At 42.4% G+C, this 243,793-nt stretch overlaps 4 protein-coding genes across 15 annotated transcripts; 3 read left to right on the top strand and 1 right to left on the bottom strand.

The window, feature by feature from the left end:
- Positions 1-11,643: 11,643 nt before the first annotated feature.
- On the top strand, positions 11,644-97,456 carry fgd1.L (FYVE, RhoGEF and PH domain containing 1 L homeolog). Of its 5 annotated transcripts, none has more exons than XM_041573182.1 (18): positions 11,644-12,592; positions 74,900-75,091; positions 78,033-78,213; positions 79,555-80,008; positions 80,438-80,527; positions 81,605-81,753; positions 82,412-82,568; positions 86,080-86,218; positions 87,440-87,498; positions 87,604-87,750; positions 88,347-88,439; positions 88,771-88,850; positions 90,845-90,875; positions 92,457-92,558; positions 93,047-93,172; positions 93,427-93,585; positions 94,513-94,656; positions 96,754-97,456. In XM_041573182.1, the coding sequence occupies exons 1-18, from the start codon at positions 12,433-12,435 to the stop codon at positions 97,018-97,020; spliced, it is 2,730 nt and encodes a 909-aa protein (XP_041429116.1). In that variant the 5' UTR covers positions 11,644-12,432; the 3' UTR covers positions 97,021-97,456. The 5 variants fall into 5 exon arrangements, with proteins under 5 accessions (XP_041429116.1, XP_041429117.1, XP_041429119.1 ...); XM_041573183.1 differs by lacking the exon at positions 11,644-12,592 and adding an exon at positions 53,572-54,659; XM_041573185.1 differs by lacking the exon at positions 11,644-12,592 and adding an exon at positions 66,926-66,964.
- A 5,262-nt stretch (positions 97,457-102,718) lies between these two features.
- On the bottom strand, positions 102,719-105,617 carry tsr2.L (TSR2, 20S rRNA accumulation, homolog L homeolog). Its single transcript, XM_041573229.1, has 5 exons — positions 105,357-105,617; positions 105,199-105,289; positions 104,190-104,281; positions 103,767-103,934; positions 102,719-103,284 (listed from the first exon to the last, which is right to left on the bottom strand). The coding sequence occupies exons 1-5, from the start codon at positions 105,600-105,602 to the stop codon at positions 103,147-103,149; spliced, it is 735 nt and encodes a 244-aa protein (XP_041429163.1). The 5' UTR covers positions 105,603-105,617; the 3' UTR covers positions 102,719-103,146.
- An 8,847-nt stretch (positions 105,618-114,464) lies between these two features.
- LOC108704796 (serine/threonine-protein kinase WNK3) lies at positions 114,465-184,233 on the top strand. Of its 6 annotated transcripts, none has more exons than XM_041573137.1 (23): positions 114,465-114,616; positions 132,857-133,447; positions 152,492-152,664; positions 154,753-154,973; positions 157,060-157,217; positions 157,425-157,513; positions 157,968-158,187; positions 158,289-158,583; positions 158,745-158,947; positions 159,594-163,031; positions 163,901-163,971; positions 164,312-164,456; positions 164,545-164,661; positions 165,500-165,643; positions 165,723-165,777; positions 165,947-166,078; positions 167,372-168,174; positions 169,141-169,234; positions 169,778-169,905; positions 171,285-171,781; positions 174,866-175,071; positions 179,652-179,845; positions 182,560-184,233. In XM_041573137.1, the coding sequence occupies exons 2-23, from the start codon at positions 132,920-132,922 to the stop codon at positions 182,872-182,874; spliced, it is 8,226 nt and encodes a 2,741-aa protein (XP_041429071.1). In that variant the 5' UTR covers positions 114,465-114,616; positions 132,857-132,919; the 3' UTR covers positions 182,875-184,233. The 6 variants fall into 6 exon arrangements, with proteins under 6 accessions (XP_041429071.1, XP_041429066.1, XP_041429068.1 ...); XM_041573132.1 differs by having other exon boundaries at positions 167,369-168,174; XM_041573134.1 differs by lacking the exon at positions 114,465-114,616 and adding an exon at positions 114,633-114,778 and having other exon boundaries at positions 167,369-168,174.
- A 10,267-nt stretch (positions 184,234-194,500) lies between these two features.
- LOC108704795 (constitutive coactivator of PPAR-gamma-like protein 2) lies at positions 194,501-225,585 on the top strand. Of its 3 annotated transcripts, none has more exons than XM_018241470.2 (16): positions 194,501-195,694; positions 202,682-202,928; positions 210,182-210,264; positions 212,020-212,148; positions 212,475-212,577; positions 212,765-212,847; positions 213,652-213,926; positions 218,855-219,134; positions 219,248-219,419; positions 221,159-221,408; positions 221,505-221,619; positions 221,875-222,084; positions 222,342-222,540; positions 222,653-222,794; positions 223,067-223,112; positions 223,885-225,585. In XM_018241470.2, exons 1-16 carry the CDS (start codon positions 195,161-195,163, stop codon positions 224,101-224,103), a joined length of 3,087 nt encoding a protein of 1,028 aa, XP_018096959.1. In that variant the 5' UTR covers positions 194,501-195,160; the 3' UTR covers positions 224,104-225,585. The 3 variants fall into 3 exon arrangements, with proteins under 3 accessions (XP_018096959.1, XP_018096958.1, XP_018096957.1); XM_018241469.2 differs by having other exon boundaries at positions 194,503-195,694; positions 222,656-222,794; positions 223,067-223,124; XM_018241468.2 differs by having other exon boundaries at positions 194,504-195,694; positions 223,067-223,124.
- The last annotated feature ends 18,208 nt before the right edge of the window (positions 225,586-243,793 follow it).

Below are 243,793 nucleotides of genomic sequence, written 5' to 3'. Positions count from 1 at the left end.
TCCACTCACTCCCCCACACCCAAGGTACAGGCCTTCCTATAGTTCTGAGCCTAACTGTGGGATGCCCCATTAGGGGTATTGTAGCAGAGATTGGGATGCCCCAACCCCTGACATCAAGGCCCCCTGAATATACTCCACCTCCTGATGTCATTATCTAGCCCCTTGCTTTGTCCAGGTTTTCCCACTGGCAAAGGGGTATCTATGAGTAATGAGTATTATTTCCATATATCTGTGCCTTTGCTATGAGATAAATTAATGTGCAACTTCAAAGGGTTCTTGAGCAGAAAACACTTGTTGTAGAACCAGCATGGCAGAAGCTTCAGCACCCAGGTGCGGTGGAACTCCCATCATCCTCCACAAGACAGTAAGTGGGAGTATGGCTGCAAGGGGTTAAGAATCTCGTTGCAAGGGGTTAAGAGCAACCAAGATGTTGGAAACCATTTGTCAAGAATATAACTAATTGTTTTAAAGAGGAAACAGCTATATCAAATATATGAATGACATTCCTGGAATTCTGGCTATTTCCTGGTGGAATTGTGTATATATTTTGTTTCTTCTCAGAATTACGGGGCGGGTACAATGCTAACCATCCCGTGTCTGAAATAAACCTGAGAGGAGGAGAGAGAGAGACCTGTAATTTGTGCAAACCCTGGCTTTTTTTTGGAACCAGACAGCTCCTTCCTCAAAGGAGCAGCTGAGAGTAAATGGAGTCTCTGAAACCAGGGCAGAAATGTTAAATCAAATAAATCAGAAATACAACTGTGAAAAAACTGTATCATTATCCAGCTTTGGTACAACTCATCAATGTCACTATAAATAGGCAGTGACAAAACTACTGAAAAGCAGTGTCAGACTGGCCCACCGGGATACCAGGAAAACTCCCGGTGGGCCCAGGTGTCAGTGGACCCTTGTGCTGCTAGACATTTGGCCTATTTCATGGCCATTCCCTATTTCTATGAGAACAAAGAGGCTAAATAGATGGAAAGATCTATGTAAAGAAAATAGTCTAGGAGAATAGAGGTTGAATGAGGAGAGGAAGAAAAATAGTACTAAGAGTGGGCCCCTGGTCTAAGATTAATTGGTGGGCCCCTGGTCAAAGTTTTTTTGGGTGGGCTCCTGGTGTCCCAATCCGACACTGCTGAAAAGAAGTGTAATGGCTCAGTCAACATACACAAATGGATTGTTGTAATTGGGAATTTAGATTGTAACTCCACTTGGGCAGGAACAGATGTGGATTATGCATAATCTATGGAAAGCGCTGCAGTATATGCTGGTGCTACATAAAGTATAATAGGATCATAAACTTTGGCCTGTGCATGTAAAGGTTTGGGAACATCATCAGGAACATCATCAGAAAGTTTGCTTGTGCCAATCCAATCTAATTATTCAAACCCAAACTATCAATCAATATCCGTGGTATCAGGATAATGATCGTTTCTTTGACACATGAGTCCTAAAATTCACTATTGCTTCAGGATCATCATCAGGACCTTACACCAGTGGTATTGGCTGTGTCCTTGGCCAGATTAAGCACTGTCTAGACAGCAGGCAAGGCAAGTGATGCATACAAAAGTAGCTCCCATTCTGTACAGTGGAGAGGGGCAGACTGCTGCTTTGCAGAGAGCATAATGGGACATTACTCTTAGGGAAATATATATCAAAGTCCGGGTTTATCTCAACATTTTCTGCTGCAAACTCTGATCAAATCCGCTTGGGTTTTTTACGCTTATTTATTATTACATTTTCCTGAAAATTAGCTTTGCGGGGAAAAAAATCAGATTTTCATGATTTTTTCACTCGAAAACTCAGATTTCTTATGTTTATTGCTCGAAAACTCTGAAAACTTCAGGGTATTGCACGAAACCCAGCACAAAAAATCACTCCCATTGACTTATATGCAACCTCGACAGATCTGAGATGGCGGATTTTCTAATTCGGACTTTTCCATCCTCAGGGTTTACTAAATTCTGAAAAATGTGTGATTTTTTAAAAGTCCGATCTTGTAAGAAAAAATCTAAAAATGTTTGTGATTTTTGCATTCGGAGTTTAGTAAATAAACCCCTTAGTGATAGATTCTACTAATTGCAAAGTGCTACTTTGCAATTAGTACTAATCTACTAATTGCGGTGTTGGTCACATTTAGGGGGTTATTTATTTAAGGAATTGTTCAGAATAAAAATAAAAATAGGTTGTGCAAAATAAAAAATGTTTCTAATATAGTTAGTTAGCCAAAAATATTATGTATAAAGGCTGGAGTGACTGGTTGTGTAACATAATAGCTAGAACACTACTTCCTGCATTGCAGCTCTCTTGGTTTCCAATTTTTTTTTTAATTTATTATACCCCGACCTTGGAAATAACTTGAATCTGTAAATACACCTGAAAATAACACCTGTCAAGGTCATGTAGGAGTAAATGGCAGAGGTCCCTTGAACCATTTGAAGATGTTAATAGCCTTCATGATGTTTGAGGTTCTTTTTAGGAGGGTTTTGCCCGAAAATTTGAGCAATTTGCGTTTTTTTTTCTCCAGCAGAAACCTTGATTAATTAGAATTTTGGGGTTGTTAACGTCATGGTTGTGTGGATTTCCTCCATATTCTCTGGTTTCATCCTCCACTCCAGAAACATCCAGGCAGGTTCATTGGCTTCTTATGAAATTGACCCTGGTGTGTGTGTGGATGCGAGAGGACCTTCGATTGTATTCTACATTGTGCCAGGTGCTAATGTGAATGGTGAATAATCAATTTAAATCACTGCAGAATATGTCAAAGCTTCATAAATTAGTGATCGTAATATAAGGACATATTTTTTAGTTGTGTTGCTAAGATCTAATTAACCAGAGGCCTGCGTGAACAATCTCTCATCTGATCTTTAAGCTCCCCATGATTCTTCTTGCCGAACGACCGATTTTAGGGAAGTCCGACCAATCCTTCGAAATTATCGTGCGGTTAGTGGGATTCGAAAGATCGTACATCTTACGATTTTTTTCGGCCGACATCTGTCAGGAAATTGATCGGCCAGGTCAAAAAATCTTTGTCGGCCCCAGTGCAATCTATCTTTGTTTGCAGGGCCAGGCAGGCAGCTCCCCTTTGTTTTCCTGGAAAATTGGTCTTTTTAGTTGATGGTAAATTCGTACGATCGTTCTGAGAAGATCGTGGTCTCACGATCAGGATATGATCTTTGAAAAATCTCAACATCTATGGCCAGCTTTACACTGCTCCCCAGCCCCATGTGACGGCTGGAGGTGTACAGATATGGGATCCGTTATCCAGAAAGCTCCGAATTACGGGAACTCCATCTCTCGTAGACTCTGTTTTATCCAAATAATCCAAATTTTAAAAATGATTCCTCTGTAATAATAAAAAAGTGCCAGGTTCTTGATTCAAACTAAAATATAATTAATCCTTATTGGAAGCAAAACCAGCCTATTGGGTTTATTTCATGTTTACATGATTTTCTAGTAGACTTAAGGTGTGAAGATCCAAATTATGGAAAGATTCCTTAAAACCCCAGGTCCCGAGTATTCTGTATTACAGAACCTATACCTGTATAAGGCAGGGGAAAGCAGGGATTTGACCGTATCACTTAACACACTGGTGCTCTGTTTGGGGGACAACACGTAATGACAGGTGGCCACCCACTAATCTCTCTGTTGCCTGACAGTGAAATGACATGGCTAACAAGATTGCAGGGTGTGCCTTTGTGTATATTTTCCTTTAGGATTTTCCTTTTTCTGTGTTGTGGGCAACGTTAAATAGGGGTTATACTGCATAATGTGCTATAAAATTACAAGTGGCAGAATGGATGTGCTTATTGAGCTAAGCAATTCCCAGACACTGAGGTACCTTCTAGATATGACATTAAAAAAAATCTCTGTATGTGCATAAAGCTACTAAAAATGCCCTTTAAAAAAAGCAGGGACAGTTTGTTCATGTATTGCAATATATTAAAGCTGGCCAACTGTGTCAAAGTCGTTGCCCTTGGAATGATAGTTCCCGGTAAAACTTTGTCCTTGTGAAGAATGTATAATGAAGTACAGTTATGGGATCCGTAATACGGAAACCCATTATGCAGAAAGCGCTGAATTACAGACTCCCATAGACGCCATTATAATCAAATAATCCAATTTTTTTTTAAAATGATTGCCTTTTTCTCTGTAATAATAAAACAGTAGCTTGTACTTGATTCTAACTACGATATAAGTAATCCTTATTAGAAGCAAAATCAGTTTATTGGGTTTATTTGATGTTTACATGATTTTTTTTTTTTAGTAGATTTAAGGTATTAAGATCCAAATTACAGAAAATAATGTATGCCCTTGTGCCACAGGCCTAAAGATTTATTGACACATGAAAGGTTGAAGAGATAAGACAAAAAGCCCATGATTAAAGAATCCATTTAGCTCTCTTTATCTCTTCAGCCTGTTAAACAATCATGGGTAATTTGGATAAGGACCACCATGCTTGTAAAGAAAGCAAAAATGATGAACTGGATGGAAGTAGAATGGAATACCTGTATTTGAAGTGATGCCATAGAACCAGCTAGTCGGTCGACTTCGGAAAACCGAAACAACGCTTATGCCATCCCACTGGCGATTCATATTATAAAGAATAGACTCTGGAGAACCAATTGCTGATTAGTGATTCATTTATTCAAAACCAGTGCACGACATGTTTCGGGCCCAGTGGCCCTTCCTCAGGTGCTTGTGGAGGAAGGGCCACTGGGCCCGAAACATGTCGTGCACTGGTTTTGAATAAATGAATCACTAATCAGCAATTGGTTCTCCAGAGTCTATTCTTTATATTGTGAAAGTCACTAGGTCTGGCGGTGCCTAACTCTGAAGTTGAACCAAACTAAACAACGAAAGGACTACATCATCCAATAATTCATATCGGTGATTCATATTAGTTGCCCGCAGTAGCTAAGATTGATTGAAGGTGACTAAATCCTACAGGTCCCTATAGACGCAAAGATTTTTCTTGCCGAACGACCGATTTTAGCGAAGTTCAACCAATCCGTCAAATTATCGTGAAGTTAGTGGGATTCAAACAATAGAACATCTTACGATTTTTCGTCCGACATCTGTCATAAAATTGATCGGCCAAGTTTAAAAATCTTTATCGGTCCGAGTGCAATCTTTCTATGTTTGCAGGGCCAAGCAGGCAGCTACCCTTCAGTTTTGCTGGCAATATCGCTTGAAATTTAGTTGATAGACACATCGTACATTTAAACGATCATTTCGAGATAATCGTGGTCTCACGATAACCATTGGATCTTTTAAAAATCTTCACATCTATGGCCAGCTTTTAGGGCAGAGACACACGCGAAGATTTGGGAGAGATTTAGACTCCCGGCTACAAATTGCCTCTTCTTCGGGCAACTAATCTCCCCGAAAACGAAGCTCTCCAAGTAGGGTTGGCACCCGGCCGGTATTTTACTGGCCTAGCCGGTAAAATACCTGCCAAGGCCGGGGCCGGTATTACAAATTTACAAATGTAGCTGCCGGTAAATTTGTAATACGATCAAAAGGAGCCATCGGCTTGCCCCCAATCCCCTGCAACTTACCTTTTTTTTGCCTCTTCTAGCGTCCGCGGGTCTCCGTCGCGTGCCCCACCCCTTTTGACATCACGCCATGCCCCCTTTTGACATCACACCCCGCCCATTTGAGGCCCCGCCCCCAGCAGCCGGTAAAATTTTTTAAAAAAGGTGGCAACCCTATCTCCGCCAGTGATTTAGATTCTAGCCGGCGGGATGTCACTCAGAGAGCTTAGTTTTACGAAGTCGTCCTGAAGTTGCCTCACGAGCAAACTTCGGGCGATTTCGGAAAACGAATCACACCGAGTGCCATCCTGCCGGCGATTTACATTCTAAGCAGGGGAAGGCCGTTCAATTAGTCGCCCCGAAGAAGAGGAGATTTGTCACCGGGCGGCTATCTCCCCAAATCTGAGCGTGTGTCTTCCCTTAGGGTAGTGTCACACAGGGAGATTTGACGCCCGCGATTTTAAAACCGAGTTTCGCCGACAAGTCGTTTGTTTTGTCTTGCCATAGAGAAAATTGTTAATTGGCAACTACTACACACACAGTGCTATTTGAAATCGCCTGTAGTCCCAAAACGCACAGAGATCCTTTTTGGAGATATTTATAAGAAATAACATGGCTATTCAGAAGTAGTGAACATCGGCGCTAGCAAAACACACTAGTAGCCACAATAGTATGCAAATTCTTGTGTGTGCAGCATGTCATAAGTACGTAAAAAGGTATGGACGTAATTTTTAGGGCAGCAATTTCTTTGTTCCGGTGACCACACGCTCACTTATCATTGGCATATGTAAATACTTATAATACTCATGCTACAATATGCCACAGAAAATGCCTTTATTAAAGCATTTCTTTGACACAAATAGACTCATTGATCTTGTGGGCGGAGAAAGCACCGCGGTGCACTATGGGATGCAAATCGCTTGTGAAGCCAAAAAATCTTTGCTTGCAAAAAGACAATCACCTATTCGCCCAAACTCGCTTTTTAAAAATCGCGGGTGACAAATCTCCGCATGTATCACTACCCTTAATGTTTATTTAATTTGGATGAAAGGTGTCATTTCACACTTAAGGTGGCCATAGACGCAAAGATCTGCTCGTTTGGCGACATCGCCAAACGAGCCGATCTTTCCCCGATATGCCACTAACGGGCATGGCTATATCGGGGGTAATCCGAACGTTCGGCCCTATGGCCGAAAGATCGGATTCCGATGAGAGTGCAGCGGGACGGTCGGGACAAAATCAAACCTGTCCGATCGACAAAACGACCGATCTCCGCCGGATGAAAAATGTCGGGACTCTCCACACACGGTCCAAAAATCGTACGAATTCATGATTCATACGATAGGATCTTTGCGTCTATGGCCACCTTTAGGCTGTTGCGAAATTACACCCCAGACCATGCTCTGCCTATGGACACACACTGGGAGTTGCAGCTGTGCAACAGCTGGAGTCTCTACCCCCTGTTTTCAGAGTATTTGACGTTGTCTGGTCTGTGGTCTCTAAATTCCTTTTTTTCCGAGTAAAACTCATCAACAATCAGCACGTCCCGTCCCGGTGTAGCAAGAGAAACATTCCCTCCTTTTCATCTCGTATCAAGTTGTGAAACCATCAAGCTCCAAAGAACAGAGCCATTCAGCTTTAGAGAGGGCAAAACAAGCGATGTCACAACTCTGACTCGGGGTCATGGGACTCGGGAACCGTGCCGGTGGAGAACTTGCAAAGATTGTTATTATTGAAAGATTCCTAGCATTCCCCCGGCCTTTCACGAAAGGGGAACACTTATTTGGGAGTTGGGGAAAACAGGAAATAACAATGAGTTTATTTTGGATTCTCTATCTGCAGCTTCAAATATGGATTTAATTAATTACTACTATTTATAACAAAGCATACTGAAACCCAGCCCTTCACTGAATACCATGCTTTGCATTTAAAATGAGATGGTGAGATCCACTTGTCCCTGCCTGATTTGACCATCCACACACACTGGGGCAAATTAGGCTGATCTAGGAGGCAACCATAGGATTGTAGGGGTGTAACTACAGAGGAAGCAGACCCTGCAGTATGTATAAGTGTAAGAGGCCCAGAAAGGCTGAAATTAAGTATCTTGGTACAATAGATAAACTTACCAATGTTTTTAAACCCCAAATTGAATTTGCATCTAGTTACGCCACTGAATAGGATAATATAGATGGGTCTATGGAGAGTTGTCTCGTGATGCAGTCCATGTCCAATGGATATACCCAGCATATATTCAGACAAATATTGTAGGTAAGCGTACGTGCGATAACCTGTGTGGGACGCATTAAGGAGGCTTAATACACTGGCTTATAAAAGCTATCGTTTTGGTCCTTCCAGTTAGCAGCTTATCACCCTTGTCTCAAAATTCCACTTAATGCCAAATGCAGACGTAGTCATCTTCCAGAGCATGTTGTGAGATGTAGTTCAGCAACAGTTTGGTTATCCCTGCCATTGTAGAAGGAAGGGGCATTCATTCTGGGGGTACTCCCTGCCGTTTATTACAGGGAGTACCCCGAGAATGAATGCCCCTTCCTTCTACGATGCCTCTGTCTAGCTGTTCTTTCCTTATTCAACTTTAAGTTAACTTTTAGTATGTTATAGAATGGCCCATTATAAGCAACTTTTCAATCGGTTGTCATTATTTATCTTTTATAGTTTTTGAATTATTTGCCTTCTTCTTCTGTCTCATTCCAGCTTTCAAATGGGGGTCACTGACCCCATCCAAAAAACAAATGCTCTGTAGGGCTGCAAATTTATTGTTATCACTACTTTTTATTACTCAATTCTATTCAGGTCCTTTCATATTCATATTCCAGTCTCTTTCATTCAAATAAATGCGCGGTTGCTAGGAAAATTTGGATCCTAGCAACTAGACTGAAGAAAGTGCAAACTAGGGAACTGCTGAATAAAAAGCGAAATAACTCAAAAACCACAAATGATGAAAACCAACTGCAATTTGTCTCCGACTATCACTCTCTACATCATACTAAAAGTAAACTCAAACATGAACAGCCCTTTTAAGGCTGGAAGGTTTTTTCTTCTTTTTTTTTAAACCCTGGTTTGCTTGGCCTTTAACATTTTTTGCCCGTGATTCGTACTGCGTGCAAAAGCACTCCCTACCTCCCTCTTGGCAGCTGCTGGCAGTGGCACAGGTACATATTTGGGGGCAATATGGTGGATTTTGGCTCCTGTTGGCACAGGTACATATTTGGGGGCAATATTGTGGATTGTTTTGGCTGCTGCTGGCACAGGTACAAATTGAGCAATATGATAGGTGCTGGCAAAGGTACATTGGGCAACGTGATGGCTGCTGGGGGTAATATGAATGGTAAGGTGGGAAATGGTAATGCAGGACCAGGTGGGGGGTGGAGGGCACTGATTGAAGCCCTTGCCTATGGTGCCATAATACCTTGGCCCAGCCCTGGAAGTTGCAGACTTTTCTCTGGAGAATAATTGCTTCTGAAGGTTGTCACTTTTGAAACATGACAGTGTCTTAGTGTTCCTGCAGTGTGGCCTTAGGCACACGGATGAGTTAGGGTTGTCACTTGCAACATCATGTTTATATACAGAGCATTGTGCCTCGTGGGTACAGAAAAGGTCACATTTGACAGTGTTAATATATCTTCATGGGAATCTGCCATTTTTCCAGCATTTTTTCACCTGGGACCATGGTTAACCATACAAGTTTTTCTTTTTAAAGGAGAAGGACAGCTTTATTTACTTGTGGGTGCCAAAAGTTAGGCACCCCAAGTGATTGTATATACTTACCTGAAACTCCAGGCTAGTGCTCCTATCAGCAGAAAACTGCACTGGTCCAGGGGTTCTTCCAGCGAACACCACGGAGCGATCGCCTTCCTTTCCTTTCTTCTCGCGGGAAAGCATGCACAGTAGAGTGAAAAACCGAACTTTAAAGAAAAAGTCGCTACTTCGTTCTACTGTGCATGCGTCTGCCCTGGGAAATTTGAAGAAAGGTGCAGTTTTCTGCTGATAGGAGCACCGGCCCAGGGTGTGAGGTAAGTATATATATATATATATATATATATATATAAAAACGTTGGTTATCCGCACTCCACTGTATTCAGCAAGCAACCCAGGTGCTACTCAGAATCCGCATAATCAATATCTTCCAAAGTAAATGAGTGCACACTGGGAACCTATCGGCAGTTTAGTTTAAAAGCATAATTTTATTTAAATAATTAAAAAACAGGCCTTGAAAAAAAAAAAGGCCTGTTTTTTAATTATTTAAATAAAATTATGCTTTTAAACTAAACTGCCGATAGGTTCCCAGTGTGCACTCATTTACTTTGGAAGATATATATATATATATATATATATATATATATATATATATATATATATATATATATATATATATATAATCACGTGGGGTGCCTAACTTTTAGCACCCCAAGTAAATAGAGATTTCCTTCTCCTTAAAAACAATATTCAGTCCATATCTGCCTGTTTTGCTGGGAAGAGAGTTGTCGTCAGGACCAGGGTTGTCTTTTGGGGGCTCCAAACAGGAAAATTGCCCAATCCCAAATTGCATCATAACATTTGAGTTGTCAGAGATGTTTTCTGAAACACACTGCAAGCAGCAATCCAGTCTTGCTTTGTGGCTGAGATTCTAGCTGTCTTTGCAACTAAGAATTCAGGCCACAGAGATTCTTTCTTTACACTATCACTGCAAGATTTTGGCGCTTACCGAATGCTGGACAACAAATGTTTGATATAAGAAATCTCAGCAAGGTACAGTAAACACCTTCGTGGTTTTAAATGCTGTCATTTTATTTTAAAGGATTATAGTTAGCAACAAAGCACAGCACGCATTAGAAATGTTACTAATGATAAAAATATTTATAAAATGGAAAAATTGGGTTGAGCTATATATAAATGAAAATGTGCAATTTTGCTGGGCTCTCGGTGGTTCTAGGTACAATGAAACTATATATTGTACCTAGAGACACAGTTGCTTTGCCCTTTAGGGAATCTGCCCCTCTAACGCTAGTGAAAATTCGCCAGCGTGACATCATTTCGTAACTACGCCGATTCCCTAGCGGGCGCAGTTGTCACTTCGCTAGTGAAGGAGATAGACGCTAGCCTTGCTTCGCACTCTAACGCCAGGCGAATTTTCATCTGGCGAACGGAGGTAACTCCGCAATTTCACTAAGATGTGGATTTTACTGAACGTTACCTCATTCGCCAGACTTGCCTTCACCAGCTCAGACCAGGTGAAATGCAGTGGTGTGGATAGGACTTCCTCAATTTTTTGTTGAAAAAGTCCCAAAAAACGCTGGTGTCTTTTCCTTTTTTTTGAGTGAAAGCCTGCAAAAGACCGTAAACATTTTTTTGGGTAACCCGGCACCCCCCTACATTTCCTAACATATGGCACATAAACTATATAGTGGGCTCATGTGTAGGGCAATATAACAACTCTATGTTCTTTTATTAAGGTTTCCTGGGCTTGTGTGATGTAATGTATTTGCTGCAACATATACGTCCATTCAACTTTCTCTTCCCGCTGTATGCAAATTAGCCAAGCTACGTGCCGAAGTACCGCTAGCGCAACTTAGCCAGTGTTCAGCGCCCTGGACGCAACTTCGCGTTTAAGGGATTTAGAGTTGTATTGGCGAATTTACACCTGGCAAAGTGTTGTGATGGCTGCGAAGCCATCGTTGGCGTATTTTCGCCACTTAGGGAATTTGCCCCAGAGAGCCCAGCAAAATGATAGAATGTTTTTTGTTTTGCTGCAATACAAGGGAATACATGTTACTAGCAGGATGTTGTCTAAAGGTGACCATAGACGCAAAGATCCGCTCGTTTGGCGGTCGGGACCCTGACCAAACGACCGATCTCCACCGAACGAAATGTCGGGACTCTCCGCACACGGTCCGAAAATCGTACGAATCCTCGATTCGTACGATAGGATCTTTGCGTCTATGGCCACCTAAATACCTGACGAGGAAAAACAGGACATAGCTATACAGGGAGTGTAGGAGGAAACCATGTGCTGCTGAAGGGGGGGGGAATCCAGACCAGATTTTAAATACATCTGACGTGAAATCCAGCGGCAAGGAAAGAGAGTCAGATTTCACATAGACAGGGAAAAAACTGAAGAGAAAGCAAAGCAAAAAAAAAAAAAAAACCCTGAAAGCTGGAGTGTGTGTGAATGCCAAAATCAGCAGCAGTAACAGGAGAGAACAAAGAGAAGGAAGGAGCGAGCTTATGTGAGGTGAAAGCCCTGCTTTTCTGCATTGATCAGCACCCAAGGGTGCTACTGGGACTGCAACAGTTGGAGGGGGTGTCCCTTCCGGGGAGACCGTCATTTCTTCTGGGATAACAGAGAACAGGTAATTGATTGCAGCAATAAAGGGCTGATCACAAGCCAACTGACCTTCAAGTCAAGGGATCTGCTTACTATGGAGAATAGAGCTTGTGATGAGGAAGGCACCGCAAGATATGCTCTGTGCATCCCAATGGCTTGTGAATAAAGTGACCCCCATGATGAGCTCAGCCTCCTTACACAGCGATGTAAAGGATCTGCACATCCCTTCATGATACTCTGGTTCTGCACAGGCTCGCTGGCGTTTTGCTGCAGTGCATGGTGGAAATTCCCTGCGGAACAGGACATGGACATCTAACGATGCCGGAATAAGGGGCTTTTAAAAAACGCATATCCAAGGGCTGGTCTTGGGAAATTTCAAAGGGGAAATCCTCGATCATTAGGCAACATTATCAATGTGCTTCCACCAATGCCTGGACCTTTTCTCTGTTTGTGCAGCCGGACTCCTGACACTTATCTCCCTATGCTGGCAGGGCACAATCTGAATTGGGATTTAAAGAGACACAGGCCTAATTGCTCTACCCTACAAGCATGCAGGTGAACCGTCCAAGGAGCACTGCTTTCACCTATCCACCCTCCAGCCCCCGGGAACAAACAGGAAGCTATGCCAGGCAGTTCCAAACCAGGCGTTTCTCCTACCATATTGGGGGGGCTGCACCTGTCCTTAGCCCCCATTCTATCCAATATGAGGGTAAGTAGAATGCATTACAACTGAATTCATTCAAAAAAATCCCTGCTGTTTCCTTACTGTTAATTGCTCAGCATGCAAAAAATATGTATTCTAAGCTTGTGATTTTAATAGGCTCCTAAGGAATGAGCACTGTGAGCATACATTGTATGATGTCAGACTCAATAAAAAAAGAGCCTCCTACTAGTCAGAGCAGATAATCTGGATTAATAAAAACAGGGACCTCAGTCTTGCAGACCTCCAGCTGTCTGTTGAATGCTGAAAGGTTTAGTTCAACAACATCTATCACCCTGCACGTTGATCACTCTTGGCTATGGACAGTGATTTCCAACTGGAGTCTTAGGCTGGATGTGGCCCTTCAATGGAATATTACAACCCCCTGAGCTTCTTTGTATGATGTCATCATTTAAATATAATCCCACTCCCAAACATATGTATTAGTCAATAGATCAAAGAGAAGATGAAAACCAAAATGGCATCTCATAAAATATTGTGTCTGGAGCATCATGTGTTTTTTTATATGATAAATAGTTGCTGTGTCAGTGAGGCTCATTTATAAACATTGAGCAGATTTGCACCCAGGCAATATCCCATAGCAACCAATCAGTGACTGGCTTTTCTCAGCCAGCTGCAGGTAGAACAATGAAATCATGCATCTGATTGGTTGCCATGGGTTACTGCCCAGGTGCAAATTTGCCCAGTGTTTATAAATGATCCCCAGTGACTTTATTGCTGCTGTGCTACTTTTCTCTGTAGCCCTATGCCCTGAGCCCAGAGGTGGCACAGTGTAAATACATAAGCATTGGAATACCTGGATAAAGACGAGGTGCACCAGTGGACTACAGATTGGAAGTCTGGTGTTTATTGGAGGAGTGACTTGATGCAGCTGGCTTTGAGAAGTACTATGGAGTGGTAGGGCTGTTATGTCATGTTTAGCTTTAGTTGCTCTTTAGTATACAGTGACTGTCTTTACTTTGGAACTACTTGGCAGACTGGAGTACAACCAAGAGATTTGGCTTTTCTTCATCTGCAACATTGGAAGGCAATAAATCAAGGATTCTGTTTGAGAGCCAATCAAATTCCATGGTATTGGTGCAGAATTTACGTTTGAGCAAATTGAATCCTTGATCAGACTTTATTTCACTGGGCAACTGAGGTTATTTAAAAATGGTGGGCAGGGTACAAAGTGCTAGTCACCATGTTTTTTTTTTCAAATTTGCACCCTGTACCTCAATGTTGCTGTGAGCAACATTGTGGGGAGCAACGGAAACATGAAAAATGTTTCAATAAGGTCTGTGATTGGCCATTTGATAGCCCCTATGTTAACTGGCAGCCTACAGGAGGCTACACCTGGTTTTTATGCAACCGAAACTTGCCTCCAAGCCAGGAATTCAAAAATAAGCACCTGCTTTGAGGCCACTGGGAGCAACATCCGAGCCAAGCATTTAGTGAGCGAAATGTTGCTCATGAGCCACTGGTTGGGGATCACTGCTGTATCGCATGAGCACCTATGGACACATTCCAGAATGGAGTGCATGGACCTGTGCTTTCAGCAATACTGTAGTCATCAGGGGCCTGGCTAGATATGATTTTGCATTTAGTGCTCTAGCACTTGGGTCTGGGGCATTGATAATTGACCTATCACATAGACTAGGAAGGTGTAAATATATTTATTTACAACCATAGTTGCACTTGTGTAAAGCACCTGTTGGTTAAGAAGTTCTTAAGTAACATATTTGTTTGCCAAAAAAATAATTTATGGCACACTGGGCCAATTAATGTTGTTCTTTTCCTATTTGATTTCCCTCTTTATAGATATACATGGTAATTGTTATAGTTCATCCACAGGTGAGATAATTAGTGCTCAGAAATGTTCAGAGTAATAATCACCTGACTTGTTCAGGGCCATGGGGCAAATTTACTTACATGCGAATTTTCACTTCGGGAAGGCTCCACCATACTTTCTGCAATGTAACATCAGACGTTACTACATCTCTGCAAATGAACGCTGGTGTACTTTCGCCAGCCAAAATTAGACAGCCCAAAAGTTTCGTAGCGAATTTTCTCAAGCGTTACTTTCTTTCTAGAGAAACTTCGTTAACATACTTACACTTACGTCAATTTAAATATGGCGGCTACATACAGGTCATATGTATGTATTTATCAGGGTCGGGCCAAGGGGTAGGAAGAGTAGGCACGTGCCTAGGGTGCAAAGCTGGGGGGGCGCCAGACACGTACCTCCTCTGTCGCCTACCCCCAGTCCGGTGCCCGACTCTCTGTGATTTTTACGTCTTCTTGCGCTCCTGCGCATGCGCAGAAACGCAATTTCTCGGCAATGTCCAGAAGCCTTTCTTGCGCATGCGCACTTGGGCGCACTGTGCGGCGCAGCCCGGCCCTAGTATTTATTAGTGATGTTGGTGAAACTGCTGGAAGTGGCCACGTATTATTAAAAATGTCCAAGGAAGCAAAATAAAGACAAAAGAGATCCTTTAATGTCCAAGACCTGAGCCCACCCTAAAACAAATGTGGCATGAGCTTCTAATTGCTAAAAAAAACAACATATTCAACAGATACAACTTCAATGTATAAACATAATCACATGAAAAATATGAAAAAAGCACCAGTTTTGGTTTTTTTAATGACTTTTTTGGCATACAGGATATGTTGTCACTGACATAATGTTGAGGATGTAGCTGCATCTTATCAATTCGGTAGTATTGGTAGAACCTGGTGAAAAGCGTAACATATTGGAAAGTTCACACTGTGATAAATTTGCAGATTAATGATTGTTCGACTGAGCGAAAATTCGCCTGGCGAAATGGCATGAAACTGCTCTAGAGCTGAGCTTTTTCGCTAGCGAATTGTCTTCTTTGCTTTTTAGTAAAGTGGTGATGTCCCTGCAAATTGCCATTTTGGTGAATTTTTGCTAAAAATACGCCCTTTGCTCTTTAGTAAATTTGCCCCCATGTATGGGGCCTATGAGGGGGGGTAAAAAGGGTCAGATATCTATTTTGCAGGTTTAAAAATGCCATTGGGCGAAGTCTCCATAGGCCCACTGTATTATGGACAGATGATCGGATATAGTGGGTGGCCATACTGGACAGTGATTTATATGGATCAGTCATTCTGCTGATCTTCCGTTGTTGTACTGAACCAGTCGGCCAGATTGATAGCGTTTAGGAGCCTCACTCACCTCACTCACCTCACTCCCTGTACATCGAATAAGACTTTTATGTGAGATTCCAAATTCACAAATGGTTTTGACCTTTGACATCGCTTGAAAGTCCATTCCACTCATCTAATGGGTCTTCGTGGCTTGGTATCAAGCTTTTGGAGAAAACTCTGCAGAAAGGAAAGTAGTGGTTAGTGGCATTTTAATTCCTAATTTTAGCTCCAACTCTTCTTGCTAATTGGTCCCCATGGAGATAATGTCCAGTAAAGACTAAATCAGTTATTGTATTCTTGTATTCTTGGAACCGAAAAGGGTCTTTAGCCCTGCAAAGAGGAAGTGACGTGTTGTCTTTGGTCTCAAACCAAAACATTTTAGAGACCCATCACATGTCTGAATAATAATTGAGATCTACACAGATTAGAGATGCCTTTGACCTCATTTTGGCATCATTTTATGCACTGCAACAAGCATAGGAAGTCTGAATTACTCTTGCTCCACAGCTGGGGTTGGTGGGGAGGGGTGAATCTGGAATTTGCTAGTGTTTATCCACTGAAGGCTGCATTTCAGCTGTAAACTAAAGGAATACTCAGCCGCTGGATTGTTTTGCTTACCTAATGCATATTTCCCCACTCTATTGTATCCTTCCAGTAGAATGGAATATTTTAAGCCAATGTAGATTCCTTTCTTCCTTTGTGTTCTTGCCAGCAATCCTACTGAATGAAAGCCTAAGACTATGTTTTCTTGGTTCTCTTACATGTGACAAATAGTTTTATCTACCTACTCTTTAAAGGAGTAGTAAATCTTAACTAAAGAAGTAGGGTAGAAATGTTGTACATTATGTTTTAAAGCTTCTGTACCAGCCCAAGGCAACCACAACCTTTTAGCAGTAAAGATCTGTGGCCCCAAAGATGCCCCAGTAGCTCCCCATCTTCTTTTCTGCTGATTCACTGCACATGCTCTGTGCTGCTGCCACCTACTGAGCTTAGGGACTGACTCACAATATACAGTACACATAGAATAGAAATGTCACAATATAAGGCTGATTAGTAATTAATACAGATAATTACTACATGGCAGCACAGAAACCAGTGCAATTAGCATCAGAATTTAATAATCAGCCCTATAGCATCATCTTATATTACATACCAACCTCATTTTTTGCTTGACGACCCCTAAGCTTCGCTCCTCAACAGCTGCTCAGAGCCCACTGAGCATGTGACTGTCGCAGACACTTTTCAAGATGGTGACCCCCTGTGACAAGTTTGAAGTCCTGGATCATTGCTGCTATTGACAAGCTGAAACTTTAGGCTGGTGCAATAAGTTCACTATATAAAAAATGTCATTTTTAACCATATTAATTTTAAGGGTTTAGTTCTCCTTTAAGCCTGGGCCACATAGGCTGCCTGTTTTGGCCATGTCTTCTATAGCTTTCTCTGGTGTGGAGAAAGCTACTTAAGAGCAGTTTTGGAATTTGGGGCGTTGATACTAAATAGGGCAGAAGTGCAGTAAATACAGATTTTTTTTCTAGTGGGGGTAGAGATTAGGTACAGTTTGGGAAGTGTTGGCCTAGTATAGACTCACTGCCATTTCCTGATCTGCTTCTTCTCCCGAGGGAATGTAAGGTATATGACAGCTCTGCTGGAATCGGCAGACTAGCTCTGTTCCTTATTTAGGGCTGCATTGTTGAGGCCTGGCTGTGTTTATAAAGCGTAGGCTGGGGAACATCTGGACAGCAAGTCAGCAAACCCACTGCAGTAACCCGTTTGTGCTTCTAATGGGCTAAGCCAGACCGATACTTTTCCCAAATAGTGGTCCCTCCCTAATAACCAAACCGTATGCGAAATGCTACTTGCACTGATTATTTTTCTTATTATTTATCTTTCACCCCCCAATAAGTGTACAGAAAAGCTTTTATTTTACTTCAGTTGGACTTCAGGGATTTAACTGGTGGGGCTTAAAGGCCTGACTTCTTCACGTTAACTTGGTGTGGGCCAGCCACTATAATAACAGGAACGATAATATTGTACTGATTTTGGTGGGCAGTTTGGCTGATTTGGCTCCTACAGTCCAACCATCCATCTCGGCATGTATTTTAAGTTGGGAGGGCCTACTTGGTCAGGTCTTGGTGAGGAAGTGAAGAGAAGCCACAGCTCCACTTTCTACTGCTCTGCTCAATTAGGGAAATTGGCCCTAAAGAACTGAACATTAGACAATTGGCCTTACACGTTCTTCATATGGTATCTGTCTGAATACTATATGGGTCAGTCCTTGTATATCCACCTTAACAATGTTTTGGTGGCAACCCCATGTGGCCGTAGCAAAGTCTCATAATGCTTTGGAGCACATTTAGACCGAAAGCTCAAATGGGCAGGCTAATTTTATAAACTTCGATTTGCTCCAGTTTATTTCACCCTAGGCAACAATCAGATATTTAGTTTCATTATTCTAGCTGCAACATATTGGCCAAATCTACGGTGAATGCTTACTGGTTGCTATAGGTTACTAAACTGCCAGTTTTGTGCTCTGATAGTAACTGAGTTTGAAACTGTACAGGATATGAATCCAGCTTGAGGGGCCTGCATTTTAATTCCATGGGGTAGGTGGTTCTTGGTAATACTAAAACTTTCTTATGTTTAGAAAGGGACTATAAAAATATAGAGGACAACATACAATGTGTTGTAAGTTTATAAGGATTTTAGAAGTCACCAAGGAGTTCTGTGACCATATACAGGCCATGGAACACCAAGGTTGACTCCCCTGTTATATACTTTACACCAGGATATACATGATTTTTATAATATGAGTCATGTGACAGATTACATCACGAAGCACGGATTATTAATGATGACATCACTAAGCACCGTTTCTGAGGATATATTTTACAGGATATTGTGTCTGCAGATTTAAATTTAAAGGTTTCGAGAACAAAACAGAGCAATGAATATCTGAAATTTCCAGTGCTATTTTTTCAGCTTATGAGGGGAAATCGTTTTCCACTGGTTTATGTTTTTGGTTGCCCCAGGCCCTTTAAATACGCTGTACGCTTAGATGTGTAATTGTTTCAATATGCTCTCAGAAACAAAGTGTGAGATGCATCTTTCAGCAAACAGCTGGTTCAATACAAGGTAACAGGCAATTATTTCATTAAACATATTAACACATTTTTTGCATTCTTTTAACATTACGGAAACCCTGACCTTTACCCAAATTAGCATGTTTTAAAGTGAAAAAAACAAAACAAATTGATTATTGTAAATTTGTACTAAATATTACCGCGTGAGCATTTGTTTTGAATTATTAGCATTCCTTCTGTGATTGTTTCCACCCTGCAACTGAAACTGCTAGCTGGTTTTTGGCGTCACTGACCACGGCAACCAAAAATCATGACAATTTTTTATAATTTTTCTGTTCCATTCTGAATTGTAAGCATTCGAATGGTTAAAAGGGTAGTTAAAGGAGAAGGAAAGTCATATTTGCTGCCCGGGGCAGCTGCAACGATCTCAGGGAGAGAAAGAAGATGGCAGCACTCATTAAGATAGCATTGGTTGTGGAGTTTTTCATGAAGAGGAATTCTGGCACTGGATCTGAGGTTAGCGTTTAAATCACTGGGGGTGCCTACCAAACTCCCACCCCACAACAGACTTTCAGGCCCCAGGGGGGAAAACTGTACTAAGCAGACACCGCAATATTGGCCCCCTGCAACGCCTTAGGGTCAGTTGTTTGGTAGTTATGCCACTGCCACTAAGCATGAAATCAAGAACCCTACAGAGCTGTAGCACTCAAGCTTTCTGACCATAGCCAGTGGGACCCACTGGTGGAGTGGGCTCTGGTGCAGTTGCACATTCTGCTCCTACACCATTGCCATCTGCAACCATAAAATAATGAATTTGTGTCTTCACCAATCAAAACTTATATTGCCACCCTACCGTCATCAATATTTACCTTACCACTATCTCCTCAATACAATTTTTGTAGGTTCAAGAAAGTACCCAGTCCCACTATACCTTTGAGCAACATTCAAATGTAAAAATTGTTGGGGAGCAACCTACAAAGATGGTGAGCAGACTTTACCATAACCTATTAGCCAGTGTCCCCCCCCCCCATTTTATACAGCACAAACTAAATGGCAGGAACAGATCCCAGAGCTCATCCAAGATGACTGGGATGAGGCCACAAAAACTATGTATAATGGCATAATATCAGTGAGAGACAGACTAAAGGTGGCCATACACGGGCCGATAAAAGCTGCCGACAGACCGTGTCGGCAGCTTATTGGCCCGTGTATGGGGGCCCCCGACGGGCTTCCCCGATCGAGATCTGGCCGAAAGTCGGCCAGATCTCGATCGGATGGGATTAAAAATCCCGTCGGATCGCGGCCGCATCTGTTCGTTGATGCGGTCCCGCGATCCGACCGCCCGTTTGGCGAACGCTAGGATCCGATCGTTGGGCCCTAGGGCCCACGATCGGATCAGCCCGATATTGCCCACCTCAAGGTGGGCATATCGGAGGGAGATCCGCTCGTTTGGCGACATCGCCAAACGAGCGGATCTATCCGTGTATGGCCACCTTTATTCAGTATAAAGTTTTCCATCAACTTTACACAACCCCACTAAGACTTAAGGCTATGGGTAAGAGAAACAATGACACCTGTCCTAGGTGTAGAATCCCAACGGCCAATTTTATACACATGATCTGGGCCTGCCCAGTAATAAGAACAAATTGGTCTCAGGTAATGGCCTCCCTTGCAACTACCCTTGACTTTCCACAGGTGCTATCTCCAATTGTCTTTCTACTGGGTGTAGTAGAGCAGCTGGTGCCTACCACCCATGGAAGGCTGAGATTCCAGGCCCTACCATTCTATGCAAAGAAGTGTATAACTATGCATTGGATGGGACCCCCCCCCCACAAGATATTCCTGGATCAACTTAGTGATTCTGTCATACCTTTGTTTAAGCTCACATACGAAGCCAGAGGTTCCGCCCACATATTTGATAAGGTGTGAAGTCCCTGGTGGAAAATCACATAGTAATGCATAAGATAGTCTTTAGGTACGGAAATATCTCTTATGTAATTGTCAAACCCTATGGTGCTAAGATTCTGAAACAATGTTAAATTCATTCCAGTGACACTCGTTTAGATGTCAATTGTTTCTTGTTGTATATTTTTATTCATGAAAACAAATAAAACATTGATTTTTAAAAAAAAATGTTGGGGAGCAACACAAACATGAAAAAAGTTCATGGGGTACCAAATAAGGACGGTGATTGACTATTGGTAGCCCTATATGGACTGGCAGCCTACAGGAGGCTCCGTTTAGCAGTGCACGTGGTTTTTATACAACCAAAACTTGCCTCCAAGCCTGGAATTCAAAAATAAGCAGCTGCTTTGAGGCCACTGGGAGCAACATCCAAGGGGTTGGAGAGCAACATGTTGCTCACGAGCCACTGGTTAAGGATCGCTGTATTAGAGAATAGAGGTTCAATATTGAAAGACTTTATTTATATCAGCGTTACTGAGCCATCTAATTAGGAAGGAGCCTTGGCATTACACAGACTGTAGATACTTTGCCACCCCCAATAGCTAATGCTCATGTTCAGGCTGGTAATATGGCACAACTGACAAACACCCGACAGTCTGACTGCTTGGCCTGATTTCATCACTTGGAAAAGAGCCCATGGCCTGAAATGAGGCATGTCTGATTCATTTTCCAGGTCTTCACATTAATCTGTTACTGGTAACGTGGCTGCAGATCCCGGGGATTCCTGTCTCATTGTGTCTGCTGGTCTTTCTGATAAAATGCTGTATGTAATTGCATTGTGAATAAAGGAAGGGTGGGGGGGGATACGTAACACTTAGCCTTGAACTGCCAGGCAATTCCCGTTTATTTCACATGTGAAATCACCATGATTATATCTGTGCCTTAAAGGGGAAATGTGTTCTTTTTTTTTTTTTTTATCATCGGCCTAAAAATCTGCATTTGAGCATTTCTGATCAGAAATCCATGAGCTGAAGCAGACGGTTTGCAGTTTGGTTTGGTATTAGCCTTAGAATGAAAAGGAGGTAGACTAAATTATCTGATTACATTCCCCTGTGTAGTGAAATGGTTTTGCAAAATGTAGGTAAATACATTTTTTTCCTAGTCCACCCATATATACAGTATAATGAATATTACACATTTTTTTAGGTGCAGATGAGCTCTTAATCTGTTTAATGATCAGGTACCTTTTAAAGGAGAACAAAAGCCTTAAGGTGGCCATACATGGGCCGATAAAATATGCCAACAGACCGAGTCGGCAGCTTATTGGCCATGTATGGGGCCTTCCGACGGGCTTTCCCGATCGATATCTAACCAAAAGCCGAGCAGATGTCAATCGGGCACAGCTAAAAATCCTGTCGGACCACGCGTACGCCTGCATTATGATCTGATTGTTGGGCCCTAGTGCCTCAAGGTGGGCATATCGGGGAGAGATCCGCTCATTTGGCGACATTCCCAAACGAGCAGATCTCTGTGTATTGCCACATTTAGATCAGTGGTATAACTACTATAAGCTGGGCCCCGACCCATGCCATAAAGAACTTTGGAGGGCCCAGCATGCATCCGCTGTCCACTCGCTGTTCATTTGCAGAAACTTTAACTGGCAGAAAGGGCTGATTACCATGCAGCAGCCCCAACGCTGGTGCACCATGTTGCTCAGTTCATGGTGCATAGTATAAAGGGCCTGTAGCTCTTCACTTCTTCTTCACTCTTGCTCTTCCAATCATTCATGCTCTTTTGAAAGCAGCCATACTAGGTTTGGCTCCTTGTGCATGCAAACATTCAAGCATATCTGAGAGTGTACCCAGTTAGACAAGCCAATGTCTTCACAGCAAAACTAAGTTATAACTGAATCAAAGCTGCCATTGTCTTGTGAGCTAGTTGACCACAACTTTCTTTATCATCTCCATATTGTTATGTAAAGGTCAGAGATGATATGGCTTAGAAGCTTAGTCAGTGTGGTCTGATTTTGGGCCATGGCCAGCCAACGGGTCCCGATAGCAAGGACAATTCCAGAGAAGATCACTGGCACTCAAATGCTGGTGCAAGCAGGGACAACCCGTGCGTGTTTATTTGCAGAAACAGCAACGTTTCGGGGGTGAACCCCTTTATCAAAGGGGTTGACAAAGGGGTTCATCCCCGAAACTTTGCTGTTTCTGCAAATAAACATGCAAGGGTTTGTCCCTGCTTGCACCAGCATTTGGGTGCCAGTGATTTTCTGTGGAATTGTCCTACTTGGAGGGTGTCGACCCCTCCATCACCGTGCACCAGACATCCATTATTGAAGGCCAGGGTGTGAGAGCGGTGCCTCTCATCTTGAACCCGATAGCAAGGAGACACCTCCCTTGTGTTTTCATAGTATGTAGAGCAGGGATCCCCAACCTTTTGAACCCGTGAGCAATATTCAGAAGTTAAAGGAGTTGGAGAGCAACGCAAGCATGAAAAATGTTCTTGGGTGCCAAATAAGTGCTGTGATTGACTATTTGGTAGCCCCTATGTGGATTGTGAACCTATATTGAGACTCTGGCAGGACACCAAAACTTGCCTCCAAGCCTGGAATTCAAAAAGAAGCACCATGCTTTGAGGCCACTGGGAGCAACATCCAAGGGGTTGGAGAGCAACGTGTTGCTCACGAGCTACTGGTTGTGGATCACTGATGTAGAGGAAGGTGCTATAAATCTATACCAGCTAAGGTGGACCCTGTGTACCATCCAACAGTTAAATATATGTGTATCGTCCTTAAAATCGTGACCTTAAAAATAAATCTCAACACCATGCTCCGTTCTGACATCTTTTTTTGCCAGCATTCGCTTGCCGTTTCAACGATTCAGAATCCGAAATGAACGTTGTGTGCCAAGTGAAGGCGGCTGCCAAAAAGAAATAGTGGAAAATAACATGAATATTATGCAGCACACGCTCAGACTGCACACTGACTGAGAGCAATGATATAGATGCTGCATGTAAAAATAAACCTTTATTAGAGGGTTGAGCCTGATGGATTTTTCACTTGAAGCAACAAAGCCCCACAAGCCTCAAACTCTGAGAAGAAAATGTTACCAGCCGAGCCAGCTGAGCTCTTGCCAAGGGCATGCTGAACATCAGAACTACAGCTTTGCCTTTCAACCTGGAGCACTGCTAGAACAAAGCTTGGCCAGCTATTGACAAAACACCCTGTGACAAGGACATAAACCTAAAAGAAGGTCTTGGACTATAGGGGTCATTTGCTATGTGCAAGGCTGCCATCAGAAATTTTTGAGCCCAGCACAAGTTATTTATATGAGACCATGCCTTTTGTGCTACACAAATGATCAACTAGCAGATAGGTAGGTTTTGCTGGTCGAATGTATTTTTTTTTTTCAACTACAGCTACTATGATACAAACTCACTAATCCGTGTAGTAGGGATGTAACTAGAGGAAACAGACCCTGCAATTGCTGTGGGCCCAGGAACTATAGGGCGCCCCATTAGGACTGATCAGCAGCTGCAATATATGTTCATGGAAAATGTCTTGTTCCTAAAGTTTAGGGACCCAATAACCAGTCCTTCCACTGCTCAAAATTTCATGTAGGAGATAGCTTATATGATTCAGTTAATAGCTCCCAAAATAAACAGCTACTTTTACGCTATACAGGTATGAGACCTGTTATCCAAAAAATCTTTCTTTTATTTGGATCTTCGTAACTTAAGTCCACTAGAAAATGATGTAAACATTAAATAAACCCAATAGGTTGAGTTTGCTTCCAATAAGGATTAATTGTATGTTAGTTTGGATCAAGTGCAAGCTACTGTTTTATTATTACAAATCATTTTTAGAAACTTTAATTATTTTGATATTTGGAGTCTATGAGAGATGGCTTTCCCGTAATTTGGAGCTTTCTGGATAGTGGGTTTCCGGATAACTGATCCCTGACCTGTAATAAGTAACTAGTTTAACTTAATTAATGTGCTAATAAGTCAATTCATTTGGGGTCAGTGGAATCGCCCTGAGTTTAACCCTACTCACCTCCCTGCCCCAGCTCTGCACTGCCATTGCTTGATATGAAAGTTATGCAACGTCAATTGTGTACGTTTAAGGGGCCAAAAGATCTTGCTGTGGGGTCCAATAACTTGTCAGGAATCACATAAATATTAAAAAAAAAAGAAAGAATTAATCAGCAGAGTTTGCCCGAAGTTTAAACCTACCTGCCCTTGTCACACTGCTGTGCCTTGTTATTGCTTGATACTAGGGATGCACCGAATCCAGGATTCGGCCTTTTTACGAATCCTTCTGCCCGGCCGAACCGATTCTGAATCGTAATTTGCATATGCAAATTAGGGACGGGGAGGGAAATCACGTGACTTTTTGTCACAAAACAAGGAAGTAAAAAAGTTTTCCCCTTCCCACCCCTAAATTAGGATTCGGTTCAGTATTCGGCCAAGTCTTTCGCAAGGGATTCAGGGGTTCGGCCGAATCCAAAATAGTGGATTCGGTGCATCCCTACTTGATACATAAGTTTATTTCAAAGTTTTTACATAAGTTGTGAATATTGCGTGTGTGTAGGGGTCCAGTGATGTTACTGTGGGGCCTTTTCCACTGCCGAAACGTTCATGTAGGAAATGTTTATATAATTCAATATCTGTGATGTTACTATAATAAGTAGTTCATAGAAATAGTTAAACTAATTAATGTGCCAATAAGTGTGTTCATTGGGGCAGTGTAATTTGCCCCTGTCATGCTTCTCTGCACTGTATTTGCTTGATATGTAAATTCTGTAAACTTCTACATTAGTTACGTAAGTTTCTAGGCAAGACTGGACAGTTTTTGTGTAAGTTGGCTAAATTGTGTAAGTTGGCTAAATTGTGTATGTTTTGTCGTATCTTACACAAATTGCGTAACATTTGCAGGGCCGCTCTATGCTGGAAGATTTCTGCAGGCCCAGGACACACCCCCTCCTGATGGTGGCCCTGGCTATGTTCAAGGCAGTGTTCAAAGTGCAAAAAAGAGCGTAATATTCCATGTTTTTGCTCTCTGCTCCATTCCATATAATTGAATTGCCACATGTATTTAGACAGGGTCCTGTACTTACCTCCTATCCAGCACAAACTGTAGCAGTAAACATAATTAGGAATGCTTTTGCACTCTTTAGAGTAAGGGCACACGCCCAATGACAATTCGTTTCTTCTTCGGCGACTAATCTCCCAGAACTGCCTTACCACCAGCGATTTACATTCTAGCAACTGGATGGCACTTGGAGCGCTTCGTTTTCCTAGGTCGACTGAAGTTCTGAACTTCTGGTGAACCGATCCAACTGCCATCCCGTTGGCGATTTACATTCTAGCTGGCGGGAAGGCAGTTCGTGAAAATTAGTCGCCCGGAAAATAATAAATTTGACGCTGGGCGACTAATATCCCGAAATAGCAGCATGTGCCCTTAGAGCAGTGATCCCCAACCAGTGGCTCGTGAGCAACATGTTGCTCTCCAAGCCCTTGGATGTTGCTCCCAGTGGCCTCAAAGTAGAGGCTTATTTTTGAACCAGGTTTACTGCCACACAGATCCTCCTGTAGTCTGCTAGTCCACACAGGGGCTACCATCAGTCAATTTCTGCCCATATTTTGAACTTTTCACATGCTTATGTTGCTCTCCAACTTGTTTTTACATTTGAATGTGGCTCACAGGTTAAAAAGTTTGGGTATCCCTGCTTTAGAGCATATAGGGTCTTCCTAAATGACCCCTTGCATTTAGTGTCTTCCTAAATGCCATAAATGCATTATGGCACAGCCATCTGTTCATTTTGCTTTAAATTATGAATTGTAACATAACTCTAGTGCTGTTTCCTTTGGCTTTAATAAGCCTTTGTATCTGATCAATTGTGCTATAAAATCATGATTAGGATCCAGTGATAGAAACATCAAAAACAATGCCTGACTGTTATGACATGATGTTGTGATACAAAGATACCTAGTTTATTAGTCACAGAGCATGTCATGGATACCAAGAATTCAGTATTCCATGTCAAAACAAAAAAAACAAAACTATGAATTTTGTAAATGGATATAAATCCTGTATTTAGGCATAATAAATGCAGTCAGTGGCCTGAACATAATATGACATTTTGGCTGTCCCCATTAAAGGCATAATTGGCCTGTAATTAAACCTGAGGCTCCATAAACAACATTAATGGCCTACCAAGTGACCAAATCTGGCCTCTTCTGGTAATTCCATAATATATATCATAACTGCATCCATAGTAAAGATGAGAAGGGAGTGAATCCATTGTGTCTAACCAATCCCAGATTATCAGAAAGTCAACACTTGGAAAACTGAAAAACCAGGCCACTCAACATACATGGTAGACTAAGCAGAGGCGTATCAAGAAGTACTGGCAGCCAAGACAAGAATGTCTTAGCCCTGCATCTGCTTGCCATTCCTCTGTCACTTGCCAGCTCCCCAATATACCAATACAACCTTTTCTGATTGCAGACACCACCTACAAGCCTCTATTTACTCTCCCCTATCCGCTTCTGCTTGGTCTTTCAGAAACTTGGACGGGCTCAGACAATGGAGCATATCATGCAGTAATTTTGTTTTTTCCTGAATTGTGCCTGGATTGTAACTACCCCTAGAACTACTCCTAGTCCCAGCCCTGAAACTGAGGGTAATGGATCTTAGCTACTCAATAGCACCAATCAAAATCATTAGATCACTTCCCATTGACATGGCAAATCTTTAATTGACAGCAGAGGTTAAAACATCTTGAAGGCCCATGTCCAAAAAGGGGAAAGATGACTTGAGACACAACAGAAAGCATTATTAGATCTCAGATGGCAGACATCTGTCCATCTTACAGTCTACTATTCTGTGTTGATGTCTCACCCAATGTATTGTTTACCCACATAGGGCAAAGCTTCTGCTGATGCCTCTGTTATGGATCTGAAGTGGGTTCTAGGTGACCCTCAAGGTGAGTGTAGTGGGTTCTGGTAGGCTATATAGTTATTATTTTCCATGGGTTGTGCATTCACCAATTTCTGGTCCAGGTTGCAGGTGGTGAGTATGAATGAAGACCTGTACGTCTGTAGTCTATCATTTTTATAGGCACCACCTATTTTATAGACTTGTGTTCAGGATGCTGTGTGATGTCTAGGAATCAGATCTGCATCAGTAATTAGTAAGGGTAATTATTGTAGTTAGAAACCATCTTATCTTCACTGGCGCAGGCTCATCTATAAACCTTGATGCTGGAGTGAAGCTTCTGGGTTGATTTGTTGCTGCCTGTCACATGAATTCATTAGCATTCTCCTAGCTCTCTTATTCATTCAATCCTATTCTGACTGTAGCTGAGGCCTGAACCGTGCCCAGAATTCTCGCTGATGCTAACAGATCCCTTTGAGCTGCCCTGTAATTTTCACCTTCTATTTTGGGACTGTGTGTTCCCCCTCCAGGGAGACCAAATGGCTTTCATGCATTCTCTTTTGATTTTAAGTTATTATATATTTCTCAATGTTCTGGCAGAGCTGGGAGAGTTGAGATAAATATAGAGAGAATCTGTCAGTCTCCCAGAATTGTCCTGTATCTTGCAGATCATTACTGGAGTGGCAGGATATAGTTCATAGTTGCTAAAGGCATTATAACAAGGAAATTGGAGTTTTCCTGCAGTAAAGGTATACTGTCAGTCCTTACATATTTGTTATTCAGGACCTTAGTTTCGAGTGTAGTAGTAGAACTTGAAGCCTTTTTTGTTTTCAAGTTCCCCTTTGGAGTTCAATCCCATTAGCTGATAACAAGGCTACAGGTGTATATAAACATTGGGGTAACAGTCACCCTGCTATAGTTCATGGTTACCCAGGGCAAAAATAAGTATACACCCCAGATCTCACCCTAACTGGCCTTTAGGCTGGTTTATCAGTTTTTATTTTGAGCTCCAAGTCTAGGAAAATGGGTGACAAAGATGCCCACCAATCTCCTAACAGAGTTTCTAAAGATGCCTTTCTTCTTCTAGCTTGAAACCCTGTGCTCTCCTCTTGACCATACCTGCACTACTACTTATGGGGTGTGAAGCAGTCTGGAACAGGATTATGACATTAGGGTTTTAGAAACTAGGAATGCACAGAATCGGCTGAACCCCTAAATCCTCCGCGAAACATTCCAAATCCTAATTTGCAAATGCATGGGGTGGGTAGGGAAAAATATTTTTTACTTCCTTGTTTTGTGCCAAAAGGCACGCGATTTCCCTCCCCACCCCTAATTTGCATATGCAAATTTGGAATCGGTTCGTACGGGCAGAAGGATTCGCCCGAAACCTGCTGAAAAAGGACTAATCCTGGCCGAATCCCGAACCAAATCCTTTTTTAATCCTTTTTTTTAATCTCAATCTTGAATATGCAAATTAGAATTCTGGATTTGGACACATTTTTTTGTAGAGGATTCAGTGGGAACAAAAAATTATGGAACCAGTGCCTTCCAGAAGAAAATAGTATAAGGAGGCCCAAAAGGTCGATAAATAGTGTCTGCGTTATCTTACATCAATTTCTAAGCTTTCTGCCATGCCACTAGCAAAGCCATGTATTTAGGTGTCTATAAGGTGTCTATAAGGGCAGTGACACTTGGGGAGATTGGTTGCCAACATTAAAAAAATCGCTGCAGCAGCAGATGACAAAACTCCCCAAAAATGCCTTGACATTTACTAACCTTGTAATCAGGGAGATAAATTATGTTACTCATGACTATTCGGCTTTTCGTGGTAAAATGTCTGCTCTTGCATTCTTTACGACCACATTTTTAAGCATTTAGGGTATCGGCATTCTTAGCTGGACAGACCCAATGTGCTACTGCTTTTAGTTACTATGTACATAACCTCAACTCAGCCTTGAGTATAAACTGGAACCCTAACTGGTTGTTGTCAACTGGTGTATGGGTAACTAAGGGAAGATTAACAACAACAATATAAATGATGCTGATGAACCAATATAAGAGCTACAGGCCATATAGGAATTAGTTAACATTAGCATTTTTAGAGGAGACAAGCTTTGTGTTTCCCATGCACTTTGTTCTTTGCGCAATTCCATGAAATCATCTTGGCATTCTTTCACTGACCCGGGGCACTGTCCACCAGACAACATGTTTACTGCATGCATGGCTAGGTGCAATGACCCCTGTGTGAAAAACTCACATTCGGACAAACCTGTGATGGCCAGCAGCAGCATGCCAAAGAGAAGGCATTTGCCTGTTTCAGAAAGAGAACTGAACAACAAGAGGATAAGCTTCACAACTGGAGACACTTTAAGGAGTGACTGAAAGGTTGGTAAGAACTTTGTATGCTTGATATTAGGTGTCTCTTCATTAAGGGTCAGGCACACGCTCAGATTCGGGGAGATTAGTCGCCCGACGACAAATCTCCTCTTTTTCGAGGAGACTAATCTCCCCTAACTGCCTCCCGTGTAAATCGCCGGAGGGATGGTTTTCCCAACTTGCCCCAGAGGAAACTTCGGGCGACTTCAGAAAACTAAGAGCCTTTCCTTCTCCTTTAATCTGTTTAACTGATTGTAAACATTACTCGTGGATCACAGATCTAGTACCAACAAGAAATCAGTACTAGCTGAGTGGTTTAGGCCAGGGTCAGACAATGGCAGATCTTAGCCTGTTTTTATTATGTAGACTGAGAATCCGTTGCTCTTCCGCTCCTGGTTCAGACCTGTCCTACAGCATGGATGTTTCTTTTCTAAGTTTTCTTCTTTTATTGTGTGAGCTGTGGCTTCTTTCAATTTAACTGATTTACAGTAATGAGACTGATTCCCCTATCTTTTAGTGAGTGCCGTCTAGTTTTAATGAATAATGTCCACTGGTGCATAAAATAGCACACGCATCGTTTATTTTGGTTTTTACCATTCTGGAATTTATACACGTATTTTGGTTTTTATAGCATTCTCTTTCATGTTAGCCCAGTGTTTATTTTAGTTATATTCCCTTTCGGCAGTGTTATACAAACTCTTCAATAGCACCCTTCCCTGTCTGGAATTTCCTAGGCCCACCCAGGAACAAAATCACCTGCAATGCAGGTGGGATTCCCCCAGAGCTGAATATTGTTGGTTATGGGGGGCACTGAGCTGGGATTACCTGTTTTACCTATGAGCAGATAAAAATACATTTTCCCACCTGATTTTCTTCTGGGATTATGTTTATTGAAGGCCAGGTTGATTTGTAACTCCAGCCAAAGCCACTTATATTCAATATACATTCACTTTTATATCATAAATATAATTTTCATTGGTTTTAAATTATGTCGTTGAAATTGAAAGTGTCAGAAATAAATTAAAGTGGGAACTTGTAAAGTTGGGGCTGCCACTTGTATATGCCATGGAACCTTGCCAAGGATATATATATATATATATATATATATATATATATATGTATGTATATATGTATATGTATGTATGTATGTATGTATGTATGTATGTATGTATATATATATATATATATATATATATATATATATATAAATATGTTTTCCCTGGGCACTATATATTGGAGTTCTGGGGTTAAGTTGTGTAGTACTGTATGTATTACAAGCCACACCTATGAGCACCCAATAAAAATGAGATAAGCTGCATTCTAGTGTTTTAAAAATTTGGATTACTTGGATAAAATGGAGTCTATGGGAGCCATTACAGCCATTCTGTAATTCGGAGCTTTCTGGAAAACGGGTTACCGGATGACAGATCCCATACTTGTGCTGTGTGTGTGTGTGTATGTATGTATGTATGTATATATGTATGTATGTATATATATATATATATATATATATATATATATATATATATATATATAAAACAAGGGAAAGTTGTCTTCACCACTAATTTTTAAAACCACCAGCTGCTTTCAAAGTAAAACTCCCGACCCTTCCCAGGTATAGTCAGGTGATCCCACTGGTGTCTAATAAAAGGGCAGCCGAGTTTGGGAGTTTTACTTTGAAAGCAGCTAGTAAGTTGCAGGTAAAACTTAGTCCCTTTGTAAAATGAAATAATGAAGCAATAGAATTCTTAATCAGATGAAAATTGAGCATAGGACTGGACAGATATGGGATGAATTTGACGTAGTTGGGCAGCTTAAATATATTGCAATATATGGACAGACAAAAGTCTGAAAAACCCAGGTGCTGCAGCAAAACAGTAATATCAGTATGAAGAACACGGAGCACTCATGTGGCTTAAAGGAGAAGGAAAGGCTTGGTGCACTTGAGGGTGCCAAATGTTAGGCATCCGAATGATTATATTGACTTACCTGAAACCCCAGACCTATCCGCAGAAAACTGCACCGGCCCACGGTTATACCAGTGAGCACCACAGAGCGATCCTCTTCCATCCTCCTCTTTCTTCAAATTTCCCGTGGCAAACGCATGCGCAGTTGAACTAATAGCTGACTTTTTAGTTAAAGTTCGGCTTTTCGTTCTACTTCGAATACACAGCCGCGCGAAGACATAGGATGACAAAAGAAGAGGATCGCTCCGTGGTTCTCACTGGTATAACCCCGGGCCGGTGCAGTTTTCTGCTGATAGGAGCACTGGCCCGGGGTTTCAGGTAAGTCAATACAATCACTTGTGGGTGCCTAACATTTGGCACCCACAAGTGCACCAAGCCTTTCCTTCTCCTTTAATTTATGTGCAAAACTTTAATGGTGTAAGACTTAACTATATATATATATATATATATCAGGAGGTGTTGCTGTTTGTGAACTTGTACTACACATATGGCTGCCTATGGGAGAGTTCTACTTCTTCTGTATAGATACGACCTGGTATATATATATTTTATATATTTATAGCTATATTTAAAGCTCTATTTGGATTTGACTAATGTAGAAGCTTTCCCTGTGAGTGGATGACATAAAGGGCCCCTGTTTCTCCCAACAGGAATTTGAACCCCTTTCAGGACAGGGAGCCAGATGTTAATCTAAATTGGGGGGGTGGGAGAGTAAGAGGTACGTATGTTCAGGTCCTATGAAAGGCAAAACGACTTTACAGGCCAGAGGGACAAGCAGCTGCTAGTAATTTCATACCTTGTCTGTGTGATGGGGTAGCGTGACTGGTTATTCCTCCTGTATGCAGGTGGGTAGCAGAAAGCATGTTGGGCAGCCATTCCAGGAAAACAATCAGGAAGGTGGGTGTTCCTGTCCATATATGTTGGGAAGAATTTGGGGAACTAAAGGGCAGTACTTGTTTTTACTTTGCTGCTTTTAAGATCCTCATTTTTGTAAGATGGAATGTTCCTCCTTTCCATATCAAGAGACTACACTGCTCCCCTTCTTTTGCTATGACATCTGAGATCACCTTTGGTCAGTATTTGGGAAGAAAATGTAATAGATTGATACAAGATTATGGATGGCAAGGTGCCCAAGTATCTGAAATATTATGCCAACACTAATGGCTGTGGTTGACCCACCTCTGTATAGGTGTATGTACTGGCCAGCAATTTCACCCAGAAGACCCTTATTCCCCCATCAATCAGTCTTTTCTTATAAACATGAGCTGCCTCAGTTCATTACACTTAGGTGGGGCTTCTGTAAATAGCACAAGTAAAGAATTACTCCCAGATGTGTGTCTGGAATCTGGATCGTCATCTCATTGACATGCTGGAGTCTTGAGTGCCCAGTGGGAAATGAGCTTGGCCAGAGAATGAGGGTGAATTTTTTGATTGAGGTGGCTACCAAAATATGACTATATGTACATTGGACTGGTCTCCCTAAAGCTTTATACTGTAATTCTTCTCCATTGAGCTTGGCCATATTTTTCATGTTTTCTGCCAGCTTGTGTTGAACCAGGGTAGATGTCACCTCCACCCTGGCTGGAGCAAACCCACCTGGATTCTCCTAGTACCCTAATGGACCACTCTGACCTTGCATCCAATTGGAAAAGGTTAAGGTAAACAAGAATGGGTGTAAATTTCCATATGACTAAAAATTAGAAGATTGTAGGGAATCCCAAGATTTACACTCCTTTCCCTTTCCTTAGCCCTATTCTCATCTTAGACAGATAAGCATTTGTGAGAATTTAGTGGAAATCTGCCCATGTAGGCAGCAGTATCTCTCTGTGGCCAATAATTATCACATGGTTATCTGAATTGATGTGAACATATATAATGGTGTTTGGTAATATTTACCAGTCTTCTGCTGGTAACCAGATAACCAAGGCCCTTAATCCCACAACAGGAATTTCAAGTTCTTTTTGAAAGCAGTGAAACCTGTGTTTGATATTTGATAACATTGTGTATGTTTGACTCAATTAGTCTACTTCCTTGACAGTTCCACTCTCTTCTGTAACCCATTCCCATGTCATGCCTATCTTTTCCAGACACTCTTTTCCCACATCCTTGCTGGCAACTCCCGTACCATTTCACTAACTTTATGGGTGTGGGTTATGTAAGAAGATTTCTGAAGTACTGGGCCCCAGACAAAACAACAGTTAACACAGGGCCCCAAATGGCCTCTATTGCTGGTCCTCTCAGAATGTTTGGTTGCCCAGCAATTAGATTTCCTTACACTTGGACAAAGGGGCCAGTTCTATGAAACATGCTCTAGAGGGGTACTTATATCTATGATCATTAGGGTTGTGGGTTTATCACTGTCTACAGAGAATGCACGAACAGTGGCAAGCAATATGGCAGTAGCCATATACATAATTTATACTGAAAGAGATTCAAATTGTGTTCTCAAACTAGTCCTGGTCACTACTAACCTGGCCTTGAGGTCAGAACCACCTGTTTGGCTGTGAGAGCAGTTGTGGGGTCCACTAGACATTCATAATATAGCAAATAAATCCACTGGAGAGCAAGTTAAACAATCTGTGTTTTGTTTATTTAGCATAGCACAGCACTACATGTTTTGGACCTCTTGGGACCTTTAACTGCACCAGATGAAGGACCCAAGAGGTCAGAATCATGTAGTGCTGTACTATGCATCTCTAAATAAACACTACACAGACTGTTGAGCGATATATCTATGTTCTCCCACTGGTAACTCCTGTTTTCAATTTTATAAAAGCCCTGTGATCTCTCTGTTCAGGATTCTGACTCTTTGTAAGCTCAGAATCCACAGAGCTCCGGTTCCTGAAATTCCACAACAATACCATCCTCTATTATGCTGGTTAATAGAAATTAAACAGAACATAGTTCTTTTACAAGTTATATTTCCCAGTTTTCCTCAATATCCCAATTCGAGTAGAACTGAAGACAAAGGTCCAGCTCTGTAAAACTCCATCTCACCAACAGCTAGTAGGGAGGGACAGAGTGGATAGCCCTTGCACCCAGTTCAAACCCTGGATAGATGCCCAGTCTTCAGACCCAACTTGGGTGACCCAGAGTTAAACTTATGAAATCTGGGCCACCTAGCTAGGGTTGCCACCTTTTAAAAAAAATATATATATCATTCTGCCAAGGATATGGGGGGACAGCGGATCATGTAAGGGGCGGAATATTGATGTAATTAGGGATGCACCGAATCCAGAATTCAGTTAGGGATTCGGCCAGGATTCGGTCTTTTCAGCAGGATTCGGGAGAATCCTTCTGGCAAGCCGAACCGAATCCTAATCTGCATATGCAAATTAGGGACTGGCAGGGAAATCGTGTGACTTTTTGTCACAAAACAAGGAAGTAAAAAAATTTTCCCCTGCCCACCCCCAAATTGCAGATGCAAATTGGCTTCGGTATTCGGCAGAATCTTTTGCAAAGGACTCGGGGGTTCGGCCCAATCCAAAATACTAGATTTGGTGCATCCCTAGATGTAATAACCATGTTGAAATTCAGGCAGATCAGAGCAGGAATAGAAATGGGGGCGGGCCATAGTCTGAAAAAGAGAGTATTACAGCCATTGGCATCGGCAGGTAATTGATTGGCTAGGCCCTGCGTTAATGCTCAGGATCAGTGTCCACTAGCCTAGTGTGGCATTAGCCTAAACTGCAGGCTAAGCCAGAAACAAAATTGTAGTAGCTTGCATGCATAAAGCAAAAGGAAAATAAATATACATTCAGCTCTTTCCATTCAGTTTTTATTAGACAAATCCATTAGAAAAATAAGGGAATCAGTCCCATTAATAAATGGCATCTGCAAAAGTAAACGTATGCACACGAATGCTAATTTCTGTAAAATTATGCCAAACGATTATGGATTCAGGATATAATCTGTTTAGTTTGGCATTTCATCCTGAATAAAATAAGGGAACTCCCATGTCTGAGATATTCTGTATATTCAGTAGTATTTTCTTGGCAGGGGCAGGAATTCATTCCTCAATTTGTTGCCTGAAGGTCTGGCCATTAGAGGGAGCCTGTGGATGAAGTCAGCCCAATCATTGCTTCTCATACTAATTTTCATTTCAATGCAAAAAACCTATTTCAGCAGGAACATTGAAAAGAACCACTAAAATATCATACTGGTTTTCACGTGTCCCTGTTTTTTTTTTTGCGCCTGATGCTGTTATATGGGGGGTCCAAAAAGAATCCCGTCTCCAGGAGCTGTAATTCTCTTTTGTCTTCTGTAACATGTTTACATCCGGCATTGCGCAAATCACACCAGTGTCTCGTATGAGTCATTGAAAAAAATGAAAGGGGAACTTCATCCAGAAACTGAATTTTGCGTAATAAAAGAAGACGTCATCAAAAGATTCGTACAGAATACTGTAGGGGTGGTTTATATTCTCTGCGTTTCTGGTTGTGACTCTTGAAACAAAGTGGCACAAGCCAGCTGTATAGGACAGGGCCTAACTGCTTGCACCGTACAGTTTACATTGGCAGTTTCTTCTTTGATCTATTCAGTGCCAAGTGTTTGGCAATATGAGACACAGAATGATCAAAGAATTAGATGGTTATGGGGTATGGCTATGTGTGCATATATTAGTGGTTTGAAGGTATATCTGATACCTGTATTACACAGTTAAAGGAAAGCTATACCCCCAAAATGAATACTTGAGCAACAAATTAAGCGGCATTTTAAGGGCAGTGACAGACGGGGAGATTTAGTGGCACGGTGACAAATCGCCTCTTCTTCGTGCGACTTAGCTCCCCGAACTGCCGGTGGGATGGCACTCAGAGTGCTTAGCTTTCCAAAGTCACCCGCAGTTGCCTTTACTTCGGAAAACCAAGCGCTCCGAGTGCCATCCCGCCAGCGATTTAGATTCTAGCCAGCGGGGAGGCAATTCGGGGAGATTAGTCGCCTGTAGAAGAGGCGATTTGTTGCTGGGTGACTAAATCTCCTAGAATATTCTCGTCTGTCTCAGCTTTAAAGAATCTTACCAAACTGGTATCTTTATTTAAGTAAATATTGCCCTTTTCCATCTCTTGCCTTGAACTACTATTTTATGATGGTCTCTGTGCTGCCTCAGAGATCAACTGACCAGAAATACTGCAGCTGTAACTGTAACAGGAAGAAGTGTGGAAGCGAAAAACAGAACCCTGCCTGTTAATTGGCTCATGTGACCTAACAAGTAAGGTTTGTTTGGTATGTTTTGTGCACCGTGAATCATACGTTCCCAGAGGGCTGCCCTTATTTTTTAAAATTAAAGTTTTCTATTTGTGATTACCCAATGGCACATACTACTAAAAAAGTATATTATTATGGCATACCTCCCAACTGTCCCGTTTGTAGAGGGACAGTCCCTCTTTTGACAGCTCAACCCGCAGTCCCTTGTTTGTACTAGAAAGTCCAGTTTTTCTCTGCACTGAACAGCCAGAAAAAGAAACAAAGTTTCTAACTTAATTGACTTTTGGCCAGAGAGCCCAGAACAGCCACAGCTGCATATAAGATACTTTTGTAACAATTTCGAGATAAGCAAATAAGTAAATCTTATGCAGTTTTCCCAGCACGTCCCTTCACTTCTTGTTTAGTGGGCTCACCTTCTTAGTTAGGTCACACCGTAAAGGCCAAATATTCGACAATTCACTTGATATGAAGGAGGCCACAAACATCCGCAGTACTGTGCTGCAACTTTTTATTCCAAATTCCACCTTGAAATTTGGAATAAAAAGTTGCAGCACAGTACTGCGGATGTTTGTGGCCTCCTTCATATCAAGTGAATAAGCAAATAAGTAAGTGTAACAATATAAGATAACAGGTCCCTTGGGAAAAGTTAGATTCACAGCTTAAAGGGCAATTCACCTTCATTAGCAAAACTGCAGTACCTGAAAAAAAACACAGAAATATGTTGAAACTTTCATAACGTGCCAAATTTTATAAAATGAACATGGTAATTAGGGGATGTGCCCACAAAAATAGGCTTAGTCAAAAACTAAACTGGTCCAGCTGTTTGCTGAAATCAGTGACCCCTGTGATCACCGGTGGGTTTAGGTTGTCTGCAGATGGGTAAGGATCACTTTCCCCCAGCCTCGTGCCCAAGATCATTGATGTATATATGCACCAAGGCCTGGCCCTAGGCATGCTCTTGCTCTAATTTTGGGGAGCACTTAACAACCAGCACCCCGTGAGGGGACAAGGGCCCAACTAAGAAGAGGTACATGCATTGTGCCGTTGCGCCCTAGTCACCGGCCTCTTCTGCCTACCCCTGGTTCCTGCTCTGATGTAAACATGGAAGGTGGATGTGGAGGGAGCTTATACACATGGAACTCCAGGGTGACTTCTAATAGCCTCATATTTTACAACAGGGGGTACATTATTTATTATAATACCCAAGTTTTAGTGAATCGTGACAAAAATTACATTGCTAAGCAGCACCTATACCTGATGACATCACTAAGCAACACTTATATATTGAATAAAGTACCACTTATTGTAAAATATAAGGATATTATAAGTCACCGAGGAGTTCTATGACCATATGAATTTTATACAGGTCATGGAACTCTGAGGTTACTTCTAATATCCTCATATTTTCCAACAAGGGGTACTTTATTATAATTACACAAGTTTTAGTGAGTCATGTGACAAAAATGACATCACTATTCACCGTTTGTAACTGATGACATCACTAGTCACCATTTATAAGGATATAATTTACTAGATATTCATGGCTTTTGTGTATTATATAGTGAATAAAGTACCCCCTTTTGTAAAATCTAAGGATATAGTAAAGGTGGCCATACACTGCCGGATAAAGCTACAGATATCGGTTGTTTGGACCAATTTGACAGCTTATCTGCCCGTGTATGGCCACCTTTACTGTATCCTTAGATTTTACAAGAGGGGGTACTCTTCCTGATCGATATCTGGCCACGATATTGAACGGGAAGGTTTGATTTTTAACCGACCGACCCGTCTGAGCCCCTTGGCATATCATAATTAGGCCGAAGGGTCGGATTACCCCCGATATAGCCATGCCGTTAGTGTCATATCGGGGAAAGATGTCGCCAAACGAGCGGATCTTTGAGTCTATGGCCAGCTTAAGTTACCGAAGAGTTTCATGACCATATAAAAACACAATGGCAAAGGCTGGGTGTTTCTATACAGGTCATGGAACGCAGAGGTGTCTATTAATATCCTCATATTTTGCAACAGGGGGTACTTTATTTATTATAATACACGTTTCAATGAGTCGTGACAGAAATCATTAAGCTCTGATTATAACGGATAACATCACTAAGCACCATTTATAAGGATATCATTTACAGGATATTCATGGCTCTTGTGTCTTATAAGGTTATAATTTACGGCAAATTCATGGCTCTTGTGTATTATATACTGTATGTATAAATGCCATGTAGGCAGCCAGTGAATGGGATGCTGAAAGTTCTTAATTAGCAGTAGATGGGTCAATTTCTCATTTGGAACCTTCCCCACACAACTGCAAATGCCTTGAATGCTGAGTGCCTCAGGTAGCGTTTCCTCCCCGTAACCCCAGGCCTTCTCCAGAAATGCTAGCCTAAGCTGTTTAGCAACTAAAAAACTGAATCTGCTCACAAGTAGCTTTTCTTTCCTCTAGCAAATAGCTGCTTTAGCTCTCTAATACTTTCCACATGTCACATTGGGGGAAATGAAGAAAAAAAAAGTGCTGTTGGATGGAGCAATGCAGAGCTGGCAGTAACGACTCAGTTCTCGGTCCTGTTACTGGCGCTACATTCCATAAAGATGTATATAATGGAATTTCCAGACTGTCAGGACGTATGGATACACTGCTTTTTATCTTTGGAGAGGTCTATTAAAAGCTTGCTCCATTGTACTCCTGCTGTCCGTTTTATGGCTTTTAGATGTAGGTGGTGGACACGCAGAATCCGGAAACCAAAAAATGGCAGTAACAAACGTGTGCTCTAGGTACAGAAGGCAACCAGACCATGGATGCAAGTGATTTTGCACCTTTGTGTCTCTCTTATTGACCCCATGGGAGGCAGCACGGGGCCAGCTAAAAAATGAAAGCCAATACGCTGGCATGCGCCTTCTTTCTTGTCGACACCCGAACCATTCCGGGTGCCGATACATGACTCCGATTTCAGAACAGTAACAAGCTGTCACTCACACCTCTGTCACCCCAATCCCATGATGATCATCACTGCTGTCATTAGTCGCCCCTCCCATGTCCCCCCAAGATGTCAATCATCACTCACTCCTCCGGTTCCGGTTCCATTGTCTATGGGGCAGTGCTCTGCTGGAAACTGCACCACCCTACTACTGCACCGTAGGCCCTGCTAACTTGCGTTCCTAAATGCGTCCCCTATATGCAGATTAGGGGATGAGAATGGGGGACACCTCAGACCCCCCCCCCTCATAAATACAGTGCTGCCGAACACATACAGCACTTTATTCATGGTGGTGGTGGGTGGGCAGCAAAGGAATTCCAATGGCACACAGGACTGTGAGAAATCTTCAAAAATGTATTATAATGTGGAGTGCGATGCATCGCACTCCGCATTATAATACATTTTTGAAGATTTCTCAGTCCTGTGTGCCGTTGGAATTCCTTTGCTGTACTCTGTTGTGGGGCTTGCCGAACCTCTGCCAGTGAGCACCAGGCATATTGTTGTTACCTGTTGGGTGTGCGGGATCCTACTTTGTTCCTAGGTGGTGGGTGGGAACATGCTATCCACTTAGTCAGCTTCAGGTTGAGTATTGCTAGGTGGTCTTGGTCACTGTGGACAGTGGTGTAACAAGATAGCGCCAGGCCCCCGTCAAATAAATCATTGGACATCCCCTGCCCGAAACCCTCCTCCCTTTGCGACCCAGCTCTTGTGGGCCTCGTCGGCCCAGATCCGCACCCAGATTTGCAGGATACTTCCTGCGGCAACCTCCCTTTTGCCGCGGTCGCAGCAAAACTTAGTGCGCGCATGCGCACACGCTCTGCAGCGGAGCGCTGGCGGGCCCCCCCAGTCCGACCATGGGCTAGGACGAGCAGTATCCTCTTTATCTTTCTCATATGGAACCCTTGTGTCAGCTCCAGTGCAAACACTCTCAGCGGCTTTTTCAGCACAAAATGGAAAGTCGTGCATTTCATCACCGAAATCCGCCAAGTGTGTTACTGCTGGAGTCGACATCAGGATTCCGAACAGAAAAGAAGAAGAGGCTACTGCTCACTGTGAGGGTCTGAAATCGGCCTGCAGCTTTCAGCAGGCTGATTTTGGCCCCGTCTGGCCTAGCCTTAAGAAGGAGAACAGCAGGAATTGGAGATGTTAATGATATGGAGAAGTGATCGCCAACCAGTAGCTCGTAAGCAACATGTTTCTCTCTACTTGGATGTTGCTCTGTGCCTCAAAGCAGGAGCTTATTTTTGAATTCCAGGCCTGGAGGCAAGTTTTAATTGCATAAAAACCAAGTATAGTGCAAAGTAGAGCCTCCTGTAGGCTGCCAGTCCACATAGGAGCTACCAAATAACCAATCACAACCCTTATTTGAAGCCCCAGGAACTTTTTTCATGCTTGTGTTACTCCCCAACTCTTTTTACATTTGAATGTGGCTCACGGGTAAAAACGGCTGGGGACCCCTGCTATAGAGGAAGCCAACCCTGCAGTCCAGGAACCCCTGCCAGCTGGTTCTGCTTCCTCTATAGTTACGCTCAGGGCTGACATCAGAATTCACGGGCCCTGTACGACAATATTTTCTAGGCCCCCCTACAAGTAAAAAAAAACATTGGTGGCTAGGCCCTCCTACAAGTTAAAAAAAACATTGGTGACTAGGCCACTTCCCATAAAAGTTTTTAATAAAACATTGGTGGCCAGGGTAGAGTTAAAAAAAATAATAGTGGTCAGGGCTTAAAAAAGCACCATTGGTGTTCAGTGCAAATTACCTTTCTTCTTCCCGGCTCTTTCTGTCGGCTCAGCTCCTACTTTGGCAGTGGCTTCGGCTCCTACTTCGGCTTGGCTCGGCTCCTACTTCGGCGACTCAAGGAGGGCCCGGCTAATCCAGGAAGCACAGCACGCCTTAACATTTAGAAGCCACTGGGCCCAGAATAGTTGTCCCCACAATGCCCCCCTGATGGCGGCCCTGGTTACGCCACTGGTTGTGGAAAAAGATGCCCAAATAGTCGGATGACAAGTCAAAATAGCTAAACCGCCAGACAAAATTGTAAGACTGCCGTTAGACTTATATAAGAAGCTTGCAGTGTGTATGTGACCTTAGAGATCCTTACTATAAATATGAGTTTACTAGGGGTTATATATAGGCAGATTTAATAGCATGGATCAGTGCATTGGATGTACTATAAATAATGATAACATGGAGTTAATGAGCTGCTGCCTCACATTCTTGGAGCAATAGGAATGACACTAGCTATTAGCTTAATAAGTACCGCTGTTCAAGCAATGATTGCTTTATTGTCCCATTGACACAACTGTGATGCACACTGATTGAACCAGAGGGTAATGAGCATGGTCTGTTGCACACCGACAGTGGGGCATTCGTTAATAAAATAAAAGGAAATCTCAATATGGCAAGAAAGTGGATGGCTGCACTTTTATCTGTATTCGTAGGCCACGAGCTTTGATATCACCATAGGCTCTTGCTATCTCAGGCTGAGTATATTAAGGTTATTTCTACGCCTGCCCATGAGTGCTCATGACTCTCAGATTAGAGCGTCTCTAAGCAACGGCTCAGATAAGGCCGGGACTGGGTGCTGATAACTGAGCTTAGCCCAGCACTGTAATGACCATGTTTTGCTACATTAGCTGTGGAGCTATGGTAGCCACTTACAAAGGCACCTCTAGGCAATCAGCTGGCTATCTGCCCTCCCTATCCCCCATGGTGGCTACTAAGTGATTTTCTTTGTTACTTCTCTCATTGATGTCAGGTTGCCCAGATGTCAGGGCAATCAGAGAAGTCACCTTGGAAATCCATGACCTGTTTATCCTTATTATTTACAATTGGGGGTGGTGGTATTTTATTCCCTTTGAAACACACAAGAGCCACCAATATCCATTAAAGCTTATTCTTATAAATGGAGCTAGGTAACTAGGCACCCGTCTGTCAATGGGGCTGAGTAGCTCAATAGTCAGGCTGAATGACTGCAGTGTTGGCCTGGGGTATCTGGGACCACCAGAAACTGCACAACAAAGGCCCACCATCCCTGTAGCCAGGAGTGTAACTATACAGGGAGGCCCAGGAGGTATAGGGGCAACATGAGGCCCCAATTCATATACAATTTCAATAAATATTGGTAAAACTATTCTTCTAGACGTTTTGGAGGCCTGAAAAATAATTTGCTGCAGGGCCCAGTAATATCTAGTTATGCCACTGCCTGTAGCGAATCCTTCACCCCGCAGATTCTGGGTGGGCAGCTAACCAAGGCAGTTTCTCCCAGGGTCCCAATGCAGCAGTTTGAACCTGTTTGACTCCCCTTTAATTCATACCTGCTCTACCAGAAGCCAGGAAGGCACAGTATAACTAATGTAGGAAACAGGGTCGGACTGGGGGGCCTGGGGCCCACCAGGGCTGCTGTCCAGGGTCCCCTAATGGGACCCGCGTGCGTTTTCCGGGCAGTCGTAGCAGGAAGGAGCCTGGAAATTGCACATCTGGGTGCTGATCTGGGCAGGCGGAGCCCACAAGAGCCAGGGGCCTACCGGGTTTTTTCTTGTTGTCCCGCTGGCCCATTCTGACCCTGGTAGGAAATGATACAGTTCTGAGCCTAAAGGTAAAAGCATCTCTTTTAGGACTTGTTTTGTACCTTGTAGTTTATCAATGGCTGCTGCGGGCTGAAGCAGAGCCGTCTCTTCCATGATGCAAAGGGAGACCGATGCCTCAGACAGCACATTGCCAGCGGTTCCAGCACTTTCTAATGGGGAGAGTGCAGTTGTGCCCCTTATGCAGGTCCAAACTGGGATTCAAAATAGGTCCTGGCATTTCAAGAACACTTAGGTCCAAACAGGGTTTCTACAGGGTGGGACCATTAGCCTATGAGTAAGTTGCCATTTGGCATGAAATGCATTAGGCTATACATGTCCTAATAAATATTTTTTACTTTTCTTATTGTGTATGGTCACCTTAAGACTAAATTGCATTAAAAGCTAAATATACTTTACAAGTTGAAGAGGTTTTGATTTAATTTGTCTTTTTCTACATTAATTAGACAGTACGGTGTGATGGAAGTGTATATTGAGCACCCACAGAACATCTGCATTTTAGCAGCAATACATATGAATGGGTGTTGATTGATGGCGTGCCTCAGCTGAGCCATTCTCCATAGACATTCAGTATAATTGCAGAGCGGTCATTTAATGATTGTGCTATTCTGTTGCAGTCAATGGGGAATACCTCTTCTGGGGAAATCAATATGGCAGCTGTCGTCGGTGTGTATAAATGCAAATGTGCAGCAAAGTAATTATTCTGGGCAACTAGTAGGAAACAAGTAGCCCCCCCTTGTTTATTAGCTTTCAGAGAAGGACGTCACCGTCTGGATTGCTTTGGGTTTGTTTGCCATCTATACAAATGACCTTTTTGCAGTTGAGTCAGACAGAAGTTGCCCTTTATTTTGTTCTTGCATTTGAGTGTGGTAGTTTGAGTGCTGCACCTTTGTACTAGATATGACCATATCACAGTGAGACCATTTGGTACATAAGAAACTTGTACTGTAAGGGTTTTTTTTGCCACTTCTCCAGGACTTCACCTTTAGGAAGTGTCAGACTTGCCTACCAGGGTTCTGGATGGGCCTATGCCCTGTTGGGGGCATGGAGGAGAATGTGCCTGCTGATCATCTTGTGATTATGTCCAAATGCAGATGATAAGCTGTTGCACCATGTCGACGAGTGCACCCTCCATCGGCAGATAACAAAGAGGAGCTGCAGCTACTTTTTACTTACTCCAACTGTCAGCCCCTGCTGTCAATAGGCCTTTGGTGTACCAGAGGATCTTCCAGTGGGTCCAGTCTGAGATAACTCTTCATTAGGCCTTTCTATTTCCAACATAAATCTGTATAAGCTGTATTACATTTACATACTGTACCTCCCAACATTTTGGAAATAGAAAGAGGGACAAAAAGATTTTGACCACACCCATTTGTGTGGACACACCCCTTAATTACCATGTTCATTTTGCAAATTTTGACAGGTTGTGAAGGTTTGGGCATTATTTGTAATTGCACTGTCTGTCTGATCTCTGCACTGCTGATCCTAACTCTTGAAACAATGTAGCTCCTACAATTAAGTGTGCAAGACATTGTGGAAATTGGACTTTTGGCTGGAGAAGAGTTATTCTACACAGTTTCAAAGGCTACGGTCATGGGCCTAAAAGTTGGAACACATATCTGTGGTTTTTATGTGTTTCGCTAATGAAGGTGAACTGCCCTTTAGGATAGAGACACGCTGCTATTTCGGGAGATTAGTCGCCGAGCTTCTTCGGGGGACTAATCTCCACGAAAATCCTTCCTGCCAGCTAGAATGTAAATCGCCAGCGGGATGGCACTCGGAACGCTTCAGCTTTCCAAAGATGCTCAAAGTTTCCTCGTGAGGCTACTTCGGGTGACTTCCGAAAACGAGGTGATTTTCATTCTAGCCGGCGGTAAGGCAGAATAAGAAGCAATTTGTTGCTGGGTGACTAATCTCCCGAAATAGCAGCGTGTGTCTGCCCTTAAGGGCAGGGCACACGGGAATATTCAGGGAGATTTAGTCGCCTGGCGACTAATCGCCTCTTCTTCAGGACGACCATCTCCCCGACCTGCCTCCCCCTGCCTTCCGCCTGCTATAATGAGAAAATGCCAGCGCAATGGCACTCTTGGCGCTTCGATTTCCGAAGTTGCCTCATGAGGAAGCTTCAGGCGACTTCGGAAATCGAAGCACCGCAAGTGCATTGCCGCAGGCGATTTTTAATTTTAGCAGGGGGAAGGCAGTTCGGGGAGATTGTCGCCCCGAAGAAGAGGCAATTAGTCGCCAGCCGACTAAATCTCCCCAAATCTGCCCATGTGCCCCTGCCCTTAGCTGCAAGTCTCAGTTTCCCCAAGAGACCTTGTTGTTACAATTGTTTCTTTGCTTATCTTAAATTGTTACAAATGTATCTAAGTGCAGTGCAGCTGCTGAGTATACTGGGCTCAATTAAATTAGAAACGTTGTATCTTTTTTTGGCTGATCAGTGCATGAGATCAAAGAGAAAGTCGGGTTAAACTGTCAAAATTGGGACTGTCCCGTGGAAAACGGGACATTTAGGAGGTATGCATTTAGTATTGGGCTCTATGATGCCCAGTCTGACACTGATCAGCTGAAATGAACAAATCAGGAACGTATATAAACGTATGACTGCTTGAAAGGTATCCATGAAGTCTGATGCAGGGGATACTGGCCAGTGTTTGGTCACTGATTAGACCAATCATCAGATAACATTGGCTGCCTGTCTGATACTGAACAAGAATTATGTTTTGGTCCTTGACATGAGATGATCAGCTGCTAAGGGCAAGACAGATGGAGTGAGAGGCAGCCGAGCTGTGAGCAGTAACAGACAGCCCTTCTGTTTGCATTTTGCCCATGTGTACTAAATAGCCAGTGATATCCCAGGAGGCAGCAGCAGCCTCTGCAATGGAGTTAAATATAGTAACAGCCCAGAGCACATGGCAAGACAAGGGGGTTCCTATTATAAGGGTCTTAGGAGGGACTGGACAGGAAACAGGGTGGGAGGGGGGCACGTGGGTTCAGTAAAAGGTACAACAAAACATTTTCTCTTTGGGCAGCCCAAGCGTGCATGTCACATTGTGCCCCTTTTTTAAAAAAAAAACTGATTTTATGATCTCCTTACATGGTTTGTGAGCCTGAAAAGATACGAGCAGAATTGCGTGAAACCCTCAGGCACCAGCAAGTTATAAAACCCCTGTGGGGCCAGTTAATCGGCTGGAAAGCACAACTCCATTATTCATGCTCCACTTCCTCCCTCTTTGCTTCACAATTCTTGTGCATTGTAAGGAATTTGTGCCTCCCCAAATTGTGTCCCAGTTGTTGCTGAACTGCATCTCCCACAACCCTTTAGTGGCCACATGCTGTTAGATCATCCTGGGAAGTGTCGATTAACTACAGATCATGGTATTCAAGATGATCACCCCTTGTATAAGAACTAACAAGTTCTAAAACTGCCACTCCCTTTATGTTTTATGTTAACTTTATTTGTAATTGCACTGTCTGTCTTCTGCACTGCGGATCCTAACTCTTGAAACAATGTAGCTCCTACAATGCCTTGCATTAGCTAACAGACCTGTAATTAAGTAAGCAAGACATTGTGGAAATTGGAGTTTTGGCTGGCTGCTACACCGTTTTGAGAGTTTAAGGTGTGGTTCGCCTTTACGTTAACTTTTAGTATGTTATAGAATGGCTACTTCTAAGTAACTTTCCAATTGGTCCTCATTGTTTATTTTTTATAATTTGTCAATGACTTGCCTTCTTCTTCTTCTGCCCACTTGTGTGTCTGCACTAGCAGGTAGCGTATCTGTCTGAAAATCAGGCAGATATCAGTTGGGCAGGTTTGAAAATATTCTAGAAACACTAGAAACACATTGGCACAATGATGCAATACCTTCCGGGTCCCTGTAGGCCCCAATGAATGATCTGAAGGTTGGAGAGATAAGCCAGATATCAGTGATGGGCGAATTTCGCAGAAAAATTCATGAATTTCCCACGTCAATTCGCACCAATTTTGCCGATCGACTAAATTTTGTTGCCCGCATTAAAGTCAATGGACGTCCAAACAATGTTGACGTACGACAGTTTTGATGCAAGCTTGTATTCCCGACGCCCGTCCAAACACTGGCGAATATTTGCTGCAGTTTATTCGCTGGTGGCAAAATTAGAAAATTTTCTACAAATTCACGCCTGCCGAATTTATTCGCCCATCACTACCAGATATCAATCATGCACAGGGCCAGAGTGAGATTCAAAATAGTCCCTGTTTTTCAAATACACAGGAGACCAAACAGCCCACCACTGGGCCAATGACTACCACAAGTCTTTGGCATCTTACAGCAGCATTTGCACATGTTGATGTGGTCCTCATTCTATAGGCCTCCGAAGGTGCCAATGGATAAAGTCAGCAATGGGATCAGCCCGATTTTGCATAGCATGTGGGTAGCCAAATCAGGCCCAGACAGAGTCAGACTCAGCAGAGCGCAACAGGTTTTCTCCTGGTGTCCAGCCTAACCCTAGGCACAGATCTGCTCATGGGGACACCCATTTATCAAAGTCCGAATTCTTCTGAAAACAACTCCGACCAAATCCCTACTGTTTTTTTCGCCTTATTTATCGATACACTTTCCGGGAAAAAAATTTGCGGGAAAAAAAACCCTGAAAATTTTGAATTTTATTATGTTTTTTCCACCCGAAAATTCAGATTTATTATTTTTGCCTGAAAACCACAATATGTTCAGAATATTGTACGAAACTCAGCGCATAAATATAATTGGAACTTTTCCCATTGACCTACAGTATAAACAACCTCAGCAGGTCTGAGATGCCGGATTTTGACTTTTTTCCATCCTTGGAGTATAATAAATGCCAAAAATTTGTGTTTTTTTTCTTTCCACTAAAAATTTGGTTTTATACAAAAAAAAACTGGATTTTTTTTGGTTTTTGGCATTTGAGGTTTAGTAAATAACCCACTAAGCCTAAGTGGCCTTCGAAAAGAGTAAATCTGCCAGTGTAGCCAGCAGTCTAGAGAATAGAAAGGTGTAGGAGGAAAGCTGCCCTATGAGTTACAGCGAATTACTAGGCAGCCTGCGTTCAATTCCTGTAAACTAAAGATTATCTGTCTGATAACAACCAGTGCTACTGATGAGCCGTATTTATGTGCAGAGCTGTCCTAGGGTAATGTGTGCCCTCTGGCTTTGTGTAACAATAAGCACATTTTGTTTTAAGAGGCTAGTGACTAGATTTGCTATTAGATTATCTGTAACTGTAAGTAACTGTATTAGTATGGCCACAAAGGGAGACCATTTGTGAAGCTGGCCATACACAGGCTGATTTTGTCTGAACAATACAATCGTTTGCACCCGATCAATGTATCGCCGACTAGACAACTGTGCAAAAATCAGTCGTTTCAGATGACAAAATCTGCCCATGTATAGCCTTAAGGATCTGCTGGATATAATCAGCTTTTTAACCAAGAAATTAAACATGGTTTGCAAACACCCTTATCTGTAACCAGCTGTTATTATGTTAAATGACTACAATGTGCAGTGTTATATGAGAGTCTGTAGTGGAACACACACAATGATTGCAGAGCATTAAGGCTAGTGTCACACGGGAGCCTGAAATACACAGGCTGAAAATCAGCCCCAAGCAGGTATTAGCCTCATCTTCTGTTCTTGTGTTGACTCTAGCGCAAACACGCTCGGCTGATTTTGGCACAAAAATGGAAAATCTGGCCAACTAGTAGCAGTTGAATAATAGCCTTTAGTAAGGGACTGTGGCATAGCAGGTATAGTAGGGAGAGATGGTGCCTATAGAAGTAGTGAGGATAATAGCCTCTGAGAGTAGGATAACAGGTATAGTAGGGGGAGATGGTGTCTATAGTAACAGTGGGATAATAGTCTCTGGGAAGGGAGTGTGACTGTGGGATAGCAGGTATAGTAGGGAGAGATGGTGCCTATAGTAACAGTGGATAATAGTCTCTGGGAAGGGAGTGTGACTGTGGGATAGCAGGTATAGTAGGGAGAGATGGTGCCTATAGAAACAGTGAGATAATAGTCTCTGGGAAGGGAGTGTGGTTGTGGGATAGCAGGTATAGTAGGGAGAGATGGTGTCTATAGTAACAATGGGATAATAGTCTCTGGGAAGGGAGTGTGACTGTGGGATAGCAGGTATAGTAGGGAGAGATGGTGCCTATAGTAACAGTGGATAATAGTCTCTGGGAAGGGAGTGTGACTGTGGGATAACAGGTATAGTAGGGAGAGATGGTGCCTATAGTAACAGTGGGATAATAGTCTCTGGGAAGGGAGTGTGGCTGTGGGATAGCAGGTATAGTAGGGAGAGATGGTGTCTATAGTAACAGTGGATAATAGTCTCTGGGAAGGGAGTGTGACTGTGGGATAGCAGGTATAGTAGGGAGAGATGGTGCCTATAGTAACAGTGGGATAATAGTCTCTGGGAAGGGAGTATGGCTGTGGGATAGCAGGTATAGTAGGGAGAGATGGTGTCTATAGTAACAGTGGATAATAGTCTCTGGGAAGGGAGTGTGACTGTGGGATAGCAGGTATAGTAGGGAGAGATGGTGCCTATAGTAACAGTGGATAATAGTCTCTGGGAAGGGAGTGTGACTGTGGGATAGCAGGTATAGTAGGGAGAGATAATGTCTATAGTAACAGTGCATACCTCCCAACATTTTGGAAGTAAAAAGAGGGAAAAAAAAAATTTTTCCACATGTAGCGCAGTAATTTTTGACCACACCCCTTTCTGTGGCCACACCCCCTAATTACCATGTTTGTTTTACAAAATTTGGCAGGTTATGAAAGTTTGAACATATTTCTCCTTATCTAAAGTGTGTTTTTATGTCTCAAAATTGTTACAAAGTATCTTATTTGCACCTGTTAGCTGTTCTGGGCTCTCTGCTAAAAGCCAATTAAGTGAGAAACTTTGTTTCTTTTTCTGGCTGTTCAGTGCAGAGAAAAGAGGGACTTTTCAGTACAAATGAGGGACTGTGGGTTGAGCTGTCAAAAGAGGGACTGTCCCTCCGAAAAAGGGACAGTTGGGAGGTATGACAGTGGGATAATAGTCTCTGGGATGTTGTTGGGCCCTGTATGACACTGGCAAATATAAGAGAGAGTGATAGGTTTTTACAGTCCTATTTGAAGTAACTTTGTTTTTCCCCTGGGCCCTGTCACCATTATGACTGCCCAGGGAAATGTTTTTTCTTTCCTTTTTCCAGTAAATGCAGTGGAAGGCATCTGTATGTTGGTTTAGAACACAAATGTGCATATGAATAGGGCAGGATTGTAAATGCCTTACCTTTGAAAGGTGTAGAATTTTGAGGGGGTGGAACAGGTCTGACAAGCCCTTTCCTGGAATTGTTCTCTTGCATTTGAATAGGTCTCAGCTATAGCTGCCTGTACAATTACTGATCAGTCTGGGCAATACACATTATCTTTTTATAGGTTTGCATGTTTTTAATTGCCTCCATTCTATCAGCTTTAGGGGATTTTGTTTTCAATCAATACAACATTACACACCAGATGTAGAGGCTTGGCCTACGAGTAATCATGTCTCAGCAATCAGTTGCTGCAGTTTGGGTTAAGCTCCCCATAGACGCGACGATTCTTCTTGCCGAACGACCGATTTTAGGGAAGCCCGACCAATTATCGTGTGGTTAGTGGGATTCGAATGATCGTACATCTTACGATTTTTCGGCCGACATCTGTCAGGAAATTGATCGGCCAGGTCAAAAAATCTTTGTCGGTCCCAGTGCAATCTCTCTATGTTTGCAGGGCCAAGCAGGCAGCTCCCCTTTGTTTTCCTGGTAAATTGGTCTTTTTAGTTGATGGTAAATTCGTACGATCGTACGATCGTTCTGAGAAGATCGTGGTCTCACGATCAGGATCTGATCTTTTAAAAATCTCAACATCTATGGCCAGTTTAAGGCTACCAGTTGTAATGGCAGATCCAGTAGCTGCTGAGGAATGTAGAAGGCCCATTTGGGGTCTTTACAAAGGTCCACTGTGTATCTGTGATACAGGTCATGCTCCTTAAGGTTCAGAGATACCTTACAAAGATTTTCCTCTAGTTATTATTCTGCATCTGGCGCCCGAGCAACACAATATATTAATTAATGCTTGTCTTTATGAAAGAGTCTTGCTCAGTCCAGTTTCTGGCTTCTGGACCCAACAACCCACATGTTTACATTCCTGCACCCACTACCTGACCCGCAACTGCCTTATTCCTAACCCAACTCACTACCCACAGGCCACCATGAAACCAGAGGTTCTGTTACTGAAAACTCATCATGATATTGAGATCCTCAATCTGACTCATGATGACCCAAGACCCATACCCGCTTAGACAAGTCTCGCATGCAACCTGTAGAATGCTGATTATTTTTCCGTCTGAAGGTATTTAAAACCAGTCGATAATGGTTAGATATCTATCACACTGCTTACCAGGGAGCACCCGAACATGGCATAAACTGCCAACTCAGCCTGAAGGGGCTAAATCGACATCTTAAGTGGCAACAATATCACATGTATTACACTCTGCTGAATTACTGTAGGTTCTACAAGCCCAATGCAACATATGGCAGCAAGTGTTGATTTTGTGACGGTGTGTGTCCCTTTAAGAGATCCATTCACGCAGAATATAATCCGGTCCCCAGGGTTGCAGCCGTCAGATTCGCTCAGAAATCAAATTACATTTGTATCATTAAGGGTCCGGGGCGAAGGCTACGTTGGGGAACGTACTGGCTTGGAAAATGTGATTGAAGGAGATAAAATCATTCCAGCAGCCCTGGCACAGCCCCGCGTGTGTGTGGTCGTGGCAGACCAAAGTTGGGAGATTTTAGTCTCCATGTTGAGCGATGTGGTGAGCAGCGTCTGCTTGTGGAAGACATACAGACAGACACACACAGACAGGCACCCAGACACATGCACACACTCACTACAGTATAGCAGCTGAGCTCTCACATGGCTTGTGTATATACAGTAGCTCTAGTCCCACTTTATCTTTCCATATAATTACCCCTTGCCTGGAAGGCACAGGCATAATCACTGCCCCATGTCGTTACAGAGAAGGGTCAATGCCAGGGCACCTGTGTTCAATTACATGATAGCCCTAGATAATTTCCCTGGGGGGCATAGTTCCATTGGCCAGATTGTGCCCCTAGGTCACGTCTAACAAGGACAACACTGCAGAAGAATCACTCAAACAGTCTATCGATGATTGTTGAATGGATTAATCGTCCTCTCATATTTATATTCAGGGGCGTAACTATAGAGGAAGCAGACCCTACGGCTGCAGGGAGGCCCAGGAGGCATAGGGGGTCCAGGAGGTCCAAATAATGAGCAATTTTAACATTTATTGGTAAAACAGGACAATCTCTGGATATGTTGGGTGTAGGGTTGCCGCCTTGAGCCCAATGTAATTAATAGTAAAAAAGATAAAAATATAGGAAGGCCAATATTTTTTCCTGGAAGAGGTGGCAACCCTAGTTGGGGGCCCTAAAATGAATGTGCTGTGGGGGCCCAGTAACATCTAGTTACACCACTGTTTATATTTGTCTTCTTTACCCCCCTTCCCTTGTTTCCACGCCTCCCCTCCCCACTCTCCTCCTCTTCGCCTTCCCACTATACTTCTTCTCTTCCCCCTTCTCACAAAGCTGTGATTCCGCCTTCCAGGCTTTGCAGTGTTTTCATTCGTTAGCACTGTCCTGTAAGGCCTTTATTAGTTGCCATGGAAATGCTTTTTGAATGGGAGGGGGGGTTTGTTTGGGGAGGGGAGCGTGCAGCTAAAATTACAGTGGGTGCAAAAATGAGCGAAAAGCTGTGAGGGGGCAGTGCTTTGCCAGAAAGGGAGGAGGGGGAAGCTCCAAGACTCAGTTCCTGGATTCCCAGATTTGCAGAGGATTCCTGGGAAGATTTTGGGACAGGAGCCAAAATTCCCCCCCACATCCTGTCCCTGTCAAACTGAAGCCAGCGGAGGTGCTGGCCCTGGGCTTCCAACAAGTGACACACGGAGCCCCAAGACTTGGATTGTCCTGGAACTTGCCATTTGGATGGAGGGACTATCAGCACATCTCCGTGGGCCGTGTAACGTGGACTTTAGCGAGCCAGAAGCGGACTGCAACGACATGTGACTGGGTTAAGATCACTGGGAATAAGTGCTGGGCTCCAGGTTTATTACTGGTCTTTAACCTTAGATGGTCAACCTCATTAATTGATACTCTCAGACCCACTGACTGGTCTGCTCTCCTAGGATTTTCCTTCATTCCGGCAAGGGGCATCGTGCCAGTCAAGCAGTGGAAAAATCTCTTTGGATTCATTGGATTGTGCACACACAGAATCCAGGGAAATTAGGAGGTTGCCTGTTGGAATGGAGTAAAAATAACGGATATATGGAGCTAAAAATATTTGTAATTTTTCTGTAACAATGGTTGCACCACGATGCCTGGATGCTCAGCTGCTGGATACATTTAGCTTTTTTTCTCAGTGGAAAACTATACTATTTTATAAAGCACCAGGAAATGCCAGGATTCCACAGTTTTTTTTGTATTAAGTTAAGCTTTGCTGGCAATAGTTCAGTGTAGTGCTCACTTAAAGGGTCAACAAGGATTTCTTGTGGGTGAGCAATGTTGGAAACAGACCAGAGGCGATCCAAGTCAGTCAGTGCTTTTCTAGCCTGATCTGTTTGTAGAGATGCCCTCAGCAACAATGAGCCCAAAACAAGGTTGAAAACTGGTGGACTTGTGAATTGGACAACGGTGACATTCCTCCTTGGTTGGGAAGAACAAGGGATATCTTTCTATCACTATACAGTGGATCTGCTTGTGTGCAACCTTCTTCATGTATATGGACAAGGGCAACCTGCGAGGTAAGCTGAATTCATGGGGTTCTACGGGTGGGGGCAGCAATTGCAGTTATATGAAGGCAGGAAGAAAATGTAAGTAATGAATCGTACATTCAACCTTTTACTATAGTAGCAATGAGGTTAATCCCTCCCCTTGTTTCTCAACCCCTTCTGCTTGTAGGTTGTAAGCTCTTTTGGGCAGGTCCCTCTTCTTTTCTTTTATCGGTTATTGGTAGCTTTGTATGTAATTCTGTATGTTTAGTGTATAAACCCATTTATTGTACAGCTATGTAGAACATGTTTTATAAATACATGTTAATAATAGCTTCCCAGAAGCTATTAAGGGACTCAGTCTGTAGGAAAGCAGGTATAGAAGGGAGAGATGGTGCCTATAGTAGTGGGGATAATAGTCTCTGGAAGGGGCTGTGGGATAGCAGGTATAGTAGGGAGAGATGGTGCCTATAGTAGTGGGGATAATAGTCTCTGGGAAGGGGCTGTGGGATAGTAGGTATAGTAGGGAGAGATGGTGCCTATAGTAGCATTGGGATAATAGTCTCTGGGAAGGGATTGTGACTGTGGGATAGCAGGTATAGTAGGGAGAGATGGTGCCTATAGTAACAGTGGGATTATAGTCTCTGGGAAGGGACTGTGACTGTGGGATATCAGGTATAGTAGGGAGAGATGGTGTCTATAGTAACAGTGGGATAATAGTCTCTGGGAAGGGACTGTGGCTGTGGGATAGCAGGTATAGTAGGGAGAGATGGTGTCTATAGTAACAGTGGGATAATAGTCTCTGGGAAGGGAGTGTGACTGTGGGATAGCAGGTATAGTAGGGAGAGATGGTGTCTATAGTAACAGTGGATAATAGTCTCTGGGAAGGGAGTGTGACTGTGGGATAGCAGGTATAGTAGGGAGAGATGGTGCTTATAGTACCAGTGGGATAATAGTCTCTGGGAAGGGAGTGTGACTGTGGGATAGCAGGTATAGTAGGGAGATATGGTGTCTATAGTAACACTGGGATAATAGTTTCTGGGAAGGGAGTGTGACTGTGGGATAGCAGGTATAGTAGGGAGAGATGGTGTCTATAGTAACAGTGGATAATAGTCTCTGGGAAGGGAGTGTGACTGTGGGATAGCAGGTATAGTAGGGAGAGATGGTGTCTATAGTAACAGTGGGATAATAGTCTCTGGGAAGGGAGTGTGACTGTGGGATAGCAGGTATAGTAGGGAGAGATGGTGCCTATAGTAACAGTGGATAATAGTCTCTGGGAAGGGAGTGTGACTGTGGGATAGCAGGTATAGTAGGGAGAGATGGTGTCTATAGTAACAGTGGATAATAGTCTCTGGGAAGGGAGTGTGACTGTGGGATAGCAGGTATAGTAGGGAGAGATGGTGTCTATAGTAACAGTGGTATAATAGTCTCTGGGAAGGGAGTGTGACTGTGGGATAGCAGGTATAGTAGGGAGAGATGGTGCCTATAGTAACAGTGGATAATAGTCTCTGGGAAGGGAGTGTGACTGTGGGATAGCAGGTATAGTAGGGAGAGATGGTGTCTATAGTAACAGTGGATAATAGTCTCTGGGAAGGGAGTGTGACTGTGGGATAGCAGGTATAGTAGGGAGAGATGGTGCCTATAGTAACAGTGGATAATAGTCTCTGGGAAGGGAGTGTGACTGTGGGATAGCAGGAATAGTAGGGAGAGATGGTGCCTATAGTAACAGTGGGATAATAGTCTCTGGGAAGGGAGTGTGACTGTGGGATAGCAGGTATAGTAGGGAGAGATGGTGCCTATAGTATCAGTGGATAATAGTCTCTGGGAAGGGAGTGTGACTGTGGGATAGAAGGAATAGTAGGGAGAGATGGTGCCTATAGTAGCAGTGGAGTAAGTTGTCTATGGGAAAGCAAATTGCTGGTGGAATAACAAGAGTGAAATAGAGACATGACAACAGTAAGACTTTTTGTGTGTTAATGGGAATTTCAGTTCAGCAGTAGCTGAAGGGCACCAGGTTGGACAAACAATTCCTTTTTTGTCCAGGGAGAATTAGGAGACCAGTCATGGCTCAGGCTGTAAATATGCTCTAGAGAGCAGCGAAGGTTATAGGGTCACCATCCTTCCATATAACACAAGGCCTGTGTCCTGTTGGATCTACCTCTGTCTGTTCAGTCAGCATGGAGTGTCTGTTCTTTTAACTGCAATGGGGGAGCGTGCCCAGAGATGTTTAATGTGCTATTATAATTATTTCCCCTCTTTATGGAGTCTGACAGATGTCCGCCCCCAAAGATTATTTGGAATCTGCTTTTCCATTCTAGCAGCCGGCATTTTTAGAAAATAGTGGCAGTTGGGTAACGTCTCTCTTGGCACTGATCCACCGTGCCCTGGCATTGCTGAGAGATTTTATCATATTTAATCACTGCCGTTACACAATCACGTCTAGCGGTTAGGTGGAGGGGGGTTCAGTTTACAAATCCCTTGGTAAAAATAGTTTAATGAAAAATGACTCATCACTTGTTTAATAATTAAGACAAGAGTTAATTATTAATGCGCAGAACAGCTGCCGACTTGGTGCCTTTCTCTTTGCCAAAGAAAACTCCTAATTGCTGACATGGGTGTTTGATGTTATCAGGAAGAACCACTGACTGCTTTCCTCCCAGCAGCCTTTTCCAACTGAGGCATGCTGGGAGTTGTAGTGCATCATTGGCAGCTTGATCCTTTCCACAGCCAGTTGCAATTGGCAGAATGGAGAGTGTGTGGTGTAGTTTGATCCATTCTAGTTTGCCCCTTATTGGAGGCACAGCACTGAAGAGTGGAACACAACTGTGTACAGAGGGTACAGCCAATGCTATCCCACGGGATTGTGGGTAGATAAATGGAGTTGGATTAAGGATTCGGGAGACACAAGTAAGGGTGGCCAAACACAGGCCGATAAAAGCTACCGACAGACCGAGTCCAACCACCCGTACTGTTGCATTATGATCAGATCATTGGGCCCTAGGACCCACGATCAGATCAGTCTGATATCGCCCGCCTCAAAGTGGGCATATTGGGGAGAGATCTGCTCGTTTGAGAACATCGCCAAACGTGTCGATGTCTATGTGTATTGCCATCTTAAGGGTGGCCATACACAGGCAGTTTAAAGTTGCCTATATTGGTCCTACCAATTCGCAGCTTATCTGTCCGTGTGTGGGGGCTTCCGTGAGTCTCCCCGATCGGTATCAGGCCAAAAATCGAGCAGGTTTGATTTTTACTGCGATCGAGGACCACATTGATGCGATCCTACGACTTGTCAGTGCCCATTTCCTTCATATAATCCGATCTTTCGGCCCTAGGACTGAACGTTTTGATTTACCCGATATTACCCTGCTGTTTGGATATCACCCTGCCTTTGGCTCGCCAAACAAGTGGATTTTATTGTGTATGTCCACCTTAAGGTAGCCCCAGTCTCAAGTTAAGATGACCATGCAGGAGCAGATTTAAGATGCTGATTTTGCTCCTTCAGACCAAAGTTGCAGCTTATCTTCCCATGCGTGGGCCTTTCCCAGCAGATATCTGGCAGATCAACTCATTGATTTGGTCCTCATTGACCTCCATTGTGATCTGATCGTGAGACGCAGCTTATAGATGGGCCTGTCGGGCACAGATTCAATCATTTGGCAACCACACTAAATGAACAGATCTTTGGGTGTTTATATTTTTGACCAGAGGTCGTCAGACATCAAGAAGACTATAAATTTCTATTATTTGAGACCCACATTGGGAAAAAGATATGGTCTTTTTCTGCATGGGGCCCACACATGATTTTATTGTTGGCCCTGGGAATGGATCTGCCCGGTTTGGACCAGACTGGGTTCATTTGGCAACAAGCATATCAGCCCATGTTTGCTCAGCCTCTCCATAGGCTTTTACTGAGGATTTTGGGAGTTTCTGTAGTTACAGCCGAGCACACACAAGATGGCTATTGGGGATTAAAGCCTGTAGTCACTGAGCCTGAAATAATACAAGCTGACTGTATAACAGTGTGTATTCCTTTGCTTCCCTTTTTTGGGCTGTTAATCACTTCAATACTAAACAGATAATTGGATACAAAAGATATCTGGGTAACTTAATTTGCAGACATTAGCATCTCCTTAATGAATTGCTCTGCTTTATACTGGGCTATGGGGAAGACACCTCCAGATAATTGAATCTCTATTTGCGTTAAAAGAGTGTGAACTATTGGGGGAAGAGTGTTTATGCTGCACTTTGGACTTCCTGCTTTGGGGAGCCTTTTGTGTGCAATACTAGTATCCCATTGGACACTGATACTCAAAGGTGGTAGGTAATATCACCAGTTGTGGATTATAATATAAACTGGATTTCCAGGCCCATGTCAGTGGTTTTGCATACTACTGAGCAGGAAGCGAAGACTGCAATAGAAATAATGTTCCCCCAGGCTGCTACTTCTAGCACACAACAGCCATACATAGTGGCTGCTTGGGGCCCAAGGTTCGATACCAGCCAGGGAACTCTCTGCAATGCTAATTCTTTCTTATATTATGACTAATGTGTTGAGCTGTCACGCAGCTGCACTGTTTTCCTCCGTGGAAGTAGACCTCAGGGGGAGATAAGGGATGTTGCGTGTCACTAGACACATACACAAGTGCACCAGGCTTCCTTAAATAAAGGGATGTCGTGTGCTGACTGGTTTTATGGCCAGAGAGCAAAGGTTAGCATTTGAAAATCCACAACACAAAGCATGCTATGTATATGTGCAGCCAGGTAAACATAATGGCCCGTTTTCCATCCTCCGTCATTTTCTGTTTAAGGGATACTGCACCCTAAACTTTTACTATGATGCAGACAGTGATATTTTAAGACAATCAGCAACCCTCAGGTTTGGAATTCAAACTGCTGTCAAGTTGCCAGGGCTTTATTGGCCAGCCACCAGCAAGTATTGGTAATACCTTGTAATCCAGAAGAATGGGGATTCCCACATTTAAAAACTCTACGTGCAGTGATCCTGGTAAAAGTGGAAGAAGGCATTTTCTGATGCCTTGGATGGACATTTCGGACGCATCTCCTGCACTGAACAGCCAAAAAAAGATACAAAGTTTCTAAAACTTAATTGGCTTTAGGTAGAGAGCCCAGAATATGTGGCAGGTGCACTTAGATACTTTTGTAACAATTTAAGATAAGCAAAGTTACAATTTAAGATAAGCAGATCTCTTGAGGAAACTGTGACTTGCAGCTTAAAGGGACATTCACCTTCATTAGCAAAACTGTAATAACGCATAAAACCAGGGGCGATCCGTGGGCTGCTGCCGTCTGAAGCAGCAACCCCGATGCCGCCCCCCTCTCCCGCTCCGCGGTTAAAAGTTTACTGTCGGAGCGGGTCAAAAGGGGCGGTACCATTAGTGCTATGAGCGCGTACTGCGCTTTCTGCACTAGCAGAGCCGAATTTCCGGTTTAAAAACCGGAAATTCGGCTCTTAAAGTTACAGGAGGCGGCTTTTTGCCGCCCCTTGTAACTGGCCGTTCACTGCCGCCTGAGGCAAGGTGCTCACCTTAAAACCCACAGAAATGTGTTCAAACTTTCATAATTTGCCAAATTTTATAAAATGGACATGGTAATTACGGGGTGTGACCACAATATCGGGCGTGTTCAAAAAATTGCCGCACTGAGCGCGGCAAATCTTTTTGTCCCTCTTTCTATTTTTCAAAATGTTGGGAGGTATTCTTAATGTTGATTTTTTTTTTTTATTGCTGGGGTCATTGACCCTGAGCCTAATAGCATTTTCAGGCTGGAAACAGGCAGAAAAGTAACCTTGGTGGGTCTAAACACCCACGATCCCCTTACAGGTACTGCATGCCACCTTCAGGCCCTATAAAGTTATGGATCTGAGGCCCCATCCCTTACGCTACAAAATGAGGCTTGATAAAGGGTCCAGTAGGGCCTTAAACGTTGCCCTTTGTGTGTTTGTATATGGGCTAATAAATCACTGAAGATTTTTGCAACACTACCAGAGTGCTACTGGATTTTTTCACTGGATGTAAAAATTGACCCAGCTCGCAGGCATGTGTCTTCCGGTTTAGCACCTGGACCTGCACAGGTGAATACAAGAGGGTAGAGCACTCCTAACTATTGCTATTTACGCTATAAAATAGTCATTCTAATAAGTAGAAAAAAAACCTACAAAATAAATAATGGAGATTCACTGAAAAAGTTGCTGAGACTAAAGGTGGCCATACACGGAGAGATCCGCTCGTTTGGCGATGTCGCCAAACTAGCGGATCTCTCCCCGATATGCCCACCTTGAGGTGGGCAATATCGGGCTGATCTGATTGTGGGCCCTAGGGCCCAACGATCGGATCCTATAATGGTGGCTTTACGGGCGGTCGGATCGCATCAACAAACATATGCCGCGATCCGCGATCCGACGGGATTTTTAGTCCTATCCGATCGAGATCTGCCCGACTTTCGGCCAGATCTCGATCGGGGAAGCCCGTCAGGGGGCCCCATACACGGGCCAATAAGCTGCCGACTCGGTCTGTCGGCAGCTTTTATCGGCCCGTGTATGGCCACCTTAACTCAATCTATAACACAACAAAGGCTCATTAAAAGGTGAATTTCCCCTTTAAATAGGCTTAGAAAACTGTCAGCACCTCCTCATTAGGTGCATTTTATCATCAGGTATCTCAATTTAAACAGCAATATTCCTGGGCTCTTAGGGTATAGAAGGCCCACCCTCTGCTGTAAACTACAATTCCCACAATCCATGGGTAGCCAGTTACTAGGGCCCTGCAAGGAGCAGTTCTTTCCAGCAGAAGGTGCCAAGTGCAGTATCAACCAGACTGTAAGTACAGGAGAGGGGACCCCATGTGCCAAGCAGCTGCTCCCTCTGGCTGCTGAATGGTTAAATAGTCTTCAGACTCATGTATAATTAATCAACACCTTTTAGGCACAGTGTCAGACTTTATTTCTCCCAGGCCAAAATGAATAGATTTGTTAACTCATTTAATGTAAGTATAAACTTTCCCCTGGGCTATAGAAACAAGCATAAAAGGGACATCTCAGTGTGTACTGCGCATATTCAACGTCTTCCTGATTTCTAGGCTTTGGGATGCACAGTGCTAGGCCTTTCCTATTGATACTGGGTGGCTGAGCATCATGGGAACTCTCTCTGTTTTTGACCCCTGGCACCTACTGTGCAATATTCTTAAGGCTTAATACTGAGAGCAAGAGGGGCCCTTTAATTCCTGCCAGTTTCAGGCGGTAGGTACAAGGCAGTTGTAAACTGGACTTATGGTCCCATACATAATACACGTAGCAGCTGTGGCCATTGTGCCCACCACATTTTAACATTCTCACAAAGCTGAAATGATAATAATATATACTATGCACCCACCGATCCCGGGCACGGGGCACATTAATAGAGCATGAAAGGGGGTGGTCTAGAAATTGTATTTTGCAGGGAGGCCTGTGAAGTTAGATGAGTAGTTCACTTTAAACATACGTTTTTTAGTATGCTATTGAATGGCATATTCTTAGCTTTTCAGTTGGTCTTCATTGTTTTTATTTATTTGCCTGCTTCAGACACTTTGCCACATTCTAACTTGGTGTAATCTGGACCGTAGCAACCAGCTAGCTGCTGAAATGCCAAACTGGGGTTACGCTGCTGTTTGATGTTGCTATCAACTCCCAAAATTAACAGTATGGGGGCCTGAGTGTAGCGAGTATGTATAAAATTAACAAAGGGGGGCAAACCACTTGGAATGCATCCCAGTCTCCTTCCATTGCTGTCCCATTGGGAACCAATGCGGTAGATTAAAGGCACAGAGTATAAATAAAATATAGTATGATTTAAAGGAGAATTAAAGCCTAACTAAAGAAGTAGCTAGAAATGTTGTACATTGTGTTTTGTGCTTCTGTACCAGCCCAAGGCAACCACAGCAGTAAAGATCTGTGTCTCCAAAGATGCCCCAGTAGCTCCCCATCTTCTTTTCTGCTGATTCACTGCACATGCTCTGTGCTGCTGTCACTTACTGAGCTTAGGGACCCACTCACAATATACAGTACACATAGAATAGAAATGTCACAATATAAGGCTGATTAGTAATTAATACAGATAATTACTACATGGCAGCACAGAAACCAGTGCAATTAGCATCAGAATTTAATAATCAGCAAACCTGTAGCATCAGCTTATATTACAGGGGAAGCTCATTTTCTGCTGGATAATTAGTGATGAGCCCTAAGCTTAGCTTCTCAACAGCTGCTCAGAGCCCACTGAGCATGTGAGTGTCACAGACACTTTCCAAGATGGTGACCCCCTGTGACAAGTTTGAAGTCCTGGATCATTGCTGCTATTGACAAGCTGAAACTTTAGGCTGGTGCAATAAGTTCACTATATAAAATGTGGCATTTGTAGCCACATTCATATTTAGGATTTAGTTCTCCTTTAAATGCCTGAAATGTACCACAGACATTAGGGCCACAGCCTGAGCCTCACAGTCAAGCTAAAGACCAAAGGGATTTCAAAAGGCTTTCAAGATTGTGAATGCAAATCTCAGCCTTTATTTGCCTGTGCTTGCCGCTGTGTGGCCTGCAGTGCTGCAAGTTAGTAATACTAGTTGTGCTGGTGTTAGTAGTGCTTGTGCTTGTTGCCACCTCTGCACCCTGCCTAACCCCAAAACCTCTTCAAAGCAACTTTCCAATATAAATCAATTAAACATTTTAGTGCTTTGTAATCACCATTGAAATCATTGTTCGTTTATCCCTTTTGCTCCAGGTTGTGACTCCTGAAAAATTATAGCAGAAACCAACCTAGAGGAGAACTAACTACACTGATGCAATCATTGCAATATAGATTGCAAGCTCTGTAGGTTCCTAGGTGCTGCCATATGCATTAAACTGTATATCATACTGTACACACATAAATCTGGGCTCGCTAGACAGTGGAGCTAGTTTGGGTGACTTTGTCTGTTTGTTTTGTCTTTGTTCCACAGCAACAGGAAAGTATTTTAGAAAAACAACAATATCAATCTAGATGGAAAATGTACATTATTTATAGCTAGGGTTTATTTTGTACACTGAACCCCAACTTTGTTCATTACTTACTTTTTATTTAATCATTTGCTAAAACATGTGTATGTTAGTACAGTAAAGCTACAAAGCACCCAGATCCTGATTATAGGGGTATATGTAACTATATATATATATATAATATATATATATATATATATATATATATATATATATAATATATATATATATATATATATATATATATATATATATATATATATATATATATATATATATATATATTAGAAGTCACCTCTGAGTTCCATGACCTGTATAAAAACGCTCAGCCTTGGCCTCATGTTTTTATCGAACTCCTCTGTAACCTATATTACACAATGGGATCCGTTACGTGGAAACCTGTTATCCAGAAAGCTCCAAATTATGGAAAGGCTATGTCCCATAGGCTTAATTTTATCCAAATAATCCAAATGGTTTAAAAAATGATTTCCATGTTCTCTATAATAATAAAACAGTCGCTTGTACTTGATCCCAACTAAGATATAACTAATCCATATTGGAAGCAAAACCAGCCTATTGGGTTTATTTAATGTTTACGTGATTTTCTAGTAGATTTAAGATAATCCAAATTATGGAACCATATGTTATCCGGAAAACCCCAGGTCATTCTGCAAAACAGGTCCCATACCTGTACTGGATTTCTCCTCTAAAGGTGGCCATACACGGATAGATCCGCTCGTTTGGCGATGTCGCCAAACGAGCGGATCTCCCTCCGATATGCCCACCTTGAGGTGGGCAATATCGGGCTGATCCGATCGTGGGCCCTAGGGCCCAACGATCGGATCCTAGCGTTCGCCAAACGGGCGGTCGGATCGCGGGACCGCATCAACGAACAGATGCGGCCGCGATCCGACGGGATTTTAACCCCATCCGATCGAGATCTGGCCGACTTTCGGCCAGATCTCGATCGGGGAAGCCCGTCGGGGGCCCCCATACACGGGCCAATAAGCTGCCGACTTGGTCTGTCGGCAGCTTTTATCGGCCCGTGTATGGCCACCTTAACTCCATTGTGTGTATGAGTTGACATAAGGGCCCTAGAAAAGCTCTGACACTGTACTGCCTGTGTACACAATAGAGTAGACAGTAGAGAGACAATATGGGTTGTGAATACTACAGAGGGCCGTTGCTTCAGGCTTTGTGTGTGAGAGGAAGCTAATGTGAGTCACATAATACAGTGGAGAGAATGCAGAACTCAGAACTCTTGCTGGTTGGAACACGCAGCCGTTGCTTCCAGCCCTCACATTTCCAGCTGTTGCAAACCCTTCTCTTTAACCTCTTCACTGCCAGACACACCACGACATGCTTCTCCTCTGTATCAACGTTGCTCTGTAGCTGCTTGTTTGTGTGGATGTTCCACCGATTTATTGTCGGCTTGTTAAAAGTAGTGGCTTGCAAATCCAGGCCAAGTAGCACTGATACCCAAAGCCGTGTGCCGACCCTACATGCCTCCTCCCAATTGTGCCCGAGGCTTTTGCCTCTTCTACTTACTCCTAGTTCCAACCCCTTGCAAAAAGCTACTCTTGTAGTAGTAAAATCAGTAAGGGCAGAGACACACACTGCAATTCGGGGAGATTAGACGCCCGGCAACAAATCTCCTTTTCTTCGGGGCGACTAATCTCCCGGAACTGCCTCCCCTGTCTTCCCACCGGCTAGAATGTAAATCGACGGCGGGATGGCACTCGGAGCACTTCGTTTTTCCGAAGTTGCCTCATGAGGAAACTTCGGGCGACTTCGGAAAAATAAGTGCTCCAAATTCCATCCCATCTGCGATTTACACTCTAGCGGCGGTAAGGCAGGGGAGGCAGTTCGGGGAGATGTCGCCCCGAAGAAGAGGAGATTTGTCGCCAGGCGTCTAATCTCCCCGAATCGCATCTTGTGCCTTTGCCCTTACTGGGTAAATACCTGTGAAGTGCAGGATGTAAACTCCATGGTCAGTTCTTCATGTTGCCAGATTATAATCTGACGCAGTGCCTGTTGGTATATCTGTCCTGAAATGCTACTAACTCCATGCGGAATCCATTTAAGGAGTTTCCATTGCACGCCTGTAAATCCAGATCTCTGAAAGTTGGTTGGTTTAACAGCCCCATAAACTTTCCATACAGATGTCAGTCTCCTTCCCCCTAATGATACAATGGTGACTGGAAATCGTAACCTCGTCAGTCCGGTGTTGTAATGTTTTACTCTCAGCCATAGATATTGCATGGGTGTTAAAGAGATATTAAAATATGGTTGCTAAAATAATCAGAACTTTTCATAGGGGTCCAAATAATAGCAAGCATGGGCTTTATATATAGTGGAGCCCATTGTTACTGTTTTCCTTCTGGTTGTACAGCAGCAATTGTGCCTATAGTAACAGTGGGATAATAGTCTCTGGGAAGGGAGTGTGACTGTGGGATAGCAGGTATAGTAGGGAGAGATGATGCCTATAGTAACAGTGGATAATAGTCTCTGGGAAGGGAGTGTGACTGTGGGATAGCAGGTATAGTAGGGAGAGATGGTGTCTATAGTAACAGTGGATAATAGTCTCTGGGAAGGGAGTGTGACTGTGGGATAGCAGGTATAGTAGGGAGAGATGGTGTCTATAGTAACAGTGGATAATAGTCTCTGGGAAGGGAGTGTGACTGTGGGATAGCAGGTATAGTAGGGAGAGATGGTGTCTATAGTAACAGTGGGATAATAGTCTCTAGGGATAATAGCCTAGGAGTACAGTGTTGATAGACACTCCCCAGTGATTTTATTGATTCTATTCACTTACTATGTACCCCAGGAAGTAGTTCCACATCTTCACATAATGCACTATCCTGGGGTACTTTTTCAATCAGTGCCATGCTTCCATACTGTTCTGGTACCCCCAACGCCAGCCAAGTACAGAAAATCTCATATTTTTGAGAAGTGTCCTGGGCTAGTGCATTTTTTGAAGAAGATTAGTGCTAGCACAAGTGTGTGGTTCCCTAACAACTTTCCACCCCTGACCCCCAGCAATTCTACTTTTCCTTCTCCTTTGAGGCGTCCCTGTACGTGGACTTGGACCTTGTGCAGTAAGCGGTGAGATAAGGAATGATTTATCTGGATTCATCCCTGTTTACATTCAAATAGTACAACTCCCCACCCCTAACCAAAGGCAGGAGGAGTGAATGGTGGGTGTTTGCTAGTGAAAAGTAACAGGGCGTGACGCATGGGCTGAGAGCTCAGGTGTGTTGGGGGAGGACGCCGGTGCATCATTCCTACCGATGACTGGAATGAGATGACAGGTAACTGACTAACAATATATAGCCATCTCCTCCCTTTCCTTTCCTCTTTCTCTCTTTCTATTGTACTGCATTATTTTCCCCATGAGCATAAGCCAAATCAAATTCTGGGTTAAATCACGATAGTGAATGTTCAAAAGCTTGTGTGAACTGCACGGATATCTGCCACGGATTTTTATAGTTATTTAGCTTTTAATTCAGCAGCTCTCCAGTTTGCAGTTTCCGCAATCTGGTTGCTAGGGTCCAAGTGACCCTAGCAACCATGCATTGATTTGAATGAAAGAGACTGGAATGTGAATCGGAGAGGCCTGAATAGAAAGATGAGTAATAAAAAGTAGCAATAACAATACATTTGTAGCCTTACAGAGCATTTGCTTTCTTTAAATGGGGTCAGTGACCCCCCAAATGAAAGCTGGAAAGAGTCAGAAGAAGGAAAATAATGAAAAAAAACTATTAAAGGAGCCATAGGCCCACCCTATTCTCTCACCGAGACCCTTGACATGACCAACTACACATAACTAGTTAACTGATGCCCCTTACCTTACTGTACGTTATCATTGTAATTATTGTTGTTTGCCCATCACTGTTCACTGTGTTATAATTTACTTAAATTGTTAGTTTGTTCATTTTATAAGCTACCTATCATGGTATATGTGCACACTTTACGTTATAAGCCACATACAGCATAATACCGTGTGTTATGATTCCTTGAAACCTTTTGACATACTTTGCTTGTATCATACAAACTTAAATAAAGAATTTAAAATAATAAATGAAGACCAATCGAAAAGTTGCTTAGAATTAGCCGTTCTATAATATACTATAATTTAACTTAAAGGCGAACCACTATGGCAGCCCTCATACACATATATATATATATTAGTGGGCAGATGTGAGTGAGTGGGAAGTGGAAGTGTATTTATGCAGTGACAAGGAGGTGACTTGCAGTTGTGCAAATAAGCGACACCTGATTGCATTAACACCACATTGTCACACACTCCTCTCACAAAGTCGTGCGACAAGCACACCTCCCTGCTACAATTGCTTGCCAACATGATCCCTGACTTTGTGGGTGCCAGAGAGGAGGTGCCACAGAGAGGAGGTGCAGGGATGTAATAGAGTCCTGATAAGTACAACTCTTATATTGTGAAGCTTTGTGGGTACAGCACCCACCTCAGTGCCACGGGATTCTCTGACGTGGCTGGGATTGTACCAGGCTGTTTCTGGCAGGGAGTTATATGATGTTCTGCGGGTTTCTAACAGGTAAGGCGAGGGTAAGGGTTTTTGGAAGTATTTTTTGTAAAAGGTTACACATTGCTCTTTGGGGCAACACTGGGGGTTGTATGAAGTGCTGCAGGTTGCTTAGCATGGCTCTTGTAAGGACAGGGCTTATATGTTGTTAGCAACAGACAAACGTAGTGAGTTTTTCTCCAAAAAGTAATAACAAAAATGTAGTTAAAAGTTCAAACCATTTATGACATACAGGTGAGGGCCTGACACGTTTCATGCCTGTTGGGGCACTTACTCATAGGCTCACAACTTTTGTCCGTTGCTACTTGTTCATGCACCCGTGGACTGGGGTGAACTGTGAGGATATTTTTCTCCCCTTACTTTCATTGCCCCTGTTATTAGATACTAATTTTTAGTAGTATTGTTATTGGCAATTTGCATACAGTTATATGCTGATGCTCTGCTGGCCGGAGGAAGGAAAAGGGTTATTTGATGATGCTCTGCTGGCCTGAGGCATGGAAAGGGTTATATGGTGATGCTTTGCTGGCCTGAGGAAGACAAAGGGTTATATAGCAATGCTCTGCTAGCCTGAGGAAGTGAAAGGGTTATATATTGATGCTCTGCTGGCCTGAGGCATGGAAAGGGTTATATGGTGATGCTTTGCTGGCCTGAGGAAGGCAAAAGTTTATATGGTGATGCTCTGCTGGCCTGAGGAAGGGAAAGGGTTATATAGCAATGCTCTGCTAGCCTGAGGAAGGTAAGGGGTTATATGATGATGCTCTGCAGGCCTGAGGCAAGGAACGGGTTATATGGGGATGCTCTGCTGGCCTGAGGAAGGGAAAGGGTTATATGGTGATGCTCTGCTGGCCCGCGGAAGGGAAAGGGTTATATGATGATGCTCTGCTGGCCTGAGGCAGGGAAAGGGTTTTATGGTGATGCTCTGCTGGCCTGAGGAAGGGAAAGGGTTATATGGTGATGCTTTGCTGGCCCGAGGAAGGGAAAGGGTTATATGGTGATGCTTTGCTGGCCCGAGGAAGGGAAAGGGTTATATGGTGATGCTTTGCTGGCCCGAGGAAGGGAAAGGGTTATATGGTGATGCTTTGCTGGCCCGAGGAAGGGAAAGGGTTATATGGTGATGCTTTGCTGACCCGAGGAAGGGAAAGGGTTACATGGTGATGCTTTGCTGGCCCGAGGAAGGGAAAGGGTTATATGATGATTAGGGTTGCCACCTTTTCTAGAAAAAATACCGGCCTTCCTATATATTTATCTTTTTTCCCTATTAATAACATTGGGATCAACCATCATTTTTACCGGCCAGGCCGGTAAAATACTGGCCAGGTGGCAACCCTAATGGTGATATATAGGGTTATATGGTGAATATCTGCTGGCCAGAGGCAGGGAAAGGGTTACACAGTGATGCTCTGCTGGCCTGAGGAAGGGAAAGGGTTAAGGCTTTGCATACAAAGCGATTGCTCATAACAGAGATTAAAATTAAGTACACAGGGTTGCCCTGGCAAGGAAGGGGTTACCCAGTGATGCTGTGTATTTGTCCCTTCCCATTCAGGGTGGCACAGCTGGGCCTTTGTTCTCTCTGGTGCCTCACCCTGCTGCTGGCGCACACATCTCAACGGCTCTGCAGTTTGCCTTGCCCCCCCCACGATAACTATTTACAAACACAAGTTTTGGAAGTCCCAGTATGTTACGTCCTTGTGCCCCTCCCACCTTTCCTACCCGCCAGGAACAGCTGCTGAGACAGGACCCTCCCCGGGGAGACTCCAGGTGTGTATGGCAGGTATGTGCAGAGCCCCAGTCATAGGGGAGCTCCGTGCTGGGTAAGTGTCATCTCTCCTATTGAGCCACAGCCTGTAATGCCAAGTCTCTGCCACAGCAACTGCCACCTTCTCTCTTCTACTGCTGTGACAGTTGGGAGCTTTCACCTGTCTGAACATTCTTTCTTCACTCCTGTGCTTCTTGTAACATGTTTATTTAACTTGTCACGCCTGTGTAACACTCAATAGATCCTCAAAGAGGAACTATGAAAACGTATTATACTGTAAGCCTCATCATACTGAAATAAGAAACTTTCTAGATACAATCAATTAAATATTCTGCATTGTTTCTGAAATAATCAAGTTTATCTTCACTCTCCCTCTCTCAGCATCTGTTTCTCCTCATTCTGTCTTCATGCAGCAGTTGGGTGTCAGATAATCATTGACAGTTAAGGTGGCCATACACGGGCAGATAAAGCTGCCGATATCGGTCGTTTGGACCAATTTGACAGCTTATCTGCCCGTGTATGGGGGCTTCCGACGGGTCTTCCCGATTGATATCTGGCCACGATATCGATCGGGAAGGTTGGATTTTTAACCGACCGACCCGTCGGAGCCCCTTAGCGCATCGTAATTCGATCGTTCGGCCGAACGTTCGAATTACCCCCGATATAGCCATGCCGTTAGTGGCATATCGGGGAAAGATCCGCTCGTTTGGCGACATTGAGTCTATGGCCAGCTTTAGATCCAATATATCTTAGAGGGGAGGGGGGCTCCTTTCCTAGTAGATGAATTAGAGCTCACTCAAATAACTGATTCCAGTACAAACAAAATCTAACAAAATAACTGCCCTTTGTACAAATTCTGCATGTAGAGAGACATGATGTCTGGTGATTTTAATAGAGTGAGCTCTAATGCATCTTCTAGGCAAAAGAAGCCCCCCTATAAGGTATATTGGATCTAACTGTCAATGAATATTTGACACCCAACTCCTGCATGAATACAGAATGAAGAGAAACAGATGCTGAGAGAGGGATAATGAAGATAAATTTGATTATTTCAGAAATGATGCTGAATATTTAATTGATTGTATTTAGAAAGTTTATTATTTCAGTATTACATTTTCATTTTTGCGATAGTTGCCCTTTAAATACATTTATAAGTGGTCGAGCAGGCACAGGCTTTTTTTAACAGCCATCTATATGGTCTCTACCTATAGGTCCATATGGATTTTGGGTGATTTATTTGATGCATTAACTTGGTATATGTCCCTGCTGCATTGGATTACATGAACAGATTGGCCGCCTCTCTTGTTGGAATTCAGCGTTTATGGGTGGCGAGAGCCTTGTGCCGCCGGCATGTTGTACAACTGCTAGCTTGTATCGCTGCACGTATAACTTGCAGGTACTTGCTGTAGGACGGGAGCAAGCCTCAGGAATTCAATGCGTAAAATGTAACCCCTGCAGTATGTGTTATTGGGAGCAGCAGCAATGAAAGCGAATCAATTGGGTAAAAGGTATATAACAAAAGGTGTTTGCATTCCAGCTAAGCCTTTCAGTGTTCACTTACACAAAACAATAACAATGGTAGCTAGGGAGGAGTGCCCGCTGCTCACGCAGAATGGTATATAGGAGATGCCAGGCATTCATACTGGAAATAGCTGCTTTATAATAATGTGATCACAGCAGGATCCAGTAAGGCTCATTATATAAAGAGAGAGGCAAAATGCTATGGGGTTTTTTTTTTGGCTGCCTAGCAACTGTAGTTGCCTATTTAATCAATTTGCTGCTTAAAAGGGAATGGCATGTCGGTGGGCATCCGCCATGAAAGTGACAGCAGGTGGGCAGCCGGTTTTGTGGTAGATGCGCAACCCAAGGGCAGCTTCACTGGAAGGAGCAGCTGTGGGTCCAGAGTACATTGGGAACCTTGTCCTTACCTCCTCCCTTGGGAAGGTGAGAGCTGCACTCAAAGGAAACTTTCTGACTGCAAATAAAGCCCCCCACTGCCTGATACGAGAGTTGTATGAAAGTGCTCCCGCAGACGACTGTCATTCCATGGTTCTTGCGTGACAAGCTCTTGCACAAGAACTTCCGGTAGCATGCAATGGCCGAGGTTTGAAGTTCCCTCTGAGCTAATAAAGCTCAGAGATGCCAAAGTGCCCAAACAGTTTCTAATGTGGTTTTAGCAATCTTGGCTTCCTATATTACTCTATGCTAGACTATCGCAGGTTACTATTCCCTATGGTGCTCTTGGCTATCCCAGGCTTGAATTCTCACCAGTGATTTTGGCTCTTTTATACAAAGGATTATCTACAATTCTCTCGGCTATTCCATGCTAGGATTCCCTCCAATGCTCTAGACTATTCCATGCTAGGATTCCCTCCAATGCTCTAGACTATTCCATGATAGGATTCCCTCCAATGCTCTAGACTATTCCATGCTAGGATTCCCTACAGTGCTCTAGATTATTCCATGCTAGGATTCCCTACAGTGATCTAGATTATTCCATGCTAGGATTCCCTCCAATGCTCTAGACTATTCCATTCTAGGATTCCCTCCAATGCTCTAGACTATTCCATGCTAGGATTCCCTACAGTGCTGTAGACTATTCCATGCTAGGATTCCCTCCAATGCTCTAGACTATTCCATGCTAGGATTCCCTACAGTGCTCTAGATTATTCCATGCTAGGATTCCCTACAGTGATCTAGATTATTCCATGCTAGGATTCCCTCCAATTCTCTAGACTATTCCATGCTAGGATTCCCTCCAATGCTCTAGACTATTCCATGCTAGGATTCCCTACAGTGCTGTAGACTATTCCATGCTAGGATTCCCTCCAATGCTCTAGATTATTCCATGCTAAGATTCCCTCTAATGCTGTAGACTATTCCATGCTAGGATTCCCTACAGTGCTCTAGACTATTCCATGCTAGAATTCCCTTCAGTGCTCTAGGTCATTCCATGCTAGAATTCCCTATACTGCTGTAAGCTATTCCATGATAGAATTCCCTACAGTGCTCTTGGGCGAGGCTTTTCCATTCTAGGATTCCCTACAGTGCTCTAGGCTATTCCACACTACAATTTCCAATAATGATTTTGGCTATCCGATGCTAAGATTCCCTATAAATGCACTTGACTATCCCAGACTAGGATTCTTTTTAATGCTTTTGACTATCCCAGACTAGGATTCCCTATAATGCTCATGGCTATCCCAGACTAGGATTCCCTGTAATGCTCTTGGCTAATCAATGCTGAGATTCCCTATAATGCTCTTGTCTATCCCAGACTAGGATTCCCTATAATGCTCTTGTCTATTCCAGACTAGGATTCCCTATAATGCTCTTGTCTATCCCAGACTATGATTCCCTATAATGCTCTTGGCTATCCCAGGCTAGGATTCCCTATAATACTCTTGTCTATCCCAGACTAGGATTCCCTATAATACTCTTGTCTATCCCAGACTAGGATTCCCTATAAATGCATTTGATATCCCAGACTAGGATTCCCTAGGATTCCCTATAATGCTCTTGGCAATCCCAGACTAGGATTCCCTGTAATGCTCTTGGCTAACTGATGCCGAGATTCCCTATAATGATATTGGCTATTCCAGACTAGGATTCCCTATAATGCTATTGGCAATCCCATACTAGGATTCCCTATAATGCTCAATGCTATCCGATGCTGAGATTCCCTATAATGCTCTTGTCTATCCCAGACTAGGATTCCCTATAATGTTCTTGGCTATCCCAGACTAGGATTCCCTATAATGTTCTTGGCTATCCCAGGCTAGGATTCCCTATAATGTTCTTGGCTATCCCAGGCTATGATTCCATATAATGCTCTTGGCTATCCCATGCTGAGATTCCCTATAAGGCTTCTGTCTATCCCAGACTAGGATTCCCTATAAGGCTCTTGGCTATCCCAGGCTAGAATCTTTCTGTTCACTGCTAGTCTAGATTTGCAACCACAGCACTATGTTTCCCACAAAATATGTAGGACCAAGCAGTATAACAGTAACCCTGCCTGCTCCCAGTCATATCTCCCTCTGTCTGAGGACATTAGGTGCTCTTGTGCCAGATGTTCAGAAAAGCTGGAGGCCAAGAAAAACACATTACTGCAGGGGCAGCTAATTACACAGCATGGGCAAGTGGCCGAAGAGAGGCCAATGCCTCAAAGAGCCTGAAACACTTTGCCAGAGCTCTCATAACCCTTTGGCTGCTGGTGGGTGTGCAAGTGACTTTGCTGTCTCTGAATCCCATAACCTTCAGCAAGTTCAATGCACCACCTTGGTGGCTGTGAAAGGAGCAGTAGGACAGCTCAATTACTGCAGATAGGCTTATTATTATTGAGTATAATAGAAAAGTGAGTGTACATTTTCCCTTTAACTATAAGACATTTAAACAGGACTGTGCAGATTTCCTTGCAGATGTGCAGCGGATGTATGCAGGCGTTACACACACGCACATGTTTCCAGCCTCCAGCACATGTATCTGTTTAACCCCTTTCTAGCTAAAAGCCTGCATGGAAGCAAAACAAACCCCTTGCAGCTGACAATGTTGTTGTTAACCCCTTTTTTCCAATATTGAGTGCTTTTTTATTTGTAAGTGTAATTGCAACTGAAAGCAGTGTCTGTTCTATTCCCTGCACTGCTGGTCCTGACTATGTACTATTGAAACTAGAAATACTGCACACTTTTCCAGCCAAGACTTCAATTACCACAATGCCTTGCTCGCGATTCTCTGTTGAATTTATGTTTTGGAAAGTTTTAACATTTACTTGCATTATACCTAATTTTAGATCTGGGTTTGCAGATATAATTTCTAAGATACCCCTACCAACATAATGATTTGAATGCCAGATTATGTGTACCTTTATTATTGCTGGGCTGTCTCTCTGTCTCTGTTTTTCTGGAGTACTTACCCGCATTCTTGAATTTCAGGTCCCCAGCACAGGCCTCAGCCGCTTGTTAAAAGCCTCTCCTTGGAGCCAGCTCATGTCTGTGCTCACCCTGAAAAGCCCCAGCGGCAGCGTTCTGATCCTGCAACCTCTTCTGACTACAACGGGGTGCTCCCAGACCCCTCCACTCCTAAACCACTGGCTCCTAGGCGCCCACTGACTCCTAAACCTGAAGGTAATGATTTTCCTCTGTTTAATGAACACTGATGGGCACCCATAATCATTCATAATCGTCTAATGGATTGCAGGTACAGGTATAGGATCCCTTATCCGGAACCCCGATATCCAGAAAGCTCTGAATTACGGAATGGCTGTCTCCCATAGACTCCATTTAATCCAAATAATCCGAATTTTTAAAAATGATTTCCTTTTTCTGTGTAATAATAAAACAGTAGCTTGTACTTGATCTCAACTAAGATATAATTAATCCTTATTGGAAGCAAAACCAGCCTATTGGGTTTATTTAATGTTTAAATTAATTTATAGTAGACTTAAGGCATGAAGACCCAAATTACGGAAAGATCCTTTATCCGGAAAACCCCAGGTCCCGAGCATTCTGGATAACAGGTCCCATACCTGTACAAGGTAGCAGACAAAATGTTTGTGTATCGGATGCAGGTCCCGAGCATTTCGGATAACTGTACCAGGTTTGATCTTGCAATCCATTCGTTGTGAACTGATGCAAAAAATGACTTAACCCTGTCAGTTTCGGTAAGCCTACTGGGGAGACATACACTATAAGACCAAAAGTATCCAGACACCCCATCTAAAACGACATGTCCCCATTTGGAACACTCACTGCTGAGTTCCATTGTCAGCACAAGAACTTTTCCCAAGAGGTTTTCATGTGTGATCAGATGCAAACAAACCTAACATCATCATGTGGGTCACCCGTTGGACTCTGGTGTAGTGGAAGTGCATCATCTGGAGTGATAAATTACATTTTGCCAGTCTGACGGGAAAGTCTGGGTTTGGCAGGTGCGAGGAGAACACTGTCTGTTTGAGTGCAAAATGAGTATGGTTGAAAGAGAACCATAATGGTACAGTCAGTGTCAGGTGGACTGAGAATTAAAATAGGCCCTGGCATTTAAGGTAAACAGAGGCCCAATCGGCCCACACAGAAGCCCAAACAGCCCCCACCAGTCCACTAAATACTGACTTTCTATGGCACCTTATAGCAGCCCCTCTGGCATTTGCCAGAACCCACAGATTGCCAGTCCAAGCCTGGTCAGTGTTGGACTTGTGGGTGCAGGGCCCACGGGGCTGCCTCCGCAGGGGCCCCCGCCGCTCCCCCACACCGCCTACAGGGGCCACCCGCTCAATGCGCTGAAGGTAGGTTGCATTTATGCGTGTTCGTGGAAGGGAAATCAGAGACCTGGGGTGCGCTGGTGGGGTTCTGACCCTGGGTACAGTGACATTTGGGACTTCCTACTGTGTGCCAGTTTGGGAATGGCTTTCAGCACAATAATGCCCTCATTCACACTAAAAGGTCTGTAAAGAATTGTGTTGCTGAGATGGGAATGGAAGAACTTGACTGCACAGAGTCATGACCTCAGCCCAACTGAACCCCTGTTGGATGAATTGGAACACCGACTGCAAGCCAGGCCTGACCCCCCAACATTACTGATTCTCTTGTGGCTGAATAGAAGCAAATCTTGTTAACAGTGTTCCAATAGTTAACGGAAACCTTCCCACAAGAGCAGAGAACCTTATAGCAGCAATGGGAGGGGTAATTTTATATAGATACCCTTGGTCTGAGCAGGGTTGGACTGGGCCGACGGGACACCGGGAAAAAACCCGTTGGGCCCCCTGGCCCAGATCCTCTTCCACCTGCCTGCCTCTCCCTACCCCGACTGAAAGTAGAAGCAGGTGCACGCCAATTGAGGCGGGTTGCAGGCGGCCCTGAAGTTGGCGGGGGTCGGGCCCAAAGCGGGTGCATGTGGGACCCTAAGGTGGCATCCCCAGTGTGCCCGGACCCCCCCCCCCAGTCCGACTCTGAGAATGAGATGTTGGACATATAGTTGTCTGGATTCTTTTGGCCATATAGTAAATGACCTAGGGATTACTGCTAGCAGCCAGCATTTACAGGGTTAAGCCATGTGATTTGTATCAGTGAAAGCTGACTTACAGCCTATCTAGCATTGGAACAGTTCAGGTCCAAGTATCATGAGATCTGTAATAGGCATGAATAAAATAAATACAGTCAGAGCGTTTATTTGTATTACAATGGTTAACATAATTGGTCCCCAGCTTCAGGTTAAACACACATAGGTAGGTAGTGTCAGGACAACATCTTTTAGTTCATTAAAACAGCCACATAGTCTTCTGCACTAAAGTGGTAATTTGTGTTTTTAACATTCTTTTATCTTTATTGCCGTCACGGAGCGCAAAGTAAACGTTGTGTTTTCTCTGTACAACTGGGAATTTTTTTTAGGGTAATGAGCTTGGACTCCCCTTCCAGATCATTCCAGCTCTTCTATTGCATCCGTACCCTGTAGCAAATTCTCTCAGCACCGTGAAGCCATAAAGAACAATCTCTCCAGAAACAACTGGTGATTCGAATGGTAATAAAGCTCAGGATGGAGGGATACACAGACACTGTGACCTGGAAAGATCCATTCTCTGAGCTCTGGCAGGCAATAAAATTCTGCCTACGGGTCTGGCCAGGCGACAAATCTCCTCTTCTTTGCGGCGACTAATCTCCCCGATCTGCCTTCGTTTTCCAAAGTCGCCCATAATTGCCTCACGAGGAAACTTCGGTCGACTTTGGAAAACGAAACGCTCCGTGTGCCTGCCACCAGGCGATTTACATTTTAACCGGCGGAAGGCAGATCGGGGAGATTAGTCACTGCAAAGTAGAGGAGATTTGTTGCCTGGTGACTACTCTCCCCGAATCTGCCCGTGTGGCCAGACCCTAAAAAGAATATCGTATTTTGTCTTGACATGATCAGTCAGTTCTGTCTGGGCTGATCAGTTTGGGGATAGGCACATATCCAAGCCAGAAAGTGATAAATAAAAGGGATATACAGTCATTTACACATTTAATACTCGGTAATGTGGTTGCTGTTTTTGTCTGAACCTCTCAATTTCATATCAATTCTGTATTCCTCCCACAGTACCCCCGAAGCCGGCACATTTACAGAGCATAAGACGGCCACGACCTCCTGGGCATATCCCACCTCCTCCCTCCCGGCCATTGCCAGCAGACCCCCGACTTGCAAGGATATCGTTGTCACGCCCTGACAATAAAGATGGAACCCCTTCCGCAGTCACATCTCTGATTGAAAAATTTGAGAGGTAAGTAGAAAAGAATCAGCATCAGAAGAGGTGATGTGTTAACTCCTGGAGGTAAGGATTGAACTACAGCTCTCTGTACAGCTCAGGTCTTTTGATAAGCTGCGACATTGAGTGTTGGTCTCCATAATGGAAATGACACACAATGCTATTTATCGTCTGCAAAATGCCATAAAATACCAAAATGCCATAAAATACCTTGCCATAGACAATGCTGAGAATGTGTGTGTTTTAGCTACGGAGATTCGTCTTATTGTCTATGGCAGGTTATTTCCTGGCGATAAATAGCACTGTGTGTCATTTCCATTAGAGAGACTTACACGGGGAGGCACATTTATCAAAGATCAATTTTCGAATTCATGTGAGTTTTTTTTCAACTCCTTTAAATTAGATTTTATTTGAAATTCGATTGGGGGGTTATTTTATAAAAAAAAAAATAAGATATCTAAAACTTGCACTAATTTTACCAACTCGAAATCTCGAATTCGAATCGAATTCGACTAAACTCGATTCGAGTTTTTTTCTCCGAAAAACACTTTAATGTCAGGAAGGCTACTAACATGTCCAAATTGGTCCCTGGACCTCTCCCATTGACTTATACATGAACGCGGCAGGTTTTAGGTGGCGAATAGTTGAATTCCAGTACTTAAAGGGCCAGAGTATGATACATCTTGAAATTCGATTTTGAATTAAATCTCAAATCGAGTTTGGCTAGTTCACAATTCGAATTTGAGAGTTTTGACCAAAAAAAAATTTGAAAATTCTATTCTGAATTTTCAATTTGACCTTTATAATCAGCCCCTCAATGTAACAGCTGATCAAAAGACCTGAAGGCAAGCTAACTTCTGCTCAGGGTCGGACTGGGGGGGGCTTGGGGCCTACCGGGGCTACTGGCCCAGGGCCCCCCTGCCGCTCTGGTGCTCCACGTGTGTGCGGACGCACACATTTTTTTTATACCATGACCTCCCGACAAAGGAAGCGGATCGGGGCCGACAAGAGCGCGGGGCCCACCGAGTTTTTTCCCGGTGTCCCGCTGGTCCATTCTGACCCTGCTTATGCTCCATTGTTTCAAGAGTCAGAAGACACAGTGAGACGCTGCAGGGCCCACTTTGCAAACCCAGGGGTGCTGAGCTTTTATGCGATACAAAAGGCGCAGGCTATTATGTACAACTGACTCCGGTCTGGAAAGGGTTACCTGCTGCAGGAAGGCAGCTGCACAGCAAACTCTGCTATATTCCACAGGGCAGTGTTCAGGAAGGTGTTATAAATTAATGTTCTGCACAACTTTCCCTTCTGAACCAGATGGCTTATAAATCAAACACTCTCATCTTCTATATTCCACAGGGAGCCCATCATCCTCCCCGTAGAAAGAACAACTGTGGGTCATGACACCGACATAAACACTGGGATGGACGGTTCTCCTTCTCCCTCTCTCGAGCATTCAGGTTACAGCATGGGGGAACTGGGGCACAAGCTTCTTGACTTGCTGGAACCTGAGGTATCCCAAGGCAGCCTGGAAAGGAGACGACGGCTCGTTGTGGAGGGAGAAGACGCTATTGAAATGGGAGAACAGGACCCTGGGGGGAAACTGGCGAACAGAGACAGTGGCATTGACAGCATTAGTTCCCCCTCCACCAGCGAGGAGATGTGCTTCCTCGGGGAAGTGGATGAGGGTGGCCGTGAGGAGAGTGAGCCCCATCATATTGCAGCCCAGCATGACTCAGAAGGCGACAGCGACATGGAGGATGGAAGTGGTGACGAGGGTGAATTGCCACCTGAAAGACTGGACCCATGTGAGGTAAAACAAGGCCGCTGTAGAAACCATCTTCAAGGCCTATTCCTCTTGATTGTTCATGTCTGGTGAATAATGAAAGCAAAGGAATATTGTCTTTATCCCCATAAACTGCTGTAACTTCAAAGCCCTGTGCCTCTTCATACATTGGTTTCCCTCACGCCTTTCCCTTATGGTCACTGTCCAGATATTAGAAGGATTTGCCCCTTTGAAAATGATGAAGGAAATAGATGTCATATCCACTTCCTATGTTCCTGTCAACTTCCTGCCTTCCCTTTTCCTTCTGTTCTTCTCCCCCTTTCTCCCTGCTTTCCTTTCTTCAGGTTGGGGTTGGTGGGTTGATTTGTCCTTTAATCCCTTTCTTCCTATGTTATTTCTGGACAGTCTCTGCCACCTCCCTCCACTTATTTCACTTTGTTGTTCTCTCCCCCACAGTTCACAGCTCGGCAGAAGGTGTACAAGATCGCTAATGAGCTGCTGCAGACAGAGAAAGCCTATGTGTCACGCTTACATCTGCTGGACCAGGTGATAACCTACTATTGGAGACATTGTGCCAGGCTATCTAATCCCACCTTCTCTGTCCTTCCCTTAAAGAAGACCTAAACCCTAAAAATGAATGTGGCTAAAAGTGACATATTTTATTTACTGAACTTATTGCACCAGCCTAAATTTCCAGTTTATCAATAGCAGCAATGATCCAGGACTTCAAACTTGTCACAGGGGGTCACCATCTTGGAAAGTGTCTGTGACACTCACATGCTCAGTGGGCTCTGAGCAGCTGTTGAGAAGCTAAGTTTAGGGCTCGTCACTAATTATCCAGCAGAAAATGAGCTTCCCCTGTAATATAAACTGATGCTACAGGGCTGATTATTAAATTATGATGCTAATTGCACTGGTTTCTGTGCTGCCATGTAGTAATTATCTGTATTAATTACTAATCAGCCTTATATTGTGACATTTCTATGCTATGTGTACTGTATATTGTGAGTGGGTCCCTAAGCTCAGTAAGTGACAGCATCACAGAGCATGTGCAGTGAATCAGTAGAAAAGAAAATGGGAAGCTACTGGGGCATCTTTGGAGATGCAGATCTTTACTGCTAAAGGGCTGTGGTTGCCCTGGGCTGGTACAGAAGCACAAAACATAATGTACAACTTTTCTAGTTACTTCTTTAGTTAAGACTTAGTTCTCCTTTAAAGATGAACCACCCCTTCAATACACTTTAATTTTAGGTGTTACTGTTCCTTTAATGTTTCCAACTCCAACTGAGATTCTCATTGGAGGATTATTCTGCCTTTTAAAGCTGATGCAGGCCCTGGAGAACTAGGGGAATTTTTTTTGTGCAATATTGCTTTAAGACTACAACTCTGATGTTGCTGGACTACAGCTCCCAGCATGCCCTAACCTTGATAATATGTTAAAGTATGCTGGGATTTGTAGTCCAGCAACAGCTCAGTAAAGTGTGGTTGAGCAGGGTTTAGTGTCCCAAAGCAATAACGTCACTCTCTCCTTCTGTCCATTCGTATGTACTTGGCTTTCTCCATAATACTCTCTATTGCCCCACACTTTTAACTTACACTCAGCCCTTGGCATTTGCTTTACAGGTGTTCTGTGCTCGGCTAATGGATGAAGCACGCACAAAGGCTTCATTCCCCATGGAGGTGGTTATGGGAATCTTTTCCAACATATGCTCCATCTACTGTTTCCACCAGCAATTTTTGCTGCCCGAGCTTGAGAAACGCATGCAAGAGTGGTATGTAACAGCTATCATTTCTGTTTTTTTTAAAAAAAGAGATGGAACAATGTTTGCAACTTGGTGCTGCAAGTGCAGGGGATGGGTGGCCCTTGGTAGAAGCCGGGGGCGTAACTACAGAGGAAGTAGACCTTGTGGCTTTAGGGGGGCCCGAAAGGTATAAGGGGCCCTTTAATCAATCTCAGTGTGTAGTGGTAAAACAGGATATCCTCTGGATATTTTGGGGGGCCATAAAAAGTATTTGCTTTGGTGCCCAGTAACATCTAGTTACACTACTGGTTGGAGCTGCAATTATCTTAACTAACTGAGATCTAGAGGATGATGGAGAGCTGTGCTCTATGAAGGAGCCAGGGGCGTAACTACAGAGGAAGCAGACCCTGCAGCTGCAGGGGGGCCCAGAAGGTATAGGGGCCCTATAATCAATTTCAGCATGTGTTGGTAAAACAGGATATTCTCTGGATATTTTGGTGGCCCTAAAATGTATTTGCTTTGGGCCCAGTAACATCTAGTTACACTACTGGTTGCAGCTGCAATTAGCTTAACTGTCTGAAATCTATAGGATGATGGAGAGCTGTGCTCTATAAAGGAGGGGGTTACATCAATGACATTTATGGAAGTGCTGCTAGAAACATAAATGTTCCCTATTTCTTTCTTGCAGGGACAGCAACCCCCGAATCGGTGACATCCTGCAGAAATTAGCACCGTTTCTTAAAATGTATGGAGAATATGTCAAAAACTTTGACCGGGCTATGGAATTGCTAAATGTCTGGACTGAGAGATCATCCCAATTCAAAAGTGTAATCCAGGAGGTTCAGGTGAGATCTGGCATCCATATTCTAAAGGTGGCCATAGACACAGAGACCCGCTCGTTTGTCGATGTCGCCAAATGAGCGGATCTCTCTTCCTAGGGCCCAATGATCGTGGGACCGCATACAGGCACAGATGCGGCCGCGATCCAACGGTATTTTTTAACCTGTCCGATCAAGATCTGGGCGACTTTTGGCCAGATATCGATCGGGGGAAGCCCGTCGGATGGCCCCACACACAGGCCAATAAGCTGTCGACTCGGTCTGTCGGCAGCTTTTATCGGCCCGTGTATGGGGCCTTTACCCTTAGGGGAGGTGGGATGGACATACTGCTGGTGAGCGTAGCTATAGTGAAGTGCAAGGAGTGCAATTCTTTAGGTGCAAGTCATTGGCACAGGCTGTAGTTGGAACTAGGGGTGCACCGAATCCAGTTTGGGATTCGGGCTTTTTCAGCAGGATTTGGATTCGAGCGAATCCTTGTGCCAGACCAATCCAAATCCTAATTTGCATATGCAAATTTTTTCCTTTCCTGCCCCTAATTTGCATATGATTACGTTATTTAATTTTCATAGGTTTTATTTTCATATTTCAGTCCTTTCATATATGTTGCAGCATCCAACTTCTGCTTTCTTCCCCAAAAAAGTGATCTTTGGAATTCAATAAAATGGGGCAAAATGATATATTAATTGGCATTACCAACTAGTGGCTTTTTGGGTAACCTTCATCTACTCAATACAATGTCCCTTTCAACAGAAGTCAAATAGTATACAAACAATGTGAGCACAGATGAGAGAGAATGATGTGATGAGCAACCTGTTAGCATGAGGAAGCAGACCCTGTGGCTGCAGGGGGGCCCATGAGGTTTAAGAGGCCCCATGAGACCCAAATAATGAGCAATTTATACTGGACACTATCAGGACAATCTCTGGATATGCTTTGGGGCCCAGTAACACCAAGAACACAGGGATAAAAGAAGTGAATCCATAAAAGGACTGACTCTGACTCTGGTTCTTTCTGGAGTTTTGGGGTGCCATAAAAAAGTCCAACCTCGCCCCATGTGAACCCTTTTCCCAGGGTCGGAATTATGCCTGTAGGTGGATGGATTTGGGCAGAGCAGAATGTAGATCTTTTTGCCATTTATATAAAAGCCCAATCAGGCTTGTTTATGTTTGTAGCAATGCTGGGAAATACTGGAGTCTAGAGGAAAGAAACCTACAAATAAGCAATAAGAGAGGGGTGAGTGGCAGTTTAAAGTGAGCTTGCAATATGCATCCCGAGTAGGCTAAGGGCAATGTAAACATTCCAGCATTAATTATATACAGTTTGTTGGTCACAGGAGTCCACTTCTACATGTTTGCACAAATTGTACGGCAGTTTTATGACCCAGAATTACCAGATGCTAGAGATCATAGAGCGAGGAGGAATTTCTGGCTTCATAGTAATTGTATTTTGTTTTTGAACGTCCTCTGATCTGAATTCAGACATAGCCCAGAGGCTGATTTAAAGGGACCATGCCTATAATATGTGCTTATAACCAGATGGGTGCCTGTAGGAATGCTGCACACACTGAGCTCATTATGGAAGCCGGCGTGCCAATGACTGTCAGTTGAGATACAGACTCTTAAATCCAGCGGCAGTAAACTTATGGGAAAACAGCTAAAGGAGACCAGCACCATAGCTTATAGATTTCTTCAGGTCCATAGTTTGAAAGCCAGATCTGACCTGGACCCACAACTCGCATTTTAACCCACAACCTGCCTGACAACTTTCTTGCCCTCAATCCAATACCTCTTGACTCCCATTAAACTGGAAGTGGTTTTGCAGCAAACTGGAATCAAAAGTAGGGAGTGGGGAAAAAAGATTTAAAGGAGTAAAACTTGCTTTTAATAAAACCATCAGACCTGAATCCATACCCACATCCACAAGTCATACCCGCTTTCTGCCCGTGGGTACCCAACTTAATGCAGGACCATAGCATATCATTTTGAGTATATCTTTGTCAGCCAAAAAATGACTTAAGTCATAGCAGAATGTCTTAGATATTCCCACATCAGCCAAAGTGAGATTTTCCAAATAGGAGAATGTGCTGAAGTCATTAGAAGGGTGGTTCACCTTTAAATTAACCTTTAGTATGATGTAGTGGGTGATATCCTGAGACAATTTGCAATTCGTTTGAATTTTTTTTTTATTTGTGGTTTTTGAGTTATTTAGATTTTTATTTAGCGGCGCTGCCAGTTTGCAGCTTCAGCACTCTGGTTGCTGGGAATAGAATAGAATAAAAATCACAATAAATGTGTAGCCTTTCAGAGCATTTGTTTTTTTTAGATGGGGTCAGTGACCCCCATTTGAAAGCTGGAAAGAGTCAGAAGAAGAAGGCAAATAATTAAAAAAAAAAAGAAAAAATGAAGGCCAGCTGAATAGGGGGTTAGAATTAGCCATTATATAATATATTAAAAGTTAACTTAAAGGCGATGATGACTTGAAAGTGCAAGGCACAGTGCAAATTATGAAAATTGGCACAAACCATCATGTTTTCAGCACTGCTGCCCCCTGTCCTGCACTCTCAAGAATAGCTGCAGGCTTTTGTGATTAAATGGAGTTCAAAGACCTGCATCTATACCATGAATACAGTGCTGCCTGTATTTGTTAATGAGACCACACAGTTTGCTTTATTTTCTGTAAACTAACTGAATATAATTTAGAAGCCAAAAATAAAAAATGCAATCATATATGTTGTATTTGGAGACAGAGTTGCCTTGTTTTTTCCTTGGTTGAAACCAGTGGCAACCAGTGGAAACCACTGTGCCCCCTGCAAAAATTGTAGGTCAAGTCATGGCTTGCAAAAGCAGGCCCTAACCCCCTTAAAGGAGAAGGAAAGGCTAAAACTAAGTAAGAGTTATCAGAAAGGTCTATATAAACACACCAGTAAACCCAAAGTAATGCTGCTCTGAGTCCTCAAAAGAAACACCACATTTCTTTCCTTCTATTGTGTACACATGGGCTTCTGTATCAGACAGTTTTCAGCATAAACCTCCAGGGCTTGAGCATGCTCAGTTTGCAACTCTCCTCCTCCCTCCTCAACTCCCTGATGTAATCTGAGCCCAGAGCTTTGAGTGAGCAGGGAGAGACTCGGGCAAGAAGTGATGTCACAACAAGCTAATATGGCAGCTGCTATCCTAAACAAACAGAGAGAGCTTCTAGAGCTGTTTACACTGGTATGGTAAAGCATTACACTACAGAATAAATATAGTATTTTAGCTTGCAATATTGTGGCTAATCTAGCTGCCACAACAGCAAGCAGACAGGGAGTTTGCCATTTGATGTGTTTGGAGAGGAGTGGCGTAACTAAAGAGTGCTAGGCCCCCCTGCAAAAAAATTTGAAGAGGGGCCCAGCGCACCCCAATCCCCATCCCCCCTTCCTGGAGACTCCTAATACAGAACCCCCCATCCACAATAGGTCACAAACAGAACTGGCATATGGCGGTCGCTTATTACAGCATTGTCCTTGTGTCTTTTTTAGAGGGAAGAGGCCTGCGGGAACCTGACGTTACAGCACCACATGTTAGAGCCTGTACAAAGGATCCCACGGTACGAGCTACTGCTTAAAGACTATCTCCTAAAATTGCCAGAAGATTCCAAAGACCGATGCGATGCAGAGAGTAAGTACATTAGCTCGTTCTCAGGAGGGGTCCCCACTTCTTACCTGCCGCTTCTGCTTGCCCTAGCTGATATATTGGCATTTGTAGAAATACAGAAGAAAAATAATAATGCTGTGCAGTAAATAGGACGATCTCACGGGTGACGGATGTATAGCCAATATCTGCCCATGTCTGTTTATACTCTATACACGCGCACAAACACTGCCCTCTCCTGGCAACGATAACTTCCACTAAATAATGCTTCATTTCTGACTTTTACATGTCATTTTAATTTTCATTTAAATGCCATTGCTCTTTTAAAGTTAATTAGCTGAATGCCTTATTTCCTTGCTAGGATAATGAGCTGATGCCTGGTATTGTACACAAATAGTTCCACTAGATCCTTGGCTCAAGAGCAAAATGATCGGATCAGTCCGATGTCGCCCACCTCGAGACGGGCAGATTTGTGAAATATCCAAGGTCACTTTACATGTGTAGCCACCTTTAGACCCAGCAGTGCAAAAAGCAGGAAAATATGTAAAGAATTAGGGGGATTGACATGTTGTTGTTTATATGGTGTAGAGGCTAGCTATCATTGTTTACATCTCTGCTGGAATTTAATCCTTCCACAGAGTAAAGCAGACATATAATTATGTATGTTATGTATTGGTGCGTACTGTATTACAAATAAAACAGGCGGTACACCCATTCTAGGTAATACATTGTCGGTCTGAAACAGCTCAGTCAGTCCCAGTACTGTTGCATTAATTGCATTATACTGTAATTAACGCCTCCTCACATCCTTGCAGAGAGAATCTTAACACCCTGCGGAGTAAATGTTACCTTTTCTCAGCCCTCGGAATATATTTAGCCACCTCGTTCCCTCCGTCTCATCTCAGAGTATATTAACCTACAATTCAACATTCCTCCCCTCTCACTATATGTCCTCTCCCTCCCCAGTGAGTGTATTTACCCATCTTCTCAGTGAACCAACTGACAGCTGATATAACACCCCTCTCTGACTCTTCTCCCCACACACTGTATAATTCATTGGCTTACAGCATTATTGTGCTCATTAACTCTTAAGCTTGCCATACACACCAATATGGTTTGAATTAAAGCCAATCAGCTACAAGTCATAATGCATATACATTCCCAAGGGTATTATAGGATCTGTATCAGCCCTTTGTGATTATGTGCTTGTTCATAATAGTGACTGTGTAATCACTCTCTTCCTTGCAGAGTCCTTGGAATTAATAGCCACAGCAGCTGAGCATTCCAATGCAGCCATCAGGAAAATGGTGAGTGCTACTTGATCAATAGATAATGCTCTCTATTCTCAGTTTTAGCAACCTCAATCACCCCAATCACTTGTGCTTTCTTTATGTTGTTGTGCCGTGTCCCAGGAGCGGATGCACAAACTCCTCAAAGTGTATGAACTTCTGGGTGGAGAAGAAGACATTGTCAGTCCTACTAATGAGCTCATCAAAGAAGGGCATATATTAAAGCTTTCAGCCAAAAATGGCACCACCCAAGACAGATACCTCATATTGGTAAGTAATTCTCCCTATCTGGCTTTACCCAAGGCACAAATAAGAAATCACCCCAAATGTCACCCTAACTGGCCTTCAGTTTGGACCCCCTTAGCTCATAACATGGTTACAGATATATAGAAACATTGGGGTAACAGTCACCCTGCTATAGTTCCAGGGGTACCCAGGACACAAATAAGCACTCACCCCAAATCTCCCCCTAACTGGCCATTAGGCTGGGCCCTTTACCTCATAACAAGGTTACAGATATATAGAGTATTGGTTTGACAGTCACCCTGTTATAGTTCCAGGGGTACCCAGGGCACAAATAAGCACCCAATATCTCACACTAATTGGCCTTCAGACTGGCCCCCCTTAGCTTCTAACATGGTTACAGATATATAGAAACATTGGGGTAACAGTCACCTGCTATAGTTCCAGGGGTACCCAGGGCACAAATAAGCACTCACCCCAAATCTCCCCCTAACTGGCCTTCAGGCTGGGCCCCCTTAGCTCATAACAAGGTTACAGATATATAGAACATTGGGGTAAGAATCCGAGACAAACTGACATAATACTCCTTTGTGTAACTCTGCACTGCTTAATGTGTTTCACAGTTTAATGACCGGCTACTGTACTGCGTTCCCAAACTGCGTCTTATTGGCCAGAAATACAGCGTGCGGGCTAGAATAGATGTGGAAGGAATGGAGGTAAGTGTAAAATGGCACAAATATGAACTTGCTCCTTGTTTCCATACAGACCTGCTCTTCCATCTTATCAGGTCTGGACTGGCAATCTGTGGGTTGTGACAAATGCCAGAGGGGCTGCTGTAAGATGCCATAGACAGTCATTTTTTATTGGGCTGGTGGGGGCTGTTTGGATCTCGTTGTACCAGAGCTTGTTTTGACAACCAGTCCAGACCTGCTACTCAGTGAGGGCTCACACTACTCAGTCTTTATTAATAACACTTCCCCACCAATAAATTATTTATTGTTTGTATATAATCTTCTGTCTCATCATATATAATCTGTCTCATCACAGCTGAAACACAGCAGCAGCCCTAACCTGACACGGACATTCCGGGTGTCTGGGAAACAAAGATCTCTGGAGCTACAAGCCAGGTACTTATCAGCCTATGAGAAATACAGTACAGGACATGGTATCAGAGTGAAAGCATTTGCAGGCAGATACAGTTCAATTCCTCTAGAACAGGGATCCCCAACCTTTTGAACCCGTGAGCAACATTCAGAAGTAAAAGGAGTTGGGGAGCAACACTAGCATGAAAATGTTCTTGGGGTGCCAAATTAGTGCTGTGATTGGCTATTGGTAGCTCCTATGTGGATTGTCAACCTGGTTGGGGATCACTGCTCTAGAGGCCCACTGGGATATGTGGGCTGGCCTGACAACCCAGGGATCCACAAATTTACCCACAGGTAAGGTAGGTTTGGGCCAACGACTCTGCACTTTTTGAAGGTCACGGGCGGGTTCAGGTTGATCTCTTCTGCTTGCTTTCCCCCCTTGCAAACTTAGACTGCCGACTTCTGGTTTTATAGGCATGTGCCTGCCCCATACATTTTTGCAACATCATCAGCGGGTCTATAAATGGAAGAGGGAAGCCCACTGCTGGGTACAATCCAACACTGACCAACAGCAGTGGCTTAATGGGGCAGGTCTTTCTCTTTAATTGTTTATACTTTTGTATAAATGGCTTCAAGAGCAGATAAGGCACAGGGTGGATGTTTTGGCCCCAAAGTCTGGTTGTGCGCAGGAATTCAGAGCACAGCTAGAGAACATGTGTATCCCTTAGAAGCCAGTAACATGAAAGCAAGTGTGTAAGTCTTCCCTGCTTCATGAATGTGCCATTGTATGCCAGAATGCAGAAAGGTTAGCAGCATCTCCTGCCTTTCTATAGGTCAGTAGTACCCTGTGCATATATTTCTAGGCCAGCAGCATGGATACCAATAACTTACCATCCAATCACAAACCTACTGACACCAACTGAAGGTCAAGGCAAGCTAATTGTGTGCATTATATTCTCCGTGTTCTCCAGAAAGAATACATTGTACCATTCTTAAAGGGGCTGTTCACCTTTACCTTAATTCTTAGTATGATGTAGAGAGCGATATCCTGAGATAATTTGCAAATGGTTTTAATTTCTTGTTATTTTTGGGTTTTGAGTTACTTAGCTTTTTATTCAGCAGCTTTGCAATTTCAGCAATCTGGTTGATGGGTCCTAATTACCCTAGCAACCATGCAATTGATTTAAAGACTGGAATATGAATTTGAGCGATCTAAATAGAAAGACAAGGAATAAAAAGTAGCAATAACAATAAACTTGTAGCTTTACAGAGCATTTGTTTTTAGATGGGGTCAGCGATCCCTGTTTGAAGCTAAAAAGAGTCGGCAGAAGAAGGCAAATAATCAGGCCCGGATTTGTGGAAAGGCCACCAAGGCCCGGGCCTAGGGTAGCAGGATTTTAGGGCTGGCATGCTGCCTAACCACATCCATATTGGTTCAGAAACACTGGGGATGCACAGGAGTTTTTGTAATTTCCCATGCCCCATTGCTCTGGTCCCGTTGAAAATTTGCACGAATAAAAGGAAGGAAAACGGGGATGTAAATCCGGCCCTGCAAATAATTCAAAAACTATAAAAAAAATATATAAAAAATAATAATAATGAAGACCAATTGAAAAGTTGCTTAAAATGAACCATTCTATAACACACAGCAGTGCACATGCCATCAAACGATACACTTTATGTTCTTTTTTGACAGTGTAATACACAGGGTACACTAGCAAAGGAATATTCACCCTTCTGCTTGCCTAATAATATCCCTAAGCACTAATAAGTGCTGCCTGGTAGGTGTAAAAATGAATCCAAAGAAAGAAACACGTGCTTCTTGTAGTGGGATTAAGGTGATAATTACATGTGACAGTTTAATTAACCCTTGTGCCCAGAATAATCTCACACCACACCTACTTCTGTTTCCAACTCTTCTCCTGATATAAGTGTTTAGCGTGCGTTTAGGATCATTATTAAGTCTTACTATAATTGGCTCTGTGTTGAAAGACCGCTGGGTTGTGTTCATTTGTGTGAGTTCTTTTGTCTTGCAGAACCGAGGAAGAGAAGAAAGACTGGATCCAGGTTAGTATCTCCGCACAAAATCCATTTTTCAAGATTGTGGTTATCCCAACCATGAAGTGCAATATATGTTTATATGTATAAATGACTTTTATTCTCAAGATGGGCAAAAGTACTAAGGAAAAAAAAAAAAAAATGTTGGCAAGCACTCCGTGGTCCACTCATAAAATAAAATCATTCGGGTTTATTTCAGCAGGTTAAAAACATTACACCCCCTGATGCATTTCGTATCTACTGTATATAGCCTATACGATACGTGACTTCGATACAAAATGCGTCAGGACTGTAATGTTTTTAACCTGCTGAAATAAACTCGAATGATTTTGTTCTAAGAGTGGACCACGGAGTGCTTGCCACCATTTTTTGGTTTCAAATGCACATCAGCTACGGGCTCGGGGCGATGCACCCGGGCCACTTGTCTACCTTGGTGAGTGCGGTTTTTCCTAAACCTCTATGCATTGAAATTGTGTGTAAGCCAAAAAGCATACACCCAGGTTATTGGCTCTGAAGGGTGACAACTTTGTGGCTTTAAGGAGGCAATTAGTTGCTTTAAAGTTGCTTAAAACTACATGGACTTTAAAAGTGGGATTGAGTTATTCCCCTAAAAAAACATCTCTTAGTATTGGGGTAGTAGGGGATGCCAAAATGCCTCCTCCCCCAGTAGTGCTCAAGAATTCTGTGGTGGTACCAAAGTGGTAGACTCAAGTCTCCGTGTTCCTATAGGGCAGTGAAACACAGAGAGAAATGCTTTCATATTTTCCCACGAGTAAGCCAAATCACCTCATCTACAAGGTATGGGACCTGTTATCCATAATACTCGGGACCTGGGGTTTTCAGGATAAAGGATCTTTCTGTAATTTGGCTCTTCAAACCTTAAGTCTACAAGAAAATCATGTAAATGTTAAATAAACCCAATAGGCTGTTTTTGCTTCCAGTAAGGATTAATTAGATCTTAGTTGGGATCAAGTACAAGCTAATGTTTTATTATTACTACACAGAAAAAGGAAACCGTTTTTTTAAAACTTGGATTATTGGGATAAAATAGAGTCTATGGGGAGACAGTCTTTCCAAAATTCTGAGTTTTCTGGATAACAGGTTTCTGGATAATAGTTATCTTACCGGTAATTGTGGCTAATTATAAGGTTGGCAAAGGGCAAGCTATTTTTGGGGAGAATTATTAACACCCGTGGTAATAATTTGCTACCTTGGGCGACAAATCTCCCTGTATGTCAGTGCCGTTATATAGGAATAGTGCAAAACAAAAGGCACATTAAGCCCGTATTTGCACTTTGCACAATGCCATCCTTATAGGCTTATACTATATGTAAAGTCAGGTTAGCATCAGTTGTGACAACAATCATATGGGAGACTCAGCACATAGATTATTACATGTCCATGCCCATTGACACTTACCTGTTTCTGGGAAGGAGAAGCCTCAGCCACTTCTACTGGCCTTGTAATAATTTTGGGTTTTAACCCAAACTGGCCTATCAGCACCTAATAAAACTGATATTCCTACTGGAGTCTGTTAAATCAGGATATGTAAACTCTGAGAACAAAACAATCATTGCTTTGCCTTTACAGGCTATTGAGGTCACAATCAACCGCCATGAACAGGCAATGGAGTCGTGCAAACTGCTCTGTACCTCCATTCGAGAGGATGACGAGACTCCACCAAACTCTCCGGTAAGAGAGCAGTTTACAGGAGTCACATCTAGATCTATTAATCAGGTGGCTTGCACTATTGTTTCAGGAGTCAGAGCCAGGAGTGCAGAGAATGTAAACGTATGCTTGGCTGGTATATGCTGTAAAATACATTTGTATCCTGCTGTTGCAGGTAGAATAAAGGGAATTTGGTTTAGGTGTAGAAGGGCAGCAGGAAGGGGACAGCAGAGGGGTTTGGGAATAAGACACAGTGGGGCTCATTTATAAACACTGGGCAAATTTGCACCTGGACAGTAACCCATGGCAACCACTCAGTGATTAGCTTTTTTCAGCCGGCTGCAGGTTGAGCGCTGAAAGCAATAATCTGATTGGTTGCCATGGGTTACTGCCCAGGTGCAAATGTTATAAATGACCCCCAGTGCCTTTATTGAGGTAATACAGCAAAGTAAGTTTTGGGCTCACATGAGCCCTTCATCAAGCCTTTTCCTCACGCAACTTCTGTCCCACAGAACACAGATCTTGGCAAACGAGCGCCGACCCCCATCCGAGAAAAGGAAGTGACCATGTGCATGAAATGCCAGGAACCGTTTAACTCCATAACCAAAAGGAGACACCACTGCAAGGCTTGCGGCCACGTGAGTGCCCACTTTTATTGCATGTTCTCTCATCATCCCCCATCATGATCCAATCCAACATTCTTGCATCTCTCCCTTACTAGCACAAATTCACCTCTGCCAGGAGACTCTTGCTTCCTTTCCATGGCACCACCATGTTGTCCTTCACAATGGGGTGTATTAATATAATGATGGGGCGGTTGCTTTTAAGTCACCTGTGTATGCTGTACTGGTCATTTCTGCTGTATGTTAAAGTGCTCTTTTCTTAATTCCAGGTGGTATGTGGAAAGTGCTCTGAGTTTCGTGCCAGGCTTGTTTACGACAATAACCGCACCAACCGAGTATGTGTGGACTGTTACGGTGCTCTACGTGGGTCTTTGGCCAGCCCAGTATTCAATGTTCACACGCCACAGCGCAGGAAATCTATACTAGAGGTATGTCAGGCACCAGCGGTGTAATGAACCCGGGATGAACAATCTTTAAAGGGGCCCGGTGCAGTCTGCAGCTTAGCCTGCCCTTCTTGCTCAAATGCATGAGAGCCTAGCTGCAGCTTGGGGGCAGATTTACATAGGGTCGAATATCGAGGGTTAATTAACCCTCGATATTCGACCATTGAAGTTAAATCCTTCGACTTCAAATATCGAAGTCGAAGGATTTAGCTCAAATAGTTCGATCGAACGAAAAAATCCTTCGGATCTTTCGATTTGAAGGATTTTAATCCATCGATCGAATGATTTTTCTTCGACCTAAAAAACATTAAAAATCCTATGGGGACCTTCCCCATAGGCTAACATTGCACTTCGGTTTTAGGCGGCGGAGTAGGGGGTTGAAGTTTTTTTTTTTAAGAGTTTTAAGAGACAGTACTTTGACTATCGAATAGTCGAACGATTTTTAGTTTGACTCGTTCGATTCGAAGGTCGAAGTAGCCAAAAAAATCATTCGAAATTCGACGTTTATCCATTATCTATTCCTTCACTCGAGCTAAGTAAATGGGCCCCCTAGTGTTGCAGCAAAAGGCAGAACTCTGTCTGTTAATTGGCTCATGTGACCTAACAAGTATGGTTTGTTGGTATGTTTGTAAGCACAGTGAATCGTACGATCCCAGGGGACGGCCCTTATTGTTTAAAATGGCAATTTTCTATTTTGGATTACCCAATGGCACATACTACTAGAAAAGTATATTATTATGAAAATGGTTTATTTACATGCAGCAGGGTTTTACATATGAGCTGTTTTATGCAATATCTTTTTATAGAGACCTACATTGTTTGGGGGGGTATAGTTTTCCTTTATGGCACATGTAGACTGCATCCTCATGCACAGGTACATCCAAATAAATGCATTCAATTTCTGCTCCCCAGAAACAGGCCTCAGTGGTGGCAGAGCACAGTGTTATGTGCAGTTACATGCATTATATGGAGAAAGGAGCCAAGAGCTGGCACAAAGCTTGGTTTGTCATCCCTCAGAATGAGCCCTTGGTGCTATATATCTATGGCGCTCCCCAGGTGAGTACTCAGAACAAGTTCCTCACTGCACCTGCTCTAATATATATCATTATCCACATACATTTAGGGCATATTAGAGCAGTCCCCTGCTGCAAGCAGTATAGTCTTTTGTGAGCGGGGCTGTATTGAAGTCTAAACAACTCAACTGAGAACTCTGCCCTTCTGTTCTGTGCATGCACCAACTTCTGGGAAACGACGTACCCCCCTCCCCTCAGCCATCAGATTTAGCCAGTAGTATCTGGTAGCAGGCTGTGGGATTTTTATTTTTTGCAATATTTTAATTTACCATATAGGCAAGCGTAGGCTGCTCCCCCCCCCCCAAAAAAAAGCTGCTGCCCTACGCATGAGCCCATGGGTTCCTATATAGTAGATACTCCCCTGATTGTGAGACCAGGGAAAAATTCTGACACAGTCACGTCCGCTCACATGCATTTTAAAGGAATCACCCTGATGGATTTTTTTTTTTTTTAATGTGTTTTTACTTCAGGAAAAAAAACCACCAAGGCAGTTTTAATCTAAATGCGCAAAGTCATTATTAAGAAATGACTTTGGTAAGTAATTTCTTAATAAAGACTTTACGCATTTAAAGTTAAAACTGCCTTGACATTTATACTAAATATGGAACCATAAAGGTTTTGTTGTTTGTTTGTTATAAAATGCAAAATAAAAACCTTTAAAAAATAAATAAATAAAAAAAAAAGAGCCCTTATATGGACATAGGGTTGCCAGTGTTCGGTTTCGATCCGAACAGCTCGGTTTTTCTAAAGCCTGTTCAGGTCTCAACTTTCTGTTCGGTTTTCAGCCTTGTGAAACCCGAACAATAATCTGGCCAATAAATAAAAACATTTAAATACTAAGATACTGACCGTAACATGGATTCGTTATTATTATCAAGTACAGTTAATTTCTTATTATTACAGAAACAAGAAAAAAAATTATATTTACATAGTTAAGTTGGGTTCAAAAAAGACCAACGTCCAATCAATCAAAAATAAGAAATAGTTTTCTATTTCAAAATTAGCATTTCTGCATTTCAGCGTTTTCTTGATCACCGATTTCTGTATATTAGATCCTATACCTGTAATTAGAGGTTTGAGCTTACTCATCTGGCAGAATAGAGATAGAGATAGGGTTGCCACCTCTGTGGTTTTGAACTGGACATCTCAGTTTTTCAAAGGACTGTGTGTTCAAAACTTTCTCAAAAGTAAAAGTGCGGGGTGCTAATCCATAGGGGACGCCCCATAAGGGTCTCCAAGTCTAACAACAAAATATTATGAGTAATGGATAGCACACCCAATTTGAAAAAATAAATTTATTACAGAAAAGAAAAATTATAACCAAAAAATTACAAATCAATATTAGTGAGCCCAACACGTTTCGACCTTAAGGGTCTTCCTCAGGGGAACAAATAATCAAAAAAAAACAAAAACAAAAAAAATGTAAGAAAGGCAGGCCTTTTTTTGATTTTTTTGATTATTTGTGCCCCCTATTATTTGTGCCCCTGGGGAAGACCCTTAAGGTGGAAACGCGTTGGGCTCACTACAACAAAAGATTACAAAATAATATTAGTGAGCCCAACGCGTTTCCACCTTAAGGGTCTTCCCCTGGGGCACAAATAATCAGGGGCACAAATAATCAAAAAAATAAAAAAAAAAGAACTGCCTTTTTTTTTATTTTTTTTATTTATTTATTTTTTTTAAACTTTTTTGTGCCCCTGAGGAAGACCCTTAAGGTCGAAACACGTTGGGCTCACTAATTTTGTTATCATTTTTCTTTTTTCTTTTCTGTAATAAATGTATTTTTTCGAATTGGGTGTGCTCATAATATTTTGTTCAAAACTTTCTGTCTGGTTGAAAACATTCAGAAAACTGAACAGAAATGAAGCCCGCCCTGTCGTCATAACTCCACTGACATCATTGTGCCTTACTCTGATGTCATCATGCCCACCAATATCATGGCCCCACCCACTGCTATCTGCCCCACCCCCTTTGTTCGGGTTTAGCCGCTGGCAACCCTATATGGACTTGGATTTCGAAGCTGTTATTTATCACTGACCGGGCTTTATTTTCTAATTAAAGTGCCCTTCCTTTGTCCTAGGATGTGAAAGCTCAGCGCAGTATACCTCTCATTGGCTTTGAGGTGAGTCCAACAGAACCAGGCGACCGTTCTGACCGCAGACACGTCTTCAAGATCACCCAGAGTCAGCTAAGTTTCTACTTCAGCCCTGAGACTGAAGAACTGCAAAGCCGTTGGATGAGCGCTTTGTCGCGGGCAGGACGGGGGGAAGACTGCCACCCCAAAACACTTTTATTGGAGACTGAGGAGGAGTCGGAAGTATTTGAAAGCCCTTTAGGAAACACTTGAGGACTTGATCCATTATAGTGACTCCTTAGCAAGAAATACAAGGAGCTTGCGTTTGGGACTAATCCATTTCTCTTCCATGGGGGACTGTAACAAAATGTGGGGGCTGGACTTTTATCATCATGACTCCACTTGGGGAGGGCTGGACTCACCCATAGTACTTCCATGTTCTGCAAGGAGGACTGGATTCATCCATTCTAAAGCCTGAGCGTTGCCCACTATTTAGCATCAGGATACAATGAATGGCATGAGCTTGAACTATCCCATTGTGGTTCCATAGAGAGGATCCCGTGGGCTGGAATCATTGCCCCCTCTTTCTGACAGCCTCCTGCACTCTCCTTTTACACAACACCAACACCGGCACTTTCTCTTTTTTTTTTTATATCATATGTATTATAATTATTTTAATAATATTTAGCAAACTTTTTTTTTTATTTTATTTTGAGTTTTGTTTTGTGTTGCTTTGTGTTCCCTTTTCCCTTGTTCCACCTATACGGCCATTGCCGAATCTGAGCTTGCCTTCCTCTTCTTGCCTGCCTGTCAGTGTGTGCATGTGAGGTCCTGGGTGTAAGCCTTGTGGGTGTTAAACTACAACTGCCAACTGTACCCCCAGCCACTGGGAAGCGGGAGTTATGGTTAAAGGGATACTGCCATGGGAAAACATGTTTTTTCTGAAACACATCAGTTAATAGTGCTGCTCCAGCAGAATTCTGCACTGAAATCCATTTTTCAAAAGAGCAAACAGATTTTATTATATTCAATTTTGAAAGCTGACATGGGGGTAGACATATTGTCAGTTTCCCAGTTGCCCCCAGTCATGTGACTTATGCCTGCACTTTAGGATGGAATTACTTTCTGGCAGGCTGTTATTTCTCCTACTTAATGTAACTGAATCAGTCTCAGTGGGACCTGAATTTTACTATTGAGTGCTGTTCTAAAGCTGGCCATAGACGCAAAGATCTGATCATACGAATCGAGGATTCGTACGATTTTCGGACCGTGTGTGGAGAGTCCCGACATTTTTCGTCTGGCGTTTGATCAATCGGACAGGTTAAAAGATTTCTGTCGGCTGCCGATAATATCTCTGCATGTATTGCCGATCGTACGATTTTCAGTGGGAGACTGTCACCAGCTTTGGTCGGACATAACTTTCGTACGATTGCTGTCAGGGGCAGAACATTGTCTGATCTGTTCTTTTACTACTTTATTTGATCGGAATGGTTAGTGGCAGGTCGGGAGATGGGGAAGTCTGATCGTATGATGATTCGTACGATCGGATCTTTGCATCTATGGCCAGCTTTAGATCTACCAGGCAGCTGTTATCTTGTGTTAGGGAGCTGCTATCTGGTTACCTTCCCATTGTTCTGTTGTTAGGCTGCTGGGAGGAAATGGAGGGGAGTGATATCACTCCAACTTGCAGTACAGCAGTAAAGAGTGACTGAAGTTTATCAGAGCACAAGTCACATGACTGAGGGCAGCTAGGACACTGACAATATGTCTAGCCCCATGTCAGATTACAAAATTAAATATAAAAAAAAAAATCTGTTTGCTCTTTTGAAAAATGGATTTCAGTGCAGAATTCTGCTGGAGCAGCACTATTAACTGATGCGTTTTGAAAAAAACATCCCATGACCGTATCCCTTTAAACAATATTTCGAGGGACTGAGGATACCCATTCCTTTGTACAGGGTAAATCTGCCACATTGTAGGCGGACAAACAAACGAGTGCCAATCCTGGGGGAAAATAATGTGCCATAGTGTCTGTAATATTTAATATGTTGGTGATTTTTTTTTTTTTTACAGTCAAAAAGCCATGATTAAAAAGAGAAGAAAAAAAAGTATTTTTGGGCATCACCACTGTCCTCTAGGTGGCACTGCAAACCTTCTTGGTTGCTCTATGTTTTTCCTGTCCCTGTGGAAGTGTATTGTGTGCGTTGCCTATTCTTTGTTCACAAATACTCTGCCCGCACTTTGTACCTGACCCGGGGTAAAGGGGAAAATACTGCCAATAGTTAGAGATGCACCGAATCCACTATTTGGCATTTGGCTCAATCCCCGGTGAAAGATTCGTCGAATACCGAACTGAATTTGCATATGCAATTTAGGGGCAGGAAAGGAAAAAAAATCTTCTTTTGTGACGAAAATGATTTCCTTACCCGCCCCTAATTTACATATGCAAATTAGGATTCCGTACGGGCCAGGCACAAGGATTCGGCCGAATCCGACTTCTGCTTAAAAAGGCTGAATTCTGGATTCAGTGAATTAATAGTGGAACCAAGAGAGCAATCAATCACACCAATAAGAATGCACACTTGCACCCTTCCCATATATTACTGGTGGTTGGTTTTTTTTCAGACTCCGCCCCTTGCAATTCCGCGCTTCTCTTGTTGCTTCCCGTGTGTGTGGGTGTCGGCATGATAGTGGCAGGCCACTGAGAATTTTCATGTGATATTCCTGCCCCTGCTCCGTGCTGTTCAATATAGTCCGTTTACTTCACCAATTTGTGGTCCTTTGTGTTATTTGTTATTGCTGTTCAGTCTCAAGCAGGACACCGTAGAAGAGGATCATCGATACCGTTTAGCAGCACAGAAGCCCCGCCCTCTGACACGCTACAAAGCAGAAAGCACAATCTGCACGGCAAAGTGAGATCTATGGTGAGCTGAAGGCCCTCTGCTTATATTCATATTAAAAGGGTGGTTCACCTTTAAGTTGACTTTTAGTATTTGCCCTTTCCAGCTTTCAAATGGGGTCACTGACCCCAATCTAAAAACAAATGCTCTGTAAGGCTACAAATGTATTGTTATTGTTACTTTTTATTACTCCTCTTTCTAGTCAGGCCTCTCCTATTCATATTCCAGTCTCTCATTCAAATTAATGCATGGTTGCTAGGGTAATGTGGACCCTAGCAACCAGATAGGTGAAATTGAAAACTGGAGAGCTGCTGAATAAAAAGCCAAATAACTCAAAAACCACAAATAATAAAAAATGAAACCCGATTGCAAATTGTCTCCGAGTATAACTGTCTACATAAGACTAAAGGTTAACTCAAAGCCGAACAACCCCTTTAATATCCATTAGTGCCAATGCTTTTTCCTTATTTTTAATTAGGGTTTTAGATCATTTATATTCCTTTTGAGGTGTATTGCATCTTTAAATGCAGGTTAACTTTTAGTATGTTATAAAATGTTATAAAATCGTGAATTTCAAACAAATTTTCAATTGGTCTTTATTTTTTCTTCTTAGTAGTTTTTAAGTTATTTGCCTTCTTCTTCTGAATCTTTGCAGCTTTCAAATGGGGGTCACAGATCCCATCTAAAAACATAGACTCTGTAAGACTACATAATTATTGTTAATGTTACCTTTTATTACTGATCTTTCTATTCAGGCCTCTCCTATTCATATTCCAGTCTCTTATTTAAATCAATGCATGGTTGCTAGGGGAATTTGGCCCCTACCAACCAGACTGCTGAAATTGCAAATTGAAGAGCTGCTGAATAAAAAGCTAAATAACTCAAAAACCTTCAATAATAAAACATGAAAACCAATTGCAAATTGTCTCAGAATATACCTCTCTACGTCATACTACAAGTTATCTCAAAGGTGCACAACCCCTTTAACAATTAGTATGATGTAGACTGTGATATTCTGAACAATTTGTAATTTTTTTAGGTGGGGTTTTCTTTTTTTTACCTTTTTATTCAGCAGCTTTCTGGTTGCTAGGGTTGTCTCCCCTTGCAACATGGTAGAGGCATGAATGAGAGTCTGGAATTGAATAGGAGAGGCCTGAGTAGAAAGATGGGAAATAAATAAGAGTACAATTGTGGCCTCACACAGCAATAATGGTCTGGCTGCCGCTGGTCAGTGACTCCCCATCTGAAAGCAGGAAAGGCAGAAAACAAAGGCAAAAACTAAAAAAAAAAAATGAAGACCAATTGAAAAAGTTGCTATAAATAGGCCGTTCTATATCACTGAAAAGTGAACTATCCCCTTTAAGGGATACAGGCTCTAGTAATAGCGCCTCTAGATTCCTGATGTCACATGTTCTTGTCCTTTACTCCTCCTGCACACAATCCGTTTCATATCTGGGCTTATAGTGAAAGTGGAAGTTCCCCTTTAAAGATACCATACTACTACTATTTTATTTTTTCACATAAAACTCCAATTGGATCCTGTAATTTCAATCCCAACATAAGTCTTTCTGGTTGTTGGCATCAGTTTAGAGAAATATAGAAGTATTCTCCTAGCAATGCAGAGTAGTGATGTACAGAAGATTTCTTTTATTTGACCATCTGAGAAGGGGCAGGACAAGCGTATATAAATGCTGTGCCAATGAGGGGCTGGGATTGGCTAGATGGATGTCGAATACAGCCTGGCACCTGCCAGTGATCCACTTCTGGGAAAAACTGATCAGCCTGAACCTGTTGCAGGTTTATGTACCATCACATTGTGTCTTTGCTGTGCCAACTGCTTTCTGGGCCTGTGCTGTATAAAGAGGTGTATGTGGTGCTGAGAAGTCTTCTGCCCCTAACTCCTCCTACTTTTTGGCTCACCCCTAACTCTTCCTACTTCTGGGCTTGCCGCTAACTTCTACTCCTGGGCTCACCCCCAGGGCAGCCATCAGGGGGGACAGTTGTAGGGGGCCCCCGAGGGTAAGGGGGGCATTCAGACTTACTTGATTAGCTGTGCCCCCCATCTTTCTGAGAGCTGCTGACTTCGGGAAGGCATGGACGTTGAAGGGGCCCTGGCCACCAATTTTCTTATAATGTGGGGGGGGGGGCCCTGACCACCAATTTTTTTTTTCTCATGTGGGGTCCTAGCCACCAATATTTTTTAATGGGGGGGCCCTGACCACCAATATCTTTTTATTAACATGTGGGAACCCTAGCCATCACTATTTTTTTTGTTTTTTTACTGTGTGGTGGGGGGCGGACCTGTGGGGTGGGGAGGGTGGACCTGTAGGCGGGACTTGCAGTGGGCGCAGCCCAGGAAATTTTGTCGTATAGGGCTCTGTGATTTCTGATGGCGGTCCTGCTCGCCCCTAACTCCTGCTCCTGTGCTCGCCCCTAACTCCTGGGCTCGCCCCTAACTCCTGGGCTCGCCCCTAACTCCTGGGCTCGCCCCTAACTCCTGGGCTCGCCCCTAACTCCTGGGCTCGCCCCTAACTCCTGCTCCTGGGCTCCCCCCTAACTCCTGGGCCTGCCGCTAGCTCCGGGGCTCGCCCCTAACTCCTACTTTTGGGCTCGCACCTTACTCCTACTTCTGAGCCCGCCTAACACTGTGGTCTAATGACAGATATAAGGGGTCGTTTACCGGGAGCACAAGTGAACACCCGGGGGCACAAGTGAACACCCCTTACTGCTCAGTTAAAAAAAATAATTGTTGTAGGGCCCAATATTTCCTATTTATTCAACAACCACGTGAATCGGCTAAAAGGATAAACAAACACTATTAAAACTGGCCTTAAAATATCTTTAAAAAAAAAAAAACATGGTGGTTGCTTTCACCAAATGCCATATTGGCATTTACCAGCTTTAACCAGTAGAGGGAGCTCCTGATACATAACATGCTTTCTTCTTAGCCCAATGAACAGAAGTATAGAAGACTCAATTCCTGGATACTGGTAGGTGCTGGAAGCAGGGTTGATTCTTTTTGTAAGGAGGAGGAAGGTCATAGGAATAATGCAAAATGGGTCCCAGAAACGTATATAAGAATGATTATTTATTTTATAGAGATAATACATTTGTGCTCCTTGACAGTCACAAGCAAAAGCCACATGTAAATGGCTTATAATTAGCACTGCTGGCAATTCACTCATTTAAATGGGCACACAAGTCCCTGAAGCATAAAAACCCTTTTGTAATCACTTGTCCAAACTGAAGCAGGCCCCTCTGTATAGCCCAGGAGACTGGAAGACACCCTTGAGGTTTAGCAATTAAATAATATATTTACATTAGCAGGTGAATACTAAACAGGTACCCCCGGCGCTTGCAATCCCTTGATTGTGATAGGGAACAGTCACGTTGCTGCAAATCCAGCCTCCCTTAAGGTGAAGGCACCGTTGTTCTCAAGTTGTCCACTAGGTGGCAGCACCTGTCTGTTTCTGGGAAGCAGAGAAGCACCCGTAGCAGATCATTTCTTTTTTCGGCGCACCACAGTCCAGCCATCATCCTCTGGTTCTTCCTCTTTCTTTGGGGCCGAGCTGGGCCCAAGAGCCCCGGACAAGCTAGCAGCCGAAGAGGAACCTGGAGTGTTCTCACAGTCCATTGCCTGCATTAAAGGGGAAGGAAAGGATGAAAATCTGAACAAAAATAACTACCCTCCTACACTGTCTGTCGATACTTTGGTGCCCTGACCTCTGGAGCTCTAACTATTGTCCATCACTATGGAATAAATTCAGCAGGCATTATACCATTTTTCGTGATATTTCCTTTGTGAGGCCCCATTTTCATTTGGGCCTTTACACTGATATGAATAAACACGGATATACAGATACTGGTATAGCGTATTCTACCACTATTATTCGTTTCTCTGCAAGTTAATGCTAATTCAATGGGAGCAGCCATGATTGCTCTTATGTGAGCGCCCTCCAGTGGCCATATTGATCCAAGCATGTCAGACAAGAGTACCTTTCCTTTATACAGAAAATAATACATAGCAAGGGAACAATGTATCAAATTTCCACAACCTTGTGGTTCTATGTTCTGGTTAAATTCGTATATTCCCTACTGGTACTGCTGACATAGATTTACCTCTTCTTCATCATCACTGCTCTCCTCCTCATCATCGCTGGGTGTCACCTCTTGCACCTTGGCTCGGACGTCGTACTTTTTTTGAGCCAGTTGTGCAATTTTCGCTTGCACCGCTGCAGTTTCTCCCTGCCGGCACTGAGAGAATAACACACACAGCTGCTGAGCCACCTGCAATGGGGGAGGATAACAAAAAAGGAAATAAATGCCCCCAGGTCAATGACGAAAAGGAAGTAGGGGTCGCCTACTGCACTTAGCCCCATCATAAGTTTTGAGCTTGCCCGTTAACCCACTCAGGGAACTCCGTAAATCCCACACTTCTAGGAAAAACCATGAGACATATTTCAGCTCTGTTTAGCCTGCACACCACTGCTACTATACCCATCTACAATGGATGTATCTGTGTTGGAAAGAAATTAAACTTACCAAAGCTTGGCTCCCGTCTTCTACAATTGTGTCAAATTCATCGTTCATCATCCCCATAATGGAGTCCTCCACTTCATACTGCTCCAGATCCGCTGCAAGAGAATGCACATATTCAGCCAAAATGTCTCAACTGCAGAAAAAACGAGGGCTTCAATTGGTTGGTTGGACTTGAATTGGTTGGACTTGAATTGGTTGGACTTGAATTGGTTGGTTGGACTTGAATTGGTTGGTTGGACTTGAATTGGTTGGTTGGACTTGGTCGCTCACCTTTAAATGAACTTTGAATATGATGTAGAAAGTTGGTCTTCATTTATTTTATTTTTTACATAGGCGTGATCACAGCAGTGCTTTTTATTGACCCGAACAGCTTGGTTTTTTCCGAAGCCCGTTCGGGTCTCTACTTTCTGTTTCGGTTTTTGGCCGTTTGAAACCGGAACAATAATCTGTAATCAAAGGACTGGGCAGAATAAAGATAGAAATAGGGTTGCTATCCATGTGGTGTTTATATTGAATATCTCAATGTATCAAAGGGCTGTCCATTCAAAACTTTTTGTCTGGTTCAAAACTTTGAGACCATAACTCCAGCAACATCATTGTACAGGTATAGGATCCCTTATCTGGAAACCCAATATCCTGATATTTTATCCAAATCTTTAAAAATGATTTCCTTTTTCTCTGTAATAATAAAACAGTAACTTGTACTTGATCCCAACTAAGATATAATGAATCCTTATTGGAAGCAAAACCAGCCTATTGGGTTTAATGTTTACATGATTTTCTAGTAGACCTAAGGCATGAAGACCCAAATTACAGAAAGATCCGTTATCAGGAAAACCCCAGGTCCCGAGCATTCTTGATAACAGATCCTATACCTGTACCTGCTTCTGATGTCATCATACCCACTGCCCCACCCCCTTTCTTCGGGTTTAGCCAGCAGCAAAGGTGCCAACCCTAAAGCTGTCCCTTCCCTATTGTATAGGATAATAGTGACTAGTCCCTTCGCACTTACCATTAGAGCTAAAATACTGGTCAATAGCCCCAACCATCCACTCTGCCTTCTCCTGGCTGTGAGAGCCGCCGAATCCATTCTCCACCGCGATCTAGAAAATAGGTAGAGGCGAGTGATTGTTTACTGATATACGATGTCCATGTAAACGCCCACATTACCTGCAGCACCGGCCAGCTGCCCAGAACAGCCTTCGTCGCTTCCCTGAACAGGCCACGTGAATCAACACTGCGCGCCGCCATGACACCTCTCTCTCCTAGCGACCTGAAGGAACCACGTGACCGGTGCGAGCGCCGAACCCAGGACTGCAGGAGGAGATTGTCGATCACATCGATCCAGACTGCCGCAGCCGCCGGTGCGGAGCGTGTCGGCGTGGCGTATCCATGGAGACGGACGTAGTCACGCATGCGCGCTACAGGGCAGCTATTTTCAGCATTACTGTGATTAGTAGCGACTGCTGCTCATGACTAAGCAAGTAGGTCCCCAAGGATAACGCAGAAGGGGAAATGGTAATAGACAGGGAGTCAATACTGAGAGACAACTGTGTTATTTCTATTACAGTGTTTGTATCAGGGAACATACGTGGCACCTGAGATAAAGGTTCTGTTCTGTTCTGCTCACTGTGTGGAACAGTAACACCAATAAATGAAAGGGTTTTAAAGGAGACACATAGGATTAATTAAAACACCCTAATTTTGTAGGCAATTATGAGTAATATCTGGTGTTTCTTTTACATGGTATAGAAATTAATATTATGTTTAATAGTAGCCCCTTTATTGGAGCTCCCTATAGATGTTCTCTGGCCCCTGTGTGTTTCAAATGAGGGGTGGGCGTGTCCCTGCCAAAAGCACAGTAGGAGGGGGACAGCCAATCACAGCCCTGCAGTCACACAAGCACAGACAGCCTTCAGTTCCCTATCAGGTCCTGCTAGCTGCTGATTGGTTCCTGTCTTACAGCACAGTGAGCTGAGAGCCACCAGCTCCCCTGTACAGCCTGGGAATTCAGGGAGAAGGGAGAGATTATTAGGGTTTTTGCAGAAATATTCAATAAATCAGCCTGAAACAGTACTTTTTTAAGCACAATTCTTCTATATCTAAATGAGTATAGCCTGGTACATTCTTATTTTTTTTCACAAAATGTCTTCTTTGAAGGAAAAACAATGTAATGTCCTGCTGCCCTGCACTGGCAAAACTGGTGTGTTTGTTTCAGATAAGTACTACTATAGTTTATATAAACAAGCTGCTGTGTAGCCATGGGGGCAGCCATTTAAGCACAGGATACACAGTAGAAAACAGAAAAGTACTACTATAGTTTATATAAACAAGCTGCTGTGTAACCATGGGGGCAGCCATTCAAGCTCAGGATGCCTGTATGTCCTACACTGTGTATCCTGTGCTTGAATTGCTGCCCCCATGGCAACACAGCAGCTTGTTTATATAAACTATAGTAGTACTTATCTGTTATCTACTGTGTATCCTGTGCTTGAATGGCTGCCCCCATGGCTACCCAGCAGCTTGTTTATATAAACCATAGTAGTACTTATCTGTTATCTACTGTGTATTCTGTGATTGAATGGCTGCCCCCATGGCTACACAGCAGCTTGTTTATATAAACTATAGTAGTACTTATCTGTTATCTACTGTGTATCCTGTGCTTGAATGGCTGGCCCCATGGCTACACAGCAGCTTGTTTATATAAACTATAGTAGTACTTATCCGTTATCTACTGTGTATCCTGTGCTTGAATGGCTGGCCCCATGGCTACACAGCAGCTTGTTTATATAAACTATAGTAGTACTTATCCGTTATCTACTGTGTATCCTGTGATTGAATGGCTGCCCCCATGGCAACACAGCAGCTTGTTTATATAAACTATAGTAGTACTTATCTGTCATCTACTGTGAATCCTGTGCTTGAATGGCTGCCCCCATGGCTACACAGCAGCTTGTTTATATAAACTATAGTAGTACTTATCTGTTATCTACTGTGTATCCTGTGCTTGAATGGCTGCCCCCATGGCTACCCAGCAGCTTGTTTATATAAACCATAGTAGTACTTATCTGTTATCTACTGTGTATTCTGTGATTGAATGGCTGCCCCCATGGCTACACAGCAGCTTGTTTATATAAACTATAGTAGTACTTATCTGTTATCTACTGTGTATCCTGTGCTTGAATGGCTGGCCCCATGGCTACACAGCAGCTTGTTTATATAAACTATAGTAGTACTTATCCGTTATCTACTGTGTATCCTGTGCTTGAATGGCTGGCCCCATGGCTACACAGCAGCTTGTTTATATAAACTATAGTAGTACTTATCCGTTATCTACTGTGTATCCTGTGATTGAATGGCTGGCCCCATGGCTACACAGCAGCTTGTTTATATAAACTACAGTAGTACTTATCTGTTATCTACTGTGTATCCTGTGCTTGAATGGCTGCCCCCATGGCTACACAGCAGCTTGTTTATATAAACTATAGTGGTACTTATCTGTTATCTACTGTGTATCCTGTGCTTGAATGGCTGCCCCCATGGCTACACAGCAGTTTGTTTATATAAACTATAGTTGTTTTTCTGAAGCAAGCACAACACCTTTACTAGTGCAGCACAACAGAACATTTTATTTTCATTACACACATTTTGTTGTTTTCCTTTAAGCCCCTGATCCACCCCAATCATTCTATAATCCTCTATTGCATAAGCACACCATCCAATGTTGTCATCACCCACCCCCATTTGCATTATGACACCATCCAGTTTTCAACACAACCCACCACCTTTCCATGCCGCCTCGCGGTGCTATACTGTAAGATGGCAACCTTAAATGAAGTTGGTCTCATGATGGACACATGGTCTTTACACAATCCTATGGTCATGGACTGAGGCATGTGGCTGGGAAAAAGGGCTAAAGAAATCAATGGGGACTGTAGTCAGACTATTTCAGCAGATACAAGTGAGGGACCAGGCCAGGTCTGGAGTGAGATTTAAAATAGGCCCTGGCATTTCAAGTACACAGAGGCTCAAACAGCCTCCGATCTGCCTAATAAATATTGACTGGCTATGGCATCTCACAGCAGCCCCTCTGGCATTTGCCAGAATCTACAGATTGCCCGTATGGGTCTGGACCAGGCTTTAATCTTTCACCCAGACTTGTGAGCCTGAGCTTACATAACCATTTGGGGAGGGCCTCCCACTGCCATGACAGGAATGGACAGCGAAACCCCCATAATTATTTTCTACTTTGGTTACGCTCATATGTTATCCTTTGCAATGCACCCGCAGTACATAATTACATGCTTACATAGTTATTTGTGCTGAATACAGAAATTAGCCCCTCAATTAAATCCCTTACTCTGTTACCCAAGAACAACTCAGCTGCTCTTTGCTATCACATGCCCCTCCCCCCTTGCAATTGGTTCCTTTAGTCATTTGAGAATATGTTTTAATTACTGTGGGTATCCCCTCCACTCTCCCAAATATTATATAATATAAGAGCACTGTGTCTAGGCGAGAGGTATGAGGGTGAGCAGAATTTGTATGGGTGCTGGCAGGTGTGGGTGGCAAAGGGCACTCATTGTCAAGTCATTGCAGGGAATGTCATAATGGAAGTTCAGAGGGGTTAAGAATAATCGGTATAGAAATAGTAGAGGAAGATGAGAGAGGGGGTGATAGGGTTAATAGGTTGAGAAGACGGGAATCCCATTGGATCTATAAGTTAAATACAATGGTACTGAATGGTATAAATGTGGATATAGATCTAGCAGCCTTTATGGTCTAAAATAATTGATGATCGTTATGTATTTCGATATGTGTTTTTAAGATGGTTTTATGGATTGCGATAAGGGTATAAAGGAAATGTATTGATGTGTTTCATTGTCATTTATTATTGGGGGTGGGAAGTTGAATATTAATAAAGTTAAAACAATTCCGAGCTGGGAAGGGTTAACAATGATGAGAATAAGAAGGGAGGAAGTGATGGATGGGACAAGAAGTCCTTGAGAAAGCTGACCGAAGTCCACGAAACGCGTTGGATAAAAGTGAGGAGTCCGTCTGGACCACAGCGGGACCGACTGCTGACTCGGGAGTGGGACCGACTGCTGACTCGGGAGTGGGACCGACTGCTGACTCAGGAGTGGGACCGACTGCTGACTCGGGAGTGGGACCGACTGCTGACTCGGGAGTGGGACCGACTGTTGACTCGGGAGTGGGACAGAGAGTGAGACGCACGGAGAGATAAGGAATTTAAATGCGATTACTGTTTTTTATCCTGTGAGTGTCATTTTGTATGCGGGGAAATGTTGAACTAAAACTAAATATTGCACTTTTATTTTTTATTACAGGCACAGATATGAGAAGTGATAGACAGAAGCATGCATAAGTAAGGGGAAAGAAAAATATATAAAAATATTATTTCAGAGGCAAAGACCCAGGGTCAGAGGTGCTTCTTGCCATTTTGTCGCCCAAGGGAGAAGCGCCAATTGGTATCACACACACATACCTTTCCTGCTAGGCATCTTGGGGGAGTAGAGGTATAACAAGGATGGAGTGCAGTTTCCGCGCTTCTTCACTAAAAAAAAAAACATTTCTGTTTTATAGGCCCCTGTCCAAGTTCTCACTTTGCCTCATTAAAGAAAGGACATATCTACTGGCCTTGTGTTGTACAGCAGCCCTATGCCATGATACAAATAAAGCAAGAATATATGTACTTGTACCTGTAATGAATAATAAAAGAGTGTTTGGGCCATGTACAGTCTGCAGCGGAGGGATGGTCCATTCTACAGTGCACCACTCGAGCTGCAGGAAGAGATTCTGACCTCTAGAGGGAGCTCTTGCTCCAACAAACCCATAGGAAGTAGCGTTCAACTCCCAGCCTACCTATCTACTTGTCCAACTCTTGTCACTCTGTGGGGTCCTTAGAACATAAAGGGGTTGTTCATCTTTTAAATGTTATAGAATTATACCTTTCTTTTAAGACTTATGTTAAGTACAGGTATGGAATCTGTTATCTGGAAACCCCGTTATCCAGAATTCTCCGAATTACATTAAGGCTTTCTGATATAGGAGCAAATTCACTAAGATACGTAGTTGCGCCAGCGTCCGCTTTGCCGCACTTTACCAGGCGTATTTTCACCAGCGCTACGCAAATTCACTAAAATCCGAAGTTGCGCTCAGGGGAAGCGTAAGGTTTCGAAGTTGCGCTAGCGTTAATTCGCCAAGCAAAGCGAAGTTACGCTAGCGATGCTTTATTTGCATACGGCACCAAATTGAAGTTACAATGGAGGTATATGTAGCATCACTACACAAGCCTGGAAAACCTTCAAAACAGCAAATAAAATTTTTATTATACCCTACACATGTGCCCACTGTATAGTTAAGGTGCCATGAGTTAGGAAATGTAGGGGGGAAGGAGGGTAGCCCAAAAATTTTTTTCGATGTTTTTCAGCCTATCACCCATAAAAAAAACAAAGTTTTTTTGGGTCTTAGAAAAATTTTTAACTTTTTTTGAAGCAATCCCTATCTACTCTATTGCCCTTCGTCTGGTCTGAGGTGGCGAAGGAAGTCTGGCGTAAAAGGTAGCGTTCAGAAAAATTCGCACGTCAGTGGATTTGCGTAGTTACGTCCGTTGCGCAAATTCGCCAGGCGAAGTAACACTAGTGAAATTATGCCAGCGTCCGTTAGTGAATCGGCGAATTAACGAATATGCGCTACGCAAGTGAATTAACACTAGCGTTAGGAGCTTCGTCCTTTAGTGAATTTGCCCCATAGACTCCATTGTATCCAAATAATCCAAATTTATAAAAATTATTTTAGCAGCGGGCCCGGGCCGGGTGCGGTTTGGGAGGGGGTGGATTAGGGTTGGTTCAAGAAATTCTCGACCCGCACATCACTAATTCCTTTGTCTCACTGTTCTTTGAATACTTGATGCTTATATCACCCGCATGCTGTCATGTGACTTCAGCTTCACGGCCCCAGCGATTGGCTCAGAGAGAGAAGTTGAGGTGCATGTCGAGGCCATAGACCCAGCACTACTCATTGTCACAATGGGTGTTGCACTGCTATTAATAGCTCATTCACTTGGGACAATAAACAGCAATTGACCTCAATAAACACATGTTGTGCCTCCAGTTTCCCAAAATTTAAATTGGGTGTGTGTGCTGTTTCGAATAAACCAGTTTCTTTTTTTTTTTTTTTTTAATAAATCCCTTTTCTTTGGGCAATTATCCTAGAAACCATGCGCTGATTTACATAAGAGACTGGACAATGAATAGGAGAGGGGCTGAATAGAAAGACAAGTCATAAAAAGTAGCAACAATAAGGGGCAGATTTATCAAGGGTCGAATAGTAAATTTGAGTTTAAAAATTCACACATTCAAATTTAAATCCCCCTATTCGAATTTAAGTTTGAATGTGAGATTTATCCCAACTCGATGGAAACAGTCCTAATTCGAATATTCCCACCTAAGACCTGCCGAATTCAGTGGCAAGTCAGTGGCAGAGTTCCATTGAGCCATTTGGAGATGTTAATAGCCTTCTTCACATTAGAGGTTTTTTTTCGGGAGAAAAATTAGATTCATAAGAATCAAGTATGATTTGAATTTTCAGTTCGGAACCATTCAATTGAATATTAGCCATTCGAATTTTTTCTTAAATAACCTCCCAGTTGAATTGTGAGTATATTTCAATTTTTAAAAATTTGAAATTCGACCTTTGATAAATGGGCTGCCCCATGTGTAGCTTTAAGAGTATTTGTTTTTTAGATGGGGTCAGTGACCCCCATTTGAAAACTGGCAATGTGCTGCTTGTGCTTTCACACACAAAAACTAAAAAAAAAATTCATTGTTAAATGCAGAATTAAGGTGGCCATAAACAAATTTTTGTACGATATTCAGTGCATGTACGGCAGGAGATGAGTTGACTGATATCGGAGAAGACTTGGATATCAGTCGTCACGCCGATCAAGCTTCACAGAAAAATTTGATCAGGCGTCTTTGAAGGCCCCCAAACATCGACCATTGTTAGTGTTTCTACTTGTATATCCAGCGATTCAGCTCTAGCATATCTGTATTGAAAATAAACAATCTTTCCTGCAACCAATTTGCAGGAAATATCGTAATTGTTACATCTATGGCCAGCTTAAATTAAAAGGACTTTTAAGTAGGGGGTGCCAAAAGTTAGGCACCTCCAAGTGATCGCATGTACTTATCTGAAACCCCGGGCCGGTGCTCCTATTAGGAAAAAACTGCACCGGCCCGGGATTCTTCCAGCGAGCACCATGGAGGGATCGTCTTCCTGTTTCTTCTTTTGTCTTGCAGCTGCTCATGTGCAGTATCGCAAAAAGCTGAACTTTAATGAAGTCAGCTATTTTGTTCTACTGCGCACGCGTTTTTCCCTGGGAAATTTGAAGAAAGAAGAAGCCGGTAGACAATTGCTCCATGGTTCTCGTTGGAAGAATCCCAGGCCACCCCCTAGTTAAAAGTCTGCTGAAAAGAGCACCGGCCAGGGGTGTCAGGTAAGTAAACCAGATCACTTGGGGCTGCTTGACTTCTGGCCCAGGATTCTTCCAGTGAGCACCATGGAGCGATTGGCTTCCGGCTTCTTCTTTTTTCTCTCAGCTGCGCATGTGCAGTAACGCAAAAAGCTGAACTTTAACGAAGAAGTTGTCTATTCCGTTCTACTGCGCATGCGTCTGCCCCGGGAAATTTGAAGGAAGAAGAAGCCAGAAGACGATCACTCCATGGTTCTCGCTGGAAGTTTTCTACTGATAGGAGCACCGGCCCAGGGTGTCAGGTAAGTAAATACATTCACTTGGGGGTGCCTAACTTTTGGCCCAGGATTCGTCCAGTGAGCACCACGGAGCGATCTTCTTCCGGCTTCTTCTTTTTTCTCTCGGCTGAGCATGTGCAGTAACGCAAAAAGCTGAACTTTAATGAAGAGGGTGCCTTTTCCATTCTACTTCCACATGCGTCAGACCTGGGAAATTTGAAGAAAGAAGAAGCCAGAAGACAATCGCTCCATGGTTCTCGCTGGAAGTTTTCTGCTGATAGGAGCACCGGCCCGGGGTTTCAGGTAATAAATGCGATCACTTGGGGGAGCCTAACTTTTGGCACCCCCAAGTTAAAAGACCTTTCCTTCTCCTCTCTGTATGACCCATTACATCATTGTTTATTTAAAACCACCAATCAAAACAGCACTGTAAACGGCAGGACACTGGTTTGTTAAAGCTGAGCACACACAGCCATAAACTAGTCAGGCAACTTTAATCCATTACTGGGACTTTTTTTTTTTTAAAAGGAAGTAAAGTTCGGTGATCACTGAGATGTGAAGGTGCTGTCATTTGTTTGGATTTTGTGAAGGGGAAGTACACCTCTGTTTATTTATGAAGAACAGGCTCGGACTGGCAACCTGTGGGTTCTGGCAAATGCCAGAGGGGCTGCTGTAAGTTGCCATAGACAGTCACTATTTATTGGGCTGGTGGTGGACTCTTTGGGCCCAGGGCCGGATTTACGTAGTGGGCTCCCCTAGGCACACTGCTGTTTGTCGCCCCTGTCTCCTCTTCTTAATTCGTGCAAATTTTCATCATCTGGACAGTTGCAACGGGGATTAAATAGGCATTAAAAAATTATTGTATCTCCAGCGCATCTCCAGCAGTAACGTAACTAGAGGGGGGTGGGACGTGCAGCCGGGCCCCCCGTCCCCTCCGTACGCTCGGAACCGCCCTTGGTGGCCTCTCCACAAAACTGGGCCTGTTTGGGCCTCTGCGCATCTGAAATGCCAGAGCCTATTTTGATTCTTAGTCCAAAGTTGATGAAGAATGGCATTAATATAAGGCCTGGATCATTTTCAAGGAAAATTTGACCCCAACATGGCTAGGCCCACCACACATAGGGGAGGGGGCTATGAAAAGGTGGTTTAGTTCCCCTTTAAAGTTATACCATGTAAACATGCAGTAGTGGCGTCTGAATTACAAACCTTAGAACGTAATATTGCTACATGGAAGTCTATGAAAAACGTAAGAATGAACTGGTACTGTTTGCAAGTGACTTAGCAATCATTTTTACCTCATGATTGGAATTGGAATAAACCTTGCGCAAGGTAATAAAGAATAAATACATCAATGATCCCACTGGAGGCGTTATAACGCATGTACCTTGTCTGTGACAGACATAAGACTATGCTTTCCGCACTCCGCCAATGAATTACCACTTGCGCCCCCTAAAGGAAATGGTTTATTCCATTAGCAAACCAGGAAAAAAAACTACATTTCCCGGCTTGCCCCGCGCCAGCGTGCCAACGTGTATGTGGAGAACGGGAAGCGCGTCCCTTCTTGCTGCAGTCGGAGCGGGCGCGCGCGTCTCGTAGAAGCTGGTGACGCGCCTCCAGTGTATGGAGCTGGCGGGAGCGTGCGCGGCTGAGACCTTACGGTAGAGACGACTCTTATTGTCCATCAGTGGTGGTAGTGGGGGGATGCGGGAAGCTCTTAGTCCCGGGAGTAGTTACGCGGTGCCTATAGAGCGTGCGTTGTGGGACAGCCGCGCTGCCTTTGTTCTTTTGTTTGCAGCATTTCATACAGTGACTTTTATTAGGTATCTCCAGGCCACTGTGTATCGGTGTGAGGAGTGTGAGTGTGGGTGTCACGCTGCCATTTATTATAACATCAACATGATTTCATAGTATTTCCTGAGGTAAATGATAAGAGACCCCCCACAAGGAAGGAGGAGGGGGGGGCAGAGGAGCGCGCTCTGGTCTCAGCACGTCGGGAACGCGCACTGTATGAGACACGGGCTGGAGTTCGTCTTCACTGTGCTCCCGGCAGCACCGCTACTCCTCTCCCCTCTCTCCTCTCCCTGCTCCGGTGATAACGCGGCTCCCCCTCCCTCAGCTCACAGACACATTAGGCTGCCGGGGACAGGGGGCGCCCCGGGACCGTTATCAACTGGTGAGACACGTGAGGGAGGAGGGGCTGGATATATATATATATATGTGTATTATTATATATATATATCGTGTGTGCGTGTGTGTGTATATAGTACCAGCTGCATCCCTCCCTCTGTCTGTCTGTCCTCTCTGTCTGTCTGTCAGGTGAACACTCATTGGCAGCTCTCCTACACACACATCCCTCCCTCTCATCTATATCATTTTATCGCTATATATATATATATATATGGATATATACTATTTACAGTCTTGAATATCTATCTATCTCTCTCTATCATATCTCTATCTCTCTCTCTCTCTCTCTCTCTCTCTCTCTCTCTACTGTATCTACTCTGTCTATCTCTCTTTCTCTCTCTTTCGTTCTCTCTATCGTCTCTCTCTCTCTCTCTCTCTCTCTCTCTTTTAATCTGTCTATCTTTATATCTATCATCTATCTATCTTGTAATCTATCTATCTATCTCTACTGTATCTACTCTGTCTATCTTTCGTTCTCTCTCTCTCTTTCGTTCTCTCTCTCTCTTTCGTTCTCTCTCTCTCTCTCTCTCTCTCTCTCTCTCTCTATCTATCTATCCATCCCTACTTTATCTACTCTGTCTATCTCTCTCTGTCTCTTTCTCTCTCTCTCTCTTTCTCTCTCTTTCTCTCTCTCTTTCTCTTTCTCTCTCTCTCTCTCTCTCTTTCTCTCTTACTCTCTATCTTTCTCTCTCTCTCTTACTCTCTATCTTTCTCTCTCTCTCTTTCTCTCTCTCTCTCTCTCTCTCTCTCTCTCTCTCTTTCGTTCTCTCTCTCTCTCTCTCTCTCTCTCTCTCTCTCTATCTATCTATCTATCCATCCCTACTTTATCTACTCTGTCTATCTCTCTCTGTCTCTTTCTCTCTCTCTTTCTCTCTCTCTTTCTCTCTTTCTCTCTCTCTCTCTCTCTCTCTCTTACTCTCTATCTTTCTCTCTCTCTCTTACTCTCTATCTTTCTCTCTCTCTCTTTCTCTCTCTTTCTCTCTCTCTCTCTCTCTCTCTCTCTCTCTCTCTCTCTCTAATATATAATATATATATAACATCTATCTATATATCTATCAATCTATTTATGAATTGTGAATCTTCTGACTAGCCTTTGTGGTTTATCTATAATGTGTGTGATACAGGATTCATTGATTGGGGTGTTTGTGTGTATATATTGTATGTGTGTATGTATATATATATATATATATATATATATATATATATATATATATATCTCAAACCATCTATCAAACCCATTATCCAGAGAGCTCTGCAATATTGGAAGGCCATTTTCCATTCGCAAGAAATTCTGTTTTTATGGCAGATTTCCTTATTCTCTGTATAAATAAGACAGCACCTTGTACTTGTTGGTAAATAAAGGTGACCATACACAGAGAGATCCGCACGTTTGGCCATGTTGCAAAACAAGCGGATCTCTCCCGATATGTCCACGTTAAGGTGGGCGATATTGGACTGATTCGATCGTGGCCCTAGGGCTCGGATCATAATGCAGGAGTACGGTCGGTCAGATTGCGGGACTGCATCAACAAACAGATACGGTCCACGATCCGACTGGATTTTTAACCCTGCCTGATCAACATCTGGCCGACTCTCGTATGCCCGTGTATGGCCACCTTTAGCTTCTTAAATCTGCGTGCAACCGTTGTGTGTCTTTTTTTGATGTTTCAGTAGTTTTCTTTAGTAGCCTTAATGTATGGTGCTCCCAATTATTGAAGGACCAATGGAAACCCCAGGTTTCATGCATTATGGATCTCATACCTATGTACTTATTCCGCTTCTACATTTGAAGTTGTATGTGTTTTGCTTGTAAAAAATAGTAATAGCAAATGTGATTGGTCAGTTTATTATATCTTAGTTTGGATCAAGTACAAGTTACTGTTTTATTATTACAGAGAAAAAGGAAATCATTTTTACAAATATGGATTATTTGGATAAAATTGAGTCTACGGGATACGGCCTTTCCGTAATTTGGAGCTTTCCGAATAAAGGGTTTCCGTATAACCGATCCCATACTTGTACTGATTTTGAGAATACACAGTTGTGTGCATTTGTTTTGGTTGTGGATAGAAATGTAGTATGTCTGTATGTCTATATAGCTGTCTATCAAGATCTTATGCATGTCTTGCGGTTTTCTTGGATCAGTCAAGTAAATTGATATATTGATTTTTATAGTTTGTTTACAGACCTGCGTGTGTTTGTTGGATGTAAATGTACAATGTGCCTTAGGGGTATCTACATAGTTAAATTAATTTTCTGTTGAAATTAGAATTTACCGTGCCACATATCTATCATCTATCTATCCTATATGTTAAAGCTATTTTGTGATTGTGTAGACCATGGCTTTTCTATATATACTGTTTTGCATATGTTTTCAGTTGTATGGAAAGTACAATGTCTCCTAGGAGTATCATTGTATCACATGTTTAACTGTACCAGGGCTACCAACCTAAATGCCATTCAGTCTTTGTAGAAATACTACTCCCAAAATATCTTACAGCCGGGAGCTGTGTATATAATGGGTGTGTTTAGATTTCCAGCGGCCCAATATAAACCAGGGGGATCTATTTGTATATAAATAAAAATAATTTTCAGATGAAATAGATTCCCATGATTTAGCAGCAGAAGGGCCACAGGTTGCCTACCACCTGATTTAGGCTTCATGTGTTTGATTTAATACTCTGTGACTGGTCAGTTTGTTAGTACTATTTATTAAAATAATATATTTCCAGTATTCTTTATATATGTTTCAGATGTAGGGGGGAAGTGACCTGTGCCAGTGGTCTCTGTTGTTGATGGCCACAAATTTGTGGCACCCCTTGCTTTTGAAATATGTATCCCAGAATCAGGGTCGCACTGGTGGGTGCAGGGCCCACCCCAGGGACCCCCACACCGCACTACAGGGGCCACGTCTTCCAAACACTTTTTTCAGTTCAGTTGTTTTCAGACTTTTCTCCAGAAATAGAGACTTTTTTCAATTACTTGACATTTTTTATTTTTTACCGTTTCTTCAAAATATAAGTTTAACGATTAATGTCTCTGTCTGGTCTTTTGAGTTTGGCAGCTCAGTAATTCAGGTGCAGATTCTGAACTGTTACAATATTGAAACATTGAGTTGATACATTTCTCAGCAGCATCTCTGTATCATTAGCAACTATTGTATCAATTCTTACAGCTGCCTTTAAGGATTCTGCTCAGCAGGGACAAAGAAGAAAAAAAATGTATCAACTAAATGTATCAATTTAGAACATTTTATAGGGTCGGAGACTCCTCTCCCCTACCAGAGCAGCTTTAGAATTTGAAAAATTACACTTCAATATTAGAAAACAGAAAAACACAGAGAAAATAGAAAGTAATTGGAAAAAGCCTTTATTTCTGGTGAACTATCTGAAACCAACTGAACTGAAAAAAGTGTTGGAAAGTGAACAACCCCGGCAGGGTTCGGCGCCTGGGGCCCACCAGGTTTTTTTACCGGTTTCCCGCCGGCCCAGTCCAACCCTGGCCAGAATCCTCCACTCAAAAGTTGGCAGATGTTGCAGCAAGATCTGAGGATAAGTAATGAGCTGTTCAGCCTGAAATTCAAGGAACCTGCAGATCAGACCAGTTTGGGATGACACTGGACACTACATGCAGGTCATTGGTTGGTGGCTGGTCAGTCTCCATACTTTTGGCACCCCCCCCCTGCTCTGACAATTACCCCATCTACCTCTGATGACATTGGAGGGGTGCAGGTCGGGCTCAGGTATAAATAGTTCTGCCAATAGTTGGACCAAGTTGGGGGAAGGATGAGTAATCGCATGTTAAAGAATGTCCCTCCAGCTGTTCTAGAACTAAAATATATGACTGTTGGTTTATGCTGGGAAATATCCATACTATAGCAAGTAAGGCGATGTTGTTCTCACATTCCAGGCTGTAAGGCTGGGGGGGGGGTAGAACTATTCCAGCTGTCTTTCTCTAGACGTGCCTTCTTGGAGTGATGCAGAATTATGCTGCACGGTTTGAACCCATTAGCTTTCCGTGCCTCGAGGTCTCTTAGGGATCTTTGTAACCCTGAATGTCTTTAAATATTGATAATCCGTCTCTGAGCGTGGAAGTGAATGAGCTCACATGGGTTTCCCAAACTCCCTACTCTAACTAAGCAATTCTTCTGTGACACTCTCAGCCAGCTATAAACGCATTAGCTGATTCCACTGAATTGTTATTGATTGCTGCGTTCAACTATGTTTTACTAGTGATTCTGTTTATTTACCCTGTTGAAAAAAGACACACGTCCATCGAGTTCAACCTTTAAATCTATATGTAATCTGCCTAACTGCCAGTTGATCCAGAGGAAGGCAAAAAACCCATTTGAAGCCTCTCCAATTTGCCTCAAATTCCTTCCTCACTCCAAAATGGCAATGGGACCAGTCCCTGGATGAACTTGTACTATGAGCTATCTCCCATAACCCTGTATTCCCTCACTTGCTAAACACCATCCAACCCCTTCTTAAAGCTATCTAATGTATCAGCCTGTACCACTGATTCAGGGAGACAATTCCACATCTTCACAGCTCTCACTGTAAAAAACCCCTTCCCAATATTTAGGTGGAACCTCTTTTCTTCTAAACAGAATGGGTGACCTCTTTTCCACTTGAACGACCTACTGGTAAATAAAGTATTAGAGAGATTATTATATGATCTCCTTATATATTTATACATAGTTATCATATCACCCCTTAAAGGACATGTAAAGCCTTCATTTTCCTTCCATGTATATAAATTGGGCATATCTCCTCCACCCAAATGGCATTATTTGTACTCCATACATCCCCTCTGTTTGCCAGCATCATTACATTTCCCTAAAACAAATAGAAGCTTTCACCGGGGGCCATTTTACATCTAAAACATCATCAGTGCATTTATATCTGCTAACAGCACATATGTGATGTAAAGTTCATACAATTAAAGAATGCAGGCTAACACAGGCAGACTTTACTATGATGACAAGTCCTGCTTGGATTAACACTGTAATGGTTACTGCTAGACTGGAGGGTGTGTTTATTAATCTGAGTTGAGAAGAAGTGAGCATGCTCATGAGCCAACAGCCAAAGGAAATATCAGAGGGAGGGGGCAGAGTGAGTTAGAGGAGCAGAAGGAATCCTAAGTGATTAAGGGGATGCTGCAACCTTACTATTATCCTTTGAACAACCGGTGGCAGGTATTTAGAGATTTCAAAAAGTCTCTTCAGTGATTACATTTTTGCACAGGGAGTTTACATAGGGGTTGTTCACCTTTGAGATCAATTTTAATATGATGTAGAGTTTACAAAGGCGTTGTTCACCTTTGAGATACATTTTAGTATGATTTAGAGAGAGATTCTGAGAAAATTTGCAGTTGGTTTTCATTTATTGTTTTAGCTTTTTATTCAGCAGCTCTCCAGTTTGCAGTTTCAGCATTCTGGTTGCTAGGATCCTAATTACCCTAACAACCATACATTGATGTGAATACGAGACTGGGATATGAATAGGGGAGGCCTGAATAGAAAGAGGAGTAATAAAAAGTAGCAATAACAATACATTTGTAGTCTAACAGAGCATTTGTTTTTTAGATGGGGTCAGTGACCCCCATTTTAAAGCTGAAAAGAGTCGGAAGAAGAAAGCAAATAATTTAAAACCTCTAAAAAACGAAGACCTATTGAAAAGTTGCCTTGATTAGAACAGGACATTCTATAACATACTTAAAGTTAACTTTAAGGTGAAACACCCCTTTACGCGCCTCTTATCCAGTGGGAACAACCCCAACTTCATTTGTTTGATATCTTGGAACTGTGATGAATAAGTGATCCAATTTGCATTGATTGAGGTTCCATGGGCATGTTCTGTGATTAAATGCCAGTGGAGTTAAAGTGATCACTGCTTCTGTTCTTGGCCTTTCTAATTCGTTTTCCGTAAATGTTCTCTTGGTGGAGATAAAATGTTTGTGTGTTGCCAGCTTCCAAGCTCTGCCGCCCAGTGTTTTAACAAAGGGACTGCATTGAGAATGGCCTTGCTACACATTCTTTTTCCCTGCTCCCTCTAGCTCGGGGGATTGTCTTCTTTATATAGAATCTTTTATTTGTCTTGACACACTACTTTACTGAAGTTTCTTGCTTTAGCTGTCACTAATTGTTATCAAAGCCTCTGCCCGAGATTTTATTGCTGAATGGTTTTATTTCCTTTTAAAGTAATTCCTAGTTTGTGTTATATTTTATTGCTAAGGTTAGACAGAGATGCTAAAAATGTTGTTATGTGGCATGAGATCATACACAAATAATTGATTTAAACAGCGAATGTTTCATGTTATATTTACAAGACTGTGGAAGGGTTCTTTTTTTAAATTCTCTATAAAGGGTAAGTTAAACCTGATGGCATCAAAAATGTTTTTTACGTGTATGAGGAGTTTTTTTTACGTGTATGAGGGTGCCCAGAAGTGTAGAGGGCCCAGTGAAGTCCTAATAAGCGAGTCATTTAAATATGTCTTGATAGAATAGGTCAATTTACAAATGTTTTTGGGACCCTAAATTTAAATTTGCTGTGGGGCCCAGTGATATTGAGTTACGCCACTGTGCTCTGCCCTGAACCTTCAGGTTAGGGGAGCGGAGATCACCGTATTGTTTGTAGAGCAGGGCCCTCCAGGCAGTTGTAGTTAAAAAGTAGAAACATACATTTCAGCCTTGCACATTTCATGTTCTCTCAACACTTAATCATAGGCACAATGAGCTTGTGTTTGGGTTGTGTTTGCTGTCAGAAGGCTGCTGTAGACCTGACTTTGAGCAGCAACTATATGGATATAATGCTTGCCATTCCAAAAATTGGTTCTAAAATCCGAATTTGCATAATCCAATGTTTCTTAACCTCTGTTCAAGTTTCATAGTCGGCCAATCGCTGTACAGGTATGGGACCTGTTATCCAGAATGCTCGGGACCTGGGGATTTCCAGATAACGGATCTTGAATCTTTATACCTTAAGTCTACTAGGAAATCATGTAAACATTAAATAAATTCAATAGGACGTTTCTGCTTCCAATAAGGATTAATTTGTTGGGATCAAGTACAGGAATGGGACTTGTTATCCAGAAAGCTCAGGACCTGGGGGTTTCTGGATAATGAAACTTTCCGTACTTTGAATCATCATATCTTAAGTCTACTAGAAAATCATGTAAACTTGAAATAAACCCAAATAGGCTGATTTTGCTTCCGATAAGGATTAATTGTATCTCAGTTGGGATCAAGTACAAGGGGAAGTTTTATTACTACAGAGAAAAAGGAAATTCTTTTTAAAAATGTGGATTATTTGGATAAAATGGAGTCTATGGGAGACAGGCGTTGCATAATTCGGATCTTTCTGGACAAATGGGTTTCCAGAAAATTCCATAGAAATGAATGGAGAGTGGCGGTATTTCCCTCTAGCGGACTGTGACGATCTCTAACTTCACTCTTTGATAAATATACCCCTTGGTCTTGGAGGTTCGGAAAAAATGGCTACACACTGTGGTCCTACCCAGATACCAGTTGTAAACTAATTGATTAGCGTCATTTATGCAAACTTGCCAGAACTGTGATCAGGAGGCTTTAGAGGAGAAGTAAAGCCTAAAAATGATGTCACTTGAAGTTTTGTATTTTATAAACTAAACTTTCAGTACCAGCAGAGAGGTTTAGTAGCTCTATAAAAATAATACAGGTATGGGATCTGTTATCTGGAAACCTGTTATCCAGAAAGCTCCAAATTCAGAAATGCTGTCTCCCATAGACCCCATTATAATCAAATAATCTAAATTTTTATATACCTTTTTCTCTGTAATAATAAAACAGTAGCTTGTACTTGATCCAAACTAAGATATAATTAATCCTTATTGGAAGCAAAACCATCCTATTGGGTTTATTTAATGTTTACATTACTTTCTAGTAGATTTAAGGTATGAAGATCCAAATTATGGAAATATCCCTTATCCGGCAAACACCAGGTCCCGAGCATTCTGCATAACAGGTTCCATACCTGTAGTACTGACCTTTAAATTAGGGATGCACAGAATCCAGGATTCGTTTTGGGATTCTGTCAAGATTCTGTCTTTTGCAGCAGGATTCGGCCAAATCCAAGTGCCTGGCCAAACTGAACCAGAAATTTTTTTTTACTGTTTCCCCCTCGTTTGTTTTTAGAAGGGGTCAGTGACCCCATTTGAAAGCTGGAAAGAGTCAGAAGAAGAAGGCAAATTATTTAAAAACTATATTTAAAAAAAAGACCAATTGAAAAGTTGCTTAGAATTAGCCATTAAATTAACTTTTAGTATGAGTGAGAGTAGAGAGCGAGAGTCTGAGATAATTTAATTGGTTTTCATTTTTTATTATTTGTGGCTTTTGAGTTATTTAGCTTTTTGTTCGGCAGCTCTCCTGTTTGCAATTTCAGCAGTCTGGTTGCTAGGGTCCACATTACCCTAGCAACCATGCATTGAATTGAATAAGACACTGGACTATGAATAGGAGGGGGTCTGTATAGAAAGATGAGTAATAAAAAGTAGCAATAACAAAACACTTGTAGCCTTACAGAGTATTTGTTTTTAGATGGGGTCAGTGACCCCTCCCATTCGAAAGCTGGAAAGAGTCAGAAGAAGAAGGCAAAAAACTGAAAACTATAAAGAAGAAAAAATGAAGGCCAATTGAAAAGTTGCTTAGAATTAGCCTTTCTATGACATACTAAAAGTTAACTCAAAGGGGTGGTTCAACTTTAAATAAACTTTGAGTATGTAATAGTCAATTCTAAGCAACTTTTCCATTGGTTTTCATTATTTTTTTTATAGTTTTAGAATTGTTTGCCTTTTCCCTCTGACTCTTTCCAGCTTCCAAATGGGCGTCGCTGACCCCATCTAAAAAACGAATACTCTGTAAGGCTTATTTGTATTTCTCGTCTTTTTAGTAAGGTCCTCTCCTATTCATATTCCAGTCTCCTTTTTTAAATGAATGCATGGTTACTAGGGTAATTTGGACCCTAGCAACCAGATTGTTTATAGTGCAAATTGAAGGGCTGCTGAATAAAAAGCGAAATAACTCAAAAACCTTAAATAGTAAAAAATGAAAACCAATTGCAAATTGTCTCTGAATATCACTCTCTACATCACACTCAAAGGTGAACAAGCCCTTTAAAGGTGGACCACCCTTTTAAGTAATTGCTTCAAATGAAGTATTGCTGGGTGCATGAGCTGCCTGGAATAAAAAAAGAATGGCTATGTGCATTTATATGTACTCATGACCTGTAGCCACACTGCATTTTTCTCCAGTGCCTAAGGGTGTCAGATGAGCTCATTACAAAATGAGAAAAGACTGGTTTAACTTGTATCTAAACCTTATAGCTTCCTTCGTCCAGCAGCCTGGATTCCTCCAACAGGGGCAGGCACTTTGAAAGCCTCATTACTTAACTGCTGAGCAACAATTATATGTCATATTTGCTGCTGAGAATGAACCAGGGGACTGCACTCCAGCTACATTAGTGCTCGCACTATATCATGTTTTTCCAGGCTTCTGTGTCATATTCCGGAGCACCTATTAGCTTTCAGGTACGGCAGAGAAAAAGCTATTGTTTCTGGGTTTTTTGTTTTTTTTTATTCCATGTTTCGTTTGTCAACACTGGGGCTGCATTCATTGTATATGAATACTTTATTTTAAGAGAAATGGAGTCCTTTTTCATGACTGATTTGTGAAGGCATTTCAGCCTGTTCTTCCCTTCAGATGACTTGTCTGTGTTTAAATGAGGGTTGTCGTGCTTCTTAATGCCATAATTAGTGTTGGTTTTTGAAGAGAAGCCGAGCTTGATTTACGAGATGTGGCTGTTAAGTAGATACAGTATGGTTTGAGCTGTAGATTTATTATGGTTTTTTTTTAACTTAAAGGGATACTGTCATGGGAAAATGTTTTTTTTTTTTTCAAAACGCATCAGATAATAGTGCTGCTCCAGCAAAATTCAGCACTGAAATCCATTTTTCAAAAAAGCAAACATATTTTGTTATATTCAATTTTGAGATCTGACATGGGGCTAGACATATTGTCAATTTCCCAGCTGCCTCCAGTCATGTGCTCTGATAAACTTCAATCACTCTTTACTGCTGTACTTCAAGTTGGAGTGATATCACCCCCTCCCTCTCCCCCCCTCCCCAGCAGCCTAACAACAGAACAATGGGAAGGTAACCAGATAGCAGCTCCCTGGAAGATCTAAGAACAACACTAAATAGTAAAAGCCAAGTCCCACTGAGACTGATTCAGTTACATTAAGTAGGAGAAATAACAGCCTGCCAGAAAGTAATTCCATCCTTAAGTGCAGGCATAAGTCACATGACTGGGGGCAGCTGGGAAACTGACAAAATGTCTAGCCCCATGTCAGATTTCAAAATTGAATATAAAAAAATCTGTTTGCTCTTTTGAGAAATGGATTTCAGTGCAGAAGTCTTCTAGAGTAGCACTATTAACTGATGTGTTTTGCAAAAAACATGTTTTTCCATGACAGTATCCCTTTAAAGGAGTACTAAACCCTCAAAATGAATAGGGCTAAAATGGCATATTTTATATACTGAACCTATTGCACCAACCTAAAGTTTCAGCTTGTCAATAGCAGCAATGATCCAGGACTTCAAACTTGTCACAGGGGGTCACCATCTTGGAAAGTGTCTGTGACACTCACATGCTCAGTGGGCTCTGAGCAGCTGTTGAGAAGCTCCAGCTTAGGGCTCGTCACTAATTATCCAGCAGAAAATGAGCTTCCCCTGTAATATAAGCTGATGCTACAGGTTTGCTGATTATTAAATTCTGATGCTAATTGCACTGGTTTCTGTGCTGCCATGTAGTCATTATCTGTATTAATTACTAATCAGCTTTATATTGTGACATTTCTATTCTATGTGAACTGTGTATTGTGAGTGGGTCCCTAAGCTCAGTAAGTGACAGCAGCACAGAGCATGTGCAGTGAATCAGCAGAAAAGAAGATGGGGAGCTACTGGGGCATCTTTGGAGACACAAATCTTTACTGCTAAAGGGCTGTGGTTGCCTTGGGCTGGTACAGAAGCCCAAAACATAATGTACAACATTTCTAGCCTACTTCTTTAGATTAACTTTCCTTGTCCTTTAAATAGGTTGTTCACCTTTAAATTAACTTTTAGTATGATGTAGAGAGGAATAGCCTGGGACAATTGGTTTTAGTTTTTTATGTGTTATTTAGCTTTTTATTTGGCAGCTCTCCAGTTTGCAATTTCAGAAATCTGGTTGCTAGGGTCCACATTACCCTAGCAACCATGCATTGTTTTGGCTAAGAAACTTTAATGTGAACAGGAGAGATCTGAATAGAAGGATGAATAATAAAAAGAAGCAATGACAATACATTTGTAGCTTACAGAGAATTTGTTTTTTTTAAATTGAAATATGTGGCCTTCTTCACAGGTCTGTTATACTGTGTTTCAAAAGTCAGAACCATCAGTGCAGACAACAGAAAGGGACATGGAGATGCTGCTTTCAGTATCCGTTTTTTTTTACAAATAACTCTCAACAGAAATCAATTGGTAGAATTTTGCTTGAGGACTGAAAAAAAAAAAAATTCATTGTCGAGAAATGGATTGATCTGTATAGAACAGACTTTGATGTTAGTACCAATAGATTGCTTGCTGCACCTGCGTATTCAGTGCCTTGGAAATATTGTGTCCTCCTTTCTGTCTATAGATCACCGCCTGTCCTTGCCCCATTGCTGCGTGACTTGCAGCTCACCTGCATCTTGCACGTGCCCACTTGGACTCGTTTTTGGGAAAGGCTTCTAATAATAATAATAATGATAAATAATAATGATAATAATAATAATGTGCAAGTACTGACTTCATGACAGACTTGCCCGGGCAATGGCTGCTCAGAGGGGATGGTATAGGGCATTATTATTGCTGCCCTTGTTTTTAAGTGAAGCTGTAGCTTCCTAACAAGTTCATGCTGTCTTTCCCTTTCTGGTGAGTTGTGTGAGTTGTGTATATGTAATTTGTCATGCTCGCTACTTCTGTAACATGGATTGAGAGCTACAGGTTCAGAGTACGCATTGCTGACTATACTTGTTGGCTTGCCCTACTTTCTTTCAGCTCAACAGTTAACTCTTTCACTATATACACTAGTTTAATGCTTTTCTGGGGCGGATTTATCAAAATCCTAGTCTGGGGTGGGAGGAAAAACCGCTGACAAAACTCGTGCACCTTTGATTCACGGGAGAAGGGGGTTATTCTTTCACTGTACAAAGCACTGGTAAGGCCCCAAATAGAATATGTAGGGATGCACCAAATACAGGATTCGGTTTGGGATTCAGCCAGGATTCTGCCTTTTTCAGCAGGATTTGGATTTGGCTGAATGCTTCTGCCTGGCCGAACGAAATCCGAATCCTAATTTGCATATGCAAATTAGGGGTGGGGAGGGAAATTGCGTGACTTTTTGTCACAAAACAAGGAAGTAAAAAATGTTTTCCTCTTCCCATCCCTCTTTAGCTATGAGGAAAGACTGGCCAAATTGGGGATTTTAACTCTGGAGAAGAGGCGCTTATGGGGTGATATGATAACTATGTATAAATATATAAGGGGATCATATAATAATCTCTCTAATGATTTATTTACCAGTAGGTCTTTCCAGCTGACACGAGGTCACCCATTCTATTAGAAGAAAAGAGGTTCCACCTAAATATTTGGAACAGTTTTTTTACAGTGAGAGCTGTGAAGATGTGGAATTGTCTCCCTGAATCAGTGGTACAGGCTGATACATTAGATAGCTTTAAGAAGGGGTTGGATGGTGTTTAGCAAGTGAGGGAATACAGGGTTATGGGAGATAGCTCATAGTACAAGTTGATCCAGGGACTGGTCCCATTGCATCTTGGAGTCAGGAAGGATTTTTTTCCCATCTGAGGCAAATTGGAGAGGCTTCAGATTGTTTTTTTTCCTTCCTCTGGATCAACTAGCAGGCAGATTATATATAGACTTAAGGTCCCCATAGACGCGACGATTCTTCTTGCCGAACGACCGATTTTAGGGAAGTCCGACCAATCCTTCGAAATTATCGTGCGGTTAGTGGTATTCGAACGATCGTACATCTTACGATTTTTCGGCCGACATCTGTCGGGAAATTGATCGGCCAGGTCAAAAAATCTTTGTCGGCCCCAGTGCAATCTCTCTATGTTTGCAGGGCCAAGCAGGCAGCTCCCCTTTGTTTTCCTGCCAAATTGGTCTTTTTAGTTGATGGTAAATTCGTACGATCGTACGATCGTTCTGAGAAGATATTGGTCTCACGATCAGGATCTGATCTTTTAAAAATCTTAACATCTATGGCCAGCTGTAAAAGGTTGAACTTGATGGACGTGTGTCATTTTTTTCAACCTAACTTACTGTTACTATGTTACTTTTTTTATAGAATGCTAGCTCACTTAAGAAAAAAACGTGACCACATATTCCCACACGCATGTTTTTTCCCCCAGAAATAGTCGCATGTCAGTGAGAACCTTATTGTCCCATTGATTTTCAATGAGGCTGAAAATCTTGAATATTTTAATAAACTGGGAAAATGAAGTTGTCCGAGAACATTCCCATTGACTTCTTTACATTTACTTTTCGAGAGTTGAAAGCACTCTCTGCCCCCCAGCTGTAACCCCCCCCTCTTCACATGGCATCGACCAGGGCCAACAAAGGAAGGTCGGGGCTTCAAGTAGGGAGCGGGTCTGGGCCAGAGGGGCCCACGAGAGCCAGGGCCCACCAGGTTTTTTTTTCTCCCCAGCCCAGTCCAACCCTGTTTGCACTCGTGTTTTTTCTCGAATCGTGAAAAAAAAAACCCAACTTGATCAGCCCCTTAATGCCACTTTATGCATGATACTGTATGTGGTTTTGATTCTGAGCACTCTCCGATATTACAGGCAGTCCCCTGGTTACGTACGGGATGGGGTCTGTAGGTTTGTTCTTAAGTTGAATTTGTATGTAAGTTGCAACATGTACATTTACTTATTAAATGCGACAAGACAGATGTTTAGTATTTATTTTTACCTTTCTGTGCTCCACAGTAGACCTCACACACCAGAGGGGATTGGGGCAGGTGGTTTATTAAAGCTAAATGCTAATAAAGGCCAAGCAAACCACAGTACATTACTATAATAGTCTCTGTATGTAAGTATGAGTTGTATGTAAGTCAGGTGTATGTAACTCAAGGACTCGCTGTATTTTATCCCCTTTGGGTTACTTCTGTGCCTAACTGTATTGCAGCTGCTACTGGTTTGGCTGGTAAGAGTAAGTTTGAGACACTGAATACAGAAGTTTTCTTTTCTTACTGTTGGCTTTGATAGAAAATAATCTACCCTCCGGCATGCTCCTAATGCATTATGGGAAAAAAAATCCCCTTGTTTCCTGTTGCAGATTTAAGTGTACATTTATCTTTTAGCTCAGAATATAGCACGCATGTCTTACTGTGGCTTCAGGTATTTCTTTGTGTTGATTAAAGAAGCGTATGGCAGCAGTAGAAGAGTAGGAATGGTTAGCAGCTGACCCGGGGTACATGAATGACAAACAGCAGTGGAAAGCATTCTTCAGATGTCTAAAGGGCAAGTGTTGTAAGATCTAAAATAGCCGTATATGTATGTCACAAGTCTTTCCAGATCCACCCTCTGCTTTAATTAGTCTGCGGTGAGTCTTATTTGCAGGGATCAAGTTAAGGCTACCGTTTGTTCTACTTTGGCTTCACAGTCGTACAGACCAGGGCAATGAAAGTAAGGGCCCTCTTCTAGCCTTTGCTTGTGCAGTGCGGAGTACAGCACTATCTGGAGGGCAGTTGATTTCCAGGAATGTATGTATGTATATATTTTTATTTGTATAGCGCTCCTTGAGGGCAAAGAACTGTACAGCAAAACAATAAATTAGTAGTAACCTACTAAGGGGTCACTGCATTAGAAATACAATTCACATAGCTATAAAATATAATTACAATACAGATTTGGGGGCATGTTTACGAACATTGGAGATAAATATCTGGAGATGTTGCCCATAGCAAGCAACCAATCAGATCTTTCCTCTTGTTTTCTAACTTATATGTGGCTGATTGGTTGCCATGGGCAACATCTCCAGAAATCTCTCCAGATATTTATCTCCAATGTTCGTAAACATCAGCCTAAAGCTGGCCATAGATGTTGAGATTTTTAAAAGATCAGATCCTGATCGTGAGACCACGATCTTCTCAGAACGATCGTACGATCGTACGAATCTACCATCAACTAAAAAGACCAATTTACCAGGAAAACAAAGGGGAGCTGCCTGCTTGGCCCTGCAAACATAGAGAGATTGCACTGGGGCCAACAAAGATTTTTTGACCTGGCCGATCAATTTCCCGACAGATGTCGGCCGAAAAATCGTAAGATGTACGATCGTTCGAATACCACTAACCGCACGATAATTTCGAAGGATTGGTCGGACTTCCTTAAAATCGGTCGTTCGGCAAGAAGAATCGTCGCGTCTATGGGGAGCTTAAGTGCTCAGTGTCTAGGCGACAAAAGGATGGAGGATATAACCCATAGGGCTTACAGTCTAAATGGGAGGTTAACTTACAGATACAATTCGGAGGGGTTAAAGTGCTGTAGGTTACATTGTTTGCCATTTAAGTGCCAGTTCCCAGTTCAAGGAGCAGATTTATCAAAGGCTGAGGTGAATTCGAATTTCAAGCTATTTTTTGTGTACTTCGACTAGGGAATAGTCCAAATTTGATTCGAATTCATGTACTGTCACTTTTCTCCATCTAAATCCTGCTGAATTGCTGTTTTAGCCTATGGGGAACCTATTTGGAGTCAATTGGGGGACTTTGAAAAATCTGGGAAAAACTTTGACTCTAATTCGATCAAATGCGCTATTCCTTAGATTCGTACAATTCGAATTTGGCCGAATGTGGACCTATTCGATCGAAAACTGACCTATTCAACCAAAAAAAACACTGACTTAATTTCGGTTGGTCTTTTTGATTTCGAGTTTCGAAGTTTTTTCAATTCGAAATTCGACCCTTGATAAATATGCCCCCAAGTGTTATCCAGGTACTGTTCTAGTTCTCTGAGTTTAGGATGTGGGTTTAGACTCTTTGCCTGAACCTCATTAGAGCTGTTTTAAAGCACTAATCGCTTTTATTGAATGTCCAGTAACATAGCAATTGTAAGTCGGTTTCCTTTGCAGGATCCCCTCTTTTCTATTTAAACTCACAAATAGGAAGTACGTGAGAAGCAGATCTTTCCAACAAATTGGTTATGTTCCATTTATTTTGTGTCTGATTTTGTTTAAAAATGTGGCCTTTCAACAGCATCTTGCTTAACAAGTTGTGTGTGTTGCTTTGTATCTTTGTGTTGGAGTGATAATGCTTGGGGGCAAGATAGGGATAGGGTCATGTCATATGCTGTTTTCTTGTAACAGGCTATTAATGAGTTCCATTAGGGGATAGACTCCTTAGCAATTTACGTCCAGGAGGCAATGGCAAACGGGCAACTTTGGAAAGCCAAAGCAACTCCTATGTTTACATTATTGCTGGGGAGATTTGTTGCCCACTGAAATGCAAATTGAACCCATTTACCCATTAACCCATTTACCCATTAACCCATTTACCCATTAACCCATTTACCCATTAACCATGGTCGTAGAGGAACGTTGTTTCATTTCACTGTGTACTGTACAAACGTATATGGATGAAATTACAATAAACTCACTCTTGACTCTTGTATGCCGTTGCTCTTAGTTGTAGTGATGCACCGAATCCACTATTTTGGATTCCGGTGAAACCCTGAATCCTTGGTGAAAGACTCAGTCGAATACCGAACCGAATCCGAATTTGCATATGCAAATTAGGGGCAGGAAAGGAAAAAGTGGAAACAATTCTTCTTTTGTGACGGAATTTACTTTTGTGCCCCTAATTTACATATGAAAATTCGGATTCGGTTTGGCCAGGCCCAAGGATTCGGCTGAATCTGAATCCGAATCCTGCTCAAAAAGGCCGAATCCCGAACCAAATCCTGGATCAGGTGCATCCCTACTTAGTTGTGTTGCCTTATGTCTGTGGCATGCTATGTGCTGTGACTACAACATGTTGCGGTCAGGACTGTGTTTCATGGGAAATAGGCTGCCTGTAGTAGATACTCGCCATGTCCAGTTGAGATTTTGTTCCAGATAGGGATGCACAGAATCCACGATTTTCGATTCTGCCGATGCCCCGAATCCTTCGCGAAAAATTCGGCCAAATACCAAAACAAATCCAAATTTGCATATGCAAATTAGAGGTGTGACAAAAAGTCACACAATTTTCCTCCCCATATGCAAATTAGGATTTGGATTCGGTTCGCCGGGCAAAAGGATTCGGCCGGATCCTGCTGAAAAAGGCTGAATCCTGGCCGAATCCAGAACCGAATCCTGGATTCAGTGCATCCCTAGTTCCAGAGCGTGCCATTTTCTGATTAGATCAGTCATTTCTATTCATCTCATTTAATCATTATTTTAGTGTGTGTTTCTATTCATCCCGTTATATCGAGGCTTTATTGTGGATTGCTTGCCAGGATGTGTTGATAAGTGGATGTTTTCTTTTGTTTTCTTTTGTGAACCCCTTTTTATTTCAGCAACTTTGAAATACTGTTTGTGAGTTAATTTTGTGTATAAAAATTTTTTGGAAATCTTTAACTCTTTTTTTTTTTTAATAACAGATTTAATTCATTTAAACATCACCCTGTTTTTGGAGTCTGTGCCGAGTTTATAACCTGTGTGTGATGGCTACAGATTCCGGAGAGCCCACAAGCACAGATGAATCCGACAAACCAGCTGGCTTTACATTGCAAAATAATCTGATCTCCCAGGAAGGTTCCTTATCCAAACAGGCAAGCATGGAGGAGAGCGATAAACCTTGCTCATCTGCAGGGACCAGTGAAAAGAAACGTTTCTTCAGAAAAAGTGTAGATATTACAGAGGATGACCAGATGCTGGAGCCGCCCCTGAAAGATGAGAAAAGCACAGATCCTCTATGCCCGCAGCCAATGGAGACTAATGCAACAAAGGCTGCTGGTGTAGCACAGGAGGGGAAAAATGATGCTAAAGCTAATTCAGAGGCCTGTAAAGACTCTCCCAGAGAGAAAAGTGAAAAGGAGATGGAGGAAGAGGCTGAAATGAAAGCCGTGGCAACCTCTCCAAGTGGCAGATTTCTAAAGTTCGACATTGAATTGGGCCGTGGGGCCTTTAAGACAGTCTTCAAAGGACTTGATACAGAAACTTGGGTAGAAGTTGCTTGGTGTGAGCTGCAGGTTAGTTTGTCTTTTTTTTTTTTTTTTTTTTATTTGGCTTTGTACAACTTGTTTGGTTTGCCAACCTGTTCTACAGCTTGTGTTTCTTTTTTGACCCTGTGCATGAGCTTTTTGTTGGATCTTAATTGACTTTTACAATTGTACTCGGATGTCAGGAAGGCTGCAAACAACTCAAATTGATCGCTGGACGTCTCCCATTGACGTAAACAGCAATTCGGCAGGTTTGAGGCGGCGAATAGTCTAATTCGAGATCTACGAAGTATGATAAATCTCAAAAATCGAATAAGAATTTTTTTTTTAAAAGAACTCAAATAGAATTTGAATAACTCCCTAGTTGAATTTGACCGTTTTGGCCATGAAACAACTAGAAAATTAAAATTTTCAATTCGACCCTTAATAAATTTGCCCCCTAGTTAGCCCTAAAGCAACCAGTCAACTGTTGGCTTTGATTAACTTAAAGGGAAAATACGGTCATGGGAAAACATGTTTTTTCCAAAACGTATCAGTTAATAGTAGGGATGCACCGAATCCAGGCTTTTTCTGCAGGATTCGGATTTGGCTGAATCTTTTTCTCCCCGAATCGAATCCTAATTTGCATATGCAAATTCTAATTTGCATATGCAAATTAGGGATGGAGATGGAAATCACGTGACTTTTTGTCCCAAGACAAGGAAGTAAAAAATGTTTCCCTTCCCACCCCATATGCAAATTAGGATTTGGTTCGGTATTCGACCGAATCTTTCGCGAAGGATTCGGGGGTTCGGCCGAATCCAAAATAGTGGATTTGGTGCATCCCTAGTTAATCGGGCTGCTCCAGCAGAATTCTGCACTGAATTCCATTTCTCAAAAGAGCAAACAGATGTTTTTATATTCAATTTTGAAATCTAGACATATTGTCAGTTTCCCAGCTGCCCCAGTCATGTGACTTGTGCCTGCACTTTAGAATGGAACTACTTTCTGGCAGGCTGTTATTTCTCCTGTAACCAGACAATCGCATGCCAAGTTGCAGTGTATAAAACTATAAGCATTAAATAAAGAAATAAAGGCTAAATACAAATGAAGAATGTCACCGGTTCAGAACCTCTAGTTTACATCATAGGAAAACCCATTTATAGGAGTATACATTCAGTCCTATTTAGGACTCTGCTTTTTTTTTTTTTTTTTAACACAGCTGTTAACTATTTGATGGAGTCAAAGATATCACAGCAGAATTCTAAAGCCACAATGGGACAGGAAACGTGTTGCATCTAGGCTGATTTTAGTTGTATGTTGCAATTAGACGTGACCATTACTGGAAACTATTAAAAAAAAGTGTATTTCCTTAGAGTAAAGGAAATACTCAAGCGATTAACGGGATTTACTGAAAATATGTCATCTGTGTGCAGATTTTACTTATTCATACCATGAAATATCTTTTTTAGTCAGTTGCTACTGTTAAAGGGGTTGTTCACCTTTGAATTAACTTTTAGTATGATGTAGAGAGTGATATTCTGAGACACGTTTCAATTGATTTTCATTTTTTATTATTTGTGGTTTTTGAGTTATTTAGCTTTTTATTCAGCAGCTCTCCAGTTTGCAATTTCAGCAATCTGGTTGGTAGGGTCCAAATCACCCTAGCAACCATGCACTGGTTTGAATAAGAGACTGGGATATGAATAGGAGAGGCCTGAATAGAAAGATAAGCAATAAAAGGTAACATTAACAATAAATAGGTAGTCTTACAGAGCATGTGTTTTTAGATGGGGGCAGTGACCCCCCATTTGAAAGCTGGAAAGATTCAGAAGAAGAAGGCAAATAACTTAAAAACTATTGAGAAGAAAAAATAAAGACCAATTGAAATTTTTTTTGAAAATTTCTATAACATACTAAAACTTAACCTGAAGGTGAACCACCCCTTTGACATTTCGGAGGCACAGTATGGGGGTTATTTATCAAAGTCCGAATTTATCTCAATATTTTATGCTACAATCTCAGATCAAATCCGCTCAGGTTTTTTATGCTTATTTATTATTACATTTTCCCGAAAATTAACTTTGCCGGAAAAAAATCTCGATTTTCATGAATTTCATGATTTTTTTGGATTTTTCTCCCAAAAACTCCAAAAACTTTGGGGTATTGCACGGGACCCAGCGCACATCAAGAAATCATTGGGACTTCTCCCATTGACTTATTTGCAACCTAGACAGGTCTGAGATGCTGGATTTTTAGTTTCAGACTTTTCCATCCTCAGGGTTTAATAAATTCGTGATTTTTTAAAAGTCTGATTTTATTAAAAAATTTTGTATTCGGAGTTTAGTAAATATAATACTGGAAAAATATAGCTAATATACACTAGTCAGCATATAGGAATATATACATGGAATATGATCTGTTATCCAGAAAGCTCTGAAAGGTTGTCTCTCATAGACTTCATTATGATCAAATAATTGAACATTTTTAAAATGATTTCCTTTTTATCTGTAATAACAAAACAGTAGCTTGTACTTGATCCCAACTAAGATATAATTAATCCTTATTGTATGCGATTTTGTTTAATTCATGTTTAAATGATTTTCTAGTAGACTTACGGTATGGAGATCCAAATTAAGGAAAGATCCCTTATCCGGAAAACCCCAGGTCCCGAGCATTCTAGATAACCAGCTGTATAGGCAAATGTAAACCATTACTGTCTTTGGCTGTTTTTTTTTTACTTCTACACATTACTACTGACAATTGAAGATCATCTTTATATGGGATATTGTAAATGGCAACTAGAGTTACTCCTTACCAGACCTAAGTGTGTACATTATGAAACTTGTTCCACATTCATTTGATTATGTCCACATGTATGTTACACTTGGAAATGCAAATACATTAAAAAGGTCTGGTATAACGCACACCTAGGATAAAACCAAATTATTAAATAGTTGAGAATATTCAGGAAAACAGACACTACCTTGAAAAGCTTGATATCCCATCTGGGATCATTTGAATTTTTTCCATGCAAGCTTTTCAGGCTAAGGAATTGAACAGGTTGTTCTGCAGAGTGTGCCAAGAAGAAAATGGCATTATTATCATCATCACATATTTAAAAATGACCAACATATTTCACAGCACTGTACAGTAAATGGGTTGATACATTGAGCATACAGATTGCAACGGATGCAAGAGGTAAAGAAGGCCCCAGAGTCTGCAAATTTGAACATTTCTTTGAATGATCAAGAACCGAATACCTAGCAGCCAACTACAGGTACGGGACCTGTTATCCAGAATGCTCGGGACCAGGGGTTTTCAGGATAACGGATCTTTCCTTAATTTGGATCTTCATACCTTAAGTCTACTAGAAAATCATGTAAACATTAAATAAACCCAATAGGCTGGTTTTGCTTCCAATAAGGATTAATTATATCTTAGTTTAGATCAAGTACATGGTACATTTTGATAAATACAGATAAAAAGGAAATCATTTTAAAAAAATTTGCATTATTTGGAGAAGATGGGAGACGACCATTCCGTAATTCAGAGCTTTCTGGATAACGTATCTTTCTGTAATTTGGATCTTCATACCTTAAGTCTACTAGAAAATCATGTAAACATGAAATAAACCCAATAGGCTGGTTTTGCCTCCAATAAGGATTCATTATATATTAGTTTGAATCCAGTACAGGCTACTGTTTTATTATTACACAGAAAAAGGGAATCATTTTCAAAAATGTGGATTATTTGGTTAAAAAGGAGTCTATGGGAATTTTGGGAACCACTGCTTTATGAGGATTGGGGGGAAAAATATAAACAGCCATGGAAGACCCTATACCACCAGTCAGAAAAAAGAATGTAAACATGTACATTTACAATGGGACTAGTGCTTTTCTGGATAAGGGGTATTTCTGCATTGTGGAACACCATGCCTTTAATGGCTACTAGAAAATAATTATTTTAAAAAAAAAAGGGGTTGTTCACCTTCAAACACTTTTTTTTAGTTCAGTTGGTTTTAGAAATAAAGGCTTTTTTTTCATTTACTTTATATTTTTTGTGTGTGACAATTTTTCTAATATTGAAGCAGCTGTAGAAGCGTGGTCGCCGACCCTGTAAACTGCAAATTTATTTATTTGATTTGATACATTTCTTATCTTTGTCCCTGCTGAGCAGAATCTCTGGGTTTCATTACAGGCAGCTGTTAGACTTGATACAATAGTTGCTAATGCTCCAGAGATGCTGCTGAGAAATTTAAATGTTGCAAAATTGTAACCGTTCAGAATTTGCACCTGAATTACTGAGCTGCCAGACATTCAACTTTATAGATTTAAAAAGAACGGTAAAAAATGGAAAGTAATTGAATAATCTCTTTATTTCTGGGGAACTATCTTAAACCAACTGAACTGAAAAAAAGTTTTTGGAAGGTGAACAACCCCTTTAAATAAGACACTGGGGAGAAAAAAAGTATTGGCTTATTTTGCAGTTTTTTTGATAACTTGTTTCTGAATATTTTCATACCTCTAGTGCCGAAAAGAATAGGCTTGATATACACGCAGTATCCCTAATGTGGGAGCAAAATAAAACGATACAAAACAAAGGATTTGTGCCACTTTACACTGGCATCACTCCATATAATTTAAAATAACATTAATGGCCTTTTGTGTTCCTTTATTATTTAATTAAAAATCTAGCGTCGCAGACTCAAGCTTTCTGGCACCTAAATATTTCCTGCCTCCTTATTGGCCGACTCTTTCAATAATTCTTCTTTCTTTTTGTTTGAGCACAGCAGACTCAGAATGAAAGGGGTTGTTTACCTTTCTCTTACCTTTTAATATGATGCCAATATTCTGAGACAACTTAACTTGCAATTGTTTTTTCCTTTTCTTTCATTTTTGTGTTTTTTGAGTTATTTAGCTTTTCTTTCATAAATAACTTCCGTGTTCTTCATGATTCAGCATGCCTGTATTTATTAAAACCTGCCTCAGAAAGTGGTTTTCCAGATAGGGCCATGGGTCAGGCAGAGGCATGCTGGGAAAATCGACATGGCTGCTCTGACCTTTTTTTGCTCTGGGTTGTTCAAATCAGCTCATGCACTTGCCCCTTAGGGGACATTTGCTTATATATATATATATATATATATATATATATATATATATATATATATATATATATATATATATATATATATATATATATATATATATATATATATATATATATTCCATGTTTTCCAGTGTTTTTCCCCACATAATTTGTATTTTTTTTAATGCAAAATGAGTATTATCACCACACGTATGTCTGGACAGTGACAGACAGAACAGGTCCAGGCACAGGTTCCTATTTAAAGGAGATTTCAACCCTAAACTTAAAAAACCCCTACCCTACATAGACTCCCCTCCCTCTTGCCCCCAGCCTAAGTGTTACCCCAGGCAAATGCCTTATACGTTTTACTTACACCTCGGTGCAAATTCAGGCATTGGAGTTCATGTGCGCCATCTTCATCTGCTTCGTTAATCTTTGGAGTGAGACCGGCGCTTCGGCAATTTTCATGAGTTTCGGCGCAGTTGTCGCGGAACAGAAAATTGCTCCAACTGCACATTTGCTGGCATGCCGGTCTCATTCCGAAGAGAAGAAGATGGCACCCGTGAACTCCAATGCCTGAATCTGAACTGAGGGGTAAGTAAAACGTCAGGGGCATTTGCCTGGGGGTAACACTTAGGCTGGGGGGAGGAGGGAGGAGAGTCTATGTAGGGGGGTGGGATTTTTTTAAGTCTAGGGTTGAATTCTCCTTTAAAGGGGAAGGAAACCTCGTCGGCGCTAACCCCCTCCCCCCCTCCCGTGTATTGCCCCTCCTCCCCCCTGGCCTACCCCTCCCGCTGGGCAAATGCCCCTAACTTGTTACTTACCCTTCTACGCAGGTCCAGTCCAGGGAGTTCACAGGCGACATCTTCTTCCACGCGATCTTCTTCCTCATTTGACCGGCGTTTTGGCGCATGCGCAGTAGGAGCATTTCGCCGGTACGGATCTACTGCGCATGCGCCAAAAGTCACGCACATGCGCAGTAGATCGTACCGGCGAAACGATCCTACTGCGCATGCGCCGGTCAAAGGAGGAAGAAGATCGCGTGGAAGAAGATGTCGCCTGTGAACTCCCTGGACTGGACCTGCGCAGAAGGGTAAGTAACAAGTTAGGGGCATTTGCCCAGCGGGAGGGGTAGGCCAGGGGGGAGGAGGGAGGGGGGGCAATACACGGGAGGGGGGGAGGGGGTTAGCGCCGACGAGGTTTCCTTCCCCTTTAAAGGAGAAGTCAACCCTTTAAGAAAGAAACCTGACCCCCCTTCTGGCATCGGAGTTCCATGCAGCCATCTTCCGGGTCTTCGTGTCTTCTTCTGGTGCTTCAGCAATTTTCGCGCATGGGCAGTTGTCGCAAACTGGCAAATTGCTCCAAACGCACATGCGCCAACATGCTGATCTCCCACTCAGCTTGCAGAAGACCCGGAAGATGGCTGCGTGGAACTCCGATGCCAGAATCTGCACCGAGGGGTAAGAAAAAAGTATGGGGCATTTCCCCGGGGGGCAGTTAGGCTGGGGGGAGGAGGGAGGGGGTCTCCGTGGGATGGGGGTATGGGTTTTTTTGACTTTGACTTCTCCTTTAAGCTTTCAGAAGAAAGCCCTGGGGAATCATGCAAATTTAAACACAGTTCAGCAAGGCAGCCAACCAGCCGAGTAGACCAATATGCAACCCATTATATCGCTCATGTACTATGTTTTATTAAAGGGAATCTTAACTGGAAGTCCGATCACTTGTCCTAGTAAAATTAGTAGCCATGTTGCCTTTATTGCGTCAACATCACCAGTAAGCAGTTGAAGCCAATGTAACCCTTCTGTTTATTTTAAAAAATTGTTTGTACAGGATGTTGGCACAGATTTGTGCCAGCTCAACATTAACAAAGCTTCTGGTTAACAGCAATGTCCAAGAGTACAATACACGGCAGTGTACTGAAGTTACATAACTAAGGCAAACCATGCAAGGTTTTTTCCAATCAATCCTGAAGGAATTATCCAAATTCCTCAAAGTATATCAGGTTAACTCTAAAGGGGACATATGGGACACCGAGAAGAAGTACTTGCCATCTCATATACCATCTCTAAAAATAATAGTTTCTCCCCGAATCTGCTCGTGTGGCCGGCATTAACAGAATCAGCATCACAACATCACTCGGCAGTGCATTCCACAACCTCACTGTCCTCACTGTAAAGAATAGGGATGCACCGAATCCACTGTTTTCGATTCGGGCGAACCCCCGAATCCTTAGAGAAAGATTCGGCCAAATACCGAACCGAATCCGAATTTGCATATGCAAATCAGGGGTGGGAAGGGGAAAACATTTTTTACTTCCTTGTTTTCTCACAAAAACTCACGCAATTTCCCTCCCCGCCCCTAATGTGCATATGCAAATTAAGATTCGGATTCAGTTTGGCCGGGCAGAAAGATTGGGCCGAATCTGAATCCTGCTTAAAAAGGCTGAATCCTGGATTCGGTGCATCCCCAGTAAAGAACCCCCTACGTTGCTTCAAATGAAAGTTCTTTTCTTCTAGTCTGAAGGGGTGGCCTCTGGTACGGTGATCCACTTTATGGGTAAAAAGGTCCCCTGCTATTTGTCTATAATGTCCTCTAATGTACTTGTAAAGTCTAATCATGTCCCCTCGCATAATTTTTATCTTACATCCCTCTATCCAATAGGAGAAGTATTCTTTAAAAGTTGTTGTGCTTCTACAATTAACCCCCCCCCCCAAAAAAAAACTTGACTAGCACCAGCCAGTCATTTGACTTCCAGTCTGAGCATTTTTGCCTTTAAGTTTAAAGGACAACTAAACCTGTCAATTCTTGTGAACAATGTGTATGTTTCCCTTGTTCCCTCCACGTTTAAGGCGTTTTAATTGCTGGTTTACATTTATCAATAATGACATGTTCTGCCTGTGGCAAATCTAGTACCTGTAGTTGCATGTGTCCTAAATGAACATCTGTCTGACTCTAAATTACATCCCTCTAGCTCTACTTATCCCAGTCAAACGTAGATTAGGGAGCCGCATCCTCTTTCTGTTCTGTTCTCTTGGGTTAATTGGGTTCACCATCCTCAATATTTGATTGAGTTTTCCTTTAAAGGAACAGTTCAGTGTAAAAATAAAAACTGGATAAATTAGGGATGCACCGAATCCAGGATTCAGTTCGGGGTTCGGCTTTTTTCAGCAGGATTCAGATTCGGTTGAATCCTTCTGCCCAGCCGAACTGAATCGAATTTGCATATGCAAATTAGGGGCAGGGAGGGAAAATGCATGATTTTTTTGTCATGAAACAAGGAAGTAAAAAATGTTTTACCCTTTCCACCCCTAATTTGAATATGCAAATTAGGATTGTGATTTGGTTCGGTATTTAGGCCGAATCAAATTTTGTCACTGATTGGCTATTGCCTGGTAACTAATTAGTGGAAACCAAGAGAGCTTAAAAGCAGGTAGTGTTCTGGTTATTATGTTAGACATCCAGTCACTCCAGCCTTTATACATTACATTTTTTGGCTAACTATATTAAAACATTTTTTATTTTGCACAGCCTATTTATTTACCCAGTTTTTATTTTTATACTGAACAATTTGTGTAAAAAATAAGAATGTACCAGTGCCTTGTACTCATTTAGATATAGAAGAATTGTGCTTAAAAAAGTAGTGTTTCAGGCTGATTTATAGAATATTTCTGCAAAAACCCTAATAATCCCTCCCTTCCTGCTCCCTGAATTCACAGACTGTGCAGGGGGGGGCAGCTCTCAGCTCACTGCACTGTAGGACAGGAACCAATCAGCATCTAGCAGGACCTGATAGGGAACTGAAGGCTGTCTGTGCTTGTGTGACTGCAGGGCTGTGATTGGCTGCCCCCCCCTCCTACTGTGCTTCTGGCAGGGACCATTAGGACACGCCCACCCCTCATTAAAAACACAGACAGGGACTAGAGAACATCTATAGGGAGCTCCAATAAGGGGGCATATGCAAATTAGGGGCGGGGAGGGAAAACAAGTGATTTTTTTTTGTCAGAAAACAAGGAAGTAAAAATGTTTTACCCTTTCCACCCCTAAAGCAACACAAAATTAGTGTTTTTTCATTTATCCTATATGTCTCCTTTAAAACAATGCCTTTTGCTGCCTTTATCTCACTTCTGAATTAGTTCAGTGAGTTTAATTTAGAGAAAAGGCCCAAATGTTACCAAATAAGTATATGTGGGTTGGAGAAGAGCGTTGTTTATTTTTACACAGGAGGCAATCTTTTTTTTGTCTGACAGTATTGCACTATTTTAAGATATGCTTACTTGTACATTAAATCGCACAATCCTGGTACAAATGTACGCTTTGTTATATCAATAATCACAGGTTACTTTTATGGGCATATCATACAATGGGCACCACATGGTAGACTGTGATCTTTTAAAAGATCTTGAGTCGGTGACCTGTAGGTGACAGAAGCCCAGCTGTATTCACAAGCAGCTCCTTTAGATGACCTCTAGGCCACAGCTGCCCACCATTGCTCAAAAGTACCCAAATTACACAATAGCAGATAATAGCCATCACCAGTGTTTAACCCTTTGCTTGTCCTTTAAAAAATACAACACCATTATCTTTACTAGGCTACTGCCAGATGTGGCTGTTTCTTGGCCTGCGTATTAATGCCAGCTGAGCAACTGCCTATCTGTCATGTCACTGCTCCTACAGACATCGGCCTGGGTGCAGACACAGGGTGAAGATTTTGGAGCGGAAATCATTCAGTAATTGTAGGCCAAAATCTGCTAGGCAGATCCTATCCATTTTGTTTGTACTGGAGTCCGTTATTTGAGTGAGCTCTAATACATCTGCTAGGAAAGGGATCCATAAGATATATTGGATGTAACTGTCAATGAATATCTGACACCCAACTGCTGCATGAAGACAGAATGAAGAGAAACAGATGCTGAAAGAGAGAGAGTGAAGATAAACTTCATTATTTCAGAAACAATATAGGATTTTTATTTGATTTTATTTAGAAAGTTTCTTATTTGAGTATGATGAAGCTTATATTAAATGTTTTATTTTCATGATAGTTCCCCTTTAACTGGAAATTGCAATTTCCTCCCATTATTTGTTGGCCTGGGAGCCAAACAATCCGATCATCCCAATTAGGCCCAGTATGTTGGTGACCAAATCAGGTGAAGATCCACTTGTTGCCTAACTACAGGTATATTATCCGTTAACCCGTTATCCAGAAAGCTTCGAATTATTGAAAGGCTGCCTCCCATAGACTCTTGTTTATCGAAACAATCCAAAATGATTTCCTTATTGTCTGTAATGATAAAACTGAACCTTGTACTGGATCCAAACTTAGATATAATTAATAGGGATGCACCGAATCCCCTATGTTGGATTCGGCCGAACCCCCGAATCCTTCACGAAGGATTCGTCCGAATACGGAACCGAATCCAAATCCTAATTTGCATATGCAAACTAGGGGTGGGAAGGGGAAAACATATTTTACTTCCTTGTTTTGTGACAAAAAGTCATGTGATTTCCCTCTCCTCCCCTAATTTGCACATGCAAATTAGGATTTGGATTTGGTTCGGCCAGACAGAAGAATTCGGCCGAATCCGAATCCTGCTGAAAAAGGCCGAATCCTGGATTCGGTGCATCCCTCATAATCCTTATTGGAAGCAAAACTAGCCTATTGGGTTTATTTATTGTTTACATGATTTTCTAGTAGATTTAAGGTATGAAGATCCAAATTACAGAAAGATCCGTTATCCGGAAAGCCCCCGGTCCCAAGCATTCTGGATAACAGGTCCCATACCTGTAGTGGATCTTCAGATTAGGGATGCAAAGAAACCACTATTTTTGATTCGGCCAAATCCTTCGCGAAAGATGCGGCCGAATACTGAACTGAATCTGAATCCTAATTTGCATATGCAAATTAGGGATGGGAAGGGGAAAACATTTTTTATTTCCTTGTTTTATTTCCCTCCCCGTCTCTAATTTGCATATGCAAATAAGGAGTCGGTTCGGCCGGGCAGAAGGATTCAGCCGAATCGGAATCCTGCTGAAAAAGCCAGAATCCTGAACCGAATCCTGGATTCGGTGCATCCCTACTTCAGATATATGCCCAGTGTTAAACTCATGGGCGTAGCGCATAAAAGAAAACTGAAAGTAAATCCCTGCCTTACATGAATGGGAACTGACCTAAAATAGATTTTGCTTGCACAAGCCCAGGTAATTTATACATAGACAATAAGGGAAATCCGCAATCTGGTGGCCTGTTATTTATTTCTTAATTGCTTATTGCACATGTCCAATCACAACATTGCCAAGAAATGAACGTTCACTTGAAATAATCAATGAGCAACGCGTGAAGACCAGTTCTGTACAGTATCCACAGATGATGCAAACATTGCATTCAACATAATTCAATATTTCTTTCGTTGGAGGCATATCCGTTTGACCTTGATCTTTTCCTTTGTTTGGGTGTTCTTCATCCAGACCTCCGGCCCTTGAGACCGTTCTGTGCCGTGTGGCTAATCGACCTGTTTTTCTAAGCGCTCCCAATGGCCCACATTTGATTGATTGTTGTGTTTGCACTATCTCTGGAAGTACGGCTTGTGCTGAAAAGAGGATTACTTGCTCATAGTTCAGCTCTCTCTGTAGTTGCATAACCGGCAATGCAGAGTGACACTTTTTTCATCTGTTAATATATAAAACCTTTACATATATTTCCTTATACAGAATGCTCGGGACCTGGGGTTTTCCGGATAATGCATCTTTCTGTAATGTGATTCTTCATACTTTAAAGGGGTTGTTCACCTTCCAAACACTTTTTTCAGTTCAGTTGTTTTCAAAATGTTCCCCCAGAAATAAAGACTTTTTTCAATTACTTAACATTAATTTCTACTGTTTTTCTAAAATCGAAAGTTGAATGTTCGTGTCTCTGGTCTTGAGTCTGGCAGCTCCGTAATTCTAAACTGTTACAATTTTGCAATATTTAGTGGATACATTTCTCAGGAGCTTCTCTAGCAACTATTGTATCAACAGCTGTCTGTAATCAAATCCAGGGATTCAGGGACAAAAATAAGAAATGCATCAACTAAATGTATCAATTTAGAACAGTTTACAGGGTCGGCGACCCCCTCCTACCAGAGCTGCTTTAGAAGGTGAGAAATGATACTTTACACTTCAATATTAGAAAAACAGTGAAACATAGAAAGTAATTGGAAAAAGTCGTTATTTCTGGTGATCTATCTGAAAACAGCTAGTTGTTTACTAGAAAATCATGTAAACATTAAATAAACCCAATAGGCTGGTTTTGATACCAATTATTTATTACTAGGGATGCACCGAAATCCAGGATTTGGTTTGGGATTCGGCCTTTTTTCAGCAGGATTCGGCCGAATCCTTCTGTCTGGCCGAACCAAATCCTAATTTGCAAATGCAAATTAGGGGAGGAGAGGGAAATCACGTGACTTTGTCACAAAACAAGGAAGTAAAATAAATTTTCCCCTTCCCACCCCTAATTTGCATATGCAAATTAGGATTTGGATTCGGTTCTGTATTTGGCCGAATCCTCCGTGAAGGATTCAGGGGTTCGGCCGAATCCAAAATAGTGGATTCGTTGCATTCCTATTTATTACAGAGAAATAGGAAATCATTTTTAAAAATTTGTTTTATTTGGTTAAAATGGAGTCTATGGGAGACAGCCTTTCCGTAATTCGGATCTTTCTGGATAATGGGTTCCCGGATAAGGGATCCCATACCTGTACCAGAATTATATATTAGAAAGAAATAGATTACGGATAACTGTAAGATTGTGTTCATTTGCCGTAACATCCTACTTTCCATGAATGATAATGCACCAGGCATAGAAGTATGCTTTGTCTAGAAGCACATTTTAGTTTTTGAGAGACAAATGCACAGACTTATCAGAATGTCATGAGGCTTAAAGTCACTCCGGCTGCTGCCAGTCTGTTTTCTGGGCCATATTGCAGCTTTAAGCTGCCTTAGTATATGATTCAGGTTTTTGTGTTGGTGGATACCAGAAAAAAAAGCGGTTATGCTTGACCTGTCTACGCTTTGTTGTCATCTTTAACCATTGTGAATCTACAGCCACAGGGAGGGATTCCACAGCCACAAGAGGTAAGGTAGTAGGAGTAAGTGGCCCATTAGTTATGCTTGCTTGCCTCAAAAAAGGTTACCCTCATTTCTTTCCACCAGTTATAAAAGCAACACCACTCATGTCTTACTATTATCTAAGAATTTCCCCTTAGCAGGCGCAAACTATATAGTTGCTCCCATTCATGGGTATAAATGCATGTATGCAGAAAGGAATGTCCCTTGTAAAGAAAAAGTAGTTCCCTCAGAATGTATTGTCCAGTCAAGGGGAACACAAGTTAAGGCTGCCCTGTTTGTTAAGAATTTGTTCCATTAGCTCTGACGCTTAAAGGACAACTAAAGTCTAAAATAGAATAATGTTAGATATTATACTAAATGTAAACATGAACTTTCTGCACCAGAAGCCCGATTAAACAAATGATTTATGCTTTCAAAGTTGGCCACAGGGGGGTCACCATCTTGTAACTTTGTTAAACATCTTTGCAAGACCAAGACTACGCACGTGCTCAGTGTGGTCTGGGCTTCAGTTGGGAGGTTAAGCTTAGGGATCCTCATAAATGAGCAGCACAAGTCAAATAATATCTGCCATAGAAGACTTGATTAATAATCAGAATATACAGGCTGCACTGGGTCTGTGGGTATAAATCTAAACAGTTGTTACAGGGAAACAAACAAAGCTGCTTGAGTTCTGGAAAGTCAGGCGGGGGCTCCCCCCTGTCGTTTGAATGTATGATTGTATCCCTGCAGAGCAGTTAGGGACCGTCTGAAGTTTCCTATCTGCAGCTGTCAGAGCAAGTAAATAAAGGGGGAATTTCACTGCATACAGTCAAGTTTATTATAAAAACGGTACACATTTTTTAATTAAAATATATTGGAGATAGGGTTATTTTTCATTAAAGAAAGTAAAAATGGGATTTTTTTTGCCTTTACATCCCCTTTAGGAGTATGTTCCTGATGCTTAAAGGGGTTGTTCACCTTCCAACACTTTTTCCAGTTCAAATGGTTTCAGATAGTTCATCAGAAATAAAGACTTTTTCCAATTACTTTCTATTTTCTATATGTGACTGTTTTTCTAATATCGAAGTATCATTTTTCAGCTCTACAGGGGGGTCACCGACCCTGTAAGTGGTTCTAAATTGATACATTTAGTTGATACATATCTTATCTTTGTCCCTGCTGAGCTGAATCCCTGAGTTTCATTAAAGGCAGTGGTTAGAATTGACACAATAGTTGCTGATACTCCAGAGATGCTGCTGAGAAATGTATCAACTAAATGTTACAAAATTGTAATTGTTCAGAATCTGCACCTGAATTACTGAGCTGCCAGACTCAAACACCAGAGACAGGGGACATTCAACTTTAAACTTAGATGGTAAAAAATGGAAAGTAATTGAATAATGTCTTTTTTTTGGGGGGGGGAATTGAACTTAAAAGGTGTTTGGAAGGTGAACAAGCCCTTTAGTACAGGAAACACAAATATAAAACAAAAAATCACATGTTTAAATGTGAGAAAAATAAATAGCACCTGCTGTGAACAACTACTTCTATATTAAAGGGGCGTTCACCTTTCAGTTAAATTTTAGTATGTTATAAATTGGCTAAATCTAAGCAACTTTTCAATTGGTCTTCATTATTTTTTCTTTATAGTTTTTGAGTTATTTGCCTTCTTTTTCTGACTCCCTTCTAAACACAAAATGCTCTGTAAGGCTGCAAACATATTATTTTTGCTACTTTTTATTGCTCATCTTTCTATTCAGACTTTTTCCTAATTATATTCCGGTATTGTATTTGAATTAAGGCATGGTTGCTAGGGCAATTTGGACCCTAGCAACCAGACTGCTAAAATTGCAAACTGGAGAGTTGCTGAATAAAAAGCTAAATAACTCAAAAAAACACCAATGATAAAAAATGAAGACTAATTGCAAATTGTCTCAGAATATCACTCTCTACATCATACTAAAAGTTAATTCAAAGGTGAACAACCCCTTTAAGGAAAAAGCAGCAGTTGCTTAAAAAAAAAAAAAAAAGTGTGTGTGTGTCATGAGACTTCCTGCTTCACTAAATTAAAGTGGTTGTTCACAGTAGATGTGTAAAAATTGCTACTATTTATAAATCTAAAGAAAAATAAACAAGAATGTACATCAGAAAAGTGCTGTGAAAAGCAATTTTTAGTTTGGCGCAAGGGAAGCTATATGTCACCTTTAAGGTAACTTTTAGTATGTTATAGAATGGCCAATTCTAAGCAACTTTTCAATTGGGCCTCATTGTCTATAGTTTTATAGGTATTTGCCTTTTTCTTCTGACTCTTTGCAGCTTTCAAATGGGCGTCGCTGACCCCATCTAAAAACAAATGCTCTGTAAGGCTACAAAGGTATTGTTATTGTTGCTTTTTATTACTCATCATTCTATTCAGGCCTCTCCTATTCATATTCCAGTCTCTTATTCAAATCATTTCATGGTTGCTAGGGTCATTTAGTCCCTAGCTACCAGAATGCTTAACATGCAAATTGAAGAGCTGCTGAATAAAAAGCTAAATAGCACAAAAACCTTAAATAATGAAAAATGAAAACCAATTACAAATTGTCTCAGAATATCACTCGACTTCATACTAAAAGTTAATTTAAAGATGAACAACCTCTTTAAGGGTAATGGCACACGGTAGATTCAGAGATATTAGTTCCCCCGGCGACAAATCACCTCTTCTTCCCCAAACTGCCTCCCCTGCCTTCCTGCTGGCTATATTGAAAAATCGGCAGCGGGATGGCACTCGCGGCGCTTCGTTTTCCGAATTAATTGTATCTTTTACAAGCTACTGTTTTATTATTACGGATACAAAGTAAATCATTTTTAAAAATCTAGATTATTTGGATAAAATGGAGTCTATGGGAGACAGTTTTTCTGTAATACGGAGATTTCTGGATAACAGGTCCCATACCAGTTGTATTCTGTATTTGTCTTGGGAGGCCGTAGGTGCCACAAATCACCCTGCTCAGCAGCATATTCATGAATGCCATTAGAAGTTATTTATTAGCTTGGTTACTACTTTATGGTCTTTAATTGCTTCTGTATTCAGTAGTTCAAAAAGATAATGATATTATTACTGGTTCAGCTGAATAGGCCCGGAAGCAAAATTGTAAATGTGTTTTTTATTGCTGGGCAGCGGGTTGCTAAGTAAGCATTTGACTTAAACCTAAATGAATCCATTCACATTTGCGGCACTATTAGTAGTAACTAGAGATGTCGCGAACTGTTCGCCGGCGAACTTGTTCGCGCGAACATCGGGTGTTCGCGCTCGCCGGAAGTTCGCGAACGTCGCGCGACGTTCGCCATTTTGGGTTCGCCATTGTTGGCGCTTTTTTTTGCCCTCTCACCCCAGACCAGCAGGTACATGGCAGCCAATCAGGAAGCTCTCCCCTGGACCACTCCCCTTCCCTATAAAAACCGAAGCCCTGCAGCGTTTTTTCACTCTGCCTGTGTGTGCTGAAGAGATAGTGTAGGGAGAGAGCTGCTGCCTGTTAGTGATTTCAGGGACAGTTGAAAGTTTGCTGGCTAGTAATCGTTTTGATACTGCTCTGTTATTGGAGGGACAGAAGTCTGCAGGGGTTTGAGGGACATTTAAGCTTAGGTAGCTTTGCTGGCTAGTAATCTACCTTCTACTGCAGTGCTCTGTATGTAGCTGCAGTGGGCAGCTGTCCTGCTTCTGATCTCATCTGCTGACTGCTGCAATAACAGTAGTCCTTGTAAGGACTGCTTTTATTTATTTTTTTGTTGTTTTACTACTACTACTACTACTACTACTATAAGAGCCCAGTGCTATTAGTCTAGCAGTGTTGGGGAGTGGGACTGGTGTGCTAATCTGCTGCTCCTAGTAGTTCAGCAGCACCAACTTTAATTTTTTTTTTTAATATTCATTTTTTTTTATTTTACTTTTTTTTATTTTACTACCGCTGTAGTAGTGTATAAGTTGACCTTTTAGGCATTATTTGCCCTGTAGGCATTATTTGCACACTGTTTTCTTCAACCCGCCATCGAGCTGTGTGACCTTGTTCACATTCTGTCTAAATATCCATAATATTACCGTCTCCAGAAAAAACACCGGAGTCACTTTTTTCAAGCAGCCATAATATATTTTACGTAATCCGTATCCACCGCTGTAGTAGTGTATACGTTGACCTTGTAGGCATTATTTGCACACTGTTTTCTTCAACCCGCCATCGAGCTGTGTGACCTTGTTCACATTTTGTCTAAATATTGATAATATTATCGTCTCTAGAAAAACCACTTGAGTTACTTTTTTTCAAGCAGCATTCATATATTTTACGTAATCCGTATCCACCGCTGTAGTAGTGTATACGTTGACCTTGTAGGCATTATTTGCACAGTGTTTTCTTCAACCCGCCATCGAGCTGTGTGAGCTTGTTCACATTTTGTCTAAATATTGATAATATTATCGTCTCTAGAAAAACCACTTGAGTTACTTTTTTTCAAGCAGCATTCATATATTTTACGTAATCCATATCCACCGCTGTAGTAGTGTATACGTTGACCTTGTAGGCATTGTTTGCCCAGTTTTTTTGGCCACAGCCACTGAAGCACAGAGGCCAGAAAAAATATGCCATATAAATGCTGAAAATAGTCATTTTTTGCCATACGTTGACTCAACGTATATGGCAAAAAATGACTATTTTCAGCATTTATGTGGCATATTTTTTCTGGCAACTGTGCTTCAGTGGCTGCAACCAAAAAAACTGGGCAAACAATGTCTACAAGGTCAACGTATGGCGAAAAATTACTATTTTCAGCATTTATATGGCATATTTTTTCTGGCAACTGTGCTTCAGTGGCTGCGTCCAAAAAAACTGGGCAAACAATGTCTACAAGGTCAACGTATGGCGAAAAATGACTATTTTCAGCATTTATATGGCATATTTTTTCTGGCAACTGTGCTTCAGTGGCTGCGTCCAAAAAAACTGGGCAAACAATGCCTACAAGGTCAACGTATGGCAGTTGTTTAAAGAGAACAGTAGATTACTAGCCAGCAAAGCTACCTAAGCTAAAATGTCCCTCAAATCCCTGCAGACTTCTGTCCCTCCAATACAGAGCAGTATCAAGCAGATTACTAGCCAGCAAACTTACTATCATCTGTCCCTGAAATCACTAACAGCTCTCCCCCTACACTATCTCTTCCAAGCACACACAGGCAGATTTTTCAGATACATTTTTGCCCTTGATCCCCCTCTGGCATGCCACTGTCCAGGTCGTTGCACCCTTTAAACAACTTTAAAATCATTTTTCTGGCCAGAAATGTCTTTTCTAGATGTTAAAGTTCGCCTTCCCATTGAAGTCTATGGGGTTCGCGAACCGTTCGCGAACCGCTCGCATTTTTGCGCAAGTTCGCGAATATGTTCGCGAACTTTTTTTCCGACGTTCGCTACATCCCTAGTAGTAACTTTATTTCACTTAAGGAATAGGCTTCAGCCAGGCCATGGAGCATCCCCGTGTGTTTCTCACTTGTGTGAATAGCTGCAAAATGATGTATCATGTCTGTCGTACGGGAGCATATATATATATATATATATATATATATATATATATATATATATATATACATACATCCTTTATCACTGTAATAATAAAACAGTAACTTGTACTTGATCTAAACTAAGATACAATTAATCCTTATTGGAAGCAAAACCAGCCTATTTGGATTATTTAATGTTTACATGGTTTTCTATTAGACTTGGGTGTGGAGATACAAATTACAGACCGGTATCCGGAAAGCCCCAAGTCCAGAGTATTCTGGACAACAGGTCCCATACCTGTATAGAATTGGGTTGTGATTGATACAGATGATACTCTTTATGCTAAAATAAAAATTTAACAACAAATTTATGTAAATATTTTTTTCTCTCTTATGAACAGGACAGGAAGTTAACCAAAGCAGAGCAGCAACGATTCAAAGAAGAGGCCGAGATGTTAAAGGGCCTTCAGCACCCAAATATTGTGCGGTTTTATGATTCTTGGGAGTCTTCGCTGAAGGGGAAGAAATGTATCGTTTTGGTCACAGAGCTTATGACATCCGGCACTTTGAAAACGTAATAATCTCACTCAACAGCTCTTTGCACGAATGCCATTTTATCGGAGGTGAAAGAAAGACATCGTAGAGTATGGAGGTTCCCACTCACTGAGTTCCTACAATTAGCCTCTTGTTTTCATAGGAAATACACTTGAGAATTACCTTGCTCTTGATCTTTAAGATCTTAAAACAAAACTGTAATTAACCATCAGTTCCTATATGAAAAATGTACAGTACTTTCCTTATTTCCGCTTTCAGGAAGTTACTCCTAGGTCGTTAATTGAATCACAGCTCTGAGCGATTCTAATGCCAAAAGTACAGGAACGCTGTTCCCATTAAGCTCAACAATGATATCAAGCATCTCAGGCCCCATCAAGGCATGGCTTCCTTTCAATAATTATTATTATTGTTGTTACACAATATTACTTTACACAAAAGCAACCTGTACACAGGCTATAGTTTTTAAAGTCTTAAAAATAACAGACTTTCCCATGCATTTGGACAGTACGTGATTGGTGTTAAAAATGAATTTATTTTACCATTTAAAAATGCTTGCATAAAGGAGATTTCATTTTTTCCCCCTGATAAAATTGTAATTTGCATAAAAATATTTGTTATTCTGCAGTTATAAGCAACAACTGCATAGTTTGCATTGCACTAAGAGTATTGATATCCATAATCTTTTTTTAATTGCTTAAAAGGACATCCATCTCTTTTTTTGGAAATGATCAAATGTATCTGCCAATACTACTGATTTAGGGAGCAAATTCAGCAATTTTGAGGCTCTCTCTCTTCTTATGAACACCAGGTATACCCTGTAATCTTTGTAAGGATTTACTGGTGAATAAGGCATCAGAGAGATTATTGCATTGTCCTCATATTTACATATCTCTATGCTTAAAGGGGATGTAAAGTCAAAAAATTTAATTTCTTTGAAGGGTCCACTGCCCAAATATAAGCCTGTATTCAATATACTTCATTAAATTAAATGGTGTACCCTTTTCATAAAAATCATGATTTTCTGTGCTCCAGTTCCCCCGTCTCTCCACTCATGGGAAAACATGTTTTTGCCAAAATGCATCAGTTAATAGTGCTGCTCCAGAAGAATTATGCACTGAAATCAATTTCTCAAAAGAGCAAACTGATTTTTTTATATTTAATTTTGAAATCTGACATGGGGCTAGACATATTGTCAGTTTCCCAGCTGCCCCAGTCATGTGACTTGTGCCTGCACTTTAGGATGGAATTACTTTCTGGCAGGCTGTACAGCAGTAAAGAGTGATTGAAGTTTATCAGAGCACAAGTCACATGACTGGGGGCAGCTGGGAAATTGACAATATGTCTAGCCCCATGTCAGATTTCAAAATTGAATATAACAAAATCTGTTTGCTCTTTTGAAAAATGGATTTCCGTGCAGAATTCAGCTGGAGCAGCAGTATTAACTGATGCGTTTTGGAAAAAACATGTTTTCCCATGACAGTATCCCTTTAAGCATCTTGGAAAAGTAGTCAGCACAACGATTATCTCTCCTGTTGAGACTTGGTGCACGTTCCTCAGTGGCCACTTTCCACTGATATCACGACAGCCTTTGTATGTAGAACAGCACCAGACTGTGAAACTTTAGTGTTTAAAAAGCCTTTATTTCAGCTTTGGGCATCACCGCAACGTTTCAGGCCATGTAGCTTGACAAAAGGCCGCATGGCCTGAAACGTTGCGGTGATGCCCAAAGCTGAAATAAAGGCTTTTTAAACACTTAAGTTTCACAGTCTGGTGCTGTTCTACATACAAAGTATCCCTTTAAGCTGAACAACCCCTTTAACCAAAACAATTTAATCCATACTCAACATATTTAAATTTTTTAATAGTCCCCTGTTTTTTTCCAGGATAAAAACAAATTATTTTTAGCTAAAATATAAAAACTATGCAAGTTCTTTCAGTTTAATGTTTTACCACATATAAAAACAATTTCTTATTTTTTCAGGCTCACTCTTTCCTAAAGTATAATCGATGCAAGCATTATTCCAATGCTGGGACTGTTTAGGTATTTATTTTGATGTGATGTGTTGTGTTGTGACAAAAAGAAAAAAAAATGTGTATTTTACTTCAGGTATTTGAAAAGATTTAAGGTAATGAAGCCGAAGGTATTACGGAGCTGGTGCCGGCAGATCTTGAAGGGGCTTCAGTTCCTGCACACCAGGACACCTCCCATAATCCACCGTGATCTGAAATGCGACAACATTTTCATCACTGGTCCCACCGGGTCAGTGAAGATTGGGGACCTTGGTCTGGCCACCCTGATGCGGACATCATTTGCAAAGAGTGTAATTGGTGAGGACCAGCATCATTTGTACGTTGTTTGCAAAGAGTGTAATTGGTCGAGGCCTTGGAGGATCAGCAATGCACCATAGCATAAGCTCCCTTAAGCAATTACAGATTTTAGCAACTAAGGACTTTCAGTTTTGCTGATATCAGACAAAATACAATACCTTTTTGCTTATGCCGCTATTTCAAGTACAGTTAAATGAGAATGAAATGATGGCTGTCTTTTCCGTTTACATTAAACATTGTAAGGGAAGGAAAGTTTCGGGCAGAAAGTTTAGCCATATAAAAAGCTGAATCATATCCTGACAAGGTGCCCTTAATAGTAATCATACAGACAGGGTCTACCATCATTGGTTCGTCGATAGAGAATGATGGCTATCTATTGTAAATACTTTCTAGACTGGGCTGTAACTGAAAGGAAATAGATAAATGTTTAAAACAATACTTGAAAGTGCACCAGTTATTGAACCAAAATACAGCACAGTCTATGGGGCAGATTTACTAAAGGGCGGTGACGCCAACGTTACCGTTTTTAGGCACTTTGCCGATTTACTAACGTGCGCAGGTGTAACTTCACTATCGAAAGAGACAGATGCTAGCGCTCGTTCGAACTTTATCACCAGGCGAATTTTCGCTCTGGCGAATGGACGTTACTCTGCAAATTCACAAAGATGCAGATTTTACTGATCGTTACCTCTTTCGCCAGACTTGCTTTCGCCACCTCAGACCAGGCGAAGTGCATAGATCTTCCTCAATTTGTAGTGAAAACATTTTCTAAGTCCCAAAAAACGCTGGCGTCTTTTCCTTTTTTCAGAGTGATAGCCTGCAAAAGTCCTTAAATATTTTTTTGGGTAACCGGGTTCCCCTATACATTTTCTAACATATGGAACATTAACTAAACACTGGGCTCATGTGTAGGGGGCATTATAACAACTCTATTTTCTTTATTAAGGTTCCCTGGACTTGTGTAATGTAATGTTTTTGCTGCAACATATACGTCCATTAAACTTTACAATTTCCTGCCGTATGTAAATTAGCCTGAGCGAAGACCTCTAACGAAGTTGCGCTAGGCATAAGTGAGCGCTAACGCATCTTCGCTTTGATTGCCGAAGTAACGCTAGCGATCGGCGCCATGGATGCAACTTTACATTTTAGTAAATTTGCGTTGTCTGAACGAATTTTTGCCTGTTGAAGTGTAACGATGGGTGTGAAGCCGTCGCTGGCGAATTTTCACGGGTTAGTGAATCTGCCCCAAAGTTACCAATCATCAAGAAGGTGCTTTCAAATGAATGGTACTCAGAATGAAATTGGCATTGACATTTGTCCCTTGCCCATAGAACTTCAAAATGTGTGGGCAGCATATGAATTGAAATCAACCCATGTGCCATTGCTTGTCGGTTTTAAGATATCATGTCTCCGCTTCAGCTGCCTAAGCATCAGGATAGCAGAGACATGCCGGTTAAAGTGAGCAATGTTTACAAGCAAGATATACAAGGAAAAAGTTTCTTGTCTAGTTATGTTGTCAACTGATCTTTGCTTGGTTTGTGGGTCGAACTCTGGTCTGATCCATTACTAAAGCTTTTGGGTAAATTTCATTGAAGCAACCATTCACAGACTAATAGTGTCTTCAGCTGACCAGATTTTCCCACAACCCAGTCAATGTCTATTGAACCCTAATCAGATATTGATAATAGAAGGGGTTGGGTCCTTACCTGGGCCAATATTCCACTGACTGATCTGGTAGCAGGTGGTGAAAATTAGTTCCTAATGTTTGGGGTATAGAATAGAACATCAGCTTTATATTAATGCAGTTTAATTTTGAAGATAAGTGTGCAAAGAAATAGCATTGAAGCTGTAATGTTGATTATATAGCCAAAAATAACAATGGAGGATAGCTGCCGATTTCGCCTGCGTTGGCGTATACTTATTTCCCTAATTATGTTTATTTTGGTATAGTGCGGTTTTTATTGCAGTTATGCATGGTTTATTAAACAGCCAAAGTAATCTAGCAGCTTCTACTGTCTTTCCTTTTAAAGTCGCTGTCTTTCTGCTTGTTAGAAAGCAATAAAAAGCTATGGTACTGTCTCTGTAGGAACGCCAGAATTCATGGCCCCAGAAATGTATGAAGAGCATTACGACGAGTCAGTGGATGTCTATGCATTTGGCATGTGCATGCTGGAAATGGCTACATCAGAATACCCATACTCAGAATGCCAGAATGCAGCTCAGATCTACCGCAAAGTAACCAGCGTACGTCCGCTTTTTAGCCTGAATTTGCTCTATGTCTTAGACAATCACTAACAATGTAGCATCCAGTGCTTTGCTATTAAATGCCTTGTTAGGCAATACACTTTTTCTTTCTACCCTTCACTTCTTTAAATGACAGTTTCTTTACAATACCACGTTTGCATAAAGTAATCGGCTTGAATTGACTGATTATATTTATTCTTCCCTCAGGGAATCAAACCTGCCAGCTTCAATAAAGTGTCTGATCCTGAGGTAAAGGAAATAATTGAAAGCTGCATCCGTCAGAACAAGGCTGAAAGGTGAGACAGTAGGCTGTGCCAATGCATACCATTTAATCATTTCTAATTTTGTTTTTGGGCATGCCTGCTTCAAAGGATAACTAGGAGTGACGGGTTATGGCTTAATGCAAGAGAAATGTAATTGCCAAAAAAAAGGTGTTCAACAAGGCTTTTTTTTTTTTTTTTTACATCCATCAAGTCACAATATATGGTAGTGTGTTACTATAACAGTTTTTTTTGTAAATCTTCAAAACTGCCATGTTCTTTGTCTTTATTCTTAGCCACATGACAACCAGGAATTACACTTCTCTGCACAGGTAGAAAAGTCTGCTACAAAGTTTTCCGTATTGTCTTAAATCCCCCTTTACTTCACACACGATGCATTGTACTTTGATTCCAAAAAAGGTCTGCTGATAATAGTGTATTTTTTTTACATGTATATATGTTCATGCTCTTCTGATTATACTGGTTACAGGTTATCCATAAAAGAGCTCCTAAATCATGCTTTCTTTGCGGAAGACACTGGTTTGCGAGTTGAACTTGCTGAAGAAGATCATGGTACAGAATCCTCGCTGGCCTTGAGGCTTTGGGTGGAAGATCCTAAAAAGCTGAAAGGAAAACATAAAGATAATGAAGCTATTGAGTTCAGCTTCTGCTTAGAGAGCGACAACCCTGATGAGGTGGCATTTGAGATGGTAAGATCCCGGCCATGTTGTCTTAAAATATCCAGAGTAAAATATTTGTATTCTGGTGTGTTGTGATGAAACTAGTCTGTTTTATCTCCCTCCTGCTTTAGGTGAAATCTGGATTTTTCCATGAAAGCGACAGTAAAGCTGTGTCCAAATCTATTCGAGACAGAGTGTGTCTTATCAAGAAAAAAAGAGAGAGGAGGTTGCTGACAGGTTATTCTGAGGATCGGCGCGATTCACAAAGCAGAATTGCAGGGGCACCACCTGCACAGGCTGCAGTTTCCATTCCTGTAGTATACCAACAAGCAGCTGGACACGAGAGTGAAGAAACTGAGGTCGATCAGCACGTACGCCAGCAACTACTGCAGCAGCAACAGCTTCAGCAATGCTCGACAGTCACAGGTGCATAAGGTTCAGCTAAAGCTGAATGATCTTATTTTTGGATATGGCATTCCAGCTATACAAAATACTGACATGAGTTAATTTAAAGTAGAACACCTACATATAAGAGTGATGCTTTCAGGTTACATTTTCTTTTTTAATTTTTAAATTGTGCTCCACAGTTCCTGCTGACAGTCAGTTGGAAGCAGGGGCAGGATCTGTCATGCATTTGGATGCTACAAACCAGCACAGTGCAATCTTTACTGTGAGCCACGAACAACTGAATTGCCAGCAAATTTCTGGGGTGCCTCAGGCAGAAAGCGGTCATGTGGGGCAAGTCTACCAGTCCCAGCAAGTAGTGGGGCAGTACCAACAAACACAGCAGGTACGTCACAAAATATCCAAGTTTTAACATCAAGATATTTGAATAAAATCAAGTGTTCATAATTTTGCATTTGTGCATCCAAAGATTTTTCCTCAGTAGTATTTATTTTTGGTAATTTTGAGATATTAATAGTGTAATCCAATGAAACAGGCACAGGTCAGTAACCCATAGCAGCCAGTTCAATGCTTGCTTTTAAATAGTCGAGATAAGCAGGTCAATGCTACCTGCTGAATGGTGCACGTTATGAAACTTTTTTTTCCTCTTTCATCCTTTCCCTGTTATAAGCCAACAATGGTAAGAACATTTACATTATAGCAGTATGCACCTTGAGTCCAAATTTAATTTGGCTAATCTTTTTCTTGTTCTACCGAATGATGTTGCAAAATAAGATTCAGCAAAATAAGATTCAGCTTTTTCCAGATATGCATATTTTTTTATTTCTTGTATTGTAACTGAGCAGATTACTCGGATACAAATGCTACATGCACAATCCCGTGCTCAGCCTACACTGCTGCTGCTGACTGCATACCTGCAGTCAGCAGCAGCAGTGGAAAGGCAGCTTGACACACAGGTATTACATTATCCATAGAGTATGTTTGTGTGCTTAAATTTCTGCCATGTACACCTAATCTTTTAATCTTTGCAGTGTCTGGATGCGAAGATGTCATTCGCTGCGAATGGAAATAATCTTCCTCAGTGTAACACTTTAGACCCTTCAATGATGTCAGTATTGCAGCCATCTTTTTCTTCACTGTCCCCTAAAATTGTACCTGGACAAATAACATCACAACAGGCAGGGGCTGGTATGCAGATGGATGCTTGTGGCATGACTGGAATACAAATTGTTACACCTACTGCAACAGACACTCAAGTTCCTGCTCTTGTTCCTGTCTGCCATACAGCTTTAATGGGTCAGTACAGCAGCAACATTCAGAATGTGCTGCATCCGTCTCAGAATGTCCATGGGGCACCAGCTGGACTTTCGCAAACGCAACATCCCGGAGCATCTGTGCAGCAACCAATAATTCCTACTGCAGATACTCTAAATTATTCAGCAACACTCCAGCCCAATATTCAGATACCACATCACACAGAGCAGCTTCAAAGCTCTCAGCAGCCTACTTACCAACCATCACTGCCTCCACAGCAACTCATAATGCAGCCTGCCCTAATGGAACAACCTCCAAATCAAAACTATTCTGATGCTGTTACAGTTGAAGCTGTTCCACAACAACTGCGTACGGAACACCAATCGGAGCAGTTGCTATTCAATGCACAGACATCATATCTACATGGTGAGATGTCATCATTTCAACCGACTGGGCATTTACAGCAATCCCTCACTGCTAATGTGCGTGAGCAGTCTTCATATACCCAACCTCAATTACCTCCCCTTGGAGTGCAGCAACTTTCCCGAGATGTGGAACAAGTGGCCACAACAATCCTGAACAATCCTCCAGAACAGCCACTATATATTCAGATTCCCCCACTGGAAGCATATGGACAACAGTCTGTTGTTGCATCTGATCAGACTTTATATACTCAGAAAGTTATTCAATCAGATCAGCCTTTGTTTGTCGAGAGTACTTCTTACCTGAGTAATCAGCATGGTTTTGTGCAACAAACCATACAAACGTCTGAGCAATTAATATATACTCATCCTGCTCTAGCGACTCCTGACCAGATTTTGTACACCGAAAAACATGTACCATCGACAGAGGAGACCGTTTTTGTGCAGCAGGTTGTGTCATCTGAACAACCAGCATACACACAGCAGATTATATCTGCTGAGCAGAAAGGCACCACACAGCCAGCCATGCCTGCAGAACAGCCAGTGTACACCCAACAAGCTGTAACAGCAGAACAGCCAGTGTATACTCCGCAAATTATTCAGTCAGAACAGCCGATATATGCCCAGCAAGGTATACTTGCTCAGCAGCCAGTGTATGCTCAACAAGGTGTTCCAACTCAACCAGTGTACATGCAGCAAGGTATTCCAGCTCAGCATCAAGTGTTCACACAACAAAGCAATCTAGCTGAACCACTAATATACACACAAAAGAATATTCAAACTGACCAGGCTATGTACTCACAGCAAGCTGTAGTTAAGACTGATCAAACCGGATACGCCCAGCATACTGAGCAAAGAGTACTTGTTCTTCAAGCAGACCAGACCGTATATGCACTGCAAGAACAGCCAATCCAAGCCCAACAAGGTGTTCACCCAAAAGACCAGTCATATTATGTACAGCAAGCAGTACCTCACATTCAACAGGCTGCATCTGTTGAGCAAACGCGATATCCGCAGTCTGCTCTGTCTGCTGAGCAGTCAGTATACTTACAGCAAACTGTATCTGCTGGGCAGCCAGTATATCCCCATCAGTCTGTACCCACTGAGCAACCACTACATACACCACCGCAAACTGTACCTGCTGAGCAGAGAGTGTACCCTCGGCAAATCCTATCAACAGAGAAACCAATGTATACACAGCAAGGTCTATCAGCTGAGCATCCAGTGTACACACATCAAGCAGTAGCACTGGCTGAGCACCCAGTATACATACAACAAGTCCTTCAGCCTGCAGAACACTCTGCATATGCTTTACAGTCTATACCACCCTCAGACAGACCTGTATATCAACAAGAACCTTCTTTGCTCTCTGACCATCATGTGAACATCCAGCCTACTGTACCAGCACCTACTCAAGTTCTGTACACACAAGAGGCATTTATACCTATGGAAAAGCAGGCATATAACCTACAAGCTGACAGCCCAATATATATTCAACCAGTTGCTGCTGCTTCTCAGCAGGTACCTGAACAACCAGCCCCTGTCGATCAATCAGTATATACACAGTCGGCTTCACAGATGTCCTATCCTCAGCACGTAGTAAATTCATCTGATACACAAATGTATGCAAGTAAGACCGTATCTGCAAGTGCTCAGCCTGTGTATGTAGTTTCGCCAGCAGAACAGGTGTACATTCAGCAGACAGGTGCTGTTCCTGACCAAAAACGGTATGCCAGTCAGACTGTCCTTCTATCTGATGCATCAGTTTTTAGCTCCCAAGCAATAACACCAGCACAACATCATGTTTATGCACAGCAAGCAGTGACATCTTTAGAAAAGTCAGTGCAGCACCCCCAGAATGTGGAATCTGTTCCTCAGCAGACTTCTATGAATGCTTCAGATGGGCTGTGGTGTGTTCAAAATTCGCTGCCTCCTTTGGAACAGAGAGCTTACAGTCTGCATCCTGGAGTGCCATCAGTCTGTGCTCAGCAGATTGTTCCCCCTGAACAGCAGGTAAACCCAAATTTACAGTCTAATATTATACCACCCCAAGAATACAGGTCAGAGCCGCTCTCTGAGAGTCAGTTGTTTGCAAAACAACATATTCAGTCTCCAGGTCCAGTTTCATCAATGATGCAGTCACAAGAGCATGGGTCAAGTCACCCACCTCCTTCTTTACAGACCGCAGACAATCAAAGCTATGTAGCATCTGTTTATAAACAAGGACAAATGTTGCTACAGCCAGATCTTTTGAACAAACCTTTTCCTGTCCAACACCAAGCCTTAACTCAAGTACCATTAGGTCAGTCTGATGTCCATCCATCAGATCATGAAAACGTTCCCTCTGTCCAAAAAAGCACTGCATTGCCTTCACAGGAGCCTTTGAACCAGCCATCACATGGTCCCATGCATAGCTATGAACCTCAAACATTTGTGCAGCCACAGTATATGCCAGGTATTGCAGCTCAACAAGCTCAAACTAATTCAACGTCTCAACAAATGCAACCTCTCTCAAGTCAAACCCAGTCAACATGCATTGAGCAAACAACATCTCTTACACATTTGCAGCAACATCCCCCCGTCCAGGTAGCTGGGACAGATAATCCCCAGTCATGTTCAGGATCCATGCCTCAGCAGCTAATTCCACCTGGATATGCTTCACAGCCTGTTTCACAACAGGTGTGGCCTCCTACAACTCCAGTCACTGCAGAATCCATGTTACAGCATCAGGATGTTTACCAAAGTGCGGTGGCAACACCACAGACTCAGTACACAGAACTGGAGTCAGAGCAGGTATTGACATTTATTGTTTAATAGCTTTTTTTCCCTCTTGAGTGCAGTTTTCAAACCATAGTTCTGATTGGTAGAACATTACTTGATTACCTTTATGACAACCACATGTCATACAACAGTGAACTCTACCATGGTCTGAATCTCTATATGAGTCTGCACGAGTCATATAATAGGATAGTAGTGTTTTGGGGGTTTTTTTGTAGCTGAAGAGTGGTGTACAGACAGGACTAGGTATCTAGGAACTTTATACAAACATAACATAACATATACAACTAGAATGTTGTGTGTTTGTTGTAGACCCCCTATTGTCTGAATTATAATCTCCCATCTGAATCTTATCTTAGCAGAGCCCACATGCATAGTACAGGTATGGGATCCGTTAACCCGGAAACCCATTATCCAGAAAGCTCTAAATTATGGAAAGGCCATCTCCCATAGTATCCGTTTTATCCATGATTTCCTTTTTCTCTGTAATAATAAAACAGTAGCTTGTACTTGATCCCAGCTAAGATATAATTGATCCTTATTGGAAGCAAAACCAGCCTATTGGGTTTATTTATTGTTTACGTGATTTTCTAGTAGATTTAAGGTATTACAGAAAGATCTGTTATCTAGAAAGCACCAGGTTCTGAGCATTCTGGTTAACAGATCCCATACCTGTGCTACAGTAGTGCTAATTTTATAATTGATATCTTGCATGTCTATGTATTAGCGTCTAATGTTAGGGCTGTGGATAAATTTACTATATAAAGTAAACTTGCCTGAAGTACAAGGAGAGAGTTAAAAAAAACAGGTTGTCTTTTTTTTAGATCTTACATCACTTGAGGTTTTTTTTGCTGTTGTTATCATTACTTTCCATGATTTTGCAGAGTTTGCAGTCTGTATGCCAAGCAGGGGCACCTGACCAGCATGTGTTTCAGAAACAAGATTCTCTTCAAAGGTAGGTAATATCATATTTAGTGCAGTACTTCAGTGAAGGTAATGATTATTCTTTTACTAATGAGACCACACAAATGAAACCTAATCAACCCTCCTATATCTGATTCTACCTAAAGCTGGGTATTGAGATACATCAGATCTCTATAGAGATACTTCTTAGATCTCCAAATTAGTCGATTTTTACTCCATCAGTGAAGTGGGAGATGGTAAAAGGACAGGATACAGCACATTGTATTTCTAATCTTTTTTCCACGGGAACCCTGATCTGGGCCTCAAGGACTAATATTTATGATTTTATTTCTGCTTTATAACGAAGCTTACCTTTTTTTGCCCCTCAACAGCAGTGTTCATGGTGAGTGTACCAAAGACAGCTCAGTTGCACAGGACAGCACAGCTGGAAATGGCAAGCAAGATAAAATGAAACAACGTCGAGCTTCCTGTCCCCGGCCTGAAAAAATAGCCAGATTTATCCTTACTGTTATGCAGGTCTGTGCACATCTATATATATTAATCTTTCTGCCAGTTTATACGTATCTTTTTTCATATTTCGTTTTACTTGTTTCATTATTCACAGGTGTCAACCTCTGGAGATAACATGGTTGAGTGCCAGCTGGAAACTCATAACAATAAGATGGTGACTTTTAAATTCGATGCAGATGGTGATGCTCCTGAAGATATTGTCCATTATATGGCAAGTTATGAAGAGTGCTGCTGCAGTCCTTTATGGGAGACAAAGTTACAGATCCTTAAACAGTTAAAATAAAACCCCAACTTGTTATGGATATCGGGATGAGTCCTGTGCTTTAGACTTCAAACTACCAGTCTAACACACTGCAAATTTGTACGGAGCACAGGAGCTTGGTTTCGTAAAATCTTCATTTATTTCAGTCTGGTTAAAAGCATATATAACAAATATAAATGATACCCCACGCTTGACGCGTTTCGTGACTTGACACTTCCTCAGAAGCACAAACTCAAACTACCAGTCTGCATTAATATCAGTATAATTAGATAATATTTACAAGAATTACAACACTTGGTGCTGAAAGATGGCAGTGCAATTGGAAAAAAACACTCCAATTCAGGGCTTTGAACAGGTTTAGATTTTCAAAAGGCAGTTATTGGATGATTAATATTAGGGGTGGTCGATTAAGAACTTGGAACAAAAATGTGTCCTTCCTTCAGCTAGAACTTATGTCTGACTTATTATATGGCTTATTTATTAAGAAAACATGTTGGGCAAAGCTACAACATAGCTGCAGGCCCAGATTTAGTTGGTGGTCGGTAATATGCTCCAGCAATGAATATTGCATTCAAAGAGAGGTGTAGCATAGTTACAAGTTAATGTTTGGACAACCAAGACTTAACTTTTAAAGTTGAGTGACAAACTTGAAAAAAAAAATGAACAGTATACAGATTGCATGAGGAATTAGGAACTTGCTTAATTTAATGGTTTTGGTTTAGCTAATTGTGCCCCGAGCTGGTGAACTATTTAACTTCCTTTGAAGCTGACAATTTTATGTGTGTAGGTGGAAGATGACTTTGTGCTGGAAGCGGAGAAAGAGAAGTTTGTCGAGGAGCTTGGGAATATAGTTACACAGGCCCAGGATATACTGCGCAGCATACCTCCTGAGGAGAGAATGGAGTCTGTACAGCCAGAGTCTAACAGTCAGGTAAGGGATAAAGGTCTACAGCAAACACCATGTGCTTGTTCTAGTATTTTGTATTAATGTTTTTCTTTTCTTAAACCAGACTGGATCTTCAGATCATGCGCAGATGGGAGTGCCAGCATCCCAACAAACAGGGGGTGAGTTTTCTGTCATTTTATTCAGAAACCTGCTCTTCCTATCAACCTGCAGAACAGAATTGCAGGCAGAAATTGACACGGCCAAATCCAAGCAAGAGTGTTCATTCCTGCTTATTTATCTGCAATGAGTAGCCAATAGTCCATCACTAAGATTTCCCACTCCTTACAGGTGAATCAGTGCCACAATCCTCCCCAGTTGGGCGCTGGAGGTTTTTCATTAATCAGACCATAAAGAACCGGGAATCTCAGTCCTCGTATGTTTCAGAGTCTGCAGTGGTCAAGGTTCCTCATCAAACCCAACGTAAGTTTTTTTCTGTTTATGGTAAATGGGATTCCAAAACACCTTTCCTAAATAATTAAGCCATGCCACAGACAACTGAATAAACCCTTTTCACAAATTGTCTTTGTTATTTGTATAATATTGTTTATATACTTGCTAATTGTATTTGTGACTTTACCTAAAAGTTTTTCATTTGTAAGCAAGGCACTGATGCTGCTGTGAGTCGATGCTCCAGTTTTCATGGTGGAGCGGTTTGCTGCTGAAACAACCATTTATATCTGAAACACAGAAAAAATACCATTAAAATCAGCCTGTGAACATGTTACAGTTTGGTGCATTTTGTATTATAGTAATGGTTCCTATCCTATTAAGCGGGGGGATTAGGTGTGCAACCCAAAAGCTGGTTAAGAACTAGGTATGCACCTATAATTATTTCCTATTGTAGGAAAATTGTATGCGTAGTGAATAAGAATATTTCTCTGTTGACTTTAGGGGGACACAGGGAACTATGCAGCTTAACCCCATCGTGCCCTGTGTTCCCCTTTCGACTACAGAGAAACAGATTTAATGGTAAGAACAAAAATCCTGTTTTCTCTGTCGTTTTTAGGGGGACACAGGGCACGATGGAGTTAAGCTCTATCGTTCCCTGTGTCCCTCTTTCGACTACAGAGAAACGGTGAGTACAAAAATCCTGTTTTTAATGACGCGGAAAAAGGAAAATTCACCGGATGATTATTATGATCACCTTTAAATAATGCTGACATTCCACAGCACTTTTGCTATACATTATTCACATCAGTGACTGTCCCAGTGGAGCTTACCGTTTAAAGGAACAGTAATACCAAAAAATGAGTGTATTAAAGTAATGAAAATATTATGTAGTGTCGCCCTGCTTAACTATAGTTAATATAAACAAGCTGCTGTGTAGCAATGGGGGAAAATGAAAAAAGTCTATATGGCACAGGTTAAATAGTGGATAACAGATAACACCATTATGTTCAACAGAGCTTATCGGCTGTGTAACCTGAGCCTTTTCTCCTTTGAATGGCTGCCCCCATTGCTACACAGCAGCTTATTTATATAAACAATAATAGTGTTTTTGAAGCAAACACAGCAGTTTAGCAGTGCAGGGCAACGCTGCATTATATTTTATTACTTTCATTGTTTGATGTTACTATTCTTTTAAGCCTTTATCACATTCACAAACTATGGTCCGTTTTATAAGGAACCATTTAACTTTCCTGTATTTTTTTTTTTTTTTTAGTACAAACTCAGTAGTGCTATCTAATGATATAATTTTGTTTTTCACAGTAGATCATGAACAAGAGAGCCAAAGTCTCCCTAAGGATACTTCAGCAGACAGCTGTTCTCTTAAATCTGAGCATACAGCGCCGACTGTTCTTCTTCGGCCAACAGATGGCCAGGGTTTCCCAGCCGAGCCTGAGCCTTTGGCCCTCCCTGCTTTTGAGGCAGTTGGAAGTGAAATGTTATCATCTCCATTGAATTGTACTGCCTCAACAGCAGGGCAAATGCAGTCAGAATCTAAGAACTGTGGTGGTAATATACTTGTACTGGCAGAGAGCCAGCAGCCAGACATACCCTCGTCTGTTGCTCAGGAAGCCCAAGGAGCTAATAGCCTGGTTTACACAACTGAGACCACTACTGGCCCCTTAACTGAACAAAGCACTACAGTCTTGTCACTTGGCCTATCGATGTCAGATCCTCTCCAGCCAGTAGATACAACTGGGTTGTCTCAGACTCCCATTTCAGAAGCTTCCTTAGTGCACTCTTCATCAGTGCAAGAGTCTGACACTGAAGGACCACCCAAAATAGACTATGCAGATAATCACATCAAAACGTTGGATGAAAAATTAAGAACTTTGTTATATCAGGACAGCTCTGCCAGCTCTTATGCTGACAGCCTAAAAGAGACCCAGAGTACAGAATCTCCCTTATCATCATCTGCTGAGGATACTCTCTCTTGCCCTGTCCCTGAAGCCCTAGACGCAAATACCACCGGTGTGCAGGCCACTCCAGAGGAAGCGGAAGATAATGACCCTCCTGTGTCAAGAGATCCTGGAGCAGTCTTCACAGTTCCCGGTGAACTAACCCCATCTGTAAGTAAAAGGTTTCTCTATTGTTGGCTCTTTAAAACCTAGAAAAGCTTAATTCAGAATACCCATACTAACTACAACAATGGATTTACCCACACCACCTGCAAATAATTCACTCTACAATATAAAATATAATTCCTGAACCAGCAAGTGTATTTATTTTAGCTGTAATTAGGGATGCACAGAATCCACTATTTTGGAATCGGCGAACCCCCGAATCCTTCGTGAAAGATTCGGCCGTATACCGAATTCCGAATCCTAATTTGCATATAAAAATTAGGGATGGGAAGGGGAAAACATTTTTAACTTCCTTGTTTTGTGACAAAGTCAAGTGATTTCCCTCCCACCCATAATTTGCATATGCAAATTCAGATTTGGTTCGGCGGGCAGAAGGATTCGTCCGAATTCTGCTGAAAAAGGCCGAATCCTGGCCAAATCCCGAACCGAATCCTGGATTTGGTGCATCCCTAGTTGTAATATAGGTGTGTAGGCAGCCATCTCAGGCTGGTCATGTGCTTTCAGAAAGAGCCAGCACTTAAGGATGGAATTGCTTTCTGGCAGGCTGTCGTTTCTCCTACTCAATGTAACTGAATGTGTCACAGTGGGACCTGGATTTTACTATTGAGTGCTGTTCTTAGATCTACCAGGCAGCTGTTTTCTTGTGTTAGGGAGCTGTTATCTGTTTACCTTCCCATTTTTCTGTTGTTAGGCGGCTCGGGGGGGGGGGGAAATCACTCCAACTTGCCCTACAGCAGTAAAGAGTGACTGAAGTTTATTAGAGCAGAAGTCACGTGACTGGGGCACCTGGGAAACTGACAACATATCTAGCCATATGTCAGATTTCAAAATTAAATTTAAAAAAATCTGCTCTTTTGAGAAATATTACTGCTATAATATGCATACCTAGTATTTATATTCAGTGTTTTATATCTTCTTCCCTCCCCCCTCCCTGTGTCACTACTTTTTCAGGAGAGTTCCGAAGATGCCTGGGTACCTGGAAGTTCCTCCCATACTTGTCCCAAGCGCTCTATGGGTACTGGAGCCACGCATCTGCAATCAGGAGGTGGATATTTTGGCCTAAGCTTTACTTGTCCTAGTCTCAAAAATCCCATTAGCAAGAAACCGTGGGCTCGCAAATTAAAAAGCTGGGCATGCAGATTGCGGCATTCCAACAGCTTATTCAAGAGGTCAAGAGTCCGGCAAGGTAGTGTTACTTACAGTTAGGCCCGTACCATAGGACACATCCCTTTTGGTTATTTCCGTACGTATATATTTATTTTAGTGAGTTATCTTTATTTCATTTATTCATCCTCAGAAATATTCCCTCACGTCTCTTGCTCCTCACTATTGTCTTTTTGTGTTTTGTCTAGCTGTGTGTTGTTTGTCAGAGCCCTCGGGCTATCATTGCTTCTTGTCTTTCATGTGTCCGGCTGGTTTAAGCCCAAGCATGGCATTGTGTATTTTAGCTGGAGCCCGCACGCACTATTATGTCCTGCTCTTTTCACCTCCCTGTTTGTGGCAGGTTTTCAGGAATGTTTCTATTGTTATAGCAGCTTTACTCCTACTTACTAAATGTACTCACCAGCGGGAGCTTCTGTCTTTTTAGTTGAAGAGGAGGGAGCGAGACTGGACATATCTGATGCCACGCAGAGGGTCGTTGAAGCGTTTGCTGAATGTGCCTTGTCAGAAGGGTCGCCATCTATAACCGGTGCCTTCAAACGTGGCCGTTTCCAGGTGAATATCAAAGGAGAACTAAACCGTAAATGAATATGGCTAAAAATGTCATGTTTTATATAGTGAACTTATTGCACGAGCCTAAAGTTTGAGCTTGTCAATAGCAGCAATGATCCAGGACTTCAAACTTGTCACAGGGGGTCACCATCTTGGAAAGTGTCTGTGACACTCACATGCTCAGTGGGCTCTGAGCAGCTGTTGAGAAGCTAAGCTTAGGGCTCGTCACTAATTATCCAGCAGAAAATGAGCTTCCCTGGCTGTAATATAAGCTGATGCTACAGGGCTGATTATTAAATTCTGATGCTAATTGCAATGGTTTCTGTGCTGCCATGTAGTAATTATCTGTATTAATTACTAATCAGCCTTATATTGTGACATTTCTATTCTATGTGTACTGTATATTGTGAGTGGGTCCCTAAGATCATTAAGTGACAGCAGCACAGAGCATGTGCAGTGAATCAGCAGAAAAGAAGATGGGGAGCTACTGGGGCATCTTTGGAGACGCAGATCTTTACTGCTAAAGGGCTGTGGTTGCCTTGGGCTGGTACAGGAGCACAAAACATCATGTACAACATTTCTAGCTACTTCTTTAGTTTAACTATCCTTGTCCTTTAAAGGGGTGGTTCAACTTTAAGGTAACTTTTAATATGTTATAGAATGTCCACTTCTAAGCAATTGGTCTCCATTATTTATTTTATATAGGTTTATAATTATTTGCCTTTTTCTTCTGACTCTTTGCAGCTTTCAAATGGGCGTCGCTGACCCTTTCTAAAAAGCAAATGCTCTGTAAAGCGATGGCTAATTTTTAATTACTGATCTTTCTATTCAGACCCTCTCCTATTTATATTCCAGTGTCTTTTTTTTGATGCATGGTTGCTCGGGTAATTCGGGCCCCAGCAACCAGATTGCTTAAAATGCAAACTGCTGAATAAAAAGCTAAATAAAGGTGGCCATACACGGGCCGATAAAAACTGCCGACAGACCGAGTCGGCAGATCTCGATCGGAAGGGACTAAAAATCCCGTCGGATCGCGGCCGCATCTGTTCGTTGATGCGGTCCCACGATCCGACCGCCCGTTAGGCACCGTTAGGATCCGATCGTTGGGCCCTAGGGCCCACGATCGGATCAGCCCGATATTGCCCACCTCAAAGTGGGCATATCGGAGGGAGATCCGCTCGTTTGGCGACATCGCCAAACGAGCGGATCTCTCCATGTATGGCCACCTTAACTCAAAAACCACAAATAATAAAAAAATGAGCACGAAATGCAAATTGTCTCCGAATATCACTCTTTACGTCATACTAAAAGTTATCTTAGCATATAGAAACCATTAGCTGCGCTAGCAGATCAAGACCTTACATGGGTCTGTTTTATTTCAGGTTGTTTCTGTTCCACAACAAGAGCAGCCTGCTGCAAGTGAATCAGCTGCTGCTCCATCACAATGCTGTTACCCAGATAATCCACTTTTACAAGAGACTGAATCTGCTAATGCAAAAGCTGAAGACACTCAGCAATCTGCCAGCACTGCATGTGAGACTGACTCTTCCTCCCTCACACCTGATAGAGAACTGGATGAAACCTCAGCCAACGGCAGCAGTGCTCAGTCAAGTTCAGCCGTGTGCATGAAAGATATGAAGAAGCCGAGCGGCTGTAAGAAACAGCCAAGCAGTGATTCTGAACTATCTGCTACTCCAGGCAGGCCCCTGGATTTCAAAGGGAGAGATAAAGATGCGGCACAGCAACCCCAGGGGGAGAAAATGTATAAGCAGAAGCAGAATTCCTTCTTATACTCTCCATCTTCCCCCATGAGCAGTGATGATGAGTCCGAGTTAGAAGATGAAGATTTGAAAGTGGAACTTCAGAAGCTGCGAGAAAAGTTAGCAATTTATACTGTTTATTTTTTTGTTTTTTCACTAGCATATTGCTGAAGGTTAAAACTTGTTTTTAATCTAGATGTTTGATATTTATTACTCATCATTGCATTCAGATCCTCTCCTATACACTTTTTAACAATGCTTTGTTTCTAGGCTCCCTTAACCTAGCAACCAGATGCCTAATTAAAGGGGAACAATCGCAAAAATAAGCTTCATCATACTGAAATAAGAAACTTTCTAAATACAATCAATTAAAAATTTTATCCTTACTATCCCTCTCTTCATTTGTATCTCTTCATTCTATCTTCATGCAGCAGTTGGTGTCAGATAATCAATGATAGTTATATTCAAAATATCTTATAGGGGGGGGGGGCTTCCTTTCCTAGCAGACGAATAAAAGCTCACTCAAATAACTGATTCCAGTACAAATATAATCTTAACAAAATAACTGCCTTTTGCACAAATTCTGCATGTAGAGAGACACTAAAGATTAGTTTTGGTCTAATATTAATTAGGGATGCACCGAATCCAGGATTCGGCCAGGATTCTGCCTTCTTTTAGCAGGATTCTGATTTGGCAGAACCAAATCCTAATTTGCATACGCAAATTATGGACGGGGAGGGAAATCGTGTAACTTTTTGTCACAAAACAAGGAAGTAAAAATGTTTTCACCTTCCCACACCTAATTTGCATGTGTAAATTAGGATCCGGTTAGGTATTCGGCCGAATCTTTCGTGAACGATTCTTGGGTTTGGTCGAATCTTAAATAGTGGATTCGGTGCATCCCTAAATATTAACCATTTTGTTCCTGTAGTGCCAGCCCTATTGTTCCACGTTTTGTCTTTGATATTTTCTGTGCAGCTTGTCCTGACAACACATGTGGCATGACAGTCCCAAACAAGAAACGTTAATAATAATGATTATGATAATGAGGAGTGAGAGGCGTATGCTGTGTTATCGAGTAGGTATAGGTTGTGTTATATATATATATATATATATATATATATATATATATATATATATATATATATATATATATATATATATATATATATGGGATCCGTTATCCAGAAAGCTCCAAATTACGGAAAGCCCACCTCCGATAGACTCCATTTTATCCAAATAATCCAAATTCTTAAAAATGATTTCCCTTTTTCTCTTTAATAATAAAACAGTAGCTTGTACTTGATCCCAACTAAGATATAATGAATCCTTACTGGAAGCAAAACCAGCCTTTTGGGTTTATTTAAGTTTACATGATTTTCTAGTAGACTCAAGGTATGAAGATCCAAATTATGGAAAGATCTGTTATCCGGAAAGCCACAGGGCCTGAGCATTCTGTATAACAGGCCCCATACATGTGTGTATATTTTCTTTGTTAAGCCTGCCAATCATACTAAATCCATTATACATTCAATAGGATATTGGTTATATGCTATGTAAGCTGGGCCCTACATTCCTTCACTGCCATCTTTTCTGCTACTAAGGATCTTCTTGTTGAGATAAAGCTTCTGGATTTAATTGTGCAGATTGTTTAAAAGCAGGCTGATACTGCTTGTGAAGCCCTTTTGTTTTTGCTTGGTGTTACTTACCTTTTAGGGTCAGGGCACACGCTCCGATCCGGGGAGATTAGTCGCCCGGCGACAAATATCCTCTTCTTCGGGGCGACTAATCTCCCCAAACTGCCTCCCGCCAGCTAGAGTGTAAATCGTCGGCGGGATGGCACTCGGAGTGCTTCAATTTTCGAAGTCGCCCGAAGTTGCCTCACTAGGAAACTTCAGAAAATTAAGCCATCTACGATTTACATTGTAGCCGTGGGAGGCAGTTCGGGGAGATTAGTCACCCCGAAGAAGAGATTTGTCGCCGGGCGACTAATCTCCCCGAATCTGAGCGTGTGCCCTGACCCTTAGTGTTAGAGAGAGAACAGAAACACCAAGAACAAAGAATTTTTTTTATTGCACAGATATTAATGATAAGAGAAGTATTATGGAGAAAATGCATACGCTTTATCTATTGAGTACTCGAGCTGCATAAGGAATGTTTGCAGTGTTGTTCTGTAATGGAAAGCTCTGCAGTATTTACATGATGTGCTGGCAAAGCACTTTATATTTCTGTCAGTGAATATATAACCTCCCTTGGTTATAGATCGGCAAAGCCATCAAAGCTTACTTTGTCACCGTGAATAAAATGTACTGCTGCCTCGTACCATTAAGATAATATAAATGCAGTTTCAAAAAGCTTGAACAGTATTACAGTTATAGGGATCAATGAAAATGTAATAATAAACGTAATCACGCTGGAATAAGAAACTATCTAATTCTAATCAATTAAAATTTCTGTACTGTTTGTGAAATAATGACGTTTATATTCACTCTCCCTCTCTCAGCATCTGTTTCTCTTCATTCTGTCTTCATGCAGCAGTTGGGTGTCAGATAATCATGGACAGTTACATCCAATATATCTTATGGGGGGCTTTCTTTCCAAGCAGATGTATTAGAGCTCACTCAAATAACTGATTCCACTACAATCAAAATCTAACAAAATAACTGCCTTTTGCACAAATTCTGCATGTAGAGAGACATGATGTCTAGTGATTTTAATAGAGTGAGCTCTAATACATCTTCGAGGTGTAAAAGGAGTCCCACCCAATAAGATATATTTAAATTTGGACACCCAACTCCTGCATGAAGGGAGACACATGTGGAGAGAGGGAGAGTAAAGAATAACTTGATTATATTTATAAAATGTCTTATTTTAGCATGATGAAGCTTATATTAAATTTTCATTTTTGCGAAAGTTCCCCTTTAAATGTGCTAAACTTAATTTAAGCATTAAATAAACACAGTAATATTTTTTGCCACTAATATGGATTCACACAGCTTTGTTAGGATCAAGAACAAGGTGCTGTCTTACTAGAGAGAAAAAGGAAATCATTTAAAAAAAATTAGAATTGTTTGCCTAAAATGGACAGTCTGTAGTGATGTGCAAGTCGGGCTTTTCCCGAACCGCTCCCACCGGCCTGTGTGGATATCCCTAATCAAAATTATCCTGATAGGTCTTTTTGTATTTTTTTTTTTCATCTAAAGGCACATTCAGGAGGTGGTGACTCTTCAAGCCCAGCAAAACGGTGAACTGGAAGAGCTGTATGCACGCTTGAAGTCTTTAAGGGAAAGCAAAGCACAGTCTTCAGATACCTTTTCCCAGCCGTTATCCCCTCGTCGCCCCAGGTCACTAAAGAGTAAAATGCGCAGCAGACCCCAGTCCCTAACTCACATGGACAATGGGCTTTCAGGTGAGTCATCCTGATTAGCAGCATAATCCCGTCTGATGATTTGAAAAACAAAAAAAATTCTATTTTTAGTATAGAACAGTTGGTTGCCGGGTAAAATGTATGCTTTTATATACTTGAAATGTAAATCTCCCACTGTAAAAAGTTGCTTTAAGAGGATCTCAAGTACACAAGCATATTATTATCCCTAATGTAAAATAATCACTGCTCTGCTTCAAAGTAAAGAAGAGGCAATTACTGGGTTGGAACTGCACTGAAGCCTTTAGTGGTGTGAACCAGCCACCTTCTATCAGAAACAGCAAGTGTCGGCAGCTGTCAATAAACCCTGTATAGCTGAAAAAAACAGTACCTTTTCAAGAAAAATAATTAGGGAGGTTGTCTTGCCAGCCGTAGTAGAGTCCTGCGCGGAACCAATTTGTTAAATCCGAACCCGACCCGCATACTTACCCGCTTGGACCCGCAACCCGACCTGCAAGTACCTTGTTCACAACCTGATCCACGACCCGCTGGCAATCAAGAAACAGAAAGTGCTGTCATTGTAAACCGGAAATTATATCATTTGAAGTTGGAGTGATCGGAAAAAAACAGGAAGTTCTGTCATTGTAAACCAGAAGTGACATCATTGGAAGTAGGTGGAATTAGAAGAAAAGGAGTAAAAGTTGCTATTGAGAAGACCCGCGACCCACAAACCCGAATAACCGCCGACCTGCGTCTATTCCCACTCCCGAAACTTCCGCAGGTTTTTGTGGGTAACCCGCGGGCACCTGACCCGCTGCAGGACTCTTAAGCCGTAGTTTAAAAAGTCAAAGCTTTATTTCAGGCTGATGAAGTGCGAAAACGAGGCATGAAATGCGTCAGGTGATTACACATGTCATAGTAAGGAAAGTACAACTCCTGTTCATGGTTTTTATTATAGCCTGAAATAAAGCTTTGACTTTTTAAACTTCGGACTGGAGACCAGTACGCAGAGGTTCCTGCAGCGGTGGGAGGTGTGCCCCATTTGAGGGAGAACACGGGATACAGGCATGTATGCTTATTTGTATATAATTGCTTTACTCCCCCCCCCCCCAAAAAAATGCCTTACTACTACTACTATATAAACTGATGATGATGCCTCAAAATAAATTGTTAGGCAGTAAATAGGGCCTTAATTTGTAATTTATCTAAATTATACAAGTTTGATGTTTTTACTTGTTTGTAGAAGCCATAAGGCATAGCTTTTCTAGCCTTATTCCCAGCTGAAGTTTAGTTTGTCCTTTAAACACTAGAATGGTAGTTTTCCCTTTGGAGGACAATATCTATTAGCTCTCTGCTAGCAGCATCTAGTGGTGTTAGCAGATAATGCTGCTGCTAGCTTATGGAAGATGTACCCAGTATAGGAAAGCAATGCAGGTAGGGGATCTACTATCCAGAATGCTTGGGTCCCGAAGTTTTCCATAATTTAGATAACCACACATAGATATTATAATAATTAATAATAATAATAATAATAATTAATATAATCAACAGCTGGAAGTGCCAGCAAAGTATTGTCCAGTATTGAAAGGGGTATAGACTTAAAGGGGTGGTTCACCTTTAAGTTAACTTTTAGTATGTTTAGTTGTTCTAAGCAACTTTTCAGTTGATCTTCATTATTTTTTTTTTATATATATATATAGTTTTTTAATTATTTGCTGTCTTCTTCTGACTCTTTCCAGCTTTCAAATGGGGGGGGGGGGTCACTGACCCCCATCAAAAAACAAATGCTCTGTAAGGCTACATATGTGTTGTTATTGCTACTTCTTATTCCTCATCTTTCAAGCCCTCTCCCATTTATATTCGAGTCTCTTATTCAATCATTGCATGGTTGCTAGGAAAAATTGGACTCTAGCAACCAGATTGCTGTAATTGCAAACTGCAGAGCTGCTGAATAAAAAGCTAAATAACTCAGAAACCACAAATAACATACCTCCCAACTGTCCCTTTTTCGGAGGGACAGTCCCTCTTTTGACAGCTCAACCCGCAGTCCCTCATTTGTACTGGAAAGTCCCTGTTTTCTCTGCAATGAACAACCAGAAAAGGAAACCGTTTCTTACTTAATTGGCTTTTAGCAGAGAGCACAGAACAGCTAACAGGTGCAAATAAGATACTTTGTAACAATTTTGAGACACAAAAAACACAGTTTAGATAAGGAGAAATATTTTCAAACTTTCATAACCTGCCAAATTTTGTAAAACTTACACGGTAATTAGGGGGTTTGGCCACAAAAATGGGTGTGGTTAAAAAAATTTGCCGCACTACATGCGGAAAAATTTTTTGTCCCTCTTTTTACTTCCAAAATGTTGGGAGGTATGAAATAACAAAAAGTGAAAACCAATAGCAAACCGTCTCAGAATATCACCCTCTACATCATACTTCAAGCTAACTCAAAGGTGAACAACCCATTTAAGGAAGGAGTGGTTTTATCTTACTCTTAACAAAGCACTGTTAAGACTCCATCTAGAGTATTCCAATCCTTCAAAGCATATTAATGAAACAGAGAAAGTCAAAAGAAGAGCTACTAAGCTTGTAAAGGCAAAGAAAGTTCTGAGTTAATCTAATCGTTCTGCCTGACAGGAACTTCAAACCTGCTCAATTGTCCTCTAACCAATTTTTGGGCAGATATTGGTCGGGTAGGCCTGTAAGAGGACCCCAAAGATGGTCTTATAAGCTACCGACTCAGTCCATTGTTTGTGTATGGTCACCTTTTTTCAGCAGTATGTCCTTCCAGCAGATGCATGGGCATCCGTTCAAATTAGAAAAAAGGTGCAGAAATTTTTACAATGAGACCTGCAAAAGTTGTGGAATTCTGTCCCTTAGGCTGTTGTACAGGCAGAAAAATGTTCATAGCATCAAGAGAGTTTCGGATGCCTTTTTAGAAAGTGAGAAAATACGAAGTCCCTGAAATTAACCCTTCCTACAAAGTAGACAGAGGGACTGGTCCAATTTCCACCTTCGGATTCAGAAAGGAATTTTATATCACAAGTTGGAGAGACTGCATATAGGTTTTTTTGCCTTCCATTGAATCAGCTAGCAGTTCGGCAGGGTTCACTAAAGCAGGCTCAGAGAAGCAGATCCACTCCATGCAGGTGAAACAAGCCATCCTTAAGCTGCAAAAACAGAAAAAAAAACCCAATCGAGAAATTGCTACAATAGTAGTATTACAGTTTGGTATATCCAGAGAAAGAAATCACTGGTGAACTCAGCAACGCAAAAAGACCTGTACGTCCACGGTGGATGATCGCAGAATCATTTCCATGGAGAAGAGAAACCCCTTCACAACAGCCAAACAAGTGAACAACACTCTCCAATAGGTACAGTATCCATATCCAAGTCTACCATAAAGAAAAGACTGCATGAAAGTAAATACAGAGGGTGCACTGCAAGGTGCAAGCCACTCATAAGCATCAAGAATAGAAAGGCTAGATTGGACTTGGATTAAAAAAAAATCTAAAAAAGCCAGCACAGTTCTGGAAGAACATTCTTTGGACAGACGAAATAAAGATCAACATCTACCAGAATGATGGCAAGAAAAAAGTATGTAGAAGGTGTGGAACAGCTCATAATCCGAAAAAAAAGCACATGAAGTATAAAACATTTGGGAGGCAGTGTGATGGCTGGGGCGTGCATGGCTGCCAGTGGCACTGGGACACTAGTGTTTATCCATCATGTGACACAGGACAGGAGCAGCCAAATGAATTCTGAGCTGTTCAGAGACACTGTCTGCTCAAATCCAGCTAAATGCAGTCACATTGATTGGGAGGTGTTTCATAATGACCCAAAACATACAGCCAAAGCAACCCAGGAGTTTATTAAAGCAAAGAAGTGGAATATTCTTCAATGGCCAAGTCAGTCACCTGATCTGAACCCAATTGAGCTGCATTTCACTTGTTGAAGACTAAACTTCGGACAGAAAGGCCCACAGATAAAAAGCAACTGAAAGGCCTTGCAGAGCATTAAAAAGGAGGAAACCCAGAATCTGGTGATGTCCATGAGTTCAAAACTTCAGGCTGTCATTGCCAGCAAAGGGTTTTCAACTAAGTATTAGAAATGAACATTTTATTTTCAGTTTTTTTATTTGTCCAATTACCTTTGAGCCCCTGAAATGAAGTGATTGTGTTTAGTTTCTCACATTTTTATGCAATCTTTTTGTACAACCCACTGGATTAAAGCTGAAAGTCTGCAGTTCAACTGCATCTGAGTTGTTTCGTTTAAAATTCATTGTGGTAATGTACAGAACCAAAAATCTGTCCAAAGATTCATGGGCCTAACTGTAGCTTGTTTACAATATATGAGGGTCATTTATAAACACTGGACAAGGCTTTACCTACCCAGTAGCCAATGCCAACCATTCAAATGTTTGCTTTCATTAGTTTACCTGCACCCGATTCAGAAAAGATAATCGGTTATTGGTTGCTATGGGTTACTGCCCAGGTACAAATGTGTCGCATGTTTATAAAGACAAACAGAAAACTTTTTACCCTCAGCAATGTTATATCTATGGTTACTGTTAGCATAACAAGATAAGACCATGTGTTGACTGCTTTTATTCTTTTCCTGCTCAGACCACCAGGGCAGCGAAAGCAATTCTGATGCTTGCCAACAGTCCTTGTCAGAGAAGAAGAGCATGTTCACAGATGACTTTCATAAGCTGGTAGATGACTGGGCAAAGGAAAACGCTGTATTGAAACCCAGTCTGAATCAGATCAAACAGACTCAGAGTCGCCTAGAGTCTGATAACTGGGGTCGGACCTATGAGGTGAGAAGGATTTAGCAAATAATGAGACTGTACGGCAGAGCATTTTAAAAATCAGTAGAGGCTAACCCAAGGTAAACCTCAGTGATCCCTTAAAATGTGTTTTTAATTATAATTTAGAGGGAAATTATATTTTTATGAAACCAGAGAGTACAAAGCTTCATAGCCAGCTGTTTCTGTGTGTAGCCCTTCACATTTATAGTAGAAATAAATAGAATTACTTAGCTTAATGTAGGGATGCAATAAATCCACTATTTTGGATTCAGCCGAACACCGAATCCTTCTCGAAAAGGTTCGGCCGAATACTGAACTGAATCCTAATTTATATATGCAAATTATGGGTGGGAAGGGGAAACCCTTTTTTACTTTCTTGTTTCGTGACAAAAAGTGGTGATTTCCTATCCCGTCTCTAATTTGCATATGCAAATTAGGATTCGGTTCAGCCTGGAAGAAGGATTTAAATCCGAATACTGCTGAAAAAGGCAGAATCCCGAGCTGAATCCTGGATTCGGTGCATCGTTCGCTTCATGTAAATCGTTTACATCAATTCAACAAACATCAGGGAGCCCCAAGACCTTTGGTGCATGACCTTGTTTTGTTCCCGATAAAGAGATTATCCAAATTCCTGGCACCCACTTGGGATTCGAGGTGAAGTTTCTAACCCAAAGTGGAAGCTTTCTTTTATAGTCAAGATCTAAAGAGACCTCTAACCCCAAATGCTGACCTATGTAATATCGTTAGCTGAGGAGACCTCTTAGCCCAAATGCTGACCTGTGCAATAATATTAGCATTTCTAACAGATCAGCATATGCAACTTTTCAATTGGTCTGCATTATTTATAGATTTTGAATTGTTTGCCTTCTTCTTGTGACTCTTTCCAGCTTTCAAAAGAAGGGTCACTGACCCTAACTAAAAACAAATGCTCTGTAAGGCTACATATGTATTGTTACTTTTTATTACTCATCTTACTATTCAGCCCCTCTCCTATTCATATTCCAGTCTCTCATTCAAATGAATGCATGGTTGCTAGGATAATTTGGACCCTAGCAAACAGACTGCTTGAAATTGCAAACAGGAGAGCTGCTGAATAAAAGCAAATAACTTAAAAACCACAAATAATAAAAAATGTAGAACAATTGCAAATTGTTTGCGAATATCACTCTCTACATCATACTAAAAGTTAATTTAAAGGTGAACAACCCCTTTAATCTGGATACATATCTAGAGTGTTGTCCTCACTAGTGGACCAACATTTGGGGTACAGGCTATTTTGAGATTATTAGGGTGATTGTAGATCACAGTGCATATTACACTGAAATCTGTCGGATAATAACTCCGGAATGCTGCCAATAGTTTCTTTTGTAGATACATGAGAAAAACACAGGTGGCCACTTTTAGAGAGTGGCTTTTAGATAAATCTACTGTTGAACAGATGGAAGATTAGTATTCTCAGAAATAACATGCAGGACTGATACCATGTCACATGCCTCCCTTGGGTGGGATTCAAAACTTCACCCACACAGCAGGGAATAACAAATAATATTTCTAGTTTGCCTTAAAGCAAAAACCATCTAGTAAAATAGAAATTCTTGATGGGGATGCTAATGCATGGATTTTATCTGCTCCTCCGGGGCCTTTATTATGGAAGGCGCGTACTTGCAGTTCAAAGGCAACTAGAGGTTCACCACTACTGCATCCCTTGTTCAGGCCCCTAACAAATAGTGGGGTTGGTGCTGGTCGATGATCTAACAAGTATCGCATTCCTAGAATAACATACTGAGATAATGGTGACTACAGCTGTATCACAGATGCAGGGGAGACAAGCAGCTTTGTCGTTTTACAAAGAATAACGATGGCTGATTTGTTCTTATGTTTAAATGTTTTTTTTGTTTTTCATATTAAAAATGCAAGATTTCAAACCAAAGATCAAAGCTATTCAATGAGGCACACCTATACAACTGATATACAATCTACTTTTTAATCGGCGATGCCACCTAAAAAAATTACTAGATTGAGTAAATTAAACCAAAACCAACAACCTAACTCAGGGAATTTTTTTTGCAAGATTCTTAACTGTTTTACAATCCTACAACAAGGAATGAAAACGACATTTTATGGACACATCAGATTAACGACTATAAAAAAATTATAACCGTAACAAGCCCAGAATACGTGGTTCGAAGGTAGAATCAATTTGGTCCCAGAATATTGACCGCGTTTCAGTAAATCTTCTTTTTATATTGGGTTCTGCTGATTTAATTTTTCATGACTGATTAATATAATAATTTTCCTTAAACTGGCCATAGACGCAAAGATCCGATCGTACGAATCCTCGATTCATATGACTTTCGGACCGTGTGTCGAGGGTCCCGACATTTTTCGTGCCATGCCGATTGGTCGTTGAGCCGATCGGAGAGGTTAGATAATTTCTGTCGGCTGCCAATAATATCTCTGCATGTATTGCCTGTCCCCAGACTGTCACCAGCTTTTGTCGGCATAAACTTTCGTACGATTGCTGTCAGGGGCAGAACATCGGCTGATCTGTTCTTTTACTACTTTATTTAAACTGAAGGTTAGCGGCAGGTCGGGAGATGGGGAAGTCCGATGATTTGAACAATCAGATCTTTGCGTCTATGTTTGCGTCTATGTCCATCTTAAGTTACTGTGTTTCATTTCTAGTCTACCAACAACCTTTTTCCATTTTGCTTCCCATTTAGAGTACAACAGCCACATCCGGCTATTCATCCGCATGGATCCCTCCACTGTCTCAGATTCATGGCTCTTTGCCTGCTGCTGTCTCTCAGTCTCTTGTGCTCACCAACTTTACTGCTGGAGCAATGCCAGCATACTCCGTGCCACCAACCTGCCAATTCACTGGAGTGAGTAGTAGTGGCTATCCAGTACAATGGTCTGCCCAAGCTCCGGTTGTCTCACCCCAGAATCTCACAGCATACCAGCCTGGCATCGGAGTTCAAGCTTTTTCAACCTCAACAGCTCAGAAGGCAACTGTAATCCCAACATCTCCAAAATGATGTCAATGACCTAAGACTTTTCTTTTCCCTTAGTACCTCTGACTAAAGGAATTGCCCATTGCATACTTTTGTTTGCTTCTTTGTTTGGGAGGAGTTACTAGGGTGTACAGACTTTTCATAATGATACCTTTTTCCATGGGTTCATCTATCCCCCTTTAACATGTTGAAACTGTGTAGGTTGTTTCAATATCTTCACCAAATGCTAGTTATGTTTACTTAACAATATGTTTAGCTTCTTTTTCTTAATAGGGATAAGAAGGAAACACCTCATAAGGCAGTCAAATGTGCCATACAGGCCAATGAATGTGTTCCCACCCAAGCAGGCCTTTGGAAGATATGTGGGGCAGATCTGTACTGTATCTGACTGCATTCCCAAAGTACCATAAGCCTTTATCACAACCATATTGCTCTGTTGCGGTGTATCATTGCTGAAATGAACAGCAGGTCCGGACCGGCAATCTGTGGATTGTGGCAAATGCCAGAGGGGCTGCTGTCAGATCACTTTTTATTGGGTTGGTGGGGGTTGTGTGTACTTAAAATGTCAGCGCCTTTTTTTGAATCCCAGTTCAGATCTGATGAGCAGTCGCCTCACAAATCCTTAAAATTGTTTTTTGTTTTTTTTTATGGCAGTTATACATTTTTTTGGATGGTAAATCCCTGCAGTTATTCTGCATTTTTGTAGCAGAAAGTGAAACCTTGCTGCAGTCTGTCTTTAACACAAAACCTGAAATGACGGTTTTACTTCTGTGATGGACTGCTTTATCTGTATATAATATCTCCTTTCAGTGGCTTAACCCTCCTATATATGATATGAACTGAAGGAGGATAAATGCCCTTTCCGCCATGTTTTTGGCCCTGCTCTGGAGCAGATTACAAGCCCCATTGCCTTTCCAGCTCTCCCTTGATCTATCCCCATAATTCTTTTAACAAAGGAGCCTTTTTTCATCTTTGTCTTTTTGCACAAGTGCTGCTTCTGCTCTGCCCGCAGACTCTTGCTGTGCCTTTGGAGGGTATTGTACGTTCTGCCATTCTTGAAATCGGCCATTAGCAAATTTGTATGTCGGTGTGCTTACACCATCTCTCAAACTGAGGAATTTTTATTGTTTAGCTCGTTGTAGATAAGGTTTTATACTTGAATATTCTGTGTGATTTCTTTTTTTTGTTTTTAAACTTCTTTTTTCCTTTCTGACTTTGAAGGCTATACAAGTATGCACAAAGCAGGCATAGTTGAAATCATTTCCCGTTATATTGCTTAAAAAAATTCTTATTGTTATGTTAAAGGTCATACAAGTGTCTATAGGGAGTCAACATACAGGTAAGGAAAGAATAACCTTGCATCAGGCCAATACTCGTTTAATTCAAAAATAACCAGGGTTTATCCATAATAGCAACATAAACAATGACAAAGCAAGAGAACATTTTATTATTTGATTAAGCCTGTGTTTCTCTGTAGTTTTCCAAAAATTCTCCAAGCATTTAAAAGGACACTTAGACCATAGCTGTAATGCATTAGACTTGGATTCAGTGCAGGGAGACCTAATGAGCTCAGCATAAAGAACATCTTGCTGCCATTTGTTTTTGCTTCTGTGCTAAGTGAAACAGTGAAGCATGGCTCAATTAAACAGAGAAGTCGCTGACTCTTCCCAAAATCCACCCACCCACACACAGACAGGAGACGGAAGTAATTCTAAAGCAAAATGAACCTTCATTTGCAAATACAAAACTAACTTTTATGTTGTTGACTATGGGTATATATTTTATCTTCCAATACTAGTCCCGTGTTGCTTGCGGGAGGGAGATTGAAAGCTGGCGACTCTGAAACGATTGCCTACTGCAAAATATCTTTTATTCATATGGACGTGGAAACGTGAAATGACTCCGTGCACATAAATGCCATTTGGTAGAATGTATGATTTCAAAACCCATGTTTGCTTAAGTAACTTGTATGTTCCTTCTTTTTTTTATTTTTTATTAATATATATATATATATATATATATATATTTTTTTTTATCTACCTCGTTTTGTAGAGCCCAACTGGTTGCCTATCAGAGAGGGTCTTCCTGTATCTCTTGCCTTCCTCTCTGTTGTCCATTGTCTGTTTCAGCTGACCGCCGACTGCCTGTTTGTGCCACAAGTATGTCCTCTGTATCTTTAGTGGCCTTTATTTAAACAAAAACAAAACAGGGAAGCAGAGAAGACATCCGTGCATCTGCATAAAGATTTTCTAACTGTATATATTTGTGCATCAAAAGAATGTTCTCTGCCGAGCACCATTTCCCAAAGAGGCTACGTTTACAATGATCGGTAGCCATGACAGCTTGAGGTCAGGTGGCCACACTCCTGCCAATTTAAACAGAGGGAGTTTTTTGGTTCTGAGGGCTGTTGGGTTGATTCCTGGAAGTTACAAAAAAAAAAAAGGCAAGTTTGAGTAGTTTTAATAGACGCACATTTTTGAAAACCCTGTGCTGTGTAATGCAGGACTCTAAATATAGATTCCGTTTTGATCTTGTCTAACCTGGAGTTGGAAAATGTCAAGGTCATAGTTAAAAAGACCCTGGTTTTTTAATATATATTTCTCCTTTGTTTATTGTACAGCAATTTGTATACATTGTGGTGAAGTGTTTGAAAATGTTGCTGCTTTTAATGCCATATCACTTTGTGTAACGTTGAGTGTGGAGATGCCGTGGAGCACAAGTCCGCCCGTGGTGGGTATAGCTGTGATTTTCATTGTACTGATTGTTTGTAAAGTGCTTTGTTGGCATTTAAAGCTGTATAAAGTGAAACATTAATGTGGAACGATAACTTTTTTTTTTTTTTTACACAGTGACATCTCCTAAGGAGACACAATTACTTGAGCACTTTTTTTTCACTCTCTTGCATTTTGCACCCGTCTCTAAGATCCACCCTTACCCGGCCAGATATGAAATACTTGTAATGTAGTGTTCGTTTTACAGTGCAGCTTTGCTTTCATTAGTGCAGTGTCAGTGATTTGTTAAAGGCTTGCTCAGACTTTATTTATGAATTGCTTCGCCTCTGCAAAGATCGTTATTGTAAAATTCAAACCCCTCGCCTGAACATTGGACTTCTGACCGTTAGACTTGCGTTGCATCATAGTCCGAAAGTCAGTTGCGTGAGTTCTGTTCCCCCACTGACCCTACTGATGGTTGGATTTATAACGCTTATCAGAGCCCTGCAGCTCTTGAGTGCCTTCTAGCAGCCACATTGGGAAATTGAATTTACAAGGGACTGTGTGAGCCATTGTTTGTCTTAGGTGGCCATACACGATAAAATTTGCAGACAGACCAAGTCAGCAGCTTATTGGCCCATGTGAGGGGCCCTCCGAAGGGCTTCCCACGATCGATATCTGACCTAAAGTCGGGCAGATGTCGATCGGGCAGGGTTAAAAATCCAGTCTGATTGCTGACCACATCTGTTCGTTGATGCTGTCCCACAATCCGACCGGCCCGTATTTCTTTCATTATGATCTGATCGAGTCGGCATCTTATTGGCCCGTGTGTGGGGCCCTCCGAAGGGCTTCCTCAATCGATATCTGGCCGAGAATCCGGCAGATGTCGATCGGAATCTGTTGGATCGCTGACCACATCTGTTCGTTGATGCGGTCCCGCAATCCGACCGGCCCCTATTTCTCTCATTATGATCCGATCGTTGGGCCCTAGGGCACGATATCTTCCACCTTAAAGGTGGGCATATCGGGGAGCTCTCTATGTGTATGGCCAACTTTACAGTGGCACCACCTCAGATTTAACCTGCTGGGTGCAATCTTAAACCTGAGCACAAACGGTGTTTATCGTACGCACCATGAACTGGCTGTCTCATAACAGAATCCCAGTTTGTATTTTAAAGGGATCTATTGTGAAATAAATACAATCAATTAAAAAATTTGTGCCATTTATGAAATAATCAAGTTTATCTTCACTCAACCCCCCCCCGTGAGCAGCCTGTCTCATTCTGTTTTCATGCAGTAGGTGGAGTTTTTTTATTGACCGTTAAATTTAATACATGGTTTTGGGGGGGTTGCACCCTTAATGTAGGTGCTCACTCTTTAAAAATAACCGTCTCTGATGGAAATCCCGTTTCTCTGTGTTTGCTGGAGTCTGTTATTTTGTTACCTTTTGTTTGTGCTGGAGTTGGTTATTCTGCTAAGAAAGGGAGCCCCCCATAAAAGACGTATTGGACCTGCCTGTCAATCAGAATCTGACCCAGACCTCTTCATAAAGAGTGACAGGTTGTAGAGATACTGAAGGCTAACTTGATTATTTCTTAAATGATACAGAATTTGTAATTGATAGTATTTAGAAAGGTTGATTTCAGTGAGGTGAAGCTTATATTAAATTTTCATTTTCACAACAGATCCCCTTTAAGTTCATCTGACCTAATGGAGTTGTTACGGCACACAGTTGATCCATAGTAATTCTGCAGGTCTTCTCCCATAGCAGCAGATTCGGCACGGCCTCCCATAATTTGGAGCACTCCTGATAACTGGTTTCTGGATAAGGGGTCTGATCAGTAATTTCAGCTCCGGCATGGAAAGGGCTAAATAACTTCTTGTTTAACTTGTAACTAAATGTGCCATATTGTTCGCTCTCCGTTGCTTTCTGTTTCAAGATGGGCTTAGCATGACCGGTGATACTTTTTGTAATGAAAAGCTTTTAATATGTCACACATAACACCGAGATGCAGGAATGTCTGAATAAAGATCACATCATATTTGGTGATATATAAGATGTTGCGTTTTTGGAATCGGAAATTTTCTGCTTCTACGTTATTTGTATATATCCTTTCCCCTGCTTCTGGTTAGCTTGAAGCTATACTAACTTGTGTTTTGTTTCCTACCGACAACTCCCTGGCTTTTAGAAAAGTTCAAAATTCATCATTCTTTTTGGTAGTTTGGAAATTCAACATTCACTCACCTGATCCTTTTGTTTTCAGGGGCATCTGATTTTTTTAAAGCTTGCTGCTGGAGGGTCCTACCGTGGTCATTCCTGCTTTGGGAGTATTTGCGGTTAACGTTCTATAGGCTATTGATATGGTGACTAGCCATTTTTAATGTGTGTGTGTGTGTTACGAAGGTAAAGGTACCATTGTGGAAAGTGAGCTCCGAAGTAAATTAGCTTCTCCAATACTGGTAGCTGATTTTCTCTTTTACCTGGGCACTGGCCATTGCAAGTTACTCCTAGTAAGTTGTAGTGTACAGTACAGTAGAAGAAACCTAAAAATGACAATGTGGCAAGCTTCTAACTGTGAACACCGAAACCAAAACGATTTGACTTTTCAGATATTGCCCCACCCACCCCGGGAAATGCCCCATACTTTATACTTAACCCTCAACGCAGATTCAGACATTGGAGTTCACGGCAGCCATCTTCAGGGTCGTCTTGGAGACCTCTGAATTGGCGCGTGCGCAGTTGGAGCAATTTACCGGTTTGCGGTTTTGCAATTTGCCGAAGCGACAGAAGAAAACATGAAGACCCGGAAGATGGCTGCCGTAAACTCCGATGCTTGAATTACCTTCATGTACCACCACCCGATTAAATATAGCACTATGTATGGCACATGCGTCTACATATCTATTGGGTTCATACCCTTAAAGGAGAAAGAAGAACTTATTCAGTGGGGAAATTTGTTAGGAACCCACCACTGTTTATGATCACTAATTTCAGTCCCTAGGCCTGCACTCCTCTTCATTAAAAAAACTCTGGCCCTAGTTACTCAACCTAGTGGGTGCCACCCTGGCTACTGTTTTCTAGGGATGCACTAAATCTACTATTTGAGATTTGGCCAAATCCCTTATGAAAGATGCGGCCGAATACCGATACAAATCCTAATTTGGGTATGCAAATTACGGACAAGAAGGGGGAAAAAATTTTTACTTCCTTGTTTTGTGAGAAAAAGTTACGTGATTTCCCTTCCCACTACTAATTTGCATATGCAAATTAGTTTGGCAATAGGCGACCCAATGTGAAAGACAACATTTTACATTGGAGCTCAGACTTTACCACTAATTTTATTTTGAGCTGCATTTGCAAATTTGGATTCGGTTTGATCAGGCATGAGGATTTGGCCGACTCCTGGCTGAATCCCAAACCGAATCCTGGATTATGTGCATTCCTACTATTTCCAGGGATTCCTTGCAGGCAGTCTGGCTGAGCGCAGGAGCAGTAGAATACAATGAAATAATGCTGAGCATTTGCTCTACTGCACATGTGCACAGTTCAGGGCCCTCCTCAAGAATCCCAGGGAAAAACTAAGATGGTAGCACGGTGTTCACCCAACCCAAATCTTTCATAAGACAGGAGCTCCTGCCCCGTGTGTGGCACCCCCATTCGATTAAGCCGTTCTTTATTGTTTCAAACCAGCATACTGTGGTAGTCATTGTCGGAACAGCGATGTGAGAAAATTTCATGTTCTGCCCCGGAGATGTTTATTTTTTAAGTTGAGTAGATTCCTGCTTCTCGTTTGCAGACTCCATTTGAGTTCCTATGTTGTCCAGCTCTTTCCCATTTGGATAAAGCCATGCTTAACCAGGTGATGAAATCCTTCCTCAAAAATACTCCCAGACCTCATTCTGTGGCTTTGAATTCATCCTTGCACGGTCTTGTGCGCTTTGAGAAATGGGGACCGTAGTGTCCAAAAAGTTCAGCTGTCGAGGGTACAACACGCCGGTTATAATTCTGCACCCTCTTATGAGAAGAGAAGTGGAAGAGATAATGAGTTTGGCAACAGGCGACCCAATGTGAAAGCCAATATTTAGGATTGGAGCTCAGACTTTCCCACAAATTTTATTTTATCCTATGCTGTTACATTTTAATTTTTTCTTTCTTTGCCAACGCTAACACCAACTTTGAGTTCTACCATATACCTCCCTGTATCCCTTTTATTATTATTTTTTTTTTAGCTTTTATTTAGAAAAAACATTGAATGGGTTAACATGTTGCTGTTTCGTCTTGAGGAGCTTGTGAATTGTGAATCTACCCGCTGATCTCCGAGTGATGCTGTATACGCTTGTTTTGGCGTTTTCCTTTCGTTCCCATTGGATTGTTTTGTCCTCTCCAAACTGTGAATCATTTTGCTTGACAGGGCTTTGTTCAGCATGTCGTTCAGCTGCTGGATCCCAAAATAGCATAGGAGGAGATCAATTCACATTTCAATTCTTCCGAAATGGAGGCTCCAATTTACTCCTGGCCTTTTTCTTTTTTGTATTATTATTATTGTTGTTATTATTTGACACAAGTCTAAACAGATCCCTGCATACGTTCTGCCAGTGGTTTGTGTTTTATACATAATATATATATATTCTTATTACAAGTACTGTGTTTATTTTTGAAAGTTGGTCTTTTACTGCAATATACTTAAGTTTAGAGACGCAGCATGCACTTTTTTGGGGTATTTTAGAGAACTAACATTCCGTTACTGGAATTGTAATTATCGTTTAACTACAGACAAATCTTGTAAAGTTTGCATTAAAAAGAAAAAAACGTTCATTAAACTGTCATTATTAAATGTTCTCAGTGTTTTTATTAACTCGCAGTTGTTTACATCCTGACTAAAACAGCAGGAAGAGTAAATGATGCAAATGATGGTACTGTTCTTTTATTTTATTGCAGGTCTGATGTTAGAGAAGCTGCTATACATGGTATGAGAGCTGTAATAATGGCCGGCACAATCAGAATCAGTGGTGTAACTACTTAGCAGGGAGGGGACCTTCATCCCCAAGGCACGCAGGGTCAGAGTGGGCTGTTGGGACACTGAAAAAACCCAGTGGGTCCCGATGACCCCGACCTGATCCTCGCTGATCCTCCCCCAGGCTGTTGATCTCCAGTGGGTCCCGATGACCCCAACCCGATCCTCGCTGATGCTCCCCCAGGCTGTTGATCTCCCTTCCCTGGCACGTTGATGGTACTTTAAATTTACAGACACTCAAGGGAGGGGGTAGGGCAGGTGGCGGTATCCCTGAAGGGGGGTTGCGGGCAGCGCAGCGGGGGCCCCAGGGGAGTGCGGGCACGCAGTGAGGGCCCTGCACCCTCCTTCCCGTCTGCAACCATGCTGTCAGATAAGCATGTAAGTGGGCACTGGAACTGGTGTGAGTTGCAGTAAGTGAAATGCAGGTCAGGAAAAACTCAACCCGCACCTGAAAAAAACCTCAACCCGCAAAATGTTGAGATCGGAGGAGATGTGCCAAACCCGTACACAAGTCTTCTTGCTTTGTACAATACTTCTGTGCTCAACTGTGCCCCCAAGACTGGAAATCTTCAGAAGCAGTGGAGGAGTGTGCTTTCCCAGTCTGGCCCACACCTAACCTTCAGTGGTTGGCCAAATGTCAACCCAAACTTGCCCAACCCATGGGTTTCAGGTCAACCTGCACATCACTAGTTGCAGTAAGGTGTCAGAGAGGGGCCGCAAACATTTCTTGTAGGGGATCCAGTACAGTGAAGTTACACTACTGTTCAGAATGTAGCATTAAATTTATGGGTATCCAGCTGACTGATATGAAGGACAGGTTGACACAGGTAACTTTAAATAAAAAATTTTTGTTTAGGCCATTGATTCCAGGGAATTTTGTGGGCTCCTTCAATGCACTTGTGGTAATAAATGACCCATAAAGTTTGCCCCAAGGATTTAAGACCTGTTCTACTGGTTATTTAATTTATTATTTTTCTTCCGGTATCTTCATATTTATGGGCAAGTCCGTAGCAAGTAGGATTCAAGTGTAGAGCTCACAAATGATTGGCTATCATGTAGCCATGAAGATTGTGTCTCAATGATGGATTCTCTGCAGTAAGGAGAAATAGAAGATAAAAAAAAAATCTCCGGTCTTGTAGGCAGCGATGAATAATATACGGTGCTGGTTTCACATTGGACTAAAAATATATATTTTCTGCTGTTGTGGTCCCTGTCCATGTTTCAAATGAGGGGTGGGCATGTCTTAGTCCCTGACAGAAGCATATTATGAGGAGGACTGCCAATCAGTCTTGCAGTCACATAAAGACAGGCTTCAGTTCCCTATCAGGTCCTGCTAGCTTCTCATTGGTTCCTGTCCTACAGTGCTGAGTGCTGCTGTCTCCCCTGCACAGCCTGGGAAAGGAGGCAGCAGGAAGTGGAACAGATGGGCGGGTTTTGCATACATTTTCAATAATGTAATCAAAAACAAAACATTTTAAAGCACATTCCTTCAATGTCTAAGAGAGTTTTATGCACTGGTACATTCTTGTTTTTTACATAAGTCTCCTTTAAAGGAGAAGGAAAGTCTTTTTCCACTTGGGGGAGCCCAATGTTAGGCACCCCCAAGTGATTGTATTAACTTACCTGAAACCCTGGGCCTGTGCTCCTATCAGCAGAAAACTGCACCGGCTCAGGGTTATTCCAGTGAGCACTGAGCGATCCTCTTTTGGCTTCTCGCGACTTCGCATGCACAGTAGAGCGAAAAGCCGAACTTTAAAAAGGTGACTATTTCGTTCATTGGGGTCTGCACATGCCAGCTGCTTTGGTATATCTATGTACTGTATATTGGGCATCAAACTGTTCAGTGTTCAGGAGACCAAGAACTTTCCAAATCTGCTGTGTTTTTGTACGTAAAATAAATTATGTTTCTGATATTTGGGATTGTACTATGTGAAACATAATTTTTTTCTTTTTATTACACACTTAGAAGCCTATATATATTTTTTTTTTTTACAGAAGTGGAATTACACCAAAATTCCAGGTTGTCCCGTAAAAAAACAATATATTGTTTTCCTGGGTAAACTAAAAGACCCCCCCCCCCCCCAGAAATGGCCCTTAAAGTGAAAGCGTTCAAAAATGGTCTGGCAATTCAAGTACCAAATCAGCAGGCAGCGAAAGGGTTAAAACACACTTATTTAGAAAAGTCTTCCCTCACTCTGTTTAGCTACCAAAGGCAGTACCAGATGCTACATCTCTCACCTGCTCTTTTCAGATCTTGCCCACTCCCACACCTTTTGTCCCATTCCTCTTTAGATTGTAAGCTCTTTTGCACAGGGCCTTCCTCACCTTTTGTACCGGTACTGACAGGCCAATGGAAAGGCCCGGGCCTAGGACGGCAGAGTTTTAGAGAGGCAACATGCCGCCCAAACATACTTGCATTGGTTCGGAAGCACTGGGGATTCGCATGAGATACAATAGTTTTTGTGCACAATCTGTAGTACTCCGGACTCAATGCTGAAAATTTGCACAAGCAGACAAAGTAAGTGCAGCGGAATGAACGGCAGCCCTGGGTACTGGTCATATGTATGTAACTCTGTATGTTCTATGTATGTAATGTGTGTGATTTCTTTGTACAAACATATTTATTTGATAGTTCTGTGCAATATGTTGGCGCCCTTAAAATACATAATAATAATAAAGAGGAATTCCTCTTTGGGTTGTATCATTTCCTGGTTCTATGGAATTGACCAGTGACCAGGAACAGAAGCTGAGCTGACCAGTGGTTTGGTCTAGAGTCCTACAGCGGGTTGGGTTCCCGCAAAAAAAGCAGGCACCATGCGGAATGAGCGGAGGATTTTGAGTTGCGGGTATAGCCGCGGGTAGCGCGTCTCATCTAAATTTCTTATCGTATGTAATATTGTTTAAATGTTACTCTTTTCAACGTTTAAAAAACTTGTGTCTGTCCGCGCCCACTTTTTATGATGTTACATCCGGTTTGCAGCACCATCACTTCCTGTTAGATGGTGGTCGGTGGGGTGCGGATAAGGCAGTTGCGGCTCCGAGTCGGGTAGCGGATCAAAGTGAGTAAATTTGCGAGTTGCGGTTCGGGACTAGGGTTGCCACCTGGCCGGTAAAAATGATGACTGATCGCAATGTTAATAGGGAAAAAAGATAAATATATAGGAAGGCCGGTATTTTTTTCCTACCCTATCCGGGTCGCGGGGTCGGGTTTTAGAAATTGGTTCCGCGAAGGACTCTAGTCTGGTCCAGTACTCATTTTGGTTAGAGCTTTGGTATGGATGTGACTAAAGATTCATTTACTTGGAGACATTGGTTGTGATGAAGTTGAGGATTGGGCAGGGCGGTCTGTGCACTTGTTAAAACCCCACAATCAAATTTCCAATTTTATCCTTAATATGTCACATTTAAACTGGCAAGGCTGCTCCCGGCCTTAGAGGTGTAGTGTTGCTCAGCTTAGAGAGGGTGGCATGACTTGGGGCCAGGCACTGGCTGCCAGCTTTGAATGAAAAGCCTCCAAACCACCATTTTGTTTAGCAACTCCCTGAGTGACAGGCTGCCTGCCTCATCTTATAAAACTAGGCCAGTTTAGGGTAAATAACCGTTAGTGGACAAAGGTTTCACCATGGAAAGTGACTTTTCATCCGTAAACGAAGCCAGGGCCAAAAAGTTTGCAGGCTTTTCTTTGTCTTTGTAGTAAGAACTGCTCCTGGCGTTTAGAATGGATGATGCCAAGCGCGAGCGTTGCCGGGAAATGTAGTTTGAGTCCGTGCCTCCAGCAGCTTTTAAGTGGCCGTCACAGGCGCGGGTTAAAACTACACTTCCCAGCATGCAACAGCGCGCATGGTTTCTAATGGGGGACTGATAGCGAAGCCCGTTCTTGTGCATAGTATAGTAAGGAGTAAGCCTTCTGCTGTATCGCGAAGTGTTTGAACGTAATTACGAAGCACTAGGGACAAGCAACAGCAGAGCTACTGGGACAATGGCTTTATTGAGAAACTCCACATGGGTGGAGGGAGGAGTCTGGAAGCGGATGAACCCTGGGAAATAAAGTTCAAGCGACGCTAGTTTGTCATTCTCACTGTGGCTTTTGGTACTACATTTCCCAGTATGCATCGCGCTTTAGTTAGCGCCTCAGACCTAAGCAGAGGTTGCAACCTGTACCAAACCTACAGTAGAAGTTGGCAACCCCGTAGGATTAAGTCGCAGGTCCTGTCGCGAGTCCGCCACTAGAACTCATTATAGCGCTTTCCCGTACTTGTATTCGCCGCTCTCTAATAGGTAATCGGCAGTGGAGCGGTCACGTGGTAGGGCCACATGACCGTGACGTCACGTCCTTTCCGAGGATAGGAACTAGCTGCTACCGAAGAAGAAGGAGATTAAAATGGCGGCCTATGCCGCGCAGGGACCCTCACGTTCTGTCAGACCATTGTGAGGAAGGCTCCCCTAGTCAATAGCAGGACCTCACCGTACATTATCTGTATCTGACAGTTTTGGACACTTTGAGGAGGGGTTTCCTCTTGCTCTCCTCCCCAGCAGTCTCAGTGCTTCTCTCCTCTGCCTCAGCCCGTTCCTCCTAGAGGCATCATGGGGGTGCAGGGCTTCCAGGAGTTCCTGGAGAAGCGCTGCCCGGGGGCCGTGGTGCCCGTGGACTTGTTGAAGTTGGCCAGGACCGTAGCCAGACAGCAGCACAGGGCCGGCCTGTCGCCCGGGGGTTACCCACCTGCTCCTCCGCCTCCCCCACAGCCCCCTTCCCCGGCTGCTCCCCCGCCATGTCGAGTCTTAGTGGATGCGGATTCCGCCTTGCAGCGTCTCTATGGCGGCTACCAGACTGACTGGGTGTGCGGGGGCCAGTGGAACGCCATGCTGGGCTACTTGGCAGCGCTGTCTCAGGCCTGTTTGTACCAGGGCGGCCTGGAGTTGGTAGCCATGTTCAACGGCACGCTAGCCAAAGAAAGGCTACCTGAATGGGCACGGAAAGCACAAGGAGAGAGGCAGACGTCTCAGCTTATAGTCAGCCACGTTGGGAACAAGGGCACCCCGCCCCCCCGGGCCTGGTTCCTGCCACCCGCATGTCTGGCTCACTGCATCCGCCTGGCCATGATCCGCTTCCGTGTGAAGGTAATCAGGACTGTGCAGTGGCCCCAAACCCTCTCTCTCTCTCTCACACAGGGTGCCCCAAACTCTCACACACAGGGTGCCCCAAACCCTCTCTTAAACTGGGTGCTCCAAACCTGCCCTCACACAGGGTGCCCCAAACCTGCCCTCACACAGGGTGCCCCAAACTCTCTCTCACACACAGGGTGCCTAAAACCCACCTTTACACACAGGGCCCTCACTCTTTAGTACCCGAAACTGGGTGCTCCAAACCTGCCCTCACACAGGGTGCCCCAAACTCTCTCTCACACACAGGGTGCCTAAAACCCGCCCTTACACACAGGGCCGTCACTCTTTAGTACCCGCCACTAAGAAATAGGTCCCTAGGGGAATGGGCTGATGAATTCCTAGATCTGCCCCCTGTCATGAGACTGACTAATGCCAGGCCCTGGCTGTCATATTGTATTGATAAATCCCACAGGATCATCTGTAAGGAGCAAGCAACCTAATTCTAAGCAACTTTTCATTTGGCCATTTATTTTTTTTCATAGTTTTTTTTAAATTATTTGCCTCCGGCTTTCAAACAGGGGTCACTGACCCCATCTAAAAAAACAAAGGCTCAGCAAGGCTACACATTTACCGTTACTGCTACTTTTTATTACTTCTCTTTTTATACAGGCCCTCTCCTATTCCTAGTCAAATCAGTGCATGGTTGCTAGGGTAATTTGGACCCTAGCAACCAGATTGCTGGAGAGCTGCTGACTAAAAATCAAAATAACTCAAACTCAAATCATAAAAAATGAAAACCAATTGCAAATTGTCTCAGAATATCGCTCTCTTTATCATACTAAAAGTTAATTTAATGGTGAACAACTTCTTTAAATTCTGGGGCCAGAAATGGGCTGCTAGATCATCAATTCTGTGCACTTTTTCATTCGGCATTATTGGGGAAGGGTTACACTTTAGGTTACCCTATTTATTTAACCTCTTAGTGACCTGCACTTGGCATTATGTATGTGTTGTTGCCCTTTGCTTGTGCAGTAGATCTATTTGCCAACACCTATTTTTTTTTTCAATAAGCCTCAAATGAAATGAAATGTTCTCTGCTCCACATTTTTCATATTACATTTTATTCTCCCTTTATTCATTTCATAATCACTGCTGAGTGCTTTTTCTAACCAGGCCAGCACCCTGCAGCTCGCCTTATCCTACATGGGTCATATCAAAAAAACTAATAGCAAAAGCACATTGTTCTGAACAGCTTATAGATTTAGGGAATAATACATGTTTTATGGGCCAGTTTCATGCCTGAGAGACGACCACAAATCTTCGTGCTGCTTCGTGCTAAAGATAAAACATAGATATTCTGTTTCATATGAGTTTTCTGATGAGTCTCTTATCAGATTGGCGCCAGCAGCTGTCACTCGTAACCATGAAAATGCCATCCTGATTATAATACAATAGGCCCTATGCATATTTTTTTTTTTTAAAAAACGATACCCGCAGAGCAAGTGGTTCCCCCTACATAAAATATTTCATTGTGTTGGTGTTCTAATGTGTGTGTGCTCGTATGAACGATCAGCTTGGTTTGAACATTGGGCACTGTGTTATAAACCATCTGTTAACAAGGGGAAAGTATAGGTATGGGACCTGTTTTCCGGAATGGTCTGGACCTGGGGTATTCCAGATAAGGGATCTTTACTTAATTTGGATCTTCATACCTTAAGTCTACCAAAAAAATCACATTAAATAAACCCAATATGCTGGTTTTGCTTCCATTATGGATTCATTATATCTTACTTTGGATCAAGTGCAAGGTACAGGTATTGGATCTGTTATCCAGAGTGGGCGGGACCGGAGGTTTTCCAGATAACGGACCTTTCCTTAATTTAGATTTTCATACCTTAGGTCTAGTAGATGTAATCTATCATGTAAACAATAAATAAACCCAATAAGCTTGTTTTGCTTCCAATAAGGATTAATTATATCTTAGTTGGGATCAAGTACAAGCTACTGTTTTATTATTACAGAAAAAAAGGACTCCCTATTTAAAATGTGTATTATTTGGATAAAATGTTGTCTATGGTAGATGGCCACTCCGTAAGTTCGGAGCTTTCTGGATAATGGGTTTCCGGATCCCATACCTGTACTGTTTTATTATTACAGAGAAAAAGGAAGTCGCTTTTTAAAATTTGGGTGATTTGAATAAAATGGAGTCTATGGGAGACGGCCTTTCTGTAATTCATAGCTTTCTGGATAACGAGTTTCTGGATAACGGATCCCATGCCTGTACATCCTGATTCAAAGTGGCCATAATTTGCTGTTGCACAAGGAGACGTGGAACCCCATGAAAACTACAGTAGAAATGTCAGATGTTCCCATAAGCTTATGCTTTAATACAGTGAAACGGAATGCACTTGCTACATATGTCTGGTGTCGTACAGTAATGCGCTCTCTAGTTTGTGTAGGTTTAGGCCTGATCATTTGGGTATATCTAGGTAGAGTGCTCAATTTGCATTTGGGGGGTCTTTCTGTAGAGATAATATCAAGTTACAGATAAAAGTAAGATGAACGTGCTCCATTGAATTGCAAGTTACCGGTACTATACTTATGGTACAGTTATGGGATCCATTATCCGGAAACCCATTCTCCTGAAAATTCGAATTATGGAAAGGCCGTTTCCCATAGACTCCATTTTATACAAATAATCCAGATTTTTTTAATTGATTCCTTTTTCTCTGTAATAATAAAACAGAAGCTTGTACTTGATCCCAACTAAGATATAATTAATCCTTATTGGAGGCAAAACCAACCTATCGGGTTTATTTAATGTTTACATGATTTTCTAGTAGGTATTATTAAGATCCAAATTATGGGAAGATCCATTATCCAGAAACCCCCAAGTCCCAAGCATTCTGGATAACAGGTCCCATACTTGTACCGGTATGGGACCTGTAATTCAGCACAGGTATGGGACCTGTTATCCAGTACAGGTATGGGAACTGTTAATCGGTACAGGTATGGGAACTGTTAACCAGAATGCTCGGGACCTGGGGTTTTCTGGATAACAGATCTTTCCGTAATTTCGATTTTCATACCTTAAGTCTACTAGAAAATCATGTAAACATTAAATAAACCCAATAGGCTGGTTTTGCTTCCAATAATGATCAATTATATCTTAAAAAAACATTTTTTTATTTGTTGTTTTCAAGTTATTTAGCTTTTTAACAAGCAGCTCTCTAGTTTGCTGTTACAGCAATCTGGTTGCTCGGGTCCAAATTACCCTAGCAACCCGCATTCATTGGAACGAGAGACTGGAATATGAATAGGAGAGACCTGAATATAAAGTTGAGTAGTAAAAAGTAGCAATATTTATAAATGTGTAGTCTTGCAGAGCATTTGTTTTTAGGATCTTACATTCTTCCCATGACTGCTCAGAAGAACTAGAAAGCTGCTGAGGCGAAGTTCTCCTGTTCTTATTCCTTCACTGTTTATTTCAATAAAATAGCTAAAATTCAATGCCATATTGATTTCTCAATTAAAACCCCAACCAAAAGGTTTTCAGCACTTGTTATATATTCTTGAAAATGTAATTTGAGGGCATACTTTGTTGCACAATATTTCTCCATATCTGTTACAGTTGTAGTTCTTTTATGGTGGGAACATTACAAGAAGAGGATGACACACACATGAAGCATAGGACAGGCAGAGTATGGCACACACAGGGAGCATAGGGCAGGCAGAGTATGGCACACACAGGGAGCATAGGGCAGGCAGAGTATGGCATACACAGGGAGCATAGGACAGGCAGAGTATGGCACACAGGGAGCATAGGGAAGGCAGAGTATGGCACACACAGGATGCATAGGACAGGCAGAGTATGGCACACACAGGGAGCATAGGACAGGCAGAGTATGGCACACACAGGGAGCATAGGGAAGGCAGAGTATGGCACACACAGGGAGCATAGGGCAGGCAGAGTGACACACAGGGAGGATAGGGTAGGCAGAGTATGGCACACACAAGGAGCATAGGGATGACAGAGTATGGCACACAGGGAGCATAGGACAGGGAGAGTATGGCACACACAGGGAGCAAAGGGAAGGCAGATTACGGCACACACAGGAAGCATAGGGCAGGCAAAATATGGCACACACAGGGAGCATAGGGCAGGCAGAGTATGGCGCACAGGGAGCATAAGGAAGGCAGAGTATGGCGCACACGGAGCATAAGGAAGGCAGAGTATGGCGCACACGGAGCATAGGGCAGGCAGAGTATGGCACACGGAGCATAGGGCAGGCAGAGTATGGCGCACACAGGGAGCATAGGGCAGGCAGAGTATGGTACACAGGGAGCATATGACAGGCAGAGCATGGCACACACGGAGCATAGGACAGGCAGAGTATGGCGCACATAGGGCAGGCAGAGTATGGCACACACAGGATGCTTAGGACAGGCAGAGTATGGCACATACAGGGAGCATAGGGCAGGCAGAGTATTGTAATACACGGAGCATAGGGCAGGCAGAGTATGGCACACACAGAGAGCATAGGACAGGCAGAGTATGGCACACAGGGAGCATAGGGAAGGCAGAGTATGGCACACACAGGGAGCATAGGGAAGGCAGAGTATGGCACACACAGGATGCATAGGACAGGCAGAGTATGGCACACACAGGGGGCATAGGACAGGCAGAGTATGGCACACACAGGGAGCATAGGGAAGGCAGAGTATGGCACACACAGGGAGCATAGGGAAGGCAGAGTATGGCACACACAGGGAGCATCTGTTACAGTTGTAGTTGTCTTTTATGGTGGGAACATTACAAGAAGAGTATGACACACACACGTGAAGCATAGGACAGGCAGAGTATGGCACACACAGGGAGCATAGGGCAGGCAGAGTATGGCACACACAGGGAGCATAGGGCAAGCAGAGTATGGCATACACAGGGAGCATAGGACAGGCAGAGTATGGCACACGGAGCATAGGGAAGGCAGAGTATGGCACACGGAGCATAGGGAAGGCAGAGTATGGCACACACAGGATGCATAGGACAGGCAGAGTATGGCACACACAGGGAGCATAGGACAGGCAGAGTATGGCACACACAGGGAGCATAGAGAAGGCAGAGTATGGCACACACAGGGAGCATAGGGCAGGCAGAGTGACACACAGGGAGGATAGGGTAGGCAGAGTATGGCACACACAAGGAGCATAGGGATGACAGAGTATGGCACACAGGGAGCATAGGACAGGGAGAGTATGGCACACACAGGGAGCAAAGGGAAGGCAGATTACGGCACACACAGGAAGCATAGGGCAGGCAAAATATGGCACACACAGGGAGCATAGGGCAGGCAGAGTATGGCGCACAGGGAGCATAAGGAAGGCAGAATATGGCGCACACGGAGCATAGGGCAGGCAGAGTATGGCACACGGAGCATAGGGCAGGCAGAGTATGGCGCACACAGGGAGCATAGGGCAGGCAGAGTATGGTACACAGGGAGCATATGACAGGCAGAGTATGGCACACATGGAGCATAGGACAGGCAGAGTATGGCGCACATAGGGCAGGCAGAGTATGGCACACACAGGATGCTTAGGACAGGCAGAGTATGGCACATACACGGAGCATAGGGCAGGCAGAGTATGGCACACACAGAGAGCATATGACAGGCAGAGTATGGCACACACAGGGAGCATAGGGCAGGCAGAGTATGGCACACACGGAGCATAGGGCAGGCAGAGTATGGCACACACGGAGCATAGGGCAGGCAGAGTATGGCACACACGGAGCATAGGGCAGGCAGAGTATGGCACACACAGGGAGCATAGGACAGGCAGAGTATGGCACACACGGAGAATAGGGAAGGCAGAGTACGGCACACACAGGGAGCATAGGGAAGGCAGAGTATGGCACATACAGGGAGCATAGGGCAGGCAGAGTATTGTAATACACGGAGCATAGGGCAGGCAGAGTATGGCACACACGGAGCATAGGGCAGGCAGAGTATGGCACACACGGAGCATAGGACAGGCAGAGTATGGCGCACATAGGACAGGCAGAGTATGGCGCACATAGGGCAGGCAGAGTATGGCACACACAGGATGCTTAGGACAGGCAGAGTATGGCACATACAGGGAGCATAGGGCAGGCAGAGTATGGCACACAGAGAGCATAGGACAGGCAGAGTATGGCACACAGGGAGCATAGGGAAGGCAGAGTATGGCACACACAGGGAGCATAGGGAAGACAGAGTATGACTCACAGGGAGCATAGGGCAGGCAGAGTATGACACACAGAGAGGATAGGGAAGGCAGAGTATAGCGCACACGGAGCATAGGGCAGGCAGAGTATGGCACACACAGGGAACATAAGGAAGGCAGACTACAGCAGGAGACGGGAAACCTATTAGGACAACTCTAATATGAGCAGTTTATACTGTGCTACATACTGTACAGTGACACAAAGCTGGTGCCCCTCCAGCAGTTTTTATGAGGTGTGAACAGTACTGGGCTTTAGGGGTGTGAACAGTAGAGGTGTTGCAGGTATGAACAGTACAGGGGGAATAGAGATGTGAACTATGCAGGATTTTACAATCTGAATTTGAGGTGTAATCTGTGCAGTGGGCAGTTAATCTCAGTACTGATACCTTTTAAAGTTTACACCTGGTAAGCAGGTTTTAAATTATGTATTATTGATGAAAAAGTGTTGGAATATAAATAATGTTTTGTGCTAGGGGTGATGTTACCAGTTCAAATACACAGCAGCCCTAATGCAGTAAAGGCCCATGTTTCCTTGTCAAGCTCCATATGTATATCTTGACCTGCCCTTTCTTTGATGCCGCCCGATCTCCACATTCATCACTTGTACTGGGCCGCTGGTGCTTTCCGGGAAACTGGTCAATTATGTGCTTAAAGGCTTATGTCTTGAGTAGGGAGAGGGTCAGAGACTACTTTGTAGTACTTGTATTGAATATGTACTTAAACTCTGTTTCTGCATTCCAGGTATTTCAGAGCTTGGAGGACCATCACCTTGAGGTAGTATCCTTCTTTCGCGAGAATGGCTTTCATGGACTAATTGCTCATGACTCAGAGTACGCCCTCTTTAACATCCCTTCATACTACAGCTCCCATGCCCTCAAACTCAGTTGGAATGGGAAGAATTTGACCACCAATCAGTTTCTAATGCAGGAAGTTGCCAAGCAGCTTGGCCTAAAGATGAGCCACTTTCCAATTTTTGCAGCTCTCTTAGGTAAGTAGATGAAGTAGCAGCAGTGTGAAGAACACATCTGGTAGTGCCCTAGACCACAAGCTTCCAATTTAAATCAATGAAAAATTGCAGCAATTTCTACTGCCTTTTCATTAGCCTAAAGAATGAAAAATATCCTATACACAGACTAGCCTCTTTTAAAGGAATGGTCATTGATGTGTACCCTCTTTATGGACCCAACATTTTGCCGCTTGAGTGTTTTCAGTGCTGTGGACATACATCAAACCACTGCAAATTGCCACCCCCACCCAATTCATTTCTGTAGAAATTGCTTGTGCCTGTGAATACATTATTGCATTTGCCAGCATTTGCAAGCTGTTCCCATAAGAATGAATTGACAAACATTTTGCTCAACAAGACCTTTGGTGTTCCATTACACTTATAGGAGGGAAAAGATATATTATCTCATGTTCTCCACAAAGTGCACACATAAATTCACTTTATCCTTTCCCTTCAGTTTTCTTAGCCTATAATTTGCCTTCATCTCCCTTGTGCAGCTAAGTATTAACCATATCCTGTCCTGTGTATTAACCCTTTCCACAACTACTCCCCACTTATTGAAATATATTTTGCATGTAGAAGTAGCTGCTGCCTACAAGTTTTTACCAGCCCTGTTAAGTCTCTATAGTAATGACACTGGGATATCTTTAAAAGAACAGTAACAGCAACATTTTTTAACGCTTCATTCCTCCTCAAATTGCTATAGTACTAGGTCAGGTTTACTCTAATTTTTTTTATTTTATTTAAATATTGCGCTTTAGTCTGACTTCCAAAGTGCTCCATAGCAGATAGGCACGGCACCTTGAATTCCTGTGTATGCTGGGCTTAAAGGAATTGTTCAGTGTAAAAATAAAAAGTGGGTAAATAGCCAAAAATGTAATGTATATAGACTGGAGTGACTGCAGCTCACTTGGTTTCCACTGATTGGGTTTCTTATAAAACAAGAACATGAGTAAATTTCACTTTCATTCTTCTTTAACTTTTCAGTGTTTCTTCTCTGCTTATTTTTTCTATTCTCACCCCCACCCCATCTATATATTACCCCTCCCAAATGTGACCAATACCCAGAAAAAAGACACACACAAAACAGCTTGATGTTAAATCTGTATAAGTCGCAGTTTTATTGATAATAATTAGATAAGCTGCGCTCTTTGATCCAGAGGAAGGCAAAAAACCTCTGGTAAGCTTGGGCCAATATGCTTACTAGAGGGAAAAATTCCTTCCTGACCCCTTAACGGCGATCGGAATTGCTCCCAGGATCAATGCGCCAAATTAATTCAAGGGAAGCAGGGTGAGGGAAACAGAAGGGAATATGGCAGCATACACATGAGCGCCTTTAAGATACAAGGTGAACTCTACGTTCCATTCCATTGGACCTCATGCAGCCTGCAGACCCGGCTTTTGCAGTCTGAGGGATGCAGTGAAAAGGAATGCAGGGTCTACCGAGTGGCTTAAGGGTGCTCCTGTCTATGAAACCATATTTGAGGGGTAAGGGCGGCACCACTGGTGGAATTACGGTGGAGGGAATTAAAATAGATGGTAATATGGCAGCATACACATGAGCCCCTTTAAGCTGCTAGGTGAACACTGCTTTCCTCACCATTCCATTGGACCCCAGGCAGACTGTAGACCCGGCTTTTGCAGTCTGAGGGATGGAGTGGAAAGGAATGCAGGGTCTTCTAGTGGCTTGAAGGTGCACCTGTCTATGGAACCATTTTTTAAGTGTAAGTGGGGCACCGCTGGTGGAATTATGGTGGAGATAATTGGGGAAAGAAGGGATACTGTGGTTGGAATTGCGGTGGAGGGAATTGAAATAGAAGGGATTATGGCTTCATATACATGAGCACCATTAAGCTACAAAGTGAACCCTGCATTCCTCTTCATTTTATTGAACCCCAGGCAGCCTGCAGACCCGGCTTCTGCACACTGAGGGATGGATTGAAAAGGAATGCAGGGTCTACCGAGTGGCCTAAGGGTGCTCCTGTCTATGAAACCATTTTTTAGGTGTTAGGGGGTTGAGCACCACTGGTGGAATCGTGGTGTATTGGAGTGGAGGCGGCGCTGGTGGAATTGCGAATGGCTCACTCACCTCTGTGTCATGAAGATAACCTACACAGAGGTGCATCAGTACTTGGTACCGAGGAAACTGCCGGTTGTATTGGTGGCTGCTTGGTGGTTGTGAGGGCTGTCTGCAAAACCAAACAAAATAACGTTAAACTCATACCACAGGCTTTTACCTTAGCAAGTGATATCTCTGTAGAAAATTCTATTACATTTTGGGGCATTTTAATCAGAAATATGTCAGTAAAGCAAATTAACATTACTTAATGCATTTGCGCCATTTCCCTCGACTTTCTGTGATTATGGGGCAAGTTGCAAATCCCAATTCCTTGCCAAAACGATGAAGATAGACTTCCCATTGGTTTCTTTTGCATCTCAATAGGTTTCAGCTGCGCAGGAGTTATATGTTCTTTTTGTGGTTGTTTTTACAAAATCGCAGCATTGCAATGGATTTCAATTCATCAGCCCCTTATACTTTCCATTACAAAATAGTAATATTTTAAGAAATATATTCATTAGACACTGTACCTGGATATCTCTCCATGTTCTTCTGAGAATGGCCTGGTTCATCGCCTCTAGTGTTTTATAGAGGTATCTCAGTTGGGCTTTGGCCTTCCTCTTGTCCTGCTGCAGCTCGGACATTAATCTAATCTTCCACCACCTGGTGTTTCGCATGCTTTCTTTGGCCATCCAATAATCATAGAGCGCCCATTTCATTTGGCATATGATGTCCTGCCTCATGCACTTCAAATAAAGGGCCGCCAGTGGACCCTCAAACTCCATGATCTCACAGATCCCCTCCTCCTCCATGTAGATCCACTCTAAGCCCTAGAGAAATGTAAGAAACAAGATGACATTAAGGTTAAGCTAAACCCTATTATATTTCTATTTAATCACATTTACATGGAAGATACACAATGTTTATCATTGGGTTAGTATCCCCTTTAAAGGAGAATTCAACCCCTTCGGCGCTAAAATCCCTCCCCTGTGTTGCTCCCTCCTCCCCCGACCTACCTCACCCCCCCTGGGCAAAGCCCCTAACTTGTTACTGACCCCTCCGTGCAGTTCCTCTCCTGTTGAGTTCACGGCAGCCATGTTCGCCCGTGCGCTCTTCTTCCTGTATTTGGTGGCGCATGTCCAGTAGAGGCATTTACCGGTAAGGATCTACTGCGCATGCCCCCGAAAGTCATGAATTTTCCGATTTCTTTTTTTGGAAAATTTGTGACTTTCGGTTCATGCGCAATAGATCCTTACCGGTAAATCCCTCTACTGCGCCACCAAATGCCGGCAAATACTGGAAGAAGAGCGCACAGGCTAACATGGCTGCTGTGAACTCAACAGGAGAGGAACTGCACTGGGGAGTCAGTAACAAGTTAGGGGCATTTGCCCGGGAGGGAGGGGGGGCAACACGGGGAGGGGTTGAATTCTCCTTTAACCCCCTCGGGTACCTTTGTCAGCAGCCACTTTAGAGAGCAGACTTACCTTCTGATTGCCTTTTATTGAAAGGCGGTCCTTGATGGAACGCAGGCCCATCTCCGACGCCCCTGTAAAATAAAACAGAGATTTGGGAAGGTTAGAGTTAATATGGAGAGGTGCCATATGTATGGGGACAGCATATAGGAACAAGCACATTTACTAATAGGATTTATTTGCCATGATATTATGCCCAGCGCAGTAGTAAATGAGCCCTATTTTATAGTGCTTTTAATGAACCTGTTGAACTGGAACTTTTCTAATGCTCTGATTGGCTCCCCATCTGCTCTAAATTTGCCCCACCTCCAGCGGAGCCCAATGTTAGGGGTGCCCTGGAATTGGAAAACATACAGTCCAGTTTTTAGTAGTGGGATAAAGTGCATTGGGGTGGGGCTGTACAGTCAATTTCAGGGACAATAGTGGGTTGGGACCAACCTGGGGGGACTGCCATGTACAGGGACAGATAAAGGATGAATCCCCCGACTCACAAATCTACAGGTGAGAATAAAGAACAGCTATAGATATATCTATAATGAGCAGCATGGCAACTCCTAGAGCCAAGGGATAAGCTAATCTTACTGTTCCAAGCACATGTTATAGAGGGGGAAATACAGGAGCAGTACCTTTGTCCAGAGGATCCCAAATGGGAAGATGTTATCTCTGGCAGGGGGTCACTGAAGTCTTCTTTCTTCTTTGTCTTCTCTCTTTTCTTCTCTCTCTTCTTTTTTCGCTGTCTCTCTCTCACAATAGCTGTCTCTCTGAAAACGCTGTGTCTCTCTTGAATCGCTCGTGATATTTCACTTTTTGGGGAGAAATAAGAGATTGTTAGAAGGAGCATAATGGGGGCTGTGGACCCTGACACTTCTAGAGCCCCAGATGCCCTAAATGGCATTGTCAGCTCTTTATCCTTCTACACTATGATTAAAAATAGTATGCCAATGCATAAACTACAAATCCCATAATGCACCCACTATAAGGCTATAATTGGAAGTGGGGGAGCCTGACTGCTGTTGCGTGTGCTATTTAGCTGACAAAAATGTTGGGCAACCAGGCTGTAGACTTTTATCACTGGCGTGTGGAAAGGGCCTTCATCTCCCATGATGCACTATAAGGGTTGACCATAAGAGGTAGGTAGCATTTGTATTGCTTATAATGTCATGATGAGGGCTGGCTTGTAACAAGACTACAGATCCCATCATGCTCTATGACTCCTTGGTTATATCAATACAGGGGCCACATTCCTATTGAATCCATTTCCCCCTGCATGTACCCAGTGTGCCTGCTTCCAATAACCAGCTCTGCTCTGATCAGTGCCCCCTGCACCCATAATGCCAGGAATCCTAAGGGCAGACATTTATTCTTCTGATTTGTGCTACTTGTCTTTCTACTTAAGCCTCTCTGAACTGTCCCCCACTCTAGTGCTGAGGCCAATGGCAAATGACAGTTGGAAAATGACCGTTTGCATTTACAGCAGAGGCAAATAAAATTGTCTAATGGTTCAGAAAAAACAACAAAAAGTAAACCAAACACCCATTGCCTTAGAACTATAAGTTTTTCTGCTCTCACTCCCATTAGAGAGGCAGATGGGGAGATTTTAGGCACTTTGACACCCACATGTGTTAGTAGATTGGGGGGCAGGGCTGCCATCAGAAGCCCATTTTCAGCTGATTCCCTGTATAAGTGTAATATGTAGGTGTCTGTATCCAAATAAAAAGACAAGTCAGTATTAATGGAATATATGTTCAGTGCCTCTCAACAGGCTGCAGTCCCCGTGTACAATTACAGACATGTCACATGTAAATAAAGTAATAGCCAGAGAGCACAATGGATCTTATACCATCATAGTGTATTTATTGCAGGAAAGTCATGCCAAGTTGCCTCACACATGTCATTTGGAACAGTTTCATGACAAGCAGCTCCCCAAGCAATTAGAGTGCTAGGCAATGGGACAATTTTGGCAGCGATGGCCCCACTACCCAAGCTGCTATAAATGATGGGTGACAAAATACCCGAAATTGCCCTTTGTATCATCTAAATATGCCCCCCCTGCTCCCCGTAAATGGATCTGCTGCTCTTACCTCTGAATCCAGAAATGAAATAACGGTCATCTGTACCTGAGCCGTTACATCACCTTCCTTGCAGCTTTCAGCCAATCAGAGCTGAGCTGGGAGTGATGTCACGGAGATAAGGCATGATATCCCAGTAACTGACAGCCAATCACATGCTCAGGTACAGATCAAACTTGCACAGTCTAAAACAACACTAATAAAGTCCAAACATAAGCAGCTTTAGAAGCAGCGCCCCCATCAGATCTCCTGGGACCCCTGACGGGACTCCCCCTGTCCCCATTTAGATCTGTGTCTGTCACTGAACTACAGCTCAGCTACTAGTTATCACAGGGACTGCTGGGTAGTTTAGCAATGGCTAGAGACACAGATCAGTGAGACAGTGATGGGGGCAACCACTGAGGGGGTACAGGGGGTTCTGCATTCAGCGTAGGAAGTGTAACTTTAGTACCAAATGTCACATATAGAACAAAAAGTTTGATCCTGATTTGGCACTAGCAGGGAGGATGCTGGGATCTGAAATAACATTTTTCTATCATATTTTTGCATACCAGCTTAGTTATTATCACATTTGACTTTACGTGACTAGCGGTAGGCTGTGCCCTTACATATGTTGTCAGTGTCAGGCTGGGGGTCCAGGGCCCCAGGATTACTGTTTTAGGGCCCAGCCCCTGCTATAACATCCCCAGTGTTAGCAGCTGTCAGTGAGTGTTTGAGAGACACATGGGTACAGAGGTTTTTCTGCTCACAGTGAAAGCTGCAGGGTCTGTTGTGAAGCACTCACTGAAGCACTTAGTTACTCATGTCCATTGGATGTCCCATGTGGCCCCCCTTCAAGTCGCTAACTAAAGGTGGCTGTAGACTATCAGAAGTCGCCAAGAGAGCGGATCGTAAATAACGCGACTTTGGGCGACTTTGGAAAACAAAACGCTCCGAGTGCCATCCCCCCGGCGATTTACATTTTAGCCACCAGGGTGGGTGGTTCGGGGAGATTAGTCGCCCCGAAGAAGAGGAGATTTGTCGCCGGGCGACTAATCTCCCCTAATCTGCCTGTGTGCCCTGACCCTAAATAGAAGTTCCTCTCATGATTATTCTCCCATGTTCTATTACTTGACTGGGCGCTCGCATTTTCCTTCAGCTCATCAATAGCCAAGGCAACCGTTTCCACACAATTTATTGTTCCCAAGTTGTCCATTACGTTATTCTCCATTAAGGGGCACTTTCAGTGCATGGCAGAAAAGCAAAACTGTTTATCGTGAATGAATTTGATATTATTATAGCTGTGTCAGTGTGTCTTTTCTTTAATTTTTATCTTGCCATTGTTGCATTGTAATTGTGCCAGAGTGATGGAAAAAAAACAAACTATCTTGTAGCTGCATTTGGATGTCTAAATATTGAATACCGTCTACTGGACGTTAATTCAGGAGCCAGCATTGTGTAAAACCCTGGACCATTTGTTCGAAACCCATTAGAAACCATCCGGCATGAGTTTACACCCCTGCTCTGTGGGGAACAATCTACAGCTCTGCAAATGGCTGACACACTTGATGTATAACTACCTTATTCTAATTTATTTTGTAATCTCTTCATATTTTTTGTGTTAATATGACTGACACGAGCATCTTCTCTCTCCAGGCAATCATATCCTTCCTGATGAGGATCTCGCAGCATTTCACTGGAGCCTGCTCGGGCCAGACCATCCCCTGGCATCTTTGAAGGTGATTTGGAAGTGTGTTTCATGTTGGCTTTCGCAGGACTAGGGAGTTTTGTTTTGTTTTTTCTATTCTAGAACTGAACTATTATAAAGCACGAACAAATTGTCAAGCACTTACAGGAGAAGTAAAGCTTAACTAAAGAAGTAGCTAGAAATGTTGTACATTATGTTTTGTGCTTCTGTACCAGCCCAAGGCAACCACAGTCCTTTAACAGTAAAGATCTGCGTCTCCAAAGATGCCCCAGTAGCTCCCCATCTTCTTTTCTGCTGATTCACTACACATGCTATTTGCTGCTATCACTTACTGAGCTTAGGGACCCACTCACAATATACAGTACACATAGAATAGAAATGTCACAATATAAGGCTGATTAGTAATTAATACAGATAATTACTACATGGCAGCACAGAAACCTGTGCAATTAGCATCAGAATTGAATAATCAGCAAACCTGTAGCATCAGCTTATATTACAGGGGAAGCTCATTTTCTGCTGGATAATTAGTGACGAGCCCTTAGCTTAGCTTCTCAACAGCTGCTCAGAGCCCACTGAGCATGTGAGTGTCACAGACACTTTCCAAGATGGTGACCCCCTGTGACAAGTTTGAAGTCCTGGATCATTGCTGCTATTGACAAGCTGAAACTTTCGGTTGGTGCAATAGGTTTAGTATATAAAATATGTCATTTTTGGGCAAATTAATTTTTTAGCGTTTAGTTCTCCTTTAATGCTTACTACACTGGAAGCCCAGCTTTTGGCTGGTAGCTTCCTCTTTAAGCTTATCTGGATAGATACGTAGCATCAAATCTCTATTTGTACTAATTCTCGCCATCAGTCTGGGATCTTTTCCATTGCTTTAGACCCTTCTTAGAGTGAAAACCAACTTCGTGGCTACTGAAGGACATACCAGAGCCTGAATGAGCAAATTGTTTACAGTCCAAAAATATACTTATCTGTTGAGCCAGTTAGCATTTATGTATAAAGAGTTAATCACACAGTCGCACTATACTTGCCTCTTACATCTATATAGAGGAATATAAGGGGCTGATTTATCAAAGGTCAAATTGAACTTTCGAAATTTTAATTTTCAAATGTCTTTATGGTCAAAACTGTCAAATTCAACTAGGGAGTTATTCAAATATCGATTCAAGTTTTTTTAAAAAAATTATAATTCCTATTTTGAGATTTATATATTAAAATACGACAATTCGCCACCTAAAACCTGTCGAATTGCTGTTTAAGTCAGTGGGAGAGGTCCAGGAATCAATTTGGAGTTGTTTGGAGCCTTCATGACATTGAATGGTTTTTTAAGAGAAAAAACTCGAATCTAATTCGATTCGAGTTTCTGGGTCGATTTAATTAATCCGATTTCAATTGAGTTGAATTTATGGGAGTTTTGAAAAATTTGCATGCCTTCGAAATTCAACCTCTGATAAATGTGCTTTCCTGTGTTTGAAGTACTGGGGAATAAATAGGGGGCTATTTAGTGTGATTCATTAACTTCAAATGAAAGGTACGCTTATTATTAGCTCCTGAGCTGTTCAGCTTGCCGTCACAGAAGCAAACATAAGGTGCAGCTTTATATTCTGCATTAAACTCAATTCTGCTGTAGCCTGCTTAATATAAAGGGTGGGGCTGCTTAGTAGTATAATGCTGATTGGGCTTAACGTTTGGTGTACGTTGTTAAAGTCTCTTGTAACAAATGGTCGCAATGTTAATAAATACCGTGCTCAATCCATCCTAAGTTGTCCTCTTGTTCCAGGTCCGTGCTCACCAACTTGTCCTGCCACCCTGTGATGTGGTGATTAAAGCCGTCTCTGAATATGTGGGATCTATTAAAGATGCCTCTAACTTGGATGTAGTGGGAAAGGAAATCTTCAGGCACTCACAGGTGAGCAAAATATATAGTTAATAAAGTACCCCCTATTGTAGAATATAAGGATATTATAAGTCACGAGGTGTTCCATGTGGCCTCGTGCGTTTTTACAGGTCATGGAATTCCGAGGTTACTTCTAATATCCTCATATTTTCCAACAAGGGGTACTTTATTTATTATACACAAGTTTGTGGGTCATGTGACAATGACATCACTACTCGCCATTTATAACTGATGACATCACTAGTCACCGTTTATAATGATATAATTTACAAGATATTGATGGCTTTTGTGTAATATATATATATATCTAATATGTCCTGTTTCATTTTGATCTGCAGTCCAGGACGGAAGACAAAATAGAACGCTTCAAGAAAGCGGTGGACTATTATTCTGTAGCAACTAAGCAGCGCCCGCAACCACTTAATCCATCTCCATATGTTGGTAAGTGTCCAGGGTTTGTGAGTGCCGTAGGTAACGTGTTTTATTTCCATTTGCCTTATATGTACTATCCTTTGAAGCATGGCAGGCACAATTAAATAACTGTCCAATGACAGAGCACATGCTCTGAGAACCATTTTCCACAGTATTATTACATTAATGCATGTTACTATACTGATTTTTTCTATAGTTTCAGGCTATGGACCTAACCAATTCGGAGTTCCTCCACTTCCTCATAACCAAATGGGAGGAATGGCAGTTGGAAAACCAATGGTGAGTGTTGCGGGATGTGAGCAGTTAATACAAGGCGATGCATGGACCCAAATAAGTTGTTCTTTTAAAGGGGTGTTCACCTTCAAGTTTACTTTTACTGTGCTGTAGAGATTGATATTTCGAGACAATTTGTAATTAGGTTTCATTTTTTATTATTTAGCTTTATATTCAGCAGCTCTCCAGTTTGCAGTTTTAGCAGTCTAGTTGCTAAGCTTAAATTACCTTAGCAACCATGCACTGATTTGAAGAAGAGACTGGAATATTAATAGAAGAGGCCTGAATAGAAAGGCGAGTAATAAAAAGTAGCAATAACAATAAATGTGTAGCCTTACAGAGCTTTTGTTTTATAGATGGGGTCAGTGACCCCCATTTGAAAGCTGGAAAGAGTTAGAAGAAGAAGGCAAATTATTAAAAAAAACATAGAAAATAAATAATGAAGGCCAATTGAAAAGTTGCTTAGCATTAGCCATGCTATAACATACTTAAAGGTGAACCACCCCTTTAACTCCATTTCCATCTAATCCAGTTATGTAGTGATGTCATGCAACACATCAATTTGCGTGACGCTAGAATAGTCTTAAAATTCAGGAGTTAACATGTTTGAGAGGAAGAACATAGAACCAGGTGACCAAATTGAAGTTAACAAGACACTAATTGCATTTCTGGGCAGCTTTCTAGTGAGGTATAAAAAGGAGCAAATTGACTTGCAGGTAGATGTTCTGTGTGGAAAGTATTTATCTGCTACATAACATAACATATCATGATTCTACAGCACGTCCTAATAAAACATAATTCTTCCATTAGTTTGGACACCAAATGCCACCCAAGATGCAGTATCCACACCACTATACTCCAGGCCCCAACTCAGGATTCATGTATCCTCCCCACCAATTTGGTGACCTGCAGCACTTTCACGATGAGACATTGCTGAAGACGGGGCCATTCTCTGGGTGGTCTCTGCCATGTGATTCATCTGCCTCTAAGTTTCCCAATCACCTAACTCTGAAGCCTTCTTCTTCTGGTCAGGAGTCGTCGCCATCCTCTTCTTCGGATGAAGATCATAATGGTGCTACATCAAAGTAAGACTTTCTCGGCCTCATTTATATACATTGAAAAATGTGTAGTATTTGCAATAATGCAAGGAAATCATTTATAATCCAAGATAATGCTGTCTGCAGCCTCAGATCTTAATATGGTCATGAAACTCATCTTATATTTATAGTGAGGAGGAAGTACATTATTCTCTGTATAAAACTGGAAATAATATCCTGAGGGCAGTGATCAAATTCAGGCATCTTGCCGTGTTTTCTTTTTTGCTAATGCAACCTATGCAAATTCTTCAGGGTTTTGGGTGCAAATCATGTTCATTTAAACTGTAATGGTGTTAAAGGGTTTGTTTACCTTTAAATGAACTTTTCGTATGATGTAGAATTTGCAATTGGTTTTCATTTTTTTTTTACTATTCGTGGGTTTTGAGTTATTTAGCTTTTTATTCAGCAGCTCTGCAGTTTGCAATTTCAGCAATCCAGTTGCTAGGGTCCACATTCCCCTAGCAACCATGCATTGATTTGAATAAGAGACTGGAATATGATTAGGAGATGCCTGAATAGAAAGAGGAGTAATAAAAAGTAGCAATAACAATAAATGTGTAGCCTTGCAGAGTATTTGTTTTTAGATGGGTTCAGTGACCCCCTGTTTAAAAACTGTACATCTATAGGCAAAACGTAATCTCTGCCTGGACTGGTGAGTATATCTCTCACTGACACCTAAACCCCGCCCGCTCGCCCCATATCCGCCAGCGGTTATTCTGCTCACCATTCTCAATGGGAGTAATTTCTGGCACTCCCATCCTGACCGGTATCACAGAAGGAGCCTCCTCCTGCAAAGGATCTGCTTCAGCGCCACGAGCCTGCTCCTATCTTGCGTCACGACTTCCGGGTTCAGGAAGGGACTTCCTCTTCACAAGCTGGGAATTGAGCGCGCCATTTCACAGGCAACTTTACGTACAGCTCGCAGATGCACACGATCTCTACTACAGCCTCAGCGCAAAAATGAGGAGGCAAGTTTCTTTTCATTATTACTTTGCTCTCCCGCTGCTTATACGTGTCATTCTGCTCACCCCTTATGCACATGGGATCTCCTGGATCCCCAGCCGCAGAGTCACACAGTGCCCTGTTTGCTCCTACAAATCATCCCCTGCTCCCCAGTAAGGGCCCCCCTCCTTACCATCAAATTTGTGGTAAAATACAGGTTGAACAAAAGATGACAGAGGAGGCAGGCACCTCAAAACCCTCGGCCTCTGAACACCATACACCCAATGTTTCCTTTTTCGCCTATGCGGTGTGCAAAATTCAATATCGACTAGCAAACGTCTAGAGGGTTTTTGCAAGGCTACTTTCACAGTGTCGGGCACAGCCTTTGGACCTATATTCACCATCGCCTGGGTTGCAAAGGCTACGGAAGTTTGGGTGGAGCAGGCAGCGCAGCTCCTTGGATCAGAGGACCCATCAACTGACCTACTACTCTCTCAGATAGCAGACACCACAGCATACATTTGTGACGCAGCCTTAGATGCAAAACTGGTTGCCAAAGCATCAGCCCAATCCATAGCAGCACAATGATTCCTATAGTTCAAGACATGGTTCCCAGTACAGAGAAAGGGAAGGGATATTATTCAAACCTTTTCATGGTCCCCAAAAAGGATGGCTCTTACAGACCAGTCCTCGATTTAAAAACCCTAAACCAATTTGTAAAATGATGTCACTTCAAGATGCAGCCAATACAGTCAGTCCTAGGATCCATGGACAGAAACTAATTCATGATGGTGTTAGACATGTACCCATTCACCCCAATCACCACCGGTTCCTCAGATTCTACGTGAACGGAAAACACTGGCAGTTTGTGGCACTTCCATTCGGCCTCTCATCGGCCCTGCACACCTTCACCAAGGCAATGGCAGCAGCACTAGCAGAGCCAAAGGCCATAACAGTCATCCCTTGTTTTGACGTGCTTGTCAAGGCGCCATCATGGACGTAGCCAACGATCACACTTTGCAAGTACTTCAAACCCTACATCAATTAGGATGGCTGATCAACCGCAACAAGTCCAATCTAAGACCTTCACAGACTATAGAATACCTAGGTGTGATACTAGACTCGAACAGAGGAAAGACATTCCTCCCACAAGAAAAGATCAACACGCTACAGAAGCAGATCTGGACACTCAAAATAGCCAACACAGCCCTGCTACGGACGGCCGTGCAGACACTGGGTACTATGGTGACCTCCTTTCCAGCTATCCCCTATGCCCAACTACACACCAGACTCCTACAGCACCTGATACCTTGGCATCAGAAAAAGGATTGCAGGGACCTCGATCGCCAGGTAACAATACCAGAACAGGTGAAACTCTTCCCCAATTTGTGGCTTCACCCACACCGGATGAAGACCGGGAACCCCTTTCCAACTCACCAGTGGAAGGTATTTACAACGGATGCCAGCTTAAGGGGATGGGGTGGAGTATTGCGCCAAAAGACAATAGACAATACAGCCCAGCGATGCAAAGGGAACCAAGCCAAATACTAATGTGGGCAGAGCTCAATGTACCAGCAATCTCCGTGGAATACATTCCAGGAGTGGACAATTGGATGGAAGACTACCTAAGCAGGGAAACCCTGGACCAGTGGAGAGTGGAGTCTAAATTAAGAGGTTTTTCAGCTGATAGTGGAAAAGTAGGGACTCCCAGAAGTGGACGTGATGGCATCACGCTACAACCACAAAGTCAGAACCACCATAGCAAGAAGTCTCGACCCTCAAGCTCACGCAGTAGACGCTCTAGTGCTCTCTTAGGAGTTCAAGTTGGTCTACATATTCCCTCCACTAGCCCTTGTACCAAGAATTATCAAAACGATAAAGAGAGAAGGAACACAGACCATCCTAGAGGCCCCCTACTAGCCCAGAAGGTCATGGTTCGCAGAGATAGCATGCATGGCGACACACACCTCTCCATCTATCTCAGAGAGAAGACTTACTAACTCCGGGCCCAATTGTCCACCTGAATTCACAACAGTGGGCTTTAACGGCCTAACCCCTAATCTTGAGGAGGATCGGAGCACCATTAGATGCCATTCCCACAATGCTACTGGCACAAAAATCAGTATCGGCCAAGTGTGAAAGACAGGGACCCGGCCTGGCCTAGCCAAAGGTTTGGCTTTCAGTTCACTGAAGGTGTCGTCTGTTTCCATTCCCTACCAAAAGAAACTAGCCGTATGCAGTAACGTGAGAACATTCCTACAGGGGGCCACTAGACTAGTACCCCCGTACAGATGCCCAGTTCCACCCTGGGACCTGAACTTGGTCCTGTCTACCTTACAGGAGGAACCATTCGAACCATTGGATTCTGTTCCGCTGTTTAAGCTCACAGAAAAGGTAGCTTTTCTCCTAGCCATCACAACGGCCCGTAGAGAGTCTGAGCCCGTCGCACTCTAATGCAATCCTCCATTCACTATTATCCACTAGGATAATGTGGTCCTAAGACCAACACCAGATTTCATACCAAAGGTGGTATCATAGTTTCATCTCAATCAGGATCTAGTGGTATCCTCAATCTGCCCGGAACCTAAAGATCCAATAGAAAACAAACTACGCAATTTAGATGTATCCGAGCAATCAAAACCTACCTGCAGGCTACAGAGAGCATACGGAAGGTAGATGCCCTTTTCATTCTCCCAAGCGGTCCAAGAAGAGGAACTAGAGCCTCTAAGACAACCATTTCGAGGTGGATCCGTTCCACTATCACCAGAGCCTATGCATTGAAGGGAAAAGCTAAATTCAAGATCAGAGCTCATTCCACATGCTCTCTCAAGGAATCATGGGTAGTGCGGCATCAAGCTTCGGCAGAACATGTCTGTAAAGCAGCGACTTGGGCCTCCATGCACACTTTCACACACTTCTACAAGCTCCACGTACAGGCGTCAGTCGAAGCCAGCTTCGGATAGAAGGTGTTCAAGACTGTGGTTAACTGAACACCTTGGGGGTTTGTATTCCGCCCTCAGGGGTTGCTGTGGGATATCCCTATGGTGCCTGTGTCCCTCAATAAAGGCAAGAGAGAGAGAAAGAGAGCTTTTTGTATTTACTGTTAAATCTTTTTTTCTTGTCCTACATTGGGGGACACAGGCCTTCTCTCCCTTCTCTGAAGTTCAATATGATGTGCAAATTATTATGCGACAAAATTATAGTTGCCTAACCAAGTTTGTTACTCCACGTTGGGAGTTAACCTGTTACGGCAGTTCCGAGGGGGTTGAGGGACTCCTTTGCTGTTTTGAGTTAAGTTTGTTCCTTTGGTTAAACTGAATCCAGTAGGAGGAGAGCAGGGGATGAAGCCCACACCAGGTAGAGGAGTCCAGTTTAATTATTAAGTGTCCGCTCTCCAGCTGCAGGATCTTCATCTCCATGGTTCCTTTGTCCCCCAATATAGGACAAGAAGGTTTAACATTAAGTACAAAAATCTCTTTCTCTATCATCTCAGGGGGGGGGGGGGACACAGGAGGCCTATGGGGGAAGAGTTCTGTCATTAAAGAAGAAGGATACTTGATAGCCTTTGTAGCAAAGGGAAAGTCTCCTATTTTTGGTATTCTGAACCACTTCATGTGGGCGGTGGGGACCTCCTGGACCTGGCGTAGTTCAGCTACAGCTGTGCAGAGCAGCAACCTGGTCATCAGTTCATACATTCATAAAATTCTACCAAATGGTTACCTTTGCTTCTACCAGGGGCCTCCTTTGGCCACGAGGTGCTGCATGCCATTGTGCAGCTGTAACTGCAATATCCTGTCCTCCCTGCTGTTGTCCCCATAGATCTACGGGTCCCCCTAAAACGCTGCAGAAATAGGCAGTTCATCCAGGTCATTGCTTGTAAGAAATTAAGGTATTTCTCTGTGATGTATTGAGTTTTACATTCTGTGCATATAATCCTAATGTTATTTTGTCAGTAAAAATCTTGTATTTCTCAGTCATGTAACAGAGGCCCGTCCGCATAAGACTAACTGGGAGGAATCCACTGGGGAGAAGAATTCCCAGTCCTGGGGTCAGCAGTCAGGGTCTGGCGATTCTAATACTAACCTCGGGCACAATGAAAATCAGATCCCTTCCCTGCTTTCCATGGCAACTCGGAACCACATGGATATCACTACACCACCCCTACCTCTTGTAGCCCCTGAGGTCCTGAGAGTGGCAGAACACAGGCATCGTCGTGGTCTTATGTACCCCTACATATATCATGTCCTCACCAAGGTTTGTGGCTCCAATTAAAAATGTATAATAATAAACTCTGCTGAATACCAAGCAAAATGTACTCTGCCCTTTTCACAGACTGATCGTATATCAATATTTGAACCATTTCATAGGGTGAGATTAAGCTTCCTGTCTGCATAGAAGATGAATGCAATACTGATCTCCCGCCAGCTACCATCCTCTTTCGCACAGCTCGTCAGTTTGTCTATGGAGTCCTCTTTAGCTTGGCTGAGACTCAGCGGAGGCTGGAACGGATGGCTATGCGCAGGCGCCTGCCTGTCGATGGTGAGTGCTCTGTCTCCTGTATAGAGGGTTTATTCATTGACTTGGAATGAATGACTTAAAGGAACAGTTCAGTGTAAAAATCTGTAAATAGGCTGTGCAAATCAAAAATCTTTCCAATATAGTGATCCAAAAATGTGATTGGATGTGTAACATAATAGCCAGAACACTACTTCCTGCTTTTCAGCTCTCTAACTCTTAGTCAGTGACTTGAAGGGGACATGGGCTATAACTGTTCAGTGAGTTTGCAATTGATCCTCCGCATTCAGCTCAGCTTCAAAAGCAACAGTTATGACTCATGTGGCCCACTGCCTGGTAATCAGTGGAAACCAAGAGAGCTGCAAAGCAGGAAGTAGTGTTCTGGCTATTATGTTACACATCCACTCACTCCAGCCTTTATACATTACATCTTTGGCTAACTAACTATATTAGAAACATTTTTTATTTTGCACAGCCTATGTATTTACAAAGTTTTTATTTTTAAACTGAACATTTAAAACCTTTAAAAACAGCACTGTATATCATCTATGAAATACACTATAGGGTTTAACAAAGGTTAAATATGTTTAAAATACAAACACAAGGCTGGATACACAAACGCATGAAATGCAATAAAGAAATCACTGCTTTTAACCCGAACATTTTTAAGTTGTTATGGACCTCGTCTTGTCCTGGATTGTACTCTTCTGTTTCCTCGCTGCAAATAAATCCTTTGTTTTGCTAAGCTGCCTTACGCAGCCTAATCCCCTAAGGATATTTTCGTGTGCTCCATGTAACACTCCTTGTCCTGCTAAACTTACGCTGTTCTTAACTTTCTGATGCAAGTGTTCTGGTTGCACGGTGGCTGAAACACCAAACATATCTTCTGTAGTGTTAATCTGAAATAAGGACTGATCGCTAGGACTAGAACATTGTGTCCCAATGTGAGTAACCTGATTAATACAATCATTTGGCTTGAAGCCTAGTTTAAGGAGCAGCTATATCAAGATTCAAATAGTAAATCTACATCGGTCCCAGCCTTTACTTTCTAGAAAAAAACTAATTAATGATGTGTTACCCAAACAAAAGTTGGTGTACTTGTCAAGAGGATGCCCAGCTAAGTTCAATGCAATATGGGACACAAAGGTTCATTTAGCTTTACTTTCTTCTATCTCTTCCTTCTTTCCTCACTTTACTAAATGTTGTAAATTTAAAGCAATATATAAAAACTATATATCTATAAAAAAAAAAAAAGTTTGAGTTTAAAATTACATATTCAAATTTTAATCCCCCTCTTCGAATGTGAGATTTATCATACCTCGACCATGGAAACAGTCCTAATTTCAATAATCGCCACTTAAAACCTACCGAGTTCATGTACAATTCAATGCCAGAGGTCTGTTGAGTCATTTGGAGATGTTAATAGCCTTCCTGACATTCAAGGTTTTTTGTTTTTTCTAGAGAAATACGATTCAAAATTTCGGTCGGAACCATTCCGAATGAAAGAATTTTATCTTAATTAACCTCCTAGTCGAATTGAGAGTACATTCGAATTAAAAAATATTCACATGAATTCAAAATTCAACCTTTGATAAATGGGCCTCTAAGTGTTCTATATCCCAGATGAACTGCCTTTATAAATATATTCATATTGTAAAGCTGGTAATAGTACAGTATATTCGATGACATTCTTTTACAGTAAGGTGATCAGATTAACCCATGCAACTTTTAAATTACTGTGTGTCTGTCCCCCACCCTCTTAGTCCCTCCAGTGATTATCAAGGAGTGGTCAGCCTACAAGGGAAAGTCTCCCCAGACTCCAGAGCTGGTATCTGCCATGACCTTTAGAGAGTGGACTTGTCCCAATCTAAAGAAGCTGTGGCTGGGCAAAGCTGTAGAGGATAAGAACCGCAGGATGAGAGCGTTTCTTGCCTGTATGAAGTCAGATACACCCAGCATGTTAAACCCAGCCAATGTGCCCACACACTTGCTGCTGATGTGCTGTGTGTTAAGGTGAGGAGAAATGTGGATCTGGTTAGTGAGTTACAGGTTTGAATCTGAATGTATGGATGGATGGATGAATCCAATGTCCTTGTTTCCTGTTTGCAGATATATGATGCAGTGGCCTGGAGGAAGGATATTGCTGAGGCACGAGCTTGACGCGTTCTTGGCACAGGCTGTATCTGCACAATTGTATGAACCAGACCAGCTGCAGGAGCTCAAGGTAAAAACAGACGTGATTGCAGCAGAATTGCTGTTTGTTACAGTACAATTCTATATAGGGTTTGCCCACCTTACATGTGCAGGAGGCAGATGGTGCCACATTCATCTGATGTTGCTACAAGCCAACCACCATCTAATCCTAATGGGGAAGTCACCCGTAGGAATTCTATGAGCCAAGTTGCTTGGCTAATGCAAGGTTTGGCACATTTCTGTATGAAATAACAGTCCATTGATTGTGCGTTTGCTTACTTTACAGATTGAGAAATTAGATTCACGTGGGGTGCAGCTGGCAGCTCTTTTTATGAGTGGAGTGGACACTGCACTCTTTGCCAATGATGCCTGCGGACAGCCGGTGCCATGGGAGCATTGCTGCCCTTGGATTTACTTTGATGGGAAGCTTTTCCAAAGCAAGCTAATACGAGGAGGCCGGGAGAGAGTTCCTCTCATTGAATTATGTGATGGCCAGGTATGACAAAGTTTCCTTAGGTTAATTGACTGAATTAAAAAAAAAACCTGAACACCGTTTGTTTAGGGTTGTTGCATAATTGGGAATTCTACGGTTAATTTACACTGCTTAAACAGGTGAGCTTCTACACTGAATGATGTGACTTAGCTCATGGGTAGTTATATGTTTCTGATGCTGTTGCATAACTTTACACCACATTCCTTGAACAGGTGCCAGAATAGAACTTACAATTGTTTGTTTTTTTATGTTGAATCCAGGCAGAGCAGGCAGCCAAAGTAGAAAAGATGAGACAGAGTATCCTGGAGGGGATCAACTTCAACCGTCAGCCCCCTCCTCTCTTGCCTCCTCCACCTTTCATGCCCCCTATGATGCCACCATTTTACCCTGTATCACTATATCCACGAGCCATGGGTTCTATGCCACCTCCCCCACCAGGAAGGAATAGAGGATTTTCAGGTATGTGTTTTGCGTTCTGACCTTTTAAAAAGAAGCTGCTGTCTACAAGATGAAGACATTAAAGAGTAAACTGTAGCTGCTTGTCTCTTGACATCATCTTGTCTCTTTTTAGCAGCGTTGCATTCTATCCCTCCACAAGGGGGTAAGCTGGAAATTGCGGGTATGGTTGTGGGCCAGTGGGCTGGCAGCAGACCTTCACGTGGGAGAGGAGCCTTTGGCATGCAAGTCGTCTCTGTTGGGGGTCCAGGAAGGGGGTACGTTTTCTATTTTATATATTATAACTATTATAGGAATTGCCATTCCTTTTGTGAATAAAGACAGGAAGTTAAGACTGCATCATGCGTGAAGCTGTAATGCTGTTGGTTTTTTATGTTTGGGGGGTAGGGAAGAAACTTGCAGAATGTAAAGAGTATTGCTACATAAAGGGGAACTTTACTGTTCCCTCACAGTAGTAGAATTCGTGCCTTAAGCAGAATACTGTAAAAAGTCTCCATTCATTTTTTTTAACTCACCTATGTCTCTTTAGGCGTGGAAGAGAACCTCCTGGCAAAGTTACAAAATCAAATAAAAAGGTAAACAAACCGGTAAGTGGTTTCAATATCATTTCATATCCCAGCCAATGTAGGGCTTGCTTTGTCATGTAAAAATGTGAATAATATCATCCCCGTTTCTTTGGCTTTTATTAATAATGTTTTAAGACAAGCAACCAGCCAAAGTTATTTACAGGGCTTTGTCATTTGTATTCAATGAGTTCCTTGGCAAAACAAACCTAATAAATAATTGGATAAAGCTCATTAATAGCCCTATAACCTGGGTGAAGCTAAAGTAATCATCTACCCTTACAATATTCTCACTATTATTCTGTTAAATGCCATCTCTAATAAAGACATTTGCTATTAGTACTCCATGTCCTCCTTTTTGTAGTGTAAATCGCATGGGTGTTATGTATATGACATATTTTCATGTATTAAACTAATTAAGTAAAGTATAATCGCTGTACCTTTATGAAAGGTAAGACCCACCACATTTGGCAGGGACATATTACTATCTTATTAATAAACCAATTCACGTTACATGGTTAATTTGAGATGGATAAAAAAAAAGACCAAGTTCAACTTCATCCAAATGAACCCCAGTGCACGTATATACACATACTCATATAAATCTATCTATACACTCATATATAAACTGTATATGCCTACATCTGTACTAACTGTAGATGTTAAGATCACAATAGCCTTGGACAGTGGGCCAGGATCCACCCCCCCCCTACACACACACACTTGAGGCAGTCTCGATGGTCGACTTTCACTACTGACTTTTACCTTTTGTTATTTATTAAAGGACTCACCTGAAAGTCCTTCCCAAGTGAATGGGACCAGTGGAAGCACCAACACAGAGGAAGAACCCAGTTCTCAAAACTTAGCATGTGCCTTATCTAGAGAGTGCAGCGACCCATGCAACAATGGCAGCTCCTCTCATTTCACAGGGATGAGCAACGAGGGCAACGACTCCTGCAGTGATGAAAAGCTGGGTCCTGCGCCCCTTGAGAAGGAGGAGTGAGCAGCACAGAGACATAAAGGGCAAGGGTTTAAGGAGTAAGGAGAGTGGTTGAGGAAGGTACAGTGAAAAAGATCTTGAGGTTAACCCCCAAACTCTAAATTTGTGAATTAATTTTCTACTCTTCATGTGGCTCCGCACCAACCTAGCACCAGAGTTACCCGTTTACTTACTCAGCCTGCAGTTTAAATGAACTGTTGCCACTTGAAAGGTTAATGTAGGATTGCTGCTTGTATGACACAAGCTGCTTTTTTATTGTATCGCACCTCTAGAGACCGAAATGTCTTTAAGCTACAAGTAGGCTGCTACTTCCCCTGATTTGGGGATCAATAAGCTACTGTTTAACAGAGGGATATGAGCTCCCACTGCCCTGGTCTTTGAAGTGAAAGAGAAATCTAGCTGAGTTCTGCACCTTAACCCTAAAATTGTATCTCTTCCTCGGCTAGAATGGTTAGAACAGAGCTTCATCTGTTTGCACGATGAGCAAGGCCCTGACTATAACGTGGCTGTACACACGTGTTTAGTTATGCACCGGCACTTAGTATTAATTAACTCCCTGGTGCTCTATACCAAAAAAAGTTTGGGGTCAGCCTAAAGGATAGCGCTGTTGCCTTCCTTCCACTCTCCACTTCTGCCTCAGCAAAGTCGTCGCGCCCTTGCCCGATCACAAGAACCTGTAGATAACATGGAACTTTTTTTCTGAATTTTAATAATATTATTTTTATATGTATATAAATATATATATATATATATAAATATGGCCTTTGTACAAAGAGGAATTTCAGGAATGAGACTGTCACGGGCAGATTTTTCCTGCCTTCAGCTGAAATGAAGCCTGTATTATGTTGGGTCATGTCATGGACGATGCAAGTTAGGTGCTGGCTAAACCACCTTCTCGTCAACGTTAAAAGTCACGTAAGTGTAAACTGCTCCCATCTTTGAATAATCTATATTCTGCCTCGTAATTTTTTTTATACATACAAATGGCATTAACCTCAAGAGTCTGCCATTCTCTTGTGCGTGTAATAGGGGCAAAAACAGCTGTTTATCTGCAAGTGTTAACGACGGGGCACTTTAAACCTTTGATTCTTTCCATACTAGAAGGTCCAGCAATGAAACGCTCTGCTCCCCCTTCTACCAGCAGGTTAAAGGGACAGTATGCATACTATTTTTAAATAGGCTTGTGCTGAACATACATTTTGCCTATTATTATTTATTTCATTTTTTTTTTTATCTCTTGCACTAAACACAGTGAAATCTGTTTTACTTTCTAACTGCTTATCTCCTGGTTATGCTGAGCAACTGTTTGTGGAGGAGTACATAGAAAGGGATATGGCTCATGCAGAGATTATAACCTATTGTAAAGCTGGCCATAGATGTAAAGATCTTTAAAAGATTTTTTCGTTAATGATCATTTAAATGTACGATTTGTCCATCAACTATTAAGACCATTTCAGGCGATATTGCCAGGAAAACTAAGGGTAGCTGCCTGCTTGGCCCTGCAAACATAGATAGATTGCACTGGGACCGATAAAGATTTTTTAACCTGGCCGATCAATTTTCTGACAGATGTCGGACGAAAAATCATAAGATGTACGATCATTTGATTCCCACTAACCTCACGATAGACAGATTGGTCGGATTTCGCTAAAATCGGTTGTTCATCAAAGAAAAATTTATGGGGACCTTAACACAGATTTCCCTGGGGAAACCAATCTCATTGTCTGCTCCTGCACCGATGTGTTGACCAGTTTCAGGCAAAGGGAGTAGGCTGATGCCAGTGTAGTGGCTGATTCTATGCCTATGTTTTTCTGTGTGGCAAAAAGCTGGCCATAGACGCAAAGATCGGACTTCTCCATCTCCCGACCTGCCACTAACCATTCAGATCTAATAAAGTAGTAAGAGAACAGATGAGATGATGTTCTGCCCCTGACAGCAATGGTATGAAAGTTAGGTCCGACAAGCTGCTGACAGTCTCCCACTGAAAATCGTCAGATCAGCAATACACACAGAGATATTATCGGTAGCCGACAGAAATCTTTTAACCTGGCCGATCGTCCAAACGACCGATCTCCGTGGGACGAAAAACGTCTGGACTCTCCACACAAACAGCCCGAAAATCGTACGAATCGAGGATTCGAACGATCGGATCTTTGCATCTATGGCCTGCTTTAGATACGCCCTTGGTGTAACGAGCTGCTTCTTATTTCAAGGGAGGAGTTTGTTTATACACAGATGATCCGAACAAATGACAAAGCATGCATCCATTATTGCTTATAAATTGTCCAGGAGCCATCATTTTTTTTTTTTTTTTAATTCGAAAAATAGGCAGAATAAATTGTCTACACAAGTCCTAGTTACATGTATAGGCGCATTCTTTCCTCTTCAACCTTTCATTGGTAGAAGGGAAAGCAAATCCTTGCTTAGCATCCTACTGAACATGACCCTGGTGGTGCGATGAAGCTGTAATGTGAATGAATGTATGTAACGCGTTGGCTGCCGGTATACAACGGCACATCCAAAATATGCCGAGTACGTGTATCCAGAGCTTGTCTAATGAGACACGCTGCATGTATTGTGAATACACATATGTGCAGGGGCTTTATGTACAGAGAAAGGAAAACAAAATCTATTTATGTAACATATAAATATATTTAGATAACGCCACATTTGCATCCTAAGCAGAACCAGTATTCCTTGGGAACGCTGCTGCTGCTGAGGGGTAGGTTTGTGGGTTTTTTTCTGTCCTGTTAACTCCGGACGTGGAAATCTTTTAACAGCGCTGGGCAACTAGCGCTGCATTTGGAAACCATGCGCATTGCCCACACCTCTCAAAGGATTTTTCTTTTTTAAAACTCTTCTATAATTGGTGTAAAACAAACTACAGTAGCGGTTTCCTTGCTTGAGCACTCGTTCAGTGTGTCGCTCTGCTGATATCTGTGTAATGTGACACAGCTACCTGACTTCACTCTGGTGACCAACAAGCACTTTCTGCCCCAAGCTTAAGAGCATTCCAAAGCTGCATGTCCCAGGCCATGGTCCACTTAGGCTTGCCTCCAATCCTTGTTGTGCGTCTGTAGGTCAAGGGGATTCAGCTGAACGTATTTCACATGTATTTCTTCCGTTTGTTTGAGTCGCCACTTGCATAGTGCGTTTCCTCCATACAACGTTCTAGGCATTTTTAGTGACGATATGTTTCAGCCCACGGGCAGTTTGCTTAATGGCGCTGTTGCTTTGTTGTTGCACCATGTCATTTGAGTTACTTGTGCTCCCTTGCCAGAAAAAAGTATGTGCCCTTTCCACTACCCCAAAGTGAATGATAAAGAGCAGAGGAAACACATGGTAGAATGTTAAAGGTTGCCTATGCCTGATTTAGGCGCTAATAAAGGATTGGAGGAGAGTCTTTGTCGTTTCATCCCAAGCAGGAGGCCTGCAGCATGTTTGGCAGAGGACCAGCAGCCCCACTCCCACCAACTTTTAGAAGCTTTACAGCTTAGACATGTCCTCAGTTTACTGTTAAACTCTTAGTTTGAATGGCTGGGATATGCAACAGCATGTATGGCTTAACAGTGCAGCCTTCAGGACATTATACTGAATATGTTGGCCAAACTAGCTGCTGTTCCATATAGTGTTACCTAGTTTTCTACCTGTTCCCTCTTCTGGCCAGATATGGGGTTGCTTTGCTGCTGACTGTAGGGGCAGATTTATCAAGGGTCGAATTGAAAATTCGAATTTTCACGTTTTTTTTTTTTTATGGTTAAAACTGTCAAATTCGACTAGGGAGTTATTCTAATTCTAAAGTGATTTTCGAGATTAACTGTATCATACTCTGGCCCTTGAAGAACCTGAGTTCGACTATTCGTCACCTTAAGCCTGCCCAATTGCTTTTTAAGTCAATGGGAGGCATCCTGGGATCAATTTTGAGTTGTTAGCAGCCTTCCTGACATTCAACATGAATCGAGTTTTTAAAATTTCGATTTGAGTTTTTCTGGTTGATTCTATTCATAAAATTAGATTTTATTGATACATTTCAATCGGTCGAATATAGAGTTCATGGGAGTTTAAAAAAAAAAAAAAAAACTCGCATGAATTCGAAATTTGACCCTTGATAAATGTGCCTCTAGGTGTTGCCTCTCCAAGTGATTTTAGGTGTTTTTACCCTTTCACCCTAAATGCCTCATTTAGGTCTTCAATTATCCTCTTGACCATGTATGATCCCAGACACCTCTTGGTTCCCACGCCGTAGTCGTCTCTGTTGTTTTGGGCTGTGCTGTTATGTTCTTTTTGCACTTGCTGCTTCCCGGGCACTGCGTGGGGGAATATCTTAAGGTTTTTTTCTGCTACTTTTTTGTTTTCCCATTAATTGGGTAGAAGCGACGGGCACTGCTTCTTACAGCTGTCCTCATGCCGAGGCAAAGGATGCTGGGAATACCAATAAATCAAACACACAGTCTGGAATGTTGGACACAAGTTAAGTCTTCTTGAACCTCAGTGGAAGCACTTGCCGTGTCTGTCCAACACAAATAATGGTTTCTTACACAATGCCACCAGTTTCCACTTCTATTCACTGTTAAAATACCTTTTTGTTATATATCTATATATATATATGTATATTACTTGTTGAGTTGTTCCCATCCCGGTAAAACCAGTTAATACTCGGTGCGCATCCAGCAAGAGGCTGGAGTCGTTGCCAGTGTTGTGGCTCTGATTACAATGTGTGTTGTTCCAATGTAATACAAAAAGAAGGAAGGTCTCGAATGTGACGGTTCTGTCGGTCATTAGAGATACTCTTCCAGCGACCTTGGACATCGGTGTTGTCACAGTTCTAAAAGACAATACTGAGCTTTTCTACTGATGTTGGCATTTAGCGATGCCCCGATTTGCTGGGATTTCTTGATGCATCGTTCTCAGACAACTCCTGGGGAATTATGACTATTTTCCTCTGCTTAACTTCGTATCTCAGTTCCACCACGGAATGGACTTTGAGTTCTACCCAGTTGGAGAATTCTTATTTTTCTTTTTTTACCATGGTTAGTGACTACCGATACTACCGATACTGACAATGCCACCCTGCAAACGAAAGGGGGGGAACCTGTCCTGATCTCGGGGTGTCACATGCAGCCCCTGCTCAGTTTATTTGGCATGTGATATCCTTTTATTTTTTAAGCTGTTTTAACCGGCTTACGTTTTATTTGTTCTTTAACAATGTTTCACAATTAAGACTAATTTTGATCATACCGAAACATCCACTTTTTAATTATCAACCATTTATTGACGTCTTGATTTTTAAATATATAGTAATAGTAAAAAAAAAAAGAAAAACAAAGAAAAAAACACATTTTTGTACGTTTGAACCTTACATTTATTGTACACATTTATTTAGCTGATATTGGGGGGGGGGGGATACAGCCAATCTTTCCTCTTTATCATGGCATGTTTAGTCTTTCACTAACTATACTCTGATGTTCAATCAAGGTTGTTTGCTAATTATTGTAGTGCCACATAATCGTTTAGATCTCCACTTCATCGCCGTCCCCGAAAGCGAGCATGCCTTCGCCAGTTTGGGGGCACACAGCTGTATCTGCCGGATTTCTGGCAGTTGGGGGGAAACAGCAGGTTTCTCCTCCCCTGAATGTGAAGTGACGGTTTAATAGAACTGAAAAAAAAAACCCATTATGTAGAAGATTAGTAGCTTTATTTCCGTAAGCATTGTTCAGTTACCCAGCTAGGTTTTACTTGGGTTCGCTAGGGTTAATAGGGGGCAGTTAAATTTTTTTTTATATAACACTGTTCTTTATTATAGTCACTTAAATATGTATCTGTTTAGTTCCTAAACCCCTGCCCCCAGCCTATACATATTGGTAGGGCTCATTTGCAGAGTCTCTTACATTGTACATGGTTTGGTGCTTCAAACAAACAAAAAGTCACACACACACTGTTTGGCCTCATTTTCACAAGCGGCTGGAAGATGCCCGATCCATATCCACGCTTTGAAAAACTTTAAAGGGTCCTTTAAATCTAACAAAACATCACCGAGCACCAGCAGTGTGTTCACTGCGTTCGTTTTAACTATGGGGCCCATAAGGCAATTGTACCACCTATTATCCTGTCGAACTTACGTTTTTTTTTTGTGTCCAGTTGTCTGAAGATCATTAAACTGGTCTGGTTGCCCCAATGGCAATGTTTAGGGCGGAGAAAAGTCTGGCGCTTGCTGTAACGAAAAATGACATCATCCTGTGACATCAGCATTTTTAATAATGCGCTTCTATGTCCCTCGGTTACAGAGCAGCCCCTTAAACTTTGCTTCGATTTCCCAACGTAGGGTTTTTTTTTTTTTACATATATAATGTTCTTTGAATTTCGTAGCCCTGGAGATTAATTTTTAACACTTATAATGCTGAGTTATCTGTGTCTTTTAAAGGATTTTTAGATGTGCTAAGTATAAAGAAAAAAAGCAACTAACACACTCGTTTTTTCTTGTTCAGATTTGAACGTAAGAAAAATAGAATTAAAAAAACCTAAAAAAACCTAAAAAAAAAAAAAAGTCCTCTCCTTGCACCGAAGTCTGTAGGGTGTATATCTGACCCATCTGTATCTGCTACACATGTACTTTGTGATACGCTTCTTCTTTCCTGGTTTAGTGGTAACTAAACGCTAACGCGTTTCAAGAAAACGAGCCTTCGGAAGGAACCATCACTGCCTTTCGAGGTATAAATATATATTGTACCCCCTGCTCCCTGTTGAACCTAATTTCATATAAATTTCTGCTTTCAATAAGTTTCTTTAGTAAAAAACAAAACATTTTTAGCTAGGAAAAACCTTTCACTGCGATGATGATGATATTTGTTAGTACTTCATGTTTAACGGATACTGTCTGTGTTATTTACAAATTGAAAAAAAAAACTTTTTTTTTTTTTTTTTTTTTGCTTCTGGATTCTATTTACTTCCCTGTTAATAAATCCCCTTTATTGCTAGTCACCTGTTTAGTGGATGGGTAATTGTGTAACTATTTCCCACTTCCCAAATCTTCCCGTCCTGTAATCCCTACTCCCAGCATCTCCAATAGTTTATCAATGTAAGTTAGAACGGTTAAACTCTGGGAATGTCAGTTGTTGCTGAGAAGGTGACCTTATGATGCAGAATGTCTAGGAATGTTTATGGAGGAGCTTGGTTTCCAGTTAGAGAGACTTACAGTGCTTAATAAAGTCTATTCTTTTAGTAAAACAATATTGTTTGTCTTTATTCACCCCACACGCAGAGTTGGATGATCCGATTTTTCGGTGGTTGCAAATTTTTGAACTTGTTTTTGGTTAAAGGCATTCCTTGATAGAATTGTGTTTAACAGACAGACTAAAGGTGGCCACACACAGAGAGATCTTATCGTTTGGTGATGTCTCCAATCTATCGGATCTCTCCTTGATATGTTCACCTGGGGCCCAACGATTGGATCATAATATAAGGAATATGGGCAGTCAAATCGCAGGACCGCATCAACAAACTGATTCAGTCTGTGATCCAACTGGATTTTTATCCCTGCCCGATCGACATCTGCCCGACTTTCAGCCAGATATCAATAGGGGAAGCCAGTTGAAGAGCCCCATGCACAGCCAATAAAATGCTGACTCCTTCTGTTGGCAGCTTTTATCGTCCCATGTATGACCACCTTAAGGGTTGTTTCTCTAGTTGGCCCTCCTGTCAGTGCAGACCAGTGGGTTAAGTGTAGGTTCACCTCGGGAGGCAGGACAGAAGAATTGGTCTCTTGGCCCCTCCCTCTGGTTATATAGGCTGGCTCCACCTCTGTTTCCCCATTTCTTTTGTCCTGCCTTGGAGGTGAAGGACAGATATCAACAAGCTTCTCTTTATTATTTTAATTATTTCTTACAGCTCAACAAGGAGGCATGCAGTGTTGTCTCCCAACAATATTTTCCTATTCCCTCCTTGCTGGCATTAACAGTAAGTGGAATAGAGGAATCCTGCACCCTTGTCAGAATATGTCTCAAGACTGGGGTATATGGGCAAGGTATGCAAGGCTACCAACAGACCCAGCAGGCGAATAATGGGCACAGCACCTGGGTATGTATTCAGTGTCTCCTGGACATAAGGCTTGTAGATCATATACACAACGGGGAGCCTGTGAAACACGCAGGGCTTGAGCCTGTAAATATGCTCCCGTGTCTGACACTTCTCTAATAGGTACTCGGTGTTACCTCCAGGCCTTCTTACTCCTCAGACTGGGAGTACAGTGAACGGTTCAGTTGCGACTGCTGTTTCAATGTGCAAGTGAAGTCAGTCGGCACCATCTTGGTTAAGGGCGCAGGACTCTCCGTGGCGCGCTTCGGTTTTGGCGCAAATAGCGCAGAGCGATGGCGCACGACGTGATGAAGTCATTGCGCGCCACAATTTGCTATACCGCACTGAGCTGAACTGAGCACAGAGACGCGCATCTTGCCGAATTAGTTTTGAGGGACTGATACTGTGTGTCCTACTACTTATTCAATTAAAGGAGACACAGCGATTGACTTGTTACAAGCTGTGCAGTATAAATTAGTACCCCATAATGGAAAGATCCAATTCCTTAAGGGATCTGAGGGAAGGTATTCAAGCTGCCAAATCAACAAGAAAACCAGCTAAGAAACCTGAAAAGCCAGTTAAATGCAAAAAATGCAAACATACTCTCAGAAAATCTGAAACTACATACTGTTCAGATTGTATGCCTACTGAGCCACCAATACTATCTCCTCAGGATATTACTGTAGAGACTAATTTTGCCATGGTGCAAGTACACTGTAATGATGAAGCCCAATCGCAGGAGGACATAGCCACCCCTGCAAGGCTCAATATACCTGATACTATATCCACTCCACAACTTCCCCCACAGGTAGGGGATTTTCTAGACTGGATAAAAACCACATTTCAACCTTCCACCCCTCAGCAATCAACCAGAAAGCTTAGAGCTCACGAGTCACCTAATATTTCTGACAGTGAGGAAGTACCTTCTCATACTATTGATGCAATTTCAGTTCATGATTCTGTAGTTCAAGCTTGACTATGACACGCATAGTGAATCAGATTCCGAACAAATCTCCTTTGCCAAACCAGATATTGCAAAGAAATTGCTTAGAGAGATGATGGAAACACTAGACATAAAAGATGAATCTGTCACAGTCTCAAAAGTGGATAAAGTTTTGGGAGGCCACCAAAAGAAAGCAAGGGTTTTTCCCATGTTTAATTCCATCACTTAGACTATGGATACAGAATGGGGACAACCCGATAGGTGATGTACCCTAGACAAACGATTTTATGACACTTATCCAGTACCTGAAGAGCAGCGCAAGGTATGGGATAAACCACCCAGAGTAGATTCAGCGATCTCTCGACTCTCAAAACAAACTACTCTCCCAACTGAAGAAGCAGCCTTCAAGGACCCCATGGATAAAAAGTTAGAGTCCGCCCTCAAAAGGGCATATACACAGTCAGCAGCAATCTTAAGACCAGCTACAGCAGCAGCAGGTTTAGCCCGCACAGCAAAGCACTGGGCACAGGAAATAACACACAATCCACCTACCTCTGCTCAGAAATTAGAGGGGGATATCAATAGACTTAACACTGCTATATCTTTCCTAGCTGACTCAGCATTGGAGATTGTCCACTTAGCTGCTAGATCTACGGCCAGTGTGTTAGTCGCCAGACGAGCGCTCTGGTTACGCCATTGGTCAGGCGACACAGCCCCAAAGAATAAACTACTGGGACTACGCTATACAGGTGAATCCTTATTTGGTCCGGATCTTAATCAAATTATCACAGATGTCACTGGAGGGGAAAGTACTTTCCTTCCACCAGGAAAGAGAGGGAGGATAGCTCAACAAAACAGATCAACCAATAGGAGAACATGGTTTATCCCATCAGTTGTACCGCCACACAAGCAAACAGGCCTTACTGTCAACAGTATTGTCACTACAACAAGCAGAAGTCATTATTCCTGTTCCAGAGCATCAAAAATTCAGAGGGTTTTATTCCAATATTTTTCTGGTAACAGAAAGAAGGGACATACTGCCCAGTCCTCAACCTAAAACAACTGAACAAATTTATTCACAGCCAAAAATTCAAGATGGAGTCGGTCAGATCAGCAATAGCCTTCATGGAGCCTGGCTGTTTCATGACGTTGAGCGACCTCCAGGATGCCTATCTTCATGTTCCCATGCACCCCAAATCACAGATGTTCCTCCGACTCGCAGTCGGAGATCACCACTTTCAATTCGTGGCTCTCCCATTCGGTCTTTGCACTGCACCACAAATTTTCACAAAAGTGCTAGCTCCAATGACAGCACACTTAAGAACAATGGGAATTCATGTATTACCATATTTGGAAGACCTACTACTCAAAGCACAGTCACAGAGTCAAGCAACCATGGACACTGCGTTAATCTTACAAGTCCTGACGCAGCACGGGTGGTTGATCAACCATAAAAAGAGTGCTCTATTACCGACTTAGCAAATAATCTTTCTAGGCCTGCAGTTCAACTCCAGATATCAAACAGTTCAATTAACAGAAGCCAAAGTACAGACTATAATCAGTACCACAAAAAGCCTCATCAGCAAAACACTGGTCACAGCAGCAGACTGCTTGCAACTTCTAGGGTTCATGGTGGCAACACTGGAAGCCATTCAGTACACCAGGTTTCATTTGCGGCCTCTACAACTCAATTTCTTATGGCACTGGAACAAGGATCATCAGGATCTTCAACAAACCATCCCACTAACCACCCAAACCAGAGACAGTATCTTTTGGTGGACAGTCCGGCCACACCTAAAAACAGGCAGAAGCTGGGCGCCCATAACGTGGGAAGTAGCAACAACAGAGGCCAGTCTGTTCGGATGGGGAGCAGTCTACCACTCTCATACAATAAGGGGCCGATGGACTTAACAGGAGTCCCAATTACCAATCAATGTGCTAGAACTGCGGGCTATAGTGTTAGCCCTTCAAGGGTGGTCCAACCTTCTTCGAGCAAAACCAGAATACAATCAGACAATGCCACAGCAGTGGCCTATGTAAACAAACAAGGAGGGACCTACAACAAACTTGCAATGCAGGAGGTAGAAAAAGTTATGACTTGGGTCGAACAACATGTACCAACCATATCAGCAGTCTTTATACCCGGAGTACTCAACTAGGAAGCTGACTTCCTCAGCAGGCAAACTCGCTACCAGGGCGAGTGAAGCCTACACCCAGAAGTATTCAAAACATTAACCATCAAATGGGGGATGCCGGACATAGACATCTTGGCATCCAGACACAACTTCAATGTTCCGTGCTACTGCTCCAGGACCAGGGACAAGGGAGCAGCGTTCATAGATGCCTTAGAGATTCCCTGGAACTTCCACAAAGTTTACGCCTTCCCTCCCCTGGCCATACTACCCAGAGTCGTGTCCAAGATCAAACTGGAAAACCTGATGACAATTATTGCTCCAGATTGGGCCAACAGACTTTGGTACACAGATCTTGTGAGCATGTCCATCTTCAGACCATGGAGACTACATCTACGGACAGACCTCCTCTTACAAGGCCTGATTCAACACCCCAACCAAGCAATGCTACGTTTAACGGCTTGGCATTTGAAACCCAATTGTGGGCGAAGAGAGGTTTTTCACTGCCAGTAATAAATATTCTTCTACAGGCGAGAAAGCCATCTACGGCTAAGGTCTATTATAAGGTTTGGGGAACTTTTGTAAACTGGTGTGAAACAAGACAACTATCTTGGGAAGACAGTACATCACAAGTAATAACTGACATTTATCCTCCAGATTTCAGAAAGGTTTAGCATCTAGTAATCTTAAATCAGCCTTAGCGGTGTTATTCCAATTCAAATGGGCTGACCATCGCGATATCCAACAGTTCGAACCACTCAACACATGCGACCTGAAATGGTTAACACTTAAAGATGCTTTTCTCATTGCTATTACTTCGGCCAAAAGAGTTTCTGAGATAGCGGCATTGTCATGTAAAGAGCCATGGCTGGTAGTCCACAATGACTAGGCAGTGTTCTGGACAGTACCGGGGTTTTTACCAAAAGTTGTATAGAGATTTCATATCAACCAAGATATTGTTCTCCCATCATTTTGTCCAAATCCAACGAACGATAAAGAAAAACAGCTGCACAAGCTGGATGTAGTACGGGCAATTACCATCTACAAAAAAGGACAATTACTTTTCTCCGTACGGCCCTACCTGTCAGTGCAGGACGACTGGGGGTTAACTTGCTCCTCTCCGGAGGCAGGACAAACTATTACTTCTTGAGACTCCTCCTCCTCGGTATCTCCACCTCCTCACCAGTTTTTTAGTTTGTCCTGCCACGGAGGCAGCAAATTCTCCTTCTCCTACAATTTCAGCATTATCAAGTTGCGAGCTCTCTGGCCTTATATAGGAATCAGATTGAGCCCAACACTACATCTCCTGTCAGCACCGGCAGGGATAGAATACAACAACTCAGGATGGTTGAGCCCGTTATATGTGCGCTCCCCCTGTGACAGGCATCAGACCAAGTTGAACCAGGTGGTTTTGGTTGAGCCCTAAGTGTGTGCTCCCCCCTGTGACAGGTATCGTGCCAGGTTGAACCTATGGGTTGGCCGAACCTGAAATATGCGCTCCCCCTAACACGCATTGGTTGAGCCCTCTAGTGCGCTCCCATACCTTTTTAGCCGATGTTCGGCATCAAAGGTTAACCGCTCCCTTTATCACGATTTAAGGTTGAGCCGAATAGTATACAACTGCGAGAGCAGGCAGAGGGGCATCACAGGCGAGTTACTCGGCTCGCACTTCATAAGGCAGGTGCGTTCCACAAGGACGCGCTGCGTTCCAGCGCAGCCTGGATTGTTCGCGCCCTTAATCTAAACGGCATGGGTACGTTGGCGCGTCCGCACCACTTCCGGCGGCCATTTTAGGCAGCATCAGCGCACATCAGACGCGCAATTCTTACTCTCCCACCACGCATGCACTCCGGCTCCCCAGTAAATAAACTGGCACTATGGCTTCAGCGGACGAAGACCTGGTCTCCTTAATAGAGTGGATTGATCTACCGGATAGGCATCGCAAGCTAAAAACAAAGATAAAGAAAGCCACCAAGGCTTCAACAAAACGTAAGGATCGTTCTCGATCAGTTTCCCCTGTGCAATCTACGTTACAACCATCAGGTTCAGCACCTGGTAATAGTGGCACACTTACACCCACAATACTTGGTCCCTCAGGACTCCCAATCACAGGTTCATATACCCTTACCGATATCTCCTATGCAGCCTTCAGGTTCTACATCAACGCCAGCACAACTTCAGGCACCCCCTGATTTTTCGCAGTTCCTATCATGGTTTCAGTCTACCATTCAGACCACACTAGACAAGGCGGTAATAAAGCAGTCAGATCGTACCCCTGTAATGGGAGGAAAGAGGAAGCGTAAAAGGTCCCCTTCTCCTCCTTCTGAGGATGACATGGCAGACGCATCTCCTACTTCCCCTAAGGAATCTGACTCATACTCCTCTACAGAGGAAGGGGCCATATCTGACTCACAGTCATCATCCTCATCTGAGGATATTTCCAAGCAACCAGAAGAAGTTAAAGACCTGCTCAGATACATTTTCACTACTTTAGAGATTAAAGAGGAACAAGTTTCCCTTTCTAAAGCAGATAAGGTACTAGGGAATTCCTCCAAGCGTCCAAGGTCATTCCCAGTTTGTAGATCCACTTCTAGGCTCATTGAGACCGAATGGGCACAGCCTGATAAGAAAGTTAACATACCACCAAAATTTTTCAACAATTATCCTGTGCAGGAGGAATTTAAGATATGGGATAAAATTCCCAAAGTTGACCCACCCATTGTGAGGCTATCTCGCCACACCATGCTACCGGCGGAAGACGCAGGGTCACTAAGAGACCCCATGGACAAAAAAATGGACTATGTCCTCAAAAAGATTTTCAAAGCGCAGCAGCCATATTAAGGCCAGCAGCAGCAGCGTCTACAGTAGCCAAGACAGCAAAGTATTGGTGCCAAGAACTCAGCCATTCACCACCTACGACCCTGAAAAATTTTTACAAGACATCGACAAAATTAAGTCAGCACTAACTTTCTTGGGAGAGGCCACTCTCGATATAACGAAACTCGCTGCTAGAGCATCAGCAGCCTCAGTAGCAGCTCGGAGAGCCCTATGGCTACGCCACTGGGCAGGCGACACAGCTTCCAAGAATAGGACTCACATCCTTAAAATTTTCTGGGTCACAACTATTCGGACCAGAGCTTAAACAAATTATTTCAGAGGTCACAGGAGGTAAGGGGGCTTTCCTCCCACAGGCCAAGCGACCACGTCGTGACTTCCATAGAAGGAATTATCATCATCAAAAATCATGGTCGACCAACGGCAACAAGCAGTCAAGACCACCAAGACAACAAGGTCAAGGGCAGTCCAACAGGCGCTATAGGTCGCCATGGCAGCCCTCATGGCAAAACCAACAAAAGTTTTCAAAGAAGCCCATTTCAGCCAAGGGTCAGGATTCCTGACTACGCCACCGCTTCCACAAGCACTTCACAGGTCGGGGGGAGGTTACAGAATTTTGTGAACGTTTGGAAAAAATCAATCACGGATCCATGGGTTCTAGATATTATCACGAAAGGGTACAAAATCCCTTTCTTCGCCAAACTACCCCAAAACAGGTTCGTTCCCTCCTCCATTCCAACCAGAGTAGAAAAAAATCAAGCTCTATTCGATATTATCACAAGCCTATTTCAAAGCAATGTCATATCCCTGGTTCCAGACAACCAGCGTTTTGCCGGGTTTTATTCAAACCTGTTCCTAGTTCCCAAGAAGGACGGAGGTTACCGCCCAGTCCTAAATCTGCAACCTCTAAACCGATTCGTCAGATACGACAGGTTCAAGATGGAAACACTACCCTCCATCATAAGGGCTCTAAAGCCAAATGCCTGGATGTCAAAAATAGACATAAAGGACGCGTACCTGCACGTACCGATGCACGAGCATCACCAACGCTACCTAAGGTTCGCCATTGCTCAAACACATTTTCAATTCAGGGCGCTGCCCTTCGGTCTGTCCTCGGCACCACGCATCTTTACAAAGATCTTAAACGCTCTACTAGCATCATTAAGGACACAAGGCATACACGTCACAGCTTACTTAGACGATCTTCTGATCACAGCAAGTTCCGAGGAACTAATCAAGAGCCACACGCAGATCTGCCTGCAAACTCTTCACCAGCACGGCTGGCTGATAAACCATCAAAAAAGCCGTATAATCCCATCACAGAACTTGGACTTTCTGGGCATGAACATAGACACCGTGCAACGCAGGGTATCATTACCCGAGGCCAAAGCCATAACATTAAGCAGAACAGCACAAGAGGTAATAGGAAACACATCCACCTCAGCACAGAGCATCCTAAGGTTGTTAGGCCTCATGGCAGCAAGCATAGAGGCCTTACCATTTGCAAAGTTTCACCTCCGACCATTGCAATCCTTCTTCCTAAGTCACTGGAACAAAGATCATCAAGACCTTTCTCAGATCTTCAGCCTATCGGAAAGGACCAAAGACAGTCTAATCTGGTGGACCTCAATACCTCGCCTTTGCCAGGGCAGGCTCTGGGACAGACCAGTTCAAGAGGTGATAACCACAGACGCAAGTCTCATGGGGTGGGGGGCATCATGGCCCCCAGAGGTCTGCCAGGGGAAATGGTCGCGTCAAGAGACGAAATTGCACATCAATATCCTCGAGCTGAGGGCGGTCCTCAACGCACTCAAGCATTGGCAACACCAACTACAACACAAACACATCCGAATACAGTCCGACAACGGCACCACAGTGGCGTATCTCAATCGCCAGGGAGGCACCAGGAGTGCAGCAGCTCTCAGAGAGGTATCACGAATAATGATCTGGGCAGAACGGAACAACAACCATGTCACATCAGTCTTCATTCCAGGAATTCAAAACTGGCAGGCGGATTACTTAAGCAGAAACACGCTAGACCCCGGGGAATGGCAACTCAAGCCAGAGATTTTTCAGGCAATAACAAGGAAATGGGGGACACCATCAATGGACATGATGGCATCCAGATTCAATACACAACTTCCCAGGTTCCTTGCCCGAGTCCACGACCCCAGGGCGGAAGGGGTGGATGCCCTAGTAAATCCATGGACTTGCCAACTAGCTTACGTATTCCCACCCATTCCACTTCTTCCCAGAGTAATTCAAAAGATAAGGTTGGAAAGGGTAACCACAATTCTAATCGCTCCATGGTGGCCCAGACGCACGTGGTTTGCGGACCTAATTCAGTTGTCCCAGGAGGAACCATGGATTCTTCCCCAAATACCAGACCTTCTATCTCAGGGGCCAGCAGTAGCAAACCACATAACACAACTCAAATTAACTGCGTGGCTATTGAATCCCAGCTTTGGCGCGACAGGGGATTCTCCTCAGCAGTCACCACTACTCTCCTAGCAGCTCGCAAGACTTCTACTGCCAAATCTTATTATCGGACTTGGCAACGTTTTCTCAGCTGGTCAGAATCTCAGAAGTTACATTGGAAGAATTGTCAATCTCCTCAGATTATGGAATTCTTGCAGCAAGGTCTGAGCAAGGGACTCAGTGTCTCTGCACTGAAGGTTCAATTGTCAGCACTTTCATCTCTGTATCAAACCCAATGGGCTCTACTACCTGAGTTTAAACAGTATTTCCAAGCACTACTGCATATCTATCCTCCACACAGAGACCCGGTTCCCCCATGGGATCTAAATTTAGTTCTAAAGGTTCTTCAACAACCTCCATTTGAACCCATGGCCACTGTAGACATCAAATATGTATCTTGGAAGGTAACGTTTTTACTCGCTATTTGCTCAGGTCGCAGAGTATCGGATCTCACAGCATTGTCATACAAACAACCTTGGTTGGTCTTCCATCAAGATAAGGCAGTGATGCGCACAGTCCCATCTTACCTTCCGAAAGTGACATCTGCATTTCACATAAATCAAGAAATCATTGTTCCTTCCTTTTGCCCGAAGCCATCCAACCAGGCTGAGCAACAACTGCACAAACTAGATCCAGTTAGGGCATTAAAATTCTACCTTAAGAGATCTTCACAGATCAGGAAAGCAGATGCCTTATTAGTGCTTTGCGGCCCTAACAAGGCGGGCCAGCCAGCGTCAAGGGCTACACTAGCTAGATGGATAGTGTCCACTATTTCAGAGTCCTATACTAGGGTAGGCAGAAGCTTACCTCTCAAATTGAAAGCACATTCTACCAGAAAGATCAGCACTTCCTGGGCGCTTCACAACTCAGCTTCCCCAGAAATGTTATGCAAGGCAGCCATATGGAGCTCCTTGCATACGTTTTCAAAATTCTACAAACTTGATGTTCTCGCCTCTTCAGAAGGGGTTTTCGGCAGGAAGGTGCTGCATGCAGCAGTAGCACCTAGTTAGTTCCTGCATAGTTCAATCATAAGCTTCTATACCTTTTTGGGCACGCTACCCATAGTTTAGTTTGGTTAGAGTTTTTTGTTCCCACCCAATTTTAGGACGGCTCTGGGACATCCCCAGTCGTCCTGCACTGACAGGTAGGGCCGTACGGAGAAAAGGAGATTTTCTTACCTGAAAAATCCATTTCTCGTAGGCCCGTACTGTCAGTGCAGCATCCCGCCCTAGGGTAGGGTGCCGGTTTTTTTGCTGCTCGTCTCTAGACAGTTAAGTTAGTTAGGTTAATGGCTATCTCCACCGACAGGCTTTATAACAAAACTGGTGAGGAGGTGGAGATACCGAGGAGGAGGAGTCTCAAGAAGTAATAGTTTGTCCTGCCTCCGGAGAGGAGCAAGTTAACCCCCAGTCGTCCTGCACTGACAGTACGGGCCTACGAGAAATGGATTTTTCAGGTAAGAAAATCTCCTTTTAGACATTCAGATTCACTCCCAGTTTCCTATGCTCCAACGCACGAAGGTCTAGCAGTTTCCAAGAGAACTATTGCCAGATGGCTAGTAGTGACTATTAACCAAGCCTACATTATTAGCCACAAACAACTGCCATTCAAGGTGGCAGCCAACTCTACAAGGCCACAAAGTACTTCATGGGCACTTCAGAACCTAGCTACACCAGAGCAAATAAGTAGCGCAGCCACATGGGCTTCACCCAATACCTTTATAAAGTTTTACCACTTACATGTGTTTGCTTCTACACAGGCCGTGTTTGGTTGCAAAGTTTTACAAGCTGCAGTTGCATAATTCATGACTAAATTCTTCAGCCTTCCCATCCTGTTACAATTATGGGACAGCTTTTGGACGTCCCCACTGGTCTGCACTGACAGGAGGGCTGACTCGAGAAAAAGGGATTTATACTTAAGATAAATTCTTTTCTAGTCGGCCCAAACTGTCAGTGCAGTTAGTCCCACCCAGGCTGATTTTAGTATGGGTGAGAGGACTCTCATAAAAAATTATAGCTATATGTCTGCATATGTTATTTTCCTACTATTGTCTCTTGACCTTCCTTCCTACTTGCTGTCTCCTAATCACCTCACTAAGCTTTGTAACAGAACTGGGGAAACAGAGGTGGAGCCAGCCTATATAACCAGAGGGAGGGGCCAAGAGACCAATTCTTCTGTCCTGCCTCCAGAGGTGAACCTACACTTAACCCACTGGTCTGCACTGACAATTCGATCCTACTAGTAAAGAATTTATCGTAAGTATAAATCCCTTTTTCTGTCTTGGCATCTTCATGGCAATGGAAAGGTTGCTGCAGGTAGCATTCCTTCTGATCCACAGGCAGCACACCTAATAAGAGAGCCCCCTTTATATTGGGGTTTAAGTCTAACATACAACGTTTAATGCCAAGACAGCCTCAAGTAAGGAACATCTCCAAAATACTTTCATTTATCACACAAGATGCCACCAAAGTTCTCATTCACTCTCATCATATCACGTCTATACTTCTGTAACTCTCTATTAATTGGCCTTTCCCACCAGAGCTCTCCAGACCTTAATGAAAACTGCAGCCATGCTTCTACACCTCAGCAACCGCTTCTCCTCTTCCACTCCACTCTGCCAATCCCTACACTGTCTTCCACTACCTTTCAGAATAAAATTCAAACTAATAAGCCTGACATTTGAAGCACCACATAACTCTGCCCCACCCTACGTCTCTGAACTCATCTCTAGATACTCACCCAACCGATTACTACTCTCCTCTACTGACCTGCTACTCTTCTCTCAATACATTCTCACATACACACCCAACCGCTTACTACTCTCCTCTGCTGACCTGCTACTCTTCTCTCATTACCTCCTCACATATTCACCCAACCGCTTACTACTCTCCTCTGCTGACCTGCTACTCTTCTCTCATTACCTCCTCACATACTCACCCAACCGCTTACTACTCTCCTCTGCTGACCTACTACTCTTCTCTCATTACCTCCTCATATACTCACCCAACCGCTTACTACTCTCTTCTGCTGACCTGCTACTCTTCTCTCATTACCTCCCCACATGCTCGCATTCAAGACATATACCTGATAACAGATCTTTCCGTAATTTGGATCTTCATATCTTGTCTACTAGAAAACCATTAAGGGTCAAATTGAAAATTCTAATTTTCAATTTTTTTTTATGGTCAAATTTGACTAGGGAATTATCCAAATTCGATTCAAGTTTTTTTAAAAA

Source organism: Xenopus laevis, chromosome 8L (genome assembly GCF_017654675.1).
Source record: "Xenopus laevis strain J_2021 chromosome 8L, Xenopus_laevis_v10.1, whole genome shotgun sequence".
Taxonomy (NCBI): domain Eukaryota; kingdom Metazoa; phylum Chordata; class Amphibia; order Anura; family Pipidae; genus Xenopus; species Xenopus laevis.
Note: the sequence above shows the minus strand (reverse complement) of the source record. Positions and strands in the feature narration are given on the sequence as shown.

Excerpts from the sequence above, each read along its gene's own strand:
- fgd1.L (XM_041573182.1), top strand. The coding sequence starts at position 12,433 with ATGCAGGTGAACCGTCCAAGGAGCACTGCTTTCACCTATCCACCCTCC. Across the intron at positions 80,528-81,604 it reads GCTTACATCTGCTGGACCAG|GTGTTCTGTGCTCGGCTAAT; the intron begins GTGATAACCTAC and ends TTTGCTTTACAG. Across the intron at positions 88,440-88,770 it reads TAGATGTGGAAGGAATGGAG|CTGAAACACAGCAGCAGCCC; the intron begins GTAAGTGTAAAA and ends GTCTCATCACAG.
- tsr2.L (XM_041573229.1), bottom strand. The coding sequence starts at position 105,602 with ATGCGTGACTACGTCCGTCTCCATGGATACGCCACGCCGACACGCTCC. Across the intron at positions 105,290-105,356 it reads GCAGCTGGCCGGTGCTGCAG|ATCGCGGTGGAGAATGGATT; the intron begins GTAATGTGGGCG and ends CCTATTTTCTAG. Across the intron at positions 103,285-103,766 it reads GCAGTGATGATGAAGAAGAG|GCAATGGACTGTGAGAACAC; the intron begins GTAAATCTATGT and ends CCTTTAATGCAG.
- LOC108704796 (XM_041573132.1), top strand. The coding sequence starts at position 132,920 with ATGGCTACAGATTCCGGAGAGCCCACAAGCACAGATGAATCCGACAAA. Across the intron at positions 158,948-159,593 it reads AGTACCAACAAACACAGCAG|TGTCTGGATGCGAAGATGTC; the intron begins GTACGTCACAAA and ends TAATCTTTGCAG. Across the intron at positions 163,972-164,311 it reads AAACAAGATTCTCTTCAAAG|CAGTGTTCATGGTGAGTGTA; the intron begins GTAGGTAATATC and ends GCCCCTCAACAG.
- LOC108704795 (XM_018241468.2), top strand. The coding sequence starts at position 195,161 with ATGGGGGTGCAGGGCTTCCAGGAGTTCCTGGAGAAGCGCTGCCCGGGG. Across the intron at positions 202,929-210,181 it reads AATTTTTGCAGCTCTCTTAG|GCAATCATATCCTTCCTGAT; the intron begins GTAAGTAGATGA and ends TTCTCTCTCCAG. Across the intron at positions 222,541-222,652 it reads AAGGAATAGAGGATTTTCAG|CAGCGTTGCATTCTATCCCT; the intron begins GTATGTGTTTTG and ends GTCTCTTTTTAG.